General features: G+C 49.5%; 10 protein-coding genes across 12 annotated transcripts; 4 read left to right on the top strand and 6 right to left on the bottom strand.

The window, feature by feature from the left end:
- Nucleotides 1-8,651: 8,651 nt before the first annotated feature.
- LOC128898701 (electroneutral sodium bicarbonate exchanger 1-like) lies at nt 8,652-17,519 on the bottom strand. Its single transcript, XM_054174636.1, is given in 20 exon segments — nt 8,652-8,780; nt 9,185-9,319; nt 9,411-9,584; nt 10,126-10,194; nt 10,548-10,799; nt 11,131-11,292; nt 11,652-11,765; nt 12,394-12,555; nt 12,744-12,849; nt 12,951-13,196; nt 14,092-14,225; nt 14,369-14,543; nt 15,006-15,097; nt 15,264-15,410; nt 15,665-15,752; nt 16,113-16,335; nt 16,338-16,442; nt 16,611-16,742; nt 17,074-17,234; nt 17,449-17,519. Coding segments are annotated over 20 exon segments (2,862 nt in total). The 5' UTR covers nt 17,505-17,519.
- A 483-nt stretch (nt 17,520-18,002) lies between these two features.
- Nucleotides 18,003-38,824, bottom strand: LOC128898700 (electroneutral sodium bicarbonate exchanger 1-like). The gene is given in 23 exon segments (XM_054174635.1): nt 18,003-18,097; nt 18,264-18,342; nt 18,992-19,121; nt 29,995-30,083; nt 30,488-30,622; nt 30,714-30,887; nt 31,429-31,497; nt 31,851-32,102; nt 32,434-32,595; nt 32,955-33,068; nt 33,697-33,858; nt 34,047-34,152; nt 34,254-34,499; nt 35,395-35,528; nt 35,672-35,846; nt 36,309-36,400; nt 36,567-36,713; nt 36,968-37,055; nt 37,418-37,640; nt 37,643-37,747; nt 37,916-38,047; nt 38,379-38,539; nt 38,754-38,824. Coding segments are annotated over 23 exon segments (3,126 nt in total). The 5' UTR covers nt 38,810-38,824.
- A 483-nt stretch (nt 38,825-39,307) lies between these two features.
- On the bottom strand, nt 39,308-60,109 carry LOC128898699 (electroneutral sodium bicarbonate exchanger 1-like). The gene is given in 23 exon segments (XM_054174634.1): nt 39,308-39,402; nt 39,569-39,647; nt 40,298-40,427; nt 51,298-51,386; nt 51,791-51,925; nt 52,017-52,190; nt 52,732-52,800; nt 53,157-53,408; nt 53,740-53,901; nt 54,258-54,371; nt 55,000-55,161; nt 55,350-55,455; nt 55,557-55,802; nt 56,684-56,817; nt 56,961-57,135; nt 57,598-57,689; nt 57,856-58,002; nt 58,257-58,344; nt 58,705-58,927; nt 58,930-59,034; nt 59,203-59,334; nt 59,664-59,824; nt 60,039-60,109. Coding segments are annotated over 23 exon segments (3,126 nt in total). The 5' UTR covers nt 60,095-60,109.
- Nucleotides 60,110-122,399: 62,290 nt separating this feature from the next.
- On the bottom strand, nt 122,400-178,510 carry IPMK (inositol polyphosphate multikinase). The gene is made up of 6 exons (XM_054174702.1): nt 178,251-178,510; nt 172,629-172,714; nt 146,090-146,186; nt 136,530-136,702; nt 125,565-125,646; nt 122,400-123,088 (listed from the first exon to the last, which is right to left on the bottom strand). Exons 1-6 carry the CDS (start codon nt 178,498-178,500, stop codon nt 122,457-122,459), a joined length of 1,320 nt encoding a protein of 439 aa, XP_054030677.1. The 5' UTR covers nt 178,501-178,510; the 3' UTR covers nt 122,400-122,456.
- A 10,177-nt stretch (nt 178,511-188,687) lies between these two features.
- CISD1 (CDGSH iron sulfur domain 1) lies at nt 188,688-200,968 on the bottom strand. Its single transcript, XM_054174716.1, has 3 exons — nt 200,858-200,968; nt 195,267-195,472; nt 188,688-190,220 (listed from the first exon to the last, which is right to left on the bottom strand). Exons 1-3 carry the CDS (start codon nt 200,886-200,888, stop codon nt 190,131-190,133), a joined length of 327 nt encoding a protein of 108 aa, XP_054030691.1. The 5' UTR covers nt 200,889-200,968; the 3' UTR covers nt 188,688-190,130.
- A 575-nt stretch (nt 200,969-201,543) lies between these two features.
- On the top strand, nt 201,544-221,040 carry UBE2D1 (ubiquitin conjugating enzyme E2 D1). Of its 3 annotated transcripts, none has more exons than XM_009898655.2 (7): nt 201,544-201,688; nt 209,846-209,909; nt 210,001-210,032; nt 212,714-212,791; nt 213,076-213,181; nt 215,267-215,360; nt 218,308-221,040. In XM_009898655.2, the coding sequence occupies exons 1-7, from the start codon at nt 201,665-201,667 to the stop codon at nt 218,351-218,353; spliced, it is 444 nt and encodes a 147-aa protein (XP_009896957.1). In that variant the 5' UTR covers nt 201,544-201,664; the 3' UTR covers nt 218,354-221,040. The 3 variants fall into 3 exon arrangements, with proteins under 3 accessions (XP_009896957.1, XP_054030614.1, XP_054030615.1); XM_054174639.1 differs by lacking the exon at nt 201,544-201,688 and adding an exon at nt 212,172-212,290; XM_054174640.1 differs by lacking the exons at nt 201,544-201,688; nt 209,846-209,909; nt 210,001-210,032 and adding exons at nt 211,205-211,503; nt 212,172-212,290.
- A 286-nt stretch (nt 221,041-221,326) lies between these two features.
- Nucleotides 221,327-234,538, top strand: TFAM (transcription factor A, mitochondrial). Its single transcript, XM_054174641.1, has 7 exons — nt 221,327-221,425; nt 221,600-221,730; nt 225,122-225,192; nt 227,056-227,205; nt 229,526-229,621; nt 230,046-230,102; nt 233,606-234,538. Exons 1-7 carry the CDS (start codon nt 221,358-221,360, stop codon nt 233,849-233,851), a joined length of 819 nt encoding a protein of 272 aa, XP_054030616.1. The 5' UTR covers nt 221,327-221,357; the 3' UTR covers nt 233,852-234,538.
- Nucleotides 234,539-235,767: 1,229 nt separating this feature from the next.
- DNAJC9 (DnaJ heat shock protein family (Hsp40) member C9) lies at nt 235,768-238,698 on the top strand. The gene is made up of 5 exons (XM_054174689.1): nt 235,768-235,947; nt 236,109-236,249; nt 236,694-236,948; nt 237,688-237,771; nt 238,457-238,698. The coding sequence occupies exons 1-5, from the start codon at nt 235,768-235,770 to the stop codon at nt 238,574-238,576; spliced, it is 780 nt and encodes a 259-aa protein (XP_054030664.1). The 3' UTR covers nt 238,577-238,698.
- A 2,687-nt stretch (nt 238,699-241,385) lies between these two features.
- Nucleotides 241,386-259,729, bottom strand: FAM149B1 (family with sequence similarity 149 member B1). The gene is made up of 16 exons (XM_054174633.1): nt 259,680-259,729; nt 259,396-259,590; nt 258,701-258,799; nt 258,268-258,397; nt 255,928-256,070; nt 254,745-254,864; nt 254,002-254,172; nt 251,772-251,959; nt 251,403-251,533; nt 250,802-250,855; nt 250,260-250,372; nt 248,208-248,414; nt 245,886-246,012; nt 244,781-244,906; nt 243,450-243,531; nt 241,386-241,719 (listed from the first exon to the last, which is right to left on the bottom strand). Exons 1-16 carry the CDS (start codon nt 259,727-259,729, stop codon nt 241,646-241,648), a joined length of 2,010 nt encoding a protein of 669 aa, XP_054030608.1. The 3' UTR covers nt 241,386-241,645.
- A 105-nt stretch (nt 259,730-259,834) lies between these two features.
- ECD (ecdysoneless cell cycle regulator) lies at nt 259,835-274,567 on the top strand. The gene is made up of 13 exons (XM_054174721.1): nt 259,835-260,056; nt 260,891-261,008; nt 261,200-261,287; nt 263,821-263,999; nt 264,730-264,922; nt 266,102-266,230; nt 267,079-267,204; nt 268,232-268,317; nt 269,058-269,164; nt 271,303-271,480; nt 273,158-273,225; nt 273,355-273,575; nt 274,152-274,567. The coding sequence occupies exons 1-13, from the start codon at nt 259,861-259,863 to the stop codon at nt 274,380-274,382; spliced, it is 1,920 nt and encodes a 639-aa protein (XP_054030696.1). The 5' UTR covers nt 259,835-259,860; the 3' UTR covers nt 274,383-274,567.
- Nucleotides 274,568-280,927: the final 6,360 nt, after the last annotated feature.

Genomic DNA, 280,927 nt, shown 5'->3' with positions numbered 1-280,927 from the left:
AGCACATTCCAAGGGCCAATTACTCTTTCTGGGAAGAACTTTCTCCTCACCTCCAGCCTGCATGCCAAGATGCTGCCCTCCACCCACCCACCCTCACCATCAGACCCCCCACATCTCCTGCCCCACTCCTGCTGCCCAGGGCCAGCCCCAAGCCTCCGTGTGCGCTCCCTGGCTGCGGCTGCACACCCAGGAGGGCAGAGGCTGCCACATGGTGGGGGAGAGCTCAGATCAGAACCAGCTCGGTGGCTCCCTCGAGAGAGCAGAGCTGGGCTGTGGTCAGTGAGAGTCAGGCAAGTGAGCCCTGCTGGCCACTGCCCCGCTTTTGGGGGCCACAGCAGCAGCCGCTCTCCTCAAGTGCCACCACTGCTGCTCCTCCCCAGGGGAAGCCTGGGAGCAGGGGCAGCAAGATTAGCTGGGAGGTGTCTGCTGTGCTTTTCTCCACCTGCACCTTTGGGGTGGAGCATCCCATAGGAAACCCTAGTCACGGTGGTGGGGAAATCAAATGTGTGGGCAAGGCTGCAGGGGGGGATGGCAGGGCTCTGACCCTGACCAGAACTCATGCTGGACTCTTGCAGGGCTGCTCCTGCAGTAATTCCTATCTGGCCTGAGAGGGTGGAAAGCACTGTGTCGAATGCTGCCAGTAGCACCACCAAAAGCAGTCTGAGTTCTGAGGGGAAAGAAGTCAAAAACTGCTCAGCAACACTTGAAGCAGCTGGCAGGCTCCCTTGAAGGAGAGCAGTGACCATGTGCCTTTGGGATGTGCCAGCACAGAGCAGAAGCAGCTTGTGGTGATGTGGAGCATTCCCAACAAAGCCATGCAGGTGTTGTCAGTGAGCCTGGCTGCATTGCTGGCACTGAGCAGCTCCAGAGCAGCACAGGGAGGGGCACTTTGCAGGCAGAGGGAGGCTGCTGGTGTTGAGCCTCAGTGTGTCCCTGTGTGTGCTGCTGTGGTGCAGCAGTGGCAGAAGGGCTGCCAGCCCTGCGGCACCCGGAGCACTCTCTGATTCCTGCTCTCCTTTCTCTTGCTTCCAAACACAAAATTCTTCTCTGCTCCCTTGGATGCATTCTCCACTTTCTTCCGGGTGTTGAACTGCTGCAGCAGGTCCAGAGGAGGCCACAAAGATACCAGAGGGCTGGAGAACCTTCCCTATGGGGAAGGGCTGGGAGAGTTGGGGCTGTTCAGCCTGGAGAAGGCCCCAGCGAGCCCTCAGAGCAGCCCTTCAGTCCCTGAAGGGGCTCCAGGAGAGCTGGGGAGGGACTTTGGACAAGGGCTGGGAGTGCCAGGCCCAGGGACAGTGGCTTTGAGCTGAGAGAGGAGAGATTGAAAGTGGAGAGGAGGAAGAAATTGTTGAGAGTGAGGGTGGGCAGACACTGGCACAGGCTGCCCAGGGAGGCTGTGGCTGCCTCCTGCCTGGAGGTGTTGCAGGCCAGGCTGGATGAGGCCTTGAGGAGCTTGGGCTGCTGGGAGGTGTCCCTGCCCATGGCAGGGGCTTGGATCTAGATGATCTTGAAGGCCCCTTCCAAGCCAAAGCATTCTGTGATTCTAGGGTTCCTCATCGCGGCCTGGTCTTTGCTCTGGTTTGGGGTCCGGGCTCCAGTGCACTCTTCCCTCCCTCACTGGTACCTGAGAGGGATGGCCTCTGTGGTGGGGCCATGGAGGGAGTGTCCCAGCAGCTGGGCTAAGGGGAAGGAAAGGCATTTGCTCCCTGTGTGCCACATCTACATCACACTTGGTTGTATGTTTCTTGCTTGTGGCTTTGCTTTGGCTCTGCCACCGCCCTGGAAGCTGCAGAATGCAGAACTGTCCTCTCCTTGTCCCTGGCTGTAAGCTGAGGGTAAGGGAGCTCTTAGAACTGCACCTTGGAATCTGCTCTGCAGTGACAGGAGAGGCCAAGGGAGGCCTGGAGACTGTGCCCTGGGGCCGCTGCCTCCTTTCTTCCTCCTTCTTCCTTCATTTTCCCTGGAATTCTTTTTCTTCAGCTCTGTCCTCGCAAAGTCTCTTCCCTGGCACGCTGGCAGCAGCTGGCAGGAAAGCAGGAAGATTCTTCTCCTTGCACCTCCTTCAGCAGCTTATTGTTACACAGGCTATTTTTCACACAAGCTGTTAGCTTCCCTAATTACACTAATATGTCACTCTACTCTTCAGGCTTCCACGTAAATAGAATCAAGCAAACCAAATAGAAACAATGATAGCAAAGGCAAAGAATAAGGAACATTTTATAGTAAAAGAAAACATTTTACTCCTATCTTACAATTTCCTGTGTCTGGTTCCCTCTCCCACTTTTTAGTTCCATACTTCTGCTTTAGAGTTCCTCTTAATCAAAATCACCTGATGGACAGGAATTAGCACTCCACTCATCACAACCCCTCCTCTTCTTTTGAACGCCATTAATTCGTGCCTTAGCTTCCGGTTTGGCCAAAACCAGCTGAATTTTGGTTGGTTCTGGCTTTGGTTGGTGTATCTTTACAACCAGGAGAGGTTGCTGATCTTCTCTACTGGTTCCTAGCCGAGTGGCAGTGAATTCCATGTCCCAAACTATAGTCCGAATAAGTCTCGTGAGACAAGGAATCCTACGAGGAATGATCAATAATCCCCCAAACAATTCCCCTACTACTGTTCCCAAGCGTCTCCACCATTCTCCTCCATCCCATATTTCCACAACTGGCATATGAATCATCCTCTATGGCATCACATGCATCCAACTTAACCCACTGTGGCTCACTGAGCTTTGTGAAAATCGCACTTTTCCCTACCAGCCTCCCTTGCTGGCTATTTGTTCTCACCTCTCTCCAATACTGAGAGGGCTTCTCCTTCGGATCATAAGAGGTTATCCTCCCATTTCCATTACCCCGGGCATACTCTCTCAGATTCATATCACAAGGGCTTCATTTGGCTCCCTTACACTCGTAGATGGGCTGATACACCAAGGTTTGGCTAACCACCTTCCCCTGTCGGGTGGCACTTATGCAATCACTGCAGTTTTGTGCTTGTCCCAGGACCAACAGGGCTCCATAGAGCATCAGAAGAGGTCCGCTCGGGTCCACGCTACCCGGCGGTCTCAGCCCTACGTGGTTGCAGCCCTCGGCAGAGCTTCTTGAGCCGCGGTCCTGGTTCCTTCCTCGGCCTCGCCCTCTTCCGCTTTGCAGGAGCTGGTCCGAACTGACTCTCTTGGCCCAGTTCTCCTTACCTCTTTATCCTACAAATTACTGTATGCTAACTCCAATGCGACCTTTTTCTACACTACAGCAATAGCCCTGCAGTAAGGATATCTACACTTTACCCCTGCTAAATGATTTCTTGCACTGAAACCACTCGGCTATGAGATTCCACCCTGCTAAAGCCTGGATTCTTGTAACCACCGGTGTATTTCTTCTCTTGCAGTTTCTCAGCCTTAAACTAACTCCACATTCATTGCAGGGGCTTGCCAGATACTCTAAGCTGCATGACAATGTATTCATTCATGGGCACATAACAACATTTGCTCACCGATGCACAGCAATACTTGCAAGGTCAATCTCTTCTTGGCCCATCAAAGGCTCCACAAATTCACCACAGCTTCCCACAATTCCCCGCTTTTGGTTTTCTGCTGCAAATGTTGGTTTGATCATCTGCTGCAGGGCCCTTTGCAAGAGACTAATCAGGCAAGGCAACATCAGTAACATCACAATCACAATTAGCAATATTAAGGACCCAGCTCTAACAAGCGAAAGAAACCAAGCAGAGAAGGCCCATCCTTTACACAATGCTTCCAACCAGTCTTCATTATCAGTCTGCAAATGTGTTGCTCTCTATTCCAGTTCTTGAATGTGCTTATGTAGAGAGACCGAAGGCTCGAACAGATTCATGCCACACGAGCCTTCAAACTCTTGACAACTCTCACCTTGCCCTAACAACAAAATCTACAGCGGTTCTGTTTTGCAAGGCAGCTTACACCATGCCGTTGGCTCAGCACTGGTGGGGCTCACAGCAAAAGGGGAAACAATGAGAGAGAACAGAAACTCTTTTGCCAGTTATGGCCTGGATTTCAACGTGCGTCACGGCATCATGGCTGAGCCACGGCATCATGGCTGAGCCACAGAGGGCTGTAGCGCACGTGCAGGGTTGGAGCTGCGCATTCTCACACCTGAATCACCAGGTGTTACCACTCGAGCCGCAAGGGATGGCCACCGCCACAGAGGATGAGAGCTTCCCTTTAACTCTTTGACATTATTACTTGACCATGACAGACTGCTGAGTTACCATGTGAACATATTCTCAAATCAATTAAGTGATTATGAGATTGAGGTCTAAGTTAGATGTTTTCTGTTGACATCTCTGAAGTTAGGGCCTTTCAAACCATTGAGGTAAAAGGTGCTCCCTGATCAGAATCGAGAGTTCCAATTAAACCAAAACATGGTAGAAGAATAGACTAGACTAGACTAGACTAGACTAGACCAGGTTGGGAGAGACCTTCGAGATCATTGAGTCCAACCTATCATCCAACACCACCTAATCAACTAAACCATGCAACCAAGCACCCTATCAAGTCTCCTCCTGAGCACCTCCAGTGTTCAGGTGTCTCTGTGTCTCTGTGGTTCTGTGATTCTGTAATGCTATGCACAGCCCTTGAGCTGTGTGATTCCATACCCTTACAAAGCCCAGGAGCAATTCCCATCTGAGGGTTCCCAGATGACTTGCTGGGGCCTGCAAGGCTGATGAGGAGACACAGTATCCGTATAGGTAGAACCAACAGCCCCAACCCACCAGGATGAGCATCCAAAGTGTAAGGAAAAATGTCTATAACTGTCTGAGGGCTGGTGGTCAGGAAGGGAGGGACAGGGACAGGCTGTGCTCACTGTGCCCTGGCATAGGCCAAGGGGCAATGGATGGAAAGTGCAGCCCAGGAGGTTCCAGATCAGCATGAGGAGGAACTTCTTGCCTGGGAGGCTTCCAGACACCTGGAGCAGGCTGCCCAGAGAGGTTGTGGAGCCTAAGGAGGCTCTGGAGCCTTTGCAGCCCTGTCTGGATGTGTTCCTGTGAGACCTGTGCTGGATTCTATGCTCCTGTTCTGCCAGGGGGTTGGCCTGGATGATATTTGGAGGTCCCTTTCAACCCCTAGCATCCTGTGGTCTGTCAGCCTGTTCACAGAGGAGACAAGAGGAATCTTGTAAAACTTTATTTGTAGCAAGGGAGAGTCCACCGGACAATTCCCTCTGGGGTCTCTCCCATTGCTGGAAGGCAGAGCTTCCCTTCTAGCCTCAATTCCCAGACACACATTTCCCTCTCCCTTTCCCCCCTGGCAGAGCTACTCAGGATTTACGGTCTCCCTGAAACGCCTCCTGCATGTCCCCCTTCACATGGCACCCCCTGCATCACACATCCCAACTGCATTTCAATTAGGCTCTTCACTCCTCTGGGGGGAGAAGTTAACATGCAGTAGCCTGGGAAGCCTTTGCTCTGTCCTAACAGTTCAGCAGTTGAGGCTGTGTTCAGTGTCTGCCCTCTTCACACAGCCTCCTGCTGATTTGACAGCAAGACCTCAGGGGAGGCACTTAGCAGAGGCCCTTTGTGACTGACATACACAGAGGGGAGGGGAGCTGTCGGCTGCTTCCTTTGCTCTTGCAACTCCCTCTTAGCCAATTCTGCCTGCTTTGGGTCCCATCCTGTTGGCACTTGTGTGTTTCCCCCTGAGAAGGAATGGAGACCGCTCACGTTAAATGATTTTTGTGGTTTGTGGTTTGTGTTTTATTTCAATTCTTTTCAAGATGGTAACATTCTAGAACATTCCTTACAACAGAGTGTACAGCAACAGAGTTTACAGCAACAGAGCTCCTAACAACAGAGCTCCTAACAACAGAGCTCCTAACAACCACGTTCAGAACAACCGAGTTTAATACTGTGAAGAGGATGAAGTAGAATCACAGAATGAACCAGGTTGGAAAAGACCTTCAAGATCATCAAGTCCAACCTATTACCCATAAAATTGGCCACAGCAACCCCATGCAGAGCTACAGGCTGGGGTCAGAGTGGCTGAGAGCAGTCAGGCTGAGAGGGACCTGGGGGTGCTGGTCGACGGTAGACTGAACATGAGCATGCAGTGTGCCCAGGCAGCTAAGAGGGCCAATGGCATCCTGGCCTGCATCAGGAACAGTGTGGCCAGCAGGAGCAGGGAGGTCATTCTGCCCCTGTACACTGCACTGGTTAGGCCACACCTTGAGTACTGTGTCCAGTTCTGGGCCCCTCAGTTTAGGAAGGAGGTTGACTTGCTGGAACGAGTCCAGAGAAGAGCAACAAAGTTGGTGAGGGGTTTGGAACATAAGCCCTACGAGGAGAGGCTGAGGGAGCTGGGGTTGCTTAGCCTGGAGAAGAGGAGACTCAGGGGTGACCTTATTACTCTCTACAACTACCTGAAGGGAGGTTGTAGACAGACGGATGTTGGTCTCTTCTCCCAGGCAAGCAGTACCAGAACAAGAGGACACAGTCTCAGGCTGCGCCAGGGGAGGTTCAGGCTGGATGTTAGAAAAAAGTTCTATACAGAAAGAGTGATTGCCCATTGGAATGGGCTGCCTGGGGAGGTGGTGGAGTCACCATCACTGGAGGTTTTCAGGAGAAGACTTGACGGGGTGCTTGGTGCCGTGGGTTAGTTGCTTGGGCGGCGTTGGATTGGTTGATGGGTTGGACGCGATGATCTTGAAGGTCTCTTCCAACCTGGTTTATTCTATGTGTTCTATTCTATGTATTCTAATTTCTTTTAGAACCTGTAAGTAGTTACAAAAGACGGAAATAGCATGAACAATTTCCAAATGACACCGTGATCATATTTTACAGCCATTGTCACGAGGCAGGGCGTGGGGTTTGATCTTCAGTTCTGCATCGAAGAGATGCAAGAAAACCAGCAGATTTCGTAACAAACATCCAGGTGTTTTTACTTCAAAATACAAAAGTACCAGAATACAATCTTAGGGCACTTTAGGTTCATTAAAAACAGTACAACTAGCCATTGCTCTGTCCTGGCACTTCCTATGTCCAGAAGTTCTCAGAAATGCTCCTGTTCTTTCTCGGTCCTGTTTTGGCTCCTATGGTGCCGAGCTTTTCCTGGAGCTGAGCTGACTTTTTTCCCCCTCTTTTTTTTTTTCTTTTCTTTTTTTTGTGTCCACTGGAAGCTGAACTTCTGTCTGGAATCTTCATCTCCTTTATCACTTCACTGTGATATTAATGATACTGATGTCCTCCTAGGGCTTGTCAGTTTGGGGATTGACTTTTACATTTGAGATTCTCTGCACAACTTCCATTCCTTTAGTCACCCGTCCAAACACACTGGGCTTGTTGTCTGGCCATGGAGTTGGAACCACTGTTATAAAAACCTGAGATCCGTTCGTATTTGGTCCTGCATCAGCCATGCTGAGAGTATATGGTCTGTCGTGTCGTAAAGTTGAGTGAAACTCATCTTCCAATTCTCCTGCCCAAATACTTTCACCGCCCCTTCCTGTACCAGTTGGATCACCAGTCTGAATCATGAAACCCTTGATGGTACGGTGAAATATGTGTCATAACAACCGAGCTGATAACAATGGAGTTTAGAAGCAGTAGAGTTCATAACAATAAAGTTTATAACAAGAGAGTGTATAAGCAATAGTTTAGAACAACAGAGTCTGCAACTACAGAGTTCCTAACAACAGTCTGTAACAATGGAGTTGAGAAGCAGTAGAGTTCATAACAATAAAGTTTATAACAAGAGAGTGTATAACCCTAACCCTAACCCTAACCCTAACCCCTAACCCTATAACAAGAGAGTGTATAAGCAATATTTTATAACAACAGAGTCAACAACTACAGAGTTCCTAACAACAGAGTCTGTAACAATGGAGTCTGGAAGCAGTAGAGTTCATAACAATAAAGTTTATAACAAGAGAGTGTATAAGCAATAGTTTAGAACAACAGAGTCTACAACTACAGATTTCCTAACAACAGAGTCTGTAACAATGGAGTCTGGAAGCAAAAGTAGGTGCAGGGGGCACTGTGTGCGGGGCTGGTGCCTGTCACGTTCTCACTCCTGTCCTTCAAGGGCTTGGGGCCTGCCAGCTGCTTCGCACGTTCCTGAGCAGTTCTTGACTTCTTTCTCCCCAGAACTCAGCCTGCTGCTGCTGGGGGTGCTGGCAGCCTTCTGCACAGTGCTTCCCACCCTCTCAGCCTCGATAAGGATTACAACAGGAGCAGCCCTGCAAGAGAGGTTTTCCATGGCAGTCTTGGGGAGGGGAACTGAGGTCACCAAGGGCATTAGCAGCCTTGGCAAGAGGAACAGGGGACCTGGAGAATCAAAGCCCAGCATAAGCATGGGAGGCTTGGCTGGAGGAGGAGTTGTGAGGGGCAAGCCTGAGAGCTGCAGAGCAACAGCTCCATGGAGTGGCTCTTCTTGGGGCTTAGCAACAGCTGGCACAGATCCTGCCTGCAGCTCCACCTGTTTCAGAATGAGGCTCTGCAGCTACTGTCAGGTCCCTGATGATGCAAGTTTTGGGGTCCACCACGAGTTCTGGTCAGGGTCAGAGCCCTGCCATCCCCTCGGGCAGCCTTGCCCACACATTTGATTGTCCCACCACTCTGACTGCTGCTTCCTATGGGATGCTCCACCCCAAAGATACAAGTGGAGAAAACCACACCAGACACCTGCCAGCTAATCCTGCTGAGGGTCCTGGCCCTTGCTGGGGCTTTACCTGTCCCTGCTTTGCTCTGGGGGATCCAAGTCGCCCGTCTTCCCCAGCTCCAGCTGAACTGGATTGGGACCAGCAGCTTCCATGGATTCCTGCCATAAAAGGGGACAAATCAAGCTGTCTGTCTTGGCTTGGAGCAGAGAGAAACTCCAGAGCCAGGAACATCACTGCCCGCTGCCCTCTGCTGCTGAGCCGGGGCAGCTTCCGCTGGCAGTGCAGCAGGGGGCAGAGCTCACTGCCAGCACCTGGGGAGGGTTAAAAGCACTGTCCTGGCAAAAGGACAATCATCATCTTGATGAGAAATGACTGACTGAGAAAGCTCTCCGAGGGGGAAGCTCAGTGCTAACTCAAGGGGTTGAAGCGGGATCCAGGCCCTTAGGATCAGTTCCCTCGGAGTTCTGATGGTCCCCCAAGATGTCAGGAGAAGCTGTGCTAGAAAGAGGCAACCTCCCAGCCTGAGGGAGATGCCCAGCCCCGGGCACCCAGCAGGCCTTACCTCTTCTTGCTGGCCTTCGGGTTTGGCACTCTCCTCCTTCTTCCTCCTCTCTGGCAGAAGGTCATCCAGCAAGCTGAGCTCCCGCTTGGAGAAGCAGAACTCCATCGCCTTCCGCACCAAGACCACAGCCAAATTCTTCACAAACAAGAGGGCAGATAGGGTGAGGCCAGAGCTGAGCCTTCCATCTCCCTGCAGACATGGCCTGCTGAGCAGCAGCAGCTCTTACCAGCAGGGGGAAGATGATGGCAGCAGGGGACATCTTGATGAGGCAGAGCACGGTGAGGCAGAGGACCTGGGTCAAGGTGAAGAGGTGCACCTTGCGCAGGGGGACGTGCCGCAGGTAGATGTAGTCCGGCTGGTGCTTCCTTGACATCAGAACCAGCAGCAAGCGCTTGAAGAACTGCAAAGGCACAGGCCAAGAGCTGCCAGCTGAGCACTGCAGAAGCTTTCTGGCCCTGCTGACACCTGGAGGCTCTTTGCAGCATGCTGCTTGAAAGGAGGCGGCCCGAAACCTGCTCTGGACGCTCCTCCTGGGGGCAGCAGCCACTTTCCCTCCCCTCCAGCTACCAACCGGCTTGCCCACGGGAGCTGCCACCGACCTGCCCTTCCTCCATGCTGTTCTCTTCTCTACCTTTCCTGGCCCACTGAACGCCCCTGCAAGCGCTGCCAGCAGCAGTGGAAGCTGCCTTCCCTCGGCACTGAATTCCCCCCTTTTCCCCTCAGCAAACCCTGCCCTGCCCTAGCCCCTGAGCCGAGCACGCCGAGGAACTGCTGCTGCCAGCCCCAGAGATCTCCTGGGCCCCCACCAACCTCTCCCTCACACCCAATGCTTTCCCTGCGCGCTGGCAGAGAGACTTTGCCGCGGCCCGGCGCTGGCCTTGCTGCCGGGCCGAGGCGGCAGCAGGGAGCAGCCGTGCTGCAGGCTGCCGCTGAGGCGGTACCTCGAGTCCTCGGAGCGACGACACAGCCATGTAGAGGAAGATGCCGTAAAGCACAGGCATGGGGATGAGCTGCGGAGGAGAAGGCAACGGTCTGTGCCTGCCGTGGCACTGGCAGGCTCACCACCCTGCTCTGCGGGCGCTGCGGGCGCTGCCCACGGCCGCCTGAACCCCCAGCAGGGCTGGCCCTCAAAGACAGCTGGAACCCAAAGCGCTGGGCGCTGCTCGCTTGCCTCCAGCGCACCCCGCTGGGGGCCGAAGGGCTGCAAAGCAAAGCCCAAGCTGCTTCCCGGCACAGCTCAAGCCCCAGGCTCGGGGATCACCTCCTCCTCCGCTCCACAGCTCCCGGCGGCTGCAGAGGCTGGGATGTGTGTGTCTCAGTGCCACAAAGCCGGTGCTGGTCGGGGGTTGCATTGCCCTCTCACCTTTAACACCGAGGTCAGGAAGACGGAGCAGCCCATGAGCACAAAGACCATCACGCCGGTGACTCTCTGCTCTCGCACCCCCAGGCACCTGGGCTGCTCTCCTGGAGCTGAGCCGGCAGACTCCACCTTGAGGCTGTTCACGTGGGTGATGGACAGCACAGTGGCAACCACAAACCAGGGCAGGCCCATCAGGGAGCACACCCCGAGCAGCACAGACAGCACAAAGAGGTCCAGGCGGTAGCCACGTCCTTTCTGCAAGGAAGGCAGCGAAAGAAGGAGCAGAGCATCCCACAGCACAAGAGCAAGGGCAGCCTCACAAGTCAGACTCTGCCCCTGCTTCAGCCGGTCCTGGCAGCACAGCAGAAGGCTCCCTTCCCTCAGCTGCTGCCACCACTTCACAAGCACAGCACATTGCTCTCCTGCACCCAGCTCCATGTGCTGCTGCAGCAGACTGCTCGTCTCAGCTCCCCTGTGCTTTGCTCCCTGGGGCACCACTGCTGCAGGAGAGCATCCTGCCACCCAGCCTGATGCTGGCTGCAGCCCAGGGCGGGGTGGGATGGGCTCATCTCTTGCAGCCTCTTACCTTCAGCTTGTGGTCCTTCCTGTTGACGACAGCAACCGCGCTGTGCTGGTCCATGAAGATCAGGATGGTGCAGAGCAGAGCTGGGATGAGCGCAGCGAACACTGTCCACACAGGGTTGGGTCCTAGGGGGCTGATGAACCACCCGCGGTCGTCCCTGGTCAGCTGCAACAAAGCACAGGCCTCAGCAGCAGCTCTCAGCCCAGACACTTCCCTGCCTTGCATTTTGCCTCTCTCCTCCTCAGGCAGAGCATCTCCCAGCCTTGGCTTCAGGTCACCCTCTCTGGTGGGCTCCAGCAGTGCCAGTGGCCTCTCTGCAGGCACCTGCAGATCCTTCTCCTGGAGGTGCCCAGCTTAGGGGCTGGCTTCTCATTGGCACAAAGAACGCGTGCCTTGGAGGCACAAGAGGAGATGGGCAGAGCACCAGCATGTCCTGCAGGCTCAGCCCCAGCCTGCCCTGCCATCCCCTCCCTTGTGGCACCCCCGAGGGCTGAAGCCAGTGCCAAGCCAAGCAGCCTCATTACCTTGATCTCACTGGGCACCTGGAGCTTGGGCGAGGGGATCCCAACCAGGGAGTCGATCAGCACCATGGTGACCAGGGTGAGGAAAAGAGCAAAGTCCCTGGTGAGGGAGTGTACCTAGGGGAGAAGAACAGAGCTGAGGGGGGCACTGCCAACGGGGCCACACTGTGGCATGAGAAGCTGGGGCCATCAACACCAGCAAGGCCGGGGCAGCAAATCCCCCCTGAGCACTTGCAGCCTCATCCCTTGCTTCCAGACCGTGGCTGTGAGAGCTAGGGTCAGACATGGGAAGAGCTGAATGAAGTGGGAAAGGGCTGCTTGAATTCAAGCCTTTAACAGATCGATTGCTACTGCAGCCACGATGGGATAAGGCTCTGCAGCCTCATTCCTGCCTCAGGGGGAGCAGTTGGGGCTTTTTCTAGGGCAGCTCTGCGCTGGAAACAACTTTGCCCCCGAGCAGGCAAGGCACGGGGCTGGGGGGGAGGGTGTGAGGGGGTGTGTGTAAACCAAAGCTAACTGTGGAAGACCCAATTTCCCCCCTCCCAAGAGAAAAGAAAGAACACAGAAGGGGCCCTGGGGTAGGGGGCAGGGCAGGTGGGAAATGCTGGGAGCAGTTTGCATCCGCAGAAGGCAGCGGAGGGAATCCGAGGCGGTGCAGAGCTTCGCCTTCCAGCTTGGCATTTCCCAGCTTGAGCAAGTGGTGGTGGAGACTGCTTGGGGAAAGGAAGGTGGAGACTGTCGGTACTTTGGTGCTGAAGAGAGGGCTGCTCCTCAGGTTCTTCAGGAAGCTGGCCAGGGCAAAGGTGCAGAAGAGGAGGATGCAGCACCACAAGAAGACATTAGGCACGTAGGGGCCATGGGGCCCACAGGCAGGGCCTCGGAACTCTCCCCGCAAGTGCCGGCACTCCTGGAGAGACAGAGAGTCAGGACACAGGCGGTGAAGGTGTGGCCAGGACACGCTGGGTAAGGAGGGGGTGAGGAGGATCTGGCAGCAGCACGCTTGGCAGCCCCTTCCCAGCCGAAGGGCTCTGCCTTGTGCACCGGGGGGATGCCCCCTGGCGGCGGCACGAGGAAGCAGTGGCTCGGGGCACTCACAGTCGCCGTGAGGTTTTGCCAGGCGATGCCAGGCACGTCCAGCTTGATGCTCTCCCAGAAACGCAGGGTTTCGAGGCTGGGCTGGGCTGGTGCCACACACTTGCAGCTGGCGGGAGAGAAGCCAGGAGAGGGGTAAGGAAAAGGCAAAGGAGAGGCAGCCCTGAGCTCCTGGCCAGAGGCAGCGGCCTTTAGCAGGGCAGCACTCACCCGTAGTTGGTGAGGGAGTCGATGGCGATGGGTATGTGCAGAGGGTAGGTGACTCGCAGCTGACTCAGCTTCTCCAGAGCCTCGTAGATGAAGATGAGGCAGATGAAGGAGGCGTAGGTGTCCTTGGTGAAGCGAGTGATGTAGCGCACCAGGGAGCTGGCGTCGGTCACCACCAGCACCAGGGAGAAGAAGGTGGTCCAGAGCCCGATGCACGCCCGCAGGGACAGGTAGGAGAGTGCCTGCTCCCTAGGGAAGCAAAGCCAGGTGGGAAGGGGGAGAGGCCAGCACGGGGCTGCCAGCTCTGCCTTCCCTGGGCAAACCTGGGAGCAGTTTAGGAGCGTGGCCAGGCTGGGGGTGGGGGGAAGGCAGTCTCCATCAAGTGCCACAGACAGCCTCGGGGCTACAGCCTGGGCTCTGGAGCCGCGGGAGGAGAGGCCAAAGACTGAAGCGGGGGTTGTAGTCAGGCAGAGGTTAATCTCTTCTCCCAGGCAACCAGTACCAGAACAAGAGGACACAGTCTCAGGCTGCGCCAGGGGAGGTTGAGGCTGGAGGTTAGGAGGAAATTCTACACAGAGAGAGTGATTGCCCATTGGAATGGGCTGCCCGAGGAGGTGGTGGGGTCGCCGTCACTGGGGGTGTTCAGGGCGAGGCTTGACAGGATGCTTGGTTGCACGGTTTAGTTGATTAGGTGGTGTTGGATGATAGGTTGGACACGATGATCTTGAAGGCCTCTTCCAACCTGGTTCATTCTATTCTATTCTATTCTATTCTATTCTATTCTATTCTATTCTATTCTATTCTATCACCAGTTGGGTTAAGGCCCTGGGGGCTAGTGGAGGTCAGGCGCCGGCTGTGGGAGGTGCTGTGCTCTCACATCACTCTCATGGCCTAACACCAGCACTGGCTGGGTTTGTGCCCAGTCACCTGCTGCGAACCGACCCCCCACAACTCCTCTCCTCCACCCTTCAGAGCCCCTGCACCACCACCTACTAAAGCAGCAGCAGCCTGCACCAGCTCTGACACAGAGGCCAACTGAAACCTAACAACTGCCACCCAGAACAGCAAAGCCCAAGCATCTTTTCCTCCTCCCTGTCTCCTGCTGCAGCCTCTGCCAGCCCCTGGCTGTGGCAGCCAGCCTTACTTGCAGAACTGGTAGATGATCTTCTCAAAGACGAGGATGTGTCCGGTGCTGCCGAGGATGGTGAGAGGCTGCCCAGCAAAGAGGCAATAGACCACGCCGCACAGGCAGGCACCCATCAGGGACTCCACGGCACTCTGTGCGGGGGAGAGAGGCAGCAGGCACTAAAGAGATCATCCAGGGCAAGGCAAAACCCCCCAGCAAAGCCAGGTGAGCGCAGCAGGGACTTGTGCCCGAGGGCGGGCCCTCCCCGTGCAAGCCGGCAGAGAGAGCTGCTCACTATGTAGCCTTGGGTCGCCTCCCCCAGCAGGCCGCCGAAGGTGATGACAGGGCACATGCCGGCACAGTAGAGGAAGAGGACGGACGCCAGGCACTGCAGGCTGAAGGCGTCCCGAAAGTCGCTCCAGAACCGGGGCACTTTGCGCTTCACGTCCTGGAGGAGACCTCCGCAGAACCTGGAGGGAAGAACAGAGCCTGAGCGTGCTGCGGGAGGGGCTGTGCAGCTCTCTGCTGCACACGGGCAGCCACAAGCTCAGGGCAACTTGCAGGGCTGCAAAGCACAGGTCTGCTGGAGCCTGCTTTATAGCCAGGAGAAAGGGAGGCACACACCAGAGCTCCTGCAGCACAAGCAGGCCTGAGCCCAGAGCCCCTCCCCTCTGACCCTGAGCAGCAGCAGTGCTCTCCCTGGGGGTCTCTACCCCTCTGCCCCCACCCCAAATCCAGCAAAGCAGGGGCAATGCCGCTGCGCCTGAGCCCAGCTGCCCACCTCTCCCCCTGCCGGGCCCAGGGCAGGGAGGTGGAGCTGTGCAGCCCCTGCCCCAAAGCAGCTAAGGCCAGAGCCCTGCTAGAAGGGCAGCTGCAGGCTCCCGTTTCCAAGGCCAGCAGAACCAAGGCCACCCAGGGGCAGCTCACATCACCTTCCTGTCCGCTCCAGCTCAGGCTCAGTGTGTCTCGCCGCCTCGCTGGGCGCAGCACTGCCACCCACAGCTCCTGGCACCTTCCTTTTCTCCTGGGAAAATGGGAGCAAGGTACAGATGCCCACCTGTGAGCATTGCTCCTGCTCTGGCTCTGGCACTGGCAGAGGGGCACCTGGAGAGCCTGGCCCCCTGAGCACATCCCCAGCCGTGCTGCCACGCTGCCCATGCCCCTCACGCCTCCCTCCCTGCAGCACCCACCTGGGGAGGGACCTTTTCCGGGGGCTCGATTCGGATGGAGGGATCCCACTGGCTTGTTGGCAAGACCTTCACCTGCTCCAGGAACTCTTCCAGGCCAGCCAGCAGGTCCCCTGGCTTCTTGCCTTTATAGGCAACCGCTTGAAACACCTGCCAGCAGGAGGCAAGCTGCTGAGAGGACAGCCCCCCTTGGATGCCCTCTCCGGGGCAATCGGCTCCTGCCTGAATGCAGGGGAATCTTCCCCACCATTCCTGCTGGGGGCAGGCAACATTCCCCCAGAGCAAACATCTGTCCACTGTGGCAGGTGCAATCATCTCCTGCACAAGGTCCCCATCCCCAGTGGCACCCCACAGCCTTTTGCTTAAAGCCAGAGGTGACCCAGAGCTCCCTTATCTGGTGGTACCTCATCAATCATCAGAGTAGCCATGGCCCTGCCGACCTCATGGGACTGCTGGGCTTTTCCTGCTGGCCCCAGCAAAACAAACAGGAACCTGGGCAAGAAAAGCAAGATGAGGAAGAAGAAGGTGTCCTTGCTCCAAGAGCACCCAAGGAAAGCCCCAGGAGCTGCCAGCCCAGAGTCTGGCTCCAGTGGGGACACACAGGCAATGAATCTGAAATTCATCAGCATCGATCCCAAACTTAGTCTGGGGCCAAGGGCCATTCAGATGGGCTGGTGGCTATCACAGCTCCAGCAGGGAAGGGAGACACAAAGAAAAGGGGGGTGGGGGCAGGTGGGGGGGTGGGGGGGAGGGGGGCGGGCTTGTTCCCTTGGCAGCCCCACTGATGCGTGGAGCTGGATGCCGTGGTGTGGGGCTCTTGGGAAAGCAAAGCTGTGTGCTTCTCACTCAGACCTGGTTGGGATGGGCACTTGGGTCGGCCCCGGGAGCAGCACAGCCTGGGCCAGGCGGACAAAGGCCAGCAGGGGCTGCTGAAGGGCCCCCAGCTCCCCTACGAGCAGGCTGCAGGCTTCGGCCCCGCTGGGAATTCTCTTCAGCAAGCGCAGCTCCTCCTGGCCACAAGAAGCAATCCTCAGGCAGCTGCCCCGAGAGCAAAGCCCTCGACGCTCTGCAGCCCACCCTGGGGCCACCTTGCCAGAGCCAGTCTGGCCCTGAAGGCAGAAGAAAGCTGCAGGGCTCTCACCTTGCCTAAAGCCCTTGTGGAGCTCTCCTGCTTCCTTCCTTCTTCAGCCACAGCAGCGTCTGCAGAAGGCTCAGGGCTGAGTGCTGACACTGGTAGGGAAACAAAGGCACTTGGAGAGGTGGGCAGGTTGCCACTGCTCTGCCAGGATGAGCCTGCTGGGACCCAAGCCCTGCAGAAGCCTTCAGCAGCTGCCCTGGAGAACAGCTCACCTCGGGCCACAGCCCTGGCAAGGAAGCTCTTCCTCTCCTTGTTGTGATGCTGCAGCAGAAGCACTTCTCGCACTCTCGCCCGTGCCTGCTCATCAAGCCCTGAGCTCTGTCCCTGCTGGTGCAGGATGGCATCTGGGGGGGGGCAGAGGGAAAGAAGCCATCAGAGCAGAACCCCCCAGTCCCAACCCTGTTTCTAAGAGCAACCTGCCAAGCCCTGACCCCTGCTTCTCTTTGGCTGGAGAATGCTCTGCAGTCGCTTCTCTAACCCCACAAATTGCTTGCAAGAGGATCCCACCCTGGAGGCAAAACCCAGTGCCAGGGTTGGGCACCCAGCCTCTGCTTAAACCCACAGCAGGACTCCTGGCTAGGAGCCTGCCTTTGGGGCAGGGTTTGACTGGGGAGGGAAGGGCAGCAGAGGCAGCTGAGTTGGGCTCTTGCCAGAGGGACACAGAACGCAGGGTACCTGCAATCTCTTCCATGCTGTTGGCACCGATGTCCAGCAGCACTGTGCCACTGCTGATCAAGCTCCTCAGCTCCAAGAGGCTGCGCAGGGACAGTGTGCTCACGTAGGGCTTGCTCCAGCATTCACTACCGTCTTCCATGTCCTCCTCGAACTTGAACCACCTGCAGACACAGGATGTGATCAGCCCCAGGGATGGGAAAAGTGCCCCCAGCTTTGGCAGCCCTTTGACAGAGCTGGGGGGTAGCAAGAGAAGAAGGCTCCTGGCAGCAGCAGCAGCAGCTGTGAGAGCTTTGCATCCCTCAGGGAGGAAAGGAGAGCTCTGAGTGCTGCTGGCCCAGGGCTCCTCTCCCACCGCTGCCAGCAGCAGGGCTTTACCTTGCTGCATCCTTCCACTCAGCAGCTTCACCCTCTGCCACGCAGATCTCAGCCATCTGGCAGAAGAGTTTGTGGGGAGTGTGCTGCTCGTCCTCCTGGCTCCCAAGGATGGCCTGCACCCGCTGGGATGGGCTGGCTGGGGGCAGAAGACAAAGCTCTGTGCTCTCAGCCTGCCTGAATCAGCTCTGTCCCACTCTCATGTCAAGAGAGCACCAGTTCAGCCACAGATGCTGGGCTGCCTCCTCTCCCCTGGACTCCTCCTCTGCCCAGGCCTGCACACAGCCATGGAGCAGGAGCAGCATCTCTTCCACCTCTGACTCAGGGTGGGCAGCTTCCCTTCCCCACAGGGCCATTTTTAATGCCAGGATCCCTCTAAGGAAGAGGAGCCTCAGTCCATTATGCATGGAACTGCCTTGCCAGCCCCTCCTGAGCAAAGCCTGGCCAAAGGAGGCCTTGCTAAACGCTGCCATTTGCCTCAGGAGGGCAGCAAGCCACACAAGCGAGGCACAGGGAGCTGCTTGCAGAAGCCCCCAGGTGCACACAGCCCAAGGAGCTTAGGGAACAGCCTGGGGGCACTCACCCTGCCTGCCACAGCGGGGGGATCGGCTTCTCATCACCCGCCTCCTGCCCACGTCCCGGGCACGGTGGCCTGCAAAAGAAGAGTCACTTGCAGTGCTCTTGCTGCTGCAGAGGTGGGGGAGGCAGTGCCACTGTTCAGCCAGAGCAGCCCTTCCCAGGAGGAAGCACCACCTTGGTGCCTGGGGAGAAGGCACTGGGCTGCTGGCTCCTCTGCCAGGCTCTCCGTGCAGCCTTACTTTCCAACTCATCCTCATAGTGCAAGCTGGCAGTGCTGCTCCATTTGCCCTGGTCAATCACTGCCTCTTCGTCGTATTCCTGCTCAGCAAGGACAAGAGGGGCAGAGCTGTCTAGAGGTCCTTTACCTCCTCCCCCCCTGTGCCCACACAAGTCCACAAGGATCCCATTTCTGCATGCCCCCTCCTCCTCCTCCAGGAAAACCCAAAAACGTGGACTTCAGGAAGGTTGGAAAAGACCTTTAAGATTCCTGAGTCCAACCAGACCCCAGCTAGCAGGAGCACTAAACTGTGTCCTGAAGCACCACACCTCCAGCTTCTTGAACAGCTCCAGGGATGGCAACTCCACCAGCTCCCTGGGCAGCCTGCTCCAGTGCCTGACCTCTCAGTAAAGAAGTTTGCCTCATGTCCAATCTACACCTCCCCTGGCACCACTCAAGCCCATTCCCTCTCATCCTGTCACTTCTTGCTTGGCAGAAGAGACCAACAGCAGCCTCACTCCAGCCTCCTTCCAGGGAGCTGGAGAGAGGTTTGGAGGAGCTTTGGCTTGCAGGAGGTTTTCCTTCCCATCCCCTCCTTGCTCTGAGCAGCGAGGCTGAAGCAGAGCAGAGCAACGCATCTCCTCCTGCCCATGCCTCTGCCCCCTGGGAAATGCCTATGGGCTGTGGGGGACGGTTTTGCCCTGTCTGTGGGGGATGCTGGGCCCCTGGGCAGAGCCCCAGCCACGCTACCAGTAACTCCTTCAGGGAGGCCATTCGGTATCCTCCGTTCTCGTCCATCCTCGCCTCGCTGGCTGCCTTGGGAGACAATTGCACCTGGAGAGCAACCAAGGGGCAGATTCCCCCAGCACCCCAGAGCAGCCTGCACGGAGAGGAGCTGAAGCTCAAGTGGCTCCCAGGGAGCACCAACACCCTGGAGAAAGAGATGGCCCATGGTGACCTCATAATGGGGGCAGTCAGAGTCATAGGGAAAGCAAAGGCCTAGGCACAGAGGAAAGCAAAAGTCCCCCTGGGCTGGAATGGGGTGAGGAAGAGGAGGGCCAGCAGGGCTGGTGCACAGACCCCAACAGACACCAAAGGCAGGCTGGGGACAAGGCAGGGCCTGCTCTGGAGCGGCCCTGGGGGCCAAGCTGCTCAGGGCCTTGTTTGCCTTTGTTCCATAGGGGCTGAGATCTGCTGCCAGGGAGCAGGGAGGGGCTGGGAGGGCAAGAGGAGAGCTGCTGCCTGCCCCCCAGCGCCAAGGGCTTCCCACAGGGCAGGGCGGCTGGGGCAGGGCCAGTACCTGTGCCCACACAGCGCTGCCAGCCTGGCCTGAGTGCGGCTGCCCAGGCAGCCGGGCCAGGAGCACAGCCTGGCACAGCCTGGCACAGCCTGGCACAGGGCTGTGTGGGCATGTGCTGGGCTGGCACTGCTGCCCCTGCTGTCCTAGGGAAACACTGAGGGCACAGAGACTCCACAGGCACCGTTCCCTACAGGAAAACTCCAAGTGATCCACAACAAACCCACAACTCTCAACCCTTCTTCTTTCCCCCTGTCACAGGGGCAGCACCCAGCCGTGGGGCAGCACTTGGTGCTGGGGCAGCAGCTGACAGGGCAGGATGGCACTGCCATGGTGTCTGGGGTTCATGGGCACTGGGGCAGACTCTAAAGGCTCTAAAATGCCTTTCAAAGTAATTAAAGAAAGCAACTCTGTCTCGGATGTTGCCTTTGCTTCTCGGAGCTTGTCTGACTGTGTCAGTTCCATTGGGAAGTGTGCTGGGGGGCAGCTAAAGCTCTTCTGCTTAATGGCCACTGGGGGAGACTCGAAAGGCCAAAGGCTTCTCCACACCTCCAAGCAGACCCAAAGCCCAGGACTCCTTCTCTGCCCCCACCTGGGGTTTGCCATAAGCCCCAGGGCTCTGATCCATCCCCCCAGAGTAGAATCACAGAATCAATAAGGTTGGAAGAGACCTCAAGGATCGTCAAGACCAACCTGTCACCCAACAGCTCACGACAACTAAACCGTGGCTCCAAGTGCCACATCCAAGCCTTCTTTGAACAGCTCCAGGGATGAGGACTCCACCACCTCCCAGGGCAGCACATTCCAAGGGCCAATTACTCTTTCTGGGAAGAACTTTCTCCTCACCTCCAGCCTAAACCTCCCCTGGCACAGCTCGAGACTGTGTCCCTCTTGTTCTGGTGCTGGGGGCCTGGGAGAAGACACCAACCGCCACCTGGCTACAACCTCCCTTCAGGGAGTTGGAGAGAGCAAGAAGGTCTCCCCTGAGCCTCCTCTTCTCCAGGCTAAGCAACCCCAGCTCCCTCAGCCTCTCCTCACAGGGCTGTGCTCCAGACCCCTCCCCAGCCTTGTGCTCCAGACCCCTCCCCAGCATTGTTGCCCTTCTCTGGACACCTTCAGGAGTCTCAATGTCCTTCTGAAATTGAAGAGCCCAGAGCTGGACACAGGACTCAAGGTGTGGCCTAAGCAGTGCTGGGCACAGGGCACAAGGACTTCCCTGCTCCTGCTGGCCACACTATTTTCAGGCACAAAACTGCGCAGGCAAAATGTTGTCTGGCCCCGAAGGCCGCAGGTAAGGCCTGGTCTGGCCCTGAAGGGCACAGCCAAGCCTGGAACCATCCTCTCCCCACAGCAGAGAAGGAAGCTGCCTGCATCCAGGGAGAAGAGAGGGAAGGGAAAGAGGCAAGAGCTGGGCTGGCTGCCAGCTGCAATAGAGTCAGAGAACAGAGTGATGGGAAGGAAATACCCAAAGGTTACAAATATCCTCTTCACACCTGGACCCCTCTGCACCTCCTGGAGCTCCTCTCTGTACTTTGCTCAAGGCATAAGCCTCAGCCCATGACACAGCAGCCATGGTGCTGAGGCACATGGGGCAGTGCTGGGCCACGGTCGGACTTGATTTTAAAGGTTTATTGCCAAGCCACCCACTCCTGTGAGTCCATGACACAGATCCTTCCCCCACACAGAGGCACAGAGACAGCTCAGTGTGCTCCACGCACAGCTCCCCTGCCCCTCACACACACACAGCGGCCAAAGGAGTCCCAGCAGCTCTGCATGGACACACAGAGCCACCCACGCCTCAGGCACCCCTGCAGCCTGCATGCCAAGATGCTGCCCTGCACCCACCCACCCTCACCATCAGACCCCCCACATCTCCTGCCCCACTCCTGCTGCCCAGGGCCAGCCCCAAGCCTCCGTGTGCGCTCCCTGGCTGAGGCTGCACACCCAGGAGGGCAGAGGCTGCCACATGGTGGGGGAGAGCTCAGATCAGAACCAGCTCGGTGGCTCCCTCGAGAGAGCAGAGCTGGGCTGTGATCAGTGAGAGTCAGGCAAGTGAGCCCTGCTGGCCACTGCCCCGCTTTTGGGGGCTACAGCAGCAGCCGCTCTCCTCAAGTGCCAGCACTGCTGCTCCTCCCCAGGGGAAGCCTGGGAGCAGGGGCAGCAAGATTAGCTGGGAGGTGTCTGCTGTGCTTTTCTCCACCTGCATCTTTGGGGTGGAGCATCCCATAGGAAACCCTAGTCACGGTGGTGGGGAAATCAAATGTGTGGGCAAGGCTGCAGGGGGGGATGGCAGGGCTCTGACCCTGACCAGAACTCATGCTGGACTCTTGCAGGGCTGCTCCTGCAGTAATTCCTATCTGGCCTGAGAGGGTGGAAAGCACTGTGTCGAATGCTGCCAGTAGCACCACCAAAAGCAGTCTGAGTTCTGAGGGGAAAGAAGTCAAAAACTGCTCAGCAACACTTGAAGCAGCTGGCAGGCTCCAAGCCCTTGAAGGAGAGCAGTGACCATGTGCCTTTGGGATGTGCCAGCACAGAGCAGAAGCAGCTTGTGGTGATGTGGAGCATTCCCAACAAAGCCATGCAGGTGTTGTCAGTGAGCCTGGCTGCATTGCTGGCACTGAGCAGCTCCAGAGCAGCACAGGGAGGGGCACTTTGCAGGCAGAGGGAGGCTGCTGGTGTTGAGCCTCAGTGTGTCCCTGTGTGTGCTGCTGTGGTGCAGCAGTGGCAGAAGGGCTGCCAGCCCTGCGGCACCCGGAGCACTCTCTGATTCCTGCTCTCCTTTCTCTTGCTTCCAAACACAAAATTCTTCTCTGCTCCCTTGGATGCATTCTCCACTTTCTTCCGGGTGTTGAACTGCTGCAGCAGGTCCAGAGGAGGCCACAAAGATACCAGAGGGCTGGAGAACCTTCCCTATGGGGAAGGGCTGGGAGAGTTGGGGCTGTTCAGCCTGGAGAAGGCCCCAGCGAGCCCTCAGAGCAGCCCTCCAGTCCCTGAAGGGGCTCCAGGAGAGCTGGGGAGGGACTTTGGACAAGGGCTGGGAGTGCCAGGCCCAGGGACAGTGGCTTTGAGCTGAGAGAGGAGAGATTGAGAGTGGAGAGGAGGAAGAAATTGTTGAGAGTGAGGGTGGGCAGACACTGGCACAGGCTGCCCAGGGAGGCTGTGGCTGCCTCCTGCCTGGAGGTGTTGCAGGCCAGGCTGGATGAGGCCTTGAGGAGCTTGGGCTGCTGGGAGGTGTCCCTGCCCATGGCAGGGGCTTGGATCTAGATGATCTTGAAGGCCCCTTCCAAGCCAAAGCATTCTGTGATTCTAGGGCTCCTCATCACGGCCTGGTCTTGGCTCTGGTTTGGGGTCCTGGCTCCAGTGAACTCTTCCCTCCCTCACTGGTACCTGAGAGGGATGGCCTCTGTGGTGGGGCCATGGAGGGAGTGTCCCAGCAGCTGGGCTAAGGGGAAGGAAAGGCATTTGCTCCCTGTGTGCCACATCTACATCACACTTGGTTGTATGTTTCTTGCTTGTGGCTTTGCTTTGGCTCTGCCACCACCCTGGAAGCTGCAGAATGCAGAACTGTCCTCTCCTTGTCCCTGGCTGTAAGCTGAGGGTAAGGGAGCTCTTAGAACTGCACCTTGGAATCTGCTCTGCAGTGACAGGAGAGGCCAAGGGAGGCCTGGAGACTGTGCCCTGGGGCCGCTGCCTCCTTTCTTCCTCCTTCTTCCTTCATTTTCCCTGGAATTCTTTTTCTTCAGCTCTGTCCTCGCAAAGTCTCTTCCCTGGCACGCTGGCAGCAGCTGGCAGGAAAGCAGGAAGATTCTTCTCCTTGCACCTCCTTCAGCAGCTTATTGTTACACAGGCTATTTTTCACACAAGCTGTTAGCTTCCCTAATTACACTAATATGTCACTCTACTCTTCAGGCTTCCACGTAAATAGAATCAAGCAAACCAAATAGAAACAATGATAGCAAAGGCAAAGAATAAGGAACATTTTATAGTAAAAGAAAACATTTTACTCCTATCTTACAATTTCCTGTGTCTGGTTCCCTCTCCCACTTTTTAGTTCCATACTTCTGCTTTAGAGTTCCTCTTAATCAAAATCACCTGATGGACAGGAATTAGCACTCCACTCATCACAACCCCCTCCTCTTCTTTTGAACGCACATTAATTCGTGCCTTAGCTTCCGGTTTGGCCAAAACCAGCTGAATTTTGGTTGGTTCTGGCTTTGGTTGGTGTATCTTTACAACCAGGAGAGGTTGCTGATCTTCTCTACTGGTTCCTAGCCGAGTGGCAGTGAATTCCATGTCCCGAACTATAGTCCGAATAAGTCTCGTGAGACAAGGAATCCTACGAGGAATGATCAATAATCCCCCAAACAATTCCCCTACTACTGTTCCCAAGCGTCTCCACCATTCTCCTCCATCCCATATTTCCACAACTGGCATATGAATCATCCTCTATGGCATCACATGCATCCAACTTAACCCACTGTGGCTCACTGAGCTTTGTGAAAATCGCACTTTTCCCTACCAGCCTCCTTGCTGGCTATTGTTCTCACCTCTCTCCAATACTGAGAGGGCTTCTCCTTCGGATCATAAGAGGTTATCCTCCCATTTCCATTACCCCGGGCATACTCTCTCAGATTCATATCACAAGGGCTTCATTTGGCTCCCTTACACTCGTAGATGGGCTGATACACCAAGGTTTGGCTAACCACCTTCCCCTGTCGGGTGGCACTTATGCAATCACTGCAGTTTTGTGCTTGTCCCAGGACCAACAGGGCTCCATAGAGCATCAGAAGAGGTCCGCTCGGGTCCACGCTACCCGGCGGTCTCAGCCCTACGTGGTTGCAGCCCTCGGCAGAGCTTCTTGAGCCGCGTTCCTGGTTCCTTCCTCGGCCTCGCCCTCTTCCGCTTTGCAGGAGCTGGTCCGAACTGACTCTCTTGGCCCAGTTCTCCTTACCTCTTTATCCTACAAATTACTGTATGCTAACTCCAATGCGACCTTTTTCTACACTACAGCAATAGCCCTGCAGTAAGGATATCTACACTTTACCTCATGCTAAATGATTTCTTGCACTGAAACCACTCGGCTATGAGATTCCACCCTGCTAAAGCCTGGATTCTTGTAACCACCGGTGTATTTCTTCTCTTGCAGTTTCTCAGCCTTAAACTAACTCCACATTCATTGCAGGGGCTTGCCAGATACGCTAAGCTGCATGACAATGTATTCATTCATGGGCACATAACAACATTTGCTCACCGATGCACAGCAATACTTGCAAGGTCAATCTCTTCTGGCCCATCAAAGGCTCCACAAATTCACCACAGCTTCCCACAATTCCCCGCTTTTGGTTTTCTGCTGCAAATGTTGGTTTGATCATCTGCTGCAGGGCCCTTTGCAAGAGACTAATCAGGCAAGGCAACATCAGTAACATCACAATCACAATTAGCAGTATTAATGACCCAGCTCTAACAAGCGAAAGAAACCAAGCAGAGAAGGCCCATCCTTTACACAATGCTTCCAACCAGTCTTCATTATCAGTCTGCAAATGTGTTGCTCTCTATTCCAGTTCTTGAATGTGCTTATGTAGAGAGATCGAAGGCTCGAACAGATTCATGCCACACGAGCCTTCAAACTCTTGACAACTCTCACCTTGCCCTAACAACAAAATCTACAGCGGTTCTGTTTTGCAAGGCAGCTTACACCATGCCGTTGGCTCAACGCTGGTGGGGCTCACAGCAAAAGGGGAAACAATGAGAGAGAACAGAAACTCTTTTGCCAGTTATGGCCTGGATTTCAACGTGCGTCACGGCATCATGGCTGAGCCACGGCATCATGGCTGAGCCACAGAGGGCTGTAGCGCACGTGCAGGGTTGGAGCTGCGCATTCTCACACCTGAATCACCAGGTGTTACCACTCGAGCCGCAAGGGATGGCCACCGCCACAGAGGGATGAGAGCTTCCCTTTAACTCTTTGACATTATTACTTGACCATGACAGACTGCTGAGTTACCATGTGAACATATTCTCAAATCAATTAAGCTGATTATGAGATTCAGGTCTAAGTTAGATGTTTTCTGTTGACATCTCTGAAGTTAGGGCCTTTCAAACCATTGAGGTAAAAGGTGCTCCCTGATCAGAATCGAGAGTTCCAATTAAACCAAAACATGGTAGAAGAATAGACTAGACTAGACTAGACTAGACTAGACCAGGTTGGGAGAGACCTTCGAGATCATTGAGTCCAACCTATCATCCAACACCACCTAATCAACTAACCATGCAACCAAGCACCCTATCAAGTCTCCTCCTGAGCACCTCCAGTGTTCAGGTGTCTCTGTGTCTCTGTGGTTCTGTGATTCTGTAATGCTATGCACAGCCCTTGAGCTGTGTGATTCCATACCCTTACAAAGCCCAGGAGCAATTCCCATCTGAGGGTTCCCAGATGACTTGCTGGGGCCTGCAAGGCTGATGAGGAGACACAGTATCCGTATAGGTAGAACCAACAGCCCCAACCCACCAGGATGAGCATCCAAAGTGTAAGGAAAAATGTCTATAACTGTCTGAGGGCTGGTGGTCAGGAAGGGAGGGACAGGGACAGGCTGTGCTCACTGTGCCCTGGCATAGGCCAAGGGGCAATGGATGGAAAGTGCAGCCCAGGAGGTTCCAGATCAGCATGAGGAGGAACTTCTTGCCTGGGAGGCTTCCAGACACCTGGAGCAGGCTGCCCAGAGAGGTTGTGGAGCCTAAGGAGGCTCTGGAGCCTTTGCAGCCCTGTCTGGATGTGTTCCTGTGAGACCTGTGCTGGATTCTATGCTCCTGTTCTGCCAGGGGGTTGGCCTGGATGATATTTGGAGGTCCCTTTCAACCCCTAGCATCCTGTGGTCTGTCAGCCTGTTCACAGAGGAGACAAGAGGAATCTTGTAAAACTTTATTTGTAGCAAGGGAGAGTCCACCGGACAATTCCCTCTGGGGTCTCTCCCATTGCTGGAAGGCAGAGCTTCCCTTCTAGCCTCAATTCCCAGACACACATTTCCCTCTCCCTTTCCCCCCTGGCAGAGCTACTCAGGATTTACGGTCTCCCTGAAACGCCTCCTGCATGTCCCCCTTCACATGGCACCCCCTGCATCACACATCCCAACTGCATTTCAATTAGGCTCTTCACTCCTCTGGGGGGAGAAGTTAACATGCAGTAGCCTGGGAAGCCTTTGCTCTGTCCTAACAGTTCAGCAGTTGAGGCTGTGTTCAGTGTCTGCCCTCTTCACACAGCCTCCTGCTGATTTGACAGCAAGACCTCAGGGGAGGCACTTAGCAGAGGCCCTTTGTGACTGACATACACAGAGGGGAGGGGAGCTGTCGGCTGCTTCCTTTGCTCTTGCAACTCCCTCTTAGCCAATTCTGCCTGCTTTGGGTCCCATCCTGTTGGCACTTGTGTGTTTCCCCCTGAGAAGGAATGGAGACCGCTCACGTTAAATGATTTTTGTGGTTTGTGGTTTGTGTTTTATTTCAATTCTTTTCAAGATGGTAACATTCTAGAACATTCCTTACAACAGAGTGTACAGCAACAGAGTTTACAGCAACAGAGCTCCTAACAACAGAGCTCCTAACAACAGAGCTCCTAACAACCACGTTCAGAACAACCGAGTTTAATACTGTGAAGAGGATGAAGTAGAATCACAGAATGAACCAGGTTGGAAAAGACCTTCAAGATCATCAAGTCCAACCTATTACCCATAAAATTGGCCACAGCAACCCCATGCAGAGCTACAGGCTGGGGTCAGAGTGGCTGAGAGCAGTCAGGCTGAGAGGGACCTGGGGGTGCTGGTCGACGGTAGACTGAACATGAGCATGCAGTGTGCCCAGGCAGCTAAGAGGGCCAATGGCATCCTGGCCTGCATCAGGAACAGTGTGGCCAGCAGGAGCAGGGAGGTCATTCTGCCCCTGTACACTGCACTGGTTAGGCCACACCTTGAGTACTGTGTCCAGTTCTGGGCCCCTCAGTTTAGGAAGGAGGTTGACTTGCTGGAACGAGTCCAGAGAAGAGCAACAAAGTTGGTGAGGGGTTTGGAACATAAGCCCTACGAGGAGAGGCTGAGGGAGCTGGGGTTGCTTAGCCTGGAGAAGAGGAGACTCAGGGGTGACCTTATTACTCTCTACAACTACCTGAAGGGAGGTTGTAGACAGACGGATGTTGGTCTCTTCTCCCAGGCAAGCAGTACCAGAACAAGAGGACACAGTCTCAGGCTGCGCCAGGGGAGGTTCAGGCTGGATGTTAGAAAAAAGTTCTATACAGAAAGAGTGATTGCCCATTGGAATGGGCTGCCTGGGGAGGTGGTGGAGTCACCATCACTGGAGGTTTTCAGGAGAAGACTTGACGGGGTGCTTGGTGCCGTGGGTTAGTTGCTTGGGCGGCGTTGGATTGGTTGATGGGTTGGACGCGATGATCTTGAAGGTCTCTTCCAACCTGGTTTATTCTATGTGTTCTATTCTATGTATTCTAATTTCTTTTAGAACCTGTAAGTAGTTACAAAAGACGGAAATAGCATGAACAATTTCCAAATGACACCGTGATCATATTTTACAGCCATTGTCACGAGGCAGGGCGTGGGGTTTGATCTTCAGTTCTGCATCGAAGAGATGCAAGAAAACCAGCAGATTTCGTAACAAACATCCAGGTGTTTTTACTTCAAAATACAAAAGTACCAGAATACAATCTTAGGGCACTTTAGGTTCATTAAAAACAGTACAACTAGCCATTGCTCTGTCCTGGCACTTCCTATGTCCAGAAGTTCTCAGAAATGCTCCTGTTCTTTCTCGGTCCTGTTTTGGCTCCTATGGTGCCGAGCTTTTCCTGGAGCTGAGCTGACTTTTTTCCCCCTCTTTTTTTTTTTCTTTTCTTTTTTTTGTGTCCACTGGAAGCTGAACTTCTGTCTGGAATCTTCATCTCCTTTATCACTTCACTGTGATATTAATGATACTGATGTCCTCCTAGGGCTTGTCAGTTTGGGGATTGACTTTTACATTTGAGATTCTCTGCACAACTTCCATTCCTTTAGTCACCCGTCCAAACACACTGGGCTTGTTGTCTGGCCATGGAGTTGGAACCACTGTTATAAAAAACCTGAGATCCGTTCGTATTTGGTCCTGCATCAGCCATGCTGAGAGTATATGGTCTGTCGTGTCGTAAAGTTGAGTGAAACTCATCTTCCAATTCTCCTGCCCAAATACTTTCACCGCCCCTTCCTGTACCAGTTGGATCACCAGTCTGAATCATGAAACCCTTGATGGTACGGTGAAATATGTGTCATAACAACCGAGCTGATAACAATGGAGTTTAGAAGCAGTAGAGTTCATAACAATAAAGTTTATAACAAGAGAGTGTATAAGCAATAGTTTAGAACAACAGAGTCTGCAACTACAGAGTTCCTAACAACAGTCTGTAACAATGGAGTTGAGAAGCAGTAGAGTTCATAACAATAAAGTTTATAACAAGAGAGTGTATAACCCTAACCCTAACCCTAACCCTAACCCCTAACCCTATAACAAGAGAGTGTATAAGCAATATTTTATAACAACAGAGTCAACAACTACAGAGTTCCTAACAACAGAGTCTGTAACAATGGAGTCTGGAAGCAGTAGAGTTCATAACAATAAAGTTTATAACAAGAGAGTGTATAAGCAATAGTTTAGAACAACAGAGTCTACAACTACAGATTTCCTAACAACAGAGTCTGTAACAATGGAGTCTGGAAGCAAAAGTAGGTGCAGGGGGCACTGTGTGCGGGGCTGGTGCCTGTCACGTTCTCACTCCTGTCCTTCAAGGGCTTGGGGCCTGCCAGCTGCTTCGCACGTTCCTGAGCAGTTCTTGACTTCTTTCTCCCCAGAACTCAGCCTGCTGCTGCTGGGGGTGCTGGCAGCCTTCTGCACAGTGCTTCCCACCCTCTCAGCCTCGATAAGGATTACAACAGGAGCAGCCCTGCAAGAGAGGTTTTCCATGGCAGTCTTGGGGAGGGGAACTGAGGTCACCAAGGGCATTAGCAGCCTTGGCAAGAGGAACAGGGGACCTGGAGAATCAAAGCCCAGCATAAGCATGGGAGGCTTGGCTGGAGGAGGAGTTGTGAGGGGCAAGCCTGAGAGCTGCAGAGCAACAGCTCCATGGAGTGGCTCTTCTTGGGGCTTAGCAACAGCTGGCACAGATCCTGCCTGCAGCTCCACCTGTTTCAGAATGAGGCTCTGCAGCTACTGTCAGGTCCCTGATGATGCAAGTTTTGGGGTCCACCACGAGTTCTGGTCAGGGTCAGAGCCCTGCCATCCCCTCGGGCAGCCTTGCCCACACATTTGATTGTCCCACCACTCTGACTGCTGCTTCCTATGGGATGCTCCACCCCAAAGATACAAGTGGAGAAAACCACACCAGACACCTGCCAGCTAATCCTGCTGAGGGTCCTGGCCCTTGCTGGGGCTTTACCTGTCCCTGCTTTGCTCTGGGGGATCCAAGTCGCCCGTCTTCCCCAGCTCCAGCTGAACTGGATTGGGACCAGCAGCTTCCATGGATTCCTGCCATAAAAGGGGACAAATCAAGCTGTCTGTCTTGGCTTGGAGCAGAGAGAAACTCCAGAGCCAGGAACATCACTGCCCGCTGCCCTCTGCTGCTGAGCCGGGGCAGCTTCCGCTGGCAGTGCAGCAGGGGGCAGAGCTCACTGCCAGCACCTGGGGAGGGTTAAAAGCACTGTCCTGGCAAAAGGACAATCATCATCTTGATGAGAAATGACTGACTGAGAAAGCTCTCCGAGGGGGAAGCTCAGTGCTAACTCAAGGGGTTGAAGCGGGATCCAGGCCCTTAGGATCAGTTCCCTCGGAGTTCTGATGGTCCCCCAACATGTCAGGAGAAGCTGTGCTAGAAAGAGGCAACCTCCCAGCCTGAGGGAGATGCCCAGCCCCAGGCACCCAGCAGGCCTTACCTCTTCTTGCTGGCCTTCGGGTTTGGCACTCTCCTCCTTCTTCCTCCTCTCTGGCAGAAGGTCATCCAGCAAGCTGAGCTCCCGCTTGGAGAAGCAGAACTCCATCGCCTTCCGCACCAAGACCACAGCCAAATTCTTCACAAACAAGAGGGCAGATAGGGTGAGGCCAGAGCTGAGCCTTCCATCTCCCTGCAGACATGGCCTGCTGAGCAGCAGCAGCTCTTACCAGCAGGGGGAAGATGATGGCAGCAGGGGACATCTTGATGAGGCAGAGCACGGTGAGGCAGAGGACCTGGGTCAAGGTGAAGAGGTGCACCTTGCGCAGGGGGACGTGCCGCAGGTAGATGTAGTCCGGCTGGTGCTTCCTTGACATCAGAACCAGCAGCAAGCGCTTGAAGAACTGCAAAGGCACAGGCCAAGAGCTGCCAGCTGAGCACTGCAGAAGCTTTCTGGCCCTGCTGACACCTGGAGGCTCTTTGCAGCATGCTGCTTGAAAGGAGGCGGCCCGAAACCTGCTCTGGACGCTCCTCCTGGGGGCAGCAGCCACTTTCCCTCCCCTCCAGCTACCAACCGGCTTGCCCACGGGAGCTGCCACCGACCTGCCCTTCCTCCATGCTGTTCTCTTCTCTACCTTTCCTGGCCCACTGAACGCCCCTGCAAGCGCTGCCAGCAGCAGTGGAAGCTGCCTTCCCTCGGCACTGAATTCCCCCCTTTTCCCCTCAGCAAACCCTGCCCTGCCCTAGCCCCTGAGCCGAGCACGCCGAGGAACTGCTGCTGCCAGCCCCAGAGATCTCCTGGGCCCCCACCAACCTCTCCCTCACACCCAATGCTTTCCCTGCGCGCTGGCAGAGAGACTTTGCCGCGGCCCGGCGCTGGCCTTGCTGCCGGGCCGAGGCGGCAGCAGGGAGCAGCCGTGCTGCAGGCTGCCGCTGAGGCGGTACCTCGAGTCCTCGGAGCGACGACACAGCCATGTAGAGGAAGATGCCGTAAAGCACAGGCATGGGGATGAGCTGCGGAGGAGAAGGCAACGGTCTGTGCCTGCCGTGGCACTGGCAGGCTCACCACCCTGCTCTGCGGGCGCTGCGGGCGCTGCCCACGGCCGCCTGAACCCCCAGCAGGGCTGGCCCTCAAAGACAGCTGGAACCCAAAGCGCTGGGCGCTGCTCGCTTGCCTCCAGCGCACCCCGCTGGGGGCCGAAGGGCTGCAAAGCAAAGCCCAAGCTGCTTCCCGGCACAGCTCAAGCCCCAGGCTCGGGGATCACCTCCTCCTCCGCTCCACAGCTCCCGGCGGCTGCAGAGGCTGGGATGTGTGTGTCTCAGTGCCACAAAGCCGGTGCTGGTCGGGGGTTGCATTGCCCTCTCACCTTTAACACCGAGGTCAGGAAGACGGAGCAGCCCATGAGCACAAAGACCATCACGCCGGTGACTCTCTGCTCTCGCACCCCCAGGCACCTGGGCTGCTCTCCTGGAGCTGAGCCGGCAGACTCCACCTTGAGGCTGTTCACGTGGGTGATGGACAGCACAGTGGCAACCACAAACCAGGGCAGGCCCATCAGGGAGCACACCCCGAGCAGCACAGACAGCACAAAGAGGTCCAGGCGGTAGCCACGTCCTTTCTGCAAGGAAGGCAGCGAAAGAAGGAGCAGAGCATCCCACAGCACAAGAGCAAGGGCAGCCTCACAAGTCAGACTCTGCCCCTGCTTCAGCCGGTCCTGGCAGCACAGCAGAAGGCTCCCTTCCCTCAGCTGCTGCCACCACTTCACAAGCACAGCACATTGCTCTCCTGCACCCAGCTCCATGTGCTGCTGCAGCAGACTGCTCGTCTCAGCTCCCCTGTGCTTTGCTCCCTGGGGCACCACTGCTGCAGGAGAGCATCCTGCCACCCAGCCTGATGCTGGCTGCAGCCCAGGGCGGGGTGGGATGGGCTCATCTCTTGCAGCCTCTTACCTTCAGCTTGTGGTCCTTCCTGTTGACGACAGCAACCGCGCTGTGCTGGTCCATGAAGATCAGGATGGTGCAGAGCAGAGCTGGGATGAGCGCAGCGAACACTGTCCACACAGGGTTGGGTCCTAGGGGGCTGATGAACCACCCGCGGTCGTCCCTGGTCAGCTGCAACAAAGCACAGGCCTCAGCAGCAGCTCTCAGCCCAGACACTTCCCTGCCTTGCATTTTGCCTCTCTCCTCCTCAGGCAGAGCATCTCCCAGCCTTGGCTTCAGGTCACCCTCTCTGGTGGGCTCCAGCAGTGCCAGTGGCCTCTCTGCAGGCACCTGCAGATCCTTCTCCTGGAGGTGCCCAGCTTAGGGGCTGGCTTCTCATTGGCACAAAGAACGCGTGCCTTGGAGGCACAAGAGGAGATGGGCAGAGCACCAGCATGTCCTGCAGGCTCAGCCCCAGCCTGCCCTGCCATCCCCTCCCTTGTGGCACCCCCGAGGGCTGAAGCCAGTGCCAAGCCAAGCAGCCTCATTACCTTGATCTCACTGGGCACCTGGAGCTTGGGCGAGGGGATCCCAACCAGGGAGTCGATCAGCACCATGGTGACCAGGGTGAGGAAAAGAGCAAAGTCCCTGGTGAGGGAGTGTACCTAGGGGAGAAGAACAGAGCTGAGGGGGGCACTGCCAACGGGGCCACACTGTGGCATGAGAAGCTGGGGCCATCAACACCAGCAAGGCCGGGGCAGCAAATCCCCCCTGAGCACTTGCAGCCTCATCCCTTGCTTCCAGACCGTGGCTGTGAGAGCTAGGGTCAGACATGGGAAGAGCTGAATGAAGTGGGAAAGGGCTGCTTGAATTCAAGCCTTTAACAGATCGATTGCTACTGCAGCCACGATGGGATAAGGCTCTGCAGCCTCATTCCTGCCTCAGGGGGAGCAGTTGGGGCTTTTTCTAGGGCAGCTCTGCGCTGGAAACAACTTTGCCCCCGAGCAGGCAAGGCACGGGGCTGGGGGGGAGGGTGTGAGGGGGTGTGTGTAAACCAAAGCTAACTGTGGAAGACCCAATTTCCCCCCTCCCAAGAGAAAAGAAAGAACACAGAAGGGGCCCTGGGGTAGGGGGCAGGGCAGGTGGGAAATGCTGGGAGCAGTTTGCATCCGCAGAAGGCAGCGGAGGGAATCCGAGGCGGTGCAGAGCTTCGCCTTCCAGCTTGGCATTTCCCAGCTTGAGCAAGTGGTGGTGGAGACTGCTTGGGGAAAGGAAGGTGGAGACTGTCGGTACTTTGGTGCTGAAGAGAGGGCTGCTCCTCAGGTTCTTCAGGAAGCTGGCCAGGGCAAAGGTGCAGAAGAGGAGGATGCAGCACCACAAGAAGACATTAGGCACGTAGGGGCCATGGGGCCCACAGGCAGGGCCTCGGAACTCTCCCCGCAAGTGCCGGCACTCCTGGAGAGACAGAGAGTCAGGACACAGGCGGTGAAGGTGTGGCCAGGACACGCTGGGTAAGGAGGGGGTGAGGAGGATCTGGCAGCAGCACGCTTGGCAGCCCCTTCCCAGCCGAAGGGCTCTGCCTTGTGCACCGGGGGGATGCCCCCTGGCGGCGGCACGAGGAAGCAGTGGCTCGGGGCACTCACAGTCGCCGTGAGGTTTTGCCAGGCGATGCCAGGCACGTCCAGCTTGATGCTCTCCCAGAAACGCAGGGTTTCGAGGCTGGGCTGGGCTGGTGCCACACACTTGCAGCTGGCGGGAGAGAAGCCAGGAGAGGGGTAAGGAAAAGGCAAAGGAGAGGCAGCCCTGAGCTCCTGGCCAGAGGCAGCGGCCTTTAGCAGGGCAGCACTCACCCGTAGTTGGTGAGGGAGTCGATGGCGATGGGTATGTGCAGAGGGTAGGTGACTCGCAGCTGACTCAGCTTCTCCAGAGCCTCGTAGATGAAGATGAGGCAGATGAAGGAGGCGTAGGTGTCCTTGGTGAAGCGAGTGATGTAGCGCACCAGGGAGCTGGCGTCGGTCACCACCAGCACCAGGGAGAAGAAGGTGGTCCAGAGCCCGATGCACGCCCGCAGGGACAGGTAGGAGAGTGCCTGCTCCCTAGGGAAGCAAAGCCAGGTGGGAAGGGGGAGAGGCCAGCACGGGGCTGCCAGCTCTGCCTTCCCTGGGCAAACCTGGGAGCAGTTTAGGAGCGTGGCCAGGCTGGGGGTGGGGGGAAGGCAGTCTCCATCAAGTGCCACAGACAGCCTCGGGGCTACAGCCTGGGCTCTGGAGCCGCGGGAGGAGAGGCCAAAGACTGAAGCGGGGGTTGTAGTCAGGCAGAGGTTAATCTCTTCTCCCAGGCAACCAGTACCAGAACAAGAGGACACAGTCTCAGGCTGCGCCAGGGGAGGTTGAGGCTGGAGGTTAGGAGGAAATTCTACACAGAGAGAGTGATTGCCCATTGGAATGGGCTGCCCGAGGAGGTGGTGGGGTCGCCGTCACTGGGGGTGTTCAGGGCGAGGCTTGACAGGATGCTTGGTTGCACGGTTTAGTTGATTAGGTGGTGTTGGATGATAGGTTGGACACGATGATCTTGAAGGCCTCTTCCAACCTGGTTCATTCTATTCTATTCTATTCTATTCTATTCTATTCTATTCTATTCTATTCTATTCTATCACCAGTTGGGTTAAGGCCCTGGGGGCTAGTGGAGGTCAGGCGCCGGCTGTGGGAGGTGCTGTGCTCTCACATCACTCTCATGGCCTAACACCAGCACTGGCTGGGTTTGTGCCCAGTCACCTGCTGCGAACCGACCCCCCACAACTCCTCTCCTCCACCCTTCAGAGCCCCTGCACCACCACCTACTAAAGCAGCAGCAGCCTGCACCAGCTCTGACACAGAGGCCAACTGAAACCTAACAACTGCCACCCAGAACAGCAAAGCCCAAGCATCTTTTCCTCCTCCCTGTCTCCTGCTGCAGCCTCTGCCAGCCCCTGGCTGTGGCAGCCAGCCTTACTTGCAGAACTGGTAGATGATCTTCTCAAAGACGAGGATGTGTCCGGTGCTGCCGAGGATGGTGAGAGGCTGCCCAGCAAAGAGGCAATAGACCACGCCGCACAGGCAGGCACCCATCAGGGACTCCACGGCACTCTGTGCGGGGGAGAGAGGCAGCAGGCACTAAAGAGATCATCCAGGGCAAGGCAAAACCCCCCAGCAAAGCCAGGTGAGCGCAGCAGGGACTTGTGCCCGAGGGCGGGCCCTCCCCGTGCAAGCCGGCAGAGAGAGCTGCTCACTATGTAGCCTTGGGTCGCCTCCCCCAGCAGGCCGCCGAAGGTGATGACAGGGCACATGCCGGCACAGTAGAGGAAGAGGACGGACGCCAGGCACTGCAGGCTGAAGGCGTCCCGAAAGTCGCTCCAGAACCGGGGCACTTTGCGCTTCACGTCCTGGAGGAGACCTCCGCAGAACCTGGAGGGAAGAACAGAGCCTGAGCGTGCTGCGGGAGGGGCTGTGCAGCTCTCTGCTGCACACGGGCAGCCACAAGCTCAGGGCAACTTGCAGGGCTGCAAAGCACAGGTCTGCTGGAGCCTGCTTTATAGCCAGGAGAAAGGGAGGCACACACCAGAGCTCCTGCAGCACAAGCAGGCCTGAGCCCAGAGCCCCTCCCCTCTGACCCTGAGCAGCAGCAGTGCTCTCCCTGGGGGTCTCTACCCCTCTGCCCCCACCCCAAATCCAGCAAAGCAGGGGCAATGCCGCTGCGCCTGAGCCCAGCTGCCCACCTCTCCCCCTGCCGGGCCCAGGGCAGGGAGGTGGAGCTGTGCAGCCCCTGCCCCAAAGCAGCTAAGGCCAGAGCCCTGCTAGAAGGGCAGCTGCAGGCTCCCGTTTCCAAGGCCAGCAGAACCAAGGCCACCCAGGGGCAGCTCACATCACCTTCCTGTCCGCTCCAGCTCAGGCTCAGTGTGTCTCGCCGCCTCGCTGGGCGCAGCACTGCCACCCACAGCTCCTGGCACCTTCCTTTTCTCCTGGGAAAATGGGAGCAAGGTACAGATGCCCACCTGTGAGCATTGCTCCTGCTCTGGCTCTGGCACTGGCAGAGGGGCACCTGGAGAGCCTGGCCCCCTGAGCACATCCCCAGCCGTGCTGCCACGCTGCCCATGCCCCTCACGCCTCCCTCCCTGCAGCACCCACCTGGGGAGGGACCTTTTCCGGGGGCTCGATTCGGATGGAGGGATCCCACTGGCTTGTTGGCAAGACCTTCACCTGCTCCAGGAACTCTTCCAGGCCAGCCAGCAGGTCCCCTGGCTTCTTGCCTTTATAGGCAACCGCTTGAAACACCTGCCAGCAGGAGGCAAGCTGCTGAGAGGACAGCCCCCCTTGGATGCCCTCTCCGGGGCAATCGGCTCCTGCCTGAATGCAGGGGAATCTTCCCCACCATTCCTGCTGGGGGCAGGCAACATTCCCCCAGAGCAAACATCTGTCCACTGTGGCAGGTGCAATCATCTCCTGCACAAGGTCCCCATCCCCAGTGGCACCCCACAGCCTTTTGCTTAAAGCCAGAGGTGACCCAGAGCTCCCTTATCTGGTGGTACCTCATCAATCATCAGAGTAGCCATGGCCCTGCCGACCTCATGGGACTGCTGGGCTTTTCCTGCTGGCCCCAGCAAAACAAACAGGAACCTGGGCAAGAAAAGCAAGATGAGGAAGAAGAAGGTGTCCTTGCTCCAAGAGCACCCAAGGAAAGCCCCAGGAGCTGCCAGCCCAGAGTCTGGCTCCAGTGGGGACACACAGGCAATGAATCTGAAATTCATCAGCATCGATCCCAAACTTAGTCTGGGGCCAAGGGCCATTCAGATGGGCTGGTGGCTATCACAGCTCCAGCAGGGAAGGGAGACACAAAGAAAAGGGGGGTGGGGGCAGGTGGGGGGGGTGGGGGGGGAGGGGGGCGGGCTTGTTCCCTTGGCAGCCCCACTGATGCGTGGAGCTGGATGCCGTGGTGTGGGGCTCTTGGGAAAGCAAAGCTGTGTGCTTCTCACTCAGACCTGGTTGGGATGGGCACTTGGGTCGGCCCCGGGAGCAGCACAGCCTGGGCCAGGCGGACAAAGGCCAGCAGGGGCTGCTGAAGGGCCCCCAGCTCCCCTACGAGCAGGCTGCAGGCTTCGGCCCCGCTGGGAATTCTCTTCAGCAAGCGCAGCTCCTCCTGGCCACAAGAAGCAATCCTCAGGCAGCTGCCCCGAGAGCAAAGCCCTCGACGCTCTGCAGCCCACCCTGGGGCCACCTTGCCAGAGCCAGTCTGGCCCTGAAGGCAGAAGAAAGCTGCAGGGCTCTCACCTTGCCTAAAGCCCTTGTGGAGCTCTCCTGCTTCCTTCCTTCTTCAGCCACAGCAGCGTCTGCAGAAGGCTCAGGGCTGAGTGCTGACACTGGTAGGGAAACAAAGGCACTTGGAGAGGTGGGCAGGTTGCCACTGCTCTGCCAGGATGAGCCTGCTGGGACCCAAGCCCTGCAGAAGCCTTCAGCAGCTGCCCTGGAGAACAGCTCACCTCGGGCCACAGCCCTGGCAAGGAAGCTCTTCCTCTCCTTGTTGTGATGCTGCAGCAGAAGCACTTCTCGCACTCTCGCCCGTGCCTGCTCATCAAGCCCTGAGCTCTGTCCCTGCTGGTGCAGGATGGCATCTGGGGGGGGGCAGAGGGAAAGAAGCCATCAGAGCAGAACCCCCCAGTCCCAACCCTGTTTCTAAGAGCAACCTGCCAAGCCCTGACCCCTGCTTCTCTTTGGCTGGAGAATGCTCTGCAGTCGCTTCTCTAACCCCACAAATTGCTTGCAAGAGGATCCCACCCTGGAGGCAAAACCCAGTGCCAGGGTTGGGCACCCAGCCTCTGCTTAAACCCACAGCAGGACTCCTGGCTAGGAGCCTGCCTTTGGGGCAGGGTTTGACTGGGGAGGGAAGGGCAGCAGAGGCAGCTGAGTTGGGCTCTTGCCAGAGGGACACAGAACGCAGGGTACCTGCAATCTCTTCCATGCTGTTGGCACCGATGTCCAGCAGCACTGTGCCACTGCTGATCAAGCTCCTCAGCTCCAAGAGGCTGCGCAGGGACAGTGTGCTCACGTAGGGCTTGCTCCAGCATTCACTACCGTCTTCCATGTCCTCCTCGAACTTGAACCACCTGCAGACACAGGATGTGATCAGCCCCAGGGATGGGAAAAGTGCCCCCAGCTTTGGCAGCCCTTTGACAGAGCTGGGGGGTAGCAAGAGAAGAAGGCTCCTGGCAGCAGCAGCAGCAGCTGTGAGAGCTTTGCATCCCTCAGGGAGGAAAGGAGAGCTCTGAGTGCTGCTGGCCCAGGGCTCCTCTCCCACCGCTGCCAGCAGCAGGGCTTTACCTTGCTGCATCCTTCCACTCAGCAGCTTCACCCTCTGCCACGCAGATCTCAGCCATCTGGCAGAAGAGTTTGTGGGGAGTGTGCTGCTCGTCCTCCTGGCTCCCAAGGATGGCCTGCACCCGCTGGGATGGGCTGGCTGGGGGCAGAAGACAAAGCTCTGTGCTCTCAGCCTGCCTGAATCAGCTCTGTCCCACTCTCATGTCAAGAGAGCACCAGTTCAGCCACAGATGCTGGGCTGCCTCCTCTCCCCTGGACTCCTCCTCTGCCCAGGCCTGCACACAGCCATGGAGCAGGAGCAGCATCTCTTCCACCTCTGACTCAGGGTGGGCAGCTTCCCTTCCCCACAGGGCCATTTTTAATGCCAGGATCCCTCTAAGGAAGAGGAGCCTCAGTCCATTATGCATGGAACTGCCTTGCCAGCCCCTCCTGAGCAAAGCCTGGCCAAAGGAGGCCTTGCTAAACGCTGCCATTTGCCTCAGGAGGGCAGCAAGCCACACAAGCGAGGCACAGGGAGCTGCTTGCAGAAGCCCCCAGGTGCACACAGCCCAAGGAGCTTAGGGAACAGCCTGGGGGCACTCACCCTGCCTGCCACAGCGGGGGGATCGGCTTCTCATCACCCGCCTCCTGCCCACGTCCCGGGCACGGTGGCCTGCAAAAGAAGAGTCACTTGCAGTGCTCTTGCTGCTGCAGAGGTGGGGGAGGCAGTGCCACTGTTCAGCCAGAGCAGCCCTTCCCAGGAGGAAGCACCACCTTGGTGCCTGGGGAGAAGGCACTGGGCTGCTGGCTCCTCTGCCAGGCTCTCCGTGCAGCCTTACTTTCCAACTCATCCTCACAGTGAAAGCTGGCAGTGCTGCTCCATTTGCCCTGGTCAATCACTGCCTCTTCGTCGTATTCCTGCTCAGCAAGGACAAGAGGGGCAGAGCTGTCTAGAGGTCCTTTACCTCCTCCCCCCCTGTGCCCACACAAGTCCACAAGGATCCCATTTCTGCATGCCCCCTCCTCCTCCTCCAGGAAAACCCAAAAACGTGGACTTCAGGAAGGTTGGAAAAGACCTTTAAGATTCCTGAGTCCAACCAGACCCCAGCTAGCAGGAGCACTAAACTGTGTCCTGAAGCACCACACCTCCAGCTTCTTGAACAGCTCCAGGGATGGCAACTCCACCAGCTCCCTGGGCAGCCTGCTCCAGTGCCTGACCTCTCAGTAAAGAAGTTTGCCTCATGTCCAATCTACACCTCCCCTGGCACCACTGAAGCCCATTCCCTCTCATCCTGTCACTTCTTGCTTGGCAGAAGAGACCAACAGCAGCCTCACTCCAGCCTCCTTCCAGGGAGCTGGAGAGAGGTTTGGAGGAGCTTTGGCTTGCAGGAGGTTTTCCTTCCCATCCCCTCCTTGCTCTGAGCAGCGAGGCTGAAGCAGAGCAGAGCAACGCATCTCCTCCTGCCCATGCCTCTGCCCCCTGGGGAAATGCCTATGGGCTGTGGGGGACGGTTTTGCCCTGTCTGTGGGGGATGCTGGGCCCCTGGGCAGAGCCCCAGCCACGCTACCAGTAACTCCTTCAGGGAGGCCATTCGGTATCCTCCGTTCTCGTCCATCCTCGCCTCGCTGGCTGCCTTGGGAGACAATTGCACCTGGAGAGCAACCAAGGGGCAGATTCCCCCAGCACCCCAGAGCAGCCTGCACGGAGAGGAGCTGAAGCTCAAGTGGCTCCCAGGGAGCACCAACACCCTGGAGAAAGAGATGGCCCATGGTGACCTCATAATGGGGGCAGTCAGAGTCATAGGGAAAGCAAAGGCCTAGGCACAGAGGAAAGCAAAAGTCCCCCTGGGCTGGAATGGGGTGAGGAAGAGGAGGGCCAGCAGGGCTGGTGCACAGACCCCAACAGACACCAAAGGCAGGCTGGGGACAAGGCAGGGCCTGCTCTGGAGCGGCCCTGGGGGCCAAGCTGCTCAGGGCCTTGTTTGCCTTTGTTCCATAGGGGCTGAGATCTGCTGCCAGGGAGCAGGGAGGGGCTGGGAGGGCAAGAGGAGAGCTGCTGCCTGCCCCCCAGCGCCAAGGGCTTCCCACAGGGCAGGGCGGCTGGGGCAGGGCCAGTACCTGTGCCCACACAGCGCTGCCAGCCTGGCCTGAGTGCGGCTGCCCAGGCAGCCGGGCCAGGAGCACAGCCTGGCACAGCCTGGCACAGCCTGGCACAGGGCTGTGTGGGCATGTGCTGGGCTGGCACTGCTGCCCCTGCTGTCCTAGGGAAACACTGAGGGCACAGAGACTCCACAGGCACCGTTCCCTACAGGAAAACTCCAAGTGATCCACAACAAACCCACAACTCTCAACCCTTCTTCTTTCCCCCTGTCACAGGGGCAGCACCCAGCCGTGGGGCAGCACTTGGTGCTGGGGCAGCAGCTGACAGGGCAGGATGGCACTGCCATGGTGTCTGGGGTTCATGGGCACTGGGGCAGACTCTAAAGGCTCTAAAATGCCTTTCAAAGTAATTAAAGAAAGCAACTCTGTCTCGGATGTTGCCTTTGCTTCTCGGAGCTTGTCTGACTGTGTCAGTTCCATTGGGAAGTGTGCTGGGGGGCAGCTAAAGCTCTTCTGCTTAATGGCCACTGGGGGAGACTCGAAAGGCCAAAGGCTTCTCCACACCTCCAAAGCAGACCCAAAGCCCAGGACTCCTTCTCTGCCCCCACCTGGGGTTTGCCATAAGCCCCAGGGCTCTGATCCATCCCCCCAGAGTAGAATCACAGAATCAATAAGGTTGGAAGAGACCTCAAGGATCGTCAAGACCAACCTGTCACCCAACAGCTCACGACAACTAAACCGTGGCTCCAAGTGCCACATCCAAGCCTTCTTTGAACAGCTCCAGGGATGAGGACTCCACCACCTCCCAGGGCAGCACATTCCAAGGGCCAATTACTCTTTCTGGGAAGAACTTTCTCCTCACCTCCAGCCTAAACCTCCCCTGGCACAGCTCGAGACTGTGTCCTCTTGTTCTGGTGCTGGGGGCCTGGGAGAAGACACCAACCGCCACCTGGCTACAACCTCCCTTCAGGGAGTTGGAGAGAGCAAGAAGGTCTCCCCTGAGCCTCCTCTTCTCCAGGCTAAGCAACCCCAGCTCCCTCAGCCTCTCCTCACAGGGCTGTGCTCCAGACCCCTCCCCAGCCTTGTGCTCCAGACCCCTCCCCAGCATTGTTGCCCTTCTCTGGACACCTTCAGGAGTCTCAATGTCCTTCTGAAATTGAAGAGCCCAGAGCTGGACACAGGACTCAAGGTGTGGCCTAAGCAGTGCTGGGCACAGGGCACAAGGACTTCCCTGCTCCTGCTGGCCACACTATTTTCAGGCACAAAACTGCGCAGGCAAAATGTTGTCTGGCCCCGAAGGCCGCAGGTAAGGCCTGGTCTGGCCCTGAAGGGCACAGCCAAGCCTGGAACCATCCTCTCCCCACAGCAGAGAAGGAAGCTGCCTGCATCCAGGGAGAAGAGAGGGAAGGGAAGAGGCAAGAGCTGGGCTGGCTGCCAGCTGCAATAGAGTCAGAGAACAGAGTGATGGGAAGGAAATACCCAAAGGTTACAAATATCCTCTTCACACCTGGACCCCTCTGCACCTCCTGGAGCTCCTCTCTGTACTTTGCTCAAGGCATAAGCCTCAGCCCATGACACAGCAGCCATGGTGCTGAGGCACATGGGGCAGTGCTGGGCCACGGTCGGACTTGATTTTAAAGGTTTATTGCCAAGCCACCCACTCCTGTGAGTCCATGACACAGATCCTTCCCCCACACAGAGGCACAGAGACAGCTCAGTGTGCTCCACGCACAGCTCCCCTGCCCCTCACACACACACAGCGGCCAAAGGAGTCCCAGCAGCTCTGCATGGACACACAGAGCCACCCACGCCTCAGGCACCCCTGCAGCCTGCATGCCAAGATGCTGCCCTGCACCCACCCACCCTCACCATCAGACCCCCCACATCTCCTGCCCCACTCCTGCTGCCCAGGGCCAGCCCCAAGCCTCCGTGTGCGCTCCCTGGCTGAGGCTGCACACCCAGGAGGGCAGAGGCTGCCACATGGTGGGGGAGAGCTCAGATCAGAACCAGCTCGGTGGCTCCCTCGAGAGAGCAGAGCTGGGCTGTGATCAGTGAGAGTCAGGCAAGTGAGCCCTGCTGGCCACTGCCCCGCTTTTGGGGGCTACAGCAGCAGCCGCTCTCCTCAAGTGCCAGCACTGCTGCTCCTCCCCAGGGGAAGCCTGGGAGCAGGGGCAGCAAGATTAGCTGGGAGGTGTCTGCTGTGCTTTTCTCCACCTGCATCTTTGGGGTGGAGCATCCCATAGGAAACCCTAGTCACGGTGGTGGGGAAATCAAATGTGTGGGCAAGGCTGCAGGGGGGGATGGCAGGGCTCTGACCCTGACCAGAACTCATGCTGGACTCTTGCAGGGCTGCTCCTGCAGTAATTCCTATCTGGCCTGAGAGGGTGGAAAGCACTGTGTCGAATGCTGCCAGTAGCACCACCAAAAGCAGTCTGAGTTCTGAGGGGAAAGAAGTCAAAAACTGCTCAGCAACACTTGAAGCAGCTGGCAGGCTCCAAGCCCTTGAAGGAGAGCAGTGACCATGTGCCTTTGGGATGTGCCAGCACAGAGCAGAAGCAGCTTGTGGTGATGTGGAGCATTCCCAACAAAGCCATGCAGGTGTTGTCAGTGAGCCTGGCTGCATTGCTGGCACTGAGCAGCTCCAGAGCAGCACAGGGAGGGGCACTTTGCAGGCAGAGGGAGGCTGCTGGTGTTGAGCCTCAGTGTGTCCCTGTGTGTGCTGCTGTGGTGCAGCAGTGGCAGAAGGGCTGCCAGCCCTGCGGCACCCGGAGCACTCTCTGATTCCTGCTCTCCTTTCTCTTGCTTCCAAACACAAAATTCTTCTCTGCTCCCTTGGATGCATTCTCCACTTTCTTCCGGGTGTTGAACTGCTGCAGCAGGTCCAGAGGAGGCCACAAAGATACCAGAGGGCTGGAGAACCTTCCCTATGGGGAAGGGCTGGGAGAGTTGGGGCTGTTCAGCCTGGAGAAGGCCCCAGCGAGCCCTCAGAGCAGCCCTCCAGTCCCTGAAGGGGCTCCAGGAGAGCTGGGGAGGGACTTTGGACAAGGGCTGGGAGTGCCAGGCCCAGGGACAGTGGCTTTGAGCTGAGAGAGGAGAGATTGAGAGTGGAGAGGAGGAAGAAATTGTTGAGAGTGAGGGTGGGCAGACACTGGCACAGGCTGCCCAGGGAGGCTGTGGCTGCCTCCTGCCTGGAGGTGTTGCAGGCCAGGCTGGATGAGGCCTTGAGGAGCTTGGGCTGCTGGGAGGTGTCCCTGCCCATGGCAGGGGCTTGGATCTAGATGATCTTGAAGGCCCCTTCCAAGCCAAAGCATTCTGTGATTCTAGGGTTCCTCATCGCGGCCTGGTCTTGGCTCTGGTTTGGGGTCCTGGCTCCAGTGAACTCTTCCCTCCCTCACTGGTACCTGAGAGGGATGGCCTCTGTGGTGGGGCCATGGAGGGAGTGTCCCAGCAGCTGGGCTAAGGGGAAGGAAAGGCATTTGCTCCCTGTGTGCCACATCTACATCACACTTGGTTGTATGTTTCTTGCTTGTGGCTTTGCTTTGGCTCTGCCACCACCCTGGAAGCTGCAGAATGCAGAACTGTCCTCTCCTTGTCCCTGGCTGTAAGCTGAGGGTAAGGGAGCTCTTAGAACTGCACCTTGGAATCTGCTCTGCAGTGACAGGAGAGGCCAAGGGAGGCCTGGAGACTGTGCCCTGGGGCCGCTGCCTCCTTTCTTCCTCCTTCTTCCTTCATTTTCCCTGGAATTCTTTTTCTTCAGCTCTGTCCTCGCAAAGTCTCTTCCCTGGCACGCTGGCAGCAGCTGGCAGGAAAGCAGGAAGATTCTTCTCCTTGCACCTCCTTCAGCAGCTTATTGTTACACAGGCTATTTTTCACACAAGCTGTTAGCTTCCCTAATTACACTAATATGTCACTCTACTCTTCAGGCTTCCACGTAAATAGAATCAAGCAAACCAAATAGAAACAATGATAGCAAAGGCAAAGAATAAGGAACATTTTATAGTAAAAGAAAACATTTTACTCCTATCTTACAATTTCCTGTGTCTGGTTCCCTCTCCCACTTTTTAGTTCCATACTTCTGCTTTAGAGTTCCTCTTAATCAAAATCACCTGATGGACAGGAATTAGCACTCCACTCATCACAACCCCTCCTCTTCTTTTGAACGCCATTAATTCGTGCCTTAGCTTCCGGTTTGGCCAAAACCAGCTGAATTTTGGTTGGTTCTGGCTTTGGTTGGTGTATCTTTACAACCAGGAGAGGTTGCTGATCTTCTCTACTGGTTCCTAGCCGAGTGGCAGTGAATTCCATGTCCCGAACTATAGTCCGAATAAGTCTCGTGAGACAAGGAATCCTACGAGGAATGATCAATAATCCCCCAAACAATTCCCCTACTACTGTTCCCAAGCGTCTCCACCATTCTCCTCCATCCCATATTTCCACAACTGGCATATGAATCATCCTCTATGGCATCACATGCATCCAACTTAACCCACTGTGGCTCACTGAGCTTTGTGAAAATCGCACTTTTCCCTACCAGCCTCCCTTGCTGGCTATTTGTTCTCACCTCTCTCCAATACTGAGAGGGCTTCTCCTTCGGATCATAAGAGGTTATCCTCCCATTTCCATTACCCCGGGCATACTCTCTCAGATTCATATCACAAGGGCTTCATTTGGCTCCCTTACACTCGTAGATGGGCTGATACACCAAGGTTTGGCTAACCACCTTCCCCTGTCGGGTGGCACTTATGCAATCACTGCAGTTTTGTGCTTGTCCCAGGACCAACAGGGCTCCATAGAGCATCAGAAGAGGTCCGCTCGGGTCCACGCTACCCGGCGGTCTCAGCCCTACGTGGTTGCAGCCCTCGGCAGAGCTTCTTGAGCCGCGGTCCTGGTTCCTTCCTCGGCCTCGCCCTCTTCCGCTTTGCAGGAGCTGGTCCGAACTGACTCTCTTGGCCCAGTTCTCCTTACCTCTTTATCCTACAAATTACTGTATGCTAACTCCAATGCGACCTTTTTCTACACTACAGCAATAGCCCTGCAGTAAGGATATCTACACTTTACCTCAGCTAAATGATTTCTTGCACTGAAACCACTCGGCTATGAGATTCCACCCTGCTAAAGCCTGGATTCTTGTAACCACCGGTGTATTTCTTCTCTTGCAGTTTCTCAGCCTTAAACTAACTCCACATTCATTGCAGGGGCTTGCCAGATACGCTAAGCTGCATGACAATGTATTCATTCATGGGCACATAACAACATTTGCTCACCGATGCACAGCAATACTTGCAAGGTCAATCTCTTCTTGGCCCATCAAAGGCTCCACAAATTCACCACAGCTTCCCACAATTCCCCGCTTTTGGTTTTCTGCTGCAAATGTTGGTTTGATCATCTGCTGCAGGGCCCTTTGCAAGAGACTAATCAGGCAAGGCAACATCAGTAACATCACAATCACAATTTGCAGTATTAATGACCCAGCTCTAACAAGCGAAAGAAACCAAGCAGAGAAGGCCCATCCTTTACACAATGCTTCCAACCAGTCTTCATTATCAGTCTGCAAATGTGTTGCTCTCTATTCCAGTTCTTGAATGTGCTTATGTAGAGAGATCGAAGGCTCGAACAGATTCATGCCACACGAGCCTTCAAACTCTTGACAACTCTCACCTTGCCCTAACAACAAAATCTACAGCGGTTCTGTTTTGCAAGGCAGCTTACACCATGCCGTTGGCTCAACGCTGGTGGGGCTCACAGCAAAAGGGGAAACAATGAGAGAGAACAGAAACTCTTTTGCCAGTTATGGCCTGGATTTCAACGTGCGTCACGGCATCATGGCTGAGCCACGGCATCATGGCTGAGCCACAGAGGGCTGTAGCGCACGTGCAGGGTTGGAGCTGCGCATTCTCACACCTGAATCACCAGGTGTTACCACTCGAGCCGCAAGGGATGGCCACCGCCACAGAGGATGAGAGCTTCCCTTTAACTCTTTGACATTATTACTTGACCATGACAGACTGCTGAGTTACCATGTGAACATATTCTCAAATCAATTAAGCGATTATGAGATTCAGGTCTAAGTTAGATGTTTTCTGTTGACATCTCTGAAGTTAGGGCCTTTCAAACCATTGAGGTAAAAGGTGCTCCCTGATCAGAATCGAGAGTTCCAATTAAACCAAAACATGGTAGAAGAATAGACTAGACTAGACTAGACTAGACTAGACCAGGTTGGGAGAGACCTTCGAGATCATTGAGTCCAACCTATCATCCAACACCACCTAATCAACTAAACCATGCAACCAAGCACCCTATCAAGTCTCCTCCTGAGCACCTCCAGTGTTCAGGTGTCTCTGTGTCTCTGTGGTTCTATGATTCTGTAATGCTATGCACAGCCCTTGAGCTGTGTGATTCCATACCCTTACAAAGCCCAGGAGCAATTCCCATCTGAGGGTTCCCAGATGACTTGCTGGGGCCTGCAAGGCTGATGAGGAGACACAGTATCCGTATAGGTAGAACCAACAGCCCCAACCCACCAGGATGAGCATCCAAAGTGTAAGGAAAAATGTCTATAACTGTCTGAGGGCTGGTGGTCAGGAAGGGAGGGACAGGGACAGGCTGTGCTCACTGTGCCCTGGCATAGGCCAAGGGGCAATGGATGGAAAGTGCAGCCCAGGAGGTTCCAGATCAGCATGAGGAGGAACTTCTTGCCTGGGAGGCTTCCAGACACCTGGAGCAGGCTGCCCAGAGAGGTTGTGGAGCCTAAGGAGGCTCTGGAGCCTTTGCAGCCCTGTCTGGATGTGTTCCTGTGAGACCTGTGCTGGATTCTATGCTCCTGTTCTGCCAGGGGGTTGGCCTGGATGATATTTGGAGGTCCCTTTCAACCCCTAGCATCCTGTGGTCTGTCAGCCTGTTCACAGAGGAGACAAGAGGAATCTTGTAAAACTTTATTTGTAGCAAGGGAGAGTCCACCGGACAATTCCCTCTGGGGTCTCTCCCATTGCTGGAAGGCAGAGCTTCCCTTCTAGCCTCAATTCCCAGACACACATTTCCCTCTCCCTTTCCCCCCTGGCAGAGCTACTCAGGATTTACGGTCTCCCTGAAACGCCTCCTGCATGTCCCCCTTCACATGGCACCCCCTGCATCACACATCCCAACTGCATTTCAATTAGGCTCTTCACTCCTCTGGGGGGAGAAGTTAACATGCAGTAGCCTGGGAAGCCTTTGCTCTGTCCTAACAGTTCAGCAGTTGAGGCTGTGTTCAGTGTCTGCCCTCTTCACACAGCCTCCTGCTGATTTGACAGCAAGACCTCAGGGGAGGCACTTAGCAGAGGCCCTTTGTGACTGACATACACAGAGGGGAGGGGAGCTGTCGGCTGCTTCCTTTGCTCTTGCAACTCCCTCTTAGCCAATTCTGCCTGCTTTGGGTCCCATCCTGTTGGCACTTGTGTGTTTCCCCCTGAGAAGGAATGGAGACCGCTCACGTTAAATGATTTTTGTGGTTTGTGGTTTGTGTTTTATTTCAATTCTTTTCAAGATGGTAACATTCTAGAACATTCCTTACAACAGAGTTTACAGCAACAGAGTTTACAGCAACAGAGCTCCTAACAACAGAGCTCCTAACAACAGAGCTCCTAACAACCACGTTCAGAACAACCGAGTTTAATACTGTGAAGAGGATGAAGTAGAATCACAGAATGAACCAGGTTGGAAAAGACCTTCAAGATCATCAAGTCCAACCTATTACCCATAAAATTGGCCACAGCAACCCCATGCAGAGCTACAGGCTGGGGTCAGAGTGGCTGAGAGCAGTCAGGCTGAGAGGGACCTGGGGGTGCTGGTCGACGGTAGACTGAACATGAGCATGCAGTGTGCCCAGGCAGCTAAGAGGGCCAATGGCATCCTGGCCTGCATCAGGAACAGTGTGGCCAGCAGGAGCAGGGAGGTCATTCTGCCCCTGTACACTGCACTGGTTAGGCCACACCTTGAGTACTGTGTCCAGTTCTGGGCCCCTCAGTTTAGGAAGGAGGTTGACTTGCTGGAACGAGTCCAGAGAAGAGCAACAAAGTTGGTGAGGGGTTTGGAACATAAGCCCTACGAGGAGAGGCTGAGGGAGCTGGGGTTGCTTAGCCTGGAGAAGAGGAGACTCAGGGGTGACCTTATTACTCTCTACAACTACCTGAAGGGAGGTTGTAGACAGACGGATGTTGGTCTCTTCTCCCAGGCAAGCAGTACCAGAACAAGAGGACACAGTCTCAGGCTGCGCCAGGGGAGGTTCAGGCTGGATGTTAGAAAAAAGTTCTATACAGAAAGAGTGATTGCCCATTGGAATGGGCTGCCTGGGGAGGTGGTGGAGTCACCATCACTGGAGGTTTTCAGGAGAAGACTTGACGGGGTGCTTGGTGCCGTGGGTTAGTTGCTTGGGCGGCGTTGGATTGGTTGATGGGTTGGACGCGATGATCTTGAAGGTCTCTTCCAACCTGGTTTATTCTATGTGTTCTATTCTATGTATTCTAATTTCTTTTAGAACCTGTAAGTAGTTACAAAAGACGGAAATAGCATGAACAATTTCCAAATGACACCGTGATCATATTTTACAGCCATTGTCACGAGGCAGGGCGTGGGGTTTGATCTTCAGTTCTGCATCGAAGAGATGCAAGAAAACCAGCAGATTTCGTAACAAACATCCAGGTGTTTTTACTTCAAAATACAAAAGTACCAGAATACAATCTTAGGGCACTTTAGGTTCATTAAAAACAGTACAACTAGCCATTGCTCTGTCCTGGCACTTCCTATGTCCAGAAGTTCTCAAAAATGCTCCTGTTCTTTCTCGGTCCTGTTTTGGCTCCTATGGTGCCGAGCTTTTCCTGGAGCTGAGCTGACTTTTTTCCCCCTCTTTTTTTTTTTCTTTTCTTTTTTTTGTGTCCACTGGAAGCTGAACTTCTGTCTGGAATCTTCATCTCCTTTATCACTTCACTGTGATATTAATGATACTGATGTCCTCCTAGGGCTTGTCAGTTTGGGGATTGACTTTTACATTTGAGATTCTCTGCACAACTTCCATTCCTTTAGTCACCCGTCCAAACACACTGGGCTTGTTGTCTGGCCATGGAGTTGGAACCACTGTTATAAAAACCTGAGATCCGTTCGTATTTGGTCCTGCATCAGCCATGCTGAGAGTATATGGTCTGTCGTGTCGTAAAGTTGAGTGAAACTCATCTTCCAATTCTCCTGCCCAAATACTTTCACCGCCCCTTCCTGTACCAGTTGGATCACCAGTCTGAATCATGAAACCCTTGATGATAGGGTGAAATATGTGTCATAACAACCGAGCTGATAACAATGGAGTTTAGAAGCAGTAGAGTTCATAACAATAAAGTTTATAACAAGAGAGTGTATAAGCAATAGTTTAGAACAACAGAGTCTGCAACTACAGAGTTCCTAACAACAGTCTGTAACAATGGAGTTGAGAAGCAGTAGAGTTCATAACAATAAAGTTTATAACAAGAGAGTGTATAACCCTAACCCTAACCCTAACCCTAAACCCTAACCCTATAACAAGAGAGTGTATAAGCAATATTTTATAACAACAGAGTCAACAACTACAGAGTTCCTAACAACAGAGTCTGTAACAATGGAGTCTGGAAGCAGTAGAGTTCATAACAATAAAGTTTATAACAAGAGAGTGTATAAGCAATAGTTTAGAACAACAGAGTCTACAACTACAGATTTCCTAACAACAGAGTCTGTAACAATGGAGTCTGGAAGCAAAAGTAGGTGCAGGGGGCACTGTGTGCGGGGCTGGTGCCTGTCACGTTCTCACTCCTGTCCTTCAAGGGCTTGGGGCCTGCCAGCTGCTTCGCACGTTCCTGAGCAGTTCTTGACTTCTTTCTCCCCAGAACTCAGCCTGCTGCTGCTGGGGGTGCTGGCAGCCTTCTGCACAGTGCTTCCCACCCTCTCAGCCTCGATAAGGATTACAACAGGAGCAGCCCTGCAAGAGAGGTTTTCCATGGCAGTCTTGGGGAGGGGAACTGAGGTCACCAAGGGCATTAGCAGCCTTGGCAAGAGGAACAGGGGACCTGGAGAATCAAAGCCCAGCATAAGCATGGGAGGCTTGGCTGGAGGAGGAGTTGTGAGGGGCAAGCCTGAGAGCTGCAGAGCAACAGCTCCATGGAGTGGCTCTTCTTGGGGCTTAGCAACAGCTGGCACAGATCCTGCCTGCAGCTCCACCTGTTTCAGAATGAGGCTCTGCAGCTACTGTCAGGTCCCTGATGATGCAAGTTTTGGGGTCCACCACGAGTTCTGGTCAGGGTCAGAGCCCTGCCATCCCCTCGGGCAGCCTTGCCCACACATTTGATTGTCCCACCACTCTGACTGCTGCTTCCTATGGGATGCTCCACCCCAAAGATACAAGTGGAGAAAACCACACCAGACACCTGCCAGCTAATCCTGCTGAGGGTCCTGGCCCTTGCTGGGGCTTTACCTGTCCCTGCTTTGCTCTGGGGGATCCAAGTCGCCCGTCTTCCCCAGCTCCAGCTGAACTGGATTGGGACCAGCAGCTTCCATGGATTCCTGCCATAAAAGGGGACAAATCAAGCTGTCTGTCTTGGCTTGGAGCAGAGAGAAACTCCAGAGCCAGGAACATCACTGCCCGCTGCCCTCTGCTGCTGAGCCGGGGCAGCTTCCGCTGGCAGTGCAGCAGGGGGCAGAGCTCACTGCCAGCACCTGGGGAGGGTTAAAAGCACTGTCCTGGCAAAAGGACAATCATCATCTTGATGAGAAATGACTGACTGAGAAAGCTCTCCGAGGGGGAAGCTCAGTGCTAACTCAAGGGGTTGAAGCGGGATCCAGGCCCTTAGGATCAGTTCCCTCGGAGTTCTGATGGTCCCCCAAGATGTCAGGAGAAGCTGTGCTAGAAAGAGGCAACCTCCCAGCCTGAGGGAGATGCCCAGCCCCGGGCACCCAGCAGGCCTTACCTCTTCTTGCTGGCCTTCGGGTTTGGCACTCTCCTCCTTCTTCCTCCTCTCTGGCAGAAGGTCATCCAGCAAGCTGAGCTCCCGCTTGGAGAAGCAGAACTCCATCGCCTTCCGCACCAAGACCACAGCCAAATTCTTCACAAACAAGAGGGCAGATAGGGTGAGGCCAGAGCTGAGCCTTCCATCTCCCTGCAGACATGGCCTGCTGAGCAGCAGCAGCTCTTACCAGCAGGGGGAAGATGATGGCAGCAGGGGACATCTTGATGAGGCAGAGCACGGTGAGGCAGAGGACCTGGGTCAAGGTGAAGAGGTGCACCTTGCGCAGGGGGACGTGCCGCAGGTAGATGTAGTCCGGCTGGTGCTTCCTTGACATCAGAACCAGCAGCAAGCGCTTGAAGAACTGCAAAGGCACAGGCCAAGAGCTGCCAGCTGAGCACTGCAGAAGCTTTCTGGCCCTGCTGACACCTGGAGGCTCTTTGCAGCATGCTGCTTGAAAGGAGGCGGCCCGAAACCTGCTCTGGACGCTCCTCCTGGGGGCAGCAGCCACTTTCCCTCCCCTCCAGCTACCAACCGGCTTGCCCACGGGAGCTGCCACCGACCTGCCCTTCCTCCATGCTGTTCTCTTCTCTGCCTTTCCTGGCCCACTGAACGCCCCTGCAAGCGCTGCCAGCAGCAGTGGAAGCTGCCTTCCCTCGGCACTGAATTCCCCCCTTTTCCCCTCAGCAAACCCTGCCCTGCCCTAGCCCCTGAGCCGAGCACGCCGAGGAACTGCTGCTGCCAGCCCCAGAGATCTCCTGGGCCCCCACCAACCTCTCCCTCACACCCAATGCTTTCCCTGCGCGCTGGCAGAGAGACTTTGCCGCGGCCCGGCGCTGGCCTTGCTGCCGGGCCGAGGCGGCAGCAGGGAGCAGCCGTGCTGCAGGCTGCCGCTGAGGCAGTACCTCGAGTCCTCGGAGCGACGACACAGCCATGTAGAGGAGGATGCCGTAAAGCACAGGCATGGGGATGAGCTGCGGAGGAGAAGGCAACGGTCTGTGCCTGCCGTGGCACTGGCAGGCTCACCACCCTGCTCTGCGGGCGCTGCGGGCGCTGCCCACGGCCGCCTGAACCCCCAGCAGGGCTGGCCCTCAAAGACAGCTGGAACCCAAAGCGCTGGGCGCTGCTCGCTTGCCTCCAGCGCACCCCGCTGGGGGCCGAAGGGCTGCAAAGCAAAGCCCAAGCTGCTTCCCGGCACAGCTCAAGCCCCAGGCTCGGGGATCACCTCCTCCTCCGCTCCACAGCTCCCGGGGGCTGCAGAGGCGCTGGGATGTGTGTGTCTCAGTGCCACAAAGCCGGTGCTGGTCGGGGGTTGGCATTGCCCTCTCACCTTTAACACCGAGGTCAGGAAGACGGAGCAGCCCATGAGCACAAAGACCATCACGCCGGTGACTCTCTGCTCTCGCACCCCCAGGCACCTGGGCTGCTCTCCTGGAGCTGAGCCGGCAGACTCCACCTTGAGGCTGTTCACGTGGGTGATGGACAGCACAGTGGCAACCACAAACCAGGGCAGGCCCATCAGGGAGCACACCCCGAGCAGCACAGACAGCACAAAGAGGTCCAGGCGGTAGCCACGTCCTTTCTGCAAGGAAGGCAGCGAAAGAAGGAGCAGAGCATCCCACAGCACAAGAGCAAGGGCAGCCTCACAAGTCAGACTCTGCCCCTGCTTCAGCCGGTCCTGGCAGCACAGCAGAAGGCTCCCTTCCCTCAGCTGCTGCCACCACTTCACAAGCACAGCACATTGCTCTCCTGCACCCAGCTCCATGTGCTGCTGCAGCAGACTGCTCGTCTCAGCTCCCCTGTGCTTTGCTCCCTGGGGCACCACTGCTGCAGGAGAGCATCCTGCCACCCAGCCTGATGCTGGCTGCAGCCCAGGGCGGGGTGGGATGGGCTCATCTCTTGCAGCCTCTTACCTTCAGCTTGTGGTCCTTCCTGTTGACGACAGCAACCGCGCTGTGCTGGTCCATGAAGATCAGGATGGTGCAGAGCAGAGCTGGGATGAGCGCAGCGAACACTGTCCACACAGGGTTGGGTCCTAGGGGGCTGATGAACCACCCGCGGTCGTCCCTGGTCAGCTGCAACAAAGCACAGGCCTCAGCAGCAGCTCTCAGCCCAGACACTTCCCTGCCTTGCATTTTGCCTCTCTCCTCCTGAGGCAGAGCATCTCCCAGCCTTGGCTTCAGGTCACCCTCTCTGGTGGGCTCCAGCAGTGCCAGTGGCCTCTCTGCAGGCACCTGCAGATCCTTCTCCTGGAGGGGAGCTTAGGGGCTGGCTTCTCATTGGCACAAAGAACGCGTGCCTTGGAGGCACAAGAGGAGATGGGCAGAGCACCAGCATGTCCTGCAGGCTCAGCCCCAGCCTGCTCTGCCATCCCCTCCCTTGTGGCACCCCCGAGGGCTGAAGCCAGTGCCAAGCCAAGCAGCCTCATTACCTTGATCTCACTGGGCACCTGGAGCTTGGGCGAGGGGATCCCAACCAGGGAGTCGATCAGCACCATGGTGACCAGGGTGAGGAAAAGAGCAAAGTCCCTGGTGAGGGAGTGTACCTAGGGGAGAAGAACAGAGCTGAGGGGGGCACTGCCAACGGGGCCACACTGTGGCATGAGAAGCTGGGGCCATCAACACCAGCAAGGCCGGGGCAGCAAATCCCCCCTGAGCACTTGCAGCCTCATCCCTTGCTTCCAGACCGTGGCTGTGAGAGCTAGGGTCAGACATGGGAAGAGCTGAATGAAGTGGGAAAGGGCTGCTTGAATTCAAGCCTTTAACAGATCGATTGCTACTGCAGCCACGATGGGATAAGGCTCTGCAGCCTCATTCCTGCCTCAGGGGGAGCAGTTGGGGCTTTTTCTAGGGCAGCTCTGCGCTGGAAACAACTTTGCCCCCGAGCAGGCAAGGCACGGGGCTGGGGGGGAGGGTGTGAGGGGGTGTGTGTAAACCAAAGCTAACTGTGGAAGACCCAATTTCCCCCCTCCCAAGAGAAAAGAAAGAACACAGAAGGGGCCCTGGGGTAGGGGGCAGGGCAGGTGGGAAATGCTGGGAGCAGTTTGCATCCGCAGAAGGCAGCGGAGGGAATCCGAGGCGGTGCAGAGCTTCGCCTTCCAGCTTGGCATTTCCCAGCTTGAGCAAGTGGTGGTGGAGACTGCTTGGGGAAAGGAAGGTGGAGACTGTCGGTACTTTGGTGCTGAAGAGAGGGCTGCTCCTCAGGTTCTTCAGGAAGCTGGCCAGGGCAAAGGTGCAGAAGAGGAGGATGCAGCACCACAAGAAGACATTAGGCACGTAGGGGCCATGGGGCCCACAGGCAGGGCCTCGGAACTCTCCCCGCAAGTGCCGGCACTCCTGGAGAGACAGAGAGTCAGGACACAGGCGGTGAAGGTGTGGCCAGGACACGCTGGGTAAGGAGGGGGTGAGGAGGATCTGGCAGCAGCACGCTTGGCAGCCCCTTCCCAGCCGAAGGGCTCTGCCTTGTGCACCGGGGGGATGCCCCCTGGCGGCGGCACGAGGAAGCAGTGGCTCGGGGCACTCACAGTCGCCGTGAGGTTTTGCCAGGCGATGCCAGGCACGTCCAGCTTGATGCTCTCCCAGAAACGCAGGGTTTCGAGGCTGGGCTGGGCTGGTGCCACACACTTGCAGCTGGCGGGAGAGAAGCCAGGAGAGGGGTAAGGAAAAGGCAAAGGAGAGGCAGCCCTGAGCTCCTGGCCAGAGGCAGCGGCCTTTAGCAGGGCAGCACTCACCCGTAGTTGGTGAGGGAGTCGATGGCGATGGGTATGTGCAGAGGGTAGGTGACTCGCAGCTGACTCAGCTTCTCCAGAGCCTCGTAGATGAAGATGAGGCAGATGAAGGAGGCGTAGGTGTCCTTGGTGAAGCGAGTGATGTAGCGCACCAGGGAGCTGGCGTCGGTCACCACCAGCACCAGGGAGAAGAAGGTGGTCCAGAGCCCGATGCACGCCCGCAGGGACAGGTAGGAGAGTGCCTGCTCCCTAGGGAAGCAAAGCCAGGTGGGAAGGGGGAGAGGCCAGCACGGGGCTGCCAGCTCTGCCTTCCCTGGGCAAACCTGGGAGCAGTTTAGGAGCGTGGCCAGGCTGGGGGTGGGGGGAAGGCAGTCTCCATCAAGTGCCACAGACAGCCTCGGGGCTGCAGCCTGGGCTCTGGAGCCGCGGGAGGAGAGGCCAAAGACTGAAGCGGGGGTTGTAGTCAGGCAGAGGTTAATCTCTTCTCCCAGGCAACCAGTACCAGAACAAGAGGACACAGTCTCAGGCTGCGCCAGGGGAGGTTGAGGCTGGAGGTTAGGAGGAAATTCTACACAGAGAGAGTGATTGCCCATTGGAATGGGCTGCCCGAGGAGGTGGTGGGGTCGCCGTCACTGGGGGTGTTCAGGGCGAGGCTTGACAGGATGCTTGGTTGCACGGTTTAGTTGATTAGGTGGTGTTGGATGATAGGTTGGACACGATGATCTTGAAGGCCTCTTCCAACCTGGTTCATTCTATTCTATTCTATTCTATTCTATTCTATTCTATTCTATTCTATTCTATTCTATTCTATCAGCAGTTTAGTGGAGGTCAGGCGCCGGCTGTGGGAGGTGCTGTGCTCTCACATCACTCTCATGCCCTAACACCAGCACTGGCTGGGTTTGTGCCCAGTCACCTGCTGCGAACCGACCCCCCACAACTCCTCTCCTCCACCCTTCAGAGCCCCTGCACCACCACCTACTAAAGCAGCAGCAGCCTGCACCAGCTCTGACACAGAGGCCAACTGAAACCTAACAACTGCCACCCAGAACAGCAAAGCCCAAGCATCTTTTCCTCCTCCCTGTCTCCTGCTGCAGCCTCTGCCAGCCCCTGGCTGTGGCAGCCAGCCTTACTTGCAGAACTGGTAGATGATCTTCTCAAAGACGAGGATGTGTCCGGTGCTGCCGAGGATGGTGAGAGGCTGCCCAGCCAAGAGGCAATAGACCACGCCGCACAGGCAGGCACCCATCAGGGACTCCACGGCACTCTGTGCGGGGGAGAGAGGCAGCAGGCACTAAAGAGATCATCCAGGGCAAGGCAAAACCCCCCAGCAAAGCCAGGTGAGCGCAGCAGGGACTTGTGCCCGAGGGCGGGCCCTCCCCGTGCCAGCCGGCAGAGAGAGCTGCTCACTATGTAGCCTTGGGTCGCCTCCCCCAGCAGGCCGCCGAAGGTGATGACAGGGCACATGCCGGCACAGTAGAGGAAGAGGACGGACGCCAGGCACTGCAGGCTGAAGGCGTCCCGAAAGTCGCTCCAGAACCGGGGCACTTTGCGCTTCACGTCCTGGAGGAGACCTCCGCAGAACCTGGAGGGAAGAACAGAGCCTGAGCGTGCTGCGGGAGGGGCTGTGCAGCTCTCTGCTGCACACGGGCAGCCACAAGCTCAGGGCAACTTGCAGGGCTGCAAAGCACAAGTCTGCTGGAGCCTGCTTTATAGCCAGGAGAAAGGGAGGCACACACCAGAGCTCCTGCAGCACAAGCAGGCCTGAGCCCAGAGCCCCTCCCCTCTGACCCTGAGCAGCAGCAGTGCTCTCCCTGGGGGTCTCTACCCCTCTGCCCCCACCCCAAATCCAGCAAAGCAGGGGCAATGCCGCTGCGCCTGAGCCCAGCTGCCCACCTCTCCCCCTGCCGGGCCCAGGGCAGGGAGGTGGAGCTGTGCAGCCCCTGCCCCAAAGCAGCTAAGGCCAGAGCCCTGCTAGAAGGGCAGCTGCAGGCTCCCGTTTCCAAGGCCAGCAGAACCAAGGCCACCCAGGGGCAGCTCACATCACCTTCCTGTCCGCTCCAGCTCAGGCTCAGTGTGTCTCGCCGCCTCGCTGGGCGCAGCACTGCCACCCACAGCTCCTGGCACCTTCCTTTTCTCCTGGGAAAATGGGAGCAAGGTACAGATGCCCACCTGTGAGCATTGCTCCTGCTCTGGCTCTGGCACTGGCAGAGGGGCACCTGGAGAGCCTGGCCCCCTGAGCACATCCCCAGCCGTGCTGCCACGCTGCCCATGCCCCTCACGCCTCCCTCCCTGCAGCACCCACCTGGGGAGGGACCTTTTCCGGGGGCTCGATTCGGATGGAGGGATCCCACTGGCTTGTTGGCAAGACCTTCACCTGCTCCAGGAACTCTTCCAGGCCAGCCAGCAGGTCCCCTGGCTTCTTGCCTTTATAGGCAACCGCTTGAAACACCTGCCAGCAGGAGGCAAGCTGCTGAGAGGACAGCCCCCCTTGGATGCCCTCTCCGGGGCAATCGGCTCCTGCCTGAATGCAGGGGAATCTTCCCCACCATTCCTGCTGGGGGCAGGCAACATTCCCCCAGAGCAAACATCTGTCCACTGTGGCAGGTGCAATCATCTCCTGCACAAGGTCCCCATCCCCAGTGGCACCCCACAGCCTTTTGCTTAAAGCCAGAGGTGACCCAGAGCTCCCTTATCTGGTGGTACCTCATCAATCATCAGAGTAGCCATGGCCCTGCCGACCTCATGGGACTGCTGGGCTTTTCCTGCTGGCCCCAGCAAAACAAACAGGAACCTGGGCAAGAAAAGCAAGATGAGGAAGAAGAAGGTGTCCTTGCTCCAAGAGCACCCAAGGAAAGCCCCAGGAGCTGCCAGCCCAGAGTCTGGCTCCAGTGGGGACACACAGGCAATGAATCTGAAATTCATCAGCATCGATCCCAAACTTAGTCTGGGGCCAAGGGCCATTCAGATGGGCTGGTGGCTATCACAGCTCCAGCAGGGAAGGGAGACACAAAGAAAAGGGGGGTGGGGGCAGGTGGGGGGGTGGGGGGGAGGGGGGCGGGCTTGTTCCCTTGGCAGCCCCACTGATGCGTGGAGCTGGATGCCGTGGTGTGGGGCTCTTGGGAAAGCAAAGCTGTGTGCTTCTCACTCAGACCTGGTTGGGATGGGCACTTGGGTCGGCCCCGGGAGCAGCACAGCCTGGGCCAGGCGGACAAAGGCCAGCAGGGGCTGCTGAAGGGCCCCCAGCTCCCCTACGAGCAGGCTGCAGGCTTCGGCCCCGCTGGGAATTCTCTTCAGCAAGCGCAGCTCCTCCTGGCCACAAGAAGCAATCCTCAGGCAGCTGCCCCGAGAGCAAAGCCCTCGACGCTCTGCAGCCCACCCTGGGGCCACCTTGCCAGAGCCAGTCTGGCCCTGAAGGCAGAAGAAAGCTGCAGGGCTCTCACCTTGCCTAAAGCCCTTGTGGAGCTCTCCTGCTTCCTTCCTTCTTCAGCCACAGCAGCGTCTGCAGAAGGCTCAGGGCTGAGTGCTGACACTGGTAGGGAAACAAAGGCACTTGGAGAGGTGGGCAGGTTGCCACTGCTCTGCCAGGATGAGCCTGCTGGGACCCAAGCCCTGCAGAAGCCTTCAGCAGCTGCCCTGGAGAACAGCTCACCTCGGGCCACAGCCCTGGCAAGGAAGCTCTTCCTCTCCTTGTTGTGATGCTGCAGCAGAAGCACTTCTCGCACTCTCGCCCGTGCCTGCTCATCAAGCCCTGAGCTCTGTCCCTGCTGGTGCAGGATGGCATCTGGGGGGGGCAGAGGGAAAGAAGCCATCAGAGCAGAACCCCCCAGTCCCAACCCTGTTTCTAAGAGCAACCTGCCAAGCCCTGACCCCTGCTTCTCTTTGGCTGGAGAATGCTCTGCAGTCGCTTCTCTAACCCCACAAATTGCTTGCAAGAGGATCCCACCCTGGAGGCAAAACCCAGTGCCAGGGTTGGGCACCCAGCCTCTGCTTAAACCCACAGCAGGACTCCTGGCTAGGAGCCTGCCATTGGGGCAGGGTTTGACTGGGGAGGGAAGGGCAGCAGAGGCAGCTGAGTTGGGCTCTTGCCAGAGGACACAGAAGGCAGGGTACCTGCAATCTCTTCCATGCTGTTGGCACCGATGTCCAGCAGCACTGTGCCACTGCTGATCAAGCTCCTCAGCTCCAAGAGGCTGCGCAGGGACAGTGTGCTCACGTAGGGCTTGCTCCAGCATTCACTACCGTCTTCCATGTCCTCCTCGAACTTGAACCACCTGCAGACACAGGATGTGATCAGCCCCAGGGATGGGAAAAGTGCCCCCAGCTTTGGCAGCCCTTTGACAGAGCTGGGGGGTAGCAAGAGAAAAAGGCTCCTGGCAGCAGCAGCAGCAGCTGTGAGAGCTTTGCATCCCTCAGGGAGGAAAGGAGAGCTCTGAGTGCTGCTGGCCCAGGGCTCCTCTCCCACCGCTGCCAGCAGCAGGGCTTTACCTTGCTGCATCCTTCCACTCAGCAGCTTCACCCTCTGCCACGCAGATCTCAGCCATCTGGCAGAAGAGTTTGTGGGGAGCGTGCTGCTCGTCCTCCTGGCTCCCAAGGATGGCCTGCACCCGCTGGGATGGGCTGGCTGGGGGCAGAAGACAAAGCTCTGTGCTCTCAGCCTGCCTGAATCAGCTCTGTCCTGCTCTCATGTCAAGAGAGCACCAGTTCAGCCACAGATGCTGGGCTGCCTCCTCTCCCCTGGACTCCTCCTCTGCCCAGGCCTGCACACAGCCATGGAGCAGGAGCAGCATCTCTTCCACCTCTGACTCAGGGTGGGCAGCTTCCCTTCCCCACAGGGCCATTTTTAATGCCAGGATCCCTCTAAGGAAGAGGAGCCTCAGTCCATTATGCATGGAACTGCCTTGCCAGCCCCTCCTGAGCAAAGCCTGGCCAAAGGAGGCCTTGCTAAACGCTGCCATTTGCCTCAGGAGGGCAGCAAGCCACACAAGCGAGGCACAGGGAGCTGCTTGCAGAAGCCCCCAGGTGCACACAGCCCAAGGAGCTTAGGGAACAGCCTGGGGGCACTCACCCTGCCTGCCACAGCGGGGGGATCGGCTTCTCATCACCCGCCTCCTGCCCACGTCCCGGGCACGGTGGCCTGCAAAAGAAGAGTCACTTGCAGTGCTCTTGCTGCTGCAGAGGTGGGGGAGGCAGTGCCACTGTTCAGCCAGAGCAGCCCTTCCCAGGAGGAAGCACCACCTTGGTGCCTGGGGAGAAGGCACTGAGCTGCTGGCTCCTCTGCCAGGCTCTCCGTGCAGCCTTACTTTCCAACTCATCCTCACAGTGAAAGCTGGCAGTGCTGCTCCATTTGCCCTGGTCAATCACTGCCTCTTCGTCGTATTCCTGCTCAGCAAGGACAAGAGGGGCAGAGCTGTCTAGAGGTCCTTTACCTCCTCCCCCCCTGTGCCCACACAAGTCCACAAGGATCCCATTTCTGCATGCCCCCTCCTCCTCCTCCAGGAAAGCCCAAAAACGTGGACTTCAGGAAGGCTGGAAAAGACCTTTAAGATTCCTGAGTCCAACCAGACCCCAGCTAGCAGGAGCACTAAACTGTGTCCTGAAGCACCACACCTCCAGCTTCTTGAACAGCTCCAGGGATGGCAACTCCACCAGCTCCCTGGGCAGCCTGCTCCAGTGCCTGACCTCTCAGTAAAGAAGTTTGCCTCATGTCCAATCTACACCTCCCCTGGCACCACTGAAGCCCATTCCCTCTCATCCTGTCACTTCTTGCTTGGCAGAAGAGACCAACAGCAGCCTCACTCCAGCCTCCTTCCAGGGAGCTGGAGAGAGGTTTGGAGGAGCTTTGGCTTGCAGGAGGTTTTCCTTCCCATCCCCTCCTTGCTCTGAGCAGCGAGGCTGAAGCAGAGCAGAGCAACGCATCTCCTCCTGCCCATGCCTCTGCCCCCTGGGGAAATGCCTATGGGCTGTGGGGGACGGTTTTGCCCTGTCTGTGGGGGATGCTGGGCCCCTGGGCAGAGCCCCAGCCACGCTACCAGTAACTCCTTCAGGGAGGCCATTCGGTATCCTCCGTTCTCGTCCATCCTCGCCTCGCTGGCTGCCTTGGGAGACAATTGCACCTGGAGAGCAACCAAGGGGCAGATTCCCCCAGCACAGCAGAGCAGCCTCACGGAGAGGAGCTGAAGCTCAAGTGGCTCCCAGGGAGCACCAACACCCTGGAGAAAGAGATGGCCCATGGTGACCTCATAATGGGGGCAGTCAGAGTCATAGGGAAAGCAAAGGCCTAGGCACAGAGGAAAGCAAAAGTCCCCCTGGGCTGGAATGGGGTGAGGAAGAGGAGGGCCAGCAGGGCTGGTGCACAGACCCCAACAGACACCAAAGGCAGGCTGGGGACAAGGCAGGGCCTGCTCTGGAGCGGCCCTGGGGGCCAAGCTGCTCAGGGCCTTGTTTGCCTTTGTTCCATAGGGGCTGAGATCTGCTGCCAGGGAGCAGGGAGGGGCTGGGAGGGCAAGAGGAGAGCTGCTGCCTGCCCCCCAGCGCCAAGGGCTTCCCACAGGGCAGGGCGGCTGGGGCAGGGCCAGTACCTGTGCCCACACAGCGCTGCCAGCCTGGCCTGAGTGCGGCTGCCCAGGCAGCCGGGCCAGGAGCACAGCCTGGCACAGCCTGGCACAGCCTGGCACAGGGCTGTGTGGGCATGTGCTGGGCTGGCACCGCTGCCCCTGCTGTCCTAGGGAAACACTGAGGGCACAGAGACTCCACAGGCACCTTTCCCTACAGGAAAACTCCAAGTGATCCACAACAAACCCACAACTCTCAACCCTTCTTCTTTCCCCCTGTCACAGGGGCAGCACCCAGCCGTGGGGCAGCACTTGGTGCTGGGGCAGCAGCTGACAGGGCAGGATGGCACTGCCATGGTGTCTGGGGTTCATGGGCACTGGGGCAGACTCTAAAGGCTCTAAAATGCCTTTCAAAGTAATTAAAGAAAGCAACTCTGTCTCGGATGTTGCCTTTGCTTCTCGGAGCTTGTCTGACTGTGTCAGTTCCATTGGGAAGTGTGCTGGGGGGCAGCTAAAGCTCTTCTGCTTAATGGCCACTGGGGGAGACTCGAAAGGCCAAAGGCTTCTCCACACCTCCAAAGCAGACCCAAAGCCCAGGACTCCTTCTCTGCCCCCACCTGGGGTTTGCCATAAGCCCCAGGGCTCTGATCCATCCCCCCAGAGTAGAATCACAGAATCAATAAGGTTGGAAGAGACCTCAAGGATCGTCAAGACCAACCTGTCACCCAACAGCTCACGACAACTAAACCGTGGCTCCAAGTGCCACATCCAAGCCTTCTTTGAACAGCTCCAGGGATGAGGACTCCACCACCACCCAGGGCAGCACATTCCAAGGGCCAATTACTCTTTCTGGGAAGAACTTTCTCCTCACCTCCAGCCTAAACCTCCCCTGGCACAGCTCGAGACTGTGTCCTCTTGTTCTGGTGCTGGGGGCCTGGGAGAAGACACCAACCGCCACCTGGCTACAACCTCCCTTCAGGGAGTTGGAGAGAGCAAGAAGGTCTCCCCTGAGCCTCCTCTTCTCCAGGCTAAGCAACCCCAGCTCCCTCAGCCTCGCCTCACAGGGCTGTGCTCCAGACCTCTCCCCAGCCTTGTGCTCCAGACCCCTCCCCAGCTTTGTTGCCCTTCTCTGGACACCTTCAGGAGTCTCAATGTCCTTCTGAAATTGAAGAGCCCAGAAGCGGACACAGGACTCAAGGTGTGGCCTAAGCAGTGCTGGGCACAGGGCACAAGGACTTCCCTGCTCCTGCTGGCCACACTATTTTCAGGCACAAAACTGCGCAGGCAAAATGTTGTCTGGCCCCGAAGGCCGCAGGTAAGGCCTGGTCTGGCCCTGAAGGGCACAGCCAAGCCTGGAACCATCCTCTCCCCACAGCAGAGAAGGAAGCTGCCTGCATCCAGGGAGAAGAGAGGGAAGGGAAGAGGCAAGAGCTGGGCTGGCTGCCAGCTGCAATAGAGTCAGAGAACAGAGTGATGGGAAGGAAATACCCAAAGGTTACAAATATCCTCTTCACACCTGGACCCCTCTGCACCTCCTGGAGCTCCTCTCTGTACTTTGCTCAAGGCATAAGCCTCAGCCCATGACACAGCAGCCATGGTGCTGAGGCACATGGGGCAGTGCTGGGCCACGGTCGGACTTGATTTTAAAGGTTTATTGCCAAGCCACCCACTCCTGTGAGTCCATGACACAGATCCTTCCCCCACACAGAGGCACAGCCACAGCTCTGTGTGCTCCACGCACAGCTCCCCTGCCCCTCACACACACACAGCGGCCAAAGGAGTCCCAGCAGCTCTGCATGGACACACAGAGCCACCCACGCCTCAGGCACCCCTGCAGCCTGCATGCCAAGATGCTGCCCTGCACCCACCCACCCTCACCATCAGACCCCCCACATCTCCTGCCCCACTCCTGCTGCCCAGGGCCAGCCCCAAGCCTGTGTGTCTGCTCCCTGGCTGAGGCTGCACACCCAGGAGGGCAGAGGCTGCCACATGGTGGGGGAGAGCTCAGATCAGAACCAGCTCGGTGGCTCCCTCGAGAGAGCAGAGCTGGGCTGTGATCAGTGAGAGTCAGGCAAGTGAGCCCTGCTGGCCACTGCCCCGCTTTTGGGGGCCACAGCAGCAGCCGCTCTCCTCAAGTGCCAGCACTGCTGCTCCTCCCCAGGGGAAGCCTGGGAGCAGGGGCAGCAAGATTAGCTGGGAGGTGTCTGCTGTGCTTTTCTCCACCTGCATCTTTGGGGTGGAGCATCCCATAGGAAACCCTAGTCACGGTGGTGGGGAAATCAAATGTGTGGGCAAGGCTGCAGGGGGGGATGGCAGGGCTCTGACCCTGACCAGAACTCATGCTGGACTCTTGCAGGGCTGCTCCTGCAGTAATTCCTATCTGGCCTGAGAGGGTGGAAAGCACTGTGTCGAATGCTGCCAGTAGCACCACCAAAAGCAGTCTGAGTTCTGAGGGGAAAGAAGTCAAAAACTGCTCAGCAACACTTGAAGCAGCTGGCAGGCTCCCTTGAAGGAGAGCAGTGACCATGTGCCTTTGGGATGTGCCAGCACAGAGCAGAAGCAGCTTGTGGTGATGTGGAGCATTCCCAACAAAGCCATGCAGGTGTTGTCAGTGAGCCTGGCTGCATTGCTGGCACTGAGCAGCTCCAGAGCAGCACAGGGAGGGGCACTTTGCAGGCAGAGGGAGGCTGCTGGTGTTGAGCCTCAGTGTGTCCCTGTGTGTGCTGCTGTGGTGCAGCAGTGGCAGAAGGGCTGCCAGCCCTGCGGCACCCGGAGCACTCTCTGATTCCTGCTCTCCTTTCTCTTGCTTCCAAACACAAAATTCTTCTCTGCTCCCTTGGATGCATTCTCCACTTTCTTCCGGGGGTTGAACTGCTGCAGCAGGTCCAGAGGAGGCCACAAAGATACCAGAGGGCTGGAGAACCTTCCCTATGGGGAAGGGCTGGGAGAGTTGGGGCTGTTCAGCCTGGAGAAGGCCCCAGCGAGCCCTCAGAGCAGCCCTTCAGTCCCTGAAGGGGCTCCAGGAGAGCTGGGGAGGGACTTTGGACAAGGGCTGGGAGTGCCAGGCCCAGGGACAGTGGCTTTGAGCTGAGAGAGGAGAGATTGAAAGTGGAGAGGAGGAAGAAATTGTTGAGAGTGAGGGTGGGCAGACACTGGCACAGGCTGCCCAGGGAGGCTGTGGCTGCCTCCTGCCTGGAGGTGTTGCAGGCCAGGCTGGATGAGGCCTTGAGGAGCTTGGGCTGCTGGGAGGTGTCCCTGCCCGTGGCAGGAGCTTGGATCTAGATGATCTTGAAGGCCCCTTCCAAGCCAAAGCATTCTGTGATTCTAGGGCTCCTCATCGCGGCCTGGTCTCTGCTCTGGTTTGGGGTCCTGGCTCTAGTGAACTCTTCCCTCCCTCACTGGTACCTGAGAGGGATGGCCTCTGTGGTGGGGCCATGGAGGGAGTGTCCCAGCAGCTGGGCTAAGGGGAAGGAAAGGCATTTGCTCCCTGTGTGCCACATCTACATCACACTTGGTTGTATGTTTCTTGCTTGTGGCTTTGCTTTGGCTCTGCCACCACCCTGGAAGCTGCAGAATGCAGAACTGTCCTCTCCTTGTCCCTGGCTGTAAGCTGAGGGTAAGGGAGCTCTTAGAACTGCACCTTGGAATCTGCTCTGCAGTGACAGGAGAGGCCAAGGGAGGCCTGGAGACTGTGCCCTGGGGCCGCTGCCTCCTTTCTTCCTCCTTCTTCCTTCATTTTCCCTGGAATTCTTTTTCTTCAGCTCTGTCCTCGCAAAGTCTCTTCCCTGGCACGCTGGCAGCAGCTGGCAGGAAAGCAGGAAGATTCTTCTCCTTGCACCTCCTTCAGCAGCTTATTGTTACACAGGCTATTTTTCACACAAGCTGTTAGCTTCCCTAATTACACTAATATGTCACTCTACTCTTCAGGCTTCCACGTAAATAGAATCAAGCAAACCAAATAGAAACAATGATAGCAAAGGCAAAGAATAAGGAACATTTTATAGTAAAAGAAAACATTTTACTCCTATCTTACAATTTCCTGTGTCTGGTTCCCTCTCCCACTTTTTAGTTCCATACTTCTGCTTTAGAGTTCCTCTTAATCAAAATCACCTGATGGACAGGAATTAGCACTCCACTCATCACAACCCCTCCTCTTCTTTTGAACGCCATTAATTCGTGCCTTAGCTTCCGGTTTGGCCAAAACCAGCTGAATTTTGGTTGGTTCTGGCTTTGGTTGGTGTATCTTTACAACCAGGAGAGGTTGCTGATCTTCTCTACTGGTTCCTAGCCGAGTGGCAGTGAATTCCATGTCCCGAACTATAGTCCGAATAAGTCTCGTGAGACAAGGAATCCTACGAGGAATGATCAATAATCCCCCAAACAATTCCCCTACTACTGTTCCCAAGCGTCTCCACCATTCTCCTCCATCCCATATTTCCACAACTGGCATATGAATCATCCTCTATGGCATCACATGCATCCAACTTAACCCACTGTGGCTCACTGAGCTTTGTGAAAATCGCACTTTTCCCTACCAGCCTCCCTTGCTGGCTATTTGTTCTCACCTCTCTCCAATACTGAGAGGGCTTCTCCTTCGGATCATAAGAGGTTATCCTCCCATTTCCATTACCCCGGGCATACTCTCTCAGATTCATATCACAAGGGCTTCATTTGGCTCCCTTACACTCGTAGATGGGCTGATACACCAAGGTTTGGCTAACCACCTTCCCCTGTCGGGTGGCACTTATGCAATCACTGCAGTTTTGTGCTTGTCCCAGGACCAACAGGGCTCCATAGAGCATCAGAAGAGGTCCGCTCGGGTCCACGCTACCCGGCGGTCTCAGCCCTACGTGGTTGCAGCCCTCGGCATAGCTTCTTGAGCCGCGGTCCTGGTTCCTTCCTCGGCCTCGCCCTCTTCCGCTTTGCAGGAGCTGGTCCGAACTGACTCTCTTGGCCCAGTTCTCCTTACCTCTTTATCCTACAAATTACTGTATGCTAACTCCAATGCGACCTTTTTCTACACTACAGCAATAGCCCTGCAGTAAGGATATCTACACTTTACCCCTGCTAAATGATTTCTTGCACTGAAACCACTCGGCTATGAGATTCCACCCTGCTAAAGCCTGGATTCTTGTAACCACCGGTGTATTTCTTCTCTTGCAGTTTCTCAGCCTTAAACTAACTCCACATTCATTGCAGGGGCTTGCCAGATACGCTAAGCTGCATGACAATGTATTCATTCACGGGCACATAACAACATTTGCTCACCGATGCACAGCAATACTTGCAAGGTCAATCTCTTCTTGGCCCATCAAAGGCTCCACAAATTCACCACAGCTTCCCACAATTCCCCCCTTTTGGTTTTCTGCTGCAAATGTTGGTTTGATCATCTGCTGCAGGGCCCTTTGCAAGAGACTAATCAGGCAAGGCAACATCAGTAACATCACAATCACAATTAGCAATATTAAGGACCCAGCTCTAACAAGCGAAAGAAACCAAGCAGAGAAGGCCCATCCTTTACACAATGCTTCCAACCAGTCTTCATTATCAGTCTGCAAATGTGTTGCTCTCTATTCCAGTTCTTGAATGTGCTTATGTAGAGAGACCGAAGGCTCGAACCGATTCATGCCACACGAGCCTTCAAACTCTTGACAACTCTCACCTTGCCCTAACAACAAAATCTACAGCGGTTCTGTTTTGCAAGGCAGCTTACACCATGCCGTTGGCTCAGCACTGGTGGGGCTCACAGCAAAAGGGGAAACAATGAGAGAGTGTTTGGGATTGGTTTGAGCAAGAGGGGACATGGGTCCCAGGAACACCTGTGCAAGCCAGGCCTTGAAGGATTTTCTGTTATTAATATAGCAATGGAGTAGGAGTTGTGGAAAAGTTCTGATTGCTTGGTATGCTGAAGTCAAGCTGCCCCTGAGAATGGAGGCAAACAAGATAAGGAGCTGGCAAAGAGCTGGGAAAAAGAGCAATTAGACTGAGTAGAGAAATTCCACAGAATAGTGAAAAGAGTGATGTAACCTTTTAGAGAGAAACCTATAGTATGTGTTAGATTAGAATAGAATTATCTATGTATAAGACTATAAATAATGAAGTGTGGAACAATAAAGCTGGATGATTACTATCACTCATATTGAGTGCTGTCGTCCCTGCCTCCGTTCTCGTCAAGTGGCGCCTGAACCAGGGACCCGATTCTGCGGGTACTCTGAGCCATGTCGACCGGGACGACAGTGGAGACCGCTCCCAGGAATTACGGGCGAGCCGACTGTGGAGGAAGGCTCGGGTGGGCCAGTCTTGGCGGGCCGATATTAGCAGGCCTGCAGAAAGCGTCGGCGGGCCAGAATCGGCGGGCCGACGGCAGCTTGGGCGGGCCAGTATTGGCAGGCCCGAGGAAAGGAGCAGCGGACACCGGTGGGTAACGGATGGCGGCAGTGAATATGGAAGGAGAGGCAGCGCTCTCCTTATTTCAATGCTTTTTAGAAAAGCGTAAGGCGCAGATATCGCCCAAAGTAATTCCTGGGCTTGTGGCCCATGGATCCGCTTTAGGGGATTTCCCTAACTGAGATAGTTATTTTGATGAAACTTGTTGGAGAGAATATGGAAACAACCTGTAGGACTTAGTGATAGATGGTGATAAAACTGCTATAAAGTTACAAAAGCCGTGGAGAGAATGCATAAACTGTATTAAAAAATATAAGTTAGAACAGCGAATGGCTGCTGCAGTGACAGCGAATTTGTCAGAGCGAGATGCAGCGCCGGTTGTATCTGAATTGCAACCCAACGAGGTGTTTGAAAAGTATCGCCCGGGGCCACCTCCGGTACAGCGCACAATACCGCTGCCGTGCCCTGCAAGACCTGAGCTTCCACCTCCACCTCCACCCCCACCGACAGAATTCAGTGAGGCGCCTGATAACCTAGCTCCAGGCGCAGCCTGCCTGGCTAAGGGAGCGGGAGCTTCGGCTGAACTGAGCAGCAACGCAGCATTGCAAACTGAGACAGTGACTCAGAGGGAGGCACCATTATCTATTTCTCAGGATCAGCTAGAAAAGTTAGTGGAGCGTATGTGTCAAAAACTGATTTTGGAAAGTTCCCAGGGAAGAGAAATGCCATCAGGAAATAAAGGGGGTGAAACAGAGAAGAAACCGAGCTCGAAAGCAGCTGTGTGAATTAACTGGAAAGCGATTGCGCAGGAGGCTGTGAAAACTGGATGTTATGATGTGGCTGCTGAGTTGTCTGATGTACTGTGTTCTCCTGTAATGTATGATTATGCTAATAATCAAGGCCTCTATCAGGTTTTGGACTGGAAGATTTTGCAGCAATTGAGAGCAACGGTAGCTGAGAGTGGGCTACATAGCAAGCCTACCCGTCAAATGTTGCAGTGTATTTGGGGTAATGATTTGTTGATTCCAGAGGATATTAAGACACTGATGAGAATGATCTTGACTCCTTCTCAAATGATTATGTTTGATAAGTTTTGGGGTCAATTTTGTCAACTCTCAGAGAGTATACAACGGCAGCAGGGGGATCCTTTGGCTGGAGTCACGGCACAACAATTAATGGGAACAGGGGTGTTGAATGGCAAGGTCGAAGTGATCCTGCGGTCTTTCAGGAATCGATGGGAGTGTGCCCAAAAGGCATTAAAAAAGCTCGGGAAACGGCCGGAGCATCACGAAGAGCTGCCGCACTGGGACACAAGTGGCAGCTCCAGTGTATTACCAACAGGACGCAGGAACGATAACGACACCTCAGCCTTACAACCAGCAACCAGAGGGAGCATCGGCTTGGACGTGGCAACAGCAGTAGATGTTACCTTAATAGATAATCGGCCTATTAAAGTGGAAACAAATGTAAAGGGGCCTGTATACATCACTGGTCAGCCTGTAGGAGCATTGTTGATGGGTCGATCAACTATGGGTGTTAAAGGGGTAATGATATTGCCAGGGGTAATCGATGCGGATTACAGTGGCGTTATTTGTGTTGTGATGTAGACTATGTATCCTCCAATTTTTGTAGAGCAAGGCAGCCGTGTAGCTCAATTGGTACCCATTCCAAATTCAGTTGCAGACATGGCATACGATCGGCCTGTACAAGGTGACAAGGGCTTTGGATCCACAGGGGGACTTGCTCTCTTGACTATACCAAAGGGAAGACGACCAGTTGCTAGTGTAGAGTTTGGGTATGGGTCTCAGCATGTGAAATTAACCTGTCTGCTAGATACTGGTGCTGACATCACAATCATGAGTAATATACACTGGCTGGAAGACTGGTCTTTAACACCAGCAGTAGGAGAAGTAGAAGGTGTTGGAAGAACCCAAGCAATAATGCAAAGTAGTCACAAACTTGTAGTGAAAATTGAAGGAAAACAGGCTTTAATCACAGTTACCGCTATGCCGTTACCTAATGGAGTCGATGCTCTGGTGGGATGAGATGTGATGCAGCAATTGGGTGTGGTCTTAACTTCAGACAAACATTTGTAATTGTGGCCATTGGCGGTTACGGCATCCTTACGACCACACACCCCACCCCCAGCGGCTTCAGCTGCACTACACCCCCACCCCCCACCCCCTTTCCTTTTCTGGTGCGACTCTGCTCTGATTTAAAGCAAAAGTGCTAATTTTCTCATTTCTGGTTGTAATGTCTTTCAGAGATTTGCTATTTAGAGTTTTGCTAAGTTTTTCTAATAAGAATAACGAATAGTAAGCATTTGGTATTTACAGGTACTTAGTGCACAGTAATTGTGGCAAGGTAGACCTACTTAGTAATGAGTTCAAATTGTATGATTTTCTTTTGGTTCGAACCTTCTTAGTTGTGTGCCTCGGCATTTCAAAGGAGCTCCATGTAATATAGTTAAGATTTGTAGTAAATAGGTATTCATTTTTAAAAGTATTCCTTAGCTAATGTGCAGAAGAATCAAGGCTGTGAAGAAACAGCATTTCCTGTGAAGCCGAACATCGATCGCAATAACTGTTACGATAATCTAGGATCAAAAGCATCAATCAGAAGAATGTACTACAGCACTACGTGAATAAGGACTGAATATTAGGGTTGTTTGATTGTTGTATGATTAAAGAAAATGTTCCTATGGACTTATATGTTATCTCAAATTTTTTTTTTTTAAAAAAAAAGGGGGGGGTGGTAGGTTGAGAGAGGGCTTAGCTCTCCCTCCTCCACAGAGTAAGAAACCACAACTAGCCCAATCGAAGCGCAAGCTATATATTTACAAGCATATATGGAAAGCAGGTTATATATGACACAATACATACAGGTATTTACAATATATACACAGAAATACACAGCAGAGAGAAATAACACGACGAAAATCCCTCCCCGAGGGAGGGATCCCCTCCTTGCAACCCCCTCTCTCCCCCCCTACCTCCCTTTTTCCCCAAAAAGTGGTTAGAGAGAGAGAAAGGCAAGTTACTGAGGAGAAGAGTTGTTAGTAAGCTTCAAAAGCCCATGCAGGATTAGTGTTTGCTTATCTGAAGGCCAACTCCAGCAGTTCGCAGAGAAGCAGGCAGGGAGAACAGGCTGAAACTCCAACTCCCCCAACTCCCCAAACCAAACTGAACTGAGGAAAAAAAAATTCCAACTGCTTCACAATCTAAAGCTGCATTTTTGTTTATCAACCAATGAAAGTCGTTTAGAATATCAGAATGTTTTGGTTCTAGTACCGAAAACATTTAGCCAGTGTCTCAGCACTGCTTGTTCTTAAAGGCACAGCCTCAAATGACTGGGGGGGGGGGGGAAGGGAGAATACCCCTTAGCAAAAATAGCAAAAAGTTTTTTAATGGTACCAATAGGAGATCAGTATTACTAGGATGAGCAAAAAACACATTATTATGTGTAATTTTATATTGGGCAAAGCAATGAAGCTCTTTTTGCTCTTGCTGTTTGCCTGCAAGTTTTCTGTCTGTGAAGCTAGAGCCTGGCCAGATGTACTTTTACAGATTAAAGAAATCTTGCTGCCATTAAACAATTGATGCTTTTTGACCATCCTAGAGAACATAAAAATGCAACATACCCCTAAAGCAAATTGTAAAAGATAGTGCTAAGGATTGCATTTGTGTCTTAATCTCTGTGTGCAATGTGTTTAGGCATAATCAGGTCTTCTCTGTCAATAAGTGAAATGTAAAGATCAGAACTATTAAGATCCAAGTTCTTCTTTACAATGTCTGTTATCTTTGACCATGTATTATGCCAACGCTGTTAGAACATTCTAACTAGTTCAGCTTAAGCGCCGTGCCTTGTATGGGTAACATGGGCCAACATAACAGGCTATAATGAATTTTGTTTGAGCTTACAAACTGTGGGTGAACCTTTTCAGACGTGTCTAATAGGGATACCCAGATTTGATGTAAATATGCTTGTTAATTATAGTAGTAATAATTGTGGTAATAAGAGTGAGGTGGCAAATTGTAGCGCATTATTGATTCAGCGGTTACCGTATGATCCTGAAGAACTACGACTGCTGGGCTCACAACAAGTTGGCAATGCATCAGCTAACCTACTCACACATGTATGATATTCAGAGCAAAGTTTCGAGGACAGCAAGGCTTTGAGTGAAGTAGAAGGAGTAGCGTGTTGGTCAGTAAAAACACAAATGTTACCACTCAGGTGTTGTAAGAGCTATTGTTAGACCAAAAGTCATTGAAACACGCGTTACTGCAAAATCCTGCTGCAATTGATTTTTTGTTGTTGGCTCAAGGGCATGGATGCGAAGATTTTGAAGGAATGTGTTGTTTTAACTTGTCTGGTCATGGAGTGTTGATGCATGCTGAGATTAGGTGGCTAAAGAATCATACACGTGCTGTTACAATGGTAAAAAGTCCCTTAGATGATTGGTTAAGATCAGTACTTGGGAATGTGTCACAGTGGGTTATACAATTGATAAAAGAAGTTTTAAGGTTTCTGGTATTATTGTACAAATTTTGATTATTGTTAAGCTTGTTTATAATTGTATTATGCAAAGTGTTCAAAGAATAACCTCCAAGGCCTTACTTGCACAAAAGAAAAACAGGGGAAATGTTGGGGATTGGTTTGAGCAAGAGGGGACATGGGTCCCAGGAACACCTGTGCAAGCCAGGCCTTGAAGGATTTTCTGTTATTAACATAGCAATGGAGTAGGAGTTGTGGAAAAGTTCTGATTGCTTGGTATGCTGAAGTCAAGCTGCCCCTGAGAATGGAGGCAAACAAGATAAGGAGCAGGCAAAGAGCTGGGAAAAAGAGCAATTAGACTGAGTAGAAAAATTCCATAGAGTAGTGAAAACAATGCTGTAACCTGTTAGAGAGAAACCAATAGTATGTGTTAAATTAGAAAAGAATTAACTGTGTATAAGACTATAAATAATGAAGTGTGGAACAATAAAGTGGATGATTACTATCACTCATATTGAGTGCTGTTGTCCCTGTCTCCATTCTCGTCAACTTTCCTCTCAGGTGTTTTAACAAGCTCACCAAAGCTAGCAAAACGAGAGCAGGCATTGCCGAAGGTCTGCCGACACGACACCTCTGTGCAGCCTTCTTGTGCTGTGATAGATGCCTGGAGCCCATTTGATGCAGATCACATCCTCTGGAAAGCAGCCTCTTGATTGATCACATTTGCAGTGTCAAGATGGCTGGTCCCTATCACAACTACTGCCTTCCAGACTATTTAGTTCTTCTGCCAGTCATCATCCTTAGTTAGGACACATGGCTGCGTGCTCCTCAGTATGCAGAGCTCCCTGGTGTACTGAGCACAGCCCACAAGAGACAATCACAGTGAGCCAGAGCTGCAACAACTTCTACACTTGACCCTGGGACAGTGAAATGAAAACATCACACAAGCATCATGGAACCATAGCATTGCTTTTGTTGGAAAATACCTTTAAGATCACGAATTCCAACCCTTCTCCAACTCTACCAAGTCTGGTGCTAAAACGTGGCCTTCAGTACCACTTCTCTGCCTCTTTTAAGGCACCTCCAGGGATGGGGATTCAACCACCTCCCTAGGGAGCCAATTCCAGTGTTTCAGAACCTTTTTGGTGAAGATGTTTCTTCTAATATCCAACCTAAACCTCCTCTGGTGCAACTCAAGGCCATTTCCTCTCATCCTGTCACTTGGGAGATAAGACTGGCCCCTGCCTTGTTCCAACCTCTCTTCAGGCAGTTGTAGAGAGTGAGGTCTCCCCTCAGCCTCCTGTTCTCTAGACTAAACAAGCTCAGCTCCCTCAGCTGCTCCTCATAAGACCTGTCCTTGAGTACTCTTGTCAGAGATTGAGTCCATGAGCATTTCTTGTTAAGCAGAGCCTTGCATGTATGCAGGAGCACGTGTGCACACATCCCCATGCAATGGAGCACATGCTCTACATGCAAAAGGAATCAGCTCAGAATGGACTTTTGGGACTTGTCCAGCAAAGAAAGGACTGACTGTCAGGGAGGTGAGAAGTCTGCAAATAAGGTTATTTACTAAGGCACAGAGAGGGCTTCAGCTGCTGTAACCAAGGAAACTTCACCCTATCACAACAGACATTTTCCACCCAAGACTGTTTGGTCAATTGAGCCACAATATGCAAATACAAGGGAAGCAACAGTGTGGATAGGAGCATTAAATAGCCCACAGGTATGAAGTGGCATTTTGGATTGCCTGCATTCCTGTGATAGGCTGTGCAAGTGGAAGCATGGGAACCATGGAAGAGAGACTGAGAATCCTCATGCACATACAGATGGAGCTGGGAAAGCCCAGATGGGGGGAAACCCAAAACACTTGGCATCCAAGACCCATTCTCCTACAGATACCACAGGAAGGAAGTTGGAGGGGGACTTCCTGATGCCCCCACCTGCAAAGCCACAATCACACAAATATCCCTTTTAATAACCTTCATGAAAACACAGCCACTGAAGATAAAAGCCCAGCAAGCTGTGGTGTGTAACAGTTCTCCAGCCTCAAACTGCCCCTTTTGGCACTCTCCAGCAACAGGAAGTTTCTAACACCAAGTCTGCACTGAGAGCAAAATCCCAAATTTATGAGATGGTCAGGTGACAGCAGGTCCTGCAAGGTGTTATCCTATAAATGAAAGCTCTCAGGCTTAATACTTAATATTTAGTTCTGGATGTTAGCTTACACTTCAACAAGTGAGAAACAATAGTCAATGATGCCTGTTTCAAGCTCCATAATACATCTGGCTCTTTGAATCCCTTTTCTGGTTTGGCTGGTTGGTGTGTGGGTTTGGTTTGGGGTTCCTGTTGTTGCTGTTTTGTGGGCTACTCTAAGCAAGAGCCAGTGATCAGTGAAATTGAGAGCAGATGTGTCAAGAAGCTGGGGTTCCTTAGCCTGGAGAAGAGGAGGCTCAGGGGAGACCTTCTTGCTCTCTACAACTCCCTGAAGGGAGGTTGTAGCCAGGAGGCAGTTGGTCTCTTCTCCCAGGCAACCAGCACCAGCACAAGAGGACACAGTCTCAAGCTGTGCCAGGACTGGATATTAGGAAGAAATTCTACAGAGAGAGAGAGATTGGCCATTGGAATGTGCTGCCCAGGGAGGTGGTGGAGTCACCATCACTGGAGGTGTTTAGGAAGAGCCTGGATGGGGTGCTTGGTGCCATGGGTTAGTTGATTAGGTGGTGTTGGATGATAGGTTGGACTTGATGATCTTGAAGGTCTCTTCCACCCTGGTCTATTCTATTCTATTCTATTCTATTCTATACTCTATCCTACTCTATTCTATTCTACTCTATTCTACTCTCTTCTCTTCTATTTCTAGCAAAAAGTAGCACAGCTCCAAGATCATAGAAATCTGCTCTGCCAGATGACATGCACTTGGGTGCACCAAGTGCAAGGGTACAGGCTATTTTAGAAAGAGGTTTCTATGACACAGAGCAAAATGGCACACAAAAAAAGCAATGGGTTTGTCAAACACTATAGAGCGTTTTTTAAAGGCTCATCTGCAGACTCATCTCTGCTTCAAAGCCCTCATCTCAGAGATGGTTTGTACCTTTTTATTTTGTTACCAATATATATTGCCAGGTGTTGTCCCCTGGTTTAATATTGCTGCCATTTCAGATTGTTTATAGATACAGCACTGCAGGAGTACAAACTGAATCTGGCCAGCTCAGCACTGATGGGCATTTAGCTATTCCCTTGCAGTTTGAGTTACCCTGCTCTGTGTGGTAGGAGGGGTGGCTTTGTCTGCTTGTTAAGCAGGAACTAGTGTTCCAGGAGATTCCTAACTAGGCTGTGTATGCTTCAGGCTAAGGTATGATAAGGATATAAGTGTGCATGGCACATACCTTTGTGACTTCTGAGCAGCATGAAGCCATCACAAACCTGGGGCTTGGTAATGGCCTTTTCAGGGTCATTTCAAATACACAAACACACAGTGTGGTCCACGAGCTGCTTGCACCAAGCCACTGCACTGGAAAATGGCACACATCCTTCCCCAGCACAGACCACAGCACACATCAGGGAGGATGGCATCCCTCAAAACCCTTCAAAGCATCAAAGCCACAAACATGACATTGCAGGAGTGTCAACATCCCAGTGCAGCAAGCAGAAACACCCAGCTGTGTTCTTACAACAGCTATGCATGCAGCATGATCCTTATGCCACCTTATGACCCACCTGGTGGATGTGGGGAGGCTGTGGATGTAGTCTGCCTGGACTTCAGCAAGGCCTTTGACACCGTTCCCCACAGCAAACTCCTGGCCAAGCTGTCAGCCCCTGGCTTGGATAGGAGCACTCTGTACTGGGTTAGGGACTGGCTTCAGGCTGAGCCCAGAGAGTGGTAGTGAATGGTGCCACAGCCAGCTGGCAGCCAGGCACCAGTGGTGTGCCCCAGGGATCAGTGCTGGGCCCCAGCCTGTTCAGTATCTTCATTGATGATCTGGATGAGGGAATTGAGTCAGTAATCAGCAAATTTGCAGATGACACCAAGTTAGGAGCAGATGTTGGTCAGTTAGAGGGTAGAAAGGCTCTGCAGAGGGACTTCGACCAACTGGACAGTTGGGCAGAGTCCAATAGGATGGCATTCAACAAGTCCCAGTGCCAGGGGCTGCACTTTGGCCACGGCAACCCCATGCAGAGCTACAGGCTGGGGTCAGAGTGGTTGGAGAGCTGCCAAACAGAAAGGGACCTGGGAGTACTGATTGAAAGCCAGCTGAACATAAGCCAGCAGTGTGCCCAGGTGGCCAAGGCGGCCAATGGCATCCTAGCCTGCATCAAGAATAGTGTGGCCAGCAGGAGAAGGGAAGTCATTGTGCCCCTGGACTCAGCACTGGTTAGGCCACACCTTGAGTCCTGTGTCCAGTTCTGGGCCCCTCAATTTAAGAAGTATATCAGGACACTTGAATGTGTCCAGAGAAGGGCAACGAGGCTGGGGAGAGGCCTCGAGCACAGCCCTGTGAGGAGAGGCTGAGGGAGCTGGGGTTGCTTAGCCTGGAAAAGAGGAGGCTCAGGGGAGACCTTATTGCTCTCTACAACTCCCTGAAGGGAGGTTGTAGCCAGGAAGGGGTTGGTCTCTTCTCTCTAGCAACCAGCACCAGAACAAGAGGACACAGTCTCAAGCTGTGCCAGGGGAAGTTTAGGCTGGAGGTGAGGACAAAGTTCTTCCCAGAGAGAGTTGTTAGCCATTGGGATGTGCTGCCCAGGGAGGTGGTGGAGTCACCATCCCTGGAGGTGTTCAAGAGGGGATTGGATGTAGCACTTGGTGCCATGGTTTAGTAGTCATGAGGTCTGTGGTGACAGGTTGGACTTGATGATCTTTGAGGTCTCTTCCAACCTTATTGATTCTATGATTAAACCAGGAAACTGTCCAAGCTGTGCAGGAGCTTCACTCCAAAAGCCACCGCCTCGACAGTGACTCTGGGTTTGCTCACAGACTAACCCACTTGGTACTCATCCAAACAGCACGAGCTTTAACAAATCCTTCCAATCTGATTTCAGCTTTGCCTAATTTTAAAGCAAATCTGAACCTTCAAGGGGCATGCAGCTGCATAGGACTCATGCTTCCTATTATCAGGATGGGAAGTGAGCCAACACAGCTGCTCAAAATGTGAACAATAAAACATGAACTTGAGAAAGCAAGAAAAAGCCCACAGTTCCCGAGCCTTGCAGCTTTAGGAAATCAGATGCTTTTTGTTGCAGCCTGGAATGGATGAGGACTGTCAAAGCATTTTCAATGCTCAGAAATACAAGGTCTGGGTGTTGGCACAACCATAATATAGCAGGGAAATTCCCCAACAAATATCCTGCCAGAACATCAGAAAATGTGATTGTACAAGAAATAGCAGAAGTCTGCATTTCCAGCAGGATCATACTGGGTCCCCCTTTCAGTGTTAACCGGGGAGTCACACCAACTGCCTCAAACCACCCTTCACCATCACACTTCGTTGTGCTCTCACCGCAAGTGGTACTTGGATTCCAGAGTTTCCTGATATTTTGAGGGTAGGCACAAAGCAGAAATAACCATTGCTCCAACCTGAAGGCATGTGTAAGCAGAGGGCAAGCAAAATGACACCGAAACAGGCATGGGGACACCCCACAACTCAGGCTATTTGAAGAACAGCAATACTGAGCCTCCTGCTAGGAAGTACTTTTCTGTCATTTCTGGCTCAGGGATTAGAGATCTTCCCTGCAGCATGATGTGAAGTGTCTTCTTTGAGGTCTCTTCTGTAGGCAGATGCCTCACAAGATTCTTGCCAGCTCAGGGCTTTAAGCTGCTCCGTCAGTGCCACTGTGGTGGCTCTCCCAGCTGCAAGGCACAGCTGTGAACACAAGCCTCCCCTTTACAAGGGGGCTGCTGAAGCTCCATTTTGGAGAGGTGAAAGCCAGCTCCCAGGAGGTGATGTGGCAGGAGCACACTGGCTTCATCCTTAGGCCTCAGCTGATAAAAGAGAGCTGGCATGCAGCACTCATGAGTGTGCCCTGTGCTACAGCACGGTCCAAGGAGAGGTAAATGAAGATCACTTCATTTCCTTCGGGATTTCCACTGTGAGGCAAGGCTGAGCAATAAATATCTCTTGAAGTGATATCAAGCATGAATATCAGCATCTCCAAGCAGCTAACCTGGACTTGCACCTGTCAGAGTGGTTTGGGTCCTTTTTTTGTTGTTTTGTTTTGGGGAGTTTGGGTTTTGGGGGTTTTTTTGTTTTACCAGCACAGAACAAAGCCTCTCTCTGCCTTTGTGGCAAAAGAATCAATGCCTGCTCATTATTACTCTGCAGAGAAGGAAAAAAGGAATGCATTGTTTCATCTGCAAATTCCTACCTTTGACATTTAATTCTTGCCCTAAAAAAGTACATCTCAGTGGTCAGTCTAGAGGGACAGTCATTTCCTCCTGTAAATGCATTACCCTGGCACAGCCTGGCTTCCTAGAAACAAAGCCAGATTCTGCTGACAACTTATTCTGAGGTTGCCTACATCTGCACAGAGCCACAAATCTTTCTATTATAAGTGAAGTCTTCTGGTACAAATCCATCTACTGCTCCATGCAATGGTAGTTCCTTCCGCTACACCCAGCCCCAACAAAGTGGAGGGAGACTCCCCAGCTTCCACCCAGACTTAAACACATGTGTAAATAATGATAGAGCCACAGTATAGGGAATAAAATCCACTCAAGCTCCGAAGAGGAGACACAGAGATGTTGTGTTTAGGACTGCAGGTACAAATCCTACTGTAAGAGGCTGAACTTTCAGAACAATGTTATTTTTTTATTCCAGGCATTTTAATCTTTTTTAGTAGTTCTTTGCATTCTCTACCAGGTTGTTAGAGGACTTGCAACCAAGATGATCTTATTCAAGATACTACAGCAGTATTTTTCCTTAAAGTTACCAGCTTCTTTTATCTATCCAAAGCTTGGACAGTTTCCTACCTTTATTTCATTCTTCTTTCAGCAAGCAGCTTTGAGAGAAAAAGTTTCTCTGACATGAGTTTTTCCCATTAGCTAGCACACAAGATGAACCAAGATACAGACAGCAGTAGCACCCATACCCAGAAATACATCAACATCAATAGAATAGAATAGAATAGAATAGAATAGAATAGAATAGAATAGAATAGAATAGAACAAACCAGGTTGGAAGAGACCTTCAAGATCATCGTGTCCAACCTATCATCCAACAGCACCTAATCAACTAAACCATGCAACCAAGCATCCTGTCAAGCCTCGCCCTGAACACCCCCAGTGACGGCGACCCCACCACCTCCTCAGGCAGCCCATTCCAATGGGCAATCACTCTCTCTGTGTAGAACTTCCTCCTAACCTCCAGCCTAAACCTCCCCTGACACAGCCTGAGACTGTGTCCTCTTGTTCTGGTACTGATTGCCTGGGAGACCAACCTCTGCCTCACTACAACCTCCCTTCAGGTAGTTGTAGAGAGCAAGAAGGTCACCCCTGAGTCTCCTCTTCTCCAGGCTAAGCAACCCCAGCTCCCTCAGCCTCTCCTCACAGGGCTGTGTTCCAAACCCCTCACCAACCTTGTTGCCCTTCTCTGGACACGCTCCAGCAAGTCAACCTCCTTCCTAAACTGAGGGGCCCAGAACTGGACACAAGACTCAAGGTGCAGCCTAACCAGTGCAGTGTACAGGGGCACAATGCCCTCCCTGCTCCTGCTGGCCACACTGTTCCTGATGCAGGCCAGGATGCCATTGGCCCTCCTGGCTGCCTGGGCACACTGCAGGCTCATGTTCAGTCTACCGTCGAGCAGCACCCCCAGGTCCCTCTCTGCCTGGCTGCTCTCAGCCACTCTGACCCCAGCCTGTAGCACTGCCTGGGGTTGCTGTGGCCAATGTGCAGAACCTGGCACTTGGATGTGTTCAATCTCATGCCCTTGGCCTCTGCCCATCTGCCCAGCCTGTCCAGGTCCCTCTGCAGAGCCTCTCTACCCTCCAGCAGATCAACTCCTGCCCCCAGCTTGGTGTCATCAGCAAATTTACTGATGATGGACTCAATGCCCTCATCCAGATCATCAATAAAGATGTTGAAGAGCATGGGGCCCAGCACTGATCCCTGGGGCACACCACTGGTGCCTGGCTGCCAGCTGGCTGTGGCACCATTCACCACCACTCTCTGGGCTCAGCCTCCAGCCAGTTCCTAACCCATCGCAGTGTGTTCCCATCCAAGCCATGGGCTGACAGCTTGGCCAGGAGTTTGCTATGGGGGACGGTGTCAAAGGCCTTGCTGAGGTCCAGGTAGGCTACATCCACAGCCTGCCCTGCATCCACCAGGCAGTCACCTGATCATAGAAGGAGATCAGGTTGGTCAGGCAGGACCTGCCCTTCCTAAACCCATGCTGGCTGGGCCTGATCCCTTGGCCATCCTGTAAGTGCTGTGTGATTGCACTCAGGATGACCTGTTCCATGATCTTGCCTGGCACTGAGGTCAGGCTGACAGGTCTATAATTCCCTGGCTCATCCAACCGGCTCTTCTTGTGGATGGGCACCACGTTGGCAGCTTCCAGTCCTCTGGGACCTCTCCAGTGAGCCAGGACTGCTGAAAAATGATGGAGAGTGGCTTGGCCAGCACATCTGCCAGCTCTCTCAGCACCCTGGGATGGATCCCATCTGGTCCCATGGACTTGTGGGGATCCAAGTGGCTAAGCAGATCACCAACTACCCCATTCTGGAACAGAGGAAGACTATGCTGCTCCCTGACTCCTTCTGCCAGCTCTGCAGGCCAGCTGTCTGGAAGACATTCTGTCCTGCTAGAAAAAATTGAGGCAAAGGAGGTGTTAAGTAACTCTGCCTTCTCCTCATCCTTTGTTACAACATTCCCCTCCGTGTCCACCAGGGAGTGGAGGTTGTCCTTCTCTTGCTATTAATGTATTTATAGAAGGACTTTTTGTTGTCCTTCACAGCAGAGGCCAGGCTAAGTTCCAAATGTGCTTTTGCCTCCCTAATTTTCTTCCTACAAGACCTAGCAACATCCTTAAACTTTTCATGGGTTGCCTCCCCTTTCTTCCAAAGATGATACACCCTCTTTTTTTCCCTTAGTTCTTTTAGAAGCTCATCACCCATCCAGGCTGGCCGTCTGCCCCGGCGGCTCCTCTTCCAGCGCATTGGCACAGCCTGATCCTGTGCCTTCAAGAGTTCCTCCTTGAAGTAGTCCCAGCTCTCCTGGACCCCTTTGTTTCTAAGGGCTGTCTCCCAAGGAACCTTCTGAGTTAGTTCCTTGAGCAACCTGAAGTCCGCCCTCCGGCAGTCCAGAGTGGAGGTCTTCTTGCTGCCCCTCTTAACTTGACCAAATACTGAGAATTCAATTCTCTCATGGCCGCTGGCCCCTAAACAGCCTCCGACCACCACATCACCCACCAGCCCTTCCCTGCTGGTGAAGAGGAGGTCTAGCATAGCCTTACCCCTGGTAGGCTCACTCAGCACCTGGGATAAGAAGCTGTCCTCCATGCACTCCAAGAACCTCCTGGACTGTCTCCTCTCTGCTGTGTTGAGTTCCCAGCAGATGTCAGGCAGGTTGAAGTCGCCCATGAGAACAAGGTCTGGAGATCTTGAGACAGCCTTAAGCTGCCTAAAGAATGCTTCATCAACTTTTTCTTCCTGGTTGGGTGGTCTATAACAAACTCCAACCAGGATGTCAGCCCTGTTAGCCTTCCCTCTAATTCTCACCCATAGGCACTCACCCTGATGATCCCTGATCTCCAGCTCAATGGCATCTAGTGCCTCCCTGATGTACAGGGCCACCCCTCCACCCCTTCTTCCCTGCCTGTCTTTTCTGAAAAGCCTGTAGCCATCAATTGCAGCACTCCAGTCATGTGAGTTGTCCCACCACGTCTCTGTGATGGCAACCACATCATAACTTCCCTGCTGCAGCAAGGCTTCCAGTTCTGCAGAAGCAGCTGTAACATGCACCCAAGTTTTAAGTAACAACATGAGACTGTCTGCAAGGTACTGACTTGCAATTCTTTTGCTCACAACAAGTGATTTTCCTTTAAACATCTAAAGCCACAGCAGGCATAGTAGCAGCCACTTTACTGCCTGCTTCAAGAATCAAATTACACCTGAGACAAGACCCACACTGCAACACTCCTAGGACGTTAAACCTTCAAACCCAGCCGGCCCCCAGGAGTAGGCCAAGGCTGAGAACACACACCAGGGTGTGGACACTGAGGAGACTGACCAAATAATCAACCCAGAGTTGCTATTCACAGGATCAGTCAACTCTCAAGCACTGAGCTGTCCCATGCCCCTAAAGTAATCAGATTTATGAGCATGCTTCATGCATAGTACAGATACATAGAATACATAGAATAAACCAGGTTGGAAGAGACCTTCAAGATCATCGTGTCCAACCCATCAACCAATCCAACCCACCTAAACAACTAACCCATGGCACCAAGCTCCCCATCAAGTCTCCTCCTGAACACCTTCAATGATGGCAATTCCACTACCTCCCCCAGCAGCCCATTCCAAGGGGCAATCACTCTCTCTGTATAGATGTGGCAGAAGAGAAATTCAACAGTCCTGTGGGACCCAGAAAATGAAAAGCTTGCTCTTCACATGTAAGAACATGGGGTGAAGAATCTGTCCCTAGTCACCCTCCTGGCAGATGATGCAGCCCCGAAGTGCTTTTCCTCTGAAACGCATTCACCACCCCTACTGCATCCCAACGGCACGTGTGTCACCACAAGTGCTGCTGGAACAGTTTGTGAAACAGATATTCCAGCAGTTTACATACACAGCAGCTGTGAACAGCTAGGGCTTACCTCTGAGGTTTAGGGATTTTCCGCCCCTAAACAGCATCTAGAGCGACAGAAATCCTGGTAAAGCACAGGAACAGCTGAAGCACAGATGCACACTTACAGAAAATAGTCTTGGCAAGAAATAAAGTCTGAAACGCTTAAACTCACCACAAAACCCCCTCTGAGTTAGCACTGTTGTCTCCACTAGCAAGTAGAGTGTGGAGTCCAAGACTCTATTTTGCTGGTAGCTCTAGAAGCAGATAGAGATTCATTCAGGCAATCACACAAAGTGAGTAACTATCCTCAGTGTTGGGACTCAGATGCAATATAACATCTTCCATCAAGACATACAGCTAACAGTGCTGCTCAGGAAGTGCTTTCAGCGCTTTGCTACTGCTGTTGAGAGACTCAGATTTACAATAAACTGGTTAGAGGGAGCACCAGTTCTGCTTCTCTCTTAAGGGCCACTCCATAATTTCAGAGTGAATCATCTCTCTGCATTTTATGTGCAAACGGGAGCCCACATTACTACCAGGAGCAAGAGTGAACAAGTGTAATGGCTCACAAGAAAAAGGGTGAGAATACCAATTTAAGTGGAAGCAAGTATCTTGTCCACCAGCATGACAGGTTGGATAAAGCTGCACTGAAATAAGGCAGGAGATTCTAATAAACACTCTAGAATGTCACAGTCTGATTAGCACCATTCAGTTTGTATTTGACTAGATAATTGTAGGGAATGCTTGGTGTGAATATGCTTTGGCTGCAGCAGCTTAACCTTGCACTTTTGTTTAAGAGCAGTCACATATGAAAACAGCCTGGACTCAAGGAAGCCCAACAGAGCCCAGCTCATCCCAAACACATCCTTTTCCTGACAGAGAAATCATAGAACTGTTGAGGTTGGAAGAGACCTTTGAGAAGGTTGGAAGAGACCTTTGAGAACATCAAGTCCAGCTGCTCACTTAGAGCACCACTACTGTTAAGTCACTACCCCTAAACCGCAGAAGGACCATCACAGTAGGCTCAAGAGCAGCATTTCTGCAGCAAAGAAAGCACCTCTCCTACTCTCTTGCTGAATTTGCAGCATCAGAAGATGGCAATGGCTCACCTACCAGCTCAAGAGGATCAGGAAAAGGCAGTGGCAGCTGCAGAGGCCCATAGTAAGACAGCAAGCAAAAAGCAGTGTCCCAGGGTCCTGTACACATAGCAGGTTGCAAGGCCAACTAGATCAAGCTGCCCAGGGCCACATCCAGTCTGATCTTGAATGTCTCCAGGGACAGGGCCTCAACCACATCCCTGGGCAACCTGTTCCAATATTTTACCACTCTCATTGTGCAGAACTTCTTCCTGATGCTCAACCTAAATTTCCCCTGTTCCACTTTCAAACCATTGCCCCTCATCCTGTCACTGCAATCCCTTCTAAACAGTCCCTCCCCAGCCTTCCTGTAGGTCCCCTTTAGATATTGAAATGCAGCTCTATGGTCTCCCTGTAGCTTTCTCTTCTGCATGCTGAACAGCCCCAGTTCTCTCATCTTCACAGGACAGGTTAGTTTGGCTAGTTCTCTTGCTGAATTTGGAGCATCAGAAGATGGCAATGGCTCACCTACCAGCTCAAGAGGATCAGGAAAAGGCAGTGGCAGCTGCAGAGGCCCAAAATAAGACAGCAAGCAAAAAGCAGTGTCCCAGAGTCCTGTACACATAGCAGGCTGCAAGGCCAATGACTTGGTTTTGGAGCCAACTCCAGAAGTGACTTTCCTAAACCCTGTGCATTTACTGCTCTCTAAAAGGGAGTGTCAGTGAAGATTTATTTTGTGCTTAAGTGAAGAACACGCACCTCCTGTGGAAATAACACACTGCACACATTCAGCAGCATTCATGGTTTGATGTCTGCAAAGTTCAAAGAACTTTCTACAGTTCTCCACGGGTCTGCAGAGCAACACCAGTGACTTCCATCCTTGCCTTAATGGCTTCAAACCCAACCATCCACTACTAAACGAAAAGCAGCTTGATTCCAGCAGTGAAGACATAACCTTGCTGGGAAGTTCAAGACACAAATCTTAAAATAGTTTCATTGCTTCAGGTTATGTTTTTTCCTAAAGATTGCTGCCCACATTTCCATGCAGATTAAAAGCAGGCAGAAGGACAACAGGGGGGAAAAAAAGCAAGCCCGCAAAAGGACACCGCGCACGGCCTCCCTTTAACACCGCCACACAGACTGACTCAGAATCAGTAGGTAAAGCCCTCCAGGGCAGACACAGAGCTGCACTTTTCTACTAATCAGCCCCAGGTGCCCTGACAGCTCCAGCACAGTCCTTTCACAGCTGTCAGGCTGCTCATGGGAAGCTGGAAATGAAAAAAATCTGGCACGAAAAGCAATTGCTGAATTGGTAGGGGGAAAAGGCCAGCCTGTCCTCCACAGAGCGCCAAACCCTTGCTTTTAATCCTTCCTTTCAGGCAGGGTTACATTCCCATCCACTGCCACCTCCTGCCCAGCCTGTGTCCAGGACTTCACAGTGGGATTTCTTTACTGCTCTCCTCAGCAACTTTACATCTCAACTATTCCTCACTTCCCACCCTGACCATTTCAGCTAGAAACAGCAGGCAGCTCCACCACCTCATCACTGTTTTACCACTTACACCTTTTTTCCTCCAGCCTCCTCAGGTTTTCCCCACTGACCTTTCCTACCCTTCTCTTATTCAATAACACACACTGAAAGGCACAAACCCTGCCTAATGAACATGAGCAGAGTCAAGAGCCAAAATTAGGAGCTTTATTCTGGAAGTAACTGTTAGGAAAAGCTCCCTGAGTACTCAAACCCTCAGGCTACATTTCCTAGTGACATTTCTACCATAGCTGTCAGGAAGGCTGATCTATGCTTTATGGAGAGCCTGTTCAGCTGCACAGAGAGACCCCAGTAGTAACAGGGCTTTTTAAATCTCAGACTCTCACAGCAGGAGAGGGCTGGTAACAAATGGCAAATGACAGGTAACTGCTGGGTGACCATCTTATGCCTCAGTACAAGAAGTGACCCTAGTTCTTCTGGGACCATTTTCTGCCCTCCAAGCTGGAGACAAAAAGATCCCACTTCATGTCTTGGTACAACACAAATTTCAGAGACTGGGGGAAATCACTGACATGTCCAGGTCACACAGCCCCTGCTCAAGCCACATCTTCTCCACGTGTTGGTCCCAGCTGAGCCTTTCTGTGCCTTCTGCACACGTTGGTGTTGTGAATATGCCCTCAGAAAATGAGCTCCCGAAGCTTTGCTCCGCTGTACGGGCGAACGGAGGTAGTTGTTGTCCCTCGGCCGCGGCGGCCATCCGTGTATTGCTCTTTAAGAACGGGACGTAAATACACGGCTTTGCTCCGTACGGGTTCGTCTTCCGAACTGTAATCCGTATCGCCCCGGTCAGACGGGTTTCTCTCCGTTCGGTAGCTCCGGTATTTTTCCCAGACTATGCTCCTTGGAGCACTACTAGCAGGCGGATTTAATTCGCGCGCTGCTGCTGACGTGCTGGGCTGAACGGGTGAATCGGGACTCGCTGTTTGGAGCGTCGGCAGCTCCAAGGAGACCGTGGGTCTAAAGTCTTGCGCTACGGTGGGACTCGCTACTTTTCTTTCCACGAGACTGCGGTGGGGGGAATTCGTAAAAGGACGGTTCGGGGGATCTGGGTCCGGGCGCGACATCGCGGCGGGGGTGCTCCTCGGGGCTGGACGGCTGAGAGATCCCAGGGAGGTTTGAAACGGAGTCTGTGTCTGATCCCGCTAATGCCTTGAGAGCAGCGTTGCTTTCTTTAATTTGCAACGTTAACAAGTCATGAAGTTTACCATTTTGTGCCTCAGCCTTTCCTAACTCTCTTTCCAGGGAGTTATTTTTTAGCTCGAGTTTTTTAATCTCTTCTTGCAATGCTGTAAATTCGTCTTGTGCTCGCATTATGCAAGCCCCGACCGCAGTAACTCTTTCCTTGGTTAGTGCGGTTGGGTCAGCGCATAGCTCGACCACGTATTCGGTTAATTTCGTGGTAATTTGGTCCGGATTTGTCAGATTTTCTATAGCCCATTGTATATCGGATCGTGTCACCACGCATCCCATTCTGTAAAGACAGTCACTTATTGGATAACCCTTGCACTGCGCCATTGATGTTGTGAATATGCCCTCAGAAAATGAGCGGCAGATACACCAACGAAAATATATGTTAAATTTATTTACAAACTCTGTAAGGGGGTATTTACAGTCACCCTTCACAGGTATCGATATCCGGTCAGTGAAACAATCTTTACAGAATGTTTAAATGTGGGCGATTGAATCAAACAATTCACAGAACTTAGAATCGAAACTAATTCAGAAAGCAGCGGGGGAGGGGTTGGTCGGTGACCGGCAGCCCTCCACTCGGGGCAATCTAAACGCTACCTTAACAGGAAACTCTCTAAAGAAAGGCTTGACTTACAAGCTGAGGACTTCGTGAGGTCTCCCCTTAATTGTATTCATAGTCCAGAAACGTGGCACGGATGTGCCGTGAGACGGAGACAGGAAATGGCGCTGGCCGCGTGGCTGCACCGCGTGGCTGCTGCTCCTCCCAGGACACAAAGGGCTCCCACTCGAGGGGGGCTGTGGCAGGGCAGCGACGCTGGCTCACACGGGCTGCTGGCGCTTCTCCTGCAGCAAGGGATCGCGTCGTGGTTGATCCCATGGGATACTGTCCACGGCACCGCACGCAGCTGGGTGACGGTGGCAAAGGAGCGTGAGGTCTCTTGGGGCACTGGCTTGAGTCCCGGGCAAGGTGGACCACGGCAGCACTGGCACGCACACACTCACAGGCTCCAACGCGATGTGGGGGGGCTCGTTTAGCAAACGACCTCTATTTACCATTTGCCCCTGTGAATACTGGCCCAATGAGCAGTCTGTTGCTAACGCAAGGTTAACCAATGGACTAACACCTACCAAATATGGTGTAAGTATATGCTATACCCAGGCTGTTTACCCGGACTCAGTGGTGCCAGGATCCCACTGTTGCCCCCAGAAAGGAGGGGGAAACAAAAGAGGGTTAACACTCAGAGGAGTATGTTCCAGAAATGTTTGAGGCACAATCCTGACCATAAGCATCCTTCACTACAGTTGGTCCCAGTGAGCCTTTCCACACCTGTATTCATCTGCAGGATGCTGCAGCACAGCTGAGTCTAACAGCTATTAGACGTCTTTGTTAGCACTGCCCCACAACCCAGGCAACCAGCACCAGAACAAGAGGACACAGTCTCAAACTGTGCCAGGGGAAGTTTAGGCTCAAGATAAGGAGAAAGTTCTTCCCAGAAAAAGTAATTTGCCATTGGAATGTGCTGCCCAGGGAGGTGGTGGAGTCACCATCCCTGGAGGTGTTCAAGAAAGGACTGGATGTGGCACTTGAAGCCATGGTCTAGCTAGTCATGAGGTGTTAGGTATTAGGTAATAGGTTGGAGTTGATGATCTCTGAGGTCTTTTCCATGGTTGATTCCATGATCCCATTGGGCAAGCCCCATCTGGCCCACCTCACCACCAGGACACAGGCGGATGGCTGCATGCAGGAGATGTCAACATCAGGCCTGTCACATTCCCCTCATTCTGTTTCAAATAAAGCATTCTTTCCAAGTTAAAAATCACTGCTTCTGGGAACTCAGATTTCAATTTTCTTTTCCCAACAGCACACAAGCTTGCTTGCTTCCTTACCCACAGGTATTTTCTGCTTTTTTAGTTAATACAAACTAGCTTTTAAAACTTTTCCTTTCAAAACCCACTTCTGATTAAGTTGCTAGACAAAAGTCTCCAGGTTTAGTCATGTCAGTACATCACTACAGAGAGGGAAGCTTGAATCTAACTAAGGCTCTCATCTTCTTCACTCCTATCTAGCAATTAGCAGGTCTGAAACTGTTCAAACCAGCATCTTCTGTGAGTGAGCCTTTCCACACCTGCATTCATCTGCAGGATGCTGCAGCACAGCTGAGTCTAACAGCTATTGAACCTCTTTGTTAGCACGGCCCCACAGCTCTCCTGGCTCATACCTGGTTTAACCCTGGCTGCAGGAACACTCAGGCTGATTCATCACACTCTTTTGCTAGCTGCCAAGCCTCTTCCTGCTGCTGCTGCCTTTGTTTCCCCTGCTGCATAGCAGGCTGCCTTAAAAAAAAATGACAAATCATTCATTCTATGCAGAACACAGCTGCCAGCTTAGTGAAAAATGGCACCAGAGTCACCTCCATCCTATCCTCTACAGCTTTCTTATGCATTTTAAAGACTGTTTATTTCTGCTACAGCAGTGACTGCAGTCCCTGGCCAAGGTCTTGAATGAACAGAGTCTCCAGCAGGCTGGCCTCAAAACAAAGAGGCATGGTCTAAATACACAAGGCAGAGGATGAAAGGGGAAAGAAACACAGAGGTGTGAGGTCAACAGCAAAACCAGGGACAAAGCCATCCCTCCTGAGCCATGTACAAGTGCCCTTATCAGCACAGCACTCCTTTGCCTTATGAATCAAGGGCACCTCTGGACCTCATATGTGCTGCTCAGGGAATTTACTCATTTGTTTCTGTATCCCATTCTGCCACAATTTGTGCATCACCAACCCCTTCCTACCCATCACTGCAAAACCAGCACAATTCTCATGGCAAAAAATAGCAACTAACAACCAAAAAAACCTTTCTCCTCCTCAATCTACCCAGTTTCTTTCTCTGAGGACAGTGATCTCTCATCTCTGTCCCCACTGCTGGATCATCCTCTTTCAGGAAGACTATCAGCTGCTGAGGTTCTACTCCCCTTCCACACTGTAGTTCATTAAATTCCATATCAGCTATTGGAATACTTTATGACCAAGTTAATAAAATGAATACCCACAAGAGAATCTGTAAATACTGTCTGAAGGCTGATGGAAGGTTTCAGATGCCTTCTGGGCTTCTACAGGTTTGAGAATCAGCATCGGCAAACAGTCCTACCCAAGACCAGTCACAGGTGCCTGAATTGCTTAGCCCCTTACCAACAAAACTCATCCAGACTTGGGAGGGAACACACACTCTCATCTGCTGATACCATCCTTCATCAGCATTACCTTTGACAAGATGGCTCTTCACTGCTTGGTGTGAACCAGCCTCCTGGGACAGGCTGTGCATGTTGCTGGGTCATTGCTAGGACACCGCTGGAAACTCATCTCTGACACTTCCTCCTGGCAAATTTACCACCTCTGGTGAAAGATGCACTCCTCCAGGGACAAAGATCCCACAACCTCTTGCACAAGCAGCTGTGATGGTGGGATTTTTCTGTGGCTCTCCTTGAAAATTATCCCAGAGCTAGCAGAAGGTTCTGTTACTTCAGGACCTGCTCTTACTTGTATGGGAAAGCCCAAGAAGAAAAGCTGATGTATAATAAAGCAGGAGGAATAGAGTAAGGGCAAGAGAGCTGTGCCCAGAACAAGATGCTTCCACAGTGACCAGGCCTGCCTATCACAGGGTTAAGTTTCACCCCCACAGAAAAGCTTCTTAAACTTGCAGTTCTTTCATTTTCTGAAGAACAGAAGCTGAGGAAAAAGCATAAAGTAAACTAGAACTAATCACAATTCATTGGAGAGATTTGAAACGAGAGAATTTAATCCTTTTAGATTCATAATCCTATTTTGGAGGGCAGGATGAAGATCAGCTTCCAGGGGACAGTTTAAGAACTGCTACAGGACCTCTACCTTCATCTCTTGTTTTAAACATTCATCTGTCTGGCTGATTCAACTGAGCTTTCCTACAAGGGAGTGTATGGAGCAAAAAAAAAGAGAGAAGTGATAAGAATAAGTGAATAATTTCAGCAAAATCACTTTCAACCACATTAAATCCTGACTTACATAGCTGCATTGAGAGAATCCACTTTGTTAGCATCAAGCAGGCAGACACTCATGCCAGCTAACAGTATCTTATTGCAAAATAGAACTTTTGCATGACTCAAAGCTGCTTGTGCAGATTAATTCAAGTATATGATATCTCCTTCACATCTGCAAAGCCTGTCTGTCTTCATAAGCTCTTAACACCAACATCATCCACATTAGCATTTCACACTTTCTACTGTTCTTAAGTGGAAGAGCTACTACTTATTTTGGGGGGATGATAAAGCCAGGCACCTTTATCTGTCATTTCCTTATGGAGGGAAAAAAACCAAACAGGCTGGAAAGCTGTAGCTTAACAGCAAGACCTGATCCAATTCCCAGAACTGGTAATAATCACACTGAAATAGCAAGTTGTAGCTGCTTTGAAGCAGGTCTGTGTCCACAGAGCACCCACAGAGTTTTGCAGTGATTGAGAGTACCCCCCTCTGCTGCTGGCCAACACAAGTACAGCACTCCAGCTATCGCTCCCCCAGTGCAGACCTGAGCCCTTCCCAGACCAATGGTCACCTTTGCTCTCAGCACAGGACAGGAGAGTGCCCCTGGGCAGCAGCTGCCTCTCTGCACACACCTCTTTGAATTGCAATAAGTTGTGTATACAATGTATAGATATATGGGTTCTGTATGATGTGTGCTGCATGTGTTACATGGAGCTGTTCAGCTTGGAGAAGGGAAGGCTCCAGGGAGACCTAACAGTGGACTTTCAGTGCCTGGTGGAGGCCTGCAAGAAGGCTGGGGAGGGACTGTTTCCAAAGACCTGCAGTGACAGGACAAGGGGCAATGGTTTGAAAGTAGAAAAGAGCAGATTCAGATTGAATGTAAGGAATAAGTTCTTTACCATGAGGGTGGTGGAACACTGGAACAGGTTGCCCAAGAGGCCACATCCCTGGTGCTATTCAAGGTCAGGCTGGACAAGGCTCTGAGCAACCTGATCTAGTGGAGGATGTCCCTGCTGACTGCAGGGGGGTTGGACTGGATGGCCTTTGGAGGTCTCTAACAATTCTATGACTCTACATACATCTGCTTAATATGGATAACAGGTCTCCTATTTCATTTAAGGTCATTTTATAAGTAGTTTATTCCAGCTACCTTACACAATGCATACTACATACTTAGTAGTGTCTCAGCTCCTCTCCTCTGCAAAACAAAAAAAAAAAAAAAACAAAAGAAAATGGGGGGGGAAGTCTGCAGAATAGGCTAGGCTAGACTAGACTAGACTAGAATTAACCAGGTTGGAAAATACCTTTGAGATCATCAAGTCCAACCCATCACCCAACAACATCTAATCAACTAAACCATGGCACCAAGCATCCCATCCAGTCTCTTCCTAAACACCTCCAATGATGGTGACTCCACCACCTCCCTGGGCAGCACATTCCAATGGGCAATCACTCTATGAAGAACTTCTTCCTAACATCCATCAGTATGTCTATCTATAAAGCTCTATAAGGACAAGAAACATGGTATCATGGAATGGTTTGGGTTATAAGACTGCTAAAGGTTATCTAGTCCAACCCCTCTGCGGTCCAGGTCTGTAAGAACTGTGCCCAACACCACAAGGCTCCTCTTCTGCCCCACAGGAGACAGACAGATCTTGTACCAGGATGTAGCAATGAGAATGGAGCTAAAAGCTTCTCTTCTGGATCACAGGATTCATTGGTCTTTAAAGCATCAGCAACTACAAACAGCCCACTCAGTTAACTTTGCATGGAGACACAAACTTTGGCTAGACACTTGGACTAGCCAGAGTCACAGGGTCGCCCTTTTGTTGCTGGCTGGTGTAAAGCCCAACAGAGCTGCTGTAGAACTGCAGCACAAATAGGCAGCAGCAAGATCTTCCAGTTTTAAAACATAATTATGTGTAAGCCCTTAAGTCCCCCCAGCAGTGACATGATCAGCTGACTATCTGCAGGTTTGAGACTCCACACCATACCTAAGGCCTCTTTGGGGAGATGAAAGGAAAAACAGTTGCAGCACCCAAATTTCTCACCCATGTGACAGGCACACAGAGTATGGAGAGCCACCAACCACCACCACATCCTGAGGGATCCTAGCCAAAAAGGAGAGGGACCCTACACCCCCAAGCACACACACAGCACAATCTTTCACTTCTCTGCTGTATTAAAGCCTTTTTTCTCTTTTCTGTTAACTTCCTTTGGATTTTTCCTACCATACAACACAGCCTTTGCCAAGCTTCTCTGGCCTGCTCAGATATTCCCCAGGAAAGACATTCTCCTGCAGTTCCTCTGCCTCTCACCTTGCCTTCCTAACTTCTTAATCCTTGCAAGGGAAACCCCTTGCTTGCAAAATTCAACATCCCAGCACCTCCTGCAAAAGCAGAGGAGCACACAATTGCAAAAGTACTTGATCTAGCCACATTTCTCACGCATAAAAACCCCCCAACCAACCAACTAACCAACCACCACACCTCACTTCTGTTAAGTTTTACTTATTTTGACTTGGAGCAACTAGAACAGCTGACTTCTGTCTCCAGATCCTGTCTCATACCCTAGTGAGCAAGTACAGCTGACTCCTGTCTCCAGATCCTGTCTCATACCCTAGTGAGCAAGTACAGAAGAAAAAAAAAGCATTTTATGCACCAAAGTTTCTAGAGCAATCAGTTAATCTGTTGTTAAGGGGCTTCTGCAGACATTCAGCATCCTGTTCACATGAATTATTTCTGTTCTTAAGGAAGTATTTCTTGAGGATGCCTTAAAGCTGCTTGGTGAAGGAGAAACGCACATCCCAGGATTAATCACTCTTTAACCTGAGGCTGCAGCAGAGAAGACTATGCTGGCCCACAACACCACAAACACCCCAGTGGTTTCCATGATTCGTACTCTCTACAGACCATAACAGATGCCAAGACAGAATAAACACAGACAAATTTGCTTCCACATTTGGAAGACCAAAGCAAGCCAAGTACAAAGAAGCACCATTTTAAGAAGCAAACTAAGAAAGAGAAAAATGGATTAAAAGGGCAGATTTGCCCACACATTTCAGAAAGAAATGTACTCTCCAGGCTAGCTGACTTGGAGGGACAGCCATAGAAGACCACAGCAACAGCTCTCGAAGGAAAGGCAAAGAGCTCTCATAAAGGCAATATTACAGCTCTCACCTTTCTATCTTAAAACTGATACTGATGTTGATAAGACGTGCCCATGTACATAGCACATCATTCCCTTGCACAGAACTTATTTTCTTCTTGGCATATCTTAGCATTGAGGATTCATTAACGCTGTGAAAAAGAAGTTACTCATGCAGGACTGCTTCACAGAATCATAGCATGTCAGGGGTTGGAAGGGGCACTCCAGAGATCATCCAGTCCAACCCCCACCCCTCCCCGCCAAAGAGCGATCACCTAGGGCAAGCCACACAGGAAGATAACCAGGCAGGTTTTGCTTCCCCGTGGAGTTGTGTCCAAAGTTGCTGTTCTGCTTTCCAGCAAGGATGAGGACACCTTGTTTTAACCCAGCAGAAGGCTATTCTCCAGGACTTATTCTTACAAGACTCCTATTGTTACATTACATAAAGATAGAAAGCAGGACTGGTGTAAGAACAGAAAGACCTGCTGCCTCACTTCTCAGGCTCAATAGCCCCCCAAACATCTGCTTACCCTCATGCAAAAGCCTTGGCACAGATTGTGCAGTGTCCCCCACTCTGTAGATGAGCAATACCTACCCTCCTTGTCCCTGATCTAGCTCTGTTTAACAGCTCACAGCTGAACAGCAAATTTTATTCCCCTTTTCAGTACACTTAAGCTTTTGCTGTTCGCAGTCCCCTGTGGGAATGCATTCCTCAATTTCACTGAGCTTTGCATTTAAAGACATATTTTGTTTGCCAGCTTCTTTTGTGTTACATCCACAGCTCTTCTCTTAGGAAAAACAAGGAATGTCCTTCCATCTGGTTAAACCCCCTGTCTGCATGAGGAGCATGGATTATTGGAAAGATTGCTGCTTTTGGTGTCTAGGGAAAATTAGCAATTTTCCAAGTTTTATTCTGTGATTGAGCTTGCTCTGGTGAATTTGATGAGCTTAACAACTCAATTTATGCACAGCTTCCTTTTTACTAAGCTCACATCTTCCCTCCTCACGCTCTAAGTGCTGCAGCCAAGGGCTGCACAGCTGAGGTCTGAAGAGCACACATTACCCGGCACCTATCAAGGCAAGGACAGCACCTGCCCCAAGAGGCTACGGTGATTTTGAAGGAGGAAAACACGAGTAAACATGAGACACATTTAAACTCCATGCTGAACCCAAACAGCATACCTGAGACAGATGGAATTTTTACAGCTGTGCAACCTTGAGAAACAGCTACAATCTGCAGAAACTCAGTAACAGAGATTTGGCTTCAGCAGTGTTCTGTTAACACATTACATGTCTTAGGAAGGAGGAGCAAGAAGTGGCTGTACCTTCTGGCTTCTGCCCCAACACTTCCTGCAGCAGGTGTGTTTTTTTATGAGGAGCCAAGAAGCAGCCTAGGATCACCACGAGAATTTTGTCTCCTGCTTTATAGAATTCTGAGAAATCCAAGTCCTTCAGCCAGTGATGCTACCTCCTTTCTCTTTGCTTTCCCAAAGGGTGATAAAAGGACACTCATTAAAGCCTCTGACATACTGGCCTAGTTTAAGCTTCATAAAGGCATGCAGTTAAACCAGAAGTTTTACTCATAGGCTACCCTTCTACACAAAGGAAGGTCTTTGATAGTGTTTTGATAGAGCCACTTTTGAAGCTATCATACATGGATTTTAATGAGCATGCAACAAAAGCGATGTTTTTCCCACCGAGTTCCAAGCCCCGATGCTACTTGTGCAGAGTGACCACTGAGAACAAAAAAAGCCTACACATGATGTATTGAAGTGTCAGAAAAACATGTCATTTTTGGAACCTGGTGACCCAAAATGGTTACTCACCAAGGACAGCAAAGGAAAAGAAAATGTGCTTTTGAAAGACAGCATATTTGCACATGTTTATCCTGGGAAAGATGGAATAAGGAGCGGGCATTTACACGCCGAAAAACCAGCAGCAAATAAAGGCTGGAGGGGCTGAGACTGAAACTGGTGAAGCACTACTGACATCTAGTGCTCCACCACCGGTTGTTTATGTCACACATCCACTGCAGAAGCACCTGTTTCTTCCTAATCCCCGTTTAAGAACTGAAAGCTAGATCTTGGACAACATTAAAGAGTGAGATTTAAGAACAAAAGGTTAGGGCTTTTCTTTATGCACCTTGACACAGACCTGAAGCACCATTATATAGTCATGCTCTACAAAACAGTTTCAGTACCCATACACATGCTGAAATCTGTGCTTCTGCAAGTTCTGAAAAGGTCTTTGGTAAAAACAAGCAGCACTGCTTTACCAGAATAGCACGTTTCTTACCATGAAGCATTTGTGACTTCAATCGTGCTATTGAAAACACTGGATTGTTCTTCAGCACTCTGCTGCCTAGCTGACCCCCAGGTTCAGGCATGCTCAGAGAGGTGTGGGCTCATTAGTGAAGGTCTTAAAGAGTCCAAAAGAGTCTCTGTTCATACCTTGAGTGCTGTGTCCAGTTCTGGGCCCCTCAGGTTAGGAAAGACGTGGAGTTGCTGGAAGGTGTCCAGAGAAGGGCAACAAAGCTGGGGAGGGGTCTGGAGCACAGCCCTGTGAGGAGAGGCTGAGGGAGCTGGGGTTGCTTAGCCTGGAGAAGAGGAGGCTCAGGGGAGACCTTCTTGCTGTCTACAACTACCTGAAGGGAGGTTGTAGCCAGGTGGGCATTGGTCTCTTCTCCCAGGCAACCAGCACCAGAACAAGAGGACACAGTCTCAAGCTGTGCCAGGGGAGGTTTAGGCTGGATGTTAGGAGGAAATTCTTCATAGAAAGAGAGACTGGCCTTTGGAATGTGCTGCCCAGGGAGGTGGTAGAGTCACCATCACTGGAGGTGTTTAGGAAGAGACTGGATGGGGTGCTTGGTGCCATGGTTTAGTTGGTTAGATGGTGTTGAATGATAGGTTGGACTCGATGATGTCAGAGGTCTTTTCCAACCTGGTTAATTCTATCTTATTCTATTCTATTCTATTCAAGAAAATTGCAGACTCCACAATTTGTTACTTTTCCTTCCAGGATTTGTCATCTCCTTATCTGAGGCCTGCAAAGATGATCTCTTCCCAGCCGTATTCTGTGTTATCTTAAACAAGGAAGCTGACGAAGGTGGTGTCACTGATGTGCTCCATTCTATCTCATATTTATTTATTCACCTCTTATACTTCATTTTCTATTTACAACTGGGACTTCCAATCCCAGTCCCGCTCCTCAGAAAGGCTCAGACACTGTGAGCAACGTAAGTTATTTCCTCATTGATGAGCAAATAAGAGTTGGAGCTAATGCAACATCTTGGGGGGGAGGGGGGGAAACGGAGCAGTCCCAAACCCAAGAGCTGCTGGTCCACCTCTCCTCCCTGTACCTAAGACACCAGCAGCCTCCCTGGCTCAGAATAACCCAAAAGCAAGGGAAACTTGTCAGCCCTGGCAAGAAACTTTCTGTCACATTTCTCATCAGTGGATCAGCAGAGGCCAGCAACCAGGCCTCTTATCCCCTAAGTGGCACACACGTGGCGAGCAGCCTCCCAACCCCCGGCAGAAGCTCAGCCTTGGCAGGCTCTTTAAATGCCTCAGGAGCTGTTTAACACCGAACAAGGCCGAACAGCAGGGGACTTGGTGAGACATCTGGGCCTGCCATGGCAGTTTGTGTTGAAGGCAGAAGGCAGGACCAGCCATGGCTACTCTCTAGGTGAAAACTGTTGTGAAAAGGGATGTGGTGACCCTCAGAGAGAGCCCAGGCAAACGTGTAGCTGTTCAGGGCGCAGGCTGCAGGCAGTGCCAGCGCCTTGCACCGGCAGCAAGTGGCAGTTCTGAGCACTGCTGGGAGCAGGGTTTGTTGCTCAGCCTTGTGGCAGAGCTGCGTGAGGAGGCTTGAAAGGTTGAGGAGTGTCAAGGAGGCCCAAATAGGAGACAGACTGGTGGGGCCAGGCCCTGCCCTCCCTGAGACAGAAATGGAGGTACCCACCTGATAGCTCTCAGGAGCAGAGGGCCCCTGTGTCCTGCCCCTGTCAGACCACAGGCAGCCGCCTGGAGGAGAGGAATGAGTGGAGGCTAGTTCATGGTCGAGACAGTAGATAATCTCCTTCCTTGCCCATCTCACCCCACCAGCTGCAAATGAAAGCAGGAATGAGGCTCTGGGTGGGCAAGACCAGCCAAATGAAGACATGGAGGATGAGCAACCTACACCAGAGGTATGTCCACACTCAGGAAAGCCTTATCACAACATCACACACAGCAAACAAACAAAAAAGGCTATAGTCAAAGTTGCCTCCCTTCTGAGTGGAACAGAGGGTCCAATATGTCAGGCAGACCTTTCTCATAAGGAGGTTTGCTGTCTCCCTGGAGCCTGGGTTACAAACCTCACTAGGAAACTTCCTAAGCCTGGTGCAGTTCTCAGACTATTGCCCATAATTGATCTTCCATGTAGGCAGAGAAGAAGTAATGACTGTAATGAAAATAGACTTTAGGGCCTTGGGATGGGTGGTGGAGAGTTCTGGGGCACAGGTCATGTGTCTCTCAAAAGGGGGCACGGACAACAGCCCAGCTGAAATGCCTCTACACCTCTTACTTCACTACACCTTCTTATTTCGTTAAGTCTCTGAAGTGTCTGTATACCATGCTGAATGTGACGCTTACTGCATGACTGCAAAGGAGTTGGCTGGGGTTTATGGAACTTGTAATATATTTTGTGGTTTGTAACATTTCCTGTTGTGGGGGTTTTGTGTTTCCAGGCTGGGGTTCATCCCTTTTGTCCTGGTTTTGGTTTGCATGCAGTGCTGGTGGGAGCTTTAGCAGTTTTGTCTGCTGGGCACACTGTTGTAAGAGTCAATAGATTTATCTCACAGAGACTAATCTAAAGGCTGCCATTTGTGCCGCTGATGAGCACGACCATCTCCGCAGTCCTGTAGGAGTGAAATGTCTTGTTGGTGGTGCAAGTGGGAGTTACAATGAATAGCTGCTCAAGGTGCATGTTTGGGAGTCACCACTTGTTGTAAAATGGTTGCTCTACTCACCCCGAGAAAAGCTTCCAGGACGAGATGTAAGCAGGCTAAGACCTTTATTATGTTATACAGCAAAGTTATAGAGAGTTTTTGAAAGCACAATTGGCTATTTTCTACTGGCATGCATGTAATTAAGGCATAGGTTTAGGCTGGAGGTTAGGAGGAAGTTTTACACAGAGAGTGATTGCCCATTGGAATGGGCTGCCTGAGGAGGTGGTGGAGTCACCATCACTGGAGGTGTTCAGGAGGAGACTTGATCGGGTGTTTGGTTGCATGGTTTAGTTGATTAGATGGTGTTGGATGATAGGTTGGACTCGATGATCTTGAAGGTCTCTTCCAACCTGGTCTATTCTATTCTATTCTATTCTATTCTATTCTATTCTATTCTATTCTATTCTATTCTACACTAGGTTGAAGTAACCAAACAATATTTTAACACATCCAACCACATTCTGCCCAATTTCTCTCCTTCAGTTACAAGATGTTTACATTCTTCTCTGAGTTACAGACTGAACATAGCCTTTGCTAATTTCAACAAAGGCACAAGCAGCAGAACAAGAGGACACAGTCTCAAGCTGTGCCAGGGGAAGTTAGGCTCAAGGTGAGGAGAAAGTTCTTCCCAGAGAGAGTTGTTAGCCATTGGGATGTGCTGCCCAGGGAGGTGGTGGAGTCACCACCCCTGGAGGTGTTCAAGAGGGGACTGGATGTGGCACTTGGTGCCATGGTTTAGTAGTCATGAGGTCTTGGGTGACAGGTTGGACTTGATGATCTTTGAGGTCTCTTCCAACCTTACTGATTCTATGATTCTATAATTCTGAATCTTCCCCTACAGTACACTGGTACCTTTTCTCCTGGTTGTGTGGGGTCTGGGGGGAATTGGGGCTGGGGTTTTGTTTGTTTGTAAGGGGTCTGTTGTTGGGATCTGTTGTTGTTTTTTATTTGCTTGGTTTTGTTTTTCCCTTTGTGTAATCTGTTACCCCTGCAACAGATTAGTTAATTGTCCTTATCTCAACGGAGATTTTGGGTTTCCTAGCTCCTTTCCTCCTTGTTCACCCAGAGGAGAGAAAAGCACTCTGTTGTAACTGGACTGCCAGGACTCGGCTGCCAGCTGAATGAAAATGAGGACAGTCAATATTTGGCACCCAACATGGGGCACAAGCCCTGGGAGCCCAAGGGTCAAGTTGAAATAATGAGAGAATTCAATTCTACTAGAGTAAATTTGTTCACCTTCTATTTGCTTTGGTTTCTTTCCCTTTGTGTAAAAGGTATTCACTTTCCTGGCTGTGTTGCCTTTGCCAGTTATGCTCCAGAAGCTCTTCTGCATTTTATGTGCTCACATGTCCTGTGGTATCCTCTGTGGTACTTGGTCGCCTTGGAGAAATGGCTTAAGGCATTGGTGGTACTCTGCTGTTTAATGGCAGGTCTGATATGTTATGATTAGATTATTTCACTGCTTGTTTGGTTAAGATGGATTTTGTATGCTGTGTCATCTCAGCCAAAATAAAAATCCATGCCTGCTATCTATATTTTATAGTTTTACAGAGGGTAGCCTTTTGTTGCTCTATCCCAGAGAAAGCTGTTATCCAGCACAGAAGCTGTCCTCATACATTGATAAAAACCACTTAAATCTGACCAGCAAAGATTTACACAGGTGAATACTGCTTGCAAAGACTTTGCACAGGTGGGTACTGCTTGCAAAGACTTTGCACAGGTGAATACTGCTTGCAAAGACTTTGCACAGGTGGGCACTGCTTGCACAGACTTTGCACAGGTGGGTACTGCTTGCAAAGACTTTGCAGAGGTGGGCACTGCTTGCAAAGACTTTGCACAGGTGAATACTGCTTGCAAAGACTTTGCACAGGTGAATACTGCTTGCAAAGACTTTGCACAGGTGGGTACTGCTTGCAAAGACTTTGCACAGGTGAATACTGCTTGCAAAGACTTTACACAGGTGAATACTGCTTGCAAAGACTTTGCACAGGTGAATACTGCTTGCAAAGACTTTGCACAGGTGGGCACTGCTTGCAAAGACTTTGCACAGGTGAATACTGCTTGCAAAGACTTTACACAGGTGAATACTGCTTGCAAAGACTTTGCACAGGTGGGTACTGCTTGCAAAGACTTTGCACAGGTGAATACTGCTTGCAAAGACTTTGCACAGGTGGGTACTGCTTGCAAAGACTTTACACAGGTGGGCACTGCTTGCAAAGACTTTGCACAGGTGGGTACTGCTTGCAAAGACTTTACACAGGTGGGCACTGCTTGCAAAGACTTTGCACAGGTGAATACTGCTTGCAAAGACTTTGCACAGGTGGGTACTGCTTGCAAAGACTTTGCACAGGTGGGTACTGCTTGCAAAGACTTTACACAGGTGGGCACTGCTTGCAAAGACTTTGCACAGGTGGGTACTGCTTGCAAAGACTTTACACAGGTGGGCACTGCTTGCAAAGACTTTACACAGGTGAATACTGCTTGCAAAGACTTTGCACAGGTGGGCACTGCTTGCAAAGACTTTGCACAGGTGGATACTGCTTGCAAAGACTTTGCACAGGTGGGTACTGCTTGCAAAGACTTTGCACAGGTGGGCACTGCTTGCAAAGACTTTGCACAGGTGAATACTGCTTGCAAAGACTTTGCACAGGTGGGTACTGCTTGCAAAGACTTTACACAGGTGAATACTGCTTGCAAAGACTTTGCACAGGTGGGTACTGCTTGCAAAGACTTTGCACAGGTGAATACTGCTTGCAAAGACTTTACACAGGTGAATACTGCTTGCAAAGACTTTACACAGGTGGGCACTGCTTGCAAAGACTTTACACAGGTGGGTACTGCTTGCAAAGACTTTGCACAGGTGGGTACTGCTTGCAAAGACTTTGCACAGGTGGGCACTGCTTGCAAAGACTTTACACAGGTGAATACTGCTTGCAAAGACTTTACACAGGTGGGTACTGCTTGCAAAGACTTTGCACAGGTGGGTACTGCTTGCAAAGACTTTACACAGGTGGGCACTGCTTGCAAAGACTTTGCACAGGTGGGTACTGCTTGCAAAGACTTTACACAGGTGGGCACTGCTTGCAAAGACTTTGCACAGGTGGGTACTGCTTGCAAAGACTTTACACAGGTGGGCACTGCTTGCAAAGACTTTGCACAGGTGGATACTGCTTGCAAAGACTTTGCACAGGTGAATACTGCTTGCAAAGACTTTACACAGGTGGGCACTGCTTGCAAAGACTTTGCACAGGTGGGTACTTCTTGCACAGACTTTGCACAGGTGGGCACTGCTTGCAAAGACTTTGCACAGGTGGGTACTGCTTGCAAAGACTTTGCACAGGTGGGCACTGCTTGCAAAGACTTTACACAGGTGAATACTGCTTGCAAAGACTTTGCACAGGTGGGTACTGCTTGCAAAGACTTTACACAGGTGGGCACTGCTTGCAAAGACTTTGCACAGGTGGGTACTGCTTGCAAAGACTTTACACAGGTGGGCACTGCTTGCAAAGACTTTGCACAGGTGGGTACTGCTTGCAAAGACTTTACACAGGTGGGCACTGCTTGCAAAGACTTTACACAGGTGAATACTGCTTGCAAAGACTTTGCACAGGTGGGCAATGCTTGCAAAGACTTTACACAGGTGGGCACTGCTTGCAAAGACTTTGCACAGGTGAATACTGCTTGCAAAGACTTTACACAGGTGAATACTGCTTGCAAAGACTTTACACAGGTGGGCACTGCTTGCAAAGACTTTACACAGGTGGGTACTGCTTGCAAAGACTTTGCACAGGTGGGTACTGCTTGCAAAGACTTTACACAGGTGGGCACTGCTTGCAAAGACTTTGCACAGGTGGGTACTGCTTGCAAAGACTTTACACAGGTGGGCACTGCTTGCAAAGACTTTGCACAGGTGGGTACTGCTTGCAAAGACTTTACACAGGTGGGCACTGCTTGCAAAGACTTTGCACAGGTGGATACTGCTTGCAAAGACTTTGCACAGGTGAATACTGCTTGCAAAGACTTTACACAGGTGGGCACTGCTTGCAAAGACTTTGCACAGGTGGGTACTTCTTGCACAGACTTTGCACAGGTGGGCACTGCTTGCAAAGACTTTGCACAGGTGGGTACTGCTTGCAAAGACTTTGCACAGGTGGGCACTGCTTGCAAAGACTTTACACAGGTGAATACTGCTTGCAAAGACTTTGCACAGGTGGGTACTGCTTGCAAAGACTTTACACAGGTGGGCACTGCTTGCAAAGACTTTGCACAGGTGGGTACTGCTTGCAAAGACTTTACACAGGTGGGCACTGCTTGCAAAGACTTTGCACAGGTGGGTACTGCTTGCAAAGACTTTACACAGGTGGGCACTGCTTGCAAAGACTTTACACAGGTGAATACTGCTTGCAAAGACTTTGCACAGGTGGGCAATGCTTGCAAAGACTTTACACAGGTGGGCACTGCTTGCAAAGACTTTGCACAGGTGGGTACTTCTTGCACAGACTTTGCACAGGTGGGCACTGCTTGCAAAGACTTTACACAGGTGGGTACTTCTTGCACAGACTTTGCACAGGTGGGTACTGCTTGCAAAGACTTTACACAGGTGGGCACTGCTTGCACAGACTTTGCACAGGTGGATACTGCTTGCAAAGACTTTGCACAGGTGGGTACTTCTTGCACAGACTTTGCACAGGTGAATACTGCTTGCAAAGACTTTACACAGGTGGGTACTGCTTGCAAAGACTTTGCACAGGTGAATACTGCTTGCAAAGACTTTACACAGGTGGGCACTGCTTGCAAAGACTTTACACAGGTGAATACTGCTTGCAAAGACTTTACACAGGTGGGCACTGCTTGCAAAGACTTTGCACAGGTGGGTACTGCTTGCAAAGACTTTACACAGGTGGGCACTGCTTGCAAAGACTTTGCACAGGTGGGTACTGCTTGCAAAGACTTTACACAGGTGGGCACTGCTTGCACAGACTTTGCACAGGTGGATACTGCTTGCAAAGACTTTGCACAGGTGGGTACTTCTTGCACAGACTTTGCACAGGTGAATACTGCTTGCAAAGACTTTGCACAGGTGAATACTGCTTGCAAAGACTTTGCACAGGTGGGTACTGCTTGCAAAGACTTTACACAGGTGAATACTGCTTGCAAAGACTTTACACAGGTGGGCACTGCTTGCAAAGACTTTGCACAGGTGGGTACTTCTTGAACAGACTTTGCACAGGTGGATACTGCTTGCAAAGACTTTTGCAACTACATTTGCAGTTGTAGAAGTAGGAGTAAGTAAACCAATTTATTTTCATATCACTCAAAAATACATCTGTTCTCAAAGGCCCAGCACATCACCTACTTAAAGCTCAATTTTGGCTGCAAGAAGAAAAGCCAAACACCCTGAAGCTGTGCTGAAGTGCTGTTTACAGCTCCCTCCAGTTTCTCTTTCTGCAGCCAACTTGGAAATACTGCTGCAAGCACTAGCAGAGCTGTGTATCACTCCCTCTGCTTTCCACCAGGAAGCAGAAGCTTTCCCCAGTAATTCCCAGCTTTACTAATCCTTTACTCACTCTATTTGCATATCTAATCCTCAGGGCTGACAGGGACTCGTTCAGCCTCAGTCAGACAAGAGATGGGGAAAGGGCATTTTGCGAGGGAGGGCCCACATCAGCTCCTTACCTGTGCCTCATCCAATCCCCACAGATTTCCTCCAGCTGGATTTTAAATGGAAATCCCCATGGTGAATGCTTTAATAAAATAAAAATACCTTTTAAGTATTAATCATACTGATGGTTCCATCTCCACCAGGAAAGCCAACAGAAAATCATATGTATCACAAGATTACAAATAAATAACCTTAATATTTTGCTTAAAGCTTTTCTTTGGGGTTTTACTGTTTCCCAGTAAACATGAGGTAGCTGGAGTGTGAGGGGGAGATGGGAAGCATGTGGAGAGATCTCACCCCTGCCAGATCACACATTTGTGCCACGGCACTTCCTTATTTCTGTGTTGCATTTTGTGCATCATGGAGCTGCTTTAGAATAGAATAGAATAGAATAGAATAGAATAGAATAGAATAGAATAGAATAGAATAGAATAGAATAGACCAGACCAGGTTGGAAGAGACCTTCAAGATCATTGAGTCCAACCTATCATCCAACACCACCTAATCAACTAACCCATGGCACCAAGCACCCCATCAAGTCTCCTCCTGAACACCTCCAATGATGGTGTCTCCACCACCTCCCCAGGCAGCCCATTCCAATGGGCAATCACTCTCTCTGTGTAGACCTTCTTCCTAACCTCCAGCCTAAACCTCCCCTGGCACAGCTTGAGACTGTGTCCTCATGTTCTGGTGCTGGTTGCCTGGGAGAAGAGACCAACCTCCGCCTGTCTACAACCTCCCTTCAGGTAGTTGTAGAGAGCAATAAGGTCACCCCTGAGCCTCCTCCTCTCCAGGCTAAGCAACCCCAGCTCCCTCAGTCTCTCCTCACAGGGCTGTGTTCCAAACCCCTCACCAACCCTGTCACCCTTCTCTGGACACCCTCCAGCAAGTCAACATCCTTCCTGAACTGAGGGACTTGGGTGCTTCACCACAACGTGTACCCTGCAAAGGACTTGGTCAGAGGGCATGTCTGACCAGCAGCAGGGTGTGATTAACCACCCTGTAAACTAATGTAAGGGACCAAAGCAGCAGATTTATCTAATCTCTTTCACAGACTTCCAGCAGCTTTTCCCCAGTAGGCTAATAAACATTATAGAGCCAAACTTGAGTAGCTGCCTGGTTGTGGGCTCAGGGGCTTTTAATGGATAGGGAGTACTGCTGGCTGGCCTTATGCAACTGGATCTGAAGCAGTTGTAGCTGCTATTTCTGCCAAAATCAACAGAACTGAGCTGCCTCCTCGTCCTAGCTGGGAGAGCAGCTGGCACTGCACACCCAGTGAAGGCAGTTATGGCCTTTCAGGGGATTCAGCTGCTTCCAGAATAATCCCAGGCACTGGTATATGTGTGCACAAAGAGTGGGACAGGCTTTCCTGACTTCTGGAGCTGTCTGTGTGCTGGCACTGATGCAGAGGGTGCTCTGGAAAGTATTTGCCCCTTCTCTGTTTAATAAAACTAGGTGCTGTGGCTCTTTAGAGAAACCAGGAAGGAGTAGTGGGAGAGAAACTGAGAGGATCAGAGGAGGAAAGAAAATCAGAATGCTTTCAGCAGTCTCATGTTTTCCCCCACAAATAGTTGTTTGATTTTGCACCTTTCTTAATGATCCTGGGTGCTGTGAACCAACCAGGTGCCTGAAATGGCATGACTGCTTTTCTTTCTTTTCTAACCACTTGGATTCCCTTCAAATACAAGTTGCTATCCTTCCCCAGTTAGCTGTTTAAGCAGCCCTTATGCCTTCATGAGCGGACATAAGATAGGGATGACCAACCACAGAAGTCTTCCAGGCACCTACTTGGTGGTGGGAGTGGGAAGTGTTGTATCCAGAGTCAGGACCTGTCTGAAGAGATTAAAAGCTGCAGTAATTTCATCTCAAGCTCTAGGTAGCTGTAGGTGACTTGACTTAAAGCTTACACTCTACCCAGCCCAGAGAAACTGGCTCCTCTGGCCACCTTTCCACTGCACGTACAAGGGCTTGTTGCTACATTTAATGACTCTTAGATGCCTTGTGGAGGAAAACGTCTTCTCTCCAAGTGAGGGTAGAGCTGGGGAGCTCCCTGCAAGCCCATCCATTGAAGGTGATGGAGGTGGGGTGGCTGGTAAAGAGGAAAAAGGCAGAAAGCCCCACAAGCTTCACTCCCTTCCCAACCTCTGTCCTTTCTCAGGAGCATTATTGTAGTTAACCTTGGGCTTTCCACACAATGAGAGGCTTTGGTGATTCAGACCTACAGCATATTGCATCCCTTATACCCAGTGACCAGCAACAGCTGCATGCCAGAGCCCTTAACATCTGTGCTGCTACACAGACGTGTACCAGCTTTAGGGCAGCACCTTCCACTGAGAACATGCAGAACTACAACAGCAATTATTTTGTGAAGTAGGCTGTTCCTGACAGAGTCTGCAACCATCTGCCAGAGGGTAAAGCACAGACCAGCTCCCAGAATGAACCAGCCTGCAGCAAGAAGGAAAATTATTCCAAAGCTGCTTCCAAAAGGGGCCATGACCCATCCAGGGCTGCTGTGAAGAGAGTAAATCATTAATCCTGTTATTTCAACAGCCACTGACTACCAGGCTCCTGAAGAGGGAGCTTTTGGGAAGCAGCGTTTTCCTTCCAAGTCGGCAGGTTAACATCGTGCTCTCGGGCACTCTGGCAAGCTGTCTGGTTGAAGTCCCTGTGCACAGCCAGGCTGCCATGCCTGCTGCTGGCAAAGATCACTGCCATCATGCAGAGGGAAAAGAGAAATTGCCTCAGGGAGCAGCTGGTGCCCCTCTCTCTCTTAACCCTGGCAGTGCTGCTGGTTATTAGCTCATCTCTAACCTGCTTTTGAGGGCAGATTTGTTGAGGAAACTGTGATTAAGGAGCTTTAACTGGAGGGGCGATTTAGCGACGAAGATGATTGGAGTCACTACGGCTGACCGATATGATCGGTACTGATCCTTTGTTGTTCCAGTGTTGCAGGCCTGTGGTGAGAGCATGGCACAGCAGAGTAAAGCATGGGAGGAGAAGAGAGAGGACAGGCAGAAGAAGAAGAAGTGTGTAGCAAGGGAAACCACAACTTACATAATCTCAGGGTGCCTTGTTGGCACGGCCACTCATTGAGTGACCACACATCACACTATTATAGATTACTGGTCCAACTACAGATGACACGAGAGGCTTGTTGATGCAGGTGCATGTCCTGCTGTCCCAAGATAACTTGCTGTGTTTCTAGCTACCAGCATCTTGTTTTAGTTACAGTGCTGCAAGCACAGCACTGTTTGGTACACTGCTAGCTGGCTCTGCACTTCTGCTGAGCATGGCCTACCACCATGGCAGGCTCTAGGCCTGCACTGCCAGATTGCTCACACTGCTCGTCGCTGGCATTGCCACAGGGCAAGAGGATGAAGACCCAGCTAGAGAGAAATCTGGAATCTCCCCCACATCCCACCTGCCACCTGTTGCCCTTCCTCTCCACCATCCTGTCACTGCTTAACAGCTCAGGTTGGTTTATTTCCACCCTTCCCTCACGTGGAGGCAGCACTCTCTCCTCGTGGAGGAAATGATACTGTCCTTAGTCATGCCTTCATCTTCCAGAGGGCCTCTTTTTCACTTGTGATCTTGTAAAGCAAGATAAACCTTGCAGATGTTCCCTTAAAAATCTGCCTGTTACACACACACAGCCAAGGGAATCACAGACTGATGGGCTTCAAACCTCGGTTTTAGAGAAAACACATCAAGATTAGGACTCCAGGGAGACCAAGTAGCAGCCTTCCAGTGTCAGAAGGGGGCCTGCAAGAAGGCTGCAGAGGGACTGTTTCCAAAGGCCTGCAGTGACAGGGCAAGGGGCAATGGTTTGAAATCAGAGAAGAGCAGATTTAGATTGAGTGTTAGGAATGAGTTCTGCACCATGAGGCTGGTGAAACACAGGAACAGGCTGCCCAGGGAGGTAGCTCAGGCCCCATCCCTGGTCAGGCTCAACAAGGCTCTGGGCAGCCTGATTTAGAGGAGGATGTCCCTGCTGACTGCAGGGGGATCAGACTAGATGACCTTGGGAGGTCCCTTCCAGCCCAGCCCATTCTATGAGTCTATGAATATTGGTCAGTTCCACATTCCACTGTGCATGTGTAGTAGCTTCCCTTGGGAAAACGTTCCTGCTTATTATCTCTAATTAATAATTAGTCCTAAAATTATTTCCTACAAGTGCAATTATTTCCTACAAGTGATATAAGAGCTCTGTTACTTCCCTGCATCTTGTGACATAGTCCCATTAATGCATAGGGTGGTTTCTCTAATGTACACTCATAAAGCCAAGAGTTATGCAGCGGCAAACCTGTCGTGGCCAGGTTTAATGCACTGTCTGTATCATTTTATTGGGGCAGAACAGCTCTCTTTATGGGTGGTAGTATCTCAGCTGCTACTGCCAAAGAAAAGAGTTGTAGATCTCCAGAGAGAAATTCAGGGAGGTTTTCAGCAGTCACATACCCCCTACACCATGAGTGGCCTCTGGCACAAGCCTCAGAACATCTCTGCCTTTGGTCTGCCACAAAATGTGGGGACTGATGTCTTGGAGAGCAGCTCTGGGGAAAGGGACCTTGGGATCCTGGTGGACGGAAGGATGACTGTGAGCCACCAAGAAGGCCAACGGCATCCTGGGGTGGATTAGAAGGGCTGTGATTAGCAGGTTGAGAGAGGTTTTCCTCCCCCTGTACTCTACCCTGGTGAGGCCATATCTGAAATATTGTGTCCAGTTCTGGGCCCCTCAGTTCAAGAAGGATCTCAGAAAGCTGCTCGAGGGAGTCCAGTGCAGAGCCACAAAAACGCTGGAAGGAGTGGAACAGCTTCCTTCTGAGGAAAGGCTGAGGGAGCTGGGGCTCTAGTCTGGAGAACAGAAGCTTGAGGGGTGACCTCATTCAATTTATAAAGATATGAAGGGTGAGTGTTGGGAGGACAGAGCCAGGCTCTGCTCAGTGATATCCAGTGATGGGATAAGGGGCAATGGGTGCAAGCTGGAGCAGAGAAGGTTCCACATGAACATATGGAAAAACTCTTTCACTGCAATGGTGTTGGAGTGCTGGAGCAGGCTGCCCAGAGAGGTTATGGAGTTTCCTTCTCTGGTGCTCCCCCACCCTTATGGTAAAGAACTTGTTCCTCACAGCTAATCTAAATCTCTTCTAATTTCAAAGCATTGCCCCTCATCCTATCACTGCAGGCCTTTGGAAGCAGTCCCTCTGCAGCCTTCATGTAGCCCCCTTCAGGTACTGGAAGGCTGCTATTAGGTCTCCCTGGAGCCTTCTCCAGGCTGAATAACCCCAGCTGCCTCAGCCTGTCCTCATAGGAGAGGTATTCCAGCCCCTCCTAATCATCTTCATGGCCCTTCTCTGGATGAACCCCTCAGGTCCATTTTCTGTGTTGAGTACTCCAAACCTGGACACAGTACTCCGAGAGAGGTCTTACCAGAGCAGAGTGGCAGAATCACCTCTCTCGATCTGCCGGCCACACTTCTTTTCATGCAGCCTGGATGAGCCATGACAGAGCCTGGCTGGTTGAAAAGGGACTCCAAAAGCTGCCAGGCAAGGGAGCAAGAAGCTGGTTAAATGCCAGTGTGTGGTTACAGTCAGTGAGCTGATTTCTCTCAGAGCCATGACTTAAGGCTAGAGGGGGAGCATAGCACTGGAGAATTGTTGCCTTCTTCCCTCTCTTTTATAATCATCTTTCCCTGTGCACAGTCACCTTGGAGAGGGCCACTGAACAAAAAGTTGCCAGCCCTAGAAGCTGCCAGTACTAAAACCGTGAGATGCAAGATTTCAGAGAGCTGAATCTAGGCTGCTGCAAACCTTCAGGCTGCTTCAGAAGCACCTCCCACAAACCTGTGTTAGCTGATGGGCTTTAATTAGGCAAAAGCAAGACCGAGTCACATGCTTTTTGATTAGCTTTAAGGACAGCTTTGTGGTAATTTAATGAAAGGATGTGCATGGCCTGTGCTTTTGATTTCATTTAACACCACAAAGGGAAAAGAAGGGCTTGTGCAAACTGCCCAGCTCTCGAGTCCCTTTCTAATGCAGTACATTTTTTCTCACTTGCAATGATGATTACAGCCTCATGAAAATACATCTGTTGACCCAGACAGATCATAACTGTTGCTTTGATTGCTCTTTTTCCACTTTAATGCTTCCTCACACAGACCAGAAAACCAGGTTAACTGATAAAAGCAGCTACAATACAGCTCTTAGCTCAGGTACTAAACTCAAGTTTAGTGAAAATCAGATTTAGAAGAGAAGCAAGCAGGCAAGCAGAGGCCATGGTGTCTGCTCACAAGAACATTGTTTTTCTTGAGGAAGAAAGCTGCTGAATTATTAATAATCATTACTCAAGCCTGTGGCAACAGCTGTGGTTTAATGGGTTGTTCTGCACTTCTGCTACGTGCCAAGGAGAGCATTGTACTGGAAGGGTGAGCTCGAAGAGGGCTCTCATGACCAACCCAGCTGCCTATGATCCAGGGCATCACAGGGTACTTTACAGCTTATGAATTCTGTCTTGTGTCTTTGTTTTGGTTATTTTTTAATCCCAATAAAGAACCTGGAAAGAGGATGGGGAGTCCCTGAGCTTGGCATTGCATGGCACAGGCAGAGGAGGAAGGAAGATGATGCTACGACTGCTGGAGAGGAGACTGCTCTAAGTGACCAGCACGTGGTCCCAAGGGGTGCAGCACCCTTGGCTTGGTGTCTTTAAGCAGTGTTGGAGGTGTTCAGGAGGAGACTTGATGGGGTGCTTGGTGCCATGGCTTAGTTGTTTAGGTGGGTTGGATTGGTTGATGGGTTGGACGTGATGATCTTGAAGGTCTCTTCCAACCTGGTCTGTTCTGTTCTATTCTATTCTATTCTATTCTATTCTATTCTAAGACCTAGCAAAAGGCTGTGTGAATCCACATCAGGCTCTGTCCGGTCCCAGTTGCCCTTGCCATTTTGGAACCCCCAGAGAATATTCCAGCTGTATGAAGATCATTGCTTTCATGGGCTTAGAGAGTGGCATAGCATCAAAAAGATCCAATACAAATTCCCAGTGGGGTTTGATAGCTCCTGAACAAGCTGTTGTTATGGAATTACCTCTCCTAGCCACAAACTTCCATGAACAAGAACTGGAGAAGCCCTAGGCCAAATGAACAGCATTTGGTGTGTGAAAAGGATGCCAGTACCCCCCAGAGGAGACACTGTTCCTGCTGCAGACTCACCATGTTTGAGAACAAATGGTTTGTGTTGACCAAAGGCCAAGAAGTCCGTATTTTCTTTGTAGCTGGTCCTGCTTTGCTCCTGGCTTTTTCTTCCACAAAGTGATTTTGCAAAATTAGTGCTTTGGCACACGGTAGCTGTTTGAGAGCTTCCCATCTGCTCACCCCATTTGCCCACCAAATTTGCCAACAAAACCAAGGGTTTGTGGCTAGCCACGTTGCAGAGCTGTGGGAACATGGGCTGCACTCAACTCCTCCTTAGGCTTCATCAGCCAAAGAGTGTGCTGACACTGAGTCTTTACTGCCAGCACTGGGAACATACAGTGCAGCAGGCTGCAGGTTGCCCTTCAGATGCACTGCACAATGTATTTATTTGCACTGCTGAGGGCCAAAGGAAGTGTAGAGAGGTGTCCCCCAGGGATCAGTTCTGGGCCCCATCCTGTTCAATATCTTTATTGATGATCTGGATGAGGGGATTGAGTCAGTCATCAGCAAATTTGCAGATGACACCAAGATGGGAGCAGGAGTTGATCTGTTAGAGGGCAGAAGGGCTCTCCAGAGGGACCTTGACAGGCTGGACAGATGGGCAGAGTCCAACTTGAAGGCATTCAACAAGTCCAAGTGCCAGGGGCTGCACTTTGGCCACGGCAACCCCATGCAGAGCTACAGGCTGGGGTCAGAGTGGCTGGAGAGCTGCCAAACAGAGAGGGACCTGGGGGTGCTGATTGACAGCTGCCTAAACATGAGCCAGCAGTGTGCCCAGGTGGCCAAGAAGGCCAATGGCATCCTGGCCTGCATTAGGAATAGTGTGGCCAGCAGGAGCAGGGCGGTCATTGTGCCCCTGGACTCTGCACTGGTTAGGCCACACCTTGAGTCCTGTGTCCAGTTCTGGGCCCCTCAGTTTAAGGACATTGAGACTCTTGAACATGTCCAGAGAAGGGCAATGAGGCTGGGGAGGGGCCTGGGGCACAGCCCTGTGAGGAGAGGCTGAGGGAGCTGGGGTTGCTTAGCCTGGAGAAGAGGAGGCTCAGGGGAGACCTCATTGCCCTCTACAACTACCTGAAGGGAGGTTGTAGCCAGGAAGGGGTTGGTCTCTTTTCCCAGGCACCCAGCACCAGAACAAGAGGACACAGTCTCAAGCTGTGCCAGGGGAAGTTTAGGCTGGAGGTGAGGAGAAAGTTCCTCCCAGAGAGCGTTGTTAGCCACTGGAATGTGCTGCCCAGGGAGGTGGTGGAGCCACCATCCCTGGAGCTGTTCAAGAGGGAATTGGATGTGGCACTTGGAGCCATGGTTTAGTAGTCATGAGGTCTGTGGTGACAGGTTGGACTTGATGATCCTTGTGGTCTTTTCCAACCTTATTGATTCTATGAAAATGTTTATTGACTGCAGATTTTTACAGCTGATATTCTAAGTCACATTTATCCTCAAATCTTGTGGTGACCTAATCCACAAACTAAAATAATTCTGTTTAGTGGAAGGCTGAGGGAGCTGGGGCTCCTTGGCTTGGAGAAGAGGAGCCTGAGGGGTGACCTCATTCATGTTTAGAAAGATGTGGAGGGTGAGTGTTGGGAGGATGGAGCCAGGCTCTGCTCAGTGATGTCCAGTTATGGGACTAGAGGCAACAAGTGCAAGCACAGGAAGTTCCACATGAATATAAGGAAAACTTTTTCACTGTGAGGGTGCTGGAGCAGTGTAACAGGCTGCCCAGAGAGGTGGTGGAGTCTCCTTCTCTGGAGACATTCAAGACCTGCCTGGACGTGTTCCTGTATGACCTACTTGAGGTGATCCTGCTCTGGTAAGGGAGTTGGACTGGATGATCTTTTGAGGTCTCTTTCAACCCCTAACACTCTGTGATTCTGTGAATACATTTGGAAAGCTGTTGGTATACAAGCAAGACAACACATTACAACAAACCAAACCAAACCCACACAGGAAACAAGCAGAAAAGCCCCAAACAGATGTACAACGAAGCTAGCAGGCTGCTCCTGCAGGCTTTCAGAAGGAGGGACCTGATCCTGGATGCAAAGGGCCTTGTAATCAACAGTGCACACAGCCTCTTGCACAACTCTGTTTTCCAGGATGAGTTTGAAGGATTTGGGCATTTCAGGTGCAGATATCCTAGATACAACAAAATTCATTTACTTGAAGGTTTGCTGTACAATAAGATTGCATTGATCTATCCTTCAGCATAACTGCAGGCACTGTCTGCAAGTAGCCCTTAGCTAGGAGCTACTATTAATTGGCACCAACTGTTCCAATGGAATTAAAACCATGATGCCCACCAGTTGATTCATTTAATTAGGTTTTCTCATCAGCAAAGCAATAACTCTGTTGCCTACATTAAAGCAGGCAGCAAATTTCTTTGTACACAGCTCAGATGATGTTCTCTTTGAGGACAACTCACAGGATCTTGCTGTACAACCCAGAGCACAAAGGGGGAGTGCAGCTTTCCCATATTTTCATCTCTGCCTTCCTTTTACTGCCTAACTACTCACCCTCTGCTGAAATGCCAAGGAGGAAAATCAGGTCAGTTTTTGCACCCTTAAGCTGTGCTTCCTAGAGCTTTCAATTAAGCATTAAAGGTAATCATGTGGTTTGATTCTTCTGGAGTAAAATGGTCATTTCCTCAACAGAGAATGGTTTGGGTTGGAAGGGACCTCCAAAGGTCATCCAGTCCAACCCTGGGCAGTCAGCAGGGACTCTGCACTAGTTAGGCCACACCTTGAGTCCTGTGTCCAGTTCTGGGCCCCTCAGTTTAATGACATTGAGACTCTTGAACATGTCCAGAGAAGGGCAACAAGGCTGGGGAGAGGCCTTGAGCACAGCCCTGTGAGGAGAGGCTGAGGGAGCTGGGGTTGCTTAGCCTGGAGAAGAGGAGGCTCAGGGGAGACCTCATTGCTGTCTACAACTACCTGAAGGGAGGTTGTAGCCAGGAGGGGGTTGGTCTCTTCTCTCAAGCAACCAGCACCAGAACAAGAGGACACAGTCTCAAAGAGCACCAGGGGAAGTTTAGGCTGGAGGTGAGGAGAAAGTTCTTCACTGAGTCTTTCACCATTGGAATGTGCTGCCCAGGGAGGTGGTGGAGTCACCATGGTGTTCAAGAGGGGATTGGATGTGGCACTTGGTGCCAAGGTCTAGTAGGCATGAGGTCTGTGGTGACAGCTTGGACTTGATGATCTTTGAGGTCTCTTCCAACTTTGGTGATTCTGTGACCTTAAAGATCTTCCAGCTCCACCCCCTCCTGTCATGGGCAGGGACACCTTACACTAGACCATGCTGCTTAAGGCTTCATCCAACCTGGCTTGGAACACCTCCCAGGGAGGAGGCAGCCACAACCTAGGATTCAGTCTCCCACTGAAGCCTGCTCCCTGCTAACTTGCCACTCCTCCTTGTTCATGGGGAAGAGTGCGAAAAGCAAACTGCATCCCCCACAGTCCCTGAGGCATTTGGATGTTGTTTTTTGATCCCTGCACTTTAAGAGCAGTTACAGGGCACGATCAGAACTGGAAAGGGATAATCAACAATGGATGCTAACTTTAGACAGCAGATATGGGTGTGAGTCGCTTTCCCACACTTGTTAGTACTTCCTGTCAAGTGATGCAGCAGATACAACAATTTACAAGCCCAGGCTGTAACCATGGCCACTTGACACAGCCAGTGCAGCGATGCCTTCCCTTTGCTGCTGCTGTTCCATGACAACGCACCCATGAAAAATCCTGCCCGACCCAGGCTCACCCAGCAGGAGCTCTCTGCAGGTGAGGAAGTTTTCCTGGGGCTCTAGGTGTATGATACACTAACATCGCTTCAAATGTGTGCCTTGAAGGGGTTCAAGAACTTGTGCCCTCTGTTAATCAAACCAAAGGGCATCAGGGATTTCCTAACCTAGTGAGTACTTTGGAAGTACTGCGGGGTTATGGAAAAGATGTCTGATGATGCACTGGAGCAGGAAAAAACAGGAAGCAGTACAAGCTTCATCTGAATCACAACTCTAAGTCTCCAGTTTAGAATCACAGAATCACAAAATCAATCAATAAGGCTGGAAAATACCTCAAAGATCATCAAGTCCAACCTGTCACCCAAGACCTCAGGACTACTAAACCATGGCACCAAGTGCCACATCCAATCCCCTCTTGAACACCTCCAGGGATGGGGACTCCACCACCTCCCTGGGCAGCACATCCCAATGGCCAACAATTCTCTCTGGGAAGAACTTTCTCCTCACCTCGAATCTAAACTTCCCCTGGCACAGCTTGAGACTGTGTCCTCTTGTTCTGGTGCTGCTTGCCTGGGAGAAGAGACCAACCCCCACCTGGCTACAACCTCCCTTCAGGTAGCTGTAGAGAGCACTATGGTCTCCCCTGAGCCTCCTTTTCTCCAGGCTGAACAACCCCAGCTCCCTCAGCCTCTCCTCACAGGGCTGTGCTCAAGGCCTCTCCCCAGCCTTGTTGCCCTTCTCTGGACACCTTCAAGAGTCTCAATGTCCTTCTTAAACTGAGGAGCCCAGAACTGGACACAGGACTCAAGGTGTGGCCTAACCAGTGCTGAGTACAGGGGTACAATGACCTCCCTGCTCCTGTGGCCACACTATTCCTGATGCAGGCCAGGATGCCATTGGCCCTTTTTTGCCACCTGGGCACACTGCTGGCTCATGTTCAGCCAGCTTGGAATGCAGAACAGCACAAGAACTGACCCCCAAGCACCCACCTGGCTTTGAGGTACTGGCCAAGCACTTGGTCACTGAGCCCTGAAACAGAACAGTGGCTCCTTCTTCACACAGTAAGGGAAATGATGTAGTCACAGGCAGCTTGCTGCCTTTCAGAAAGTGAAGAGAGAGCAGCCTGCTGCTGTGTTAGTAAATGGCAGCTGCCCCAAGGCAAGTGGCCATCCTGTGGGGAAGGATGGCTGTGTAACAGAGTGTAGCAGGGTTATGAACGAGAGGGCAGTGCCAGGCACAAATACCAGTGTTAGAGATTCTCTGACTTTTGCCGCCTGCCATGAGCAATAAAAGGCAACTCCAACAAGCCTCAGGGAAGCAGCAGTGCTGCAGCAAAAACCCAGGGGAAGCAGGAAGAGCAGAGCACTCACAAAGCAATCTGATTAATATACTTTAAATATTTTGTAAGGGTACAATAATTTCCAGGGTAATCTATGCAACAAATTCCACCCATATCCAAAAGCACCATCTCTGTAAACACTTTGTATAACACTTGATACAATTCCAGCTCTCATTAGCTAAGTCTATACACAGTTCTCAGCATTACTGGCTAGAAAGTCTTCTGAGAAGTCTACCCTCAAGGAGTACCTGAATGACAACTCTCCCATCAATCTTCCCTTTTGGCAATTGATTCTGCTCAATCAAGCTCTTATTGCCCAGCCATTAAACTAGATGAGGTTCCTCAGTGACGACAGCACTCAGACACAGCACACCAGCCTGGGGAAGAGACTTGCTCTCAGTTGTATGGCACAGAAATGCCTACCATCCTTCTCATGATTTCCACAAGGATTTCCATGTTACTGTCATAGAATAGAATAGAATAGAATAGAATTAACCAGGTTGGAAGAGACCTTCGAGATCATCGTGTCCAACCTATCATCTGACACCACCTAATCAACTAAACCATACAACCAAGCATCCTGTCAAGCCTCGCCCTGAACACCCCCAGCGTTGGCGACCCCACCACCTCCTCAGGCAGCCCATTCCAATGGGCAATCACTCTCTCTGTGTAAAACTTCCTCCTAACCTCCAGCCTCAACCTCCCCTGACGCAGCCTGAGACTGTGTCCTCTTGTTCTGGTACTGGTTGCCTGGGAGAAGAGACCAACCTCTGCCTGTCTACAAGCCCCCTTCAGGTAGTTGTAGAGAGCAATAAGGTCACCCCTGAGTCTCCTCTTCTCCAGACTAAGCAACCCCAGCTCCCTCAATCTCTCCTCATAGGGCTTGTGCTCCAAGCCCCTCACCAACCTTGTTGCCCTTTTCTGGACACGCTCCAGCAAGTCAACATCCTTCCTAAACTGAGGGGCCCAGAACTGGACACAGTACTCAAGGTGCGGCCTAACCAGTCATAGAATCATTAAGGCTGGAAAGACCTTTATGATCATTGAGTCCAACCATAACCCAGCTACCATGACCTCTGAACTATACCCTGAAGTGCCACATCTACACGCTTCATGAACACCTCCAGGGATGGTGACTCCAGCACCTCCCTGGGCAGTCTGTTCCACTGCTTCACCACTCTCTGAGCAAAGAAATTTTTACTAATGTCCAATCTAAACCTCCCCTGGCACAACTCAAACCCATTTCCTCTTGTCCTATCACTAGTTACCTGGGAGAAAAGACCAACAGCAGCCTCACTCCAACCCTCTTTCAGGTAGTTGTAGAGAGCAATAAAGATCTCCCCTCAGCCTTCTCCAGATTAAACAACCCCAGCTCCCTCAGCTGCTCCTTTTATGATGCCCTCCAAAGCCCTCACCAGCCTTGCTGCTCTTCTCTGGACACGCTCCAGGACCTCAATGTCTTTCCTGTCCTGTGGCACCCAGAACTAAAGACAGTGCTCAAGCTGTGGCCTCACCAGGGCTGAGTACAGGGGCATGATCACTTTCCTACTCCTGCTGGACACACTGGGTTTGATTCAGGCCAAGATGCTGTTGGTTTTGGTGGCCAGCTGGGCACACTGCTGGCTCATGTTCAGCAAGCTGTCTACCATCACCCACGCTTCACCTGTCTACTGCGCTTCATACAGGGAGCACTGGGAGGGAGGAAAGGAGGGAGGGAGGAAGGAAGAAAGGGAGATCAATGGCAATGCACACACTTAGAATACATAGAGTAAACCAGGTTGGAAGAGACCTTCAAGATCATGGTGTCCAACCCACCTAAACAACTAAACCATGGCACCAAGCACCCCATCAAGCCTCCTCCTGAACACCTTCAATGATGGCGACTCCACCACCTCCCCAGGCAGCCCATTCCAATGGGCAATCACTCTCTCTGTGTAGAACTTCCTCCTGACATCCAGCCTAAACCTCCCCTGGTGCAGCCTGAGACTGAGTCCTCTTATTCTGGTGCTGGCTGCCTGGGAGAAGAGACCAACCTCTGCCTGTCTACAACCTCCCTTCAGGCTTAGTGACCAGTGTCTCCATCTTCCAATTAATTCCATCATCTGTTTAATGATTTCTGTGAATACATCTCGCTCCAACTGAAAACAAGCTGCTCAAACACAAGACACTGGAACCACCACATCTAAAATGTGCACGAAGGAGGGGGACCTAACGCCTCTGTGGGCTTCAACTCACAGCCGCTGCTATGCCAAAACACCTCCACAGCGAGCTTCATTAACGCAGCCTCCACTCAAACCCACCTTTGCCTCTCAGGCTGCATCTTCAATGAACAGAGCCACACTCAGGATAACTACAGGTTTAAAAAAACCCAGGATAAAATCATTTTTATTAATTTTTCTTTTTTTTTTTTTAATTCAAAATATTCTGACAGTTTAACAATATTCCAGGTGCATTTTACAAACACTGCCAAGGTCAACACAACAATCAATACTCAAAGAGCATCCAAACACTGAGGACGTGTAATCTGAAAGCAGCGACAGGAGAAGGCGCTGTAGATGGAGAGCACACAGATCATTTCCCAACGACCGACTTCGTTTGAGGCAGGGGTCTGATTCCTCCGGCACAGAACGGATCGCAATCCAGAAGAGATGAATTAGACAAAAACTGGGATGTGGCAGTTCTTTACCCCCCTCCCCCCCACCCCCCACTTCCTATAAAACATTTGTGGATTCACCACACGAGGCCACTCGCAGCCCAGACTAATCTAGCATTGACTATTTATGAGCTAGAACAACAAAACCCGAACAGGGAAACCGGCTTAAAGGAAACCACAAACTCCCTCTAGAATATGGCTTAAACGAGTCCACAGAGAGCTGGGAATGCATCAACTTAATTAGATGGAGCAATGAAAAGACGAGGCTGAAGGAAAAAAAACCATAAAATACTTTCTGCTCCTGAGATATTTTTTTTTCCCCCCACCCCACAGCATAACATTTCCAACAAAATGATTCTCTGCCCCTCCTGCCGGCGTCTCTTCCTGTGCTTCAAAAACATTATGGTACTACCAGATTGGTTTAACTCTTCCCTAGCTCGGCCAATCTCAGTTTCAGAATTAGAAGTTCCACACAGAATACCCTGTTTCTCCCCATAAACCCAGCTCTCAAACAGCATGATTTGCTTGAAAACACGGTATTTCTCTCTTCCTGATACAGACAACCTGTCAGATGGGGAACTCGCAAAGACACGAACACAAATGAGTGCATAGTGCAGAACGTCAGACAGGGAGAGCATCGAGGCCACCGTGCCACAGCATGTCCACATGTACAAGATGAGTGTTTTCCACTGATCAAATCCATTCTAAAAAGTGCTATTTTGGGGGCTTGCTTAAAGCATTACAAGGATGGCAAGAGTCCTTCTGTCCCAACTTTTCCTATAGCTGACTATGTACGCAGGGTAGGACGGCCACGTGCGCGGCACACAGCAGAGACACGCCAACAAAACGCTTTGGATGCGTCCTCCTGACCTCGAGCATTCCGTGTGACAGCTCGAATTTTCCCTGTGAAAAAGCAGGAAGTGGGATAACTTTTCCATTACACAGCTTGCCTGCGTGTCTTTAGAAGAACACGCTTCAAGAGCCGGCTTTAGCCCCGGGTGAGAGAGCCACAACTCCACCGCAACACGCGGCGGCACGTCTGGCTGCTTCAGGGCTGAACAGGATCTTCAAAGGGTGCTTCACCTGTATTGCTCATCGTTCCCAGCCGGTGCTCCCCAGCAGTGGAAGTGTTGATGAAAGGCTTGCTGCAAAAAGACGAGGGGCCAAGGGCTAGAGGACATCTCTCTGTCTGCTTACTCAAAAGGCTTTGTTTCCCCGTTCGATGAGCTGGCTTTTAGAAGCAGTGCTGTTGGAGAAGGGCCGTCCGAACAAAGGAGCGAGGCATTGCCCTCAGTCCCATCAGACACTCCATTAACGGGCTGACTTCATCCCCTAAAACCAAATTCCTGGAACATCCCACGTCTGCATTCTTTCACTCTTTCTCAAGACCAGTTTCTCTAGCAGTTGTGCAGTTTAAGCCTGTTAGGTTATTTTACTCCAGCTTTTTCTTAGCACCTCAACACAAATTAGGTTGTAGCTTGTCTGCAGTGAATGTCAGCTCTGGATGACCACACCACGAGGGGGAAGTGCCCACAGCAGGGCTGAAAGAACAGCAACATTGTCCTGTGACATGGAAAAGCACTTTCTGACAGACTGGCTTCCAGGCTAGACTACTGACTCAGAACAGGACTGCTCTGGGTAGGGTTAACTCCAGTTATTGAAGGACAGTAAACACGAGAGGGCAGTACTGAGGACGTCAATCCTGCTCATGAAAGAGTTTTCAGTCCGTGGTCTAAAGACCTGCTAATGGAGATACGGCTCAGTGTCAAGGCTAGGTGGGCAAATGCTTCCTACGCTGCAGTCCTTAGGGAACTAAGCTAACCCTCGCTGGTTGGACTCCTCAGACGTAGGCCGACCACGTACATTTCATTCCACTAATTCACCTATCCTGCTTCATCTCAAGTATCTTCATCATCCTTTCACACTCCCTAATTAACTAGCAATTATTTTCCTGAGTGAGATTATAAAAAGTTAAACCCTTCTACCGAAAGTACAAAGACAAATAAAATAGAGAACCATACAAACCCAGTTATACAGCATTACAAGTGCAGAAGTTCTTCACGTTGTTGCTCTTCTTTTTGTCATTGGCCCCCGGTAAAAAAAAAAACAAACAAACAACAAACCACCCAAACAACAAACAAAACAACAAAAACATAGCAAAGAATTTAGCTATCCAAAATATTTTGCAGTACTGTGATTAAATTCTTCAGACCATAAATGTAGCCCTCATCCTTCGTGTCGCTGGGGAAGACGTGAGCGAAATCGATCATCCGGACTTCCACGGCCGGGGTCTCCTTCAGCTCCGCCGGCACGTGGCAGAAAACCTTTTCCAGCTGGGGCAGGACGTTGCCGTTCAGGCGCTCCTGGGCGATGCGGGCGCTGCTTTTCCACACGTCTTGCTCCAGGGTCTCCACTTTCAAGGAGAGCTGGCCGCGAGGCCTCTTGGAGTAGGCCTTTTTGTGCAGTGCGTAAAATCTGGACAAGCCTTTCCCCACGGAGGCCTCGATTTTCCCGTTCTCCGTAGCGCCTATTACGTGAATGTTATTGTTGTACTCCAGTATGTCTCCACCCGACAACAGGCCTTTGGGCACCCCTCTCTTCTCTGCCAAGGCGACGTCGCTCAGCCGCACAGTCGTTGCCTGGCACAAGCCTTCATACACAAACAGTAAGGAGCTTGCGTAGAAGTTGAGCTGCTCCTGGCCCTCAAACCACTCCAGAATCTGCTGAACCTTCCGAATGCTGGCAGCGATGGCGTCTTTTCTCAAGCAGTACCCATTGTGGAAAAACTTGGAGATGCCTGCAAGAAACAAGACACATCTGGGGATTATTTTCAGCTCTGGAAAATCAAACCCCAGATCCAACAGTCTTAATTAGTTTCTGAGTCAGAACAGGTCTTGATTTGAAGAATCAGCTGTGTAAAGCCAGCTGTACAATCATAGCGTCATAGAATGGCTGAGGCTGGAAGGGACCTCAGAGCTCATCTACTCCGACATCCCTGCCATGGGCAAGGACTCCTCTCAGCTAGACTTGGTTGCCCAAGGCCTCCTGCAATCAGGCCTTGAAGACCTCCAGAGAAGGGCCATCCACAACCGCTCTGGGCAACCTATTCCAGAGTCTCACCACCTTCATACTAATGAATTTTCTCCTAAGATCCATTCCCCCTTGTCCTGTCACTAGACACCCTCATGGAAAGTCCTTCTCCAGCCTTCCTGTAAGCTCCCTTCAGGTACTGGAAGGCAGATCTAAGGTCCCACCAGTCTTTTCTCCATGATGAACAACCCCAGCTCCTTCAGCCTATGCTCATCACAGAGGTGCTTCAGCCCTTGTATCATCCTTGTGGCCCTCCTCTAGGGCTTGCTCTAACAGTTCTATGTCCTTCTCAGGATGAGGACACCAGAACTGGACACAGTATTCAAGGTGGGGTCTCACAAGAGCAGAGTAAAGGGGCAGAATCACCTCTCTTGAGGTGCTAGCCCCAATCCTCTTGGTGCAGCCCAGGACAAGATTTGCCTTCTGGACTGCATGAGTGCACTGCCAGCTCATGGTGAGCTTCTCACCAATCAATCAACACGCCTAAGTCTTTTTCTCTAAGGCTACTCTCAATCCACTCTGCACCCATAATGCTACAGACTGGGCTTGGATTGCAAATCAAACTAAGCAATGTATCAATCAAACAGCAGACCAACACAGTTCCTGCTGCCCAGCTCATTTTTGCAAACATCTGGCCAGTCTTGGGCAGGGGCCCCTTAAAATCTCCAGGGCTAACCAAGCTTGAGCAGCTCCATCAGTTAGTACCAGCACTGGAGAGGGCTGTGTTCATGCATGTGTCCTCCTGTCCCATGGTGGGGAACAGACCAAGAGATGCCAACTAATAATTACTTTGAAATAGTTGTCATCAAAGAGCTGTACCATGGCAGCATTTTCATTTACACTTAACACAGAGCAATACATGGACTGACTTCAACAGAGAAGGCCCCTTAAATTGAAAGGCATGTCTGCAGTAGCTTTGTAAGGTAAAAGGCCAACCCAGCAGGGTAGGGGTCAGAAGGGACCTTTGGGGATCATCTAGTCCAAACCCCCTGCTAAAACTGAATCACCCACAACAGGTTGCCCAGGATCACAGTGTCCAGGTGGGCTTGAAATCTCTCCAGAGAAGGAGACGCCACAACCTGTTTGGGCAGCCTGCTCCAGGGCTCCAGCACCCTCACACCCAAGAACCACAGAATCACAAAATGCTAGAGGTTGAAAAGGACCTCCAGAGATCACCGAGTCCAAACTGCCTGCCAGAGCAGGATCACCTAGGACAGGTCACACAGGAACACATCCAGACAGGTCTGGAATCTCTCCAGGGAAGGAGACTCCACAGCCTCTCTGGGCAGCCTGCTCCAGGGCTCCGTCATCCTCACAGTAAAGAAAGTTCTCCTTATGTTGAGGTGGAGCCTCCTGAGTTCCAGCTTGTGCCCCTTGTTCCTTGTCCTGTCTCTGGGCACCACTGCAAAGAGCCTGGCACCTTCATCTTGTCACCTGCCCCTCAGATATAGATATTAATAAAATCCCCTCTCAGCCTTTTCCTCTCAAGATTACAAAGTTTCTCTTCCTGTTCACATGGAACCTCCTGGGTTCCAGTTTGTGCCTGTTGCCCCTTGTCCTGCCACTGAGCACCACTGGAAAGAGTCTGGCCCCAACCTCTTGCCCCCGACTCTTTAGCTATTGATCAGCACTGATCAGATTCCTCTCAGGCTGCTCTTCTCCAGGCTACACAGCCCCAGGGCTCTCAGCCTTTCCTCCTCACAGAGACACTCCAGGCCCCTCAGCATCTTTGTAGCCTTTGCTGGACTCTCTCCAGTCTGTCTCTCTTGAACTGAGGAGCCCAAAACTGGACCCAGCACTCCCTCCCTAGGGCAGAGCATAGGAGACAGCTAGAGAGAAAAACAGACATTGTATGGAAATATTTCATACTTGTCAAAGATTTCTATTTTGTTATAGTTTCAAAGCTGCAAAGAAACAGAATGCTACCACTGTCACCCCCCCAGAGAGGTGATGAGGAAATTCCTATTGGCTACCCTGCAGTTACAGCCAACTGCAAACTCAATTCAGGATCAACAGGTACTTCCAATGATACAGGACACAACTAAAGAACCATTTGGCCAGAGAAGAAAAAGAGATGTTTCAACTGGGAACCCACAGAACACCTTTCCCATACAGTTCCCTAAATGACTAAATAAATGCAAACCATCCAAGAGCAGCAAATTCCGACACAGGAATTCCCTTACCCTCCTTTACTGTCTCCTTTGTCAAACTCCTCCCATAGTGCTGGTTTTGTGTCTCGTAGCTGTCAGAAGAGACGTGGTAAACCTGCAAGAAACAAAGGAGGGGACTCAGCGCTTATTCGGAGCAAGCAACGTTCTGCAGAGCCAGGAGAGCCCTTTCAGAGGCTCTGGGACCCCTCAGCCCTCGCAGCTAGCGCCTAGGTCCTTGCAGCGGTCAGCAGTGCCCTCTAGTGCTCTGCTCTGCGAAATCCTCCCCTTCACGTCGGGGGCTCTAAGCGGCAGCACGAGAAAGACATCATTGTGTTGGTAAAAAGCCACACAGTGGTTAGGGGAAAGCATTTGATGGGGCACTCCCCTCCCAAACCCATGCTAAGACTTGAAGCTGTCACACTCCCATCCGTGTCACTGTGGCTACTGAATCAGTAAGATGCACCAAGCTCAAAACTTCCAGGAAATTTGCTCTCCTGAGGAACACCACCAGCTGCAGGGCTCCAACTGATCAGGACCCTCTGAGCTCTGCTGTTTAGCCACTTCTTGATCCATCTCCCCATCCACTCTTCTAACTCAGACTTCCTGAGCTTACCTGTGAGGATGTTATGGGAGACAGTCTCAAAAGCCTTGCTGAAGTCAACAGAGACATCATCTGCTGTTCTCCCTGCATCTCCCCATTCAGTCACACCATCATGGGAGACTATCAGATCAAACATGATTTCCCCTTGGTAAATCCATGCTGGCTGCTCCTGACAACTTTCTTTTCCTCCACGTGCTTTCCTTCCAAACATTCATCATGACAGCAAGCCAGCAAGAAATACTATGGGGTGACCCAGGAAGGCCCAGTTCTGTGAGACCCATCTGAAACCATCATTGCTGTCACAAATGAGTAAAGAAATGCCAGGAACTGAGTGAAAGCTCAGTTCCAGCATTCACAGTGGTTCATCTGCCCATGCCTGAAAGGGAGGCAACTCACTCGGGGCCAGTTTTGTCCATATCAGGACTTGTACAAGCAGAACAACTTAATTCAAGAGCATTTTACACAGACACACTGGAATAATTTCCACAGCAGAAACCAGCCAGCCCCAAGTAGAATTTGTTTATGGGAGTGCAGACAATTCTTGCAGAAGTGATGGTGTTACCAAGCAGGCAGCTGTCTTTGGCAGAAACTTTACGCTTGGCACTTGTTCAGACCACCCAACCCTGCAGCACCTATCCTGGCTCCAGCACTCTGCCCTCCCTTCAACCACTACAAAAAAAATGAGAGGATCCCACAGAAAGAAAGTCAGAGTGTAACAGTGAGGCACCTCCTGCCCCCCAGCCCTCTTCTGGGGGCTTTTTCTTGCTGTAGGCCACAGAGGAAGTCCAGAACAGTGAAACATCAGTGCATACAAAGGCATGGTACCTGAATTCTCTGTTTTCACTGCAGCCCCCCACCCTGCAACCCCTCTCCTCAAAAGCTGTGGAAGTGTTTAAGACCAGCCTGAAATGAGGTTTCAAGCAGCCTGTTCTAGCAGAAGGTGTTCCTGCCCAGGGAAGGGGGTTGGAACCAGATGCCTTTAAGGTCCCTTCCAACTCAGCTATTCTATGAATCCGAATGACAAGCACAACATGAAAACACAGCTCTGTAACTCCTGCTTCACAGAGCAGCTGGAAAGAAACACCTGAAGCAGCTCTTACTTTGACACAAAAGGACAGAAGTAATGAAATTCAGGGGCCCTAAGAATTTGAAATCACAGTGTGGGGAAACTGATTGAAGCCATCAGCTGTGAATCTGAAGGGGCAGTAACTCATTCTGGTGATGCTACAGAAATAACAGCTGTCAGCCTGAATGCTCCAGTCACTTGGTAGCAGAGACACTTCCCACTGTCAGGATTCCTCTTCCCACTGTTATGACACTTGTAGAAGCTGTGGCCCTGACATCTACAGTCTGCACAGAGGATGAAGATTCTGATGACTACATCTAGGTTTCCACTAGCCCTATCCTCGTTTTAATCACATTAAATGTTCTCTTTCAGTCAGTGAAGGGGCAGCTCTCTCCACACACCAGCACTGCAGCCAACTCCTGAAGGAATAATCTTGTTTCCCAGAACCTTATCTCTTCCTGTAGGAGCTAACAGCTTTTGTGACATTGGTGCTTGCTCAATAAAGCTGATTAAAATCTGCAAGCTCATGTTGTTTTCCAGCAAAATGCTGGAGCAGCACATAAGCCCCCTGTGCTTCTGAGCTGGGCTTCCTGGGGTGCTACCCTCCCTCAGCTCACGATTTGCACAAAACCATTCCCCCCACATGGCTGTGGTTTAAAACACCCCAGAAAAGAGGTGTGTTTTGCATTAAGAGTGGCCCTTAACCACACAAAACGGTGGGTGAAAAACTACCAAGTCTCACACACACCCCAGCAGCATAATGTGTACCTTGGACCAGCCTGGGAACAACCAGGCCTTACAACACCTTTGGCTACCACTGGGCTTGGCTGCAGATAATGGCACTGAAAGGCACGTAGCTAACCATGAAAGCATTCTCCATGGTAGCCAAGAGCTGTCTCTTAACACTGCTTCAAGCCTTTTCTCAGCTGCAAGGAAGTGACTATTGAAAACATTCCTGGAAAGCCTCAACCAAATCCAAATACATTAAGCCTCATACAGAAAACAGAACAACAGGCTTCAACAGTTGCTCTAGGGTGATCCTGCTCTGGCAGAAGGGTTGGACTAGATGACCTTTTGAGGTCCCTTCCAACCCCTAATATTCTGTGGTTCTGTGGAAATCATCTTTCTCCAGTTCTTGCTTCACCCTCACCTACTGTGTCCAGTTTTGGGCTTCCCAGTTCAAGAGACCTGCTGGAAAGAGTCCAACAGAGAGCCACAAGGCTGATCAGGGGACTTGAGCATCTCCCCTGTGAAGAGAGACTGAGAGCCCTGGAGCTGTTCAGTCTGGAGAAGAGAAGACTGAGAGGGGATCTGATCAATGTCTACAAATATCTGAGGGGTGGGTGTCAAGTGGAGGGGGCTAAGTTTGGTGGTGACAAGAAACAAGACAAGAAACAACAGGTTCAAGCTTGAACACAGAAGGTTTCACCTCAACATGAGCAGAAACTTCTTTACAGTGAGGGTGCCAGAGCCCAGGAGCTGCCCAGAGAGGTTGTGGAGTCTTCTTCTCTGGAGACTTTCAAACCCCACCTGGATATATTCCTGCGTGGACTGCCCTGGGTGATCCTGCTTTTGGCAGAAGGGTTGGACTCAATGATCTCTGAAGGTCCCTTCCAACCTCTAACCTACAGTGATACCCCTACCACAGAATGTCAGGGGGACCTCAAAAGATCATCCAGTCCAACCCCACTGCCAAGCAGGATCACCTACACTGGATCATACTGGAACACACCCGGACAGGTCTTGAATAGCTCCACAATCCCCCTGGGCAGCCTGTTCCAGTGTTCCAAAACCACCCTCACCTACCCCTACCAAACTGAGCCATTGCTCTGCTGCAGTGGCAGAAGGCTGAAGTCACCTCCCAGCCTATGTACCTCTTGCTTCATTGTGCCTTTGTTCACGCTGTCACCACCACTAATCTGCTACCAACCCTTCCCAAAAGGATATTTGCTTTTCAGGCCACCTTTTTCTATATCCTTGTTGCTGCCTGTCCTGGCCCATTGCTGTCAGCACCATGAAAAGGCAAGTAACTCAAACCTGTAACCTTAACAAGGGTCAGGAAATGAGGAGACAGAAAAGTCTCCCTCTCCATCCACCTGCCGCAGCCCGTCCTGCGTTTGCTCTGTACTCACCAGGAGCTTCACCGTGCAGGGCAAGGCAAAGAAAACTCCTGCTGTGATCTCCAAAGCACTGCCTTGGAGAAACCTCCTGCCTCATCAGGGACTTGTACACATTCTGACTATGCAGGATCAGAGCTGCTTTGGCTGACACTGCAGATGCTCCTCATGCCTACAAGCAGCTCCCATTTGGTGAGGTGTCTGGAATCCAGCGTGCTAAGAGGTTTGGAGTTTCAATTAGGGACTCTCCATGGGCTGCACATCAGAAAATCATGTCATAGAATCACACAAAGCCTTACATTAAAAGGGACCTTAGAGATCACCTACTCCAACCCCCCTACCATGGGCAGGGACACCTCTCAACTAGACTCAGCTGCTCAAGGCCTCCAATCTGGCCTTAGTCACCTCCAGGGAGGAGGTAGCCACCACCCTGGACAACCTATTCTGGAGTCTCACCATCATCATACTGAGGAACGTCTTCTAAGATCCAGTGTAAACTTAGTCTCCTCAGCTTAAAGCCACTCTTCTCTTGTCACAAGACACTCTTATGAAAAGCCTCTCTCCAGCCTTCCTCTAGGCTCCCCTCAGGTATTAGAAGGCAGGTCTAGGGTGTCCCCCCTAGAGTCTCCTCCAGGCTGCACAACCCCTGATCCTCAGCCTATCCTCATAGCAAATCCAGATGATTAACTGTTGAGGGAAGTTATCTTTGGACTTTAGTTCATCTATGGCTTTTGTTCCCCCCCCCTCCAAGGTGTTAAGTTATTGTTGCTTGCATACACTTTCAGATTCTTGTGCCCTTTTCCAGTTATATTTAGTTCATCTGATATTCCTGAACTGAGAGAAGCCTTGAGCTGAAATAAAAAGTAGGTCCCATGTGGTCTTTAAAACAGCACAACCCTTGCAAGACCTCAACAGTGAATGGGATACAGAGCTTGGAAACCTTGTGACAGCAGCTTTAGGATGTGAAGCTGAAGACTGGAGTGAGGGAAACCAGTATGTAATGTTATTTACAGTCATCCCCTGGCAAGGCAGGAGAGTGCACACACTGTTCAAACACTCACCTGCAGCAGCACCCCAGCTGCCAGAATGCATCATTTAGATACAGATTAAGAGCAGCCTGTTTGGTGGAGATACTGAGAGCACAAGTTAACAGCTCCATGGGATTTTCTGCAGAACCCTTTTCCTTCTGCAGAAGCATTAACTAACCTGCAGTACTGGAACTGGGGGAAATCCCTGTTTTGAGCAAGCCTGCACAGTGCCTGAGAAGTAACTTCCCGTGGAGCTCCCAGCGCCAGTCCCTGAGCTCCCGCATGCCCGTTCAGGCCAGCCTGGCAGCTGCTCTGCTAAGCAAGGACATGGAGATCAGAGATACATGCTCTGATGCTGGGACATTCAGACTTCAAAGGGCTGAGAGGTTCACCTCTCATATTTTTCCATAAATATACTTAGTGGCCACCCCTATTTCCCACTCAGACCGGTAAGGGCGAGCCAGCGTGTAAATACCACACCGAGCTTTCTGTTCACAGCAGGGCACCTCTGCTCTCCCACCTGGCACCTGAAGGTCAACACCCAGCCTGCTGCCAAAATGGAGCCAGACCTGAAGTGCCTGAAAGCAAGCAGCACTCTAGCTGAGGACATCTAACATCACCATCAGTCCAACACCTCTGAAGGAGGTAGCACCAGCACCAGGCCAAGACCCTCACCCACATCTGGGTCCCACCTTTTGCCTGGACCTCACACTGTCCTTCAATAAATACACAGGCTTCCTTCCTTCATGTCTGAACAACTCAAGTTTCCCTGCAGCTCTGCCATCTCCCAGAGACTGATCCTGCACATTAAGTTTTACCAAGCTTCATTTTTTCTGTTCCCAAAAGGATTTGAAAAGTACCAAAGGGAGAAACTTTTTCAAACCCCTTCTCTTCTCCGAGACCACTGCTTTCCAGGGCTGCTGTAACACTGCTGCTGTTGAGAATACACCCATTTAGCTATATCCACCTCCAGCCTAAACTTCCCCTGGTGCAGTTTGAGACTGTGTCCCCTTGTTGTGGTGCTGGGTGCCTGGGAAAAGAGACCAACCCCCTCCTGGCTACAGCCTCCCTTCAGGTAGTTGTAGAGAGCAATGAGGTCTCCCCTGAGCCTCCTCTTCTCCAGGCTAAGCAACCCCAGCTCCCACAGCCTCTCCTCACAGGGCTGTGCTCAAGGCCTCTCCCCAGCCTTGTTGCCCTTCTCTGGACACCTTCAAGTCTCTCAATGTCCTTCTTAAACTGAGGGGCCCAGAACTGGACACAGGACTCAAGGTGTGGCCTAACCAATGCAAAGTCCAGGGGCACAATGACCTCCCTGCTCCTGCTGGCCACACTGTTCCTGATGCAGGTCAGGATGCCATTGGCCTTCTTGGCCCCCTGGGCACACCACTGGCTCATGTTTAGGCAGCTGTCAATCAGCTCCCCCAGGTCCCTCTCTGTTTGGCAGCTCTCAGCCACTCTGACCCCACCCTGTAGCTCTGCCTGGGGTTGCCATGGCCAAAGTGCAGCCCCTGGCACTTGGACTTGTTAAATGCCATCTCATTGGACTCTGCCCATCTGTCCAGTTGGTCGAGGTCCCCTTTCTACCCTCTAACTGACCAACATCTACTCCCAGCTTGGTGTCATCTGCAAACTTGCTGATGACTGACTCAACCCCCTCATCCAGATCATCAATGAAGATGTTAAAGAGGATGGGGCCCAGCACTGATCCCTGGGGGATGCCACTGATGACTGGCTGCCAGCTGGAGTAGAGTGGAGTAGAGTAGAGTAGAGTAGAATAGAATAGACCAGACCAGACCAGACCAGACCAGACCAGGTTGGAAGAGACCTTCAAGATCATGGCACCCAACCTGTCAACTAACTGAATAGCTTTGCTATTTCTCCCTTTCTAGACCTTGTTACTAACGCATCGGAGCTCATGAACATTACCACAATAGGTCCCTGAAGAGCTCACAAAATGTCCTCCAACCCAGTCAGTTTTAAACTATCCAGTGGAAAGATGTGCTGTAGATGAGGAAACTCGCCTGGACAAGCAGCTTTGATGCGGTGTCTGCCTTGCTGCCTGCGAGAGGTGATAGGCACAAATGATAAGAGCAAGTGAAGTTACCTAATCACCAGCTTGTGCTTGAAAAAATACCTTCCACACTTAAGATGGACAACGTGAGACTGCAGGCAAGATGCTCTGGAAGCAAAAGAAAAGCTGCAGAAATCAGGATTCTGGCTTGTGGGCCCTGGGTGGACTGAGAATCCAAACCGAGCTCCCAGCCCACGCATTCCGCCGGCGCTCAGCGGCACACAGAGTGCTCTATTTTTAGAGGCTTGCAAATATATTTCTTATACATTTCCATGTCCCCTACTGAAACCCATATTGCAACTTGTATTTTTGCTGCTGGAACTGCACATTAGTTATCCAGCTTATATTTAAACCCTCCCTACTGTCATAGCAAATCTATGTCCTCATCTGTTACAAAAGGAACCTCTCCTCTGAGCATGAAATTGGGTTTTTAACCCAAGCCATTGAAATCAGGGTGTCTGCTGCAGTTACTCTCCCTGTTCTGGGCATTAAGATGAATACAGTTTAGCACAAGCCAAAAGACAGAGCTATCTGCATAAATCAAAGCACTGCCAGGTAGCAGACTTGCTTCTTTTAAGGACAAACCCTATGATGAAAGTCATCAGGGGGCTGAAGCACCTCTCCCACGAGGACAGGCTGAAGGAGCTGGGGTTGTTCAGCCTGAAGAAGAGAAGGCTCCCAGGAGACCTAATATCAGCCAGCCAGTACCTGCAGGGGCCTACACGAAGGCTGCAGAGGGACTGTTTTCAAAGGCCTGCAGTGGCAGGATGAGGGGCAGTGGTTTGAAATTAGTGAAGAGCAGATTTAGGTTGAATGTTAGGAACAAGTTCTGCACCATGAGGGTGGTGGAACACTGCAACAGGTTGCCCAGGGAGGTAGTTGAGGCCTCATCCCTGGAGGTACTCGAGGCCAGGATCGACAAGGCTCTGAGCATCCTAATCCAGTGGAGGACATCCCTGCTGACTTCAGGGGGTTTGAGTAGATAACCTGTGGAGGTCCCTTCCAACCCAAAGCATTCTATGAGGGAAACAGTTCACTGCTTCTTTACTAGTGCATAAAAAAAGCTGTGTCAATGACTTTGGGGGTAAAAATGCACTATAAATAAATTTGGGGCTAAATAACAACCCCCAAAGAGGTTTGTTTGTATCTCCTCATAACAGCTTCTATGATGTGTGCTTAAAAAAAACTAAGATGATTAAATTTTCTCTTCTTCCTGGCCCTCTCTTTCTTGCTCCTCTAAAATAGACACTTATTAAGCAAGCCCACCTCCATCTTAAAAATAGCACAGAATTGAGCTTAAAACCAAACCTCTCCACTTTCTGAATGCTGTTACACCATGTAACATGGGCTGCATCAGATACAGTGTGACCAGCAGGACAAGGAAGATGATTCTCCCCCTCTTCTCTGCTCTTGTGAGACCCCACATGGGGCACTGCATCCAGTTCTGGTGCCCCCCAGCATAAGAGGGACATTTAACTACTGGAGTGGGTCCAGAGGAGGGCCACAAAGATGATCAGAGGGCTGGAGACCCTCACCTATGAGGAAAGGCTGTGATAGTTGGGGCTGTTCAGCCTGGAGAAGAGAAGGCTCCAGGGAGACTTTAAAGCAGCCTTCCAGTACCTGAAGGGGGCTATAAGAAAGCCAGGAAGGGACTTTTTACAAGGGCCTGTCGTGACAGGATGAGGGGAAATGGATTGAAGCTTGAGGAGGGCAGATTTAGACTGGAGATTGGGAAGAAACTCTTTACAGTGATGGTGGTGAGACACTGGAACAGGTTGCCCAGGAAAGCTGTGGTTGCCCCCTCCCTGGCAGTGTCCAAGGTCAGGCTGGATGAGGCCTTGAGCAACCTGATCCAGTGGAAGGTGTCCCTGCCTATGGCAGAGGGATGGGATCCAGATTATCTTTAAGGCCCCTTCTAACCTAAGTCATTCTATGAATGAATCTATGAATCTCCATTTTATCCAGCAAACACCAGCAACCTTCATCCAGCAAGTGAGGTGCTGGAGGCAGCAAATGCATGTACAGCAGCGTTGTACTTCATGGCCAGAGTCCTGCACAGATAAAGCCATCCGAGAGGCAGAGAGCACCCCGTAATCAAGAGGTGGCAAGCTGAGCAGAGAAAATGCCTTCTCAATTTAGGTTTTGCTAAATGCTGTGTGAGGGGAGGAGGAACCTTTTGAATTCTCTTTGGAAAATAACTTGCAACATGCAATTTGGTAGCAAAGGCACAAAACAAATCTCATCTGGTTAAATAGCAGAGGGGAAATCGCAGCGCTGGGGGGAGGGGGAACCATCATTACACATACAGCTCCAATTAGGGAATCAAAAGGAGCTCTGCCCCAGGATGAAGGTACCAATAAATGACAACGTTAGGAACAATAGTCCCCAGTAAAAATACCATGGAAGCAAGCACTCATTCCTCTTGTCATGGAACAAAGGATGTGGAGTACATTGTTTCAGACAGGAGATAAGAAAGGTTATGTAACGCCTAAGCCAAATCCGAAGCTATAATCCCCAGCCTTCCCTCTCCATCTCAACTCTTTCACTGCTTTTTTGACTCGACTCCCACAGCCTTTCTCATAGGCTTACATAATTACTACTCATGACCACTATAATTTATAGCTGTAAATGCTTATCTCAAGACAGAGTTAAGGCTGAGAGCTTAGGCAATTAAGTACAAAACATTACAGAGATATTAGAATTATTTCAAACAATGGTGCAATCTGCACGCTGTTGCTATCTGACAGCAAAGGGAAAGCTTATCAGTCTTGATGCAGAGCTGGAGAAGCCCTGGCTTTGGGTATGCAAGAAGGAAAACAAAATAAACTCACATCCAAAAGGAAATTATTCCTGTGCCAATCACAGCAGAAAGAAAAAAGTCCTTTAAATACATCAGGAATTCATTACCGACAGCAAGACCTTGCTGTGACTGATCCACCTGTGCTCTGTACAGCTTTTCTTTACAGTCAAGATTTAGAGCAGCCAATACACAAATACTGAATGTCCATTTTCCTCCTCACCTAGGATAAGGAAGAGTCACAGAGTTAGTGTGGACAGCTGCAGGGCCTTTTCCCTCTCAAATTAGCCTTCACCTGACATTTGTTCCTCCAGCGCGCAAGCATCAAAGAGGTTTTCCTCCGGTGGAAAGCTGTTGAAAGTGCAGACTGTAAGCAGCTATTTATAGCTAAAAGCATCACCCCTGAGAGCTAACTAACTCTTCCCTCAAAAATTACACAGAAATTATTTTTATAGAAGAAAAAAAACCCCACCAAACTGGCAGATGAAAGGTTTAGAGAGGATACAGCTGGTTACTGAATCATTACAAAGACTGGTTAGGTGCATGAATCACAGAATGGTTTGGGTTGGAAGGGACCTCCAAAAGTCATCTAGTCCAACCCTGCTGCAGTCAGCAGGAACATCCTCCACAAGATCAGGTTGCTCACAGCCTCACCTTGAATAGCTTCAGGGATGGGGCCTCAACTGCCTCCCTGGGCAACCTGTTTGACCACCCTCATCATGCAGAACTGCTTCCTAATATCCAGTCTAAATCTGCTCTAATTTCAGACCATTTCCCCTTATCACTGCAGGCCTTTGGAAACAGTCCCTCCACAGCCTTCTTCCAGGCCCCTTCAGGTACTGGAAGGCTGCTATTAGATCTCCCTGGAGCCTTCTCTTCTCCAGGCTGAACAACCCCAGCTGCCTCAGCCTATCCTCAAGGGAGAGGTGCCCTCCTCTTTGATATAAGCCTGTAGAAGGCAAAAAATCCTTTGCTAATCTGAAGTATCTGCTATGTGAGAAGAATTAATTGCCATTAGCTTCAGTTTTCAAGAACTACGGTCTGCCCCAGCCCCTCTCTTGTACACACATACCAAAGCCAGGCTGCAGACTCCCAGAAGGGACAGGGCCAAGCCAAACACTTGTTGTGAACAAGAGCAGTGTGTTTTGGAACATATTTCACACAGCAGTTGATACCAGCACTACCAACATGTTCAGATAAGCTCTATTGACACAAAACTCAAGAGGGTTGTCACTTGCTAGTAAAACTAACAGTTGGATCTGGTGTGGGACAACAGGCCAGAGCAGAAGTTGGATTTGAAAACAAAACAAGTTCTTACCCTCATGCCAAGTACCAAAAAGCCAATCTCTTCCATCAGTGGGTACTTGCTGACCTGCTGCTGTATCTTCTCCGCTGAAGCATAGGGATCATAACTTTTCTGACCTATTTTTACATCCATTATGCAAGGCTTATTAAACTTACGGGTCACATCTTCCAGTTTTAGATAGGTATCTGTTGGAAAGACAAAACTTTCATGAACAGCAGGTCAAAGCAAAACCAGTACATACTTTCTGCTAGGCTTCTGTGGAGGAAAGAGAAGAGTTCAAAGCTTAACATCAGGAGAGTTCTGCAAGAGTCACATCTGTCTCTGAGCGCAGACTACGCCGTGGCCACTGACACCCATGGGTTTTGTTGGCATTAAATTGTTAGTGTCATATTGGTTAGAAAACTGTGTACAATTGAAGTGTGCTAAACTACCACCCAAATCCCAATTATTGCCCAGATGACATTGATGAGGAGCTTTTATTGAGCCATTAGCATACTTCACACGCCATTAATAAGCACACAGAAACGCAGGACACTCGAGGGCTGCTTCTGCCATGGAGATGGTGTTGTCTTTCTCTGTGTGAAAGGGCTGGAATGAAACCAGCAATTTTTCTTTGTGTCACTTTAAAAATGCAATTAACATTTCAGAGCTCTACCCTGCAGGGGCTAAAACGCATCTCGTTTTTCTTCTCTTGATCCCACTCCCACCCCTGATCATCTCTCATGGGGAAAACACTCTGCCAATCCTAGGCTGCCCTCAAATCCTAGGCTGCCTTTCATCCACTTCCAGAAGTCCCTTTTGAGGGTGGTGGCTGGACTTAAAAACAAAAATCCAAGCCCCTGGAGCACCTGAAGATTTAAAGGAGAATCTCAAACCTGGTCGAACTGGTTCATGCTTTTCTCCAGCACAGGTCAGAGATTATTACCAATACAATCCACATCACACCGTCAGCAGACAAGGAAAACAAACTCCAGAGGCTGCCTGACTCACAGACAGCTCTGCCTGGAGGAAGCCTGCAGTGATCTGCAGCCCCTGCCAGGACACTACGTGCACCAAGAGAACACACAGCATTACCACACATCTCATTCTTCACATCGGCTTCGGCAAGTGCACCTGTTGTCAGTCACGAACCGCACACTAAAGTTTGCTTTGCTTTCAGACACAGCCTGTTCCATGAGTGGATTTCTTTGGCTTTAATGCAATCTGAAGACACAAACCCATTGTATTATTCCCCATTCCTGATGCATGATCTAAAATGTGCCTGCCAGAGAAAGCAGAAACAGTTCGAGTTTGAAGAGAGACAAGGGCCTAAGTGTCTTGTTTTGATAGCTGTACAGACAGGTAACAAAACCAGTGAGAGAGTCAAGATAAAGGGAATTAGCAGTGTTCCAATTAGTAAGCAGAAACACTTACTTAAGGATAGCAAATGAAAGGGACTTCAATGACTTTAGTAAGTCCTACCTAGGGCTTCAGTTTTTACACCGCCACGATCAAATGTCCTAATTCACCCCAAAGTCTGCATGTGTCAACCTGAAACAGGTTGAATTTAATCCTTAGATGCCTGCTGTTATTAATGTACAGTCCTTCTCAAGAAAGCCTGGCAATCCAATACTCCAGTTAGAAAACTCCCATCTTCTGCCAACTCACTGTATCATTCCATGTCCTTTGGACTACAGAATCAACCTAGCTGCAGCAACAAGAGCATCATTACAGACTAGCTCACCCATAACCCACATTTATTAGCCACAACTGCAGGGAATCCCATGCTAGAATAACTCATTCTTAAGTTTGAGAAGCCCCAGGCAGCAAACACACTTGATATTTACTCACTAGATGCCTCTAAGGAGAAGCGAGACAAATACTTTCCATACCAGGAAGTGTATTTTGTCCCACCTGAACTGCAGGTGCAGCTTTTCCTATTCAAAGTGTTCATGCTTGAAGGGTCTAGAAAGCAGCCAAAAAGATGATCAGATGGCTGCAGCAGCTCTCCCATGAAGACAGCCTGAGAGACTTTGGGCTGTTCAGCCTGGAGAAGAGAAGGCTCCGGGAAGACCGAACTGCATTTCAGTGTCTGAAGGGGATGTACAGGAAGGCTGGGGAAGGACTGTGTGGAAAGGCTCTTAGTGATAGGACAAGAGACAATGGTTTGAAAATGGAGCAGGGTAGATTTAGATTGGACATCAGGAGAAAGTTCTTTACTCTGAGAGTGGTAAAACACTGGAAGAGGCTGCCCAGGGATGTGGTTGAGGCCCCATCCCTGGAGACATTCAAGATCAGACTCAGTGTGGCCCTGGGCAGCCTGATCTAGTTGGAGGTGTTCCAGCTCACTGCAGGGGGGTTGGACAGGATGACCTTTGAGGGCCCCTTCCAACCCAATGCAATCTGTGAATGTGTAATTCAGTCAGCTACTGACACAGCTTTGGCAGGGGTTTGGGAAACCACTGCTGAATCCTGTATAATAGAAATCTATATAACTGGTTATAACCTATACATAACTTCTTAACTATGTGTTTGAGACAACAACTGCAAAACCCTTAAGAGTCATCCTTCACACCCAACCTTCTTGCATGTTACAGGTATCAGTTAGCAGCAGATTTGTGTCACTCTTCAAAACCAATCAGAAAACAACAACTAGATGAAAGTCAAGGTTTTCAGTACTTACTCTCAGAAGCACTGAGCAAGAGGTTTGCTATGGGAGGTGGGAAGAAAAAAACTAATATAAAAACCCCACAGAAAAGGGCTGCAGTCCTTCACCACCACCCCCAAACTGCTTTGGAATATGTTGTGAGAACCTCTGGACTCAAAAGTGTTCCAAACACAAAAACCATGCCCATTGCAAGACACCACAAATTGCACAAATTGTTTAGAGGCAGTTTTCTTTTCAAGCCCAAAACATAACTGTCTAGGAAGTAGGGTAAAACATCTACTCTGTAAAGCAACAGAAAGTGGACCCATAAAGTGGAGCTTAAATCACAAAATCTCAGAATGTTAAGGGCTGGAAGGGACCTTGAAAGCTCATCCAGTCCAACCCCCTGCCAGAGCAGGGTCACCAAGAGCAGCACACACAGGGAATCTCTCCAAACCCAGCACACTTCCCCTTCAGACAACATGCAGCACAATCATTTTATGCTCTTCCCATTCCAGGCACCTGGAGAGCACCCATGGTTATCCACTGCCCTCTGCACCAACATTCAGCACCTCCAAAACATCTGGAAGTTCTAAATACCTGTCAACATTTTCATTCCCCATCCACTTCAGCTCTGTTAAGCCAGGCTGTCTCCTTTACTGACCTCCTAGAAATGTAACTATTACTATTTAAAAAAAGCATTAAAATAACTTGAGGAGCTAACACTAACCATGGGAAACACTAATTACTTGGCAAAGCCTGTGAGCTACCCAGACATGACTCATCTCTCTCACACTTTCTGGAATTAGCAGTTAAGTCTTCATCCCTCTGCTAGCTCAGAATTAGGATTCTGGTACATCTGTTGAGTGCACACCCCCTCTCACAAAGCTTTCTGTCCTTGCAGGGAGAGCAACACCACCACAGAGAAAGCCTTGTAAGAAAGAAGTTATTTTTTCTTACTGCAGCCTCCTAACTGCATTGAGTGTTAATGCTTCCTTTTTCCTGCTGCTGTTTTGTTCTTATTTGCTTTGTGTTCAAGCTGTATGGGCTACTGAAAGATTCCAACACCACAGAAAAGGACTTGAGGGTGCTGGTGAACAGGAAGCTGGGTGTGAACCAACAATGCACACTTGCAGCCCAGAAGGCCAATGGCAGCCTGGGTTGCATCAAAAGCAGCATGGCCAGCAGGTCAAGAGAGGTGATTCTGCCACTCTGCTCTGGGGAGACATCACTTGGAGTACTGTGTGCAGCTCTGGGGCCTCCAACACAGCAGGTCCAGAGGAGGCCACCAAGATGATCAGAGAGCTGCAGAACCTCTCCTGTGAAGGCAGGCTGAAAGACCTAGGGCTGTTCAGCCTGGAGCAAAGAAAGCTCCAGGAGGACCTCAGATCTCAGTATCTGAAGGGGGATCTAAAGGAAGGCTGGGGAGGGACTGTTTAGAAGGGCTTGTGGAGGTAGGACAAGAGGCAATGGTTGGAAACTGGGGCAGGGTAGATTGGACATTAGGAGGAAGTTCTTTACAATGAGGGTGGTGAAATACTGGAACAGGCTGCCCAGGGATGTATTTGAAGCCCCATTCAAGACTCGATGTGGCCCTGGGCATCCTGATCTACTTGGGGGTATCCCTGCTGACTGCAGGAGGTTGGACAAGATGACCTTTGAGGGTCCCTTCCAACCCAATGCTATCTGTGAATCACACAGCTTTCAACAGCTACCCCTACATATCTCCAGGCATTAAGACTAAGGCAAACAAAGGAAGCATTGGATTCAGACATCAGTAGTCATTGCTGCTCTGCCTTTTCAAGTCAGGTGCTCTCAGTCTTTGAGGATCTGACCCCAAGTGTCCTTCTCAAGGCCATCACCAAGTCTGCAGCTGAGCCTAAATAACTACAGCACTCTCCTCCTTCTTGTTCTGCTAAACAAAAAAACCCTGCAGGTTTTCCCAGCAGTTCAGGTTTTCTGCATGATGATGCAGTGCACTGCTAACCCAATGTGCTTCTGAAAATGATGCATCTGCCATCTCAAACCAGGTTAAGGTAAAAACCCCTGCAGGAAAAGGACTTCACAGGGATTCTTCTGTCTGAGCTTTGGTAGATAATCCTGACTACCTCTTTCAAAGATTTAAACAAATGATTCCTCAGAGGCTTGCCCTCCCTCCCCCTTTCTATTTACCAGCAGCAGGGAAGGAGGCAGGAAGATGTGGCCTGGCACATTATTTACATATTTCATTACAGTCCCAGAGGAGACAAACCGAAAGCCCAGAGCTCAGTGAGTATGCACGGCACGAACCACCGCAGACTCCAGCGCGTACCTGCTGATCCATGCAGGCCTCGCTGCAATCACAAGTGACAACATAACTTGAGGCATCTGAATTCTCCTAACTTGCAAGACACCCCTCAAAACATATGAATGGGCAGGGAAAAGCCTCACTTGCTCCCAGCAACAGGGGAAGAAAAGAAAAGTTTGAAGCCAGCTTGTATTTATCGACCCTGTTCTCAGTTTGGGCAACGAAAATGAGAGCACAGGATGGAATGAGCAGCGGTAAAATTACTGGGGGGAAAAACACACAGGGGCAACAAGTAGGCAGCAGAGAGCAGAACTCTCAGCAGGAGATAAAAAAATCTTGACATGGTTCCTACATCTTCATAACAACTTTTCCACTACTTTATTAACCAACTCCAAATGCCCACAGTGCCAGGGAGCCAAAGTTCAAATCAAGCTGTCCTGCTCCAGTTTCAGATCAGCTTAGGGTGAGGGGCTGGCACCCACCACTAAGTCTTCTCCTGTGCAGTACCTACTAGGTGTGAGATTTCAGCAGCACAGGACAGTTGTTTTACAGATGTGATTGATACTCTACCAAGTCCATCTTTTCTGTCACACTGCATTTCACCCCTTTGTCCAGCAATTTCATCCACCCATCTCCGTTCTCAGCCACGCAGACCGATGCTTGTCCCTAAATACCTCTCTAAGAAAACAAACCCCTTGTGCTCTCCACCTCCCACACTGCAGTCGCTGCTTACCTGCCACATGGGAACTTAGAGATGCTCACAGGTCAAGCTCAGAGCAGTCCTAAACGAAGCTGTGGCTTATTTCCTACCACAAGCCTGTGATTCTCTTCAAGTCTCTATAAAGCTTCTCAAACTCTTAACCCTCTACCTAATATAACAGCTATGATGCTACAGATAGAAGACACCACTCACCCAAGAGCCCTCCTCCTTCCTTGCCTCAGTAACAGAAGTTGTTTATGTGACACAAGGGCCTTCCTCTTTCTGCCCTGCAAACCAGGCAAGCCCATAGAATAGAATAGAATAGAATAGAATAGAATAGAATAGAATAGAATAGAATAGAATAGAATAGAATAGAATAGAATAGACCAGACCAGGTTGGAAGAGACCTTCAAGATCATCGCATCCAACCTATCAACCAAACCAACCCACCTAAACAACTAACCCATGGCACCAAGCACCCCATCAAGTCTCCTCCTGAACACCTCCAGGGATGGTGTCTCCACCACCTCCCCGGGCAGCCCATTCCAATGGGCAATCACTCTCTCTGTATAGAACTTCTTCCTAACAGCCAACCTAAACCTCCCCTGGCACAGCTTGAGACTGTGTCCTCTTGTTCTGGTGCTGGGTGCCTGGAAGAAGAGACCAACATCCACCTGGCTACAACCTCCCTTCAGGGAGTTGGAGAGAGCAAGAAGGTCACCCCTGAGCCTCCTCTTCTCCAGGCTAAGCAACCCCAGCTCCCTCAGCCTCTCCTCCTCACAGGGCTGTGTTCCAAACCCCTCACCAACTTTGTTGCCCTTCTCTGGACTCGTTCCAGCAACTCAACCTCCTTCCTAAACTGAGGGGCCCAGAACTGGACACAGGACTCAAGGTGTAGCCTAACCAGTGCAGTGTACAGGGGCACAATGACCTCCCTGCTCCTGCTGGCCACACTGTTCCTGATGCAGGCCAGGATGCCATTGGCCCTCCTGGCTGCCTGGGCACACTGCAGGCTCATGTTCAACCTACCATCAACCAGCACCCCCAGGTCCCTCTCTGCCTGGCCGCCCTCCTTGTTCCTCCACAGGCTGAAACAATGCCTCTAGTTCAGGACATGCAGCAATTACACTTTGGAAACTGACTGACTGATTTTGGGGAGGGTTTAGAAGTTGTCTGTGCCCAATTTAGCAACAATAAGGGATTAGTGGGTTGACTACTCAGAGGTGGTATGGAGCTGTGTCCCCAGAGGCTGTAGAGCAGTGGCTGCCAAAGAAAGGGTCAGGTTTAGAGCGTCAAGGCTGCAAACCCTACAAATACAGCATTGAGCTACACTGTGGGCCTAGGTAACTTCCCAGCAGCTGGACTCCCTCAGCCAATGCCCCTGGGTATGCCACAGCAGCTATGGACACAGCTCAATCTTTTGAACCAGAGCTTAATCCACAGCTAATCTGGGGGCACAGGTAAACAAATCCACCCTTCATTTCCAAAAAATAGCCTCTGCATGCTTCCCCTCTGTGTGGTTGCTTCCCTCCTCCCTATTCTTCTAGCCTCGTTTTCCTGCTTTCAACACAGTCTTAAACACAAAGCTTCCCCTCTGGTGACAAGCCCTGATGCACACAAATCATAGTGTCATAGAATCAGTCAGGGTTGGAAGGGACCACAAGGATCATCTAGTTCCAACCCCCCTGCCATGGGCAGGGACACCCCACACTAGATCAGGTTGGCCAGAGCCTCATCCAGCCTGGGCTTAAACACCTCCAGAGACAGAGCCTCAACCACCTCCCTGGACAACCCATCCCAGGGCTTCACCACTCTCATGGGGAAGAACTTCCTCCTCACCTCCAGCCTCAATCTCCCCACCTCCAGCTTCATTCCATTCCCCCTAGTCCTATCACTACCTGAGATCCTGAGCAGTCCCTCCCCAGCCTTCTTGTAGCCCCCTTCAGATACTGGAAGGCCACAACAAGGTCACCTCAGAGCCCTCTGTCCTCCAGACTGAACAGCCCCAACCCGTTCAGTCTGTCCTCATAGGAGAGGTGCTCCAGCCCTCTGAGCATCCTCAGAACATCCTCTGAGCATCCTTCTCTGGACACCTTCCAGCACCTCCAGATCCCTCTTGCAATAGGGGCTCCAGAACTGGAGGCAGTACTCCAGGTGGGGTCTCCCCAGAGCTGAGCAGAGGGGGAGAATCACCTCCCTTGACCCGCTGGCCACACTTCTCTTGCTGCAGCCCAGGATCTGATTGGCTTTCTGGGCTGCAAGTGCACACTGAGAGCTCCTGGTGAGCTTCTCCTCCACCAACACCCCCAAGTCTCTCTCCTCAGGGCTGCTTTCCAGCCAGTCCCTGCCCAGCCTGGATTTGTGCCTGGGGCTGCCTCGACCCAGATGCAGGACCCAAATGCATCGCAGAGGCTTTCCTCCACATCTGGCACTAGCAAAACTGTGTTTGCAAATAGCTGCTAAAGAGCAGATGACTTCCAAGGTGAATAGCTGCCTCCTCAGCTCTGCATGTACCCAGCACACGTGCGCTCTAGCGAGCTCCATTATCTGCAGTGAATTTGATTCCTATCAAGACTACACAAAACTCATTAATAGTACAGATAACAGAGCTGGCAATGCAGTGTTTTGCTTGACCCCTTGCCATAGCTTTCAGTGAAGAGGGCTCCTGATGGTGCACAGGCTTTTCAAGAAGCAAATCAAACAAAATCAGAGGTTCCTCTTCCTTTAAACAATTGTTCCTAAGGGCTGTGTCAGGACAGCTGGTGGAGACCTGCCAAAATTCAGCCTCACGGTGCAGAGAGCTGGTGAATTCCCAGGGTGCAGCAGGGATGCTTTGAATTAGAGGATCTTGGCTAGGCCACGTATTTTTACATCTGAAGATCCTTCTGTGAGCAGAAAGAATTGATCTGCACTTTGGAGGGGACGTTAAGCGAGCTCCATGACACACATAAAATGATGAGGGAAGGAAAAACATAGCTCTGGTGGAGATACTTGAGTCAGTGCCAAAGAAGAAAGCGTGAAGGCAAATCTGAGCCAAGAAAGTGCTGGGTACTCCACAATCCTCCTTGCTTTTCTTTTTGCAGAGTTAAGACAAGGTCTCTGGACACAGTCTTACTACTCTCTTTGGGAAACAAGTCTATCAAGTGACAGAGTAAGCAAAAGAAGAGAGATATATTAAGGGAACACAGCATCTAGTTTTGGTGCCCATCTATTTAAGTCAGCTTGATGGCAGCCCTTTTGTTTCTACATGTTCCAGAAGCTCCAGTTCCCTAGGGGGAAAAAAAAGCTAGTTTCTGTTTTAAATGCATCAGTGACATCCATTTTCTCCTGAAGAGGCAATCTTCCAATTATCCTCCAAATACCTATTCCTCCCTGACTCCTACCACGTTATAGAAACACAAAGTTAAGACACCAGAGCTTTGTTCCATTCAACCCAGTAACAGAGGATGGCAAGTGGAGCATCCCAGCAAAGTACCTGCTGCAATAACTACTTTGTATGATGTGGTATGGTGATAGGATCCAACCTCTGGAGACCCAGCAGCAGATGCCAGTTTGAACCTCCTCTCTTCAGCCCCATTTTTGCTTCTTGCTGAACCCACACACTGCCTGCCTCTTGCTCTGACGGCCTGAGCAGCCATAAACATGCAACCAGCCCACTCCTCTGACATGACCCAGAGCAGAGCAGCAGCTCCACGGAAACACAACTCAGGCCCAGCTACTCAGGAAACATTTCCCATGCAAATGGCCATGCCTCCCCTGGGAGGAGGACCCTGGCCAGAGGACTACAGACTGGAACCAGGTGTTAGAGGCAACATTAGTGGGTTACAAAACAAGCCCCTAAAAGCCCTAGGGAGCTCGCAACTGGAAGAACAAAACAAAGCAAATAACAACAAAACTAAAAACATCTCCAGCAGATCTGTGCAGGAGGTTTGGATTAGGAGACAAAATTAGAACAGTACCATTTGGTGCAGTAGGTGGTGACCAGACCCCGAAGTATTTTGGCAGATACTCCCGCAGCTCCAGAAGAACGCTGTCGCAACAGTTGGAGTCATAAACCTGAAATAAATTAGGGAGGGGTGGAGAGACCATCAGTTGAATTCATTTGAGACCTCCAATGGTCCTGTAATTACAATTCCTTCCAGTCTTTGTTTTGGTGTGTTTAACACTTCTGCTTTACACTTGATCACCACACAAGGCGTTACCGCAGTCCGACACAAATCAGTGGCATCCTTCCTTTCTGGTTTTCAAGGGGAAAATCTATTCTATTCTATGCTATTCTAACAGATGATAGACTCACAGCATTGTTTTGGTTGGAAAAGACCTTTAAGATCATTGAGACCAACCATTCTCTAACTCTACTAAACCTGGTGCTAAACCATGTCCCTTGGTACCACATCTCTGCCTTTGCTCCAAGGCCTCCAGGGATGAGGATTCCACCACCTCCCCCGGGAGCCTGGTGCAGTATCTGGGAACCCTTTCAAGTAGTTTCTTCTAATGTCCAACCTAAACCTTCCCTGGTGCAACTTGAGGCCTTTTCCTCTCATCCCAGAGATGCATCAACTCTAATTAACAGTAATTCGTGGCTTATGAATGACAATGGAAAACTAGAATGGCCAGCACTGAAGTCTATTCAGTGAAAAGGCTGTTCTGCCATCCTGGATGCAGCCCAAAGCTTTCTAAGTTGTATCAAGTGAAGTATCTAAGCTCAGACTGGACAGTATTTCCCCAGTTCCTCCAAAACAACTCATCCTGTAACAGCATCACAGACCACACACTATTTCAATCGACTCGCTCGGTGAAGAACTTCCTCCTCACCTCGAGTCTAAACCTCCCCTGGCACAGCTTGAGACTGTGTCCCCTTGTTCTGGTGCTGGTTGCCTGGGAGAAGAGACCAACCCCCTCCTGTCTACAACCACCTTTCAGGTAGTTATAGAGGGCAATGAGGTCACCTCTGATCCTTCTCTTCTCCAGGCTAAGCAACCCCAGCTCCCTCAGCCTCTCCTCATAGGGCTTGTGCTCAAGGCCTCTCACCAGCCTTGTTGCCCTTCTCTGGACACCTTCAAGTGTCTCGATGTCCTTCTTAAACTGAGGGGCCCAGAACTGGACACAGTACTCAAGGTGTGGCCTAACCAATGCAGAGTAGAGGGGCACAATGACCTCCCTGCTCCTGCTGGCCACACTATTCCTAATACAGGCCAGGATGCCATTGGCCCTCTTGGCCACCTGGGCACACTGCTGGCTCATGTTTAGGCAGGTGTCAATCAGCACCCCCAGGTCCCTCTCTTATTTATTTTCCTTTAACACTTTCAACCTTTTTTTCACCCCAAGTTCTGTAGGAAAACCAAGAGAAGTTTGGGAAGAGAAGCTGCCTTCTACTCCTTCAGGATTAATCCTTTGCAGAATTGAAGTGAAGCCTTGGCTACTATCTGGCATCCCTCAGGGGTCAGCACTGGGACCAGTGCTGTTTAACATCTTTGTCAGAGATATGGGCAGTGGTATGGAGGCACCCCCAGCGAGTTTGCAGATGACACCAAGCTGTGTGGTCTGTTTGACACACTGGAGGGAAGGGACTTGGACAAGCTTGAGAGCCAACCTCATGAAGTTCAACAAGTCTAAGTGCAAGGCCCTACACCTGGGTGAAGGCAATCCCAAGCACAAATACCATCTGGGTGAGGAGGAACTGGAGAGCAGCCTGGAGGAGAAGGACTTGGTAGTGTCAGCTGATGAAAAACTCATCATGAACCAGCAACGGCCACTGGCAGCCCAGAAAGCAGCCATGTGCTGGGCTGCATCAAAAGCAGTGAGAGCAGAAGGACAGGGAGGGGATTCTGCCCCTGTGCTCTGCTCTTGTGAGACCCCATCTGGAGCCCTGAGGCCAGTTCCATTGCTCCAGGCAAGAGGGACATGGAGCTGCTGGAGCGGGTTCAGCGGAAGGTACAAACGTGATCAGAGGGCTGGAGAACCTCTCCTATGGGGACAGGCTGAGAGAGCTGGGGATGTTCAGCCTGGAGAAAAGAAGGCTCCAGGGAGACCTTAGAGCAGTCTTCCAGTACCTGGCTACAAGTTGGAGAGGGACTTTTTGCAGGGGCTTGTAGAGATAGGCAGAGGGCAAATGGATTGAAGCTTGAGGAGGGCAGATTTAGGGCAGAAATTCTTTACAGTGAGGGTGATGAGACACTGGAACAGGTTGCCTAGGGAGGTGTTCAAAGCCAGGCTGGTTGAGGCCTTGAGCAACCTGGTACAGTGGAAAGTGTCCCTGCCCATGGCAGGGGGGGTGGATCTAGTCCCTTCCAACCCAAACCATTCCATGTGAATGCTGCCAGCGAATCACATAACTGTCACCCATTTGGAGTGTTGCTAAGAGCTTCTCAAAACCATTCCCTTGACCAGATCCTCCCCACCCCACCTGGAGGCTTACTTAGAGACACAGTGGATAGCCTGCAGCACGGTTCAGTGTGTTCTGCAGACCCAAAGATCTACGTCCCCCCAAGCACAGGTTACAATGCTTATTACTGCACGTAGGAGGAATCTCATTGTACTGCCCTGGCAGCTATCCCTGCTCTGATGCTATGGGATTGGTGTCCTGTCCCTCGGTCCTGCAGCAGCTGCACAGCAATCCCCTCAGGCACTGCACACCAGTGACCAGGGCAAGTTAACAATTCTACTTTCACTTCAGCAAGCCATGCACAGCAGGGGTCAGAGCTCGCTGCAAAGGCAGAAGCAAGGCAAAAGACTACTGGAGGTGTTAAGCAGAGCTCTGCAGAGCTGCCTCAGCTCACTGCTTCCAGATCTGCATTAACCACAGCGGCAGAATGTGTTGGGAAGGTTAACTACAGAGGGCAGGAAACTACAGAGGCCAGGTGTCACAAAATGCATGCCTTTAGAGCTGTACATGCAGGGAGGAAAGCCCCAGACCTGAAGTCCAGCTGCTGTTTCAGAGCGTGGAGGCAAAGCTCAGCCGTGCTGCCCAGCAGTGGGTGAGTGCAGAGCCTCACACCGCAGCCCAGTGCTAAAATCAGGCAGTGCAGATTTGTGCTAAATTTAGGCTTCCTCACAGAAACCTCAAACTGGGCAAACTCAAACCACCAGGCCTTGCTTCAAACACACAGAGCTGCTCCAGAGCCCTCCAGCCTCATCCAACATGGGGTTCTCCTGGGCTTGGACCAGCCTCAAGTCTGACACCCATATAGCAGCACTGTTACTGGGCTGTGACCAGGAATGGGACACTACCAAATCCACACCAGCTTCACTGTAGAGCATTTCATCTGCCTCATTTCTTGCTCGTGGTCAAAGCCCCATTTGCAGACCCTAAGGAGGGGGCTGAACCCTCAGAGCTGAAAGCACAGAGATATGTGCTCCACATGATGCAGAATGCTGGCATATCACAGTCTCACAGTATAACTAAGGTTGGAAGAGACCCCAAGGATCATCGAGTCCAAGCTGTCACCACAGACCTCATGGCTAGACCATGGCACCAAGTGCCACATCCAATCCCCTCCTGAACACCTCCAGGGACGGTGACTCCACCACCTCCCTGGGCAGCACATCCCAATGACGAACGACTCGCTCGGTGAAGAACTTTCTCCTCACCTCGAGTCTAAACCTCCCCTGGCACAGCTTGAGACTGTGTCCTCTTGTTCTGGTGCTGGGTGCCTTCGAGAAGAGACCAACCCCTTCCTGTCTACAGCCACCTTTCGGGTAGTTGTAGAGGACAATGAGGTCACCCCTGAGCCTCCTCTTCTCCAGGCTAAACAACCCCAGCTCCCTCAGCCTCTCCTCACAGGGCTGTGCTCAAGGCCTCTCCCCAGCCTTGTTGCCCTTCTCTGGACACCTTCAAGTCTCTCAATGTCCTTCTTAAGCTGAGGGGCCCAGAACTGGACACAGGACTCAAGGTGTGGCCTGACCAATGCAGAGTACAGGGCACAATGACCTCCCTGCTCCTGCTGGCCACACTATTCCTAATGCAGGCCAGGATGCCATTGGCCCTCTTGGCCACCTGGGCACACTGCTATATCCTCACTGCTGCTCCCTCTATCACTGCTGTGGCTATCTTCAGTGCACCAAAGCTGCTGGGTGTGTTGTCTCAGGAGCACAGTCTCACACCACAGGCTGTCCTGGTTTGACAAGCTGCCATCACATCTGAGCACTACAGGTAGCTGTAGGTCTAAGCCTCTTTTTGCTCCACATTAACACAAGCTGCCATGCTGCTGTTCCTGTGCTCCAAGACAAAAACCCTTGCATGATTGGTGCTTGCTGTTTATGTTAAATATGCAGCATGTCTTTGCTGAGCCTCAGAGGGTGCCAGCAGAAGACAGTGCTCTCCCTAGAAGACTGGAATGTAGCTTGATTTGATGAGCTTAGGGAAGAAAAGAAATTAAGGGGGGGGTGGGGGTGGAGAAGAGAAGGAGAAAGATGAGCAGCATGCAGGTGCTGCACCACAGACCCCATCCACTGCTGTCTCTTACAGGAGAATTCACTGCTCCCCACCACAGAGGGCTGGCCCAGAAACACTGACTGGTGGAATTACTTCATGCTGGGTGTCTTTTCAGACGAGCAACACAAACCCAAGTTTTGTTCACTGAGGGAATTATCACAGCACCTCACAGCCAAAACAGGGAATTGCACAAAAAGCAGCACAACCAGGTGAGTTTATGGAAACCTGAGAGGCAGCAACCATCAGTGCCAGGGAAAGTGATGGAACAGGTTATCCTGGCGGCAATCACTGCGCATCTGAAGGATGGCCAAGGGCTCAGGCCCAGCCAGCAGGGATTTAGGAAAGGCAGGTCCTGCCTCACCAACCTGATCTCCTTCTATGATCAGGTGACTGCCTGGGGATGTGGGGCAGGCTGTGGATGTGGTCTGCCTGGACTTCAGCAAGGCCTTTGACACCGTCCCCACAGCAAACTCCTGGCCAAGCTGTCAGCCCCTGGCTGGGACAGCAGCTCTCTGAGCTGGGTTAGGAACTGGCTGGAGGCTGAGCCCAGAGAGTGGTGGTGAATGGTGCCACAAGCAGCTGGCAGCCAGGCACCAGTGGTATGCCCCAGGGATCAGTACTGGGCCCTGTGCTCTTTAACATCTTCATTGATGATCTGGATGAGGGGATTGAGTCAGTCATCAGCAAGTTTGCAGATGACACCAAGTTAGGAGCAGATGTTGGTCAGTTAGAGGGCAGAAGGGCTCTGCAGAGGGACCTCGACAGACTGCACAGATGGGCAGAGGCCAATGGGATGGCATTTAACAAGTCCAAGTGCCAGGTGCTGCACTTTGGCCACAGCAACCCCATGCAGAGCTACAGGCTGGGGTCAGAGTGGCTGAGAGCTGCCAGACAGAGAGGGACCTGGGGGAGCTGATTGACAGCTGCCTAAACATGAGCCAGCAGTGTGCCCAGGTGGTCAAGAAGGCCAATGGCATCCTGGCCTGCATTAGGAATAGTGTGGCCAGCAGGAGCAGGGCGGTCATTGTGCCCCTGGACTCTGCATTGGTTAGGCCACACCTTGAGTCCTGTGTCCAGTTCTGGGCCCCTCAGTTTAAGAAGGACATTGAGACACTTGAAGGTGTCCAGAGAAGGGCAACAAGGCTGGGGAGAGGCCTTGAGCACAGCCCTGTGAGGAGAGGCTGAGGGAGCTGGGGTTGCTTAGCCTGCAGAAGAGGAGGCTCAGGGGAGACCTTATTGCTCTCTACAACTACCTGAAGGGAGATTGTAGCCAGGTGGGGGTTGGTCTCTTCTCCCAGGCAACAAGCACCAGAACAAGAGGACACAGTCTCAAGCTGTGCCAGGCAAAGTTTAGGCTGGAGGTGAGGAGAAAGTTCTTCCCAGAGAGAGTTGTTAGCCATTGGAATGTGCTGCCCAGGAAGGTGGTGGAGTCACCATCCCTGGAGGTGTTCAAGAGGGGATTGGATGTGGCACTTGGTGCCATGGTCTAGTCATGAGGTCTGTGGTGACAGCTTGGACTCGATGATCCTCAAGGTCTCTTCCAACCTTGGCAATACTGTGAGACTGTGATCAGGCAGTATCAGAGCCCTCACATGGGAGCAAGTATCTGGGAAAGGACAAAGAGGACACAGATGGAAGGGAAAGAGTGCAGCAGACAAGCAGGAGGAACACTGAATGCAATGGGAAAAAAACCAGGAAAACAGAGTAAGAACTCTTTTGCTTAATTTATTGTCAAAAAGGTTCTGAGAAAGTGATGCCAGGAGGGCACTGCCAGTTTTTCAAGACAGAGAGGACTCAAAGCATTGACTAATTTCTTAATCACCAACATGAAGTGATTAAACTCAGCAACTTAGCAAGTAACTATGAGTATGCTCCTGGGAATTTCAAACACTAAGAAAGATGATCAGAGAACTTATAATGGGTGTAACAGCCCAAGGTAAAGGCCAAATGGGGAAAAGAGCTCCAGGAGTGGCAGCTTCCAAGCAGTCTGTCCTTTAATACACCAAAACAGGACATTTCAAATGGAGACAAACCTCACAGTGATGCACTGCTCAGGGTCATTACTCCAGAGTAACAGAATCAAGTGCATTATTTCTGTCTTTCAACAAGTTATGCTCTGATGAGACCTCACCTGGAGTACTGTGTGCAGCTCTGGGGCCTCCAACACAAGAGACATGGACCTGTTGGAGCAGGTCCAGAGGAGGCCACCAAGATGATCAGAGAGCTGCAGAACCTCTCCTGTGAAGGCAGGCTGAAAGACCTAGGGCTGTTCAGCCTGGAGCAAAGAAAGCTTCAGGAGGACCTCAGATCTCAGTATCTGAAGGGGGATCTAAAGGAAGGCTGGGGAGGGACTGTTTAGAAGGGCTTGTGGAGGTAGGACAAGAGGCAATGGTTGGAAACTGGGGCAGGGTAGATTTAGGATAGAATAGAATAGAACAGAATAGAATAGAATAGACCAGACCAGACCAGACCAGGTTGGAAGAGACCTTCAAGATCATTGTGTCCAACCTATCATCCAACACCACAATGAGGGTGGTGAAATACTGGAACAGGTTGCCCAGGGATGTATTTGAGGCCCCTGGAAACATTCAAGATCAGACTCGATGTAGCCCTGGGCATCCTGATCTAGTTGGAGGTGTCCCTGCTGACTGCAGGGGTGTTGGATGACCTTTGAGGGTCCATTTCAATCCAGTGCAATTGCTCCCAGAAACTGTAATCAACTCCTCTTGTAAGCCTGATGCAAGGCACTTATTTGACCTTAATATAGCCCTCAGTCTCGGCCTGCAATGTATTTGCACGTCAAACAAGTCTAAGCACTCAGTTAATAAAGATCAGAGGAGGTTCATTTGGTGTGGGCAAAGCAATAAAAGCAGACATTTGGGGAATTGTGCTCGTTCCCAGGCAGGAGGGAACCACTTCTGCTCATCAGAGAGGGGCCTCGGACACAGCAGCCACACCGTGGGCATTTCTTCTGGTTTCACACAGCCTGGTAGCAAGCTCTGTATTCAGATGCCCCTCAGGATGCCAAAGGTAAACATACACATGGCAAAGCCCCCCCTGGAGGAAACACATAGAATAGAATAGAATAGAATAGAATAGAATAGAATAGAATAGAATAGAATAGAATAGAATAGAATAGAACAGAACAGAACAGAACAGAACAGAACAGAACAGAACAGAACAGGCTGGAAGAGACCTTCAAGATCATTGCGTCCAACCTATCAACCAGTCCAACACCACCTGAACAACTAACCCATGGCACCAAGCACCCCATCCAGGCTCCTCCTGAACACCTCCAGGGATGGTGACTCCACCACCTCCTCAGGCAGCACATTCCAATGGGCAATCACTCTCTCTGTGTAGAACTTCTTCCTAACATCCAGCCTAAACCTCCCCTGGTGCAGCTTGAGACTGTGTCCTCTTGTTCTGGTGCTGGCTGCCTGGAGGAAGAGACCAACCTCTGCCTGTTTACAACCTCCCTTCAGGTAGTCGTAGAGAGCAAGAAGGTCCCCCCTGAGTATCCTCTCCTCCAGGCTAAGCAACCCCAGCTCCCTCAGCCTCTCCTCCTCACAGGGCTGTGTTCCAAACCCCTCACCAACTTTGTTGCTCTTCTCTGGACTCGTTCCAGCAAGTCAACCTCCTTCCTAAACTGAGGAGCTCAGAACTGGACACAGGACTCAAGGTGTGGCCTAACCAATGCAGTGTACAGGGGCAGAATGCCCTCCCTGCTCCTGCTGGCCACACTGTTCCTGATGCAGGCCAGGATGCCATTGGCCCTCCTGGCTGCCTGGGCACACTGCAGGCTCATGTTCAGCCTACCATCGACCAGCACCCCCAGGTCCCTCTCTGCCTGGCTGCTCTCAGCCACTCTGACCCCAGCCTGTAGCTCTGCATGGGGTTGCTGTGGCCAATGTGCAGCACCTGGCACTTGGATGTGTTCAGTCTCCTGCCCTTGGACTCTGCCCATCTGTGCAGCCTGTCGAGGTCCCTCTGCAGAGCCTCTCTACCCTCCAGCAGATCAACTCCTGCCCCCAGCTTGGTGTCATTAGCAAACTTACTGATGATGGACTCAATGCCCTCATCCAGATCATCAATAAAGATGTTAAAGAGCATGGGGCCCAGCACTGATCCCTGGGGCACACCACTGGTGCCTGGCTGCCAGCTGGCTGTGGCACCATTCACCACCACTCTCTGGGCTCAGCCCTCCAGCCAGTTCCTAACCCACTGCAGTGTGCTCCCATCCAAGCCAGGGGCTGACAGCTTGGCCAGGAGTTTGCTATGGGGAACGGTGTCAAAGGCCTTGCTGAGGTCCAGGCAGACTACATCCACAGCCTGCCCCACATCCACCAGGCAGTCACCTGATCATAGAAGGAGATCAGGTTGGCCAGGCAGGACCTGCCCTTCCTAAACCCATGCTGGCTGGGCCTGATCCCTTGGCCATCCTGTAAGTGCTGTGTGACTGCACTCAGGATGACCTGTGCCATGATCTTGCCTGGCACTGAGGTCAGGCTGACAGGCCATGGTGCACCTCATGCCCCTGAAGGTATCGCTACTGCTGCTAGAGACAGGTTATGACTCACCCCAAAACAACTTTTACAAATCATCAATGTGTACAGTTCCCAGACTGGACAAGGCCTTGAGCAGCCTGGGCTAGCTGGGAGGCATCCCTGCCCGTGGCAGAGGGGTTGATCTGAGGTGCCTGCCAACCTGAGCCCTTCTCTGACGGTTCTGTTTCTTCGGCCTACCCTGACAAACGTCATTTCTGCTTCAGCCAGAGCTGTGCACAACATCTTCATCCAAGAACCCAAGAGCTGCAGAACAACTCAGGGTCAGCTCAGCAGAGGAGGTATCCATGCTATGTATCACAGGCTACATTCTTCCAGCAGCACAAACTGGGGACACAACATGTAATAACCGTTGGGCTCCGAGGCAAGTAAACAGGATGCTGACATTTGGAGGGCTCAGAGCATGACCATTACAAATCAGGACCACTAACTCCTAGGAAGCACATGCCCCAGATATGTCCTGTGGCAGCAGATAGTCCAACAGACACCATGAGGTCATGATTTCCAGTTACCCAGGATGTTTTAATTCCAAGGCAAATTTACCATCCCTCAGTTTTTGATCCAAAGTACGCTCTGTTTGTTTTGCTAAGTCTGATCCAAGCAGATTCATCTGGTTTTTAATGCAAACAGGGGCTGCTTGGGAGAATGGGAATGTGCTTTCCCTGGTTTAAAGCAGCAGGACTATTTGGGGGGTTTTGTTTTCTGAAGTCTAGCTGATCATATAAACGAGAGAGGGAGGGTAAAACAAACGTTTACATTTCAACAGTAAACTCATTGGGGCAGTGCAGACCTGTCTTCAGTTGCCCTGAGGAAAAAATACCACTTGGGCAGCAGCACAGTCTGAAGAGAAGCTTCTAAATGTCAGGAAAGACCTGATTTAAAAGGCAATATATTTCAACTTAGCATTTATTTAAAAGCTCTTTCAGCAGGCCACTGTAGGCACATCAGTCTGAAGCATCCCCATTTCCTGGTGCCAGCTATCATAAACTGTCCCTAAAGACAGTAGCACTGCAGCTTGCAGAGTCTCAAGGTCATAGAATTGTAGAATTGTGGTTGGAAAAGACCTCCAAGACCATCAAGTCAACCATCAACCCAACACCACCATGGCCACTAAACCACAGCCCAAAGGGCCACATCCACGCATTTCCTCAACGCCTCCAGGGATGGTGACTCCACCACCGCCCTGGGCAGCCTCTTCCAATGCCTGACCACCCTTGCAGGAAACAATTTTTTCCCTAATCTCCAACCTAAAGCTCTCCCTGGCACAACTTCAGGCCATGTCCTCTTTTTCTGTCACCTGATACTAGGCAGAAGAGACCAACTCCCACCTGACTCCAACCTCCTTTCAGTGAGCTGCAGACAGCAATGAAGCCTCCCCTCAGCCTCCTCTTCTCCAGACTAAACAACCCCAGCTTCCTCAGCTGCTCCTCACCAGACCTGTTCTCTACACCCTTCACCAGCTTTGTTGCCATTCTCTGGACACACTCCAGCACCTCAGGGTCCTTCTTGCAGTACGGGGCCCAAAACTGAACCCGAGATTCGAGGCACAGCCTCACCAGTGCCAAACATCTCCAAATGTCACCAGATGCATCCTCGTCAGCAGCAGGCAGAGAGTTCAGTCTCCAGTGTGGTTGGGGGGGATTTTGAAAGGGTGGGGAGCAGTTACTAAATCATGAGCTCAAATTAGCCAGGCAACACTTCCAGATGATGGAGCAACCTCCACTCTGCCTCCCCGTGCGTTCCTGCTCTATTACAGACTTTAATTACCTGAGCCACACGCCAGTTCCCCCCGGGCTCCTACATCACCCAGTTACATCAGGCAACTGCAAGGGCCAGAAAACACACACACACACCAAAAAAAAAAGAGGTTGAAGCAGCAGCTGTGCTTGGAGCAATTGCAAACTGTGTGGCTTTCCAACTCAGATAGCCCTTTGCTCCTTTGTCAAAGCAGTGCCACATTTTGGCTTGTGAGCGTCCGCCGGGTCTGTTCCAATGAAGTAGGACTGGAACTGAGCCAGCCCTGCTTACATTCAAAATATCTGATACCAAAGTGATTCCAAAAGCTAAATATTTGTGATTGCTGCTGTAATACTAAAGGCTATCATACTGAATGACTTCTTCTGCTATACATGGGACTGGCATTATTCCTCTCACTGAAGCTGGCTCTGGAAGAACACACACGAAAAAGCTTAAACCAAAACAGGATGTATTTCCACAATGGAGTTTCAACTAAGAACAGCACTCAGAATCACAGAATTCTTGAGGCTGGAATAGGCCTCTGAGATCATCAAGTGCAGCCTATGACCTAACACCACCACATCACCTAGACCATGTCACTAAGTGCCACACCCAACCTTTCCTTAAAGACCTCCAGGGACAGCAACTGCACCACCCCGCTGAGAGGTCTATTCCAGTACCTAATTCCCTTTTCCATGAGGAAGTGCTTCCTAACATCCAACCTAAACCTCCTTGGGCAGAGTTTCAGGCTATGCACTCTTCTCTTGTCACAAGCTGCCTGGGAGAAGAGCCCAACCCCCACCTTACTGCAGCTTCTCTTCAGGTAGTTGGAGAGTGTGGGAAGGTCCCCAAGACTCCTCTTCTCCAGGCTAAACAACTTCAGCTCCCTCAGCCTCTCCTCATCAGACTTTCCCTCCAGTCCCTTCACCAGTCTTGTTGCTCTCCTCTCGACCTGCTCCAGCACCTCAATCTCTTTCTTGAAGATAGTCACACTCATGACAGTCATATCCTAGATGAGACCTCTGGAGATCATCCAGTCCAAAACCCTTGCTAAAGCTGAGTCACCCACAGCATCTTGCCCAGGAGCACAGTGATCAGAAAGGTTTGGAATCTCTCCAGAGAAGGAAATTCCACCTCTCTGGGCAGCCTGGCTCCAGGGCTCCAGCACCCTCACTCCAAAGAAGTTTCTCCTCCTGTTCAGGTGGAACCTTTCTGGGTTCCAGTTTGTGCCCATGGCCCCTTGTTCTGTCATTGGGCACCAATGAAAAGAGTCTGGCTCCATCCTCTTTCCCCCTACCCTTCAAGTATTTATGGACATATCCTTCTTCCAAGAGTCCAGGGAAAAAAAATTACAGCAAAGAATGAGCCATCTTACCTTCCAGAAAAATGAAGACTGTGAAAAGAAGAGAGACTTATTTGGTCATGTTTATCAACCAGCCATTTGCTAACAAGGCCAGAAAAACACTAGGTCTTATTTTATCCACTTCCACATGGTTTATGTAGTCCAATTCAGGCTGACCCTAGCGAGATCTGCAGCCCCAGGCAGGGAATCATCTTTACAAGAGGCAAAGCAAACCCTGACCCATTTCCAAGGATGTGGCAGAGCTTCAAAACTTCAGCAGACAGAAGAAGAAACCAAAAGGCAGCAGCTGAGCACAGCCACACTGAACAAATACCACAGCGGAGCCACAAGTGAAGAGCCACAGGCACCAGACACAGAACATTGCTCTGGTCAGAGGTAAGATGGCAGAGACAGATCAGCCAAGTCCCTCTTTCTTTCCAGTAACCACTTCTTATTAACCAAAGTACTTCAGAAGACCTGAGCAAGCACCCAACCCTTCCCCATCACAAGCAGAAAAGAGCCGTTTCCCTCTTCACAAGGCAGCAAACTCCCATCTAATCTTTCATCCCACAAGATTCCTGGGCAACTAAAGATTAACCACAAAGCAAGCCTGAACTGTTTACTGTACTCAACACACCCCTGCAACTGCTGCAAGCCACCTAGCTGAGCCTGCAGCAGGGTGGTGGACATCAGGGCCTTCTCAGTCAGAACTGCAAAACCAGAGGTCATGTTTCACCACAAATTTCTTGCAGCAGAACTGAGCTTCCTCTTGCCCTTCAGTCTCTCCTAAGTTCACAACTCATTTGCACCATCAGGTGTTAACCTTCTGCCTCAGCTGTGAAGCTGTGGAGTCTTCAATGGACTTGGGACCTCTTTGAAATCAAAGACAATTCTTCTTTCAGGATGTGCAACAAAATCTGATCCTTCAAGGCACTCCAGTCCAAGCCATCTTTTTCTTCAAAGCCAAGTAAGATCTCAAAGGTACTCAGGACAGTGCCGGTGATGTTCTGCCCCCCAACAGCACAGACACCTGCTGAGCAGCCTCCTAAGGAAGGACTTGTAGCAACAGAATGAGGGGCGATGGCTTTCAGCAGGAAGAGGGCAGATTGAGACTGGAGATCAGGAACAAATTCTTTACACTGGGGGTGGTGAGACACTGGAACAGGTTGCCCAGAGAGGTTGTGGATGCCCCCTCCCCAGAGATATTCAGGGCCAGGCTGGATGAGGCCTTGAGCAACCTGGTCCAGAGGGAGGTGTCCCTGCCCATGGCAGAGGGGTTGGAACGAGATGGTCTTTAAGATGCCTTCCAACCTAAACCATTCTAGGATTCTATGAAGCATGTTAGAAGACTCTTAGGTGACTACAGAATCATGGAACTGGCTTGGGTGGTAGAAACCTTTAAAATCATCAAGTCCAACCATCAGCCCAGCACTTCCCAGGTCATCACTAAGCCACGTCTCTCAGCACCAGAACAAACTGCACATAGAATCATAGAACCATCCAGGCCAGGAAGGACCCCAGAGATCATCAAGCCCAGCTATTTTGCCCACTGCACCAAGCCTGTCACTACACCATGTCCCCAAGCACCAGATCTGTATAGCTGTTAAACACCTCCAGGGATGGCAATTCAACCACCTCCCTGGAAGGTGGATTCTGTGTTACTTTGGTTCAGTCATGCCAATGTGCAAGTACAGGAGACTGCAGCAGAGCTCTCCTTAGGCACTCTCCACTACAGGCCCAAATAAAGAGAATGCAGCCTAAAAAAAAGTGGTGAAGACATACTACCATTGGTCATCTGATAAGGAAGAATCAAATTTACCATACAAAATACTTCTCCCATTCTTACTAACTCTACTTTTCCTTTTGGTTTGACAGCACTTACCAACAGAGCTGCAGTAAATGGGAAAACATAGAATGGTCTGGGTTGGAAGGGAACTCCAAAGGTCATCCAGTCCAACCCTCCTGCAGCAGGGACATCCTCCACTAGATGAGGTTGTTGAGCCTCACCTTGAGCATCTCCAGGGATAGGGCCTCAACTACCTCCCTGGGCAACCTGTTCTACAGTTCCACCACCCTCATGGTAAACAACTTGTTCCTAACATCCAATCTAAATCTGCTCTTCTCTAATTTCAAACCATTGCCTCTCATCACTGCAGGCCTTTGTAAGCAGTCCCTCTGCAGCCTTCTTGTAGGCCCCCTTCAGGTACTGGAAGGCTGCTATTAGGTCTCCTTCCTGGAAGCCTTCTCTTCTCCAGGCTGCACAACCCCAGCTCCCTCAGCCTGTCCCCTTAGGAGAGGAGTCCCAGCCCCCTGATCATCTTCATAGCCCTCCTCTGGACCCACTCCTTTGGGTCCATGTCCTTCCTGTGTTGGGGGCTCCCCTTAAGGACACAGTACTGCAGATGAGGTCTCAGCAGAGCAGAGGGGCCACCTCCCCTGGCCTGCTGGCCATGCTGCTTTTGATGCAGCCCAGGATGCCATTGGCCTTCTGTGCTGCAAGTGCCCACTGCTGGCTCATGTGCAGCTTCTCAGTCACCAACACCCCCAAGTCCTTTTCTGCAGGGCTGCTCTCAATTTCCTCATCCCCCAGACTGTATTGATATCTAGGATTGCCTCGACCCAGATGCAGGACCTTGCACTTTGCCTTACTGAACCTCATGGGATTCTCCTCACCCCACTTCTCCAGCCTGGCCAGGTCAGTCTGGGTGGCATCCCACCCTTCAGGCTTATCAACTGCAGCACTCAGCTTGGGATCATCTGCAAATTTGCCACTATACTAAGAAATATTATAGAAAAACAAAGCAGGTTTATCTGTGTGATAGATATGAATGTTTTCTACACTCTGCTGGCTCCTTGTCATGTGTTTGTGCTGGTAGGAATTGCTATCTGCTCCTCTTATTGAGATAATGAAGTACAGCTGGCAAAAGGAACCGCTGATTGAGTCTACACCGGAGCACCTATTGGTGTTTATAACCTGGGCTGTAGGGATGGTGCAGTGAAAGCAAACAGGCAGAAACATCACCTCCTTAGTGGCTTTTGGATTATACTGAGGTGATTTAGAGAGCCTGCAAGCCCTAGTTTTCATTAGAAAGAAATTCCAATTTACTGAATTGGTTTTGCTTGCAAATTATGAAGCAGCTGATTTGTGCACCCAAACACCAAGAGCTTCCTGCAGTCCTGATAACCCAAGATGTTCATTCTGCTCAGGCATTATTTTTGCTTGTAGTCAGGAAGAATCAAAATCTGACAGGGAAATAATGTGCTTTTAACAAAGCATTCCACACAGCTCCCCATTTCTCATCATTAAAACATCTGGAGCTGGAAGACTTGAGCTACCAGCAGCCAGAGAGATCCAGCAAATTTCAAGGCAGAAAGTCAAGTCACGTTGGCAGCTCATCCCTCCCTTGAAGAGCCACAGTACAGCCAGGTTTCTCATCCATCTTTATAACCATTGTGCAAAAGTCAGCTCTGTTACTGCACCACACAAAGTGGTGCGACGTGAATATCGCTGCCTGCTGCAAGGGAAGGCAGGGACCTGCTCAGAAAACACCGCCCTGCCACATGGAAATCCTCAGGTTGAAGGAAGACAGCAGCCAGAGTGTTTTCCTATCAACCTGCTGCTCCAAGGTTACTGTCTTAAAGCATCTCCAACTATTCAAGAGTTGAAGTTTAAATTCTCACTGAAATTAGAGAAAGAAAAGTGAAATGATAGAACACAAGAGGGAAGCTAAGGCAGCGTGGATGTCCCACTTTCTGGGAGTGTTAATGGGCATCACCCTTTGCTTCTGGAAAGCTGCCTGACCACAGCTGAAGATTCCAGCTAGGGAATGAGAGAGAACAAGGGGTGGGAGAAACTCTACAGCAATTCATCTTAAATAGGCAAAATTGAATCCTACATTTCCAAGAGGGGAACCAAGCCCTGACAGACCTACGTGGGGTTGCTTTTGCCCTAATACTCCAAGAGGCAGGCCTCACAAGGAACTTCCTGCAACCTCGCCCTACATTTGTGCTTTCACAGGAGTTTAACCCAAGCCATAGCCACCACAGTCCCACAGACACTTTCATCCACTCCCCTGCAGCAGTGTCGGCCTCCAGCTGGTCCCACAGCCTGCTCAGCACCTTGAGCTGGCTCACAGCCCAAGTGCCAGGCCAAGACATTTAAGTACATCTATCACCAATACCCCTGAAAAAGTACTTATGTCTTCACCTTCCTTTAAAAATCACCTCTTTGTGCTTCTGTTGATTTTGAGTTTTATTCATCTAAACTGCCTGCATTTGAGCAGCAGCTGGGTGTTTTACCCTCTCCTGCTATAACCCTCACTTCTAGAACACTCAACTCCCACCTGCAGCCAGGTGTCCAAAAGGAGCATTTCAAGGGCTATGCCCAGAATGTTACATCAGATTTATAGTCTCATTTTCTACCTCAAAAGCTCCTCTGCCAGCAAGTCTCTACTTTGGCCTGAGAACACTTGCCAGGACAGAGGCAGCTAGGAATAACCTTTTTGTTTCATTATTTTTATTCATTTTTTAATGGGCAGAGAAGAATGGTGCTGACTGCCAGCAATTATAGTTGATGGCTTATGATTCTGGGAAAGAATGCAAGGACTAAAAATAACAGCCCAGGAGCTCTTCCATTGTTTTGTACCCAAGTAGAGGTGTTTCAATTGTTAGAGAAGACATACTAACATAAAAATAGCAGCTTTGTGATAAATAGAGGCATGGTTTGGTCTGCTTTGAACAAGCAACTCTTTGGAATCCTCCCTACACATCTGTCTGTGCCAAACTGAGACTTCCAGAATCAGCTATGAGCCCACATCTTCCTTTCACTCTCTGTTCTGCTGGACAAGCACATCAGACCTTGCTTCCCAAACCTGCAAATAAGCTCTTTGGTCACTGCTGGCAAGGAAAGAGAGCAGCAGTGCTAGCTTGTGCTAGAGCACAGGGCAGAACAGGGCAAGGAGATGCCAAAAAAGAACAGTAACAAGACCACTAAGAAACCTCAGCAAGCCCTTGATCAGAGCTTGCCCCATTAAGGCAGGGAGAAAGTCTGGGTGAGAGGGTCCAGTTCCACTCAGGCATGGTGAGCCAGGTCATTGGGTTTGCTCTGTCAAGATGTGCACATATTTTTTATATATACATACATATGTATATGTGTGTGTGTGTGTGTGTTTTTACACATAGATATTCCTGTGTGCACACACACACAAACAGATAATACACACAACACTCAGAGCAATAAATACTGCTACCAATAAATATTTCCTACCAAATTGCTCCCTGGAGACTGGATATGAGAGGAACCTTAACAAGCACATTAGACACACAATGAGATATTCAACAGAAGAGTTCATGGGGTTTGTTAATTTACCTATGGCTAATCTGGTAGCTGGATGACCAAGAACACACCAAAACATTACACTGTCTGCCACCACATGCACTGGTGATTCACATCCCTTTCCACACACACAGAGTGCTAGCTTTAGACAGCACTCTCCTATTATAAGCCTCTTTCTTTTTTTAACCTGGAAACTGTAATTCCTTCTTTCAAAGACTGGATTTATTTTCCTTTTCTTTCATGCAGGCAACCTACACTTTCCTCAAGCCCATACTGGCAGCCCACCAGCCACAGCTCACTTTCAAATAAACTTGAAATGCACCAAGGTCTGTATTTACTGTACCCCACCACCATGCCTTTTGGAAATGTATATTCTGAGACATTTGGAATGGAATTAAACTGCAAATAATATTTGTTCCAGTCTGAAAGAGTGAGCAATCTCATGACCCTGCAGCACAGCAGAAGCATTGTGCTGTGATTTAACCCAGTGGAACATACTGAGGATATGCACATTAAAACCAGGGATTTTTTGCTTTCTTTTTTCAGCCAGATCCACTCTCAGAAAGGAATCTTCCTCAATACCAGGTTGGTAAGAGAACTGGATTTTCCTTCCTCCTTACATGCTTAGCACTGACTATAGGCTACCTAATCTGTTACCAACTCCATCCAGTACTTGCCCTGATAGCAACAAATTGCAGTGATGGCCTTCTGGTGAATCCCTCTAGGAGCTTTTACTGAATTTATGAAAGCAGGTTGTAGCTTGTTCTACAGCACACAACAGACAATGAGCATGGGACAGAGATGCTCATCAGACCCTCCTAGGTTGATCTTCTGCTGGGCTGGGTGCCTCTTCCAAGCCTCTTTTTGCTCCAGAGTGCAAGAATCATAAATATCTGCCAGGCTTTTTAAGTCTTACTGCCCTGCTACTGCAGGCTTTCATTCAGCTCAGAGTGATCTGAAGTACCACAAGTGTGTTTATAGGATAGGAGTAAGAACTCAGCAGATTCTTAGCCCTATGCTTCATCCTTCATGCCTCCTAGACAAGTCCTCAGGCAGCAAAGGCCTAAGCCCGAGCTGCCAGGCTCTCGTGCTTTGCTCCAAACCCATGTTCCCAGCAGCAGAGCAGGACTGCCTGTTCTTCCTTTTAGTACAGCAATTCTGTGCAGGCTCAGAGTTTAGAGTATACAGTGTGGGGCATTCTCACACACTGCTTTGGGAATCTCAATTTGCTCATTTCCCCAGCAAAACAGAATCTCTCCTGGACAGCTGCTCAGCAGGAGAAATGATGCTGAAGGCAGGAATGGGCTGTCTCAGAGCCTGCTCAGTACGTCTGCAAACAGGTAGTTTGTGTATTCTGGTATTGTTACCTCTCCTAGGGATGCAGCAGGTCTGCATAAACTGAAACATAGTATATAAACATATAAATATAGAATAGAATAAAACAGGTTGGAAGAGATCTTCAAGATCATCGAGTCCAACCTATCATCCAACACCACCTAATCAACTAGACCATGGCACCAAGCACCCTATCAAGTCTCCTCCTGAACACCTCCAGTGATGGTGACTGCACCACCTCCCTAGGCAGCACATTCCAATGGGCAATCACTCTCTCTATGAAGAATTTCTTCCTAACCTCCAGCCTAAACCTCCCCTGGCACAGCTTGAGACTGTGTCCTCTTGTTCTGGTGCTGGGTGCCTGGGAGAAGAGACCAACCCCCACCTGGCTACAACCTCCCTTCAGGGAGTTGTAGAGAGCAAGAAGGTCCCCCCTGAGTATCCTCTTCTCCAGGCTAAACAACCCCAGCTCCCTCAGCCTCTCCTCACAGGGCTGTGCTCCAAACCCCTCACTAACTTTGTTGCTCTTCTCTGGACACACTCCAGCAAGTCAACCTCCTTCCTAAACTGAGGGGCCCAGAACTGGACACAGGACTCAAGGTGCGGCCTAACCAGTGCAGTGTACAGGGGCACAATGACCTCCCTGGTCCTGCTGGCCACACTGTTCCTGATGCAGGCCAGCATGCCATTGGTCTTCTTGGCTGCCTGGGCACACTGCTGGCTCATGTTTAGGCTGCTGTCAACCAGTACCCCCAGGTCCCTCTCTGCCTGGCTGCTCTCAGCCACTCTGACCCCAGCCTGTAGCACTGCCTGGGGTTGTTGTGGCCAATGTGCAGAACCTGGCACTTGGATGTGTTCAATCTCCTGCCCTCGGACTCTATAATAAAGTATATAAACATATATATACAAATCTATATATACAAGTATACTGAGGTACAGGATACTGAGCTACAGCTCTGAATGTGGTGGTAATCAAAGAGTGAGGCATCACATCCCCAAAATCAGTCAGTGAAGTGTGCATCCCAGTTCTCCAAGCTTTGTCCATACAAGACTGAAAATCAGAACCTTAGCTGGAGACCTGATCACGGGATAAGGATATTTTAGTCCACAATAGCAGCCTGATGGCCATCACCCACTCCTTTTTCAGTCAAGGGCAATCATCTAAATCAAGATTATTATTAAAAAAAAAAAGAAAGTTAACTGAGTTTACAAAACAGAGTAATTCATCCTGAGGCAAGACATGCTTTGCCTCCCTGAGCCCTTTCCTTCCCATCACTAGCAAAGAACAGTTTACAGAACACAGGCTGCCTTATCATGATTTGTGCTATATAGGCTGAAAGCAGGCTGAGCCTCATGAGTCAGTTCTTGCAACTCTATGCAAAAGCTTCCAGGCCAAAACACATCTTTTAGGCTTGATTTTATGCCATGGAGGGGGAGGGAAGACACCAGAAGTCTTCTGCACTGCCTGAAGCTGCTTGAATACTAATTACAGAATACAGAATTAACCAGGTTGGAAAAGACCTTCAAGATCACCAAGTCCAACCTATCACCCAACACCATCTGATCAACTAAACCATGGCAGCAAGTGCCTCATCCAGTCTTATTTTAAACACTTCCAGTGATGATGACTCCATCACCTCCCTGGGCAGCCCATTCCAATGGCAAATCTCTCTTGCTGGGAAGAATTTCTTCCTCACCTCCAGTCTAAACTTCCCCTGGCACAGCTTGAGACTGTGTCCTCTTGTTCTGTCACAGGTTGCCTGGGAGAAGAGACCAACCCCCACCTGGCTACAACCTCTCTTCAGGTAGTTGCAGACAGCAATGAGGTCTCCCCCGAGTCTCCTCTTCTCCAGGCTAAATGACCCCAACTCCCTCAGCCTCTCCCCATAGGGTTTGTGCTCCAGACCCCTCCCCAGCTTTGTTGCCCTTCTCTGGACACCTTCCAGCAACTCAACATCTTTCCTAAACTGAGGGGCCCAGAGCTGGACACAGGACTCAAGGTGTGGCCTAACCAAATGAAAATCAGAGAATGCAAAACCAGAAGAAAGCATTGGGCAGTACTGCAAAGCCACAGCACAGGAGTAGAGGCAGGTTGTTGACCATGAGAAAAGATCATTGATAATGGTCCAATTGGCCATACTTTCTGCATGTGTACTCCTGCAACCACAGAAGCACAAGGAGCCAGGGCTTCAGGAATATTGAGTCTTCACTGGCATGTTACCCCCTGGCCACAAGCTCAATTGGGTCTTCACTAACTTGTTACTCTCTGGTCACACACTCAACTGACTGTTGCAAGTGAGAGAGCAAAGGCTGCACAAACAATAGGAACTCTGCCTTAGGTCATGCTGTGGAAGGAGTAAGCTCTTTGGGGGGAACAGAACAGGGAGACAGGTCATTGCCCTGCTGAAAGCTGCACTATAATGCATCCAACAAAAGTTCAGCACATTTATGCAGCCAGCCATGAAAGCATCACTTCCAGGCTTTCAAGTGCCTGACTCTCACCTAACTAACATAAATCTCTTTTACATGCTGGAGCTATTTGTGTCTCTTACATCCTGGCTTTGTTTTCAGGACATGTAACAAGAGTGAAAAACAATTTCTGTTATCTACAGCAGTTACAGCTTCCTTGCATTCATGTTATATGTCAGCAGGGCTTGAACCCTGAACTTCCAGGCTACTGCTACAGTGGTTAACAGAGCTGTCATTAAATGGCAATAAGTGGAAACTCTGTTACGCAGAAAGGGCAGCTGCCTAGGATGGAAGCTCTGTTACCCTGAAGGGCCAGATGACTAGGATGGAAGATCCATTACCCAGCAGGGCTAGAGGTCTAGCCCCATTCTCTTTTCCCAGTGTTATATGGGGTAAATCAGCTACCTTGGTTCCCAAGCATTAGGACAGAAACAGAAGGCTGCCAGCCCCACACTTGAGCTGGGAGAATTCCATCTACATTTTCATTCCAACCTGCCAAAACTACCCTTGTTCTCTGGGACAAGAGTACCTGAGAATTCAGGCAAGACTTGTGTTACAGCAGCCTTGGAACCTTATAGTGTTGCAGGTACATTATTTGGAGCTGTGACTTGGCAAGAGCACGAGAAGCAGCTATGACAATTCTGAGATGCAGAAACCAGCAAACGGGGGAGGGGGGAAGTGGGAAGCACTGGAAGTTGCCCATGCTGCAGGAGCATTCTCAGGTTGAATTTTGGCAGGCAGGATGAGGGGGAAAGGTGTGCTCCTCATACCCCAGACATCATGCAGTCACCGTAGGAAAGCAGAAGGGCAACTCCAAGGAAAGTTTACAGGAATATTTGTTGATCTGTGAAGCACAGCATGCCAGTTTGTTAGCTGCTGCATTAGCAGCCTTCAGAACTGCAATGTGCCGTGCTCAGGACAGGTACACACAGCAACAGAGGTTTACAGCCCCACTGAGCAAATGCCAGAAATCAGAGGTGAAAGAGCTGCCATTTCAAAGCAGCTCAGTGACCTTCTCTTGTGTTGAAGACAAGAGATACTCCATCCCTTACAGCTAATCACACAGCTTGTAGGAAACTGAAGGTAAGCTTAACAACTACTAAACTCTCTTCCTCTGTTTTAAATCCTTGCAGCCCAATATCCTTTTGTGCCCACAAAAAGCAGCTGCCCTGTTTAAATGCTAACATTCCAGTTCCCTCTCCCTCTTCGTGGCACCACCAGGCCAGCAGTTTCTGCAACACCACATTCTTGACATGACAAATTAATAAAAACCCTGTGCTGAAGAGGGTAGCTTTTCAAGAGCAAGAGAGAGTTATGCTAGCACACAGTGCTCTTGGGTACAGCCTGGCATGCTTGAGATGAGAGCTGTGTATCCAGATAAGCAGGGAGGTTTTACCTCACAGTGGCTCCACCTAACCTTTCCCAAGGATGCTTTCCTCACGCTTCTCAAGTCACCTGCCAGAAGAGATCACCACAGCAGGGCTGACAGAGGCTTCATCCCTTGTCTCTCCCAACACTGCTGTATTAAATCAGGCTGTTTCAGCACATATCAATGCACCCTGGCATAAAGCAAGCTGCAGACAAACACTGGAGCACACTGAGCAGTAGCCCTCTTCCGTGGATTTGAGCATGCACGCGTGGGTGGCCTACCACAAAGCTGCACTGCCTTTGACCAGGCTATTTGTGTCAATGGAAATGGGTCACTACTACACAATAGATTACACTGCATTTTTAGACAACACTGCTTTCTGGTTTCCACATCTCCTGTGTACTGCTCCCTCCTGAAACTCCTTTAAAAGCAGGCCTCTAGAGTGCCTCCACCCACACATTCTCACCGAGTATTTCCATTAGATGGAGTGTAGATAGTCCTTAACACAACACAACCCTTCACCCTCCATGTGTTTTTTTCATTCTCTTGCTGCTCATATCTACTGAAAATGAAGTATTTTGTAGCTATTCAAGGTTTAAAAAGTCAGTTTTCCCCCCACCCCCCAGCTAAGGGCACCAGAAGACCTGGTAGAATACTCCATGGTTATGCAAGAAGTTCATGCCCTCAGGTGTGGGAAGGGAGTTTGCAGGAACAGAACTAAAATGTTATTACTTTGATTGGATAATTGCTCATGTCTGCTCAATAGGAAGTGGACATTACCAGTGGCCCAGTCACACTCCAGTGCTGAGAAATGCATAGTAAGTTATTAACAATGATTCCAAAGAGCTCATTGTTCTGCTCCTTATCACAGGAGGTGTTCATGATAGTCTTGTCAGACTCTATTTTTCCCCATCAGTATAAAATGGCAGAGAGAGAAGTTTGGTTCAATTTCGTTCACTTGGAACGAGATGCTCTTTAAGGTCCCCTCCAACCCAAACCATTCTGTGATTCCGTGACAAAAAATCTCTTAAGAAAGAAGACTTCTGTTTAGAGTGGTTGTGGTTTCTTTTTTAGCTGCTGAAATGAAAATAGACTATCAGGAAAAGAGGAAGGTAACCTACTAGCAATGTGAGTAGGAGTTATTTGACATATTTTTCAGTTTCCCACTTGGACAGGGACCTGTGGAATTCTTCAAACCTTCCAGCTGCCACCCAAGAGAAACTAACCCACCAAAAACCAGAGTAAAAAATCCTCTGGTGAGTTGCTGAGGCAGCCAAGGGCCCTCTTCATTTCACACATCCAGATGAGGGTAAATCCAGCAGTTCCAGAAGAGATGACTGTCTTGTCCAGATAGAAGATAACATCTACCTGGGATCACATTAAATATGTCAGTTGTAGTCAAATTTGCCTTTTAATGCTTCAACATCTTCTGTCATGACACATTCCCTGCAACCTTCATCTCATAAGCATTCAAAATAGCTGACATAGGACTTCCTGGTCACTGCTGGAAGACACCTCTGCTGCTCTCCAGCCCACTTCTGTAGCTGAAACTGAGACACGCTCATCTTCGTGCTGCCACAAACTACAGAGGGTCTCCATTACTTCAGCCAAGAAGGCTTGCTTTACCTGTTATTTAAAAACCCCACTTGTTTCTGGCCCAGGTAGTTGGTACCAATCTTGATTCAGGCCAGGATAAGGTAGCATGAAAAGGAAACAGTGATTGATCTATCACTGCAGACATAACAGTTACAAGTATGTATAGAACAGAAGGTGCAGAAATTAAAACAAACCCATGATTAATCCACATATTCTAATGGATAATCTTCTGTTTTGATGTTCTCTTTGTCTAGTCCTGCCTTGTAGACAACCCCTTGTCTCAAGGAATGGTAAAACTCTCCTTTCCCCTTTCTCTGGAGGCTCATTAGGCTACCATAAGATGATAATGTCTCTGATTATAGGCCACGTAACAAACTGAGCTCAGTCATCAGAACAGGGCAGTCATAAGGTTGCTCCCACTGCTTATCAGTTTCATCACTGAAACTGACAGGACAGTATCAGCACAAGGAATGTTGTTGTCATTTCTGTAAGTCAAATCATTTCAGCAGTGTCCAAAAAGCATCTCACAGCACACGGTAGGTGGCAAGGATGAGAAGAAAGGCCTTTTCCCCTCGGCAGCAAGGAGCTGTTGTATCGGCTCAAGCTGCCTGTGACACTGTACCCTATCCTGAAGCCCACAGTCTGCAGTAATCCTCATCCTGAGGCAGCCATATGCAGTGTTTAGGTGTCTATATCCCACAGCATGTGGCTGCTGCCCCAGAGCAAACATGATAGCCGTTAATCACTGAGACCTGACAAATCCCCAGGCCCTTTCTCCTGCTTTCACCTGCACAAGGTGCAGACGTTCCCTTCTCCCATGAGAAGGCATACTGGTCCCCCTCAAACTCATACCCCTTTCCCCTTCTCTATTGTTTTTCAAGAACTGCCCAGCCCTTTTCCCCAATAGGTTATGACCCCCAAAATTCAGTGTCAGAAGTGGCCCAAGCAAGGCCCTGGAAGACAGCATTAAAGCTAAATGACTAGCACTGAGACCTGGTGTCTTCGCTACGACATGGTGTAGTAACAAGGGTAGTAATAGGGACCTTTTTTCCCAGGAGTTTGCCCAGGGTCTTGCTCACAGCTTGTCATGTGGGTCTAAGCAAGAGGTAAAATGGCAAAGATTGTGCTGTGTGGTTAATGTCTAAGCAAAGCTCCAGCTTACCCCTTCTTCCCTGCAGTGATGGCACATTAGTGTCCTCATCTCAGGATTTCACAGGTTAGCTAATCTGTCACTCCAAAGGATTCTACTCAAGCTCCTTCCTTCTACTGAAGAGTTCCCACTTGGGCTGGATTGCCTCCTTCTTAACCTCACTGAGAAACCTCAGAAAAAACTGGCTCCTGCTGAGCTCCTACTAACTCCAGAGCTGCTGTTTGGTCTATCAGTCCCACCATCAGAATTATCCAGCAATGCTAGTATGCAAACATGTTGTCTGCTTACAGCACATTGCTCAGTCTGTTTGAATTTGAAAGATTTCCACAAAATATGGAAGGTCTGTGGGTAACTAAAATTGACACTCTCATGGGGAAAAACCCCAAACAAACTAGACAATGCAATAAAAAGAGGGTGTCAAGGGTCCCCTCTCAGCCTGCATGAAGACTTCTACAGTTCTTTGTACCCAACAAGCCATGGAAAGAGATTCCATATCAAGCTGATAGAGAAAAGCCACATGAGGGACTATCATAAGCAGATAGGTAAGAAGGGAAAGAGGATCACAAGACAGCTTACCCTCAAAAGACAAGGAGCAACGGCTTTCCTGGCTTATGTTATTAAAGCTGCTGACAAAGCAAACTGAAGATGAGCAACAAGTAAAACAGAAAAAACTGGAGTTCAAACAATTGGAGTTACATTTTTTATTGACTTTTAAAAGGAGCTGAATTTGAATACAGCAAACAGGTTTCATACAGAGTCGTACTTCCAGCCTCAAACCAGCCCAGACGGAAGCGTAAGACAGGCTAAATTTAGATGTAAGCAGTTCCGAGATGCTCAGCAACATGAAAAAGGTAGGATCAAACATCTCACTCTTCAATCACAGATGGAGATAACACAAGGCCTTTCAGGAAGATCTTAAGAGGCTGTAAAAACCCTGCTGCTCACGAGCAAATTAGCCCTGTGAGAGACGCAAGTCTGACATGGGGACAGACAGTCAAAGAGGAGAAGGTTCCAGAAAGCACAGATACCTTGACAGAGCTGTCAGTGACCTACTGTGAAGGTATTTAGGTTGCACCTTCCTGTTGCAACCGTAAGGTTGCTCCAGGAAGCACACACATCATCTCCCCCACAGCAAGCCAGCTCCATCCATGCTGCAGGACCCTCACCTTGTTGTAGAACTCCTGCTCCCTGGGACCGCGAGGGGGTGGCTGCAACTGCTTCAGGACAGTCCCGTCTGGATGCTGCAGTATACCTGCAAGAGAAGAATGTTCTTTAGGGCTGAGTTTCGATACAGCTTTTCATTTTTCTCAGAAACAGTAAGCACTATCAGAAGCAGCCTGTTTGCCCAGAGGGACTGCTTTGAGTATGTGCACGGTGGAGTAGAAATCGCCAGCTCCTGCACCAAAACCCTTAGCAGAGGTTTGGCTGCATTCCTCTTCCTTTCTAGCCATCAAGATGATTTCCTGGGTTGAACTCAGCTCAAGGCCAACACAGCACTGGGATTTGCCATCAGAGAAGTTCCACCCAAAAGAAACACTGATTCAGCTATGGAAGATTACATAGACACTCCCTTCTCAAATAACAGATAAGTTGCTTTTTCAGCAATGCCAAGAAGTTCAAGGGGTTAGTACCAAGTCTAATACCATTTCCCACTAGCTAAAATGGAAATGTTGTCCTGTGAATGCATTTCCCTACTAGTGGCACAGAAAGAGCACTTCTGTATTACTAGACGTAGCACCTCTACAGCACTGCCTGCTAATCAGATACTTCGCTTGTATCACCCATAATTACAATACAGAATTTCACTTCCACCAGGCAATCACCTTCATCATGCCTGCACCAAAACAACCCACAGCATCCTCTCAAAACTGCCTTAATGACCCTCCAGTCAGCAATATTGATGAGTAGCCAAGAGTATCTGAGAGTACTCAAGAGATGGATCTAGGCAAGAGCGGAGAGAAGCGAAATGTGCTCCAAACTTCAGCACTATCAGCTGCAAGAGGAAAACAAAGCCTCACTCCTGCAAAAGCAATTTTCTCCTAGGACTTATTCAAATAGTACTTTATTTTGCTTAGAAGAGAAGCAAAATGTCAGCAGTATCCAAAATAGGTTGCATCTTCAGCTCACCGCTTGAGGAAGCACAGTAAAAGGAGCCAGGAGCTGTGTGTCCCAAAAAGAGTTTGCAGTTGTTAACAGCAATTGTGCTTTCACCTTTTAGACAGCATTATGTCTGAATGGGCTCTGCTGTGCAGTCCTGGAAACTAAACAGGATCTTTACAAGCCAAGATATTTACTTTAAAACAAGCACCAGACTTCGAGAAGTTGTTCTGTCAGTTGGCCATGCCAAGGAACAGAGAGTGGGTCTAAAATCTGCGCAGAGCTGCTCTTGAGGAGTTACTTGCTGCAAGTGGGATCTTGTATGCTCTCCAGCAGCAGAAAAACATTGCCACACAACTACCACAACATCTTGATGTACTACTTAGGAGAGTTTAATGTAACCTAAGACTGGCTGAAGTTCCCTTATGCTCTGGATTTCCTGACAGACCAGAGCACCTGCACCATAGTCAGGACAGAGCTCGCTGAAAATCAGACTCATGTTTCATCCTTCACCATGAAGGCGAAAACTCCACAACCTTCTTTCCCTCCAATCAGCAACAACAACCAGAGATACCACCACCTGCAGATCACACTACCATATGGATGTCTGTCATGGCTTTGTTCTGGGATTGCTGGGGTTTTTTCAGCACAGACAAGCTGTAGGATTGTTTTAATACACAAATAACCAATTCAGTATTTCCAAAGCAGCAGCAGAACTGCTTCATCCTTTTAATTTTGGAAGAGCTCAGAAACATTTCCCAGTGGCTCTGCACACAAAGCTTGCCAGCATTCCGAACCCCAAATCGACTGCAAAAGTAACCAGTACAGACCTAGGCACTTTTCTAACCAACAAAACATCCTGACATCCAATCCACAAGCTTTGCTGACCTACAGACAAACCTGTTCTGCACAAACACACCAAACAGTTTAGAAAAGATCCTCTGAGGCTATCCAACAAGGGCTAACCAGTAGGTACGTGCCACCTCAACCTCTGCACTAGGAAAACAGCAGTCAGTGTTGCCGGTTTTGTGTGACCAATCAAGTCCCAATGATAGGGAATGGCCCCTTTAGCTGTGGGACCCCACTAATGGCTTGGGGTCCTCCAGCACTTTCAGGGTACAGACACCAAATCACAGCCAGGGTCAGGAACCTCTGTAAGATGGCATGTCCCATCTGCTCCTGCCTCTCTCCACCTGCCCACAGAAATAGGCCACAACCCAAGGTGGTTACCTTACTACACATGATCTACCCTGCTCTGAGGGAAGCACTGCCTGAGACAGCACTCAACAAAAGGTCAGTTGCAGTGCCCTGAAGGTGAGGGTCTGTGTGTTCATGCAGGGAGCCTGCAAGAGCTCTCTCTTTGCAGAGCAGTGGCAGCCACAGTGAGCAAAGGGAAAACTGAAAGGTTATTCAGGGAGGACCCTACAGCAAAGATGTTTTATGGCATACACTAACCGAAAGAGGAGTTAAAAATACTTTGGGTACCTTCAAGTCCTCTGGTGTTTGTATGTGGGGACAAAAGTGAAGTTGAGCACAGAGGACAGCAGGGACATGCAGGAAGAAGCTGTGCAGAACAAGGCAGGCTTTGGACTTGAATCAGTAAACAGCTCAGATACTAAAACCCTCCAGGTACAACCTCCAAGGTACATTTGCCATGTTGTGTGCATGGCAACAGATGTACCCCGACCGAAAAACCAGGCAGTCTGCTTTTACAGCTTTAGGCTTTTTAAAAGCTCTTTTTAAAAAGAAGAGGCTCTCTATGGGGTAGGAAAGGGCAGAATGGAAAACAGCAGGGAGGGTGACTAGTCTACAAAGAAGCAGAAAAGACAGTGGAGAAGGTAGGAGACACATTGGTCTCCTCACACACGCTTCCAGTTCTCACAGATTCTGCTCATCTGTGATATTCCTTACCAGTGCTGTTAGCAACTACATATATCCAAACATCTGGCCACTAGCTTCACAACAAAGACACCAATGGGGAGCAGCACTGCAGAATTATACATGACCCTCTACCTTTAGCGTCTCGACTGCCTGCACTCCTACATACAACATCTGTAAAGAAATAGAATGAGAAGATTTGGTTACAAAAAAAAATGAGAGAGCTGTGAGTGCCAGAGCAGCTCTGGTCTTCACCTAAATGTAGAAGTCAGTTTCTAAGATGAGATGATCAACTGTGTTGGTACCTCTGCAGGAAAACCTCGGACTTGTTTGTTAGATGAAGTGGAATTATCTAGAACTAACCCATTTGAGCTGTGCCGACAATATAGATGGTGTATGACCTGCATTGCCTTGATCCAACTGTGATAAAACTGACATGGCACAGGTGAGGTTCTCCCTGAAGTAAGCATTTTTTGCCTGTATCCACCCAATGTTATATGAACAACAAGGCAGACGAACAGCTCCAAGGATCTTACACACCTCCCCCGACATTTTACTGCACCGGGTGCAGCAGGGGCAAGGGACAAGAATTACTTTGCTGTGGAGATTATCAGCAGTGAGACAGGCCACAGACGCAGGCTATAGATAAGACAAACTCACAGTGCCATTAGTGCTGTAATTCCACTCCCTGATGGCTAAGGGGTTCTGAAGTTCAGCCCTTGGCCTGTTCAGCTGAGGCAGCTCCTAGTGACAGGGTTCAAAAGCAATATGACAGCAGGCACTCCTTATAGCTATGCTCAAAAGGGCATGCTGAGAGTTCAACAGATGTATACCTTACACTTGGCTGAGAGGCAGCAGTTACACCAAATGGGAGGTGCTAGAAGGGTGAGACATGCCACTTGGCAACCTTAACTTGGCCACTTGCTCTGGCACTGACCACTGCCTATGTTAAAAGACACCTTCAGCAGGACCAATACCTCACTCCTCAACTTGGAACTAAAACAGAAATTGAAAGCAGGTGGAGGCACACTTCAAAAGAGCTGTATCCTCATGTCATTTGTACTACTAGCCTTCTTATTAGCCATTGGATCAAACCTACTATCAAATAAACAAGCAACTAAGACATTACCCCAGGCTGGTAAAACACATACTAATATTTTGCTGAAGTTTCTGGCAGCCAAAGACTTGAGGGTTCCTTTTAGATAAACCATAGTTTCAACACACATTATGACAGTGCCAGCATGCTGCTAGCTACATTCCCACTGTTTTAAAAGGTGCCTGTTAAAACGAAGCTGAACTGCTGAGGCCCTTTGGCTTAAAGCTGCCAGTTAACTGCCCCATCCTTACCGGCGATTAGCAGTTACGAAAATCACCAGAAATGAGGTATTTAGCAGTGGTGACACCTCTCCGTCTACCCTGGATGAGTCCTGCCAGCCCTGCCAGCAGAACGCACCTTGGCCAGGGAAACTGATCCTCCAGCCCTGATGGGACCACCAGATCGCTCAGCCTGGAGGTGGCTGCCAGCAACGCCTCACAACCCTCAGAGCACCGCCAGCACCCCCGTCAGAGCACCGCCAGCACCCCTTCGCAGCCCTTAGAGCACGGCCAGCACCCCCTGCACCCCCTCGCAGCCCTTAGAGCACCGCCAGCACTCCCACAGAGCGCCGCCAGCACCCCCTCGCAGCCCCCAGAGCACCGCCAGCACCTCCTCGCAGTCCCCAGAGCACCGCCAGCACCTCCTCGCAGTCCCCAGAGCACCGCCAGCACCCCCTCGCAGCTCCCAGAGCGCCGCCAGCACCCCCTCGCAGCTCCCAGAGCGCCGCCAGCACCCCCTCGCAGTCCCCAGAGCACCGCCAGCACCCCCTCGCAGTCCCCAGAGCACCGCCAGCACCTCCTCGCAGTCCCCAGAGCACCGCCAGCACCCCCTCGCAGCCCCCAGAGCACCGCCAGCAATCCTCTCGCAGTCCCCAGAGCACCGCCAGCACCCCCTCGCAGCCCCCAGAGCACCGCCAGCACCCCCTCGCAGCCCCCAGAGCACCGCCAGCACCCCCTCGCAGTCCCCAGAGCACCGCCAGCACCCCCTCGCAGTCCCCAGAGCACCGCCAGCACCCCCTCGCAGTCCCCAGAGCACCGCCAGCACCTCCTTGCAGCCCCCAGAGCACCGCCAGCACCCCCTCGCAGCCCTTCGAGCACCGCCAGCACCCCCTCGCAGTCCCCAGAGCACCGCCAGCACCTCCTTGCAGCCCCCAGAGCACCGCCAGCACCCCCTCGCAGCCCTTCGAGCACCGCCAGCACCCCCTCGCAGCCCCCAGAGCACCGCCAGCACCCCCTCGCAGCCCTTCGAGCACCGCCAGCACCCCCTCGCAGCCCTTCGAGCACCGCCAGCACCCCCTCAGCGGCTGCCAAATCCCCCAGCCCCGGTGTGGCCGCCAGACCCCTCATCCTCGAGCACTTCGCGCTGAGGCTGGCACCCGAGGGCGAACAGGTGCTGGCAGCTCGGCGCGGGAGGCGGGCAGAGCCCGACGGCGGGAGCTCAACCACCGAGCTGACAAGCCCTGCCCGCCGCTCCCGAGGTGCCGTTTGCCCTCTCCCGCCGCCGCTGAGCGGCTCACGCCTGTCACTGACACCCCAACGGAGCTGCCGGCCGCCGCCAGCGGGACGTGAGGAGAGTGGAAGCGAGACCGGCCCCACCACAGCCAGGTTTGGAAGAATTAAGACAGCCAGGAGGACGGGGGTGGGGGTAACCCCCGTCATGGGCAGCCCTGCCCGCCACTCCCCCCGTAGGTTCCCTCCCGCGCCCCGCCGTCGCTCACCGCCTTTATCCTTGCCGTACATGTGCCCGGCCACCTGGTGCGACAGCGGCACGCAGCCGTTCAGCCCCCGCCGTCGGCCCCCCGCCGCTGCTGCCGCCGCTGCCACCGCGGGGCCCGGGGAGGCGCCGAGCGCCGGCTGGGCCGCGGCCTCCTCCTCTGCCTCGCCGCGCCCGCCGCCCGCGCAGCACCCGCGCCCGCCCTCGGGGCGCCCTGCCGCGGGCAGCGCCGGGCGCGGGGGCTCCGTGGCCATTTCCCGGGGGTGACGGGGTGGCAGAGGGAGGCTAGCGGTGGCCGCGCTGCGGAGGCGGCAGCAGCGGCGAGCGGGCCTCAGCGGGCGCTGCGTGCCGGGGCGCGGGCGGCGAGAGCCCGCCGCTCCATCACCCCGCGCCGCTCCGCTCCGCACCGCACCGCGCCGCCCACCTCGCCGCTGAGGCAGCGACTGGCCGCGCCGCCGCTCCGCCCCGGACGCCGCTCCGCCTCCGCCGCCCGGGCCGGCCCGTGGCGGGGTGGGGGGTCAGCGACAGCACCGCCGAGCGGCGTGCGGCTCCGGGACTAGGCCGCGCCCGGGCCCCGGCGCCTCGGTGTGGCGGGTGGCGGGCACCGCCTGGGTTCGGCGGCTGGCTGAGGAGGTGGCAGGGCCTAGCACAGTCCCCGAGTGCCCGCGAAACCGGCCCCGTGGGCCGGTGACACCCCCGTGGACGTGCCCATGCTGCCGCCGGTCCCCAGGGCCTGCCCCCTCAGCTCTCCCTGGGTCTCGGTCCCTCGAGCGAGTCCTGTGTGTTGGCAGTCAGGGGCTGTTCCCCCTTCACTGGTTCTCAGTAACCCAAAATACTCGAAAAATCCTTTTGAGTTGTATATCGGGTTTGTTTATTTTCTCTCCAGTAGATAGAAGGACTATCAGTGAGAGCAAACAAGCATGCAAATAGCATCAGACCTGTATGGTGGGAGAGGACCTTCATTGCAGCCCAAACCAACCACGCTGAGCTCTGTAGGTGCTGATCTTTCATGTGAGGTGGACACACCTGACCTTGCACCAGATCACAACCGGGCAATCTGAATTTTAACTCCCTGTGAGTAGTGGAGGGCATGCACAAGCCCTGCATGCCCTCACCGTACCCCAGAGCCCACTGCCTGCTTCAGAGACTTAATTTTTTCACTACAGTATCTCTCAGCTCTCTCATCAAAACCTCGAGTTGCACCAGGTGGCTAAGATTGGATATTAAGAGAAATTTTTGTCCCTGAAAGGGTTGTCAAGCCCTGGGAGAGTCTGACCGAGGTGGAGTCCCTATCCCTGGAGGGGTTTCAAAGCTGTGTAGATGTGGTGCTGAAGGACATGGTTTAGTGGTGACCTGGCAGTGCTGGGCTGGGCTTGATGATCTTGAAGGTCTTCACCAACCGAAAGGATTCTGCGATTCTATTTGTAGGGCTGTCATTACTGTCTTGTCTTTTCACTCTTCCTTTCTTCTATAGAATTAGCTCAGCTCTGTGAACAGTCAGTCTGCATTTTTGCTGCAGTATGAGCCGGTATCGTGTTTAGCATTAGTAGGACACAGGAACAGGAAAACAAGGGCAGAGATAGGAATATGAGTTTTAGCAGATCTATGGCATTCCCCTGGATTTTATAAGAATGCAATGATGTCTGTAAGGAATCAGCGTTGACATTAGGGGGACAACAATGTGGTGACCTCAGCTATTAACTTGCTGCCTCTTCCTAGCTGGGAGAACTGGATGGCAGTTTGGGAGATTTCCACAGGAAATTAAAGTATCAAAGAAACAGGAAGGTCACAGGGAAAACGAGAGTATTGAAGAGTGAGAGGAAGGAACATCACATATAGATCTATCAAAGCTGAGATTCTTTAGTTCATTGTTCATGGAGCAATTTATTTCCTTCTTAATTGGGTGAGATGGGGAAGACAGTGGTAACAACTCAGCAAGGTCCTTTCTGAATTAACAAGACTGGCCAGAAAACGTAGGTTTCTCCTTGCCAAATATCCCTTTCTCATCAGTCATTACCATCCAGCCCTAAAGATTAGGAGTCAGATGGTTGCCAGCAGAAGCTCCTCTCTTCAGTTCCCCAGCGCTGCATTTTCCCAGAGGGGTGTTGATGCAGTAGAGAAATACCACAGATTGGCCAACCCTTGCACACCAAAAATTACTGAGGAGCAGAGTGAAAAAAAAAGCACAAGTGGTATGTGTCTGGCAGAGGGAGGGCTCCCGGTCTCAGCAGCAGCAGCTGCTGCAAGGTTTGGATGCCAACCTGAGCCTCGCAGATATTTCCCCCTGCAGGGAAGAGAGACACTTTGGCTGATCTGGGTCTAAATGCAGAGAGAAAACCATAGATGGCATTTCAGCTTTGCATGAGCGCACATGCGAAGCTGATCTACCTGAGCTTGAAATCTCAGTGGGGAAAAAAGAATGAAATGTAAAGGCGAAACCATGGAATTTAAAGTCTATTCAAGCACCTAGTCCTGAATAAATAGCTTCTAGATATGCTTAGAGTGAGCAGAAGTGGGCCTGGAGGAGATTAAAAGCAACACAAAAGGATGAGTAATTGGAATAAGTAAACACTGACTGTTTTCTTTTCCCTGCTATTTGCTTTAGTCAGATTTATGCATATAGAAACTGAGTGACGCCAGACTCCATCTTCCGCTCACTCATTCCGCCCTCACGCTTCAGCACATGGAGTTCACTCGTCTTATCTCCTAAATTAAACCAAGCAGAACTGAGAAAATACCAGGAATGACAAATAACTGATTTCTCCACAGAGTGTGATACTGTGAGAGTTTGTGCTGAAAGCTGAACCTACCAGCAGGACTCTTAAGGAGACTTCTTGTCTCCAGGCTGTGCAGCAGCACTTGGAGAGACAGCCGGAGAGGCTGCTACAGGCAGCTCTTAAAGGAAGGACAGACGGTTGGGAATCCCTCTTCTCCCCTCAGCAAGATGCATTTGGCAAAATTATGCCTAATTCTGAATTAGTCTTTCTCTCTGTTGCTGGAAATCAGTCTTAGCCAGTCTGATGAAAATGTATTTTGCCCAAACTGCTTTGTGCTGTGAGAGGTTGTCTCACCAGCAGATTGCAAAGCTCCCCTGAACCGAGTGAGGATTATAAAGAACCGTGTGCTGCTGCTGGAGTAAAGCCCTTTCCCAAACACAACAGCTAGTTAATAGCTAACTGCAAGATGCATGGCAGTTCAGTACAGGAAATAAGCTCATACTTCAGTGGAAGTGGAGGAGGATATTAGGTAAACAGCTTAGTGGGGCTGAAACCTGGACAGAAGTATTAGTACTCTAGAGCTGTGCTGACAAGAAGCACCACTGGATTTTTCACTGTCCCTTAGTAGGGTTCACAGCCACCTCTTCCCCATGTCACCAGAAACATTGCTCCTCTGCCAGCGCTGTGTTTTCTGCATGAGGTCTGTGCAAGAGATCTAGATCCTGCTGCCCACAGAGCCACTTCCTGCAGCAGGCAGCCGCGCTTGCGTAGCTCCTGCCGGCCAGACAGATTGCAACAGAGCTGACCTGGGCCGTACTTGTGGTCCCGATGAGAAACACCAATTGGGGAAACCAAGAATTTGCTGGAGGGGTGAGAGCATCTGCAGCAGTGCTTCTGTGGGCAGGAGGGCCTGTCCTCCTCCTTGGGTGCAGAGCAGATGTGGCTGCAGCAGTGTGGAAGCTGTAGCTGCATTGCAGTTCTTTTATTCACACCCTTTCCCAGCAGAAGGGCCACTGTATCGTGCCCTCTTTAAAACAGAGCTTTTAATCCTTTGGTAAATTCACCAAACTTCTGTTCTTGTCAAGTGAAGGAAAGTCTAAACTACCCTTTTCTGTTGTAACTGCAAAACTCAGCGGTGCTGTCATCCCACTTTCTTGCCTGGCTCTTGCCTTGTCTCTTAGGTATCAGGTCCTACAGTGGGTTCTGACTGATGCAACTCTTTGATGCAACTCTCCTCCCTGACAAGCAGGTACATCTGGGCTTTTCCAGGGTGAAATCTAAAGAAAGTGTGTCAAAAATCCACCTATACTCTGGAGATGATCCAGCACCTTTTGGAAGTGATTCTGAGGTTGGTTCACAGCAGTTATGTATTACCTGGATCACCTTTTCTACAAACAAATGCGGCTGTGAATTTCTTAGAATGGTTTAGGTTGGAAGGGACCTCAGAGATCATCTACTCCATCTTCCCTGCCATGGGCAGGAACACCTCTCAACTAGACTTGGCTGCTCAAGGTCTTATCCAACCTGGCCTTGAACACCCCCAGGGAGGAGGCATCCACAACTACCTTGGGCAGCCTATTCCAGAATCCCATCACCCTCATACTGAAGAACTTCTTCCTCAAATGCAGTCTAACCCTGCTCTCCCTCAGCTTGAAACCGTTCCCCCTTGCCCTGTCTCCAAACACTCTCATGAAAAGGCCCCCTCCAGCTTTCTTGTAGGATCCCTTCAGGTGTTGGAAGGCTACTCTAAGGTCCTCCCTGGAGTCTTCTCCTCTCTAGATTGAACAACCCCAGCTCCCTCAGCCTGGTTTCTTTTGTATTAGAAAGCTACAAGTTCCATAAAGATCAAGAAGCTCGTTTCAATAGTTCCTTTCTCCCTCAGAGTCACAGAATCATGGAATGATAGGGGTTGGAATGGACCTCTGAAGATCATCTAGCCAAAACCCCCCTGACCAGAGCAGGTTCATCTAGTACCCAAAAGGGCTCTGAATGACTCCAGAGTTGGATTTTTGTTTTGGTGGTGATCGTTAAAGAAAGTAAGCACAGAATTTTCAGGAAAGGTTCATTTTTTGGCCTGAGAGGAGGTGAAGGGGAGGGAAACAAGTGGAAAGGCTTTCATGGTGGAGAGGAGGCAGCAGTGGGTGTTGCTGAGACTGCTTTTATTAAACGTCTTCATTTATGACCCATAGAAGAGAACATGCACAAAGTCTCCAGGTCTGTGGGTACTCCTGACCTCCTTAAGGTAGTCAAATGTCACACTGATGGCAGAGAAGTCCTGCAGGTTCTCACACAACTGAACAAAAGCCACAATGTTGGCATAGGAGCTTCAGTGTGGATAAACATAGGGCAATGCATGCAGAGGAAAGTAATCCAAATCAAAGCTCTTTGATACTCATCCTGGAACCAGCTTTTCACTGCCCAGGAAGGAGAACCTGAACTCACTGTTGACAGTTGACTGAGATCATCCTGGTATACATCTGCACCAAAAAAAGCCAACAAAATATTGGGCAATATCAACAAGAGTGTTGAAAGACAAAAGGCTTAATCTTCCTGCTATGTAGCCTCAGCCTGCCACATACCAAGACCAGCTTTCACCCCTGGTCTGTTATGGAGAACAGGAACATACCATTAATTAACTGGTGGAAGATGGAATTAAACCATAATTTGTGCAGCATCTAAATTGGTGGAACATGTTTTAGCTGCCTCCAGCCTTAGAAAATGGCAGTGAGATTTGTATGCTTTGACACCCTTGGGTGAGAAGTTGTCCTTCTTTCTAAAGCAGAGGCATTAGAGCAAAGTCTTTAGTACCATCTCCTGGCAGCTAAAGAGTACAGGTACCTTCAGCTTACAGGTAGCTAAAGATTACTCCCTTGGTCTTCCTAAACAAAGATTTTTCAAGTGTGGCTTTCTGTCTCTGTCAGGGGGTTGCTCAGGGTTTACAAATGCATGACAGCATTTTACCAGTCACATCCCAATGCTTTAGGAGAACCTTGGTACTTGATTCAAGATTATTGACATGCCAGGAGATTTATTTAGAATGCCTCTTTCCCTTTCCCTAGAGGCTACTTGCATTGCCTCCACCTGCAGTAGACTCCAACACCCATTTTGTGACTAAGCCCACTGCCAAGTGGCATTAAGGGAAGTCTCTCCTATTAAGCACTACTCTACTCCAAGACTCTCTGCAAAGCAACCGAATTTCAACCCTTGCAAAGTGATTTAACACATGCAGATGTTGGAGCCAACGATGAAACTGAAAGTGCAAGATGACACTGTTTCAGAAGAGCAACCCATTTAATAATTGCTGAAGTGAAAGTCTCCTCTGGCTGTTGTTTTGGCACCAGAGTCTTGAGCAAGAGTCCTGTCGGTGAACAGACAGTGCCTCTTGACCATGTCTTGGCCATTTATGGTTCTATTTGCCAACTGCAGAGAACTATTTGAGAAAAGCTACGCAGCCAGTGACCTTATCATTCATTTTGCTGTGTTTCTGTTGTCAGATGACTTGACTGAACAGCACAAACATTCCAGCTACTGAGCAGATCCTTGCAGCGTGCTCTGTTTTGAATGCTTCACACATTAAAGCTGTAATTTCTGGCAGGCTCAGGAAGCTCCTCTTTTCTGCACAGGCTTCGCTCGGAGAGCAGAAGGCACTTTCTTTGTACAAATGTGCCATGCATTCAAAACCACCAAAAGCAAACTGCAGTCTGCATGACAAAAAGGATGCAGAGTGGATTAAGGGCAGTGCAATGTCAAATGGGAGAGGAGGGGTGGTTTAGTCTTCAGCTAGGAAAACGAAATCACAAGAGAAATTATCTCTTTCTGCTTAAGTAAGACATACCCAACTTCTGTGTATCAAAGCAATCAGAAGTTGCTTGAGAACCCCAATAAATCCTTTCTTAGCAGTCCAAGCTGCACAAGAGAAAGGTGGACTGAATTCTGCTTTGCTAAAAGCACCTAAACCCACTGTGATTTTCCTGACTCGAGGGAGCGTGCCAGTAAATGCTCCATTTATTGTAACTGCACATCTAATTAAACACTTTACGAAGGTGGGCGTGGAGGAACGTTCCACTGCTAACAGGGGACCCACAGCATGAGTGTCCATGGCTTTCTGTCCAGAACTGCAGGATTTCACAGCTGAGGAAGGAAAAACGCAGGAACAGATGTCTGCTGGAGGCGCATCATAACCCCTTCGGCTCGAACAAGCGAGGTTTGGGCTAACAGAAGCACTCAGTCCCAGACGCTAATGAAGAGCTACTTTGTACATCCCTTGCTTCACTGTTGGAAGCACAATGAAATGCAGCACGTCATTTGCTGTGATTCAATTTATCCATTCTTGCTACCACCTAGCACTGTTACTTGGGGTTAAAGCTTCTCTTCTAGCTTATCCTTTCTCCCATCTGCCACTTTGTTTCTTCTCTTTCCCCCCTTCTTGTTTTTGGTTGTTTTCTCCAGACACACCTCTTTATTTGTGTGTTATTCTAGGTTTTATTCAGCTTCTCTCTGCATTAGCCTCAGCATTAGGTGGCCTGGAAATCATCCTGCCTGAGAAATGCACAATGCACCACAGGCAGCGCAGCTACACCACTGCTAAAGAAAACAAGCAGCAGAGAGCTTCAAGCAGCAGCCCCTAGTACCCATCCTCTTGGAAAATGAACGTTTTCCTGCCAGTACACAGAAACCAGTCATCAATGCAAAAAAAACCCCCAAAACAGGAGAGAACAAGCCTGGGAACAGAAGGCAAGTGGGGGAATGGGTATCTGACACTGCTAGGCTTACTGTTTACCAGTGACAATGGAAAAGGCATTTGGCCTTCTCAGCAGGTCCATGTGAAATGTTCTGACCAAGCTGAAATAGATGATGTCTGACAAACTCAGCCTGCTGGTAGCTGTGTCGGGGCATCCCCCTCTGCCCACGTGCTATGGGGGCATCATGATCGCTTGCCTAACCCAGCCAGGGGTTCTGTCAGCCTTAGAGCTTCAGGAGTTGAAGCAAGCACCACAATTCCATGCTCAGGCTGGCTAGAGAGAAGCCAGCCGACAAGGGTTCCTTGCACCACCACCGTTTAGCTTCACGCCTACGTTCCTATCCTTCCTGCCATTACAGAACCTTCTTCCGCTGCTGGAGTAGAGCCACCGCGATACAGCAGTGACTCAAGTTTCCATGCCTTCATTGAGCTGTAGGACACTGAAAGGAAAATCCCACTCCAGCTCTTGTGCAAAAGGCATTTTACAGACCACAACAGTGCCAGAACAAGGCTCAAACTGCACATTATGGTGAAAACTTCAGAAGGGCCTGTGGTCAGCTCTGCAGCTGGCTGTTGGGGAACAGCATGGATAGCTGCTTAGTCCTGAACATGTCCATGCAGCACCCCATGGATCAGTATTAGCTGGGGACTAACCTGTTAGAGAGCAGTGAAGGGGAAAAGGCTGGAGGGTCATAGTGGATAGGAGGTTGACCATGAGACAGCAATGTGCTCTTGTGGCCAAGAAGGCCAAGGCCACTCTGGGCTATATTAGGACTGTGGTTAATAGGTTGAGAGAGGTTCTCCTCCCCCTCTACTCTGCCCTGGTGAGGCTGCATCTGGAATATTGTGTCCAGTTCTGGGCCCCTCAGTTCAACAAAGACCTCAGGGAACTGCTTGACAGAGTCCAGCACAGAGCCCCAAAAATGATTAAGGGAGTGGAACATCTCCTTTCTGGGGAGAGACTGAGGGAGCTGAGGGCGCTTTAGCTTGGAGGAGACTGAGAGATGACCTCCTTAATGTTTATAAATATGTAAAGGGTGAGTACCAAGAGAATGGAGCCAGGCTCTGCTCAGTGATGCCCAATGACAGAACAAGGGGCATAGGAAGTTCCACAGAAACAGGAGGAAAAACATTTTCACTGTGAGGATGACAGAACACAAGAACAGGCTGCCCAGGGGAGGTTGTGGAGTCTCCCTCTCTGGAGATATTTAAGACCTGCCTGGATGTGCTCTTGTGTTACCTGGTATAGGTGATCCTGCTCTGGCAGGGGGGCTGGACTGGCTGATCTTTCAAGATCCCTTCCAGCCCCTAACTTTCATGATTCTGAATGCCTGGGCTCAGACAGATAGCAGTGCTGCTAACTCAAACACATGCATGTACTAAAAACACCCTTAAAAATCAGCACTGCCTGCATCAAGGAGCATCAAAGCACCCAGCATTTGTTTCCTTATACTGGAACCATCTGTGAATGCAGTGCTGGTTAAAATTAGCCATGAGGTGAAGGGTGCTGGAATTAAAGGCACAGAAAACACCTGTACCTTACAGCCATCACCTCCTCAAGAATGCTGATTGCAGAAGCACTGAACTATTTGACATTCAGACTAATTTGATGAGTCACACTCAATTGCTGCAGAATCAGAACTTTAATTTATTCACCTTCCTCATGAACACAAGTTGAAAAATAACAATGCAGAACAGAAGTGAAGTTTTACGCCGGGACAGGAATCCTTCACCGCTTTGATGGGAAGGATTCGTACCACAGTTCCACAGCGGAATTCCAACGTGAGGTACAAATTGCACATTTGGAAAAGAATCTCTTCATGGTTAGAACCCAGCAAGGATGTAATCAATTTGTTTCATATTGTAAAGACTGAGGAAAGCACTGAAGAACAGAGACTTCAGAAAACACTGGAGCAGGCAAGCACTCAAACCGTTGGAACGTGATAACCTGTTGTGGTGCTAGGGAAAACAAATGGAAGTGCTCTCTGTGATGCCCATCAAGACTGCTGGGGAGTTTGTTTACTCAAATCCAAGCCTCTCTTTACATTAGCCTGTCCTAAAAACTCATTTAAGTAACAGGAGCTTTTAGGTACAGTAAAGTGTATGTACATGAAAATAAGTTTTAACCACTTTAGGTCAACATTTAAATGTGACACTAACTTGCCAAAGATAAAAATAAACATAGTCTGCTCCTGCCTCTTTGCTTCCCAGGAACAAAAACTTCTCATGGAACCCTGACGCCCAAACTCCAGGAAATGTTTTACTGGCAAACTCCAGGAAAACATTTATGACTCCAGAGACTCATCTGAAACTTCGGGACTTAATCTTTCAGAACACTGCTGCAGCTTTCAGTGAACTTTCATTCCTTCAAAGAAGCCAGGCTTTTGCAGCTAGCAGGAAAAGAAGTCTCAGGCCAACCCAGCGCAGATGCAGGTTGATGATTACGACAGCAGAGGCACAGTACAGAGCTACTCACAGCGTAACTCTCCCCTGACAGAAACGGCACACCCATGAGATAACACAGACGTTACAACCTCGAGATTAAGAGGAGCTCAAACGTGTGTTTGACAGCAATACAGAAGTATCCAGTGTCACAGCCTAATAATAAACAGCTAATTTTGTTTTGGATAAAAGCCATCTGCTTGATAACTTGAGGTTAAAACAACTTGCCCTATGCACCAGCAAAGTAAAAAACCAAATAAAACCCATCCAATACCTTTACAGTCAAGTAGTACGAACAGAGAGAAACTAAATGTATCTGAATGGGACTTCTTACAAGCAGGTCTCTCACAGGCAGAAGCTGCCCCTACTGTAACACCCTACCTGCAAACTCTGCCGCTTTTTGTGTCTTCCGACAAAGTTCAGAGCAGTCAGCTGAGGCCTCAGACTCTGAGAGTCTCACACAAAGAACACACAAAACATCTTCTTCAATCTTAACCAGACCAATCACAGCCTTAAAAAAAAGAACAGTAAAACCTCAACTGGAAGAATCCTTAAGGATCCAGGTTAAAATGTCAGCTTCTTGAAAAGGCCTTTCTCCTAACTTGGAAGCACTCTCTGGGCTAGGACACAGAGCTCACAGGCAGCAACTGTGCTAAGGCTGGGTATCCCAAACTGCCCTCTGCCACCCTACTGTTTGGGTTTTGCTTTGTAGTCATTTCTATGTCAAAAAGTCAAAGCTACTTAATTTAAGGAAACCAACACAACAGCCAGGAATACAACTGTGTCAAAGTGCCGTAGGAAGGAAGGGTAAGAGCTGTCCTTGCCTCCTCCTTCCCTTCCCCCTTGTTTCTAGCTGTCACCAAAGCCTTTCCTTGTCCACATAATTTCTTTTGGTAAAATTAGCTGAACCACCCTAGCAGTTAGCCCAGGGAGGCAGGAGTTATTTAAGACACATAGAGCCTAAGGCCACTTAGTAAGGAAGGTGTGCCTCCTCCCTCCACAGCGGGAAGAGTCCTCCGGAACCGGCCAGAGCAATGATGAAGCAGGCAGCAATGATGGGTGGGGTTTAGGGTTTATTTTAGCTACTGGAATCAGTTGGCATTGCCTCTTCCACAGCAGTGTCCTGCAGCCTGGGGAAGTCAACTTCATTGCTAGAGACTGCAAGGGACACTAAGGCTTTTTAGGAGCAAAGAGAACCCTGCCACCTCCTGCCCATCACGCTTTGAGCACTTCCTATCATTCACTTGACTATTAAGAAAGCTCTCACAGAGACCATCTTCCTAATCCTACTCTAAATACAAGTCTGTGGTCTGGTAGTGTGTTCCTGATAGCATATGGTGGTAGGGTCGAGTTTCAACACCACTGTGAAATCAAAGGTAAAGTTGCTCTTTAGCCCCATCTTGCTGTAAGCCTTTGATGTTGTCTGTTCATAGCAGCTTTGAATTTGTTCTTTTACAGAAGGCAGACAGTAGTGTTACAGGCCCCACATGGCACCCACAGAACATGTAGCATCATCGCAGGTTAAGCCACATTTTGGCACCATGATTTCTTTCATGCTGCTACCTTTTACATAGAAACCTGTCCAGACCTGTAACTTCAGAACCTCTCCAGCATTTTAGGATCTACCTTTTGAGCACACATTCTACTGAATAGCCTCAGAGTAGTACACATGTATTTGAAAATAATTTAATACCTATTTTCTGCTGAAGTACATTCTGAGTGTCAGTTCAGTTTCATACTCCAGGAGAGAGTACACACACTTTACAGGACAGAAAATTCAAACCAGGACTGCTTCGTAAATTATGCATTGTAGTGATTAAAACAAGACAAGCACCAGAGAGAATACACATGCTGAAGCCTGTTGTATAGATACTACACTGGAAAGTCTTCAGTGACATGACAAAGAATTTGTGGTTTTCCCCCTCCAATTACAAGTGAGCAGAGGATCTGTCAGACATTCATTTTGCAGCTTCTACTGTCCGCTCTACGCCTCCTTCCTCTTGATGATCAGAGGCCCAACATTGTCGCCGGTTTCCTCGTTGTGCTTTGTGTGAGACCCATCACACAGTGGGAACTGAAAAAAAGAGAGAGAAAACACATCTCAAGCACATCCAGTTAGAATTGAGACCCTAGGGTAGAAGTTCAGCAGAGTATCTTCTCAATAAACTGACTGTGACCACATACCACCCAACTTCTCTGCCGGCATCTCAGGTCTCCCTGAGTTTTGGCTGAACACTGTCCATGGGAGTGCAGACTTGAGAGGCTTACAATGAAAAAACAGCAACTCAGCTTCACTCTTTTTGGTGCTCCTGTCTCAGACCAGCAGGAGGAAAATGCAGCCTGAGCTGACCTTCAACTGTAGCCTACCTGAAGTATCTTGCTCTCAGCCCTGTCCCCCGACTCCATTCTCCCAGGCAACAGCCAGAGTTGCATGCAGTTACAGAAGTGGGGTGAGGAAAAGAAACTGGAGCAGATCCTTAACTGAGCTTTTTATCCTGTTTTTCCACATCACAGGATGAGAACAAGGAGTTTCCCTAGCTCACCTCTTACTCAGTGGGACACCTACATGACAGTCCTGCCCCTGGACAGAGTGAGAAGCCACCTTTGCTTCATCCTGGCTCAGCTACCTTATCCAGACAAAGGTCTATTTGTGCAAACTAGCTTCCACATGAGGGTTTTGACCTGCTAATGGAAATAAACTGCACCTCCAATTGACATGGCGATTCAAAGGCCTGGCCAGAGCAAGACCCATGGGGACTTCTTTAGCCAGCTCTAACTGCCCAGGTCCCAAACCAGTGACAACGACTGTGTTCCATGGCAGCTCTTTTCACATGCAAGAGCCAAAGGACATTCTGTGAAGCAACAAGGAATAGTGGTGGGATCCAACTTTTCTCAAGGATGTAATATTCCCTTGCAATACCATCACAGTCTTCCACACTCCACTGATCCCAGTGTTCAAGCCTCAGTCAAAGCCCCTGAATAAAAAGTAACACCCTATCACCCATGCTTAATTAGAATAAAAGATTGCAAAGTCATGCATGAAAACAGTAAAATTAAGACAATATACTTGCAAAATTTTTTCCCAGAGCTCTAAAAATAAACCCAGATGTCCTGTAGCATAGTATTGTGGGAGGGGGAAGAGGTAAGGTGGGGGTTATTGGTGTGTTTTCAGTTACAAAATGTCAAACCCCATGCTATAAATGGGGGTGATGTTTCTGAATAAAGAAACCCTGAACTCAAAGAGAATACTTGTCTCAGCTGATTCATGCAGGAACCTTATCATCACATCAGTCTGTTGTGACTCAATAAGTAGGCAACGACAGACACTTGGAAAAGATCTGAGCAAAGAAGAATGTTATATTCAGGGGACACTGACCAGCTTCCAACCCAGATGTTGCTGGATCAGTTGTTCTTCCATGAAACACTACAATTCCCTGGTCTTCACAGGACCATCAACCCAGCTTCCATCAGACATTAAAATCTCACATAACCTGAAGTCCAGCTACAGCAACACCATCATTTCCAGTTTGCAAGTGACAAAAATAGTGGGAATCATGGGCTTCAGACAGCATTGAGACATCTCTAACAGCTACCAATTCCAGGTGCTCTGAACTCATCCTCCGGGCCTGCTGGTCTCAGAACTACTGGCTCACAGTTTGGGAAACCTAACTCGAGCTTCTCAGAGAAAAGACAAAAACCACACCACTCTCCAGAGCTTGGTTACCTTGAAGACCAGATACTGAACAGGTGGATTCTGGGCCTGACACAGCACATTCATCCTTGATTAAGATAAAGCAGGCTAGCAATAGCAGCCAAAGCTCAGACCCTGAGGGAATTGTGCAGTGATCTGGACAACTCAGCTTATTTCCCTTGACACTGAACAGTTAGATGTCCTGCCACTCTTTCTTCTGATGTGTGGCAGCAGTATTCCTTGACCCTCAGCCTGGGGACTAATACCTCTCTGGAAGACAGAAGTTGCAAGTTATGACAAAAGAAAGCCAATTAATATATTCACCTCCTGGCTTATACACTTAAAAATACAGAAGAGTAAGAAAATGAGTATTTTTAACTTCAGACTAATTAGTTTGGTTTAAAGACAAAACCTACTCTGTGCTGGTGAATTTGAACACCATTGTTGGGGTAAAAACTCAGCCAGCAGTGCTTTGATGTGCCTGCAGTGCACAACACTGAGCAGGAAAGGGCCGTTTAAAGAACTACCTACCACCTACTTGAACAGATAATTACATCCCAAGACAGACTTATCTGAAGACACCATGTGTGTTTCTTTTAAATACATGCACTCCACAAGACTTTGGCCAACATAAACAAAGCCTTTGAAATAAGCATGTCAGGAAAAAACCCCACCCAACTGCAAATAATGCTGCTCCTTTTCTTCAGTCACTCCAAAACCCTCTGGTACACTGCAACTGCTTGGTTATTCCCCACACAGGAGAACCCTACCTGAAACCAGCTGTAGCATGCAGTCAGTGCACACAGAAGTATTGCATGGTCCCTATGCTGCTGGTGCTATCAACAGCCTCATGCCTCAGATAAAGCTAAACCTGATCAGAAGTGCCCCCAGAGTCATACAAGAAGACATTTCTAACTGGGATACAAGATAGAGATGCACATAACCTACCTACTTAACAAAAAGGGACTTAGTCATTTATTTTAACTGCCTGCTCTGGAAGCACACACAGATGATGCCAGCTAGCTCCTTCCAAAGATGACAAGCATGTGAGAATGCTGAAGGATGTCTCTGTATTTTATTACTGCTTGGCAATAACTGCACACAAGAAGAAGCACGCACACTATCTTAAAGATCATTCTATCCCACCATACAAGGTCAACTGATCAGGGCAAGAAGGCAGCAGCAAAACTGCAAACTGCACTGTTTGAGGCAGATGATGCTCATTAAAATACTCATTATTAAGCATCAGGGAAAGAAAACAAATGCCTTCAGAATTTTCCATTGACCTCTTTAATGCCTTTACAAGGCCTTTCAGATCAGACTTCCAAGAACGGACTTATTGTAAAGGCAGCCTCATCCACTTCCTCTCAGTGTGATTGCAGAACTAACCCAGGACAGTACGTTCCCAAAGTGACACCACCCCTCCAACATGCCAAAACATACTCTCTGAGATTCTTATTTCACCCAAAAAAGATAGCATCAAACAATAGCTAAAGTATTAGCAGAGACTGGAATGCAACCACTAAAACCAGACACTATCTTCCATTTCTGTCTAGAAAACAAAGGAGGAAGCAGAAAGTACAAACACCAAGATAGGATTCATTTGATTCCTTTTTCAGAAGCACTGAAGAAGGCACCTACACTATTTCAAACTCAAATTCAGACACTAAAAGCAAGTACAGATACTCAGAGCAGCCTTTCTCACCCCATACCCTCCCCGCTTTTTCTTTTCTAGAGCTGTAGCAGCTTCCAATGCTGAATTGTGGCTGTCAGGTGAGACTTGCCACAAAGATGAGGTGGCCATGTTGCTGCTACACACATACATGACATCTGCATGCTGTACAGCCATCAGCACTGCACGTAGATGTACACAATTCCTCACTGTGTAATCCTATCATATGTAACCATGACCACGAGATTCGGCTGTAGGTAGGGTGAGGAATTCTGGTGTTCAGCTCTGACTCTGGGCAGCATCAAAGAAGACAGCCCCATCACCACAGGATCACATCATGATGCATTTAATCCTCAGCAGTATTTATTGTTAGAACAAATACAGCTACAAATGGGTAACTTATTTTAGCCCTCAAGGTAAAGAAGTCAGAGCTGACAACAGGAAGACCTCAAAGCTACAGCACCTGGAAAATTGCAGAGTGTGGCCCAATTAGACTAGTGCTTGAGAAGTCCAGTATTCAGTTTACTGATGGAGAGAGAGCTAGATTTCAAGGCTGTTGGCCTCAGTTATCTGGTTTTGACAGGTTTTTTGGTATTATTTCTGTCTCCTTTCCTTAGCACCCTGACTTCTAAAATGGCTTTGAAGTGTGTGCCAGTGGTAAATGGACAGGACTACTCAGGCAGTTCACTCTCATTACAGACCCCAGAACTACCAGTACAGATAAATTCTACGTATCTTAGCTGCACCTCTACCTCAGATTTACTTCTGGTCACAAGTGTTGTTGAAAGGCTTAGGTGTCATGCTTCCCACCAACTTCAGGCATTTGAGGTAACCCCATTTCATATGCAAGTATGTTGGACCAGTGTCTAGGCCAGACTTTTGATTGCTCAAAACCAGAGTCTCAAAGCATGCCCTCCTGCTTTCACTGGCTTCATGTTAGAATTACCTGTGTCCTGTCCTGAACTGCCAAGTCACAAATGCATTGAGTCCATCTGTCAAGGTCCTTCAAATCTTTTAACTTCAAGGACTTCTTTTTAGATTCCCTCCATCACCACTGGGGACAAACCACCACTGTGCTCACTCACGTGGCAAAATGCAGCTATCTAGAGAACACAGCAGTGCTACAACAATAAATTCAGGACAGAACAGCAGTACCACTGTAACACCATCTGCACAAGTCAGGCTCTCCCCAAAACAATTCTGCTCTCACTCTGTCTACAAGATTTAGCAATGGGCTCAGACATTGCAAGTGGCAATTTGTCACCAGCTTTAGTATACAGAGAGTCTTCTTAATCAATTTCTGTCATCAACAGCATGAACTAATAGCAAGGTACTTTCTGAGCAAATAAACTTCCAAGTTACTCCAGTAAAAGCCATCCAAGGTCCTCTAAGACTGTGGCTCCTGAACTCCTACTTACTGCCATCAAGCCAGTCATTTTGGATAAGCCCAAGTATCAGCACACACAGCATGCAAAATAGCATCTGTGATTCACAACTGTGAGTGCTCCAAGGAGCTCCAAGGGATCTGCTCCTTCAGAGCTCCAGAAACATTGTGTTCATTATTAGCACTCATCTGCAGGCTTTACTCTGGGAAACAGTGGAAATCTCCATAGTTTTACAGATTAAAATACTGCTACATCCCCCTGCAGAACCATAGGTAAAAAGAAGTTGGTTTCCTCTAAATCAAGCAAGTAGAAATAGTTTTGTTGACAGATGCCTGCACATGAATAAAACTGCCCCATTTATTCTTCTCTTACCTTCTTAGATCTCCAACAACGACAGTACACAGCCTTGTCTCCCAGATCTTCCATATCAAATGCATGGACTACCTTGGGATTATCCTTCTGGATGTGGGGATTCACCATTGCTTTGCAGCACTTGTCTTTAGAGAGGAATTTTTTGTAAGCTAGATACCCAACAGCAGCTGCTCCAGCAGCTAAGGAGACTGCAGCAATCCATTCACCTAGCGTAAAAGGGAAAACAGGGAGAGGTCAAGTTTTGAACACAGCATTCTGTTAAAACTACTCAGTAGCAGATGTCTTTGTTGCAACACCTTTACTTTCCACCAGACCTTTTGGTTTTGTAGGAATAAGACAGTACCTTAGAAGAGCATTTTCTTTTGACACTCACCTAGTTAATCTACTCTTTTCTACTGATCAGGAGTATACCCTGTAGCAGCAAAACCCCCTACAAGTCACTAAGAAGGACATTCAGCATCAACAGCCCAGGCAGGATCCCCTCAAGGTATGGGTACTGTGCAGCTCTTAACAGAACTGAAAAAAGATAGCAGGTATTTGGCAATGGGGAAATTATTTCATATACTACCACCAGTGACAAAACTCAGTTCAGATTAAATCCCTGCTGTGGTGTACAGGAAAGAACAAGGATCCAAAAAGACTATATTTAAGAGTAATACACAAGTTTGTTTTAACTGGACTAGGTCTTGCCTCTCTGAAAGACAACTTCCATCAAAGAAATCCTCTTTCCATCGCCTCTCATTTCACTTCTCCTCCTTCTAGTGATCTCTAAAATCTTTGCAGTCTTGCTCAGTTAGGATAGTTCCATTTTCTGCAAGGAGTTTCCCTGCTTTTTTTGTGGCTCTATTGTTTTCTCTCTGCCTCATGAAAACATGCTGGACTTTAGCCCAAACATTCTGGTTGCAGCAGGAGGTGGCTGCCGTATCTTTGCTTTTGTCCACCACTTCTACTCACACAGACTCATAATGTGTACATACAGAGTTCATCTGATTCTACAAAGAGACAAACCAAACAGGAATTTGAGTTTTAGCACATTTACACTGCTTAAAACTAGAACAGCCTCCAGTTGGGAGTTTCTATCTTGCTCTTCCACGCTTGCATCAGATCTGAAAGATGCCAAGCCAGATGGCATCTTTGGACGAAGAAACATTACCACATTAAAGGCTAAAAAGAAACAAAAAGCCTCTGTTAGTTCTTCCTACTCCTCATGGCCAACTGACTTGCTGTACTGCCACTGTGAGCTTGCAGTAAATGGATCAAGCAATTTTTTTTTGCTTCTCTTCCAGCCTTTTCTAAAATCCATACCAAGCCCTTTCCTCAGTTGGCTCACGTGCCCCATGCTAATCCAGTGTCTGGATACAGCAGTATGTAGAACAGGACAAATAGTTGTATGATGCCTGTGGCCTTGTAAGATCAGGGAAGGCAGGCATGCTGTTAGTCTTAATAAAGAAGTAAAAGATGCAGAAATCCTTCAGAGTCCATGTTCTTAGTAAATAAAGCAGAAAACACTAACATACAGTGAGACTTCCCTTGCAAACCACAGAATGGTAGGGATTGGAAGGGACCAGGGATCACCTAGTCCAAACCTCCTGCACCCACAGCAGGTTGCCCAGGATCACAACAGCCATGGGCATTGTGAATCTCACCAGAGGAGACTCCAAAGCCTCTCTGGGCAGCCTGCTCCAGGGCTCCAGCACCCTCACAGCAAAGAACCATTCCTTATGTTTAGGTGAAACTTCCTGCATTGCTGTTTGTGCCTATTGCCCTTGGTCCTATTGCTGGACATCACTCAGAAAAAGTCTGGCCCCATCATCTTGTTCCCCACCCCTCAGATACTGATAAGCATTGATAAAACCTCCATGAGTGACAAACCCTCCCTTTAACAGGGTGAAATTAAGATACAGAATCTTTAGTATCAAACAATTTAGGACAGGTTTTCCTGCTCCCAAACTCCTATAAACAACCAAAGCCCCATATAGCATATTGTGGGTATAGTGTTTCATATACATCTACTGAATTTTCACCAATTTGATCTCCCCTTACAAACTAGCCAAGGTAATGCATTAACTTTAACAGGGTAAGGAAGTGAGGAGGCAAAGTTAAAGAAGGAATTCTATGAAAATCTGCTTTAATTTAGCAAAACAGTCACAGCTGAAATCAGAGGCATCAGGCTCCCCCAAGCTGTCACCACAGGGAGTCTCTGCAGCACCCTTTTCCCCCTGTTTCTTGAGCACTGTTCCCCAGGCAGAGCAGGGCTGCAGCAGGGAGAAGGTAACTCAGCCAGTGCTGGGACAAGCTGGGTCTGGTTAAAATGGTTCCTGATGAAGCATCAAGTTCAGCCACAACAGAGGGACTGCCTTCACTGGGGATTTGGGAAAAGCAACCTGGCCTTGAACACTTCTAGGGAAGGGAATCTTCTAGTTCAGTGAGTCTCCACTTCTTTTGAGAACCACATTCATCTGTTACACACACTGGCAGATTGTACAGACACCCAATATATTTTGTTCCTTACAATACATCACAGTGTCTTTTTTTACTGTATTTGCTTTTTTCCCCATCACTTCTCTGCAGCTCTATCAGGATGAAAAATTGTATGAAGCAGTAATACACAAACCCCAAGCATTTAAAGCAGCCTATTCTTTAAGTTCCACCACCACCTTAATGAACATCAAGTAAACTTATGAAAGCTATCTGAATTTAACAAGTAGACTTTTAAGAAGATCTCATCCTGCAAGGTTTCAGAGGCTGTAAGTTTTGTCATCAGCTGTTGTTTTGTTTCACAAAGAGGTTTGGAAGACCTGGAATCTCTATTTCACCTTTCAAACTAAGTTAACCTAAGACTGCACTTGGAAAGCAAACATTTTAAAGTATTACTAAAAACTTCTGAAAAATCTGTTTCAGGAGGCCTCTGGTGCAAGCTCAACAGTTTGCTGCCAAACTCTTAAGGTCATGCACGTAGAGGCATCTGTCAACAGAGTGACATTGATATGTAATGTCAAGGCTCTTTATTTCTTTTTAACACAAAAACAACACCAAAAGCAACTTTGGAATGACTGCTGAACAAATTTCAATCCTGCTGCAATACCAAACCACAATGCTACAAGTCACTACAGGACAGGATGCCACAGGCCTGTGCAGGAAGTCAGAAATATTATTTCATGTCTTAAGGACTGAACAAGGGAAAAGGTCTGGCTAAAACTCCAGAAAAAATAACACACTAAGGAAAGAAGAGAAGAGAGATGGAAAGTTGGAAACAGAAGTCCAAAGAATGCAATCCCAGGAGAGCAGACAGTGCACAAAAGAACACACTAAAAAAACAGCCCAGAAGAGGAAAACAGCAACAAGCCAATTGTGGAAATTTGTTGTCTTTTAGATTCATTTGGCATATCCTAATAAACAACAGATTTGGATCACGAAGTTTCTCCTCTCTCTTAAAAGCCAGAATATTACTCTGTATGTTTTTAAGGCTACTAGAGGTACTTTTAGGATCTCCCTTATCTGCAGGAAGAATATGCATTTACCATCTGCACTGACAAGCACATGAAGAAACTGAGATGGTCTTGGCTTCACCAAGAGTACATGACCCTCCCTAGAGCACGTATCAATGTGTTTTCCTGGAACCAGGAACAACATGTAGGAACTGCACCCCTACAAAAGTTAGTCCAAGACAGCCCTAAGAGGCAATTTTCAGGTTACCTCAGCTGCTTAAAAAACCTTCACATTATTTGAAAGGCAGCTACAGAGTAGGTGACAGATGAACATTCTTAATTTTTGTCTTCAGGAGTGCTTGTAACCTTGAAGTGTTTTTCTTCTCCTTTTGTGGCCAATGAAGGAGCTGTGCTTGTTCAAGAGCTGTTTATGAGGATCTAGCAGTGTAACTGTCCACAACAAAAGGCCACCTTTTGGAAGGCCACGCCTGCAGAAACAGCACACTCGCTTACTGAGGAGTCATCCGGGATAACTAACTAGCTGCAAAGAAAGCCAACCAGTCAAGCAGATAAAGTCACTTCTACCACTTCACAGCATCCCCAAGAAATGGGATTTCAACTGACACACTTAATTCAACTGAAACCTTAAGGTAAAGAGGCCACCTGTGGGAAAAAGATTGTTGGGTCTGGGCCTTAAGCAGCAAAAGGCAAATCACCACGGTCTGATCCACGGTCAGTGTCAGGTCACACCTGCAAACATTAGTCACCACAACAAGCACTAGCCACGCTACTCACTGCCTTGCGAAGAACTATTTCAGTACATACACACACCAATATACACAGAAGCAATTCACTCTCCAGTTACTACCAGAAATTAAACCCCACAGAAATACTGGAAGTTTCTGGTGTCTGGTTTTGTTGTGGTAAATAAGCCTTATTTGCTTCCAAAATTCATCAGCCCGAGACACGCACAGGACAAAGAGCTGGTGACCTGCCAGGCGTTGATCCAAGGATAATCTTGACAGAAATCACATTAACCATATGCCACCTGCTCCTAAACAAAGCACCTTCCAGACTGCCCTGATCGCCTCTTTCCCCTGCTCCTGGGATAAGGAGGATATTTTCAGTTTGATTAGGAGAATGTTCTTCTCCCTCCCCACCACCCCAAAAAAGTTTTCTTCTCAATTCCAAGTGTACAGAAATTGCTCTAATTCTTGCAAGCTCATGAACTACAGTAAGCTGTCCTTGAGAATTCCAAGCTGGCTGCAAATTGTTACAACGTCATCCTCAGGCTTTGCTTTATTTTAACAAGCAGAGCCTTCCACCCTTATAACCCATTTTGCATTATAGCAGTGCCTTGGCCACGTTCTCTGCGCGTCCCCCCAAAATACACATATCCCCCGATTTAAGGGCATGAGCAGCCTCGCAACAGGAAACCACAGCCATGCTAGTGACGCTCAGGTACCTCAGCTCTCTGGTTTGTCCTCCATCCATCCCTCCCTCCCTCCCTCCCCGTTCACGCCTTAAACAGCGCTGTGTGTTTTAAGAGCTGCAGTGCTACTCCGAGCGTGGCTTAGGTCAATCATTAGCGAAGCATCACTGTTCCGCTTCAATACCGGGATTTGAGGGTAAACAAAACTCCCATAAATTTACAAGTTTTCACTAGATTTACGCCCGGCAGCTTCACTTGAAGTACGGGGCCTGAACAAAGGCGAAGCCTTGACAGTGGAGTAGCAGGGAGAAAGGCAGAAACGGCGGTGCCTACAGCGGGCTCCCACCCCCATCACAGACAAACCCCTGCGGGTTGCCGGAGCCGGCTGCGAGGGCCCAGGCGCAGGCAAGAGCCTGGCGCAGAGCTCGACGCCCTCAGGGTGCCGGGCCAGGCAAGTCCGTCGGGCTAAGCCACCGAGCTTCGCGCCGTGAGCTGCAGGAAGAAGAGTTTGTCTATGTAACTGTAAGCCCCGCCGCCGGCTCGGGGAGCACCGGCGCCCCCATGGGGGGCAGCCACGCCGCCATTTTGTCCCCGGGGGTACCGTCACGGTAGGGATAAAACGCGGCCCCAGCCCGGACCCCAACGCGGCCTCTCCCCGCCACCCCGCGGGGCGCACACGGCCACCACCCGCCTGCCCGCGAGGTCCCCGCGGCCGCAGCCATTGCCCCTACCCCGCACAGCAGAGTTCTGCCCCAGCCCCATGGCTCCCGCTCCTGCTGCGGCAGAGGGCACGCGCAGCTCCGCGCCGCCACCGCGCAGGCGCCACACTCACCACCCGCCCACAAAAGGGCGAGGGGAGCACGCCCCTTAAAGGTCTTGTCGAGGGAGAAATTGTTGGGGGCCTTGTGACTGGTATAAAGGTGGAGATAGACTTTTGGGCATCCCCTGTTGTGACAGGACAGGGAGAGATGGTTTAAACTGAAAGAAGGGAAATTTGAACTAGATAGAGGAAAGAAGCGTTTTACACTGAGAGCGGTGAGACCCTGGCCCAGGGTGCAGAGAGAGGCGGTAGAAGCCCCATCCCTAGAACCATTCCAGGTCAGGTTGTTTGAGATTGTGAGCAACAGGCTGTAGTTGCAGCTATCCCTGCTGAGTGCAAGGGCGCTTAACTTGAGCTTTAAAGGCCCTTTCGAACCCAGACCGTTCTGTGCTTCTCTGAAAGCAGCCCGCTCCAGTCACCGTGAATGTTAAACGTGAAGGGCGGACGCACTTCAGAGTCACAGAAGTTCCTCCTCCTGGCCGCGAGGCGGCAGCAGCGCCGCCGCTGCTCTCCCCACGGACTGCACTTCCCGGCGTGCTCCTAGGAGGGCTCCAGGGGCTGCAAGGGAGGCTGCGCGTGCGCAGGCGGTCACAAAGGGCCCGGTGGAGCGCGAGCCCGGCCCCGCCTGCTCGCTCCCGCGGCGCGCGCCGATGCCGTTAACTGCCTGCTCCGACCCCCCCCGAGCTGTTCTCCCTGCCGCCGCCTGCTCCGCACTCCCATGGCGCTGAAGCGGATACAGAAAGTGAGTGGGGGCTCAGCAGCGACAGCGGGGCTGGAGGGGCCTCCGCGCACCCGGGGGTGGTCGTGGGCAGGGCCGCGGCTCAGCAGGAGGCGTCGCGGGAGCTCTTGATCCGCGTTGTCTTTGCCCAGGGCCCGTCCTTGGTACTCCTGGGTCGTGCCTCCGCCGCCCTTCCCTGGCTCCCAGAGCCGGTGTCGGGGCCTCGCGGAGCTGCCTCAGGGCGGAGGGGCCCAGCCCGACGCGGGGCGCGGCTGTCCCGGTCGGGGAGGGTGTGAGGTGGAGGAAGGGGGGCTTTTGTGCGTTTCCTCATGGTGTCGGGACTCTTCGCCTTCTTCAAGGCCCCCACCCCGCCTCAGCCCTTTAAATTGTCTTTTACAAGCGCTCGGAGAGCTTTCCCGGGGGCACGGCGCTGTGGCCGTGAGGCAGTGGGTGAAAGGCGACGTTGCGTTAACGGGTTATCTTTAGCAGAGGTGCAAGTAAGAGATCTGGTGCCAGAATACCTCGTTCCCCTTGAGCACGGCTTGGTTAGCTGTGTGCCGAAGTTTTTTTTTTCCACTTTAGGAAGTGCTGTCAGCCCAGCGCTTCATGTGACCTTTGAATGTATCCCAGATGTCAGGTTTTTTGGGCAGCATTTGTAAATGGCCAGGTTTTAAGCGAGGAGTCAATGTTTAGATTCCTTTTGTTTGACAAGACCGAACTGGTCATAGTACAGCACAGACAACAAAGGCACCAGGGGTAGCAAACATAGACATTGAGTCCATGTTGGTGTTTTGGGCATGATATAGAATCCATGGTATTTTGTTGCTGTTGACGTGCCATGTTTAGTCGATGTTTGTGCTATCCTGGTTCTGTGACTGCGCTGTAATTCCTCGTTCTGCATTCCCTTGTGCTGTTGGAAAACGTCGGTGTTACAGGATGAGAATTCTCTACTGACCAGTCAGCCCTGCAGCAGGCAAATCTGGGATATCCTACAACACGTACAAAATCATTTAGATGGATTTCTACCAGAAGTTGATAGTCATGACTCGTGCTATCAATCTCATTATGCTTTGCAGGCAGAGCAATAAAGGGAGAATTTTGTTACCACATGTTTGTTGTGAATGATGGTATTGAACACGATATCAAATACTAATAAATAACTGCAGAGATCCTTCTCTAGCAACAACTGTCACGCCTCTCCGTGTTGTGGGCATGCTTGGTCTTTTGTCGCCTTTTCAATTTCACACCTTTTCTTGAACGTCTCTTTATCCTTGCATTTGCATGAAAAGGATTATTCTGAAGATCTCCTCTTGCCTCTTGTTGAGTTTTGTTCTGCTAAGGTGGAAAGTAGTAGTCTTCTACCATTTGAGATGGAGTGGTAGTTTGTGGCCTTTCAAAGGAGATTCTGTTAGAATGGGCTTGTTCTCTGTGTTTTTCTCTTGTCACACGCTTTGTGTAACTTTTCTTCTTGCTTTAGAAACTTGCATGTGTATTGGAAACCCATGGCTGCCTTTAGCATGGCATTTAAAAACTTGGTGCTGGATAGATGTGAAATGATGGGTAGACTACTTAGGAAAGAGTATCTTCCTTCCTGTTAGTCTTTTTAGATTCTGTTTCTACCCTTTGAACATGCAGAAATGCTGGTTGGGACGCTGACTTGGAGGTAGCATAACCTTTCCTGATCACACAGTAACTTCCATCTATTCTGAAAGGTGAAGAAATGTTGGGGAAGGACCTATCCCAATACCTCAGACGAGCTTCAGAACTAGTCACATCTTGCTTCTAGTTTGGTGCAGAGATGGTTGTTGATGGTTTTCTTTTTATTAACTACCCTCATCACTATCTCCTGCTTTTCCAAGGTAAGAAAAATGGCTGCTGGAGGGACTTGGCCAGCAGTCTGCCTCCTGAGCAGTAGAAGAGGAAGGTGGCAAGTAAATAGGAATGTTTCAAATGGAAAGTTGACATGAAGTTAAGTTCAAAGAGACAAACTATCTGGATGTCACTGTAACATGTAGAGATTTCCTGAAAATTACAGAACTAGAAGTTTAATATGGATGAAAAATGTCTGCGTGATGATTTGTTTATCTCCTCTAACTCCTTGATGTGTTTGACTGGCTGTGAAGTTCAATAGATGTGTTCTATCCGAGGGAATAGAGGAGTAGAGGAAATGCAGGACTTCGGGGTTTCATAGAGTGCCTAGAGGAACTTTTTGGAGAACAAAGCACTGTTAGAAAACACAATGGTATTACTTGGGAGCTTGTCAGTCTAGACATACTGTCTGCAGTTAATCTTGGGTGGTTTTAGGATGGCTGAGAATTGTATTCAGCTCAGGGATTTGGGTGGCAATCTCAAGTGTGTGTTCACAGTTATTTTTGTGAATTTTAAGTAGTTTGGCCAATTTTAAATAGTATTGCCATTGTGATCTGTGTAGTTGCATCCTGTGTTTTGTTCGTAAGCCTTGGGGGCCGGACCTCAAAGGAGGACTTCAAGACTATGCACTGTTAGTGGAAAGATGTGTAGCTCTTGGGAGCTTTCTTTTAAAATGAGCAATCGATAACTGATGAACGTGAAGTAGAAGAGCAGTGAGGCCACGAAGGCCCTGCTGTGCAAGCACAGCCATCAGGGCGGCATCCAGGACAATTGTGTTCCTCAGTGAATTTCACAAGGACAGGGGATTCTTCCTCATTGTAAGCTGAGGGGCCTGTGTTATTTGACCTTGTCACTGCTTTGCTTTGCCATTGCACCAAAGAGAGGCATTGGGGGTTTATGCTGTCCAAAACTTGGCTGTGCTGTGTGAGTGATGCAGTGTGAGTGTTCCTTGGGGCAGGAGTCGCTTCTCCGTTGTCTGAAGCACCAGGGGAAGAGGAATACCTGTTTTTGTGGGCATTGTAAGTTCCAGATGTTGCAAATGATGAAAACAAACACTGGAGGTTGTAGTTGGGGAGGGATATTAAACCAAAAGGCTTTTATTGTTGCCATCTCTGGAAACAGAGACACCACGGCTTCCGCGCGAGGCAGAACGTAATGATGTCACGTTATGGAAGTTAGTGTGGAGGTTGGTTCCTTCCATCTATCCTTATGCAGAGCCAGTTTTCTCAGATGCCTACTGAGAGTTCTTTGTGTACATACCTAATTGGCAGGTTGCTGTCCTGGCAGCTCAGTAGTACTGTTGAGGACATTGTTTTCATTATAAACCCTGTATTTCTGGGTGCTCCTCTAGTGCTAATGGGGGTTGGTATTGTGCTTGTTTTGAAGTAAGTCCAAACCCAGTATTTACTTCTGCTATAGGCATTTGAAAAATTGGACTTGGAAGAGATTTTGCAACCAGTTAGAAGAGATGCATTTGATGACCGGTTTAAAAATAGCTGCTGGGGTTTATCTTGGTGGTGCATAGTGCTTGATTGTTTTTCTCCTACAGCTCAGTAAGAATAGAAGCATTCAGGCATTTAGATAGATCAGTGAACTATATGTCTGTTTGTTTCAGTATGTCTTTCATGTATGCATAGACTAACAGGACACAGGGCTCAAATATCTACATTGCAATAAGTCTGTTACTGTAAATTGACTGAAGTAAATCTTGCTGATGTTTGTGGTTTAGGTTTTGGCTGTCAACTCCTGAGTCACATGCTGTCTTTGGATGGTAATAAACATAATGAGGAAACTTACTTTGGGGATTCCTAGTGTAAAATGCTTTATTTAATCTCAAAGCATCAGCTGTGGTATCACAGCAATTTTCTTTTCATTGCGACTATGCATACAACCATACACTTTATTACTGAGAGCCTTACATGGAGAGCTCTCGTGATCAGCATTTGCTTTACATTTACCGAATTTATGAAGAACAAAGAATCCTTTAACTAAGTTCAATCACTGGGGTTTTTTTGTCAGATGGTTCCAAATAAGCATTAATATAATGGCAGCAGTGTGAGTGTGGAGTTGGTGGGAAGTGATTCTGTGGCCTGCAGTGTGTTTTGTGCAAGGAAGAACCTTGCTTGCAAGTATAAACCCCTATATTTTAATTGTGTGGAAGAGGGCTCTAGCTGGGGGGTTCTGCCATTTAGAGAATTGAAATAGCTTTTTGTGATGCTGCCTGCAGTTTATTTTGGTCTTCTGATAGTCTGCAGTCTTTTGTCCCCATCATGAACTGAGAGAAATAGAGATTTTTTTAAATGTTTTGTTTGGTTTTTTGTTACTACTCATAGCTACTGAGGGGCCATGAGTACTGTGCTGAGGATATTGATCTCCTTGTCAAAGTATCCTTTACAGCCTTGTTCTGTAGCTTTTGAGGAGATAATCCTAAATGGGAATGAAGAACGGAAGTATTAATCTGGCCTTTCAGTCTTTACCAACTGTATGCTTTCATGGACTGCATCCTGTCTTCTCCTTTGACAGTGAGTACTAGTCTGCGCATGCAGAAGTATTGCCAGCATTTAAGGGTTACTATAGTGTGTGTTTTACATCTCTTAACTTTTACATTTTTGCCTCAGGCTGTCTCCAGCTACTCCAAGTGTGTGTGGTGAAATGAAAGTGCTGATTTGGAGGCTTTGCTATGCCCACCTCCAGTAATAGCTGGAGAGCTGTTGTAGCATTATGCTAATATTCCTCTATCAGCTTCCCCCCGAGTCATGGTGCCTGTTTGCTTTTGTGCTCTGCTGCTGGTCTGTAGTTACAAAAGGAGAAATAATTTGCTGCAATGCCTATCCATTGCAAGCAGTGAGAGAATTAACAGTGTTCTATCCTACTCTGTAATATTTCCCACGTTTGAGTGGATTAGAAGGTTTATTCCTACCACTGTCCTCAGCTTAGCTGTTTTCTCTGTACAAGTTTATCCTGGCTGTACTGGGGTAGTGTGGCACGTGTTGGAGCTCTTCACAAGCTTTTATGCTGTGACATTAACCAGTGTTTGAAATAGCTCATGCAGCTGCCTCTTGCAGACAAAATCTTGGGTTTGTGTGTTCCCATGAAAGATGTATCACCAGTGTGTGCTGTCATTTGTAGTGTTGACTTTCTTTTTCGAAACCAAATCTACACTGATTTGAGTTCTAGATCCTGTTTGTTAGCCTATCTACATCAAGCTTTTGCACTGGCACTTTCGATACCAGTGACTGAAAATATTGGTAGAGACAAGCCCTTGAAGTAATCAGAACTGCATCATGCAGCTACATGGTGATAATCCATAAAACATGAGCAAAGCTGCTGGAACCAATTACCACTTAGAATTACAGGGGAATCTTCAGTGTTGGCTGCGAGTGCCTTATATGCAGTTCTCTTACCCTTCTTGATGAGGGTTCAGCATACTGTGCTTTGTAACTCTTAAGCTTTGTGTCTTGATAAAGCAAAGTTTAGGACTTCTTATGAAAAACATCTTTGCTGCTTTGAATAGAGAATACTTATGTTCAATTGATCCTTTTTATGAATGTGAAGGCATTTTTTTCTACATCTGCTTATCCCAAAGAATCATCACAACTGTTCTGCAGTGTTTGGTTCTGGACACTAGCAGGTCAGTCTGACTCAAGGCCATTCTGACTATCTCCTTGCACCATTTCAAAAGATGTTGGAAGGCTTTAAATCTCAGTCTTAAGATCTCCAGATAATTTTCCTTTGACTGTGACGCTTAAACAGCATAATTAACAATATAGAGCTTAACAGTTCATTGTTTGGGGTTTTTTCCCAGCTTGAAATGAGCTGCTGTATGTGAAGACTCAAGCTTTTCATGCTCTCCTACAAAGTTTGATGATGTTACCATTTGTATGTTTAAACCACATTAGTCTCAGTATGTTATTTCTTATGATTGGAAAATATGCCTTGAATTTGCTCTGTTAGGAATTTGGAAGTTTGGTCTGGCTTTGTTTCCTAGCTGCAGAAGCTCTCTGAATACATCTGTGAACATTGCTGTCAGTTAGTGAAGTCAGTTGAAGGAAGCCTTTTCTTCGTTGTTTTAAAGGTTACAGGAGTTGATAGTTCTGGGTCTCATCAAGGTATGACTGAAAACGTGGCAGAGGTTCATAATAGGTAAACTTCAGTGCCTTTAGCCTGGAAAAAAATTGAGAGAGGAGTCATCCCCAGTTCCTGCCAATTCTGAAGTACATGTGTCCATATGGAAGAAAACCAGTTTGTGTGGGTTTGGGGTACATAAAGACCTGGAGGAAAGCGTCTAGCACATAAGAGTACTGTAATGGACTTGTGACTCCAAAATTAAGTGCCTGCCTAGCAGTTTGCATATGCATAAGGAAATGCTTGCATATACTTTAGAGACTTTTGGAAGCATTCAAGCTACATATTTTTCCCATCATTGCCTTCAGTTGTGTAGCCAGCCATGACTGCTCTCAACCACATCATGTTTAGGCTTTGAGTTCTCTGTTTTGGCTGACAGTTTGGTGTAGCTGGCCTTTTTTCAGTGTGTGTGTGTGTATAAGACTTAATCTTCTCATGTTGGGCTAGATCTTGAGTTGCAAATTAGAGTAGGCAGGGGCTGTAACAGCTCTGCTGCTGCTAATGCTTTTACAGCTCTCTTGTGACTCCTGGAAACTCGAGACTTGTTGACTCCTTTCATGTACTGGTGATCTTAGCTTTGCATAGATTGCTGGTTGTCTGTCATCTCTCCCTTAGTGAAATCTGAATCCTCTGATTAAAAAGGGAACTGCACTTTTAAAGGGTTTTGCTGTTGCCTTTCTTAGTCTAAGTCTAGCCCAGAGTGTTGTTCCTGGGCCAGTGTGCAATTTCACCAAGTGAATCAAGTTAAGGGCAGGCAGGTAGCACTGGCTGGCAACCTGAGATATTTCAGTACATTCAAGAACTGTCTCTTCTGTTCTAAATCACAGCGATTGTGAGGAGGGACTTCAGAGCCAGTAGTAACATTTCAACCAGTTAATAGAGTAGCAGATAAGTTGCAATACCTTTCTTTGAGTTCAGGGAGGAGAGTGGGCATGTAGGAAGTGTACCTGAACTTAGGTGTCAGGTCCACGGTCAATTGTGTCCCTCAGAGTTGTGAGCGAGTTGAAACGTTTACTGCATGTCACAAATGGATGACTGCATCAGGGCAGATGAAGTACAGAGCTTTAACCCTTCAAATTGTACATAATGTCTGTTTATACACACAAACTCTACACTTGAATAAAACTTCAATTTTAACCTCCGTTTTAGAAATAGTTCTCTTGACTAATGATTTCTGAGTGGAAATGTTTCCACTGTTATTCCTTAAGCTAAACACAAGGAGAGATTTGCAGACTTCATTATGTCTATTGTTGACTTCAATGTGTATGTTCTGAGTAATTACTAGAGTCACACATCTTTTAGCTTATTTCGATAGAAGCATTTGCACATAATTGTTAAACATACTGCAGCACAGTTCTTATCAGCTTAGACTTGGAAAGGGCTGTTCCTTACTGGTACAGTAGTATGTCAGACATCAAAAGGAATCAAGGAAAATGAACCAGCACTAATGACTGGCTTGTCTTGCATTTGCTATAACCATGCTAATTCACATAAAAAGCTAAGCTGGTTTTGTGTAATTAAATAATACATTTAAATTATTTGGCACCATGTGGACAGTAGGAGAAGTAAATCAGTTGACTTGGACAAACTTCTTTGAAGGCTTCTTTTAAATTCCAGCTTGGGGGGTTTTTTTGTTAACCATTTTGAAGAAAAGCCATGCAGGGAATTAAATCAAGGTAAGGTAAAGAAGCCATAGAGCTATTGTATTTCCTTTATAATTTATTTAGGAACCTTTTTGTGATGTCCATGGATCATCTCTAGGCAGACTGCAAGTGTTTTATGAGCTAGTTTAACTCAACTAGTGTCCATAGATTAGACCAATGAAGGAAGCTTCTGTAAAATCAAAAGCTACAGCACATGAATTTACAGAAACTCATTAATTTTGTGTGTGTGTGTCTGCACCAGTATATCTAGCATGAACTCAATTATGTAATGAACTTGTCTATAACTTAAATACTTAGACATGTCAATTTATAGCACAATGCTGGTTTTAGCTGCAGACCTATCTGGAAGAAAATTTCCCTTTTGGTATCAATAAGCATTTCAAGCATTGATTTCTCCTGCAACACTACCAGTCTATGTAATAAAACTTTTTTATGTTGTCAGTCTTGAAGTGATGCTGCTCATTGGTGGGTATTTCACCACATCACACAGACAGTCTTTTAGATCTTTGTGTGTTTCTTACAGGAACTGAGTGATCTGCAACGAGACCCCCCGGCCCACTGTTCCGCCGGCCCCGTTGGAGATGATTGTAAGTTCCTCTCAGGCCATTGCCTCAGCTGACTTTCTTTTGCTTACAGACTTTTTTTTGAAATCTCTAATTGTATCTTTTTGACTTTCAGTGTTCCACTGGCAAGCCACAATTATGGGACCTGTAAGTATAAAATTCCTGCCCCTTAGAAAACAGACCTTCTTTCCCGTTTTGTTACAGAAGGATTAATTCGGGGGTCTGCAAACACGGCAGTAACATTCAGCTGTGCTCTGTACGGATGAAAGACTGAGGGTGGGATTGATGTTCTTAGTTGTCTGAAACCAGCTTCTTTCTGTAACTCTTCATGGTGCTTAATCAGTCGACTGCAGTGTTGGAACTGGTGATATGGGCTGCAAGGGGAAAATCTTGCCGTTTAAAGATGATCAATTCTGGAAGATTAATCCATGTGAAAGGAGAAAGAGTGGCTGTGATCCATTGTTCGAGCCGGTAACTCTAAACGAGAGAAAAGATGTATACCACCATTTGGGGCTTTTAGGTAGGGCTCATTTGATGGCTGTGGTATGGCTCTGGCAAAATCAGTTGGCTCTTGTGAACTGTAAACCAGTAATTGTGGGTACTTTTGGTTTCTGTGTGAGGGTAATCTAGTTTGAGGGAGATATCTAAAGGCCCCATTTTTGACTCTTGTCAAGGAAGTGACATAAGGAGAAACAATTAAGCTTAAATACAGAATTTTAAAGGAAAACTGAAAAGGGTTTTAGCACAAAGAATGAAGAACAACGTGACCTGAGGGAAAAAGGGGTGCTTAACAGTATCATGGTACAGAGTGTTTTCTCCTAGTGTTTTCATTTTGGACTCAGTAATTTGGAAAGAAGAGTGTCTGGTTCAGATGGTGAGCTGAATCACTGGGAGTTGAAATTTTGAGGCAATCCTTCGTCCATTAAGATGCAACATCACATGGTGGAGAAAAGTGAAACTGTCTCCAGTGAGACTTTCTGCATTTTCAGCACAGCTGCTCTGAAGCAGTGAAAGATCAGTTACTAATTTGGAGTCTGTTGTCCAACTTGTCAATGGCCCAGCGGCAGCTGAAGTGATGGTGGCAAGTGTTGCTGTAGAATACTAATGCTTTTGCCATTTCTCCTTTAACAACCGTTCTTTCACATACAATGTCGGTCTGACCTCTGCCCTCCTGCACTGCTTAAAGGTGAATGACAAAACAGCAAAGAAGAGTTAACAAAAGCTTACTTGCTGCCTGCCACCAATAATGTCTCTCTCCTGACTGACCCTGTGACCTGAGTCAGGGAAATACTAGCTCTGAAATTCCCTTTTTTTTCCCCCTTTCCTTTTTCTTTTTCCTTCCAGCTTGCTTTTAACTTTTCATATTCTGTAGAGGAAAACATTCTTTTTGCTTTAGGTTCCTCAGATATCTCTAGTCAAGGATAAAAATGAGCATCTATTGCCAACCTTTCTCAGCCCTAGGTGCTGAGACACAAAAAAAGAACACTGTCAAGATAGTAACCCTTTATCTTGATAACACCAGGAAATAGGGATGCATGTCCTGTGTTTCCTGCTGGCCTGTGGGAAGCAGGGAAGTAAAGCTTACCTTCAGAATTCACTTCCTGTGTGAAGAACCAGGGTAAGCCCTTCTGTCTATGGCCACCCTCACATGCTTTATATACCTCACTCAAAGTGTAATGTGACCTTACTTTGCCTTCTCTCTGACACTGAAGTTGTCTCATCTTCAGCTTGTTTTTAACTTTGATAAATCCATTTAGCATGCATGCAAACAGTCCTTTCATACCTAATAGGAAGCACAGTGGCAATCTCTTCTGATGTTAATGCTGACTTCTTAGCAATACTATATATAACTTGCCTTATACTGCAACACTGCATTTTGAATGTGTAAGACAACATGTCTTAGTAGACTGTTTATGATTTCACTTCTTGCATTTCTCTCTAAAACTGTAATTTCTCCAAAATAAACATCATTTCTAAAGTCTGCCTTTTCTTCCATAAGAAAACTCCCCCAAAAAATGATCTTTGAGGCTGAGTTCCTATGTTTCTATTTCACATTGGCCAGGTAATGAGAGAGGGTTGTGTTGTTTTTTTTCTTCTGCCTTTGATCAGAAATGGCAGCACTGCTCTGTCATTTAGCACTGAGACTTTCCCCCTCACTTTTCTAGTCAATAAAGCTGAAAGATTTCCTCAACAGATGACTGCAACAAAGTAATTTCTATCTATTAACTGTGTGCAACCTGGACCTAAACCTGTGCACATGTTCTCTAACAAAATGCATGTTCACAGATTTGTACAGGTCACAAAGATGTTGTGTGTTTTAAAACTCCCCTGATGCCATCATGATCAACTGAGTTATGTTGGAAAATCCTACTCTTTGCATCTGCAAAGAGAAACTACTTCTTAAGGTAAGTATGTTTGTAGCTTAAGGATGGAGGAGGATCAGAGCAGCTGTGGTGTTGCACGGAGAGAGGATTCGGAACACTGGCTCTGGGTTTTGCATTCCCCCTGGTGTGGTGGAGCTGATGGATTGTCGGTTCAAACACTGCTCCCTCCCTTGCTCTGCCCAAGAAGGACAGCACTTAGTAGCTGTGCTGGGCTACTGTGGTAGTAGTCACAGCTGGCTCCACTGCAGCTCTGCAAGCCAGTGGGGAGGGTTCAGTTCCCTCTCTGACTTCCCAGTACACAGCCTATAATGGGCTGTGTACTGGACAAAAGAGTGGATTTTCTAAGATACTCACAGCCTTGGGAGGTTATCTGCATTCAGAAGGGAAGCTCCAAAATAACTGAAATATATGAATGTGTTTTGTTTGTTTTGTTTTTTTCCCCAGCCTGACAGTGCATACCAAGGGGGAGTTTTTTTCCTCACAGTACACTTTCCAACAGACTACCCTTTCAAACCACCAAAAGTAAGTCCTTCATCTCAAAACTCTCACCCTTTTGGTTGGGTTTTTTGGTCAAAGCTTTGTTTCTGTGCTTTAGTTCTCTGAGGCTTAACTTTAGAAGTTAAAACCAGAAAGACAGCAGCAGGATACATGTTCATAGTGGACGAGCAAATAGGTCTCACCAATACGTTGTGTTGGCAGATCTAGTATGACTGGAACTGAAGGGACAGTGTTAGGGGTTCCACCTATAAGAAACAGAATTTGATGTCACTTGGTTTTGGTGGTTTTTGTTTTTTTTTCAATTTCAGATTGCTTTTACAACAAAAATCTACCACCCAAACATAAACAGCAATGGAAGTATTTGCCTTGACATCCTGAGATCGCAGTGGTCACCAGCTCTGACGGTATCTAAAGGTAAACTCACAGGTTTGCTTGTGTGCTTTTGGTGGCTTTCTGTGCACTGCTGCACTAAGGGTGGCAGAGGGAACACATTCACCCCACACCTTACAGAAGTGGCAAATTCCATTGGAATGCTTGTGCAGATGTCACATTATATAAAGTGTGTGTTGCAGAGAAGTTCTAAACCAAGTTGGGTAGGATGTCCAATTAGCCTGCAGTGCGACTTCTCTGTTATAGCTGCCTGTGCATGCAAACCTGAAGAGAAGCTGGTGAGCAGAGCTTCAAAATCAGAGTAATTTGAATATAAATGGGAAATCCCTGATACTGACATGTGTGGGCTTTACCTGATTGCTTATTGAGGGTTCTTTGGGTTGCCTGAGCATCCTTGTGTGGGCTAAAGTCTTAATTACACTTTATTTTTAAAATGAGAGAAGCTGTTCTGGTTTGCTTTCCTCTGTCAGAAGAACAGTTTTAAAATGTAGCTGCTTTCAAAGTCATCAGTTAAAGACTTACTCAAATATTCTAGTCCCAAAGTTGAACTTTCTGAGGTAGAATGCTGCCGATGTTTGGAACATTGAAGTTAGAATTAAGCAATTCTTTTGTGTTGTAGGCATTTTGTGTGGCTTCAAAAGCTGCTGAAAATGTGGGTGCTGTGTTTGTTTTCTCTCTCCCATCTTCAAAATGCTTAGGCATGCTTTCAGTCATATTACAGAAAGGTCTCATGGCTCAAAAGGTTAAACAGTATCACAGCTTGCTCCTGTGCTGGAGAGCTCTCTAAACAGCATGTCTTTTTTTAGAACAGAGTCCTTGCATTTGGCCTATGATCAAGGGGAAAAAGGGTTAGTTTTTGTCCAGTGGGAGTTGTTTGATGCTAAATCAAATCTAACAGAGTTTCCTGAAGTAGTTGCTGAAGACATGAATTGGTCTTGTGTGTGGTTGGCGTCAGCTTTCCAAAGAAACAGGTTGTTTATCACTGAGCAAAAAATCGGCCTGTGTCTAGTTATTTAGAAGCATTTGGCAAATGAAAGGTGGCATTTATATGATGTTTAACTGTCTGCATTTGCAACTGAAGACTCTTAAGGTTTTAGCTCCTCAGCACTTTCCTCTGTTCAGTTGCTGAAGCATCCTGTAGTTATAAAGTCTGCTGGCCTCGTGTGTTCTAATCTGATGTGCCTGCACCTTACGTACTTCATAAACTGGAAACTAGCTTGGTGGCTCACAGGAGTTTCTCTCTCTGTTTTACTGAATCAAAGAGTTACAACACACTGTTAGCACCCCTGGTTGGTGTGATCAGCTATTCTAAGCCAATTGCCTAACATAGGTGTATTTGGCACTTCATAGAATTAAACATGTTAGCGTGAAGTGATTCAACTTGCTGCAGCTGAAAATAGGTGTTAGTCCAGGCTCTCTGGAAACAAGTCAAAGCAGATGATGGCAGCATCCAGTTGCCTTTCACAGCACATTTAGAGTTGTTTAACTGTGTACACATGTATTTATAGTAGCCCTGAGTATAAACCGAGCAATTTTCTGAAAACCATGGACTGAAAACGTTAGAAACGTCCTTCTTGGCTCAACACCAGGAAATGAGTGTGGGCTTGGAAGTGAATACCTGCACATAATGCTGCTGAAATGTTTTCTGAATATGGAAGTATCAAGTAAAGTGAAGTATTGATATGAAGGAGAGAACAACTGTCAGCACAGAAGTGAGGACAAAGAGTATTGCGTGGCAGTCAAATAGTAACAGTCTGAAGCAATTGTAGATGGAAGAGGTTAGTTTGGTCAAATATTTATCGGTAACTATGTAGTCTGCAGTTGTTTGAATGTTCCTGGGTTAAAACATGGGAGAGTGATTGTTACAAAGGCACAAGTCCATGGGTTTCAGGTTCTCTAGGCTAGTATCAGGTGTTGTTTACTTAGCACCTAGAAAAATGATGCTGTATAAACATTTTTAGGCAGAATAGTGATGTGAAAGCATAGTACTAATATGCAGTCTCTCTCCAGTCTCCCTTCTACCACCCTCCTTCAGAGATCTGGGATATATTAAAGGTCTACAGAAATAAAGCAAAGTAACTTGTTTAATCAAGTGTCTCTTTTATTTAGTTTTATTGTCCATATGCTCCTTACTTTGTGATCCTAATCCAGATGACCCACTAGTACCGGATATTGCACAGATCTACAAGTCAGACAAGGAAAAGTGAGTATAACATAGACCTAATTATGTCTCTGGTATGTGGAGATGGTTATCTACCACACACCTTCTGTCTTAATCTACAAAAACAGTGTCTTTAAAAGTTTCCATAGCAGTAGCTTTGTAAATCTTGAGAATATCAATGAGTGGAATGGCAAGCAGAACACTGTAGGCATACAGCTGATGGGTGCTTGCCTTCCCCTCCCTCCTCCCCCACCTTAGCTGCATAAAACTTTCACTCTTTTGTCTTTCATCTTCATATTAATGAAGAATCATCTCCCAAATGTGAGTTACTTGTTTCTACTGTGATCCTCCAATTGAGCCTGTAAGATGCCAGGTCTGAACAACAAACGTCTTTTTGACACTGTGTGGTAAATGTAGGATAGCCCAATATTCAGTTTTAATTAGTGGTAAGAACCAGTGCTGCAGTTTGCAGCAGCTTGCAGACAAAAAAAGCCTTTTTTACATCCTGGAACAGCTGTAGAACTTACAAGAAGTTTCTGGTGATGGGAAAGTAATACAGACAGCATGTAACTGAAATATTACACACTTCTAGACCAAACCTAAGGGTACTGTACTGACTAGAACATTATTCTGGGGTCTTTTACTCATAGTGCAGAACCCCCTGCATTTCCCAGACTTCAAAATGAAGGCTTACTGTCTTCTTTTTGCACATCACTCCTAAGGAGGTTTTTGCAGCAGTGTTTTATAACTACATAGGTGGCTGAACCCTCATGATACAGCATAACAAGATTTGGAGGTCACTAGCAAGCCTGGTGCTCTGGCACCTCACTAGAGTGATTCTGTTTGAGCACTCACACTTTGAGTACTGGCATCTGTGGATACTTAGGCAAAGTGATGCATCAAATTCCTAAGCATTTAATTTAATCTTAAGAATTAATTTGTTGCATAATAAGGAACAAATTGCAGTTGTTAGTGGCAGGAAGATTTGGCCTTTTCTTCCACCTTGATTTTCAGATTGTTTCATAGAGGAACTACTACCTCTGTGAGAATTTTTTTCTATCTGTGCTGCATACTGCTGATATCAGCTACATGCTCCTCCTGGGCTTACCCAGGGTCTTCATGCTAAAGGTTACAGAATGTGTGATCCAGGAAGGAAATACTGGTTTGCTTACTTCTGGGAGATTTGGTAACTCTACTGCTATATCCAGGATGCACAATCCAGGATGTCATCTGCTGTCTGTCAGTGCAGCCTGGGCTGTCTTCTCTGACAGGGTTTCAGCACCTGTGGATTTTTCTAGGTGTATGTGGTACTAAGACTAAAACACATGGATCAGTTCAGGATAGTAACAGGCAGTAGGAATCTCTGAGGTTTTCCAAATACCTCCACTCATGATTTGTCAAGAACAGAATAACCTTCCCCAAAATTTGTGACATTTCCTGGTGGCTTTACCAATAGATGATGTGGTCATAGGCATGCAGCATCTTTATAGATGGCCTTGCCACCGCTGTTGATTTGGCTTCTTCAAGCTGTGGAAGTGGTTATAGATTTAGTTAGGGCAGACTTATTTTTGGTAGTTCAGTTGCTTTTTGGTAACCTTGCAAAGTATTTTAGTTGTTAGACTCTCTGCTTCATGTTCTGTGGAATGTTTGTGATATCCAGAAGGATTTCTGACTTTCTGATTATCTGACTGAGAAATGGGTACCTATTTTTCAGTACTGAAGACTTAGTGCTAGTGGCTTGTAGTTCATCACATACCACAGGTCCAGTACCTTGAGGACTGAATAGAGGAGTGATGTGGAACTTTTGTCAAAGTCTATGGAAGTATTTCTCTCCCTAGAGTAACAATTGCTAAAATGTCATTTCGATGTCTGATGCAGTCAAGTGACGTTGCCCACTTCTGAAGTGCTCAAACACTGCAGTGTTCAACTTGAGGATGTTGTGCCTCAGCTTTCCCCCATTTATGTCTCAGTTCTTACCCCTCCACTTGCTTAACAGTGATTTCAGCTATTGTGCCTCCTTGTTGTGAAGGAAGTGGATAAGGAATATATCTATCTCCAAACCTCAAAATCTAATCATTGCTAGAGAAGGAGAACATTTAGTCCTGAGTACAGCTTCCTAGGATGCTCACCTATTAAATTACTTTTAGTCTCATCTTGGCTTAGGGAATGACAGATAGGGCAGGTTATCTGTGAGCATTTGGGCATTTCATTGGAAGTAAAAATGCAAAGACTTGTATGGTAGCATATTTGTAAGAAGTAAGCCAATTAATGAGTGAGTTGCTATACTGATCTTAAGAGAAGTTAAAAAATGTTGTCAACATTTTCTCTGGAGGGCCCAGAAGAAAGTAAATCTAGTCTGAAGACCAGAATGTAACGTGCAAGGGCCAGAGGGGGAAGTGACTGCCTCTCTGACATTTACCTTCTGGGAGTGTTTATCAGCTTCACATCAGAAGGAAAGGAGCCAAGACTTAAAATCCACTCAAAAGCACTTCTCAGAAAGCTTTTTCCTTTCAAGTTCTGAAATGCAGATAGTGTACAATAGAGGGGGGAAAAAACCTGAAACCATCCCCTGTGCCTTCTGTCCCCTCACTTTCCAAAGCCAGTTAATTGCACTGAATTTTATGCAGCTAAAATGTGTGAAGTTTGTCAGACTGTTAACAAGAATACATGCTTAGGAATAACTGCCAACAAATTCCTGTCAGGGTACAAATAAGGGAATCAGCTGGGAAATGCCAGGGAAATACACATGTGGTAGGCATTTAATACAAGCCTGTGAGATTGGCTTTGAGTCAAAAGAGCTTTGGTGGGTAGCTGCAGAAACTGAACACGCACTGGTGGTGTTGCTGGGCTTTCAGACTATTTTACTGTTTGTAAGAATCGGTGCTGCAAGGTGAAAAGCTCAGCAGCATCTGTGTTAAGTAAACCTGTGGCCACTGTCAGTGTATCACTAACGGCTCTCCACTGTAATGCCTTCTTTCTGCACATACAGATACAACAGACATGCGAGAGAATGGACTCAGAAATATGCAATGTAAACTTGTGAAGACTTTTTCATATACCACAGAGTACTGTAAATTCTAGGATTTTTTCAAAGTTAGAAGGAAATGGAGCACAGTTTACTCTTTTGATGTGTCATGATGCCCCTCGAAATTTTTTTTTTCCCACCCATGTGTGTTTCTGGAGCAAAGGAGAACAAACTTCCAAAAATAAACCTTAAGACTGTGATAAGAATATTTATCCTCTTTGTGTGCTTTGCAGGAGACATTTATTATGTTTTTTGATAGTTGGACATCTGCATCTTCAGCCTACAAGATCCATAACGCAGGTGTAAAGCAACCAAATGATTTTTGCTGGAGAAAGTAGCCGGTTTTGTGATGAATCCTGTATGTGTGTCCTTAAAGTACCTTGTCTGTTCCATAAGTGTGTTTGAATTTTGTTAGTTCACTTATATCATTTGTTTGGGGTTGGGTTTTATTTTATTTTACTGTATAGACTATTTTATTTACCATGTAAGTCATTTCAGTTTAGACTGACTTGCTTGTGCACAGTGTTGGCAAGATACAACTGCTAGTATTGAAAGTAATTGGAGTATCCCACCCATGGGACAGCCTAAAGACTGACTGCAGACTCCTTAAAACCTGAAATACTCTTTGCACTGTAATTCTTTGTACGCTGACTGTGGAGAAACACTTGGGTTTGATTCTGTTGCATACTTGACTTGATTTGATTGCAATGTGAACTAATTGCACTGCTATGTAGAAAGTTGTGTAACCGTTCATGTTACCGTTCACAACTGGGTTTTGACACATGGGCGACCTAACGCTGTCCCAGACCTTTTCCAAGTCTCGATGTAGCCTTTTCCATATAAATAAAATGCGTTTTCTACGACTTGTCTTGGCTATCTTATTTGGAATCATGCATATCCTTAAAGTGCTTGTTCTAACATTAGAGAATCAGAATATTCAGTGTGCATGTGTCTTGTAGAGAAAAAGGAAGGTGAAGCCGTGCATCACGTACTACTTAGTGTTGCAATTAATTTTTATGCTAGCTTTAGCCCGATTTATTTAGCATGTGGTGCCCATTGTTCTATAAAGGATTTTAACTGGTTTAATAACATGCTACTTCTATATTCATTTAGAGTGAAAATACCACAAGTGTATGAGCATCAAACTCTTCAGTTAAGATGGTGTGTTTGCAATATCAGAATGTTGACAGTCAGCTTCTGACACTTAAAACTCTGTCTGTCCATTCACTGGCACTTCAGTCGCTCCAGACTATGCACGTGGGAAGCCAGTAGTGCTGGCGAGGGGCAATCCTTTCTGATAAAGTATATGGGAAGCAGAAAGAACTTTGGTTTCATACAGTTTGTTCTTCTTGAGTATCTGAAAATTGATATGTGACTAATTTTTCTCTGTACCTTGCACATGGAAGAATAGTGATTTGCAGTTGGGAAATTTGTCATAAGTAAACGGTTTTTAAGATGACAAAAATATTTGTGTGGGGTTTTTCTTACTGTAATGAATGCCATCTGGAATCTGGGGTGGGGGTGGAAAGCATGTGGGGTAGGGACTTCTATCTCTACCTTTGGAATATTGCTATCTTCATGTTTGACTTCTTGACCCAAATGGCATTTGTTGGTAACAGATGGGCAAATGTCACTTCTGTGCTACGGTTTTATCTGTGATGTGATTGATGAGTTTCAATACAAAAGCTCAGTGGAGAGTGGCTCTATTAATCTTTAAATATCCTTATTCACTTTGGATTGTAAGCTGAATCAATGTGGGGTGTTTCCTTATTAAAATGAGTGCTTCATTATACTTGAACTAGGACAATGTAGCTAGGAAGGCAAAGCCATTGTTTGTACCTAATGCTAAAACGGTGGTGGAAAACTCTGACCATCAGAATGTGTTCCCAGAGCTTTTATTTTTTCTAGCTGGGTAGTAGTATGTTTGTACTAGAAGTTATTTAAATGTTTGCAATATCTGTATTGAACTGTGTGAAATTGGAACTTTGACTTGCATCTCAGAATAATCTTTTTCTTTTGGGTTACTGATTTATATTAGGGATGGTTTGAAAACCTTTGTATTTGAAACATTTAAGAACTGTTAACTTTTCTGCTGTGTGCCATACATGCGAGAGTGGTTTTCCATCACAGTGCAAGAGCAGTAGGATCATCAGAAGCCAAAGACCAGCAACAGTGATTAGACATATTTAAATGTCCTCCAAATTTTTTTTCTTATGAACATACTGGTTTGGGTGCATGAAGCTTAAGTCTGATTCTTGTGGTTCTCCTCAGCAGTTCACCTTTTCTGCCTCTGTTAACGCTGCCTGAGACATACCATTACTTAAGCCTTCAGTCTTTTCAAGGCTACTCAGAGTTCCTCTCTTAATGCACTCTACATGAATGTAGGGGGGAACGCCAATGAAGTAAGGTTACTCCATCCTGTGTAGTTTACTCTGATGGAAAATAACCCTGGCATGGTCTCTGCACCTTTCCCCCTTCATTCCTGCTCTGTGCTGTGGTGTTCCAGATGTGCAGCCAGCCCCTGTGCTCTGCATGAGAAGACAGCCGCAGCCAGAAGCTTGCTATGAAGAGGAGACAAGCGAAACCGTACTGTTACTTTTTGGCCACAGCTCATCAGCTCCTGCTTAATTCCTTTCTGATCTCTGTGTTGTTGTTTTCTGCCTGCGGCCTCCTCCAATAAACACGGACGAATACTGTTAAAGGAACTTGTGTCACTCTCTTGCAGAGGGCTGTGCCGGGCGTGTGCTCTGATCGGTGCGCAGGGAGGGAGGCCGAGCCGGGGGCTACATCCCACAGCCCGGGTCAGCGCCCCGCCGCGCGGTCACCTTGGCCGTGGCCTCTGCGGGGCGGCGGGGTAGGGGGAGGAGCGCAAGTCTCGCCCAGGCCGCGTCACGGCGGCGTCAGCCAATCGCCTCGCCCCGCGGCGGGGAGGGCGGGCCCTGTCCCGGGGTGCTGCGCGGCGGCGGCTGGAGCCCTGCGCGCGCAGGCCTGGCGGGCGGAGGCGCGGCGAAGGCATGGCGGCGGCGCTGGCGCTGCTGGGCCGCGCTGCGGCCTTGTTCAGCGGCGCGCAGCGGCTCCTCAGGTGCGGAACGAGCGGGATGAGGGCTTCGTGGCGGAACGGGGGCGCCGGGGCTTGGGGGTGTCTCTTTTCCGCAGGCTGGGGGGGCCGTCGGCCGCCCTTCTCGGCGCCTGCGCCGGGCTTCCCGTGAAGCGTTGCGGGCGCTATGGCGGTAACGGGCCGTGCCGTTGTCTGCAGGGCTGGCGGCGGTTCTGCAGAGAAGTGCCTCTCCAGGGGAATCAGCACGGATGAGCGCCCGAAGCGGCCTCTCACCGCCTACTGTCGCTTCCTGAAAGACAACCATTTAGCTTTTAAGCAGAAAAACCCAGGTACGAGGTCTGGGGGGTGCTGGGTGCGAGAGGGCAAGCGGTTGGCTTTGGTTTGGTTTTACTTTGCGTTCAGAAACGCAAAACCCTCAAGTGTCAGGCGTGACAGGGGACAGGTAGCGAAGTGGCTGTCACCTTGGGTGCACATAGTGTTTTTCTTCCAGGATGCGTTTAAGAAAGTATTTGGAACAAGATTTTATTTGGTGGGACTAAAAGTCATGAAGTACATTACCCTGACTTCAGGAGACCAGAACCATCTTGTAATTTGCATCTCAAATGCTGGATTCGGTTTTGGGCCCCCTCGTTCCAAGAAGAGCATTGAGGTGCTGCAGCACCAGAAGAGCACCAGAGGGAACTGGAGTCCTTTAGCCTGGAGAAAAGGAAGCTGAGGGGAAGCCCTGGCTCTCTACAATTCCCTGAAAGGAAGCTGGAGCCAGGTGGGAGACTGGTATCTTCTCCCAAGAAACAAGTCATAGGTCAAGAGAAAATGGCCTTAAGTTGAGTCAGGGGAGATTTAGATAGGACATGAGGAACAATTTGTTCCCCAAAAGGGTTGTCAAGTCCTGGGCCAGGCTGCCCTGTGCAGTGGCGGAGCCCCCATCTGCAGAGGGATTTCAGGGCTGCGTAGACGTGGTGCTGAGGGCTGTGGTTTGGTGGTGACCTGGCAGCCCAGGGTTAATGGTTGGTCTCAGTGATCATTAAGCTCTATTACAACCAAAATGGATCTGTGATTGTATCCATACTTGCCCTACATGAATTAGCTTAGTCTTCTATGCTGAATAAGTCAAAGAAGTGAACATTTGTGTGTCACTTTAAACACAGCTGAAGAAAGAGCTTACCTGGCCAAGACATGTTATCAAGTATGTGTTTTCCAGTTGATTTTACATCTCTCTCTATATATATAATTGAAGTGCAGCTATTGTTGATGTAACAAACTCTATATGGTTTTGTTTTGATTCCTAGTAATTTTCAAACTGCATGTGCTGTATTGTCCCAATATGTGTGGGAGGGAGAGTGAATCCTGGAACCATCTAGGTTGGAAAAGAACTTTTAAGATCATCAAGTCCCAACATAAATGTCTTTGTAGGGGAAATGGTTTGCTGTGGGTAAATTTAATTGGTTGCCAGGAAATTAGTTTGCAGGCAGTGCAGTCATTCCTCTTGTCAGAGAGCAGGTGATTTGAAAATACTATTGAATGCTGAACGTTTGAGTCTCTACAGTCCCAGCAGTCAAGTCATAGGCTAAGTAGGGGAAACCGTTTGGTAACCTGTCTTGAGTGGTAGTGGAGGAGTTCAACAGTCTGAAAGGCTGAGACACTGAACTTGTGGAGCTTACCTTGGTTATGTGCCACACCAGTGTTTCCACATTTCCAGAGTCTGAATGATCTGCAAACCAGTAATGCTATGCCTCACGTGAACCTTGAGGCTTTGGGGCTGTCTTGGTCCAGTAGAGGTGGTCACAGAATCACAGAAACATTCAGGTTGGAAAATACCCTCAGGATCATCAAGTCCAACTGAGAACCCTACTCTACCAGATTCACCCCTAAACCATATCCCCAAGCACCACATCCAAACCACCTTCAAACACATCCAGGGTTGGTGACTCCACCACCTCCCTGGGCAGCACATTGCAATGCCTGACCACTCTTTCCATGAAAAAAATGTTCCTAATGTCCAGTCTAAACCTAGCCAGTGGCAGCTTGAGGCCGTTCCCTCTTGTTCTATCACTATTTACCTGTGAGAAGAGGCCAGCACCAACCTCTGCACCAATGTCCTTTCAGGTAGTTGTAGAGAGTGATGAGGTCTCCCCTCAGCTTCCTCTTTTCCATACCAAACAGCCCCAGCCCCTTCAGTTGTTCTTCATAAAGTTTATTCCCCAAGCCCTTCACAGCTTCGTTGCTCTCTCTGCACTCGCTCCAGAGTTGTTTCTGATACTGTTCTCAAAGTATCATCTTCAAAAGTTTTAACCTGAGTACTTGGACTGAAAATGCCACATCTGTCTTGTATTTTACAGAGTTCTGGAAGGCAGGTTACTGATAAGAGCTTAGTTCTGCTTTTCCACTGTTGAGTTGGCTGAACTTTGCATTTGAGGTGGGAGAAAGGAAGTTCTATTTTTTTCTTTCCATGTGAAGCAGAGAGAAAGCCTGGGAGGGCTTTTTCAAGGAAAGAAAAGCCTGTATCCTCTTTCCAACACCCACAGGTGTTTGGGGGGAGTTTTTGTCCCCATCATAAATACAGGTCTGCCTGGAAACTTCATCAGATGCCCTTAGTGCAAGGGCCTATGAGGACAGACTGAAGGAGCTGGGGCTGTTCAGTCTGGAGAAGAGAAGGCTCCAAGGTGACCTCATTGTGGCCTTCCAGTATCTGAAGGGGGCTACAAGAAGGCTGGGGAGGGACTGCTCAGGCTCTCAGGTAGGACCAGGGGGAATGGAATGAAGCTGGAGGTGGGGAGATTCAGGCTGGAGGTGAGGAGGAAGTTCTTCCCCATGAGAGTGGTGAAGCCCTGGAATGGGTTGTCCAGGGAGGTGGTTGAGGCCCCAGCCCTGGAGGTGTTTAAGGCCAGGCTGGATGAGGCTCTGGGCAGCCTGATCTAGTGTGGGGTGTCCCTGCCCATGGCAAGGGGGTTGGAACTAGATGATCCTTGTGGTCCCTTCCAACCCTAACTGATGCTATGATAAAGGCAATCAGGTGAAACCCAAAGCAGTTTTGGTTGTCATTTTGTCTGTGGGAGAAGGAAATGACTTTTCACTTGAATTCTTAAATAAAGGAGTTTATTTTAATGCAGACCAAGCACAACTGCTGAGTCAGGTGGAGAAGGTCACATTATGCTTGCTTTGAAGAATCTGCTTGCCAGAAAACTGAGAAATGGAAAGTGTACTGTTTTATTTTATTAGTTTTTTGGACTCCTTCCCAATTTCCTCCCAAGTTGAGACCCTCTTGCATTGCGTAGGAGAAAAGGTTCTACCTCAGAGTGAAGGAGGAGACCGTTGTGGAGTGGTAACCGCTGTCTGTCTTGAGATGGTGCCCAGGGAGGTGGTGGAGTCACCATCCCTGGAGGTGTTCAAGAGGGCACTGGATGTGGCACTTGGTGCCATGGCACTAGTCACGAGGTCTGTGGTGACAGCTTGGACTCGATGATCCTCGAGGTCTCTTCCAACCTTGGTGATTCTGTGAAGTTCCTAACAGCCTGTTGGAAGCATGAGCAGGGGCTGGTTTTCCCCTCAAGTATTACAGTTCCCTTTAGCTGCCACAGCAAGTTGGTTTTATGAAAGGAGGAGTGTGTATTTGTGCAGGACAAAGACACTAGTGACAGCTTTCCTTGGGGAAAATGGGTGAAGCTCACTAAAGACCCAGTTTTGATCTTTCTGGTCTTGCTTTCTCCTTTTGATGTACAGAAAGCAGCAGCTCGGAGCTGCTGAAAAAGCTCGCAGGTGCTTGGAGGGAGTTACCAGAATCCCAGAAGCAGGTGAGTTTGTCTTTGCCTGGGGCACTTTGAACTCTGTACAGTCTTAGTGGCTGTTTACTTGGGCTGCTGCCCACTGTGGTTTCTTTGTCTGCTCTTCTGTTTTTAAACAGCATGGTTCCATAGCAAGTCTGGTGTGTAAGAGCAAGCCTTGTAAAGCCCTTCTGCTTTCATATGCATATGTTGGGTGCAGCTTCAGTTACTCTGGATGAAATTGGACCATCTCTTTATTCTGGTGATTAGAGGGTAGCCAGAGACCTAACTTACAGGTAACTTCCTTTTAAGGGAGTGGAGTGTCTCCCTTTTGAGGGAAGGCTGAGGGAGATGGGGCTCCCTAGCTTGGAGAGGAGGAGGCTGAGGCTGAGGGGTGTTCTTACATTCATGTTGATAAGATGTGCAGGGCAGTGTTGAGAGGACAGAGCCAGGCTCTGCTCAGTGATGTCAAATGATAGAGCAAGGGGCAATGGGTGCAAGCTGGAGCACAGGAGGTTCCACGTGTACACAAGGGAAAACGTTTTCACTGTGAGGGTGGCAGAGCCCTGGAGCAGGCTGCCCAGAGAGGTGGTGGAGTCTCCTTCTCTGGAGACTGCAGAGAACCTGCTTGGATGTGTTCCTGTGTGACCTGCCCTCGGTGATCCTGCTCTGGCAGGTAGTTTGGACTGGATGATCTTTCAAGACCACCTCCACCCCCAGCATTCTGTGGTTCTGTGTGGTTCCCTTTAAGTCTCATCTAGTTTGTTTACATATAGGTGGTGGAGTTTCTTTCAGAGTGTCAGTTTCAAGAGGTACCCAAATCAGAGTCGCAGAATGGCCTAGTTTGGAAGGGACCTTAGAAATCATCTACTCCAACCCTCCTGCCATGGGCAGGGACTCCTCTCATCTAGACTTGGTTGCTCAAGGCCTAATCCACACTTCCTTGCCTTGAACACTTCCAGGGAGGGGGCATCCACAACCTCTCTGGGCAGCCTGTTCCAGTGTCTCAACACCTTCATACTGAAGAACTTCAGATCCAGGCTAGACATACTCTCCCTCAGCTTCAAACCATTCCCCCTTGTCCTGTCTCTAGACTCCTCTATGAAAAGTCCCTCTCCAGCCTTCCTGTAAGTTCCCTTCATGTGTAGGAAGGCAGCTCTGATGTCCCCCCAGAGCCTTCTCTTCTCCAAACTGAACAATCCCAGCTCCCTCAGCCTGTCCTCATAGCAGAGGTGCCAGTTGTTGCTGAATGTAAGTGCCATCTATAACCAAGTGGTGATTGTTCTTTCTTGAGTGCAGCACAGTTAAATCCAGTTAGGAGCTAGTGGGAGTTTCCTAGGGTATCTCTGTTCAGTAGAACCAAAGCGTTCTTACATTGTCTCTGGATGTCTGGCTCTGGGTGCCTTAGTATAAAACAGGCCTTTGCATCTGCCTGTCTGAAATGGAGAGCTGGATGGTGATTGTTTAGATTTACCTGGGTGCTTTGGTGGCCTGGCTCAGCTCTTCTTGGTTCCTTCACACCATGGCCATGACTTTGTGACGCTCCACAGCCAGGGTAGGAATGCATTTGGTGGCTGCAGATGCGGTGGCTATACACACACGTGGACATGGCACTCTGGGACAACCTAAAGGGTTGATGGTTGAGCTTGATGATCTTCGAGGTCTTTCTCAGCTGAAACAACTCAGTGATTCTATGATCTTATCAAAAGTAACTGAAGTAATTTGTGGAGGAGCCCAGCTTTGGAGTCTTGAGTTCTGTGCAATCAATTTTGCTAATGGAATTGCTACTTTGCTTTAAAAATCCTGCATTCCAGGCTAGTCTCTGATTGCCTTTGTCAGTGCCAAAGCTGGTTGAACTGTCAGGTCTAAGGCTGGTGCTTGTTTCTCTTGCAGGCTTATGCGGAAGCTCAAAAGGCAGAGTGGCAAAGATACAAAGAGCAGGTGGAAGCCTATAAAGCACAGCTGACTCCAGCCCAGGCTGCAGCCTTGAAAGAAGAAAGGAGAAAACGGCTGGCAAGAAGGAGATCAGTCAGAGCAAAAAGAGTAAGTGTTTTGAAGGTCCTTTTCTCTCAAGGACCCTCAAGTCTTACTTGTCAGCTATACCCAGCAGAGTCAAAGCATGTTGAGAAATACAGAAGCAGCTCTCAGAGTAGGAAGTAACACACCAGGAACTCGAAACATAAAAGCCACGTTGGGCTAAACTGATTGCTGATGTCAGCAGTGGTTTTAGTGGCTTTCCTGTGACTGAGGACCAGAACTGGAAAGCACTTTTGTACTCACAGGTGGCTTCTCTATGCTGGGTTGTGTGGTTTTTCTCTTATCCTTAAATGTGCCCAAGGAACAATAGGCAATAAAAGACATTTGAGGCAGCAACACTTTATTTGGTTGGAAGAGCACCCAGAAATGGCTTTTCACACAGTCTCTCTCACTTCAGTGGCCCATATGAGCTACAGCTGTTGGAAGTCAGGTTTTTTGACTCCCTTTCTTTGGATCCTGCCACTGTGTTGCCTGTGTAGCTGCTGACATTTGAATTAGGGCTGCATAGAGGCACATCCTGGCAGTGTCCCTTACCAGCTTACACAGATCATGTTCCCTGTTCCCTTTTAGCTGGTTTATAAATCCTGAGAGCTAGAACCATCTGTAAAGGTAAAATACTGTGCTTGGTCCAGTGACAAAATCCAGTTGCAGGGGTTACTTACTGCTGGTTCATGAAACTGCTGGTGTGGCGTTGCCCTTATTGGCAGAACTGGAATGACTTGGTTTAGAACACATCCCCCCCATGCCTCCTTACAGGAAGCTTTTAATCCAAATGATTCTGCTGAGCCTTTTTAGAGTGTGGCACCCCAAGGAATACCTAATGCCTAAGCAGATGTTAATATGTAGCACCCAGCCTGTCTTAGGGTTGGAGAAAACAAGAAGTGTAATCCCATCTGCAGTTTGCTGCCTTTTCACTCTCTGACCATCATCCCTCTAAGCAAAGTGTTCTGATAGCAGAAATCTAGTTCTGTTTCTCTGGAAACATGCTGTCTCTGTGGCACCTCCTCACCTCCCACAAAGCTGTGTGGCTGTCCTGGTGTATTTCACACAAGAAAACCAAAGGCATGCAAAGGCCATAGAAATCCTGTCAAGGTGACTTCCTTGTTGAGTGCAATTTACTAACAGCCTTTGGTTTCTGGAGGACTTAGCTGAAGTAAGAATCACTTTGAAATGTTGCTTGATGTTGTGTTTGTGAAAATTCCAGTTGTCAGGTCGTCTTAATTTAGTCCTAGTCTTGACAAGTGGTGAGAGCACCTGGGCATACACAGCCCAGTTTACAGGGAGCACCTGGGCATAGAGAGTCCAGTTTACAGAACAGAACACCCAAAATGAGTCTTGTATAAAGAGAAATGGTAAGACAGGAATCTGCTGGAGAGAGTCCCGTGGAGAGCCACAAAGATGATCGGGGACTTGAGCATTTCCCCTATGAAGAGAGACTGAGAGCTCTGGGGCTTAGTCCTGAAAAGACTGAGAGGGGATCTGATCAATGTCTATCAATATCTGAGGGGTGGGTGTCAAGTGGAGGGGGGCAAGATCTTTTGGGTGGTGCACAGTAATAAGCCAAGAAACAATGGATACAAACTGGAACACAGAAGGTTTCACCTGAGCATGAGGAAAAACTTCTTTACAATGAGGGTGACAGAGCCCTGGAGCAGGATGCCCAGGGAGGTTGTGGAGTCTCATTCTGTGGACACACTCAAAACCTGCCTGGATAGAATAGAATAGAATAAACCAGGTTGGAAGAGACCTTCAAGATCATCGAGTCCAACCTATCACCCGACACCACCTAATCAACTAACCCATGGCACCAAGCACCCCATCAAATCTCCTCCTGAACACCTCCAGTGATGGTGACTCCACCACCTCCCTGGGCAGCCCATTCCAATGGACAATCACTCTCTCTGTGTAGAACTTCTTCCTAAGCTCCAGCCTAAACCTCCCCTGGCACAGCTTGAGACTGTGTCCTCTTGTTCTGTTGCTGCTTGCCTGGGAGAAGAGACCAACCTCTGCCTGTCTACAACCTCCCTTCAGGTAGCTATAGAGAGCAAGAAGGTCTCCCCTGAGCCTCCTCTTCTCCAGGCTAAGCAACCCCAGCTCCCTCAGCCTCTCTTCACAGGGCTGTGCTCCAAACCCCTCACCAACTTTGTTGCCCTTCTCTGGACACGTTCCAGCAATCCTTAGGTGCTGCTGCTTTGTCAGGGGTCTTGGATGAGGTCTTGATGATCTCTTGAGGTCCCATCCAACCTCTGATGTTCTGTGGTTCTGTTTAGTCTTGGAAGAATGCTTGCTTGGTAGACTGAGTAACTTTTCTTCTGTTCTTCTAAAGGAATTGTCTGTGCTTGGAAAACCTAAAAGACCTCGTACTGGCTTCAACATCTTTGTGTCAGAAAACTTCCAGGAATGCCAGGGAATTACACCTATGGTAAGCCTGGGAAAACTGTTCTTTAGAACAGCTCTGGTGCAGTCAGCAAATCTGTTCCAGGCTCTGTCCTTTCCAAAGCAGCTGCTCAAAGTTTGATGCCTGGTTAAATTGTCTTAGGATGTAGTGGTCTGGCTGGGCTGCTGGTGGCTTGTCCTATGCGAGCAGCTGTTTTGGTATGCAAACTTAAAGCATTTGTGCTGGTTTTGGCACCTCAGTGTTACAGGCTTCATCTGTTCCTTCTCTAAGGAGAGAATTCTGCTTCTCTCTGCTGCAGGGTAGACATGCATTTGTTCTTCATGTGGTTGTGGTGGGTTTGGCATTGGCTTGTACTTAGCTGGCACTAGCGTGGCACTCACCTGCAACCCTCTGTGGTCAGGCTGCTGTGAAATCAGCCCTAATGTATCATGTGCTCTGTATCCTGTAGGCAAAAATGAAGCAGCTATTTGACTCCTGGCAGAAACTGTCCACTTCTCAGAAGCAGGTATGCCCCAGGACTTGGATGATGCTCTGACCTAATCAGAAAATGACCAGCTTGACTCAAAAATGAATACATTCATACCAGTTCTTGAACCTGGTTGCTCAGAATGCAACACTGAGGAAGATACTCTGGGCGGGGGGGGGGGGGGGGGGGGGGGTCTTGACAAAACAGCCATGAGCTTTGTTCCAGCAGTGGCCATTCCCTTCACAGTGTTGAGGAGATGTGGGTCAGTCAGACAGGATGGAAATTCTGCACACCTGGCAATGGAGGTTGAGCAGCACCTAGAGAGGAAAAAGGAATAAACAGGAACAATGTCATTATTTTTGTCCTAACAATAAGTCATGTTTTTCATTGCCAGCACAGTAATTTGCTGCTCATGTAAAGACTTTGGAGAGGTAAAAGCAACAGCTTGTGTGCATATCATTTGTGGGTTTCATCTGTTAACTTTGGCTGTCTTGAGGGATAATTTTCTGACAGCATTCTCACTGTGCTGAAATGTGAACAAGCAGATGGGTAAATGAAATTTGGACAGCCCTATGCTGAAATCTAGCCTGACCCTCTGGATTCACCAAGGTTGGAAGAGACCTCAAAGATCATCAAGTCCAACCTGTCACCACAGACCTTGTGACTGGACCATGGCACCAAGTGCCACATCCAATCCCTTCTTGAACACCTCCAGGGATGGGGACTCCAGCACATTCCAATGGCTAACAACTCTCTCTGGGAAGAACTTTCTTCTCACCTCCAGCCTAAACTTCCCCTGGCACAGCTTGAGACTGTGTCCTCTTGTTTTGGTGCTGATTGCTTGAGAGAAGAGACCAGCCCCCTCCTGGCTACAACCTCCCTTCAGGTAGTTGTAGACAGCAATGAGGTCTCCCCTGAGCCTCCTCTTCTCCAGGCTAAACAATCCCAGCTCACTCAGCCTCTCCTCATGCTCAAGGCCTCTCCCCAGCCTTGTTGCCCTTCTCTGGACATGTTCAAGAGTCTCAATGTCCTTCTTAAACTGAGGGGCCCAGAACTGGACACAGGACTCAAGGAGTGGCCTAACCAATGCAGAGTCCAGGGGCACAATGACCTCCCTGCTCCTGCTGGCCACACTGTTCCTGATGCAGGCCATGATGCTGTTGGCCTTCTTGACCACCTGGGCACACTGCTGGCTCATGTTTAGGTGGTTGTCAATCAGCACCCCCAGGTCCCTCTCTGTTTGGCAGCTCTCAGCCACTCTGCCCCCAGCCTGTAGCTCTGCATGGGGTTGCCGTGGCCAAAGTGCAGCCCCTGGCACTTGGACTTGTTGAATGCCATCCTGTTGGCCTCTGCCCATCTGTCCAGTCGGTCGAGGTCCCTCTGCAGAGCCCTTCTGCCCTCTAACTGACCAACATCTGCTCCTAACTTGGTGTCATCTGCAAACTTGCTGATGACTGACTCAACCCCCTCATCCAGATCATCAGTGAAGATACTAAAGAGGATGGAGCCCTGATCCCTGGGGGATGCCACTAGTGACTGGCTGCCAGTCTTTGTACCTTACTGTCCTTCCTCCCAAGTGCCCTTCTCCAGGTTGTTCTGAACATGTACTTTCCCACCTATGCATTAAAAAAATAATGTGAAGTAAGTCTGCAGAAATACCTATTCCAGCAGCTCTCTCAAGCTAGTACTCAAAGGTTTAGTAGCAATACTGACAGCTGGGGAGGGAGTTGTACAAGGACTTGTAGTGCTAGGAGGGGAGGGAACGGATTGAAGCTTGAGGGGCTGGAGATTCGGAAGATATTCTTTATAGTGAGGGTGGTGAGACACTGGGACAGGCTGACACTGGGACAGGCTGACACTGGAACAGGCTGCCCAGGGAGGTTGTGGATGCCCCCTCCCTGGAGGTGTTCAAGCTCAGGTTGAATGGGGCCTTGAGCAACCTGGTCTAGTGAGAGGTATCCCTGCTCATGGCAGCAGAGTGAGAATGAGCTGACCAAGGGATCAGGCCCAGCCAGCATGGGTTTAGGAAGGGCAGGTCCTGCCTGACCAACCTGATCTCCTTCTATGATCAGGTGACTGCCTGGTGGATGTGGGGAGGCCTGTGGATGTAGTCTACCTGGACCTCAGCAAGGCCTTTGACACCGTTCCCCATAGCAAACTCCTGGCCAAGCTGTCAGCCCATGGCTTGGATGGGAGCACACTGCGATGGGTTAGGAACTGGCTGGAGGGCCGAGCCCAGAGAGTGGTAGTGAATGGTGCCACATCCAGCTGGCAGCCAGGCACCAGTGGTGTGCCCCAGGGATCAGTACTGGGCCCCTTGCTCTTTAACATCTTTATTGATGATCTGGACGAGGGCATCGAGTCCATCATCAGTAAATTTGCTGATGACACCAAGCTGGGGGCAGGAGTTGATCTGCTGGAGGGCAGAGAGGCTCTGCAGAGGGACCTCGACAGGCTGGGCAGATGGGCAGAGTCCAACGGCATGAGATTGAACACATCCAAGTGCCAGGTTCTGCACATTGGCCACAACAACCCCAGGCAGTGCTACAGGCTGGGGTCAGAGTGGCTGAGAGCAGCCAGGCAGAGAGGGACCTGGGGGTGCTGGTCGACGGTAGACTGAACATGAGCCTGCAGTGTGCCCAGGCAGCTAAGAGGGCCAATGGCATCCTGGCCTGCATCAGGAACAGTGTGGCCAGCAGGAGCAGGGAGGTCATTCTGCCCCTGTACACTGCACTGGTTAGGCCGCACCTCGAGTACTGTGTCCAGTTCTGGGCCCCTCAGTTTAGGAAGGAGGTTGACTTGCTGGAACGAGTCCAGAGAAGAGCAACAAAGTTGGTGAGGGGTTTGGAACATAAGCCCTACGAGGAGAGGCTGAGGGAGCTGGGGTTGCTTAGCCTGGAGAAGAGGAGACTCAGGGGTGACCTTATTACTCTCTACAACTACCTGAAGGGAGGTTGTAGACAGACGGATGTTGGTCTCTTCTCCCAGGCAAGCAGTACCAGAACAAGAGGACACAGTCTCAGGCTGCGCCAGGGGAGATACAGGCTGGATGTTAGAAAAAAGTTCTATACAGAAAGAGTGATTGCACATTGGAATGGGCTGCCTGGGGAGGTGGTGGAGTCACCATCACTGGAGGTTTTTAGGAGAAGACTTGACGGGGTACTTGGTGCTGTGGGTTAGTTGTTTGGGCGGTGTTGGATTGGTTGATGGGTTGGACGCGATGATCTTGAAGGTCTCTTCCAACCTGGTTTATTCTATGTATTCTATGTATTCTATGTATTCCAACCCAAAGCACTCTGTGACTATGAACAGGCTGTTTGTTCTGGAGTGGCCACCTGTAATGATAATTTGCTGCTGAGGTTTTGCAGTTCTGTGGCATTTGGATGGGTTTGGGTGGGTTTGCATTTTCTGGAGGTACCAGTGAATGCTGGGGATCACAGGGCTCGTTGTAAGTCACCTTTGTGTCAGAGGAGAGGATGTGACTTGGAAGTTACCCTGATAAAAGCCCCTTCCCTAACTGTTGGTGTCTGATTTTCCTCCAGCCATACCTGCAGCTTGCTGAAGACGATAAGGTTCGGTATGCAAACGAAATGAAGTCGTGGGAAGCAAAGATGGTGGAACTGGGACGTGAAGACCTGCTGCGCTCCAAAATGCAAACCCAGAAAGCCAAAGCTGCAAAGAAAGCCACTGAAAGTGCAAAGAAAGCTGCTGGAGCTGCAAAGAAAGCTCAGACAGCCAAAGCTTCCCCACAGGGCAGCAAGGCCAAGTTAAAAAAAGCAGAAGAATAAAATGGTTCTGTGTTTTGTACTTAATGCCCTGACATGGCTGTCATGTCTTTCTCCTGCTGTGTTGACGCCTTGGTGAGCATTGGCACTGACAGGGCTTGCTGGAGAAGTAGAGAAAGGTGATCAGGTAAGAGAGGATTTGGTGTCTCTTGGAACCAACTGAAATAATCACTGCAGGTGTAGCCTGAGCTGTTCCACAATAACTGTTTAATCAAGCTGTGAATACGTGATACTGACAGCAGCAGAACCCTCCACTAATGGTAGCTAACAGCCAGCTTTTATAAGGCTTTTTCCTTTGACAGAAGCCAGAACATTCTACTATGTTACCACCTAAATTCTGTAAATAAGCTGAAATCTGAGGCACTGCTGTTGTGTTTTATTCCCTCCATGATATCAGTAGCGAAGTATTCCACATTTCCACAGCAGAAATGTGAATCATGACCTTTTCTTTTATGCATCTGTCATTTTGTACCTGCCGCTCTGTGTATACCACTGACATTGCATTTCATTAAAGACTGTATGAGTTTTGTATGAACATCTCTTTATTGGACATTCATAGCTTGATTTTGTTTGGATCCATGCAAACAGTTTGGCAGTCCTGTCGTCACATTTGGGGGGCAGCCTGGAAGGAAATGAAAATGTGTGAACTGTTAGGACTTCGGATTCTGATGCAATAAATAGAGGTATTTTGAAGAGGTGCTTGGGGTTTGGTTTTTTGCCTGGGGTCTGTGTGTCTTAGTGAAAATCTCATAGAGGCTTTGAAGAATCTTGTTAGGAGGGGAAGCTCTTACGGTGGTTGGTGGCTTTCATCCATCCTGAGTGACACACAAAAGCCAGTGAAGGGGCGTGTTATCCAGTGGGAAGTGGAAAGCCAAACAGGATTATGCTGCCTTTTTCTTTGTTAATTTCCTGATGATAACTGTATCTGAGTGCTTCTGGCTTTCTTCCTTTGCAGGAGGCTTTTGCTCATGAGTAGGTGCCCAGCATATCCCTGAGAGGGAGCAATTGGTTGCTTTCAGAAGAGTGGACAGCAAGTCGAGGGAGCTTCTCTTGCCCCTCTGCCCTAGTGCATCTGGAGTGCTGGGTCCAGTTCTGGGCTCCCCAGCTCAAGACAAGGAACTACTGAAGAAATCCCAATGTAAGCTGCAGAGATGCTAAGGGGGCCTGGAACATCTCTGTGAGGAGGAAAGGCTGAGTGAGAGGAGGAAAGGCTGAGTGAGCTGGGGCTGTTGAGCTCAGAGAAGAGCAGCCTGAGAGGGGATATGGTCAGTGCTCAGCAAGAGCTAAAGAGCAGGGGCCAAACTCTTTTCAGTGGTGCCCAGTGACAGGATAGGGAGCAGTGGGCACAAACTGGAACTCGAGAGGTTCCATCTGAATATGAGGAGAAAATTCTTTCCTCTGATGGTGTTTGGAGCCCTGGAGCAGGCTGCTCAGGGGGATTGTGGAGTCTCGTTCTCTGGAGAGATGCCAAAGCTGCCTGGCCATTGTGGTCCTGGGTAAGCTGCTGTGGCTGCCCCTGCTCTAGCAGGGGGGAGTTGGATTGGTTCATCTCCAGCAGTCCCTTCTAATCCCCATGCTGGGATTCGGGCGCCTTGCTCCCCATGCCTGTGGGAGAGATGGTGACAGCAGGCCGGGCACAGCCCTGCTGCGGGCACGTCCCCAGCTCCTGGTCTGCTCAAATGACACTCTCGCGGGAGAGGAGAGCTGCGCTGCCCTCCCCAGCCCTGCGCTGCGAGCGGTTGGAGCAGCTGCCGAGGGCTAGCCCCGCCAGCGCTCAGCGCGCTCCCGCCGCCGCCCCTCCGCTGCTGCCCGCCTCGCGCACGCGCGGCCCCGCCTGCCCGCCAGCTCTCGCGAGAGGCGGCGCGCGGCGGGAGGCGGTCGGCGCCGGCGCTGCTGTGGCGGCGGAGCGCGGCGGCGGGATGGGGCTGCTGGAGGACTGCGAGGCCGCCTTCGGCTCCCCCGATCTCTACCAGGTATTGGGCGTCCGCCGCCAGGCCTCGCCTGCGGAGATCCGCCGCGGCTACCACCGCGCCTCGCTTCGCGTACACCCTGACCGTGCCGACCCGCAAGACAAGGAGGAGGCGACGAGGCGGTTCCAAGTAAGCGCGGGAGGGACGGAAGGAAAGGAACGGTGGCGGCCCCGGCCCCGGCCCCGGCCCCGGCCCCGGCCCCGGCCCCGGCCCCGGCCCCGGCCCCGGCCCCGGCCCCGGCCCCGGCCCCTGCCTGACCGATGGGGCTGAGCTGTCCTCTGTCGCCACAGATCCTGGGCAAGGCGTACGCGGTGCTGAGCGACGCGGAGCAGCGCGCAGTGTACGATGAGCAGGGCACGGTGGACGAGGAAGGCGAGGCGCTGAGGGGCGAGCGGGACTGGCAGGAGTACTGGCGGCTGCTCTTCAAGAAGGTAAAAGCCGAGATCTGGAAACCGAGGCGGGGGTCTGGGGACCGGGATCAGAAAACCAGGCTCCGGCTCTGGGGACTGGGGTATGGGAGCCGCTGTCTGTCTTGGAACCGGGGCTGGGGTCTGGGAAAGGGGGCCGGGCTCTGTGGACGGGGGCCTGGCTCCGGGAACCAGAGCCGGGCTGTGGTAACCGACAGGTGACTGTCGTCAGGGAACTGGACTCTGGATTTGGGAACCGAGGCTGGAGTCCGGCTCGGGGAACCGGGGTTTGGGAGCCCTGCAGGGCTCAGCTCAGCGGGATGGCAGGTCTCCTGGGAAGAGGAAACCTGCTGCTTCACAGCGGTATCTGCGTTTCCTTTATGAGCCACCCGGTGGTTTCTTTCATGTTCTTAAATCCTTGTGGTGAATAAATCCTGTAACTCAAGGAATTTCACCCCTCTGCTTCAGATCACAGTAAAAGACATTGAAGACTTCGAAAAGAGCTACAAAGGTTCAGAAGAAGAGCTCGCCGACATTAAAGCAGCGTACATGGATTTTGAGGGTGACATGGACAGAATAATGGAGTCTGTGTTGTGTGTGGACTATACAGATGAACCGAGGATACGGCAAATCCTAGAGCAAGCCATCGATGCGGGGGAAGTCCCATCCCACAAAGCTTTTGTCAAAGAGTCGAAGCAGAAAATGACCGCAAGGAAGCGGCGGGTAGGTTCTGCCCAGCAGGGACCAAGGAGGACGTGCTTTATGATAAGGTTTTAATCTTCCCCAGGTAGAAATAAATGCAACTCTTCCCAAGACAAATGTTTGCCACAAGATAGCTGGGTTGCAGGTCTTGCTCAGCATATCTTTCACATTTGGTCACCTGTGTTCTCCACCCCCCACCCCCCTGTATCATTGTGAAAGGCTTTTGAGTAGTACTAGCCAGTCGTTTATTCCTTCTTTTATTTCATTATGATACATAATGGCTTATTAGGGTTTAGCAGCTGCCTGTATTTATTTACAAAGCTCTCAGTTGCTGGAGTTGTGGTGAAAATGTATAATGCATGCCTTTTGGTAAATGCAAAGTAACACACTAGACTAAACAGACTTTTTGTTCAACCCCAGGGGGTTTTGGTCACCTTGTACAATATACACACAGCACAGTAACCTTTCTCTAAGTTAATGCAAGAGCTGCTAAGACAAAAAAAAAAGGGAGGGGGAACAGGGTTGGGGATAGGCACCACATTCAGCATTATGAAACAGCAGAAATCCTGCCCCCTTCTACTAAGCCATGGAACTAGAATGGGCTTTCCTTGACTGATTTCTTATCTGTGACCAAACTTAGCATTTGATGCATCCCTGCAGCTGTTTATATGCAGATGAATTAAAAACCAAAAAGAGTTTGGTAACTACTTGGTGAAACAGTGTGCAAAGTACTCTTTAAGAAACTAGTTTGCTGTTTTAGGCAGAAAAAGAAGCCAAGGAAGCAGAAAAGACTAAAGATGAACTGGGCCTCGGTGGAGAGGATGACTTGAAAGCACTGATTCAAGTAAGGCTTTTTTGTGTCTGGTGGTGGTAATGATGATCCTGGCTTGTAACTGTGTTTTCCCTGAGTGCCTTTTGCATTTGGGATGCTTGTAACTCTTCTGAGTTCCTGAGGTTGAAACCTGACCCTAATGTTAGCTATGTATGCACTTCGATAGTGAGAGCATGGCATGGATGTTATTACTGTCTTCAGAGTTCTCCTCATAGCCTTTTGGCAGACACAATCAAAACATTTAGCTTCTGGTTTTAGGCAGTGAGGGAGTGTTGATGATTCTTTCTGAGGCATTCCACCAGAATGTTGAAGCCACCAAGTCTTACTGTCTTGGAGACTGAGACAAGAAACACTGTTTACATTCTGGGTTTTGGAATGTTTTCTGTTTCTTCCTTGTGCTAACATGTTTGTGATTAATCATTCCTCAGACTGTAAGAGAGTTTGGAGTCTAAAGTAGAAGCTGCTTCACTTCCCATTGCCTTAAGTCATTCATTTTTATAGCTGTTCTTTGCCTCCACCTTGATACCCTGGGAAGTTCTAGAGCACACCAGTAGGCTTTTTCTTGATGGTACATTATCTCCTGTAGCTTGTATTTCCTGTTCAATGTATTCCCAGATTTCATGCAGTTATTTCAGCAGAGTAATCCACGTTGGGAAAGGGTAAAAGCTGTTTGGTTTCTTTCTTTTCTCTCCTCTAGAGCAGAAATAAAGATCGGAAAAAGGAAATGGATGATTTCTTGGCCCAACTGGAAGCAAAATATGGGAGTAATGCTAAAAAAGGAGGAAGGAAGCCTGCAGCCAAGAAAGGAAAGAAATAAGCAGCAGTGTAGGCTGAAATATCAGGTATCATTTTGTATGGGAACACGTGGATTTGGGAGCATTTCAGAGTTTTCACGGGCTGCTGCTTCGGAGCGCGTGCGCGTCGACTTGCTGTGACCAGGAGGGATGATCCAGAACGCCTCTTGAACAAGACAGACTAAGTATCCTGGTGCTACTGTTCAAAACCCTTCAGCTGCTCCTCAGTTAAGATCAGACAGATTGCTGGCTAAATGTTTTGTGGCAGAAAGGAAGGGTGTGATGTTTGGGATGGCCATGAGTTTATCAAACTTGGGTTGAGGCTCTTTCCTTCCCAGCACTCGGTGGCTATCAGTACAGTTGGTGCTAAACCAATGTATTGCCATACCTCTGAGCATCTTCAATGCTGATTCCTATGGGTTCTCAGCTGGAAACCTTCTCTTTCTGCTATTCACACATTTCTTTTGTAACAAGCCTGCTGTTTTTAACGGTCTGTGCACTTCAGCTCAGCAGGTGGTGTTCAGGTACTGCAGTGCTTTTATGAAGTTACTTTGGAAACTTGTAGACTTAATAAATTACGTTTTTGCAGAGTTCTCTTCTGTATTGCTTCTCCATTTCTCTCCAGTTTCCAAGGAGCTGTTCAAACCAAACTGATCACACTGACTCTTCTGACTAAGTCAACTAAATAGTCCATCTCTGTAGCAGCTGAAAACATGGCTCTATTAATTCTGCCCTCAGTGCTGGTGATGCTATTTAGATGAAAGGGCCACTGTGAGTTAGGGCTTTGCAAGTGGCAAATGCCTGAGGAAGAACTGTAGAGAAATTCTTCCACCATGCTGCAGTGAGGTAGTAAACTTAACAAGCCCCAGAATGGAGTCAGTTCTGTGGTTTTGGGTTTGTGATGCCCTGGGAGAGGAAGTGCCAAAGCTTGTGTCACCCCTTCTGTTACTTTAGGAGGGAATTACTTCTGTAAGATCTGCAAGTACTTAGGGTTTTGTTTCAGCTGTTCTAAGCCACTTGACAGAGTGTGCAGGTGCATGAGTTTGAAGAGTAGTTTTCAGCTTGCTGTAGCTCAGAGGAATGAGGCTGACTTTATTTTGTGGGTCATTTTTCAACTGATGAGCAGATTCTTTTGAGTGGAATGTCCCCACTGCTTCAGTGAGAGCACTTGGGAACTTCCTGGGGGGAAGCTGGAGGTAGAAGGAAACCCTGCTCCTTTTTACTTGTCTTTCAGAAATGATCCTGTTTGCAAGTGAGTGCAGCTTACCATCCTGTTGCTTAACACATCCCTTGCCTGTTGCTTTGACCATGCAATACAGGTGCCTAACAGCCCAGGAGCAGTCTCTGGTGTCAACCATTTGTGCAGAAAACAAAAACTACCCTTATGATGAGGCTGCTTTAACTTCTTAAGACACCAACTCCTCTGGGCTATAAAGTACCAACCACATCATGTCACTGGAAAACTCTTCTGGTTTATTTGTGCATTTTTGTAACTCCTATGCAGCAGAGCTAGGGAAAACTAACCTGGTCCCTGAGGAATGGCACTGATACCAAGAAGATGTTTATCTCCAGTAAGTGTGGGATAACTAAATGACACACCATACATGTTGCAGCAGTCTTAGCTGTTAGGAGAAAGTGTATCCTGAAAGGGTTTTGTGAATAGCAGCCTCCCTTCAGCATCCATTTATTTCTAGGCAAACTTTAGATTGAGCCTAGAGCTTCTCTGCCTCTCTAGCACTGCAAAGGAAAGTTAACCCAGTGACATTTGCACAGTTCTGCTTTGCTTTCTTCTCCTTGATTACAGCATGCTTGGATCAACTGGGCTCAAGACCTTCAATACTGGTTAAACATTAGCTGCTCTGTAGATACCATTAAGATTTGATAGGTTGCATAGCTTAGAGTGGGGAAATAGGAAAACCACTTCATGAAGAATCTTGACAAGTTTTTTCTTCCATTACAAATTGTGTTTGGAAAATATTAATAAGGAAATATAGGGGGAAAAGTGCTCTTCAGTTGTGTTATAATAGGCCAACCATTTTCCTGTGCTGTCCTAAGTGTTAAAATACAGTAAGTGGTTATCTTTACCTAGTCCTTGGACTGGTAGTCTGGCACAGGTACTGCTTGGGAGTCAGACCTTGACCTTATCACTTGTTTTGAGAAGCTTTTGTTTCTTGTTTCTGTCTCATCTGGAGTCACAAGGGCAACCACCTCTGATTCCTCTGGTAGGTCTGCTACACGGTGCAGAACACAGCTGCAAACAGCTATGTTGCACCTGTGGTAACTTTGTGGTGGTAACTTTGTGGTGAAGTGCAGGAATCTTAAATAACTGCAGGCATTTTGGGGATGGGAAACTGACCCCTGTGTGCAATTACCATCCAGTAGCTCACCACAAGATAATGCTTCAAGATTGTCTGGAGCCACTTGCAGGAAGAGTCTCCTTTTTACCTCTTCAACCTTACTCAGTGACTGAGAAAGAGGTGTTAAGGGCTTCACAGGACAAGTCAGTGGTGTGCTACCCTTAAAGCTGTCACTTGTGTTCATCATGTTTGCTTCCTGAACTCTACACAACTCTGTTAATAGCTGGTGCAATTACTACACAGGATTCATAACCTGCCTAAGTTGAGTTGTAGAAGCAGCAGCATGTGCAGTGCTTGCTTTTTGATAGTACAGTATTGCTTTAAACATATAAATAGAGCTTTAAAGGTAGAAATTACTCTAACTGTGGAAGACCTTGTTAAAGGAATAATCAGCAGGTTCTGCAGCACCTGCCTCTATCAACATGAGCCAGTCACAAGCCAGTAATGGGAAAACATCAGTGCCTGAGAGCATCTGCAAGACTTTAGGAGTTAGGCTTGACTGTCCCCTGGAGCATATTCACCCTTCCACTGGAGTACAGCTAATACTGGTAGGAAATGGAATGGTTAAGCACACCCCTGCGACTCTTTGGCAGTTGCTATTTAGCTTTATATAAAAATAGCTGTTCCTAAGGAAGGGTGTTTCAAAACTCTCTGTAAACAAATTTGATGCTGCTGAGAATGAGAGCCATGACTCTCTGGAGATGGATGGGTGGATGGATACCTCTTCATGGCATGTCAGAAGCTCTGCTTGCTTTTTGAGACTGATCCACTGCGACCGTGGGCTTTTGCAGACCCGTGCGGCTGAAGACCTGGTGAACAGAAAGCATGTACAACTTTAAGACTTCTGGAAGGCAATGGAACCAACTACCAAATACATCTTCAGTTTCAAACTAAAATGCCTATTTTTCAGCTTTTTATTCTAATAGGTCACTATCAGCTGCATTATACATAATTACAGCAAGTTTGAGACAAGTGGCTGGCCTTCCAAAAGGGGGAAAGTGTGCTTTTAGAGTTGCTGCACTGCAGGGAACTTCTGTACTCCTTGATCCCTCATGAAGTATTCAGATCTACAGAGTTGTTGTGCTGATTTTGGCTTCTGCTGTGTAAAAAGAGCAATCATAAAACTCCTCTTGCATTTAAAGATAGTGGTGGAGTTTTTAAGGGAGAGGGAGAGCAGATGTTTGTTTTCATTTTAGTAGGACCCACTCCTTCCTTGCTTAAAAACAAAGTTACTTCAATTTGGTATCTTTGTTAAATCCCAGATGCCTCTTGTACCGTTTACAGTAGTGAGAGTTGTCCATTCAGGTATTAAACAAGGCATAAAAGACCCCTCCTGCCCTCTAATAATGAATCACCCATGTGCTTGCTACCTTAACCACTGCAGCTCCCAATCAACAGTTTCAGCTTCAATCTTGTTGCTGGTTTTTTATGTGGGAAGTTCCAAGAGCTCCTTAGGGAACCCCAAAACACTGTGATGAAAGGAATCCAGTCTAACTTGCCTTGACAGACTTCGTGTTCAGCAAGTGTCCTGCTCTGTGCCAGCTTTGCCACCTGCAAGTGATACTTTGCTTGACTTTATATTGAAGCTAAAAGGGAGTACTCAAGGTGAAGGATGGCCTTCAGAAAAGCTGTTTCAGGGCACAGAAGTTCACTTCTGCTCTACCTTAATCTCTGAACAAACTCTTGCAGCTGACTAGCCCTTGTGTGTGCAGCAAAAGGTGAAACCTAAAGCTCTGGAGGGAAGGTACAGTGGTCTGCCATGCAACTTAGTATTGTAGCTTCTTACTGTTAAAAAACACCCCAGCCACAGAGCAGTGCTGGTTGTGACTAACTACTCCAAAGCATAGGTGAAGACTACTTTCATATTAACCATCAACAGTTTTAAGAAGATGACTTTGCAATAAAGGAAGGGCAACTAGAAGGAAGAGTTCAACGTTGTGTTCATACCAAGAATGCCTTCCTGCTCCCTTGCTTCTTCAATCAGTCTAAAAGAAGTCATTGCAGAGGAGACTGACTTTGTAGGTTATGCCAAATAACTCCACAGAGTTTATCTAGTTGTTACAAATCAAACAGTGCAAGCAACTTGGATTACTGGCTATGGATGTGCATTGTGCTGGCACACTAAGCAGCTTGAAATTCAACTTCTAATCTAATCTAATGCAGTAGAAAGACCTTGTGCAGACCCAGTAGAACTCCTTCCAGACACAGCACAAATAAGGGTTGTTTTTAGACACAATGCAGTTCCTTTCAGTTCTACAGCTGAGCAGATGGAAAAACCCTTGGACAGAAAGTGGTTGTTGCTAATTGCTGTTTCAGTTGGCAACTCCTGCTCTTGACTTGGACACAAGAGGCATTGGTGCTGATGGCATGAAGCTTCCCAAAGCCATGTAAAATAGTGATAATAAAAACCCACACCCAAATGTACTCTGGGCGAGTTTTGAGAGAAGCCTCCTCAAGGTGATTGCCTATGTAGGATACACATCCCTGTCCACAAAGCCTACCTCTTGCTTGATCTTAGTAGACTGACTGATGAGCATACCTGACCCTGTTGATCCTTTCCTCGTGCGAGGTTGAGTACTGTAATCGAGAACAGTGCAAGAGCGGCGGCGCTGTGGCTCTGGCTGAAAAGACAAGCCAAGTCATCTTTGCATGAAAAAACATTCAAGCAGCAAGATTTTAATACAGCTACAAACCATGTAAACCTGTAATTCCTCATCTGTAGGATGTCATAGAGGTCTAAGTAGAGCTTCTGTGAGGTTAAGGAGAGTTAAATCAACTTCAGGAGCAGGAAATGCTGCTCCTAAATGCTGGATGTTTTTAAGGCCAAGCTGGATGTGGCTGTGGGCAACCTATCTGGTGGAAGATGCCCTTGCCCATGGCAGGGGGTTGGAACTAGGTGAGCCTTGGGGTCCCCCTTCCAACCCTGACAATTCTGTGAAATATATTTTTGTAACCCTCTGAGGCATTCTCCCCACTCCTGGCAACAGTTCTGGTTTGAAACAGATTTTAGAACTGCTGGCTTGAGTGTTACACCTCAAGTAATGCTTAGCTTTCCTGAGGGGCTTTCCACAAACACCTCCAACTTGGGTTCTTCAACAAAAGTGTGGTACCACCAGCTGCTTGTAGGTGTACTAAGGAGCCAGCTGTAGAGAGTGTAGTGAGGTTGTTATTCATCAACAAGTGACCTGTCCTCCTTGTTTTGGAGTTGCCCAGCAATGATGTTTCTATTCAAGTGGTGGACTTGATGAACCATGGTTACAAGTGGGTTGAGGGAGGTTCTGTTCCTCCTCAGCCCTACTGAGGCCATATCTGGAGTACTGGGTGTGGTTCTAGGTTACCCAGTTCAAGACAAGAACTCCAGCAGAGAGATGCTGAGGGGACTGGAGCATCTCTGTGAGGAGGGAAGGCTGAGAGACCTGGGGCTGTTTAGACTGGACAACTGCAGACTGAGAGGGGATCTTTTCAGTGCTGATCAACAGCTGAAGGGTGGGGAACAAGGAGATGGGATCAGACTCTTTTCAGTGGTGCCCAGTGACAGAACAAGGGAAAACGGGCAGAAAAGTGGAACAAGAAATTTCACTTAGCTGTAACCAGCTTTCCTGTGAGGGTGCTGGAGCCCTGGAGCAGGCTGCCCAGAGAGATTGTGGAGTCTCCTTCTCTGGAGAGATTCCAAACTCTCCTGGGTAGCCTGCTGCATGTGACCCTGCTTTACCAGTGGGGTTGGCCTAGAAGATCTCTGGAGGTCCCTTCCAATCCCTGTAGCTCCCTGGCACTGATAACCTGTGACATTTGCTTCTCCAGTAATGTTTAACTGCCAGAGCACTCTATTTAGTAACTAGTAACTGTTTGGTATAATTTGCTGAGCTTTACCAAGAATGTGCTGGTTGTGTTAGGCCTGGAGAGCTGATCAGGTAAGACAAGCCTCTCCTGTTGCTGCTGGTGGGTATCTTCGTGTGCTGCCGCACTGTGTGCTCGGCTTGAGCTCCCATGAGACTTCTGCATTGAAGAATAACACAGTTAGGACTTTCTTTTATTGCAGAAGTACACTGAAAATAATTGGCCTAAGAATTAAAGCTCCTTTGCCAAAACATTCATTGTACACCTAGCTATGGGGAGGAAAAGAATCTGGTATTAATTGGAATTAAAATACTCAGCTCTGGGTGATGCTGTTATAGTCAAAACGGATGTGACATTTTTTTGTGCCTCTATTTCAGTCATCATTTACAAGGTAACAAACAAATTGGAACTCATAGGTTTAAGTAATTTGATCAGCAGTGATGAAAATTTGTAGAATCACTAAGGCTAGAAAAGACCTCTGAGATCATGCAGCCCAGAAGGCCAACCAGATTCTGGGCTGCACCAAAAGAAGCATGACCAGCAGCCCAAGGAATGTCATTCTCCCCCTCTGTTCTGCTCCTGTGAGACTCCACCTAGACCACTGTGCCTAGTTCTCAGGGATGTCTCACTGCTGGAGTGGGTCCAGAGAAGGCCAGGGTCAGAGGGATGATGAACCTCCCCTAGGGGTACAGGCTGGGAGAGAGTTGGGGCTGTTCGGCGTGGAGAAGGCTCCAGAGAGACCTTGCAGCAGAGTTCCAGTACTGAAGGGGACCTACAAGAAAACTGTGAAGGGGCTTTTTACAAGGGCTTGTTGTGATAGGATGAGGCAGAATGGATTTAAATTTGAGAAGGGGAAATTTAGACTGGAAATTAGGAAGAAATTCTTAACAGTGAGGCTGGTGAGACACTGGCACAGGTTGCCCAGGGAGGTTGTGGATGCCCCCTCCCTGGAAGTGTTCAGGGCCAGGCTGGATGGGGCCTTGAGCAACCTGGTCTAGTGGAAGGTGTCCCTGCCCATGGCAGAGGGGCTTGAAACTAGATGATTTTTTAAGGTGCCTTCCAACCCAAAGTGTTCTATGAATCAAGCCCAAGCCTGTACCAAACATCTACCCAGCAGTGCAACCGTCGTGCCTCTTACCGTTTGCCTCTGCGATCCCGCAGTGTTGCTGCGCTCTGTCCCGCTGCTGGTGGCGATGGGCGGCAGGAGGCTGTTGCGGTTCAGCAGCAGCGGGGAGGGCGAGGTCAGCTGCTCGTGTGCAGTCAGACTGAAATGCACCAGTAAGAACAGAAGAAACACAGGGGTGATACGTGTGGTGGTGTGTAAATGTACTGTACCGACAGTTTGTTTGGTGTTGAGGTCTGTTGGAACAGGTTGGACTTGATGATCCTTGGGGTCTCTTCCAACCTTAGTTACTGTGATACTGTGTGTTATCACAGTATCACACAGTATCACAGTATAGTTAAGGCTGGAAGAGACCCCAAGGATCATCAAGTCCAACCTGGCTGCACAGACCTCACGACTAGACCATGGCACCAAGTGCCATATCCAATCCCCTCTTGAACACCTCCAGGGACGGTGACTCCACCACCTCCCTGGGCAGCACATCCCAATGACGAACAACTCGCTCAGTGAAGAACTTTCTCCTCACTTTGAGTCTAAACCTCCCCTGGCACAGCTTGAGACTGTGTCCTCTTGTTCTGGCACTGGCTGCCTGGGAGAAGAGACCAACCCCTTCCCAGCTACAACCACCCTTCAGGTAGTTGTAGAGGGCAATGAGGTCACCCCTGAGCCTTCTCTTCTCCAGGCTAAACAATCCCAGCTGCCTCAGCCTCTCCTCACAGGGCTGTGCTCAAGGCCTCTCCCCAGCCTTGTTGCCCTTCTCTGGACACCTTCAAGTGTCTCGATGTATGTTAAAGCTGAGAGCAAAAGGTGCAGAGTTCTGCCACAAGATGCTGCCCATTCCCAGCCACACTGTTATTGTTTTGCTCTTTGTTTATATCCTTTAGGAGGAAGTACCTCAGTAGAGCAAGAGAAGATGAACAGCACTGGGCTATATTTTAAGCAGAGCAAGTGAAAAAGCTGCATAATGCATACACATATTGTAGCTCTTTCACTTACTACAACCATCCAATATAACATCTGGAGGTGAAATAAGGCTTCTGCCTTCTCCATGTTCTGTTTGAGCATCAAAGGAAGGCTTTCAGATGCCTTCTAAAGGGAGCCACACCCATCTAACTGCACAAAACACAACACAACTCAAGCTTTAGTTACAGGAGGCATATGAAAGAGTAAATATTCTGTTTTCAAGAGAGAGCCTTTTCATATGAAAGCCTTTTCACAGGAAGGGTATCTGTACATTATCTGCTTGAAAACTACTAGAAATGATCAAGAATTCTTTCATGTTCTGGAGTTGACTGAAGAAGGCTATTCATAGAATCATTTATGCTGGAAAAGACCTTTAAGACCATGCAGTGCGACCATTAACCTAACACTACCCAATCCACCACAAACCCACGTCCCTCAGCATCACAGCTACATGGCTTTTAAAGCCCTCCAGTGATGATGCCCTAACCACTTCCCCGAGCAGGCTGGGCCAGGCCTTGACAACCCTTCCAGGGAAGACCTATTTCCTAATGATGTCCAATCTAAACTTCCCTCTGCACAACCTGAGGCCTGTATTCTGTAAGAATACATTAGAAAAGACTTTCCTATTTACATCCATTTCAACACTGAAGGTAATAAAGGGGAGATGTTGATAACTGTTAAGATTGAAGGCTGAGGAAAGGGAACAGTACCATGGAATACTGCAAGTAGAAAGATCAGGGACTGTGAACACATATCTCAACAGGACATGACCAAAAATAACAGGCTGGATGAGTTTATAGGTGAACTGCTAAACTACAAGTAAACTATGTCAATTTACAACAGGTGGAATATAGAAGTATATGAAACTCTTCATTGTTTAACCTTGTAGTGTCTGTAAATGACTACACTGAGTCGAATCATCGTGCCAAACAAAACCTAGGGTACTCTACATGTGACTGAAAAGTTCACTGAGTTCATAAAGAGTCACTTAGTCAGTCAGTTAACCTAAGGTCAGCACCTTACAGCCCAGTCTGGGTTAGGATAGCAGCAGGCAGTTTGACCTCCAAAATCTATAGTTTCCAAGTTCATCTTGAAAACAGAGAAGGCAAGCTGGTTATCAAGAGATGGTGGTATTTGCTTTGCTCACACTGGAGAGACTGAGGTGTATAGGTTGTGTGCAAAACTACCTAGATGTGTATGTGAGTCACTGAATCACAGGTTGTAGCACAGGAAACATCAGCTTGAAGAACTCTTCAAGCTCTTTTATGGGCACTTGATCAAATAATTCACATTCTTTCTATCTGAATGCTTTCTGTTTAAGCTGGGCTCTTTAAATACAGTAACTTGCAGTGAGAAGCTGGTTTTGAAACATACAGTCGAGCTCCCCTGACGACATCATCCACAGAGCCTGGGGTGCCAGTGCGGGAGCGGCTGGTGCTGATGGGATGCAGGGTACGTGGATGTGGGGCTCGCCCTCTGGTAACACGTGACAGGGATGATGTGCTGAGCTCTAGAGGACGACTTGGCCACACTCTGGGAGAGAGGAGGGAGCTGGAGCTTGGCCGTTTGTCATCCAGGTCCCTGACAGAAGAATTCCAGAAGAGCTATGGTCAGCATGATTGATAACCACACTCTTACCACAGTGCTCATCTACACGAGACAAACAGATCACAGAATGGCTTAGGTTGGAAGGGACCTTAGAGATCATCTACTTCAACCTGCCTGCCATGGGCATGGGTGCCTCTCAGGCAGACTTGGTTGCCCAAGGCCTCATCCAACCTGGCCTTAAACTCTGCCAGAGAGGGCATATCCACAACCTCCCTGGGCAACCCATTTCAGAGTCTCATCACCTTCATACTGAAGAACTTCTTCCTAAGATCCAGTCTAAACCTACTCTTCCTCAACTTCAAACCATTCCCCCTTGTCCTGTCACTAGACACCTTTATGAAAAGTCTCTTTCCAGCTTTCCTGTATGTTCCAGAACTTCAGGTATTGAAAGGCAGCTCTAAGGTCTCCCTGGAGTCTTCTCTTCTCCAGGCTGAACAACCCCAGCTCCCTCAGTATATCCTCCTATGGACTCACTCCAACCGTTCTATGTCCTTCTTAGGATAGGGACACCAGTACTGGACACAGTATTTGAGGTGGGGTCTCACAAAAGCAGAGTAAAGGGCAAAATGCCCTCTCTTGACCTGCTGGCCACACTCCTCTTGATGCAGTCCAGAATATGGTTTGTCTTCGAGGCTGCCTAAGCACACTGGCAGCTCATGGCGAGCTTCTCCTAAGTCAATGCGTAGGCAGAGGTTGTGTGTTTCCCTATTTTCATGCAATATAACTTACAGCCAAATTAGATAGGAAAAAATGGGGGACAGAAAAAAGAACCCTTTGTTGTTTTCTGGGGGTTTTGGTGGGGTGGGTTGTTTGTTTGTTTTTTACTGACCTGTGAGCTTTCTGGTTGAAGGTTCCAGTATGAAAGTAAAAATTAGTCACAGAACAGATCAAAAAAGTCCTACACAGTAAACAGTGTGGCCAGCAGGAGCAGGGAGGTCATTGTGCCCCTGTACGCTGCACTGGTTAGGCCGCACCTCGAGTACTGTGTCCAGTTCTGGGCCCCTCAGCTTAGGAAGGAGGTTGACTTGCTGGAATGAGTCCAGAGAAGGGCAACAAAGTTGGTGAAGGGCTTGGAACACAGCCCTGTGAGGAGAGGCTGAGGGAGCTGGGGTTGCTTAGCCTGGAGAAGAGGAGGCTCAGGGGTGACCTTATTGCTGTCTACAACTACCTGAAGCGGGGTTGTAGTCAGGCAGAGGTTAGTCTCTTCTCCCAGGCAACCAGTACCAGAACAAGAGGACACAGTCTCAGGCTGTGCCAGGGGAGGTTTAGGCTGGAGGTTAGGAGGAAGTTTTACACAGAGAGAGTGATTGCCCATTGGAATGGGCTGCCCAAGGGGGTGGTGGGGTCACTGTCACTGGGGGTGTTCAGGGCGAGGCTTGACAGGATGCTTGGTTGCACGGTTTAGTTGATTAGGTGGTGTTGGATGATAGGTTGGATGCGATGATCTTGAAGGTCTCTTCCAACCTGGTCTATTCTATTCTATTCTATTCTATTCTATTCTATTCTATTCACCAGTCTTCACACCCACAGCCTAGATCTAGTTCTACTTCTAGCAACTGTGCAAATGGGTTTCTCTGTCCCATTCTGAGCTTCTATCCCTTTCCAGGATGTCACTTAGTGCCAAGAGTAATGCCACAGCTGTTCACTAAGTGGCAAACCATCAGGAATCAAACAGCAAACCAGCAGGAATCAAACAGCAAACCAGTGTACCACAAACACAGTATTTGACAGAGAACAAATAAACAAACAAGCAGGAAGAGAAGGGAGAACTGCTTTCTCCAGCGCTCTACTTGACAACAGGTGATCTATAGTTCTTACAGTGTTTTCTCCAGTACAGGCAGATTCCTTTGCTGTAACTGGATCCCATGTATCACCATCAAGCCATTTAGGTTATGTTGAGAACCACTACTTGACCCTTGAGAGAGATTTACCTGCAGGTTTGAAAAATAAGTAAGGAAATCACCGTCTGGCAGAGACACACACAAAGGTATTTACAGATTTTGTCCCTGTAAACAGTCTGGGGGAGAAGAAGTTAATTTCTTCCATGCCATCCAAATTGTTCATTATCTCCCCACCTAGGCCAGGCATCTTAGCATTCCCTTCTTCTTGCAAATGGTAGTGCTTAGAAAATACATCCTACCATGCTGTGTCATTCCAACTGAGCTTGTCATTTGCATGGTCTTCCAACAGTGGCTACAATCAGCAGCTTAACAAAGCTGATTTTCAGTGTACAATGACATTTTATGTCAAGAACATCCCTTCCTGGAATACAGACTGATCTGGAAAAAACATCACATTGCACCCACCAGAACAACAACCATCAGAAAACAGCAGAGCTCTCATCTCTCCAGCATACATACTTGAGGTGGCTTTCTCCTCTTTTTGCTTTTGCGGCCACTTCTGGGTTTTGAGGACTAAACACATGGTAAGGGGAACAAGAGGCAGGGGTAGGAATAAAGGAGAAGGAAAGAAGGAAAAGAGTTGGGTTAAAATGGAATAAAGAGGTAACATTTTGGTGCACACTGCTCTAGGAACAGGTCATCTAAAGCAGCTTAGAGAGTCTGGTTCAGTGTCTGAGCAAAACCAGCCCTGCTTTACAACTGCACTGAGATGTGTCCTCTGCTGCCTGATAAGTTAGTGCTAGCGAGAACAGGATCTCACACATGCAGTCCTCCCTCTCACAATTCAGTTCAAACATCACTGAAGTGTAGAAAGAACTGCATCACTACTGCACAGTGCCCACATGCCTGTCTAATGTGTGTATAAACCAAGAGAAAAGTAGGAATGAAATGTGCAACTAAGGAGCAACAGCACTTAAGTGTTAGAAAGGACAGTCAGCAGCCATACAAAAGCCAAGGCAGCTGTGCATCTAAACAGCTCCCTGACATAGTGCAGTCTGTTTGCTTAGGTAGTGCTGTATTGATTTGTCCCCACACAAACCAGCTGGCTAAAAATACTTACCAGATTGGATGTCACTGAGGGCATTTTAGTCTGTGGCACACGAGGCAACAATGCTGGCAGAGGATCAACCGGCGAAGGGCTCCCAGCATCTGCTTTGATGGTTTCTACTGTTATGATATTTTTCTCATCATCTGTGCCAAGTAAGACAGAATTCCTGTAAATACTGGCATTGCTAGAATCCAAATTCTGGAAAGAGTCCTCTGAGGTGCTAAGCTCTATTAAATCTTTTGAAGGCATGTCTCATACTGCTAGCAAAATGACTTTGTTTCCCCCCCAATGAGAGGATTCCCAACTCTCTCTCATTGCACCTTTGCGAAACTAAGTAACTGAAATCCCCTTCTGAATCTTCAGTTTGCCAGTGATCCTTACCAGAGGCTGACCCTTCCCAGTGTCTGCAGATTAATTCTTCCATGCAGACTAGGACTTCACTCCACACATCATCAAACACAAATGTCAGCACAGAGTCCTTCATGCAGGAATAGGGAGAGACAGGAGGAAACCCCAGTTTCCGTCTACCAGAAGACAGTCCCATTTTCCTCTCATGCAACTCCTCTTCCCTGTAAAAAAGTAAGAATTACTTGTGCCATAGACTCATTTTATTTGCTCCTTGTATTTTGTTGTATTTATTTAACAGGGTTGAAACTTCAGCTGAGGCTGTATTTCTGCTCTATTTTCTCAACTGAAAAAGGCTCAGGCAGCTGGCTGAACAGCCTGAAGACAATGCTTTGGAAGTACCTATCACATCAAATTGTTTTTCTGGGAGATGATAGTTTAATAAACAGCACCATCAAGTACCAGGCTAGTACTGAATGAAGCAAGCTTCTGTACACAGGGCACCTGAATTTTTGTTTCTTCCAGAATCTAACCTAAATGAGAAATGGCTGACACAGCCACCTCGTTGCTGCACTCCTTGGTTCCCTATACAGAATGGGAACATAAATTACACTTCAGCAATTAAAATAATCATTTACCAAGGAGATTGAAGTTCCATTTAAAAATAAGTATTGATAATTGCAGTGAGAACCTTACAGAAGGGAGAAAATAATACTCATGCAAGCATGTTTCTTACGGCTTTCACATCTGCTCCTTGAATTAGTACTTACCACCTAAAACCTACAAACCTTAGGAAAGAAAAGGAGATAGTACTGTAAAAAAGCTCTAATACTTCCACCATTATTTTGTAGAGGCAGTAAAATTGTTTCCTACAGCAACATCTCTCTGGCCTGGTCAAAGCAAGCCACCTACCCATGTCAGTCTCACAGTCCATGCAGCTAAGTGGCTTTACTAATTAAACCCAATTAAGTAGTTGGCAACTGACAGTATCATCCAGAGTCCTTCCCCAGGCCATATGTTCATTCCATTGTGTTGAATAAAGCAAAGGGGCAAAAAGAATCCTCTTTCTGCTACCCTTAATCCTGTCTCCTTAAGATAAAAATAGTGGTAATTATTTCTTGGCAAGTGACTAATTCTGAAACTACCACTGAAACTTTGGAAAGGTACAATTCCCCCCCCAAATGCTGCTACACAACCAAAGCAGCGTGCTGCTAGTGCATAACAAACAATGAGTTTGACTTAGTGTCAAAACAAATGGCATTTAAACAAGTTGTATCGAATATGCCCAAGGCAGGAGGCTCTTGGTTACAACAGAATGAAAGATTTCATCCAGGCACAAAAATGGCTAGTATGAAAAACTGCAAAACCTCACAATTTGGCACAAGAAACAGTTCTAGTGAAAGTCCTCTCCAAAAGTGTCTTCCTAGAATCGTAGAATCAATGAGGTTGGAAAAGACCTCAGAGGTCATCCAGTCCAACCTGTCACCTAATACCCTAGCCAGAGACTACAGAGGTGGTAGAAATTTGTGTACTTTTTACTTCATGAGATCAACCAGAAGGACTGCTTTCCAGACGATGAGAGTTTTCTGGAGGGTAACAATTTGGAAATAATTTTACTTCCCCAATTTCTTCCACAAATTAATTTTCTTCTCAGTGTGTTTGTTGTCTTTGCTCTGCTTTGAAAGAAGGAAAACAACGTCATGAAACCGAGGAGGTTTTAGCGAGGCAGAGATTGATCGCAAATAACAAGTGATAGGAAAAGGGGAAATAGCCTCAAGTTGTGCCAGGGGAGGTTTAAGTTGAACATCAGGAACAATTCTTTCTTGAAAAGAATTGTTGTGAAGCCCTGGACCAGGCTGCTCAGGGCAGTGGTGGAGTCCCCATCCCTGGAAGGACTGAAAAGCAGCATAGCAGTGGTGTTGAGGGACACGGTTTAGTGGTGACCTGGCAGTGCTCAGTTAACAGCTGGACTCAATGATCTTAAAGGTCTTTTGTGACCTAAATGATTCTATGTTTCTGTGTTTAAACTGGCAAAGGATCTGTAGAATTCCCAGGGGCCCTAGCAGCATCAGGCCTCTGAAAGTTCTGTCGATAAAAGACACAAGATAGAGACATAAATTAGAGATATAAATCCATCAAACACTTCACCAACTAACATCACTATTAAATAGAGATAGAGAGCTTATATAGAGAAAGACAGATATAGTGAGATATAGATATATACAGAGAGAGAGAAACTTAATCTATGTTGATATTCAATACCTACACATCTCTGTGGTCAAATGCTAAATATTCCTCCATGACACCTTCAGAGACAATGACTCCATCTTCACCTTCTTCACTCTCTGGAGAACACAAGCTTGGAGACTTGGAACGGTCAGCCTTTTTGTGAAGAGGAGTAATGCAGAGAGGCACCTTCTTGCCAAAAACACTAAATCTGAACAGGTGAGAGTTTGCAGGAAGCAGAAATGAAAATAAGATCTTCTAATAGCAGCATTTGGTTGAGAAACGAGAAGACAGTCAAGGCCAAGCAGTAGGGAGGCCAAAAAATGATGCATTACATGAAAAACTCTTTTAGTTTGGATATTCTTAAAGCTTTCCAAGGAAGGTGAAACTCCAGGATAAAACTCAAAGCCATTTAAAACACATTCTAAAGCATTAAATAATAAAAGTAGTGTTTTGTACTTCTGAAGTTCTACACAGATTTAACAGATGATCAACATAAAAACCAGCCACAAAACAAACATATCCTTAAGGAGTTGGCAGCAGCAAAGATATTTCTATTTGCTGACCAGTCCACTGTAGTTACCAACAAGCACAGCTATGTACATTGATACTCTGACTGCATTGCTTCTAGTTAAAAAGAAAACCAAAGTGTGCTGTGTTCAAAACTCAGCCTAACAGAAAGGAGTCAGGTTTTGTATTTTAAGCAGCCTGGCACTGCAGCCCATGGAGGACAAAAATCACTTCACTGTCTTGCTACAGTCTGCCCCAGTTGCTGGTACTTACTCATTAGAATCTCTGTCTTGTGGTGAAGTTACATCTGAGGAACCTAAACTGCCAGAAGGTGAACTTGAATACCATCCATACCCTTCATCAGTGGGGATCATGATCTGCTTCCCCACAACCCTGCCGTGGTGAAAGCAAGGGGTAAATGAATCAGACAGTGTTGGCAGTAAGATTATTGACATGTATAAAAACATAAAGCAGCAAATCATAAAATTCTGTTGAGAAGGCATTCAGGTTCCTTGATGAAAGTTAAACCTGGTTTCAGTTCTGTTCCCTAGTACACAATCACAGAATCACAGAACGATTTGGGTTGCAAAGGGCCTCTAACGGTCATCTAGTCCAACTCCCTTGCAGTCAGCAGGGACATCTGCCACTAGAGCAGGTTGCTCAGAACCCAAAACAAACTCACCTGGAATGATTCCAGGGATGAGGCTTCTACCACCTCTCTGGCAAACCTAGGCCAGGGTCTCACCACCCTCCATGTAAAAAATATCTTCCTTCTCTCTAGCCTGAATGTCCCTCTTTTAATTTAAACCATCGCCCCTTGTCCTGTCATAACAGCCCCTGCTCAAGAGCCTGTCCCCAGCTTTCTTACAGACCCCCTTTAAGTACCGAAAGGTCACAGTAAGATCTTCCCAGAGCCTTCTCCAGGATACACAAACCCCAGCTCTCTCAGCCTGGCCTCACAGCAGAAGGGTTTCAGCTCTCAAGTCCCCAGCAAATTGTTCTGAGTGAGGTGAACACATTAAAAATAAACTCATCCTTGTTTTTCAGGCTCGTCTCATGTTAAGGCTTGAATAGGGACCAAACTGTTCAAGCACATGTAATAAAGACTGAGAGCTGAAGTTTGCAGGTAGCCATACAGACTGCTGTGCTAGGGTAGGAGGGTTCTGACATCATCATAAGCACCTTCAGCTGTACCATACGTCTTTCCTAAGAGAACTTTGCTACGATAAGGCCCAGTCAGTTGCAAACAGCAGTAGTCCTCTGGCAAGGAACCCAGTGTGAGCAGAATGTTTGTTAATGACAATGGCAGCAGACTACCAGAGTGAGCTTTTTAGGTCTGCCTACCGCATGATTGCATAAAACCACCCTGCTGCAAACATTGTTTCTAAGCACCTGTTTCCACCCCTACCCTTTTAAACTCTGGGATGACTCTAGCATTAGTCTGTAAATGACATACCTGAGATGAGGGAAGTTGGCTGTCCACTGGTAGCACTCTTCCCGCAGCGCCTCCACATGCACATTTTCCTTCTGCTCATAGAGAAGCTCATCAATTTGTCTGAACATCTGCTCAACTTGCTGTGTGGCAGCTTTATCAAACTCCTAGACAGGAAAGTTATCCAATAAATACCTAGTGAATAGCATCCAGAGAGGATTTGAAATCCCATTTCATACGATTTAAACTGTAGAATTGAACAAGACAAGTATTTGCTTAAAGCTTAGCAGGACTGATCTAAACAGTTCTATTTCTCCTCCACTGAAAGACATTAAATAATTTCCCCTAGGGATGATACAGACTGATGGCAGCTACATAAAAATCTCAGTGACACAAGAGGAAAACTATTAAAACATTTTGAAATACCTGAGTATCTGAAGTTAAAGGCATAATAATGCACATAAAAGACAGCTGGCTGAACACGAGCCAGCAGTGTGCCCAGGTGGCCAAGAAGGCCAATGGCATCCTGGCATGCACCAAGAATAGTGTGGCCAGCAGGAGCAGGGAGGTCATTGTGCCCCTGGACTCACCACTGGTTAGGCCACACCTTGAGTCCTGTGTCCAGTTCTGGGCCACTCAGTTGAAGAAGGACATTGAGACACTTGAAGGTGTCCAGAGAAGGGCAATGAGGCTGGGGAGAGGCCTCAAGCACAAGCCCTATGAGGAGAGGCTGAGTGAGCTGGGATTGTTTAGCCTGGAGAAGAGGAGGCTCAGGTGAGACCTTATTGCTGTCTAAAACTACCTGAAAGGAGGTTGTAGCCAGGAAGGGGCTGGTCTCTTCTCCCAGGCAACCAGCACCAGAACAAGAGGACACAGTCTCAAGCTGCACCAGGGGAAGTTTAGACTCGAGGTGAGGAGAAAGTTCTTCCCAGAGAGAGCTGTTAGCCATTGGAATGGGCTGCCCAGGGAGGTGGTGGAGTCACCATCCCTGGAGGTGTTCACGAGGGGATTGGATGTGGCACTTGGTGCCATGGTCTAGTCATGAGGTCTGTGGTGACAGGTTGGACTGGATGGTCTTTGAGGTCTCTTCCAACCTTGGTGATTCTATGAAATCAGACATGAAGGATAACAGGTTATTAAACACTGGAATAGGCTTCTCAGAGAGGTGGGTTTAATCCCTATCCCTGGAGGCGTTTCAGAGATGGAGAGATGTGGTGCTGAGGGACACAGTTTAGCACCAGACTCGGTATAAGTTAGATGATGGTTGGACTCCATGATCTTAAAAGTCTTTTCTGAGCAAAATGATTCTATGATCCCATTGTGGGAACGCAGTGGAAGATCTGTTGCTTGCAATGTCCACATACAACAGTAAAACAAAAAGCTGTGGGAGCAAAGGATGTTCAGCACCTTTGTTACTTGTTCCTCTGTAGCTAGATCTTGCATAGATATATCTAAACAGTTCCATCTCACCTCACAGAGAGCAACAGCACACTTTGTTTTAGGAGACAGGGAAACTCCAACTATTTCTGTATGAAAATAAGGGTTTAGGGGCTTGCTAATATTTGGAGAAACATTTAAGTATTCAGAAGATTGGATAAACTGACAGTGAGCATCTGGAAGTCATCTCCTCTTCTTAGGGATTCCACACTAACAGCAATTATTAAGTTAGACAGACAGACTTGTGTATTAAATGCTTTGCACTTGCAAAGTTTTAGGGGGAAATGCAGAATATCCATTGGATAATACAAGCCTGGTTTGAACTGAGAGAAAGGAAAAATGGGGAAAAGGTCATTAAAAATGTTCACAGAATCCCAGCATGGTGGAGGTAGGAAGAGACCTCTGGAGATCACCCAGTTCAACCACCCTGCTAAAGCAGGGTCACAGGATCACAGGATGTTAGGGGTTGGAAGGGACCTCTGGAGTTCATCAAGTCCAATCCCCCTGCTGGAGCAGAACCATATAATCTAGTACAGGTCACACAAGAACGCATGCGGATTGGGCTTGAAAGTGTCTAAAGAAGGAGCCCTAGGGTCACCCAGAGCAGGCTGCCCAGGATCACAATGTCCAGGTAGATTTGGAATCTCTCCAGAGAAGGAGACTCCACAACCATTCTGGGCAGCCTGCTCCAGGGCTCCAGCACCCTCACAAAAATATTTTCCCTCCTGTTCAGATTGGAACCCTGTGGGTTCCAGTTTGTGCCCACTGCACTTTGTCCTCTCTGAAACAGCACTGATGTTCTTTTTGTACACCACTGTCATGACTTCCTGACAGATCCAGTCCTCATTTTTATCCTGAAATGTATTTGCAACAGTACTTCCTGTGTTGTTCTACCCTTTGTGCTCGGGATGATCACGCTCTACTCACATCATAGCCCCAAGAGAAGACTGAGCTGTCTTCAGTGGAGGTGTCAGCATAACTGGGGCTAGCAGACAACGACTTCCCATGATCAGGTGGAGTGACTGAAGTATGTGATTCCTTGCAGATTTCAAACTCCCTGAAGTGCACATGTTGAGGAGAACAAGGAAGTGAAAAAAACCCACCACACACAGTGAAAGCAGGTAAGCAAACTTTTCTTTCTGTAGACGTATCAGAAGAGGTCTTAGCACCAATACAGTCTTCATGGGGTCACTATTTACTTCTGAGGCATTAAGCAGAAGCCACAGTACAGAATTAATTATAATGGCAACTCAAACACAGGTTCTCCACAAGTTTTACTTCTGTAGAGCAACTCAACACAGAGATGCCCTATTTTGCCACTGTCCCCAGACAAACATTGTGTTTATGTTGTGAGAAGTACCTTGAGGTCTGGCCACAGTTTCCAGCCTCGGGTGTGCACACCTCAGCCTGTGGTTCTGGCGGTGGATGGTGCCGCAAGGCATGCTTGGGAAGTCCATGTCTGAAACAAGAGGTGGAACTTGACATTACTTCTAAAGATAAACATCTACAGAATTCCCAAGCTTTACAGAGGGGTTTTCCTGCTTTCCAATGAATGCACTTATTTCCATTTGCCTATTTATTATTCATTCTTGTTACCAAAGCTTTAGAAAAAAGGTCTAGAAACTAAGCCTATGCTAAACAGGGAGTTGAAGGTCTTTGCTTAGAAATCAGCATCTTCCTTTAATGTTGGGACGTGGGCTACACCTCTTTCAAAGCAGAGACAATGTCCTTGTCTGAGATTCATAACCCAACCACACAGGAGCTGCCACCAAACCAAGCAGTGGCGAGTTGGAGAAACAGCATTTGCTAAGATTTTTGTCAGCGTTTAGGCATCTAGGAAGGAGGGTCAGGAAAAGTCAGTGTAGTTGGAAACAGAAAGGTGTTGACGGAGTAATGAAAAGCAGCCAACTGCCAAACCCGGTGTATTGGTGCAAACCCTCTTGCCCCCTCCCCCAAGGAGTACCAGCCCGTCAGTCACCGCCCGGGTCAAAAAAGGCCAGGACAGGGATTTAATCACGCTCTCTCCCACCGGTGTTTTTAAGGCCAGGGGTACACCCGCCGGCCAGGACCGCTGCAAATACCTTACCGCAGCTTGCCCGTATCCCGGCTACAGCCTCGGCGCAGGCCCGCTCCACGTTCACAGCACCGGGCCCGCACGCCTCCCCGTTAGACTCGGCCCGCTCCAGCCCCCCACCCCGCACGGGGACACCCAGTAACCCGGGCCTCAGCTCGGCCCCGCCAACCCCACGTCTAGGCAAGGGGCCCGGTGTTCGTTTTGAAGCGGAGTGCGGGTGGGACCCCCACAGCGGGACCGGGGGTAGGCGGCAGCGGCGACTCACATCTCTGGAGCGCCAAGAGGCACCGGCTTCCGCGCGTAGCGCGCGATCATCCTCAGCTCCGCCGCGCCGCCGCCGCTCGCCGCCGGGCCGCCGCCGCCATGACGGCGCTCCACCCCCGAGGAGGCGGAGCCAGGCCGGCCGGCTCGGCCCCGCTCGCCGTGGCCCCGCTCGCCGCGGCGCTATGGAAGGCCTCCTGCGGCCCGCGCCCGCGGAGGATACCGTGTGCTACCGCCTGTTTGCCGCGGCGGCGGCGGGGCCGGGCGGCGAGGCCTTGCTGCGCCGCTGCGCTGAGGCGATCGTGGTGCGGTTCGCGCCGCTCCTGGCCTCCTACATCTGGCAGCGGCAGCCCTTCGGCCTGCGCTACGTGCCGCCGCACGGTAAGCTCCGCAGGACTCAGCTGTGAAGGGGCGGGCGGCCGGGTGGGCGGGAAGCGGCGGCGTCTGAGGGAGGGCCCGGCGGGTGGGAAGCGGCGGCGTGTGAGGGAGGGCCCGGCGGGTGAGAAGGGGCGGCGTGTGACGGAGGGCCCGGCGGGTGAGAAGGGGCGGCGTGTGACGGAGGGCCCGGCGGGTGAGAAGGGGCGGCGTGTGACGGAGGGCCCGGCGGGTGAGAAGGGGCGGCGTGTGAGGGAGGGCCCGGCGGGTGGGAAGCGGCGGCGTGTGAGGGAGGGCCCGGCGGGTGGGAAGCGGCAGGGTGTGAGGGAGGGCCCGGTGGGCGGGAAACGGCGGCGTGTGAGGGAGGGCCCGGCGGGTGGGAAGGGGCGGCGTGTGAGGGAGGGCCCGGCGTGTGAGGGAGGGCCCGGCGGGTGGGAAGGGGCGGCGTGTGAGGGAGGGCCCGGCGTGTGAGGGAGGACCCGGCGGGTGGGAAGCGGCGGCGGCGTGTGAGGGAGGGCCCGGCGGGTGGGAAGGGGCGGCGTGTGAGGGAGGGCCCGGCGGGAGGGAAGGGGCGGTGTGTGAGGGAAGGGGCGGCGTGTGAGGGAGGACCCGGCGGGTGGGAAGCGGCGGCGGCGTGTGAGGGAGGGCCCGGCGGGTGGGAAGGGGCGGCGTGTGAGGGAGGGCCCGGCGGGTGGGAAGGGGCGGCGTGTGAGGGAGGGCCCGGCGGGTGGGAAGGGGCGGCGTGTGAGGGAGGGCCCGGCGGGTGGGAAGCGGCGGCGGCGTGTGAGGGAGGGCCCGGCGGGGCGCTCAGGCTCCTCTCCTTTCTCTGCTCCCGGCCAGGCGAAACTCCGGCGCACATCGGCGGCAGCACGCTGTTCGGCGACAATGTGGAGGACGAGTGGTTCATCGTCTACCTCATCCGGGAGATCACCAGGGAGTTCCCGGGGCTGGCTGCCAGGTAGTGCCCGACCTCGCAGAGGTGCCCGTTTGGCGCAGGGACTGAAGGGGCAGCGTTCTCTCTAACAAGGGCTGAGGAAACGTTGTGTCTTAAAAACCCTACAGATATGGAACCTGCCTTTAGTAACTAGATTTAGAAATGTGCATCTTTTCCCTGGTAAGAAGCCTTTTCCCTGGTTTCTCCTTGTCCAGGATCGATGACAACGATGGGGAGTTTCTCCTTATAGAAGCAGCTGATTTTCTCCCGAAGTGGCTGAATCCTGAGAATAGCAACAACAGGGTGAGTTAAACTTCTTTGCCAGCTGGCAGGTGGCTCACTGTGGCTTTTTATGTAACAGTTGGAGTTTCCTCTTGCACTTCTATCTAGCCATATTATCTGACTGCCACTGAAAATTTGGAGTCCATACTGGCGAGTAAACTTATGATCAGGGCTCAAGACTTGTTTAAATTAACTGCCTGTTTTGTTCAGCAGAGTCCGTTTTCATACTGGTATTATGAGGTTCTTTATGCTTGCTGTGGGTGTCGAATGAGAGCCTTAACCAGTGGACACCACTGATAATTGATTGTGCTCTGTGTGCACTTGCAGAATGCAGCGTTGAGTTAGTGTGTCCTGTAAGGATATCTGGAAATGGTTACAGACGTCAAGTGGTTCTCCTGGATTTGCCTGGTTGATGGAAGGAAGAGAGAGAATGTTGTTATACTCAATTTATTCTTACACTAACGGCAAAAACGTGGAGACTTTGGCAAAAGTACGGAGACTCTTTCAGCTAGATCTGACTCTTGCACACAAATCACTCTTCAAGAGTTGTTCCATACTGCAGAGCTGACTAAACCTTTTAAAACTTCATGCTCACGTTGGCATATGTGAAGGCAGTCAATGCTACAGGCTTGGGGAAGTGTGGCTGGAGAGCTGTCTGGCAGAAAGGGACCTGGGGGTTCTAATCAACAAGCAACTGAGTATGAGCAAGTAGTGTGCCCAGGTGGCTAGGAAAGCCAATGGCATCCTGGCTTGTATCAAAAATGCTGTGTCCAGTAGGAGTAGGGAGGTGACTGTCCCCTTGTACTCCACTCTGGTGAGGCCACACCTCGAGTATTGTGTCCAGTTTGGGGCACCTTAATACAGGAGAGATGTGGAGGAGCTGGAGCCAGTGCAGAGGAGGGCAACAAAGCTGGGGAAGGGCCTGGAAAATAAGTCTTATGAAGAGCAACTGAAGGAGCTGGGGATGGTTAGTTTGGAAAAGAGGAGGCTGAGGGGAGATCTCATGGCTCTCTACAACTACCTGAAAGAACATTGTGGAGAGGCTGCTGCTGGTCTCTTCTCACAGGTAATTAGTGCTAGAACAAGAGGGAACGGCCTAAAATTGTGACTGTGTAAGTTTAGACTGGACATGAGGAAAAAAACATTCACAGCAAGAGTGGTCAGGCATTGGAATGTGCTGCCCAGGGAGGTGGTGGAGTCACCAACCCTGGGTGTGTTTAAAGGTCTTTTAGACATAGGGCTTGGGGATATGGTTTAGGGGTGAACTCCACAGAGTAGGATTATCAGTTGGGATGAGTGATCCTGAGGGTCTTTTCCACCCTAAATGTTGGATTATAATCTGATGGATTATAATCTGTTGGATTATTGATTGATCTGTAAAATCAGGTTACTGGAGTGCAAGGAAAGCTTGGATTACACAGGAACTACATAATGGATTTTGTATTGTAATGTGAATGTGCCATATTGCTTTCCTCAGGAGCACTCTGGGATCTTCCTGAGCTGTCCAGCTCTGTTGTAGACACTTGGTTTTTTTCTGCTGTACTCTTGAGTGCTCAGGCATGAGGGTTTGCTCCCTCCAGATCAGGGAGTATTCAGGACCAGAGAATTGGTAACTCTACAAGGAGACAGCCTGAGTCAGTTGTCGGTGAATTAATTGAGCACATTCTTTCACCTGCAGTATGTATCCAGGGAGTTGATAATGTTACATCCAGTTCTTTTCTTAGGATCAGGAGCCAGCAAAGGTCATGTGTAGCACCTGAAAGAATGTTTTTAGTCCCTTTCTTCCTCTGTGTAATTCTCCTGAAACAAATCTCTAGTTGAAGAGAAACTTTGGATGATACTGTTAGTAAGGAAACAAGATACATTTGACCAAACTTGCTGCACTTAAACCAAAGTGGTTTAGTTGGATAGTGGTCCTTACCATGTGAGACCACACCTGGAATACTGTGTCCAGTTTTGGGCTCCCCAATTCAAGAGACAGAGATCTGCTGGAGAGTCCAACAGAGAGCCATGAGGGTGATTAGGGGACTTGAGCATCTCCCCTGTGGAGAGAGACGGAGAGCCCTGGGTCTTAAGAAGACTGAGAGGGGATCTGGTCAATGTCTATCAATATCTGAGGGGTGGGTGTCAAGTGGAGGGGGCCAAGCTCTTTTGCAGTAATAAGGTGCACAGTAATAAGGAACAATGGATACGAACTTGAACCTAGAAGGTTTCACCTCAACAGGAGGAGAAGCACTGGAGCAGGCTGTCCAGAGAGATCGTGGAGTCTCCTTCACTGGAGACTTTCAAAACCTGCCTGGAGACATTCCTGTGCAGACTACCCTAGGTGATCCTGGATGATCTCTGGAGGTCCCTTCCAACCTCTAACATTCTGTGATCTGCACTTACCTCATCTCCCATTACAGATGTATAAATGCTGTTTCTTATATTTCCCTATTTGTACTTCAGTATTCTCTGTGTTTAAACAAATGGATTTGTATATGAAATTAAACTGTGCATTGCTTGGTGTGTGACTGTTCTTATCCTGCCTGATGGGCATGTAACTGTGTGGCAGGTGTTCTTTTACAAAGGAGAGCTGCACATCATCCCACTGTCAGAGACCGATGAGCAGGAGTGTGACCTCTCTGTTGCCAGCCCGACAGTCTCACAGGGGTTAAAGCTATTATCCACCCGGTCTGAGGAGTGCCTGGCTGCAGAACCCATCAGAGCAGCAGTCTATAAACGCATCAGTGGGTATGTGGGCATAGCATTTTGGTCTCTGCAACAGTAAGATTGGATTCTGGGCTCTCTAGGGTGCTTTTCTGTAATCAGTCATTTTCCTGTTAGATGTGATAAAATTGCTTGCTTTTCAGAAACCACCAGCAAGAGGTCTTTCTGTGGCATTCTTCTAAAGAAAGATTCATGTCCTCTAGGCTGTAGTGTTAGCTGAGCACTCTGACAGTGGTTCACTGCTGTGGTGCCACACCTGACCATGTCAAGAGTCATTCTTCTTAACATCCTTCTTGTACTGAAGAATCCCAAAGTTCTTTCAGGCTTTAGAAGCTCTTTGTGCAGGTAGATTGGGGACTGAAATGTAGAACCAGCACTGTTGTAGAACAGAACTGATTTGGTCAGCATTGTATGTTACTTTTTGCAAGGATCTGGCAGCTTGAGCCTCGTGGCTTCTATGTCATGAAGGGTACTGTAGAGCTGGATGTGTTGATCAAGTTCACAAGTGATTCAGTTTACCAATGCAGAGCTTGAATTTCCATTAGCAATGTGTATTTTTTATACATATATATATACACACAGATGCAGAGAAAACCAGAAATTCAGGTGTGAGATTAGCTGAGTTTTAACTGTAGTTTAGAATAATCTTAAAGCACTTGGCCCCCTAAATAACTTAATATCTGAGTGAAAATGGGAAGAGCAATTCAAAAGGAGTGCTTGGGGCTGGCAATGCAGTTGCCACACTATGTTACAGGTATCCTGAGAAGATCCAGGCCTCATTTCACCGAGCCCACTGCTACCTTCCAGCAGGCATCGTGGCGGTGCTGAGGCAGCGCCCGTCCCTGGTGGCTGCAGCGGTCCAGGCCTTCTACCTGCGCGATCCGGCTGACCTGCGGGCGTGCCGCTGCTTCCGAACCTTCCCCCCAGAGCAGCGCGTGATGACCACGGTAAGTCAGCCTCCTGATGGGACTCATCACTGATGGAGCTTCTATGGCCAAGTGGTGTCACAGAATCCCAGCATGGTGAGGGAGGAAAGGACCTCTGGAGGTCATCCAGTCCAACCCTGCTGCTAAAGCAGGGTCACCCAGAGCAGCTTGCCCAGGGTCACAATGGCCAGGTAGGTTTGGAATCTCTCCAGAGAAGGAGATTCCACAACCTCTGGGCAGCTTGGCACCCTCACACCAAAGAATTTCTACCTGCTGTTCCAGTTTGTGCCTATTGTCCCTTGTCCTGTTACTGGGCAGCACTGAAAAGAGTCTGGCCCCATCCTCTTGCCCCCCAGTCATTAGCTGTTGGTCAGCATTGACTGGGTCCCCTCTCAGTCTGCTCTTCTTCAGGCCAAACAGCCCCAGGTCTCTGTCATGGATTGAGTTGAACCTGCTGCCTTTCCTTCTCACAGGGATGTTCCAGTCCCTTCAGTATCTTTATAGCCTCTGCTGGACTCTCTCCAGTAGTTCTCTGTACATAAATACATGGATTTAATTTTTAAACCAGCATGTTTTCTGATTTATTTCTTTTTCCTTTAATGCTAGACATGGATTAACATTGTATTAGATTAATAGCTTTTCTGCCTTCAGATTGACATGGCTAGACTTTCAAATGGCTGATGGTGGGATAAGCATTTCTGAAATCAAGAGTTACTGCTAGTAGGTCCTCACACAGCTGTGGGAAAGCAATTTTATGAGGTATTTTATGAGCATTGTCCAAGCAGTGTTGTGCCTGATGTGTCTTTATATCACAGTTATACCCCTAGACTCCTCAAAGTAAGATTTGGAGTCCCATTTTGGCCCTTTAGACTGTTCCGGAGATCATAACTTGTTTTTTATTAATTGAAAAGAGCTCTTCTATTTTTCAAAATACACCTTGTTGATGTGGGTGCTGAGGGCTTTCTCTAGCATCTTCAGACTGAATTAAGTTTGGGTTTATTTAGAGAGGTCAACTCAGAATATGTTTTGCTTTACAGCAAAACATCTTAGGCAAATGTATCTATAAGAAGCATCCTGAATACCATCTCAGGTACTGTCTGCTAGATGGGTGCTTCCAAGCAAATGTGATGTGAGGCTGGTGGGAAGCTGATGCCTGTACACTGCACTGCAGTGAGTGTTCTTTTGTCCTGGCTTTTCCAGGTGACTTTCACCAAGTGTTTGTACGCACAGCTGATGCAGCAGAAGTTTGTTGCGGATAGACGCAGTGGGTACACATTGCCTCTCCCGTCTCACCCTCAGTACAAAGCCTATGAGCTGGGCATGAAACTGGTAATTATTCTTAATGCATTTTGGGCTTAGTCTTTAGTTTGCTTGTTAATCACAGGGTTGGAAGGGACCTCAAGGATCATCCAGTTCCAGCCCCCCTGCCATAGGCAGGGGCACCTCACAATACATCAGGTTGCTCAGAGCCCCATCCAGCCTGGCCTTAAAAACCTCCAGGGAGGCAGCCTCCACCACCTCCCTGGGCAACCTGTTACAGTGTTTCACCACCCTCATGGTGAAGAACATTTTCCTAACATCCAGTTTGAATCTCCCCACTTCTGGTTTTGCTCCATTCCTCCTAGTCCTATCACTACCTGCTGTCCTCAGAAGCCCCTCACCAGCTTTCTCATAGGCCCACTTCAGATACTGGAAGGCAACAACAGGGTCTCCTTGGAGCCTTCTCCTGTCCAGGCTGAAAAACCTCAGCTCTCTCAGTCTGTCTCTGTGAGTGTCCAAGTAATGACTCTGAATTGTGTGCTTGTACAGAAAAATGTGAGCAAATCCACAGCTGACCATTTTTCTGGAAGCACAGTGCCACAGGGAGTTTGCTTTTACAGAACAGAGCAGTGTTGTACTTCCACAGGTTATTAATACAGGTAAAGTCTTCATGCCTGTGTGAGGAGCAGCTGGTGCACCATAGATCTGTGTTCTAGATTGCTTTGCCCATGTAGAGAAACTTTACAGAGTCAAAATGCTCCATTATTGATGGAGAAGGGCAGATTGCAACTTCCAAAGCAAGATACTGCTACCTGGCATATAACTGGGTTTGGCACCAGTCTGTTCTGCACAGAGTGTTTAAAGGTGCACATAAATTTGTCACATCTTGAATTCCTCTTCTTGCATCTCTTATACAGGCTCATGGCTTTGAAATTTTGTGCTCCAAATGCAGTGAAGTATCTCCTGATTCCAAGACAAATGTGCCACATGGTCCCCTGTGGGAGAGATTCCTCAACAGCCTGAAGGAAAAAAATTACTTCAAGGTGAAGTTGTGTGTATGTGTTTTAAACATTCCAGGAAAAACATGTTTAGGCTCTTGGACTTGTGTAAATAGCCACAGCAGGGCAAGAAATCAAATGCTTCTGTCTATGAAAATGAATTAGTGTTTTAAAGGAGGTTAAGTACAGTTTGTTTCCCCTTTGAAATGAATTAATTTCAAAGTTTCAAAGGAGGTAAGTGCACTTTGTTCCACTTTGAATGAATTCATTTCTTTTAAACATTAAAAAGGTAAAAAAAGCAGGATTGGGGAATGAATTAATCTGAAGAAAGGGGAAATGCAGCTAAAGGTAGAAGCCACAGTATGGTTGTGTGTCAGTGTGACTGTTTTCACTGTCACCATTCATTCGCATGTCTCTAGAATGAAATATTTTTGAAGATCTATACTTTACACTCCTGGACCCACTTGGGCCCATGGAGGTGTATTTTTTGTTTGTTTGTGTGGGCTTCATGGGGTTTAGTTTTGGGTGGGGTTTTTTGTGTGTGTGTTGTTTTTTAAACATACTTTTGTCTTCCTCTTTGAAGTTTATAAAGTGCACATAGTTGACTGTTTGAAGGTTATCAAGCTGGACAACTCTGTTGGAACGCTTAGGTTTGTGGTGTTTAGACATAGGAAAAGGGAAGTATTTTTACAGCACTGCAGGGCCACTTCTGTGGATAATTTACAGGCACCAAGAGTTTCATTCACAGTTTCTGAAGAAGTGGTAACCAGGACGTGTTAAATCCACCCTGTGTGGGAACCATGGTGTTGTCTCTGTGTGTTTGTAATGTACAGCTGAAGACTTCAATTCCTATTTGTCTGTGAAAACCTCTTAGGCCCATTTCCTATTCTGTTTGAGGCACACATGGCACAGCAGTACTTGTTTGGATTACTTGGATTGTTACTATACCACTTGGTTGGATTTTCTCAGCACTAAATTTCTGCGTGGCAAAGAGTTTTTGTTAGGAAGCCTGACTGAGAAGGAAGGGGAGGGAGAACTGTTTAGATTCATACTTTGGCTTCGAATTCAATAGGGACAGCTGGAAGGGTCTGCTAAGTACCTGGAACTGTTGCATATGGCAGAAGATTACTTCCAGCAGTCTGTTGCCAAGCCAGAGAGGTAAGAACTACTTGAAATTCATACACTACCTACAAGCACTTTAACTTACCTGTTTTAGCACTTGGTAACCAAGAACAGAACCCTTTTCTCCATTGTACACTTGACATTGGTGCTGTGGTTAGAACACAGAGTTATTCATTTCTCTAGAATACTCTCTCCTGGTAGGAGTTATTGCTTGGATAACTATGTCTCTTGGTTCTGTAAAACACTAAGCTATTCCAAGTGGGTTAAGAGGTGACTGAAAAGCATCATTTGGTTGGTTGGCTGTAGAAAGTGTTTAAAAGTTTCATTGAAAAGCAGTCCCAGTGAATAGTAAATATGGAGTAATCTGTCTCCTGTGCTCAAGACAGGCAACTGGCTGTAGTTCTCCTCAAGATCAAATCCAAAAAACTAGATCATTACAAAAATATCTGAGGGTTTGCCAGCTCTTATCTTGACTGTTAGTTGCTCACATTTCCAGTCTGGCAATCCTAATGTTTACCAAGACAAAATAAATGTAAAGAGAAAAGCTGATGAGAAATGGGCTTTGGAGCCATGACCAAGGAACTGCAGTCATTGACTGCAGCTTGGTTTGGCTAATACTCTCTGTGTAGTATTCTGGTGCTTCCCCTATATTCACATACTTTTTTGACCTATTTGTACAGAATTTAAGTGGAAACCTGCATAAGGAATGTGTGATGCCCTTGGCATTGTAATGTTCATAAACATCCATTTCAGTAAACTGATTTTTTAACTTCTAGCTCTGCTGAAGTGAGCCCAGGTGATGAAATCTTGACATTACTGCGGACAACCACCATTGATTTGGAGGAACTTGAGAGAGATGCAGCTTGTCTTCCTCCAGAGGATGGTGAGCAGGATGGGAGGGGGGATTATTCCTCTCACAAGTGATTACTTGGCACAGGGTGGGTTAACATTCTCAGCTCTGTACCAGTCTGTGTCTGCTTGTTTCTCTCCTCTCTTGTGACTACCAGAGGTGTTATTCATGGGCTGTCATTTAAGATGGAGGCAACTCATTCACTGATGTAAGCCACGAAGCTTGGGGCTGTGAATTGACACCATTCAATCTCTGGTTTGATACCACTAGATCAGTGACACTCTGCACACTTACACCAGATCAAGTACTTTGTGTCCAAAGTCTACCAGACAAAAAGTATTCAAACTTTCCATAATAGTGAAACCGATTCCAGTACTGACAATACAAAGCTAATTAATTTCTTTCTGGTCTACTCTGATGGCCAGTTGTCTTGGTCCAGAGAAGGAAAGAGACTCAGTTCTTTTGAATATTCCCATGTTAGGAAATTAGAGGCACAAATGAGGCCAAAATATCAACAGCCCTCGAGGCTAGCTATGAACAGAATAAAGTGGATGGAACACAAGAAGGGGGAGAGAGGGGAAAAAATAGAGAGAGAGAGGGAGAAGATGGAGAGAGAAGTGGAAAGGAATTATATTACCACACACCCCCAAGACAGTTTGGGTCTGTGGAGGAAGGGTGCTGCTGCTTTGGCATGGAGGAGATCTCATCCTTGTTGGCTGTGCTGTCCTCCACTGGAGGAGGGGAGGGAGAGATCCCGAAGTCCAAGTCCTTCTCTGAGCAGCCTCTTCAGCTCCATGAGCTGCAGCAGGTGGAACTTAGAACACAGAGAGAGGCTTCCTCCTGGTCTGCTTCTCCCAGGCTCCATGGTGATGTCTCTGTCCTTTTCTCTCCTGGTATTGTATTTGTTTTTCTTCAGAGCAGCATTGCCCAGGTGTTTTCCTTCTTCCAAGCCAGTTGCTCAGGTCTTTTATGCAGTTTTTTAGGTATGTGTCCAGGTGGTGAATTCATTGTCCTTTGCACCATCCTCCCTGATGGGTAGAGATGATCTTGTCTATGTACATTTGTTATCCAGTGGCTTCTGCCCAATACACATCAGCTGTTGTCTGGGCAAGCAGCAAAGGTGATTTTATCTTTGTTGAGTTGCATCAGGAGAGACAAGATTTAGTCTCTCACATCAGTATAAGACCAGCATAAACTTTATGTAATATTTTTTTTTCTACTCCTTTGACCAAACTGTTGTTGGTTGCTGTCAGTGTGTAGTACATGTCACATCTGTGTCTCTGAATGATGCAGTAGCACACAATTCCAACATCTAGTGTTACTGATCATAGTCAAAGGTTGGGTTAGTTCCCCCTTCACAGTGTAAGCCTTGTCTTCCTGCATTTAGTGGCAGAAGGATTATCTGTGACTGGAACAGTATTTGCTAGTTTGAAGCTGCCTGTGAAGCAGAGTTTTACAGTAAAATGAAATCAGAACTTGTCTCAGCTTCTCCCCCTCTTATACCCTGTGTTATTCAGTAGCAGCATGAAGACTTCATAATGCAGTAATCAGCTATAAAGTACTGGCAGTACTGTGAACCTTCTGAACTTGGCCTTGGGGGCTGGCAGTCTTGTGACAGTTTTAGGCTGTGCCTTTAAGAAAAGACGAGCTACAGCATTCTCTAGCTGAATGTTTAGGTGTAAAAAGGGAAACAAAGATGATTCTAAACGAATTTCATTGGTGGATCAGTAGAATGTAGCTTTAAGAACTTAAAGTCTGGCTTCAGTTTTTCAGTTTTCTTTCTGTTCCTGGCCAGCCTGCCTGCAACTGACCTTGGAACAAAACTCATGAGATAAGAAAACTAACTTGCTTAACAACTGCTTGGAACTAACCATTTTCCCTTAATATCCTAGGCTTTCTCTTTCTCCCTAGGGGAAAGGGAAGGAAGGGGGAGAAGGGGTTTTGGGGGAAACCGAGGGGGGTTCTCCTGGGGAGGGTTTTTCTGCGTTCCTGTATATTTCTGTCAGTCCTGTACATTTTGTATATATTCACTGCATTTCATTCTGCTTGTAAAATACAGCTTTTCATTTGCTGCTCTGGCTGACTTTAGCTGTGCTCTATGTGGTGGGAGGATTAAGCCTTCACACTGCCACACTTGTGCAGAATACCAAGCGTGTCCTATATTCTTTCAGATGACAGTTGGCTGGACATCACACCAGATGACCTAGATCAGCTGCTGAAGGAGGCAAGAAATGAGTCCCTTCCTTCCTCAAATGAGGAAGAGCAGAAATATGACTTGGAAGCAGTCGCTGAAAGCATGAAGGCTTTTGTATCCAAAGTCTCCACGCATGAAGGAGCAGAAATGCCATGGTAGGCGAGCTTTCAAGTTTGGTGTTTGGTGTAGAATAGTTTTTATCTTGGTTGATTCTGTAACACAGAGAATTGAAGTTTGGAAGTGTTCTATTCAGCAGGGGCCTGAAACAAGGTTTGGAACACAGGCCCTATGAGGAGAGACTGAGGGAGCTGGGGTTGCTTATCCTGGAGAAGAGGAGACTCAGGGGTGACCTTGTTGCTCTCTACAACTACCTGAAGGGAAGTTGTAGACAGATGGATGTTGGTCTCTTCTCCCAGGCAGCCAGGACCAGAACAAGAGGACACAGTCTCAGGCTGTGCCAGGGGAGGTTTAGGCTGGAGGTTAGGAAGAAGTTCTATGCAGAGAGAGTGATTGCCCGTTGGAATGGGCTGCCTGGGGAGGTGGTGGAGTCACCATCATTGGAGGTGTTCAGGAGGGGACTTGATGGGGTGCCTGGTGCCATGGTTTAGTTGTTCAGGTGGGTTGGATTGGTTGAGGGGTTGAACGCGATGATCTTGAAGGTCTCTTCCAACCTGGTTGTTTTTTTAGTAGTAGTAGTAGTATGAAGCCATGTTAGTAATGGCTATGTAGTTGCTCTTAAACCATCGTAGGGACCATTGACCCTGGTGCAGGTGAAAATGCTGGAAGTTGTGCTGTTTTCCAGCACTCCTACTTAATTTGGCTTTGTGGGTTTGAACGTTGTTCTAATCCTTGTAAACCAGAAGCCTCCTTCTTGTTCCATCTCGCGTTCATCTGTGCTGAAATGTTTCTGCCGTGAAGGACTAACTGCGCAGACTGCTGAGATTTGTCTGATCAGGCTGTACAGAAATAAAACGGAAGTTAAAGGAGTCTGTCCCTGTGAAATAAGGCTGTTGATCTTTGTGGTACAGCTGCATTTAGATTTCCTGTAGATGAGTGGTTTTTTACACTACTGAAGCACTTGCTCTACACCTAGAGGCAGGAGAAAAGAACCACTGTGGGTCCCTCCAATTGCTCCCAGCAGTAGAAGAAGAGAGCTTAACTATTTAGACAGCAGCAGAATGCCACTAGATGAATTGTGAGAGTTAAGAAAGTGTGGAAATATTGTGTGGACAGGCCTTTAATTTAAAGGGGGGGGAAAAAAAAGTGAGGTAGTAGCATATTGTCCAGGTTCTTTCTCATAGCTTTAATATTGAGAAAATAATGCAGTGTGAGCTGTGTCAAGTCTGCTCAATTTATGCTCTTAACTCTGATCCCTTTTAGTTAGTTTTAGTCTCAATGTCACACTGTAGGTATTTTCAGTTATTCAACAAAACAAAAGACAACAATGAAAGGTAAAGCACTGAGCCTTAAGAGAGAGCAGAACAAAGTCTTTAGTCTTCTTTCTAGGCAGGAGACCTCACAGCTTCTCAGCTTTTTAAACCCTTGTCCAAGGTGTTGCAGAAAGATTCAGGCATGCTTATTTTGGTTGTCTTCAGTTTTTATTTGACCACAACAAATGATTAAAATTACTGGTTTGACTTTCTATTTTGTGCCAGAAATTCCTCCACTTGATGCTGCATTCCTAATTCATCCAGGCTTTAGACTTCTAATTGCTTCCAAGACCATCAGGTCACATGTCGCAACTTTAAGCTTGAGAGAAACCATCGTATGCCTGGTTCAGGTTTATGCAAACATAAAAGCTTTGCATATTTAACAATCCTTTCATATTTCAGGTCCTCTGATGAATCTCATGTTACCTTTGATGTAGATTCCTTCACAGAAGCCTTAGACAGAATTTTAGGTGAGATTGCTTCTTTGTTTCTTCTGTCAGAAAACCTCATTGTTGGTTGGCTTCTCTGGGTTTTCTGCTCACCCCATGGGTTCAGTGCTGGCTTGTTTGCTCTCCGAACTGACACAAAATAATACACAGGGGCAGACTCAGAAGAGCTGGATTCTGATGATCTGGATGAAGAGCAGGAGTTTGACTTCTCTGATGAGGATGATGAAGACTTAGATGCTGAAAATCAAGGACAGGACCAGAAGGTATCACCTAATGAACTTATAGGCAGTCTCAAGTCATACATGAATGAGATGGATCGTGAACTGGCACATACCAACGTTGGTAAAAGTTTCACCACCCAAAAGAAAGAGGTAAGTACTCCTTGAGTTCTAGTTTGCAGCATAATAGAGAGTAGGAAAGGTGCTCAAATTGGTCATTCTGAGCAATGAGATAAAAAATTTCTCTCTCCTGATCACATGCTAACTAATTATTTATAAAACTCTAATCCCATGTGCAAACAAAATGTGCTGCAGTGGCACCAGGATAGATTTTATTCATTTATTTTTAAACAAACAAATACCTAAGCTTGAACTTGCAGTCTGTTTCCAAGATTTAAGCAAGGCAGTTTCAGTAGTAAGGCAGGCATCTGCAGCTTGACTTCTTGAGTCCTGTAGTAGATGAATAGGAGGCTGAGCCAGGGCTTGGTAACCCTCTCTGTCCTTCTCTTGGAACTTAATCTGTAAAATGGAAAGTGATGACTTCTAACTGGCATCAGCCTTTGGTAACTAAATTCCTGCCTGTCAAGACATTGTGGAATGTACTGAACTTTGGCTGCAGAAATGTTTCCTTGATTCTGTTACAGTGTATGTTTTGGTTGGTTGGTTTGGGGTTTTTTTTAACCCTATTGATACAATTTGATAAAACCTTTCCCTTTATACTTACCATAGGCAAGCTCTGTTAAAGCAACTACATCTCAAAGGGCTGGCCCTGATTCTGGAGCTGAAGATCCTGAGTTGACCCCAGTTGATGTGGATATGAACCTAGTAGCTAACCTGCTCGAATCCTACAGTGCTCAGTCTGGCCTGGCAGGACCCACCTCTAACATTTTACAGAGCATGGGAGTGTATTTACCTGAAAATGCAGACCACATTGCCTCCAATGAGGCATCAACACAGTAACAGACTGTCCTAGGTGAGAAGACAGTGGCTGCTGGAAAAATGAAGCACAGAAAGACTGGCAGGCTTTGCAAGAAGAGACAAAAGGTTTGACTTTAAAGCGTTTTATGCATTAGTTCTGTGTGACTTTAAAGATGCTGCGTGACTTTACCTGCAAAAGCCATGTTTCTAAAGAGACCTTTAGCCATGGCTGGAAAGCAGTTCATGGTCTGAAAATGCTCCTGCCTTCAGGGGGAGTTGGAGGGACAGTGTTCTCCTGTGGGTTTGGGAATGCTGGTTAAATGTTCTGCAGGCACTAATCGCTTTTCCAGAAGTACAATGCTTCATTGTAAAAACTTCTGATAATTCCTGTAAGAATCTGTTCTTTATTAAGCAGGAGGGTTTGAAGAGAAATTGGATTGAATATGTAAATATTGGCTCTTAGGCAGTATTTTTTTTTTAATTTGTTTAAATAAAAAGCAGAATTGCAGCTTTGATTCCTGGAGGTGTTTTCTTTTCTTTGAAGGTATGCATGACTTCCTCAGAGCAGTATTGAAAAGTCTTGGAGTTGAAGCATTTTCATCATTGGGCATGTTTTTAATTCCCTTATTGCTGAGTGCTGGTTTTGTGCCAGCAGTAGCTGTATATGAGCCCAGGCTGAACAGTTTGGGGTTGTGTCTTTTTTTCAGTGCAAATGTAGCTAGCAAGCATTCAGCACATTGCTTTCACAGAGAGTGAAAAATATTAAGGCTTGGTTTTAACAAGATAAGTTTGAAATGAGGTGTGTAGAAATTCTTGATTTACAAACAGCAAGAACTCAGTCCTGCCAGATCTGAATTGGTTTCTACAAGTCTTTACTTTTTCTTCCACAGAACAGCTAGCCAAGTGTCTTAACTGGTGCAGGAGAAGCTCACTGATTGAGTTTTCAGTTTTCCTTTGTGTATTTTTTAGCATATTGAGAAAAATATCAAGGATGTGAAAGCCTGACTCATCCTGAAGGCATTCCCAACTGATTTAAAAAGACTTATCATCATCATCATAATCATTGTAATTGTCCTTGATGTTGTTATCATTAGTCTTAAGGTTTCAAATCCATTTAGTTGATGTCTTTAATTCTTCTGCATGTTAAGTGTTGCTATTGTTTTAACTGACAAAGCAGAAGTTGTTTCCATGCAGGATTTGCACCCTTGCTGGATGATGAGTTTCAGTACCTGACCAAATGCCAAATAACCTAGTCAAATGCTCCAGTACAATACCATAAATATTGGAGGTTCTTCATGTGAGTGCACAGGATGGATGTGATTGCTGGAGGGTATGATGGCCATGCTACCTCCACATTCGTCCTCCTCTGATGCTTTGTAAATTCCTTTGTGAACAGTTTAGGGACAGTACTTGCAAGCTGTGCAGGCACTGAGGGGCAACAAGAATGAGGGGTATAAAAATACTGCTAAAGTTCAGGTTGTTTTGGACTGCAGAGAGATGAGTGGGAGTGAGAGTGAGTTAGACAAATCTACCCTGGAAACACTGGGATAACAAGAATTAGTGAATTTAGCAGACAAGAGTAGCCAGCAGTTAGTGGTGGAAATCTTCAGCCTTAAAAAGGGTTTATGTTATAACAAGCAAGATAATTAACACTGAAGCTACATAAAATGCTCCACTGATGAGTAGCTAGACCAAGTTTGGACACTGTAAGAAATAATTCCATTTAAAGAACATGATCACATTTGAACTCTCCTATGGCCTGTACTATACAAAAGACCAAAATAGATCAAAGACTCTCCCAAGGTAGCAAGTGAAGAAAACTTCCTTAGATAAGGCTGAGAAGAAAGTTGCTCTTTTGGAAGCCCTTCAGCTGATCTTGCTCCTTGAATAATCTTACTTCTCCCTCACTCAGACTGTTACTGCTGTGGGGCTGTACTTAGTCCAACTATTTACATTTGTTTAGCAGCTTCACAGTGGAGGCCTTCAAGACTCTGGAACTGCTCACGAGAGATTGCTTGCCATGGACAAATAAGCATCTCCCTGTTGCCCCTTCCACTGCTTTGAAGTAGCATATGAGGCCCTTCTGCTTTTAATTTTGAGAGAAAGTATTTTCAGTGAAGGCAGCCTGGTGGAATTAATTAGGGAAGACAAGTGCAGCAGCGTGGTTGCCTTTCAACGGGTTGCTATCAAAGTTTCCATTCTATCCTGAATGAGTTTAACTAGATCTGCATTCCAACACAATTTATTCATTTTGCTCACTTCAGCATCTGCCTTCTGTACAGCCTTGTTCCTCCTAGAACTTCTGACCCTTCCCAGAAATGTAGTTGTCTTGTTTGTGGCTTGACCCCTGAAGTCCCAGTTCTAAATGGTGGTGGTGTTGACTGGTAGGTTTCAAGCAAGAAAATAAATGAGGAATCTTCCATCTTCCACAGAGGAGCTCAAACCCAGTCCTAGGGGACAGCTTGTCAAAACTGGGCAGTGCAGCTGTTGCCACTCTTTCCACCAGCCAGTTTTATGGAATAGTGAGGAGCCTAAGAAGGAGGGATGTGCTTTTCTCTGTGTTAATGGAGGCTGTGCAGCTCACCTCAGAAGCCCCAGCTCACCTCAAAAGTCAGCAGCCCACCAGTATGAGCAGGTACTGCTGGGGAGGAATGAGGTTTAAACTGCAGCTAGCTGTGTTCAGCTGCATTTTGGAGTCAGTGATACTGGCTGGTTATTTGAAGTAGGCCAGCAGGGAGGGGATTCTGCCACTCTGCTCTGCTGAGACTCCACCTGTATTGCTGGGGTCAGCTCTGGAGCCTTCAGCACAGAAGGGACATGGAGCTATTGGAGCAGGGCCAGAGGAGGCCACAGCGCTGCTGGGAGGGCTGGAAGCTGAGGCCAGGCTGAGATAGTTGAGGTTATTCAGCCTGGAGAAGACAAAGCTCCAGGGAGACCTTCTGGTGGCCTTTCAGTACTTGAAGGGGCCAATTGGGCAGTGACTGGCTGGAAAGCAGCCCTGAGGCGAGAGACTTGGGGGTGCTGGTGGAGGAGAAGCTCACCAGGAGCTCTCAGTGTGCACTTGCAGCCCAGAAAGCCAATCAGATCCTGGGCTGCAGCAAGAGAAGTGTGGCCAGCAGGGCAAGGGAGGTGATTCTCCCCCTCTAGTCAGCTCTGGTGAGACCCCACCTGGAGTACTGCCTCCAGTTCTGGAGCTCTTATTACAAGAGGGATCTGGAGGTGCTGGAAGGTGTCCAGAGAAGGGCCACGAGGATGAGCAGAGGGCTGGAGCACCTCTCCTATGAGGACAGACTGAAGGAGTTGGGGCTGTTCAGTCTGCAGAAGAGAAGGCTCCAAGGTGACCTCATTGTGGCCTTCCAGTATCTGAAGGGGGCTCCAAGAAGGCTGGGGAGGGACTGCTCAGGATCTCAGGTAGTGATAGGACTGGGGGGAATGGAATGAAGCTGGAGGTGGGGAGATTCAGGCTGGAGGTGAGGAGGAAGTTCTTCCCCATGAGAGTGGTGAAGCCCTGGAATGGGTTGTCCAGGGAGGTGGTTGGGGCCCTGTCCCTGGAGGTGTTTAAGGCCAGGCTGGATGAGGCACTGGCCAGCCTGATGTAGTGTGGGGTGTCCCTGCCCCTGGCAGCAGGGTTGGAACTAGGTGATCCTTGTGGTCCCTTCCAACCCTGACTGATACTATGATACTATGAATCAGAAAGCTGGGGACAAACATTTTAGTAGGGCCTGTTGTGTCAGGACAGGGGATCATAGAGGGGAGAATCAGACTAGGTACAGGGAAGATACTTTTATTACATTGAAGGTGAGACCCTGGCCCCTGGTAGAAGCCCCATCCCTGGAACCATTCCAGGCCAGGTTGGTTGGGGCTGTGAGCAATCTGCTCTAGTTGTAAGGGTCCCTGCTCACTGCAGGAGGTTGAACTTCAAGGTCCCTTCCAGCCCACAGCAGTGGATGATTCTATGAAGTCCTGTGCTTGCATCAATCTGGAGATGGCCGTTTGCAGCGTCCTTGCCGTGTAAGTGGGTGCCAGCCTTGCTCATGTCCCTCACATGCCACCTCCCTGCACCACACTGGCCTCCTGCCTTGCCTTTCTAACACTGCAGCAGAGGAGTAATGGTTATCTCCAGGGCATGTGTTAGCTGCAGTGATGGAGAAGCATTTTGTATGAACAGCTCCTGCTGCTGCAGCTACTTGCCTAACTCGTATGAGGAACTGGATTTTGTTTTTAATAGCAGCAGGACATGTGGCAGGGTCTTTGTACCACCTCAGGGTCCCTGGGGATGCTGCAAGAGCTGCAGAAACAGCTGCCCTCCCTGTTGCCATTTGTGTCTTTGGAATGGAACAGAAGAGCAGCTGTTCTGGCAGGTCACAGAGGGAAATGGATTTCTGTTTCCAGCTTTGTTTATTCCCCTAAGTAAACCTCGACGTGGAGGGCAGTTGGGGTTCTCAGCTCAAACAGCAGAGCACACAGCTCTTGAGGAAAGGGGGTTGCTCAGGAATGTGTGCTTATCATTCAGTTTATCTTGTGTTTGAATCCCTACAGTAACAACCTGGCCTGTTGAAACAGAGCAGAAACAAGAGGCAGATGTAGGAATGCCTGCTGGCTGTGCTTCCAGCCTGGCGAGATGGCCTGTGGAGCCCATGGAAGGGGTGTCACAAACAACTTAACAGCCTCTGCTGTGAAACTGTGGCTAAGACACGATGCAATTAATGGAGGCAGAAGAATATCATGCTGCCTGTTACTCCTGTGTGATGTGGGGATAGGAACAGCCTGTACTTGAATGGCTCAGCGCTCCCAGACCCTGCATATCCACCTTTTTGCAAGCATACAAGGTTGGGAAGCGAAGAGCAAAGCTCTTGTTGTGGAGTCTCCTTCTCTGGAGATACTCAGAACTTGCCTGGGTGTGTTCCTGTGTAATCTGGTGTAGGTGATCCTGCTCTGGCAGGGGGGTTGGACTGGATGATCTTTTGAGGTCCCTTCCAGCCCCTGACATTCTGTGATTCTGCTGTGAAGGTAAAGCTCAGTTTATTCAGAAAAATATATGCAGGTGACTTGACCACTGCTGCAGGTAGGAGGCAGGAAATATGCCCAGTAAAGGCTTCATAATTTTATGAGAAAAAGGATATCCAGTCCTGCAGTGATACTCATCTAAATTAATTCAGACCAGTCCTTTTACTTTCTTTAATTAGTGAGGGTTATTAACTTTGCCTGCAGTTATCAGGCCATACAGTTACAGTGTTGGGATATAATCTAGTTTAATGAGGTGATTCTGCCCCTCTGCTCTGGTGAGACCTCACCTGGAGTGCTGTGTCCATCTCTGGGGCCCCCAACACAAGAGAGACATGGACCTGCTGGAGCACATCCAAAGGAGGCCACCAAGATGATCAGAGAGCTGGAGCACTACTCCTACGGGGACAGGCTGAAAGAACTGGCTCTGTTCAGCCTGGAGAAGAGAAGGCTCTAGGGAGACCTTATAGCTACATTTCAGTATCAGAAGGGAGTCTACAGGAAGGCTGGGGAGGGACTGTAGCAGGGCTTGTAGTGATAGGATGAGGGGAATGGTTTGAAATTGGAGCAGGGCAGGTTTAGGTTGGACATTGGGAGGAAGTTCTTCACAAGAGTGGTAAAATACTGCAACAGGCTGCCCAGGAGACATTCAAGATCACACTTGATGTGGCCCTGGGCAGCCTGATCTAGTTGGAGGTGCCCCTGCTGACTGCAGGGGAGTTGGACAAGATGACCTTTGAGGGTCCCTTCCAGCCCAATGCAATCTGTGTGATGTGAAGCCAGGTGTTCTCCGTGTTGCATACTGACAGCACTCACATTTAACTATCTGTGTTCTCAGATGGTGCCTTCATGCCCCTTCTGACTCTAGGCAGACTTTCTTTCACTGATAAACATTCCCCAGGTTTTTGTGGTTCAGGCTCATCACCTGTACTGATTTTTGTATCTGTTCCTGTTAAAGAACATAGCTGCTCTTCTTCTAGGCCAACATTGTCCAGTTCTGGGCCCCTCAGTTTAAGAAGGACATCGAGACACTTGAAGGTGTCCAGAGAAGGGCAACAAGGCTGGGGAGAGGCCTTGAGCACAGCCCTGTGAGGAGAGGCTGAGGGAGCTGGGGTTGCTTAGCCTGGAGAAGAGAAGGATCAGAGGTGACCTCATTGCCCTCTACAACTACCTGAAAGGTGGTTGTAGACAGGAAGGGGTTGGTCTCTTCTCCCAGGCAACCAGCACCAGAACAAGAGGACACAGTCTCAAGCTGTGCCAGGGGAGGTTTAGACTCGAGGTGAGGAGAAAGTTCTTCACCGAGCGAGTCGTTCGTCATTGGGATGTGCTGCCCAGGGAGGTGGTGGAGTCACCGTCCCTGGAGGTGTTCAAGAGGGGATTGGATGTGGCACTTGGTGCCATGGTCTAGTTGTGAGGTCTGTCGAGACAGGCTGGACTCAATGATCCTTGGGGTCTCTTCCAACCTTAGTTATACTGTGATCTGTGATACTGTGATTTCCCTTTTGGAGCACCCTGACTAGCTTAATGTTTATGAATATTCACAGGAGGTCTTGTTGAGATTTGTAGACTTACTGATAAAAATG

This window comes from Dryobates pubescens, chromosome 30 (genome assembly GCF_014839835.1).
Source record: "Dryobates pubescens isolate bDryPub1 chromosome 30, bDryPub1.pri, whole genome shotgun sequence".
NCBI lineage: Eukaryota > Metazoa > Chordata > Aves > Piciformes > Picidae > Dryobates > Dryobates pubescens.
Note: the sequence above shows the minus strand (reverse complement) of the source record. Positions and strands in the feature narration are given on the sequence as shown.

What these genes read in the sequence shown, in the direction of transcription:
- ECD (XM_054174721.1), top strand. Translation starts at nt 259,861, where the DNA reads ATGGAAGGCCTCCTGCGGCCCGCGCCCGCGGAGGATACCGTGTGCTAC. An exon ending in TTCCCGGGGCTGGCTGCCAG is followed by an intron (nt 261,009 to 261,199) that starts GTAGTGCCCGAC and finishes CTCCTTGTCCAG; the next exon opens with GATCGATGACAACGATGGGG. An exon ending in AGGAAAAAAATTACTTCAAG is followed by an intron (nt 267,205 to 268,231) that starts GTGAAGTTGTGT and finishes CGAATTCAATAG; the next exon opens with GGACAGCTGGAAGGGTCTGC.
- CISD1 (XM_054174716.1), bottom strand. Translation starts at nt 200,888, where the DNA reads ATGGGGCTGGGGCAGAACTCTGCTGTGCGGG. An exon ending in GCAGAACTCTGCTGTGCGGG is followed by an intron (nt 195,473 to 200,857) that starts GTAGGGGCAATG and finishes CTTTTACGCTAG; the next exon opens with GTGAATGGATTGCTGCAGTC. An exon ending in GTTGTTGGAGATCTAAGAAG is followed by an intron (nt 190,221 to 195,266) that starts GTAAGAGAAGAA and finishes TCTTTTTTTCAG; the next exon opens with TTCCCACTGTGTGATGGGTC.
- UBE2D1 (XM_009898655.2), top strand. Translation starts at nt 201,665, where the DNA reads ATGGCGCTGAAGCGGATACAGAAA. An exon ending in AAGCCACAATTATGGGACCT is followed by an intron (nt 210,033 to 212,713) that starts GTAAGTATAAAA and finishes TTTTTTCCCCAG; the next exon opens with CCTGACAGTGCATACCAAGG. An exon ending in ACCCTTTCAAACCACCAAAA is followed by an intron (nt 212,792 to 213,075) that starts GTAAGTCCTTCA and finishes TTTCAATTTCAG; the next exon opens with ATTGCTTTTACAACAAAAAT.
- DNAJC9 (XM_054174689.1), top strand. Translation starts at nt 235,768, where the DNA reads ATGGGGCTGCTGGAGGACTGCGAGGCCGCCTTCGGCTCCCCCGATCTC. An exon ending in TGACCGCAAGGAAGCGGCGG is followed by an intron (nt 236,949 to 237,687) that starts GTAGGTTCTGCC and finishes TTGCTGTTTTAG; the next exon opens with GCAGAAAAAGAAGCCAAGGA. An exon ending in ACTTGAAAGCACTGATTCAA is followed by an intron (nt 237,772 to 238,456) that starts GTAAGGCTTTTT and finishes TCTCTCCTCTAG; the next exon opens with AGCAGAAATAAAGATCGGAA.
- TFAM (XM_054174641.1), top strand. Translation starts at nt 221,358, where the DNA reads ATGGCGGCGGCGCTGGCGCTGCTGGGCCGCGCTGCGGCCTTGTTCAGC. An exon ending in TTTTAAGCAGAAAAACCCAG is followed by an intron (nt 221,731 to 225,121) that starts GTACGAGGTCTG and finishes TTTGATGTACAG; the next exon opens with AAAGCAGCAGCTCGGAGCTG. An exon ending in GATCAGTCAGAGCAAAAAGA is followed by an intron (nt 227,206 to 229,525) that starts GTAAGTGTTTTG and finishes GTTCTTCTAAAG; the next exon opens with GAATTGTCTGTGCTTGGAAA.
- IPMK (XM_054174702.1), bottom strand. Translation starts at nt 178,500, where the DNA reads ATGGCCACGGAGCCCCCGCGCCCGGCGCTGCCCGCGGCAGGGCGCCCC. An exon ending in TTTTGGTACTTGGCATGAGG is followed by an intron (nt 125,647 to 136,529) that starts GTAAGAACTTGT and finishes TGTTTCTTGCAG; the next exon opens with GTTTACCACGTCTCTTCTGA. An exon ending in AAAGGAGACAGTAAAGGAGG is followed by an intron (nt 123,089 to 125,564) that starts GTAAGGGAATTC and finishes TGTTTCTTGCAG; the next exon opens with GCATCTCCAAGTTTTTCCAC.
- FAM149B1 (XM_054174633.1), bottom strand. Translation starts at nt 259,729, where the DNA reads ATGATCGCGCGCTACGCGCGGAAGCCGGTGCCTCTTGGCGCTCCAGAG. An exon ending in GCAGCGGTCCTGGCCGGCGG is followed by an intron (nt 258,800 to 259,395) that starts GTGTACCCCTGG and finishes CTCTTGTTTCAG; the next exon opens with ACATGGACTTCCCAAGCATG. An exon ending in CAAGACAGAGATTCTAATGA is followed by an intron (nt 254,173 to 254,744) that starts GTAAGTACCAGC and finishes TCACCTGTTCAG; the next exon opens with ATTTAGTGTTTTTGGCAAGA.